This window comes from Porites lutea, chromosome 3 (genome assembly GCF_958299795.1).
Source record: "Porites lutea chromosome 3, jaPorLute2.1, whole genome shotgun sequence".
Classification (NCBI taxonomy): domain Eukaryota; kingdom Metazoa; phylum Cnidaria; class Anthozoa; order Scleractinia; family Poritidae; genus Porites; species Porites lutea.
The window spans coordinates 4,055,428-4,343,785 of NC_133203.1; the positions used below are offsets into that span (position 1 = coordinate 4,055,428).

The following is a 288,358-nucleotide window of genomic DNA, read 5'->3' on the forward strand; positions in this document are numbered from 1 at the left end:
GATATGCACGTGAATAAAACGAAATTTGAAAGAAACAGTTCTCTAGAGTTTTATCACATGACCTGTATTGGGAAAACAAAACATACAAGCTACGACGACGACGGCTACGGCAGCGAAAACGCCACTTTTAAAATGAATTTCGAATGAATTAGCGTTTTTTAAACTTTATCGCGTTTATTCTAATTCGCTGAAAATGTCTAATTTAGGGAAATTTTCTTCGAGTTGATTTCTTGGGGACCGCACGCAGGTTTAGAAAGAGAAAGAAAATTTCATCGTCGCCTGTTTACGTCCTCCACAAAACGTGAAATTAGGCATTTTCACGTCGTAGTCGTGCAGCAACAGCAAAGAAATGTACAAAAAAGCGTGATGCACGTGCAAACTTGTTGTTTTGCTGAATAAACCTATTCCTGTTTTGACGTTCTCTTCGCCGTCGCCGTCGATAAAACTCCCTATTGCTTACCAAATGCAAAACGCTTTGATCTTCTGCAGAATTCTTTCAAGTAATTATTAGCGAGCTTAAGCAAGCACGACAGTGAAGGCTACGAAAACGTCACGCCAAAACACACACAAAGGGATTAAAAATTCGCACTGCTCCAAACTTTACCGCGCTTATTCCATCTCCTTCAATTCGTGAAATGTTGGCAATTTTTTTTCTGGAGTTGAATTCTAAAAGACTATATAGAAGTTCAGGAAGAGAAAAAGAAAGTCGTTGTTTTGTGTTCAGGTCCTGCACAAAAAGTGAAATTAGGTACCTTCAGGTTGTAGTCGTGCAGTGACGGCAAAGATATTTACAAAAAAGCGTACGTAATGCACGTTTGGCAATCTAAATGTATTGCTTTTTTTTGGCCGTTCTCGTTTACGTCGCCGTCGTCGTTGCTTAAGCTCTTCTGGAGAAATTTTATATAGATATCAGGCTTCACGGGTTGACTAATCATTTTACTACGTCGACACAGGGAGCTTATGCAACGAGGCCGACTGCGACAGTGACAACATCAAAAAACAATTGGTTTCATAAGTCAAACAACAACTCTGCACGTGATCACGCTTTTTCGACCATTTCTTTGACGTCCACTACACGACTACGACGTGAAAGCTCCTAATACGAGGTTTTATGGAGGAAATGAACATACGACGACAAATTTTTCATTCTCTTCAGTTTTGAACCTAGATAAAGTCCTTAAGAAGTCAACCCCACGAAAAATCGCCTACATTTGACAAATTGAGCGGGTTTAAGTAGACAAAGTTTGAAAGGATGCAAATTCATTTCGCTAGCGATATTTGTCACTGCCGTCGTCGCTGTCGTTACCTAAGCTCCCCAACGACCCCTAATGACAACTTTAACACGAGCAAAACTGTTACAGCATTGACGCGACAGCTGTTGTGTTATCTTGCGATGTGAAAAGTCACGCAGTCGCACCATTTTGGTCACGTGTCGTCTAATAGGAGAGAGTAACACTTGTCGCAAACTCGCCTCAGACTGGTTGCGGGATATCCTGGCAGAGTGGGGACTGGGGTCCGTCTGGAGGTGCACGAAGCACAGAAGACTCCGCCGCACTTACGACAGTGATGCTACAGATTGGAAGAGAAAGCATAAAAGTATGATTTACAAACAAAAAAGTTGTAATACAGGTGAGTACAGTCGACTCTCTCTTGACGGACACCTCTATACGACGGACAACTCGGTAAAACGGACACTTAAAAGTTGGTCCCTGCCTAAGTTACTCTCTTTGACTCTCTATAAGACGGACATCACTCTTAAAAGGACATTTAGTACCGGTCTCAAAAGTTCCCCCTTAAAGAGAGATGACTGTAATTCTCAGGGCCTGTTTCATGGAGGTGGGGGACCCCAGATAGCTGAGGTAACTTGTGGCGGGTCACCCCACCTATCATGTAAACGTGATCAACTTATAATGAGAGATTATATGGACAGGCGGGTTACCTTACCTAAGCAGGCTACGTCACCTACCTGAGGCCCCCCCATATCCATGTAAACAGGCCCTAAGAGTTGACTGAAAACTCAAAGTACTTAAAAATTAAAAGAAAAAAACGCGAACCTTTCTGTTGACCAGTGAAAACTTGGTCTTGCAGGCCATGCAGTTCTTTATCAAATCATCAGATACCCAGGCCCTTGTCACTAAGCATGCCGTGTGCGTACTGCCGCATGCCACCGCGCGGACTCGTTTACTATCCATGTCCACTTCACACGGTAATGGCCTAAAAAACAAGTGTTTTTGAACGCGTTAGAGAGTCGAGTTGAAGCAGCAACTTCAGTGAACCACAGGCCAAGGAAAGAGCGGACGGTAAGTGCTGGAAACATAGGTTGAAAGTCGAAAGAAATGAAAAGGCATAGAGAGCAGGTAATCAATCATGCTCTTCTAACTATTTCCGCTTAAAGGTTTCTGAAGTATTACAGGACACATTAGGCAGATTAACCAACAAGGACGGCGACGGCTACGAAAACGTCACTTAAAAAGTGAATTCGCGCTGCTTTGAACTTTATCGCGCTTATTTCATCTCGTTCAATTCGTCAAATATTGACAAATTTTTCTGGAGCTGAATTCTAAAAGACTGTATCGAAGTTCAGGAAAAGAAAAAGACAGTCGTTGTCTTGTGGTCACGCTCGCCACAAAACGTGAAATAAGACATTTTCACGTCGTAGTCGTGCAGTGATGGCAAAGAAATGTACAAAAAAGCGTGATGCACGAGCAAAATTATTGTTTTGCTAGTCTAAACCTAATCACCATTTTCACATAGACCATAATGCACCTTGTTTACCCCCTAAACCATTGTTTCCAATTTCTCCTGGGTAACACAGTCGTCCCAAGAGAAATCGAAGACAATGGTTATGCAAACTTTTGGGGGTAAACAAGGTGCATTATGGTGTCTGTGAAAATGGTGAATTTCTTATTTGCCGTTCTCATTGACGTCGCCGTCGTTGTTGCTAGCTCCCTATTCATGTAAGCGACGTTAATTCGCGATTTAACACCGCTGAATTACGACAAACAGCAAAGGCGACCACGCAACCATTTTCCCGCCATTTATCACGTTTGCCGTTTACCTTCTTCAAAGGTAATAAGAGTAAATTTCATGTTCATGAAAAAGTCTGAAGAAATGCACTTTTTCTTCGTTGTTGAATACATTAATAGTCCTGTGGTCATTTCTTCCCTTTGCGGTTATATAAACGCGATACTTAACTACATCTAGCACCTAACCTGTCCCTTATATCGCCATGCCCTAAGCGTCCAGCTTTTCCTTTGCCCCACGTGAAAAGTTCTCCAGATTCTGTAGAAGCAATAAAGAAGACGAAAGTTTATTACTTGACTCGGGGTGCCCGAAGAAAGATTTTGACAAAGTAGCACAAAATTGCTGAGAAACTTTCCTGAAAAGGGGTACACACTAGACTCTGTCTTAACGGACACCTCTGTAAAACGGACACCTAGAGTTGGTCCCTGCCTTAGGGCGCTCCCCAAAAGTCACAACTGGCCGGCCGGACCAGTCGTTTTGAAAATGAAATAGGCTTTTTCCAAGAGCTTAGTTTTTGCCAAAAACCATCTCCTTCGTGCACACCATTTAGGATTTGACTGATCTGGCTGGATAGTTTTAATTAATGGTTAAACCAGATTGCGTGACCGAGCCCCTTGACTGGTTTCTTTCGACTAACCTGTCACGACAGCAGTATGAAAAGCACCGCAGGAGACCTGAATAGGTTTCGATGCTCGGGAGTGAGCAGAGAGGTGTATTCTGCTTGGTACAGAAACCTTCAAAATAGGTTCCTCTGTTCTGCCTCGCTGGTTTATGCCTAGTTGATTCTCTGTGTTATCACCCATTCCAAACAGTTTTCCTTTTTCTGGAACAAATACAACGACAATTAACATTATTCACAGACAATACCTCCAGTATTTCTGAAAACCACAAGAAGAAATTGTTACTCAATAGCTCATCCCAACATAATACTGAACCAGCACCAAAAGAAAGTACTGCTCAGAAGCTTTCATTTGATTGTCATTTCAAAAGATAGAACCATCTTGTACAGCATAATAAACAGTACCACAGGAAAGTACTACTCAGTAGCTTTCATTTGAATGGTCTCACTTTAGGATTTCATCCGCAGACTCAAAAGTTAGAACCAGCTTGTACAGCATAATAAACAGTACCACAGGAAAGCACTGCTCAGTAGCTTTCATTTGAATGGTCACAGTATAGGATTTCGTTTACAGACTGAAAAGTTAGAACCACCTTGTACAGCATAATAAAACAGTACCACAGGAAAGTACTGTTCAGTAGCTTTCATTTGAATGCTCACACTTTTCATCCACAAATTCAAGAGTTGAGGTCACCTTGTACAACACCATCAACAGGAACCACAAGGAAACACCCTTTAGAAGCTTTTAATATTATATGAGCTACATCGTCAATAAAAGAACACTTCCAGTTCTCAGCACTGAAAATATGAAATTGCCTTCCCCTCTTTTCGCTCAAAACATGCAAAAGACGTAAACTACGCGCGTATACTTACTTGACAGAAGTACAGTGTGTTTTGTTCCACAGCTAACATCAATGATTGCGTGGTTTCTAACGAGAAGTGCAGAGGAAAGAATTGTTTAAGTATTTAAGACCGGTGAATTTTTAGTAAGATGACGCCCTAAAAACTCTAGAACTAATAACTGCAATCCTCAATGTCACCTTTGAAACAGTGAAAAAAGAAAACGTGAAAGCCGAACGGCTAAATAGGATTTAAGAGAGACAGTTGAAGAGTCGATTTTTCAAATTGGATGGTGAAAAATACTCAAGCTATATCATCCAGGTAACTGATAATCGTTAACACGCAGGCCATTTTTCAAGTTTATCCGGTTCCAAGTACAAAGCTTTAAAAAGCAAGAAATCACCTAGACCACACAGGGTCTTTTCCAACCGAGGGCATCGCCTAAAGAAGGCGCAGATTTTCTGTGGTAGTCGTGTGTCTTTTAACACCAGATAATCTAAAAATCGTATCCGCAGAGTTGATTACCTTAGCTCTACTGATGAAGACAAAAGATTTGGCTTTGATGAAATGTCAACATTCTCTAATCCCGACTGACCAGAGTGGTTGGCTCCCCAAAGCCAAACCATACCACCATCTACAAGTGAAAAAACACAAACTAAATAAAACCATGACTGGCCCGTTTGTCGAAAGTCCCGATAACTTTTCGGGCCCGGAAAGCTGTTTTATGTCTGCCGTGTTTGCACTCAAGAGATCAAAGTTTCAAAAATATCGAAAATGATACAATGACCGGTTTGTGAGCTATGAGCGGCGCTACTATAGAGTGTTTTCACATGACATCACGGCAGCCATATTCGTGTCCCAAAACAATGAAACGGCGGCCATGTTGGTGTCCCAAACCAATCTTCTGGGAGTTATACTCTTTTCTTATGCAAACCCTGTCTTTTGTTGCGATAAATTTGCATAGATGCTGGCCACGTGAGTGAAAACACTCTATACAACAGGTTTTGATATTAAAATTTGCCTTCGGGCCTGAAGAGTTATAGTGCCTTTCGAGAAACCTCAGTCATTATTCCGCGAGGCTTATGCGTTTCTGGTCACGTGGTCCCAGCGAGTTTCGTCTTGAATACGTCACCGAAATGCACTGACCAGGAAGGTCTGGAAAGACGCCGTACATGGACAAGGAAAAGTATAACCCATATGAGAGCAGTTTTTAGTAAAACCAAAGGAATGGGAAAATCGCCTCTTTGCATGAGCGATTCTTGGTGCATTTTTTTTCAATGTAATTTTTTAGACCATTCCCGCTGAAATTTTTTTCTCGATTGAGCCGCTCTAATTTTTGAGCGGCTAGGGTTCTAAATTTTCGTCCGTTAGAGCGATTTTCGTATGAACTTGAAAAATGGTTTCGGTAAGTGTTCGTTATTTGTTTATCAGCCAATAGATGAAAAGATCAAAACAGGGACTCTTCGTTTTCCCGCCAAAGAAAACCCTAATATGGAGAAGGCATTGTTCGATTGGCCAATCGTGTCGCAGTATGACGTCAGAGCGAAGTATCTTTTGATTTCTAGAAAGTTCTTCGGGCATCAAGTTTAACCAACCAAAACTCACGCGCGTTTGTATCCGTTCGATGGACCAATCAAATCGCTCTATTTCTGTTTGTTTGTTGTTTCTGTTTTGTTCGCGCGTTTTCATTTCAAGGTCATACGAAAATCGCTCTAAGGTGATTCTGTGTGAACGAAACACCTAAACGCACGAATTTTCAACCGGTGGAAAATTCGTCTGGTGCCGTGTGAACCTTAGCCTTAGTCTTTACCTCTGCAACTTTTTATTGCCATCCTATTACTTCGTCTTAAGAAGTACAGCACACTCTCCATCTACCTCAATCAAATCTTACTAAAGACGATTTTCTTTTTAATCATTTAACCCTTTCACTGCCAGAAAGAATGATGAAGTCTTTTAAGGTGATTCTAACTTTAGAATCTGTGGACGAAATCCTGATGGTGTTACCATTTAAATAATACCTCTTGGGCGTTACTTTCACATGGTACTATTTACATAATGTTTTTTCAACTTTTAAGCCTGTGGATGAAATCTTATGCTGTTACTATTCAAATAAAACCTCTTCAGCAGTACTTTCACATGGTACTATTTATTTAGTATGTTTTTCTAACTTTTGAGTCTGTGGATGAAATCCTATGGTGTGTTATCATTCACATGAAACGTCTTTGTCAGTTCTTGAATACGGTGCTATTGGTTTTTCAGCATTTTACAAAGTGAATTTGAAAATTTGACAAAATCTGACTTAAGTCATTCCTTGGAGTGAAAGGGTTAAAGACTTAATGAAAGATTTAACGATGTAATTCTTGGCAATTTGTGCGCGGGGGAAAAATCAGTTTGAGAAGTCAAAGGAATTAGCAGGAATAAAAAAACACTAACCAGATAAAGCAGCGCTGTGATTAGAGCCACAGGCTATGTAGGAGATATGAAAGCTCTCCAGTTCTTGTGAGCGGACAGGCTCATAGCTCGAAGCGATCCCTGGTATGCCTAACTGGCCGTATGTATTATCGCCAAAAGCATAGCACTGACCATTTCTTGTACAAACTGTAGGACGAATAACACGAACAAACATCATCATTTTAAGATAGCATTTGTGTCTGACTTATGCTAACTTGTCCCAAAGAAAGCGAAGAAATGTATGAACAGAAAGCTTTACTAAGAACATATAGCGGTCGTCACTGTCACAATACGAACTTCACGAAACTACGACGGCGACAGCAACGGGAACGCCTAAAACACAATGGGTCGGTTGTTTAAACGAGGCCTAACTTAGGCTGCGGTTTAGCAAGTCTTTGGACCTCCAGATATCTTCCTTAGTGGGTAATTTTGAGAAAATAAGGTCTTTTCCAGTCTACGCCTCGCGCTTTAATGAAACTTTTCAAGATAAATGGTGTATAAGAGCATTGGGCGAACTGAAAAAGACTTAGAACGCGGTTTTGTTAAAAACTGGCTAAACTCCGTTTAAATAACAGGCCCAATAGCTTTAGGAAGCAAAAAAACAACTGCACGCACATCACGCTCTTTTGCAAATTTCTTTGCCGTCCCTGCACAACTACCACGTAAAATCACGAAATTTAAAGTCAACTAAAGAACAGGAACGGCAAGGCGATAAATTTTACCATCTCTCTCTGAACTCGGATGCGTTCCCCTCTCTTCAGCTCCGACCTAATTTCCCTACTTTCAAGAAACTCTTACTGGGTGACTTGGTATAAGGACGAAAACTTTTGAAAGGACGCAAAGTCTGTTTTTCAGCGACGTCGCCATTGGCGTCGCCGTCGTCGGATCGTAAGGTCCCTAATATCACAACAGGCTGTGGGGCAACTGTCACGCCCTCTACCAAAGATTACAAGTAGCTGTCACCACTATTACACAATCCTCTATAGTATTGTCACGCCACCTTATAACGCAAAGTTATTCATACCATCTTTCAGAAAGTTGTTACACCTAAAATAACTAGTATCTTCCTAGCGACATATAATTTACCAAGAGTGTGGGAAAGTCCACAGGCGACTTCAGTTACTCTGTGTTCTTGAAGTCCCTCAACAAGTCTTGGTAGAATCTCTTTTCGTTTCACGCTTTCGTATCCAAGTCTTGGTCCACCCTGTCCCCAAGTGAATAACTCGCCCAATCCTACAACAGAAAAACGTATGAGAGTAGCCTGCGTGGCAGGCGTTTGAAAGGGAAGGGAAAGGGAGTTTTGGGAAAGGGAGTTTTAGTCGCGAGAGAAACGCGAGGGGCGCGCGAGGAAGGAGGGAGGAAAACCCCTCCTCCCTCCTCCCTCGCGCGTGGTCTCGCGCCCTAATTCCCTTCCCCTCGCGCCGTAATTCCCTTCCCCTTCCCTTTCGAACGCCTGCCACGCAGGCTAGTATGAGAGTGATTCAAAGAATGTGTGTGAGGTACTTAAATTTTTGACAACCCTCTGTGGCAGATAAATTTTGCCATGTTTTGTAACTTGATAGAAAACTTTGGATCTGTTGCATTGCAAAAGAAATCTGCTACTTCATCACTGACACCCTGCACAAGCTTATTCTGATTTCAGTAAGTAAAAAAGAATTCTTTGCAGTTTAGTTCTTAACTGTGAACGCTAATAGCAGTTACTCTTTTGATCTGTTGTTTACTATCCTGTATGTTTAACTGTCAAGCCATTGTCGGTATAGTGTTACATTCTAGTCCCTAAGGTTCCTGTATGATCTTAAACAAAATTTTGGAAATAATTTTGTGGGATCTTGACAGGACTAGGTTCCTGTAGGATCCTAAACAGGATCTTGCTGGGACTCTGAAGTCAATATCTTCCTATAGGTTCCTGTAGGATCTTCAAAAAGATCTTAATAGGACTAAGTCAATAGCTTCCTATAGGTTCCTGTACGATCCTAACCAGGATCTTAGTAGGACGAACTCAATAGTTTCCTATAGGTTCTTGTAAGATCCTAAACAGTATTTTGGTAGGACTAAGTCAATAACTTCCTATAGATTCTTGTAGGATCCTCAACAGTATCTTGGTAGGACGAACTCAATAGTTTCCTATAGGTTCTTGTGAGATCCTAAACAGTATCTTGGTAGGACTAAGTCAATAGCTTCCTATAGGTTCCTGTAAGATCCTAAACAGTATCTTAGTAGGACTAAGTCAATAGCTTCTAATAGGTTCTTGTAGGATCCTAAACAGTATCTTGGTAGGACTAGTCAATAGCTTCCTATAGGTTCTTGTACGATCCTAAACAGTATCTTGGTAGGACTAAGGCAATAGCTTCCAATAGGTTCTTCCAATAGGTTCCTGTAGGATCTTAATCTTGATCCTACAGTATCTTGGTAGGACTAAGTCAATAGCTTCCTATAGGTTCTTGAAGGATCCTAAACAGTATCTTGGTAGGACTAAGTCAATAGCTTCCTATAGGTGTCTGTAGGATCCTAAACAGTATCTTGGTAGGACTAAGGCAATAGCTTCCAATAGGTTCCTGTAGGATCCTAAACAGTATCTTGGTAGGACTAAGTCAATAGCTTCCTATAGGTTCCTGTAGGAGCCTAAACAGTATCTTGGTAGGACTAAGTCAATAGCTTCCAATAGGTTCTTGTGGGAGCCTAAACAGTATCTTGGTAGGACTAAGTCAATAGCTTCCAATAGGTTCCTGTAGGAGCCTAAACAGTATCTTGGTAGGACTAAGTCAATAGCTTCCTATAGGTTCTTGTAGGAGCCTAAACAGTATCTTGGTAGGACTAAGTCAATAGCTTCCTACAGGTTCTTGTAGGATCCTAAACAGTATCTTAGTAGCTTCAAGTGAAAAGCTTCCTATAGGATCCTGTAGCATCTTAAACAGTATCTTGGTAGGACTAAGTCAATAGCTTCCTATAGTTTCCTGTAGGATCCTAAACAGTATCTTGGTAGGACCAAGTCAATAGCTTCCTATAGGTTCTTGTAGGATCCTAAACAATACCTTGGTAGGACTAAGTTAATAGCTTCCTATAGGTTCCTGTAGGATCCTAAACAGTATCTTGGTTGGACTAAGTCAATAGCTTCCTATAGGTTCCCGTAGGATCCTAAACAGTATCTTAGTAGGACTAAGTGAAAAGCTTCCTATAGGATCCTGTAGCATCTTAAACAGTATCTTAGTAGGGCTAAATCAATAGCTTCCTATCTTTTCCTGTAGGATCCTAAACAGTATCTTGGTAGGACCAAGTCAATAGCTTCCTATAGGTTCTTGTAGGATCCTAAACAATACCTTGGTAGGACTAAGTTAATAGCTTCCAATAGGTTCCTGTAGGATCCTAAAAAATATCTTGGTTGGACTAAGTCAATAGCTTCCTATAGGTTCCTGTAGGATCCTAAACAGTATCTTAGTAGGACTAAGTGAAAAGCTTCCTATAGGATCCTGTAGCATCTTAAACAGTATCTTAGTAGGGCTAAATCAATAGCTTCCTATAGTTTCCTGTAGGATCCTAAACAGTATCTTGGTAGGACCAAGTCAATAGCTTCCTATAGGTTCCTGTAGGATCCTCAACAGTATCTTGGTAGGACTAAGTCAATAGCTTCCTATAGATTCCTGTAGGATCCTCAACAGTATCTTGGTAGGACTAAGTCAATAGCTTCCTATAGATTCCTGTAGGATCCTCAACAGTATCTTGGTAGGACTAAGTCAATAGCTTCCTATAGGTTCCTGTAGGATCCTAAACAGTATCTTGGTAGGACTAAGTCAATAGCTTCCTATAGGTTCCTGTAGGATCCTAAACAGTATCTTGGTAGGACTAAGTCAATAGCTTCCAATAGGTTCCTGTAGGAGCCTAAACAGTATCTTGGCAGGACTAAGTCAATAGCTTCCAATAGGTTCTTGTAGGAGCCTAAACAGTATCTTGGTAGGACTAAGTCAATAGCTTCCAATAGGTTCCTGTAGGAGCCTAAACAGTATCTTGGTAGGACTAAGTCAATAGCTTCCTATAGGTTCCTGTAGGATCCTAAACAGTATCTTGGTAGGACTAAGTCAATAGCTTCCTATAGGTTCCTGTAGGATCCTAAACAGTATCTTGGTAGGACTAAGTCAATAGCTTCCTATAGGTTCCTGTAGGATCCTAAACAGTATCTTGGTAGGACTAAGTCAATAGCTTCCTATAGGTTCCTGTAGGATCCTAAACAGTATCTTGGTAGGACTAAGTCAATAGCTTCCTATAGGTTCCTGTAGGAGCCTAAACAGTATCTTGGTAGGACTAAGTCAATAGCTTCCAATAGGTTCCTGTAGGATCCTAAACAGTATCTTGGTAGGACTAAGTCAATAGCTTCCTATAGGTTCCTGTAGGATCCTAAACAGTATCTTGGTAGGACTAAGTCAATAGCTTCCTATAGGTTCCTGTAGGAGCCTAAACAGTATCTTGGTAGGACTAAGTCAATAGCTTCCAATAGGTTCCTGTAGGAGCCTAAACAGTATCTTGGTAGGACTAAGTCAATAGCTTCCAATAGGTTCTTGTAGGAGCCTAAACAGTATCTTGGTAGGACTAAGTCAATAGCTTCCAATCAATCGATCTTATACTGGATTTGGGACAAAATGTTCCAGCATCTTAGTATTATGTTTTTGTAAGAAAATATGCCTCCTAGCTAGATTAGCTTTTAAGCTATCTTTTAGGTGGCTTGTATTTTACATAATTAGAATTGTCTTTTTTAATGTCTTTTTTTCTGTGTGTTGTATGAATAAAATCCTTGTCTTGTCTTATAACGTTTCCCGGATCTTGGTAAGACTTAGCCAATAGCATCCTATAGTTTTCTGTAGGATCTTAAACAGGTTCCTAGACAAAAATTTTCCAGGATCTTGGCAGGACGAAGGATCATGATTAAGACTGAAGACTCTACTAGAATTTACAATTAATACTAACTTGTAGTGGTTTTGTATTGACTTAAGGTCGGTACACACAAGGCGACAAGTTGCAGCAACATGTCGCGGCAACACGTTGCAGCGACAAATCGCTTCGTGTGTACTGGAGAATTTTTGTGAAAATCTTTGTCGCTGCCAAAGAATTTGTCGCCGCAACAAGTTGCACAGATTCAGTCTGATTTGATTTTTTGCGACTTGTTGCAGCGACCAAATTCTGTTGCGGAGACAAAGATTTTCACAAAAATTCTCCAGTACACACGAAGCGATTTGTCGCTGCAACGTGTCGCCTCACCTTGTTGCTGCAACTAGTCGCCCGACCTGTACACACGGAGTGATCTGTCGCCGCGACGTGTTGCAGCAACTTGTCGCCTAGTGTGTACCGACCTTTATAATGTGAAGATGCATCTATTTACCACAAACAGCTGCAGAGTGAAATTCATGGCAGGCAATACTTGTCACCTTCTTGTCCTTCAGTGCGGCAACTCTAAGAGGTGATGACCTGTCTCTTAAATGTCCTTGTCCAAGTTTTCCACCAAGCCCTGATCCCCAAGAGAAAACCTCTCCTTCACCTGAAGAAAAAAACAGATAGTAAGATAGTTAAAGGGCGTACATCAAGAGGATACTGTTGGTTTAGGTCAATAATGAATTAACTTATTCTTCAATTACAATGTACTCCTGTAGAGTTATGAAGAAGATATCACAAAACTTTCACGAGGAAACCTGCTGTCAGAACGGACCACCTTAGTAATTTTGTTACCCACAGTTACAATAGGATTTAATTGTTTTTGCCTTCTGTGCCATGTGTAATTATGTGTTCTGCGTATTCTTGACCTCCCTTGTAATTTAGCGTTATACACTACCAAAAGGCTTTAATAAACTGATTATTATTATAATTATTAATTCTTTGGTGATTCTGTAGGCATAGCATTGAAATTAAAAGATAGCAAATAGTGTCAATATAGTCTCTTTAAAAGGCATTTATTTACAAAATCAACAACAATATTGAAACTATGGTTGGTGTTTTACAAGCTCTCTGATTGTTTTTCAGTGTTTTACAAAAAAGACTGACCATGCCCCCTGGAAAGTAAACAGGTTAGCACTGAGAGAATTTCAGATTCATGTCTACATATTATTAACCTTCTATAACGAGTTGCGGCAATTCTTAACAAAATGCAATTTACTTGTTAAGGAAATGGTATGCGTCACTCCACAAGCAACTTTCCAAACGTCCTTTGATAATAATGCTTCTACGGATCTTGGAACATTCTCCTCTCCATTCTCGCCATGTCCCAGCATTCCAGTGGTACCATCACCCCACATGTATAAGTCACAAGCATCTAGGCACAAACAAACACGACTTACTACAAACAGCAACATGAATTAATAATAGGGTTCATACAGATTTTTGGATCCAAAATTCAAGACTTTTTCCAAAACATGAACATATTTTTCCAGACTCAAGGTTATCAAATAGGTGATCAAAAGAGACCTGTAAAAATGCAGGACCAATTAACACTTTTTCTTGATGCTCTGCAAACATATGGGTGAAATTGAATAAGATTTGACCAAAATGAAAAAAATTCACTTTTAAAGCACTTGTTGTAGCTTTGAAAAAAAAACTCAAGACTTTTTACCTTTTTTCCAGACTTTATCTCCATTCTCCAGACTTTTTCCAGGTCTGGAAAACTACTGGGGAAATTTCAAGTCTTTTTCTCAAGAATTCAAGATTCTGTACGAACCCTGTCTTAATTACACCAGTACACTAGGTCCCATTTCCCCAACTCTCCTAAGCTCGAGGGCATCCTCTGGAGCTTAGTGACAGGGATGCATGATTGAAAGGGGGCAAAAATCAAATCCCATAAAAATGTGTTAGGGCTTTCAACTAAAAATCCCTTGACTGAAAACTCACCGCTAAAAGATCCCATGCCAAGATATTTCTGAGCCTTAAACATTATTTTTCCATTAAGGATTAAAACATTGATATAACACAAATGTTGTGTTGCCATTTTGAGCTGTCATGAGGTTTGATTACTGTGTCATGCAACAGGGTTCGTACAGATTTTTAGATCCAAAATTCAAGACTTTTTCCAGACTTTCTCCAAAACAAAAGTTTATTTTTGCAAACTCAAGTTATCAAATCGGTGATCAATAGAAACCTAAAAAATGTGGGAACCAAGCTTTTTTCATGATGCACTGCAAATGTATGGTAACCATGGTGCAATTGCAGACATACATGTAAGGGAGTTATGAAACTTCTCATTCAGTGCGATGAAATGTCTTCGCTACGGGAAAGACTGAAAGGAATTTGACTACAGGAAAAACACTTGCAGAACCTTTAAAAAAAATTTCGGACTTTTTACCATTTTTCCAGACTTTATTTCTTTTTCCAGACTTTTTCTAGGTGTGGAAAATTGCTTTGCAAATTTCAAGACTTTTCCAAGAATTCTGTATGAACCCTTTGCAATAATATGGGCCACTATAGATGTAGGAATACCTTCATTGTATGGTTTACCACCAGACCCAAACACAGACATAGGAATCTAAGAGACAAAGGAAATTGAGAATCAACCTGTTTGTTACGAAAAATTGTATTGTGTGACTTTTAAACATGACATTCTAAAAGCTTCACGAGAGTTCATAGTTTGTTTATTTTAATACCTTGGGTAAGCGTTCCCACCGTGTATTTTATCATCTTTTTATATTTAGACTTTTTGGAAGTTCTAGAATATTATTGTATAAGTATACACGTAGGCGAGTCCGAGCGAAGTTTTAACCCTTCTTGACTAGCGAAGAGAGCTTGACGTTAATCGTGTTTAGCCCAGTGTGGCAAAAACAATATTTTACTCACTCGCTGCGCTCGTTCGTAAAATATTGTTTTGCCACTCGAAAATAAAATTTGTATCTTCGCGCCACCGTGTAATATCCTCTATTTACACAAAGAACCTCCAACCACATGGCACCTTATTACTAACTTAGATAATAATTCAAAGTTGAAACAGGAGGGCGATTTTCAGTATCTAGGCTCTTAAGAGCGATACTGGGCTAACAAGGCAGGAATTTCCATCTGTCATGACCAATAGACAGGAATGGGACAGACTCATCAAATCCGTGCGGGTGCACCCGAGATAGATAGATTACACAAACTATTTTCAATTTCATATACTGTATCAAGTAATAAATAGATTAGCAAGGAACATTTTCCTTACCTCATCCGTTCCGTGCATTGGTTTACCATCAGTGTCATCATTTAACCCGCCACTTTCATACAAATGATCAATAGATTTCTTGTCATTGAAGCCATCTATCAGAGCCTGTAATTTGAGAAATAAATACAATATTTGTTATCAATAATTCAAAGAAATAAACCTGTGCCATGTGTGGGATCATACAGGTACGACGCTATTTATAAAAAAATAAAGATCAAAAGTGCCATTACCTGTATTCCCACTGTCCAGACGTCGTACTGCTGTTTATCAAGACAAACAATATCTACACTATGCAAACTTCTTCCAATCTTATAGATAACAGAGAAAGAGATGGACTGAAAAGAAAATGAAGTGCAATTTTAGGTGACTCCTGGCAAAACGAAATTAGACAGCTTGTATTAGAATAGCTTGCTAAGGAAGGTGATTCAAAAAACTTCAAGGGTTATTTAAGACTGAATGTGCTCGCTCCATGCAGATGACAACTGTACTAATATTGTTTTCTTCTGATAAATGTTCTGTTGACAGGGCTAAAATACACTTGAATTCCAGCTTCTCCTTTGGCTGGACTGTGCTCTAGAAATTAAAGAAGGCAACCTTTGCTTCATGCAAAACGTTTATGCCGGGCATCTTGGATTTCACAGAATTGATTGAGAGCTTTCAAGTTCGCAAACAAATTTTACTCACAGCACAACCTTGCATTGTTTTCCTTTATTCTTTGTTGATTTTTATCAAATAAAGTTACTGTATTCTCATGAACCTCATTTTTAATTTAACAATGATATTAACATTTACAGTTAACAAATGTTATGTATACGGTCAAATTTGATTTCAGTTTTAGCCCTAATTATTCATGAATTACTGCTAGGAGACATAAAGGAAGTTGAGAATCAACCTATGTTAAAAAATTTTAACCTGAATTTAATTTTGACATGGACTTTATTCAAAATTACATAAAAAAGACTCTAACATTTACAAGGGCTGCGTCTCTTTTCAAATGGTACAGGCACAAGCAGCTTTTTTGCATTTCCTACCTCTTTTTGTGGCACAGGACAACTTGCAAAACCTTTAGATATTTGACCCTTCAACAACTGAGTTATTTGCGAAGTTAAAACTGCATGAAATGAAGCAAAATCATCATGCACATTAATTTGTTGCTTGGTAAAAGAATAAAAAATGCTTTCAATATTATATAAAATTGTTTTCCTGCTCTGGAAAAAAGGCAAGGACTAAAGAGATTGCCAAATTTTTTTTTCATGCTCATTTTTCGTTTTTGGTCACTCAAACTAACTGAGAACCAGAAACAGGATAATTTCAGAGTTTATTTAGCCATAAGATTGACCAGCATCAATTTTCTCTTGACAATATATCAATACATCATTTAAAAAATCAGGAGAAAATATTATGAGAATTGTTTAAAGAAATAATCATCTACAAGAAAATGCTGTGATCTTTAACCCATTCGCTCCTAGAGATTTTGCCGAAAAACGAGTTTTGAAGCTAGTTGAGTGGTTTTCTGGTCACTGTCGTGCTATAAAGAGCTAAAACTTACCACAAACTGGTTTACAGGTCGAACACTTCGCGGTCTTCCGATCCAGATGCAAAATATCAGCTTGCGAAGTTCGGGCATGCGCAGAAAGCAAAATTTCGACATAGTTTTTGGGTTTAAAAGTGACACAGCAGTCTTGACTTTTACTTTTCGCTTTCTCTCCTCCCTTCTTTTTTTGCTTTTCTTGCCTCATTTTTTTTTTCTCTTGCTGGGCATTTAGTAGGCTTGATTTTGGTGGGAAGAGTTTTTAGGAAAGCTTTTAGGATCTTAGGATTAGGCGAAAGGAAAGGTAGGTGGGTAATGGGACAAGATTTTCATGGAGATTTTCAGGTCAATGTCACGTGGTTTTTTGCTTGTTTCTCCGGTGTCCTTGACTGAATTGTGCTCATTCTGGTATGGTTTGAAAGATCTCTTCACTCTGCACAAGTTAGTGAAGAAAGTTGTCCTTGACCGTTAAAACTGATGACGTCACAATGGGTAGAAAGGACCTGGATCCGCACGGGCGGTTACGGGCGGTTCAGGGGCGAATGGGTTAAGCAAATTCTCTTCATTGATGCTTCAAGGATATGTATGGAGTCTGATCAGTGTGGAGAATTTGTATGTGAACATTGCGGCTTAACATAACCTACCAGATTTCTCTTCTTGTTTTCTAGGTGATCCCCAGTGAAGATGTGAAAGATCTACAATCAAGTACAGGAAAGAATATCAAGTGACATATGCTTATTCAAAAGTAATTAAAGGATAAAATGTCATTTTAAATTATTTCAGAATTTATTTCTCATTATCTTACCTCGAGATAATACAAATCTCTTGAGCTGAGGTGTTCCCTAGAAATATTGTAAAGGGAAAAACGAGTTATCATTAAAGAACTAATCTCTTGAAACAAAACAAAACTGTTTAGATAGATGAGTGCAATCTTTGGGTCATTATGAACACTTTCCTAATCTAGATTGAGAGTTGCTCCCTGCAATTCTTCATTGTTTTTTCTTGACTCCTCAGTCTCTAGCACCTCCCCCATGATCACTGCAGACACCTTGGGAAACTTTGTGCCAATCCCAGTGGTATCCAACTTAGAGGGATCTGACTCTATGCGGGTACAGTCTCAGAGTGGATATAAGGGTCTAACATAGATTAGCAGTCAATGACCATTTTTTATTCACATGCAACCTTTAAAAAGGAAAATTACAAGAACAAAACTACATCCTCTCTCTATCCCTTTCACTCCCAGAGTGCTCTAATAAAAATCCTCAGTATCAGTTTTTACTTCGGCGGAGCGTGAAGTAAAGGATTCGCGGCGCTCAGGAATGTATCAACGTTGCAATTTTTTGACAAGATTGGGCAAGCAAAGTCTGTAGGTTTTCGGCTCTATTCGGCTATTTGACGAAGTGAGAGGCGAAATAGTTCGAGATATCTCGAGATCACTTCGATTTCTTTGATTTATTCTTTAACTTTTTTGAGGAAGAAAGAATTACTATTTGGCCTTCCCGGGGTTTGAACCGACTCACCTGTGTGACCCGTCAGATCAGAGGAGACTCTAAGTTTAGGGATTAGCCAATTGTGCTACTGCGACCCAAGGTAGTTTGGGATATGAAAAATAATTATGAAATGATGCACTAGTTTTGGGACAAGATTGGGCATGCAAGTTCATGACTTTTCGGCTTGTTTCAACTATTACACGAAATGAGATCGGACTACTTCCAGAGTGACTACCCCCCAACAGTGACCATGCAAGGGGTGAAGTTGAACCCCTTCCTTATCACCCCCTGTAACTAAAAACTAATTGTATCGATAAAATGAATATAAAATAGAGATAACCAAAAATCTATTCTATCTTTGCACATGTACCATTATCTAGAGCCATTCTGCAAGGTAACAATACTGGCAAAGTTCAAAAATAGCCTGTGTACAGACCCTCCCTCTTGGAGGTGGCTGTGCAAGGAGTTCAACAGGTTTTGAAGAAAACAGTTTCTAGTCCAGAAATGAGGCTATGGTAAGAAGCATTCTAACTTCTATAAAACCAGTGAATCCTCGGTCAAAATCCCGCAAGGATAAGCAAAGTTGAGCAAAGATGAGCAAATACATGTATCACAATAGATGTGCACAAATGCAAAAATACAAGGCAATGCACGCTCGATCCTGGGAAATAACAGCCATATTAATAATTAGAACCATAACAAAAAGTTACTTTGACCTTACATGACGTTTAGCCTTCATCATGGTAGATCCTTTCGTCATCTTATAGATTGACATGACAGAGGTTTCCGGAGAGGGTTTCGAAGCTGACGAAACACTTGTCTCACGATTTGCCATATTTAGCCTCCTTTATCCTAAATTCTGCAGTGCCAAGAACAACCAGGGGACCTCTATCCACCCACCATCGAAATACTGAACACGTTTCAATGTAGATCACGCGTTAGAAGGCTTCTTTTGCAATAAAATTAATGCTTCTTTCTAGAACCTTTCCGCCATGTTGAATCATCGCGCAATGCAATCTGGTAAGAAAATAAGCTTCTAGAACCTAGTCCTCACTGTCCTCGTGATTACTCTTCGTGTGACTTTGCTCCTCAAGATGGCGGACTTCGTACAATTTTTTTCTTTTTGAATTTTGATCAAAATGATTTGATCTTTGCGAAGTCAGCCACATAGCGGGATCAAACGATGGAGGCGTTTATAATCGATCCAGCTAGACTGATAAGCGATATAGTTGGTAAGTATTTTCAAAACTTTGCGTGATAAAATCACCAAGCCGTGAATAATATATAATTATTCTTCACACATTATTGATAGCTTTGTGTGTGCAGATGGAATATTCACAAAAGCACATACTGAAATGTTTAAGACTCGCAGGTTTCTATGTGTGATGAATCATTAACGTAAGTTTAAGGGCCTGTTAATTACATGGCGGTAGAGACAGTCTGAGGGACCCCAGGTAGGTGATGTAACCTGCTTTAAGGTGGGGTAACCTATGTCACCTGTCCATATAATCTTTCATTTTAATTTGATCACGTTTACATGATAGGTGGGGTGACCACATGAGAGATTATATGGACAGGCGGGTTACCTTACTTCCTTGTAAACAGGCTGTAAGAGACATCTTCATGTTAATACAAACAAATCTTCGAATTTTTGAAATGTCAATCAGTTAAGGTGATTATGGTTAGGCTGCATAAAGAATTGATAATGCAAGAAATAGCACTATTTTGCTTAATCTATTTTAGCAGAAACTTGAGTTAATGCGTAAAAATTCCAGGGCAAAGATCTCTCTGTAAAAAACCTCCAGAGAATGGACAACACTCCCTCCCCCCAGTCATGAATACTATCTGGAGAGGTGACGAATGGTGCCTTTAAAAACGTGGGTCTCGGAAAAGTTTGGCAGGATCTCGAAATCTCGGAAGTGTTTTTGATAAGTCTTGAAGTCTCGTTTTTTCATGGTTTGTTTTTACTTTTTTTGAGTCTCGAAACTTTTCACCAAAGAGTCTTGGGCTCGGATTTCTAACTAGGATCTCGGTATCTCGGCAAGTCTCGGATTTTACCATTCGCCACCCCTATCTGGCCCACTCACTCCACCTATTTTACCCCACCAAGTGTACTCAAATAAGCACCTTGATGCTTTAAAAATAAATCCTACACTTCTTCTGTCAGGAAACAAAAAATATTTGTTTTTAATGAGGTGAAATAGCTTATGTTTTGCTCTCTATTTTTTAGTTTAGTAACAGTCAACTCTTTCTTAATGGACACCTCAGTAAGGAGGGGTCTGAATAGGGGTATGCAAATCCGCCGATCTCTTATGATTTATTACCCAAATGTGCTGTTAAAATTTTGCCCTAAGTCCAAAATCCGGGCAAAAATATATTAATTACATGCAAAGTCCAAAATCCAGGCCCAAAAAATGGATGAATCCGCTATCCACTGCAATTGCAGGATTCAGAAATCTATTAAAATCTCATTTTGAATCCAAAATCTGGGCAAAAATATTTTCAAAATCTGCCGATCCGTTCGCCAGACACCCCCCTCAATAAAACAGATGCCTCCCAAAAAATAGACACTTAGAATAATTGGTCCCTGTTGTTCTTTAGTCAATTTCTTTGACTCTCTATAAGATAGTCACCTCCGTAAACTGGATACTTAGCGTTGGTCCCTACCGCTCTTCCGTCATTTCCTTTGACTCTCTATATGATGGACACCTCACTAAACCAGACACCTAGAGTTGGTCCCTGCCATTCTTCAGTCATTTTCTTGACTCTCTATAAGATAGACGCCTCCCTAAAATGGACACCTAGGATTGGTCCCTGTGGGTCTTTACTTATTGTCCTTTACTCAATATGACGTGGATGATACTTACTGTTGATCCTATCAGCGTCTAACTAAGAGAGAGTTAACTGTAATCATTGGAGCTCTGAATTTCTTTAACCAAACATCGCATTCTTATAGAGAGCTGTGGTACTTATTTAACCCCTTACAGCCTGATATCAGCTTGAAAATTCTTCAAACACTACTTTATGTGATTATCACAGCCTTAAGTTTTAACTTAATAACAATACAGTCAGGGCTGTCACTAAGATTTCAAGTTGGCGGGTAAATACAACAGGAAGTAGGTGGGGAATCAAACAGCTAGGGGTTTCCTTTGGTTCTATTTTTCTGCTATTTTCTTTTGAAATTAGCCAGGGGCCATATTCATAGTATCCGGGGGAAATCCCCGGCCCCTGCCTCTTAATGACAGCTCTGACAGTATTTGTAACTTTTGGTTTTTTTTGTCTATCTTTGTAGGGTACATCACTGAACTGAAAAATATTTACCAGACATCCCAGAGGGCCATCACAGATGATGAAACAACTCTTCATAAGTTCTGTGTTAAGCTTGAAACTGTCATGAGACATGAACAAAAGGGTAGGTATTGACATAGGCGACGGAGCAGGGGGTGGGCAGGGGGATCATTACAGGGGGACAGAGCTTTTTCACGTTTTGGTCCTGGAAAACACTTTTAAATATGTATTTGACTATACCTGGGACATAGGCAACTTCGGAGTGCATATCTTCTGCCCTCAGATGACTCAAGAACTACCTAAGAAGCACCATGAAGTAGGACCACCTGAACAACTGCCTACTGATGGATTGTCACAAATTGATTACAGACACACTAGACACTGTGAAGAGGCCCTGCCAGGGTAAATTCCGACAAGCAACGTGGCCCAAAAAGTACTGACAGCGTGTAAAATGAAATTGCGACAAGAGACAACCTCCCTCGGCCAAATTGTGACAGTGACGGCAAAGCTGACAATAAGCGACAAGCATCTATAAACACCGACACAAGATGTTTTAAAATTCAGACAGGCGACATGAGACCCCCCCCCCCCCCCCCCCCCCACTAGCAGGGCCTGTGTGAAGGTTGCAAACAGGTTCAGTTGCTTGTGCCTATGAACAATGCAAAGGGCGTTTTGGAAAATCTGAGCAGGGGTATGGATATTGCTGAGTGGAAGATGAGCTCCACCTTGTTTCAAAATGCTCTGCTGCCTCTGGGTACTGACACTGTATTAAGACTGACGGGGGAACTTAATGGACAGATTTAGCAAAATGGGTATCTGAATTAGTAACTTTGAAAAAGCTCTTTTTATTGGTGCCGGCCTACGCATGTTTGATTAGTTCTCTGTGCATAAGGTTATCAGGCTTACACTCCATACTACTAAGTATTAACACAATGGTAATACTATTTCCCCCCAGGTATAAAAGTTTTACCTTGAGCGCCCTGCCTAATTAAGAGAATTATTGTTAAGCCTTCTTATGGTTAAAAATTATTAGGTGGACTTCATGCTTCTTTGCAGTATTTTATGTTACAAAACTTTCTTGTTCCCTCCAGCTGTCTTTTGTTGTAAGATGTTGGCAAACTACCTTCTCTTTTCCTACCCCCTCTCCCCTGAGTTTATCCTCCCATCCAGCCCCACCTATATATCTTGTTGCACGGGGCAAGCTCATGGCATAATTTCTTTCTTTAAATATTTCAGAAAGGTATTCTCTTCTTGGTGCTAGAAAAGACTACTGGAATTTTATCAGTGACTGCATTCCAAAGGATGATGGAATCAGATTTGTTCATGCTGTACCTCAGGTAAACATTTCTGTTTGTTTAAAATATCAAAGCAGGTTACTCATGTTTTTATTGTGGTACTTGTAAAATGTTGACAAGAAAAATCCAGATTTTCATGTCTGCTATTTCCTCCCCTGATTATTTTTAACCAAAGGGGTCTTTCAACCTATGGCCAAGCACTGTAGTCTTATCCCAGTTTAAAAAACCTCTAGCAGGGCGGCAAATAATAAACGGTCATCGGACATTAGCCGGCCAAAATCTGCTAGTGTCCGAAGAAGTCCCACCTGTGTTCAGACATTATGTCTGGAGAATTTTTTTAATCTTAAATCATTTTATGGTAACTAAAGGAAGAAAAAAATCTACCTTGAGTAAATCTTACTTTGTGTTAACACAATCTCAAAGTCATGAAACAGCATTTACTGTGGTATGTCCTCTGTTTTACCCGATGTCAAGTTCAACCTTTTTTGGGTGATGTCCAATCAAAATTTTGTTTTGTTGGACCAAGATGGTGTCTTAGGGCCTGTTTACATGGAGGTGGGGGACCCCAGGTAAGTGAGGTAACATGTGGCGGGTTACCCCACCTATCATGTAAACATGAGCAAATTAAAATGAGAGATTATATGGACAGGCGGGTTACCCCACCTAAGCGGGTGAAGGAGCAAAGGGATGGCGCAGCAGTGAGAGTGCTTGCCTCCCACCACTGTGGCGGGGTTCAAATCCTGGCATCAACGCCATATGTGGGTTGAGTTTGTTGTTGGTTCTCTCCTTTGCTCCGAGAGGTTTTTCTGCGGGTACTTCAGTTTTCCCCTCTCCTCAAAACCAACATTTCCAAATTCTAATTTGACCAGGAATCAGGTAGACAAAGAACCACTATATGGATGTGCAACCTCCAGATTATTATTTATTTATTTATTTATTTAGAGGTGAAGATCAGGGCTGTGCTATAGTAGCACCTGGTGATCCCCTTGGGAGACTACTACACTGTACGATAATCTTTGGCCTTGTCCACACATATCTGGATATTTTTGAAAATGGAGAGTATTTTCTGCTTTGAAAAAAATTCATGTCCACACATACATGAAGCATATCCAAACCATTTTTTGCCCATCCACACAAAAAGGGTAAAACAATGGAAATCAATAGGGTACACTAGAGAGCATGTGTGTTATGACGTACGTCATCATTCAGAAACTCTATTCTTGGGACCATTTTCGAAACCCTGCTTTTTTGGTACCTGAAAATGCCATTTACTTGTGGACAATAGGCTAAAACAGAGGAATGCAATCCTCATTTTCAAAAATACATGTATCTGGATTTGTGTGTAAGGGGTCTTAGTTTTATCACAAAACTTTAGTGTCATCTTCCTTGATTTTATTGTTTCAAAATTTTGTTTAAACACAGCTTGAACCAGACTTGTCCAGAAACAATTTTTGTAAAGCAACTGTAAATGCAACAACTAGATCCTGCTGAAGAGGTTTCGCATGGTAATTTCTTTTGAGGATGGAGTTACTTCCATGGTACATTACCCTTTATAACTTCTGTACTTTTTGTAACACTGTTTCCTGTGTTGTGATCTCTAGGTTAAAACACCCCAAGGTAAAGGCAGGGCATTTATTCGCTTTTCACTAGTAAAAAGATCACTGGCAGATGCAATCCAGAGATGCTTGGTAATGAGAAAACATTTAAGGTAGGTGTATGGCTGTGTATGTTGTAGTTAAAGTAATTTATGTTCTTCTTCTTCCTTGATTACCCCATCTCCTTCAAGAGAAAATTCTCTCGGCGGGTCTTGAAATAATAGCCAGTCAGTGGATAATGTGTGGTCAAAAGTAGTTTTTGTCCAGTTAAATCCGTGGATGACTGGACACTTTGCCCAGTAGTTTATGCATCTAATGGCAATTGATTGGGAACTGCTGATTTCAGATAAGGTTAGACATGATGGCCATTCATGAAGAAAAAAAGGGGGGAAAGAAAGATACGACCAGTCCAGACCAAGAATTTTGTCAATTAAATGATTCATAATGGTGATTTTTCGATTTTTGGGCATTGCAAGTTATTGCTTTGTCATCTAAGTGATCAAGTCATTGCAAATTCAGAAGTAGGGTGTGTAGTGGTATGTGAAATATTCTTATAGTCTGTGTGGATTTTTCTGTGAAGTGTGATAATCCTAGATGATGTTGGTAGGTAATGAATTTAAACTGACAGCAAATAAGAAGAACTAAAGAATAGAAGAATATATCTGAAGCAACAGGTAGTAGCACAGATCAACATTATAAGTGCTTTTATTTTCAATTTAGCCGAATGCTGCCTTTTACCCAGAGAGACCACTGTATTGTGTTTTCCATGCTTTCTGCATTTAATGCAACGTTTCATAAACAAAATGAGCTTAGTTAATATACTTGTTTCATTCTCAGACATTTGTGGGGATGGAGAGGATAGGAGGGTCTTTATTAGAGATAGTAAGATATTTGTCTGGCTAAAAATGGGTAATGTTCGAGCAAAAATAGGTTTGACTGGACAACTTGACAGGTGCTAGCCATAAACTTTTTTTAAGCCCTGTCATGGAATTCAGAAATGAATAATACATACTAAAAAATTTATCCGTTCTTTTTTTTGTCTTATTCTCCTCAGCCTAAGAGCCAAATAATTATAAATTTTATATTCTGAAACTGGCCTAATCTTATTTTTCTTTGTTTTATGATCATACATCATCAGACAGAAAATAAAGCATAACTTTTACTGTGTGACAAATTCCACTGTCACACTCTGTTTGATTTATATTTCAGTTCATGTTATGGACCTGAAGCAATTCTCTGCCATCCATCACTGTCAACAGCGCTGATTAACAAGCTGTATGATTTAAATGACATTGAGTTTGATTTGCCTTGTGCTGGACATGAGCTGGATATTTCATGGCCAGCATTTTCAAGGTGATTGAAATTCAGGAAATTTATGCACTAAACCTTTAGTTATATCTTTAAAACTTGCACCACTTGCTTCAAAAACACAATTTTTCCTTCTTTCTCAGGATTACTCTGAGGTTAATTTATAACTCCAAATTGAAGTTTTGACTAGTCTAACTGGCTCTGTCAAGGAAAATCAAGAGTCCACCATTAATATTGACTTCCATTTTCTTACTTTTACTGAAAACGCTAGTTTAAAAGCCAAAGTCTTGATTTAACTTCAGAATTGTCCCGAAAAAGACAAAAAAAATTGTGGTTCACCTTCAGTTTATCATTAAGTGATTTAAAAAAATATTTTGCATGATAGAGAGATTCAATTAAAATGTTCTCATGCTGAATAACAAGCCAGTTGATAATAATGCTTAGTGCTTAACCCTTCACTGCCAAAAAGGGGCAAAAGTTAAAATGCACAATTGCACAATGGTCATACATGGTAATGGATGAACTCCTATGCAATGTTGTGAGTCCTGGTATAACAAGGAAAAATAGATTTACAACTGTTCAGTACAATGCGTCCCTCTCTCCAAAGGCAAAGTCCAATTACCATATGGCCGTTTCATGTTTTTCCTGCGCCAAATGCTGTAGACTGTCACTAATATTGTCTATTTATTGCTACTTTTTTCTCTCTACTTTTTCAGGAGATCTTTTGATGAAAGTCAAGGTTCAGTGTCCGGTAGAAGGAGCAGCATCAGTAGTCTTACTAGCGTTGATTTAAGGGTAAAAAGTACTTCATTTTTATAAACAAATACTGGATGAGGTGTTTTTTTATATATCTGGAATAATCAAGAACAACAGAAGTGTTGTTGGTTTCAGTTGATAACATCTACCGACGCCTTGATTATTCGGGGTATCACGAAAACCGTATCTAATACATCTTTTTATTATACATTGGTTTGAATAAAGTAGCAACAGACACACTGTCGCAAGGAGCACAGTTTGACTTTGCTCAAGGACATCATGTAATGCAAGAGACAGACTAGACAGTTATCTTCTAGCAGATAACAAACCGTACAAACTAATCTGTAGGTTGCGCTGATTTCCAGAATTTGTTGTTGTTGTTGTTGCAGAATGAGAGGCCAGATCCCTTGGTTGGCCTATCTTCAGAAGTCGCTTCACTGAAAAGCATTTTTGCGGCGGAAAATTCTCATGAACTTGCAGATAACGTAGAGAGTGGGTCCAATGATACTCAAAACACTGATTCAATGTCTGCAGAGCCTCCCACCATCACTGGAATGACATTAGAAATCTCTCATCTTCACCAGGCGATTTTGAAATGGAAGACAGAGCAAGAGTCGCAATTAAGTAAGGCTTACAATGAGGCCAAAAAAGCGCAAGATGAAAGAAAGTTCCTAAGTCAAGAATACGAATTGAAAAATAAGCAACTAAATGAAAAATATAGCACTTTGATGAAAGGTATGACTGAAGATGCGCATACAAAAGTCCAAGAGCTGTCTTCTAAGCTAAGCAAAGCTGAGATGGCATTAAGTGAAAGAGATAGGGAAATTGAGATGCTGAAAGAGGAAGTGAAGGTGTCGATAGGTTCGTCACAGGAAGCTCAAAGGTCAGCCATTGAACTTGAAAGACAACTAACGACGTCTGAGAGAAAGCAGACTGAACTATCGTCTGCGTGTGAACAGTTCAAAGAGCGATTAAAGCACAAGGAAGAAATAACTTTGGAATTAGAAACAAAGCTTAAAGAACTCAAAGAAATGTGTAATAAGTTTGAATCGTCAGAAGTGGAATCAAACAAGAAAGTGGCGGAGATGGAAGGAGAATTGAAAGCGAAAGCGGTCGTTTTGGAGCGAGTTCAGGAGTCGTTTGAAAAGTTGAATGGAATGGTGTTCGGTTCATTCGAAGAGTTGGAGACCGAGTTGAAGACTCGATTGGTGGAAAGGGAAAGGGGACTAGAAAATCAAAGTGCGGAGAACAGAAGACTTGAAACAAATATCGTGGAAATTCAGCAGCAAAATAGAGACTTAGGTAATCAACTTGCGGAAGCCAAAACAAAGGCTGAGGAAATGGAAAATTCCAACAACGAATTGCAGACCGTTGTTCAAGATCTAAAGCTTCAGCTTAGTTCACAACAGCAACAAGAAGAGAGATTTTTGTCAGAACTGAACGAAGTCTTGCAAAGTCACGAAGGTACACGCAGTAATGAAGAGAACGGATATGCAGGTGAACAAAATGATTATGAAGATCAGACAGATGGGCACGGAGCAAAAGATTTTAGCAAAGGAGTTTTGAAGGTGAGATAAAAGAAAACCATGTCAACGCATTCGGAAAAAAAAAACTCATGAAGGTTGCGTCTTTTCAAACAAACCTGCGACTGGCTTTACTTATCCAGTCAGTTTACAGGCACTCCACTCAACTTATTAGAAACAAATAATTCAAATATAACATAACAGGATCAAAAACCGCAACTGGCATGGCAGGAGGCAACCAGTTAGCTATTTACAAGAGTGGACGAGGATTTGAACTCGGGACAATCACCAACAAATCCAGCAAGTGGCCAGGGTGGTGTCCGGTCGTTTCGCTACAAGTCGATTCGCGGCGAAGTTGTAAAGTCGTTTTGCTGCATCATGAAGTTGTCTGTTGCTTTGCTGCAAAACATTTTTCGTTTTGCTGCAGACGAGAGTAAATTCCCATCATAATAAAAGCTAAGTCCCTTCATACTTTGAGTTTATGTTGTTGATATTTTCGTGAAATCCCTCCAAAACCTTTTTTCTCACCGTAGTTTGGGACTTTTGGCGAAACGACTTGTAGCGAAACGACTTGTAGCGAAACGACAAGTAAGCGCCAGAGTGGGACTTGAACCGGGGACCGCCAGATTGCGAGTCCGAGGCGCCTTTACCACTCGCCATGCTGCCTCCTGCTGTGATAAAGTTGTATGGTGGTGCAAACTTCCAAAGGGTGGCTTAAGTCGAAATACGCGTGAAAAACTCCAGAATTTTTTTCATTTACCCCTTTTTCCCTCCTAGTGTGAATGGTGGAGTCGCGTATGCCGTGGCTCTTACTTTTTAGTCTGTCCGCCGAAGACTAAGTGTTTCCCATTGGTTAGTAACTCCTAAGCCAGATAAGCGGAAGCGAAATTTGGATCAAACCCCCAACTTAAGAGGCTAATCAAATGAAAGTACAACGGCTTAAGAAAATTCAAGTGAATGGTCGCACCACAAGGTTTTGTCTTCAAAATCGGAAGTTAGAAATTCTTCTTATGCCTCCATGATCAATTGTGGGAAGAAACCTTCATAGAATGAAATGCTTTGTGAGTTTCTTATTCTTCTTTGGTTATCTGCAATGATCCCCTTTGGTTGTTGCAGAGTTAGAAAGGAACTGCTAACGGCGTGCTGTTGAAATACGTCTCGTTTCTTTTCAGCAAGTCACGCATCTTGTATCAGAAATGTCCTCCCTCCGACATATGCTGCACGAGAAAAGCGCTCAGAAGGAACAACTCGAGGAACACGTAGCAGAGCTGCAGGGTAGCATCGAAAGGAAAACATGCCAAATCAGATGGTACGTAGAAAACTGTAATATGAACTCTTAATTGACGCTTTAAAGGGGCTTAGTTCACTCTGCCAGCTGAGTCTTTCGATACAAACTCGTTTTGATACAAGTTAATTCCTTTGAGGTGAAAATAATTTCACGTACTTGGCTTAAAACAAGAAGAATATTCACCCAAAATATTTTTCTTGTTCAATTGCAAACGTTACTTGAAGTGATTGAAATTTTTGCGCAATTTCACTGCTTGAGTTTTTATCGAAACAACTTGTATCGAAACGACCAGTTTTCAGAAAAACTCTACATGAATCGAGTAAGATCTTTGTTGAGCATGCGCGGCACGTTGCTAGGATATAGTTTCGAACCAAGGCCTAACAGTCGTGTCTGCTACAGAGAGCACGGTTATGCTGATGGGTTTATCAATAAAAGGATTTTTGCACGCGAAATAAAACAGTTTGACGAGAGAGAACAAGATTGTCCAGTCCAGAAGTTTGGCCTGCGGCGACTTCAAAGGTTTGACGTGATTCAGGCAGAGCCTTCTTGTCTCCTCCTCTTTAACCCTTTAAGCCCTAAAAGTGATCAGCATCAAATTTCTCCTTGTGCTATCGATGCTTTCGTAAAACAGAGTGGTCATGAGAATTACGGACATGATCACACAAGATGAATTTGCTTGATATTTTATCAACTTCTCCCCACTACCTCTGTAGAAAACCAATAGGGGCAACAAATGAGAATTCAAATTTTGATCTTAGGGTTTAAAGGGTTAAAGAAGTCGAAAGGAGGCCCTGCTCGCAGGGTGGGCTGTGTCGCGCTATTTGTCATCACAGGGCTGTCATTAAGAGCCGGGGCCCGGAGATTTTTTTCCCTGGCTATTATGAACGTGACCCCCGGCCACTTTCATAGAAAAATAGGAAAAAAATAGGGGGTCAATTTAGGTTTCGGGGAAACTGTCCACCTACCCCTCCCCTAACTCAACATTTTCCTAAAGTGAGACGCAAATGTTAACGTTGGGTTAGGGGAGGGGTAGGTGGGCAGTTTCTCTGAAAGCTAAATTGATCCAAAAATAGAACCAAAAGAAATCCCTATCTGTTTGATCCCCCCCCCCTCCCCCCCTAGTACTTGTTGTATTTACCCGGCAACTTGAAATCGTAGTGACATCCCTGGTTATCTTTTTAAAAAAGCTGCAACGCGGCGTCTTCGCATTAATTTGAATTCCGTGATATTGGTCCAGCTTTGTTATTTAAGACTCTATTAAGGCATTGAAACTGTTCCATGTTGTCTTTTGCTACGGATCAAAAGGATGGATATGGATTGAAACTTGAAAAAATTGGGCCAACTTTTTCAAGTTTTAATACTGTGCCTGCAAAACTCACCCCCTAGAATGTCATGGATAGTGCTCCATGATGAAATTTGTTTGAGATCTTCTTCATAACTCTACCGAAGCATTTTGTGTGTGGGTAAAGGTACAAAGTAATGACTTAAGCACAGAATTGACCTAAAACAGTGATATCCTCGTCACATAGGCCCTTTAAAAAGATTCTGCCAATACGCGGTAAGGCAGGTGCAAAGCGCTTCACAAACTGTACCGGATCCACGATTTGACGGTCTTGTCATGACAGTAGCGAGTTTAAGCAGTGGCGTTTTTGAGCGACACACGTCAACTGGAAGAGGACTTTTTGCACACTTGAGCCGCGATTTTGAACAAACGTTTGGGCAGATCGTCTCTATGAGAGTACAGACACTTAGCCATACAAAAAAATTTGGTAGCGTCAAGGCATTTTAAAAGAGAAAAAAAAGGCTCACTTCCGGTTGACTTGCGTCGCTCAAAAACGTTGCTGCTTATGCTCTCTAATGAAGAGACACTCACTCGTTACCCGGGTTCCCTCCAACTCGTCCCCCCCGGGCGTTCTTGTCCTCGTCCTCTCTCTCCGGAGGACGAGTTGGAGAGAGCCCTAAGCTATAATAAAGATCAAGAAAGGCACTAGGAACGAGGTTGCACGCGCAAGTGATGTGAGTTTTTTCAGAGTGTTTTTTTAAGCTTTAAAATAACAAAAAAAAGTCCATGGGGCAAATGCGCTTTACGCGTACGCTGCAAAAGAAATCTTCCCTTAATATATTACCAATATGCTGTTTATTGACTAAACGTTTAAAAGTGTACTAATAAAGGAAGTTGTAAGTGTCTCAGAACTAAAATTGGTGTAGCCTCCCATAAGGAACGAGTAACGAAGAACGTTGGCGTGGGAGGTTAAAACTGGTGTTACTGTCGGCGCCATTTGGGAGCTTAAGCAAGGACGACGGCAACGAGAACGGCAAAAAGCACGTCAGACAGCAAAACAACAACTTTGCACGTGCATCACACTTTTTTGTACATTCCTTTGCCGTCGTAGTCTGCTACACAGCCGTTTTTAGAGTCGTCACGCAATGCTCCTCCCCAGCGTTGCGTGACGACACCAAAAACGGCTGTGTAGCAGACTATTGCCGTCGTTACACGACTACGAAGTGAAATTTCTTAATATCACGTTTCATCGGAACGTGAACACAAGACAACAATTTTCTTTTCTTTTTCTAAAGTTAGGTACAGACTTTTAGAACACAACTCCAGAAACATTCGCTAACATTTATGAAATTGAACGAGATGGAACAAGACCGATGAAGTTTTAAACAGCATCAATGCACTTTGTTTCCACAGTTTGGCCGCCGTTGCTACGGGTGGATTCATTTGCAACATACGCGTATAGCTGTCGCATTTGCCCGCTTTAATTTTTTATTGTTTTTAAGCAAATATAATATATTTATTTTAAGATTTACTGTAGCTCTGCCATTAATTTTCCCATGTGTAATTATGATAATATTTTGTTCTAATTATCTAACTGAGGGAGCCCATTCCCCATAAGCCCGGTGGCTTCTCTTGGGCTTCCTCGCCATGAGAGTTTAAATAATTAGATTTTATTTGATTTGTACAATTTATGGCAAACAAAACAATAAATAGTAATAAACAGTAAACATTAAAAGAATACAAAATTCCAGTGGGCAAATGCGACAGTTATACGCGTATTTTGCAAATGAATCCACCGTACGTAGTCGCAGTGGGGAATGAAATTTTACTAAATAAATCAAGAAACGCCACAGACGTTTGAATGCAGGGAAATTTGGCACAGTCATCGACTCCTGTGCTTTTCCCGTGCTAAGGACGTACACTCGTGGCACGTGCGAGACAGTCCCCGTGCAGAATGTAACCAATCACAAACAGATGTCCTTCTCACTGTGCAAACTTGCGCTATTTGATTAAACCAATCAGAGCTTAGCTTTTATCTTTCCTGTTCACCTGCTTCGAGTGTGTGTATTCATGTGTTTTTCACGTTCAAAAAATTCTTTTTTTGTTCGGTAATGTAGTTTTCAACACAGGTGTAAGTTATGTGGCATCACTTTGCAGCTAACTTGCAAGAAAAAAGAAAAAACTCTAAAACGCGTTCTTTGAAGTCGTCTTTTATCCGAGAAGTGTCACTTGATTTGGTTGCGTCGTTTTTTTAGAGACTTAATTCGCACTTCGTGCTTCTTAAAACTTCTCGTTAAAATGACGCAGAATTTTCCACAAGCATCGTGCGCTCGTGCCACGTCGTGTTTTGCAAATCTTTTTTTAGAATCATCATTCAGATAATGCTAAAGGGATTTAACTGATTTTAAGTTAAATATGTTTGCAGTCTAAACGAAGAAGTTGACAGCTCTAGGAAAAGAATCGAGTTCATCAATGAAGAAAAGGAACTTCTTGAAATGGTAATGTACAGACCGCGGATCAGTTAAGTTTCTGGGAAACTGCCCACCTACCCCTCCCCTAAGCTAACATTTGGCCGTAGATAAGAAGTAAGTGTTAATGTTAGCTTAAGGGAGGGGTAGGTGGGCAGTTTCTCAAAACCTAAATTAATCCCAGACCACTACTCTGTTTACTCTGTTAACCCTTTTAACTTCCAAGAGTGATCAACTTCAATTTTCTCTTAACGATATCAATACATCATCAAGAGAAAAGATTATGAGAATTTATTAAAATAATCCTCCAAGGGAAAGTGGTTTGATCTTTTATTATATTAACACCCGTGAAATACCAGGTGAGCTTTCACGAGAAAACATGATATCTTCACAGGCACAAATAACATGTTATCTTCCTTTGTGAAAAGATCACCGTCGCTATAGCTACTTAATAAATCACGCCTTTCACAGCAAAAAGCTATTAAAGTGAAATGGTTTGGCAGTTCATTGGTGTTTATATAATAAATAGAACGTTACATGGTCGCTTGGAGATACGAAATTTCTCTTCTCGTGTTGAAAAATATTTCACTCGTTCGCGCGCCAACCGAAGAGAAATTTCGTATCTCCGCGCGGGCATGTAATATCCTCTATTTACCAAATTCTCTCAACCAGTTTTTCAAGGAAATGTGTGGAGATCAGTTTGGAGAGTTTGTATGTCGATATCGGTTTAAAAGGGTTAAATAACAGACTGTGAACCAGTAATATGCCCGGGCTTGATTACCGCGGAAGGATTAGCTCAGTCGGTAGAGCGCTTGACTGCAGAGCGGGAGGTCGCAGGTTCAATTCCCGGGACCGGACCAACTGCCTTTACACTGCAAATGGCTAGACCTTCGCGTGGCTCGGATGACCACGTAAAATAGCGGTCCCAAATATAGCGTCCCCAATTGGTACTTTCGTGCTAAATACATTGAGACTCAAATAAAGTGTCTTTTTTTTACCGGCCCGACCAACACTCAGAATCTTAAACTTATTGAAAAGAGTGTGCGTCATTTGCCCTGATATCTGCAAATGGTTAAATAATCTGGTCTTCTTTGATAAGGAAGGAAAATCGTAGACCCTGTCTTATACGCACTTCTTTTACCATTCTTGGTTGGAACCTTAAAGAACCAAGATTGCAGTTCGAAAAGAGTAGAGGACCTTTGTCACTAATTATTATTTTTTATTTTTTCTCTACACGTTTTTTCATCGGTGAAGGAAAAAATAGAAACAGATAGCAAAATAACTGCACTGAAGGAGTCTGAGCTGTCTCTAAACTCCAACATCTCTTTGATCGTGGAAGAGAAGTGCAAAGCTCTCAATGAACTGACGCTGTTAAAGAGCCGCAAAGCAGATGAAGAAAAACTCCGACTGAGTGCTCAGGAAGAACTTGCGGCTCTGAAAGAACAGCTTGAGGAGACTGTGGAGTCAAAATACAAATTAGAAAAAGAATTAGCGAGCATCACAGCAACGCTTCAAACCATGGATAGCGAGAAACGGTACTTGGACGATCAAGTGAAAACGTTGGAAGAGAAAATGTTGGCTTGTCAAGACGAACGAATCGGTCTGGAGGATGAGTTGGATGTTGCTAGGCAACAGCTCGAGGCGGCCAACGAGGCGAGGATTCGCGCGGAGCAAGGCCAAGTCAAGGCGCAGGAACAGCTGGAGAGCCTGCGGTGCATGATGGACCAGGAGATTGCCGCGCTCAAATTTCAGCTTAGTTCAGAGACAATGAAGTATGAAACAGAACTCAAGGTGAGAAAATAACGAGATCAAGTATCGCCAAACTTTTACGGCAAATTTCAGCTTTTCGTATGATTTTTCGCTAACGAAAAATATCGGTTTACCTTATTCGTCTTCTTCTTTATCATAAATAGCCTTGCCGCTGAATTTCCTAATTTCCTTGTCTGGGTTATTATACCATAATTAGTAAACTCCCTACTTACTCTTCCCACCCCCACCCCCACTTTGTTAAACGACCAAATTGTCTTTCGAATACAACCACAAGACGCTGATCGAGGTGCCGTACAAATTACAGACAGTCATTGCTTTATTCCAAAACAAGAATTCAAGTTCCGTAACTGTAGTTTATGTCCTTCCAATTCTTTTTATTACTTGATACCCCGTCTCTCGAGTATGTCTGAAATAAGGCCTTGCCCCTCTCCCCTCCCCCCGGGGGAGGCGGGAACAGAGGATTGCGTTAATAGGCTATTTGCACAAAGACGTCATTTTACTATTACGACCAGAATCCTTCAAGGGTTTGCTTTGACGAGTAAGTTGAACTCCACTGAGGCTGGTGCTGTGGAATGGCTGAAAAAGACATTATTTTCAAGATTTTAACGAACGAGCTTCTTAAGTTACATTTTGATTTTGTTTGCAGAGTTTATCGGATCAGATCCAGGAGTACAACAGCGTTAAAGAACGCCTTACCGAGCAGCAAGAGGTGATTGTGGACCTGGAGTCGAAACTCAAAGAACGTAACGACACTCTCCAACATGACAAACATAAATACGTGTCAGAAATAAAACACCTTCGAAACGAGGTCAGTTCAGTGATCAGATACGTTCCCCATTTAGTGCTACCTCTATCCACCAGGTGGATAATTATACGTTTCTGGGAAACTGCCCACCTACCCCTCCCCTAAGCCAACATTAACACCTACTTCTCACTTAGGGGAGAATTTTGGCTTAGGGAGGGGGGGGGGTAGGTGGGCAGTTTACCAGAAACGTATAATGATATGTCCGCTTGAATTCCACTGTCTGTAGCCTTTTCCAGGCTCCGAGATAGTAGGAAAAGCGGATCGAGAAAAGTTGCGCGAAAACCGCGTGGGGTTGGGGAAGAGAGGGGGAACTGTAGTACTAGCCTCTTATGTCTTTCTCTTCCCGCCATTTTTTGCCGGCTCGCTTTTTCGCTGCTCTCCCACTTTTTTCGCTTGTCTGCACTGACCGAGAGCCTGACACAGGCTAGTCTGTTTTTTAATTATTGCTGGAAAAATTGCGAGTACAGATTACGTCCAGACGCGTCGTGGACGACGTAAGAGCGATCATTGTAAACGGTCCCCAGGGTTAATGTGATTCTAGACGGAAAAATGTGGTGCTTTAGTGTTTGGACATCCTTGGACACGTAAGTTTTAGCCTGTTCCTTGACTTTCTAAATCTGTCCGTTTTGGATGAGTCCTCGGTCGGGAGGAAAGCGTGACATCTGTCGGTCATTTTCGCGACTTCGCTGTTGCTATCGTCGTCGTCGTCGTCGTCGTCGTTACTTAAGCTCTATATATGCGGTGAGGGAGGGCGTGCAAAGCCTGCGTGTTTTTCTTGTGGATGGAAGTAACATTAAATCTGATGGTGAGCCTTATTTTTCTTCTTTCAAAAACACTATAGGTCCAGCAGTTTAAAAGTGGATTCGACGAAAACAAGCTCAGGATTCGTGCGCTTGAAAACGAACTGTTGTTGACATCGAAGCAGCTGGAGGAAGAGCGATCAAGGCAAAGGGAAATGAAAAGAAAAGTTGATGAATTTGAGGAAGCAAAAGGCTTGAAAGACCAAGAATACGAAAGCAAAATCAAGGAGGTTAAAGGGGACGTGGAAGAGTTGAAAAGCAGGCTTGTCGAGGTTACAAAGTATGAGATCATTTTAGTCACTTTATATTTCTTTCCTGTAAATAACTTTTATCAGTGCTGCAGGTGCTCGTTTCCTCGTTACATGGGAGGTATCAACCTCGTTCCCAGGTCTCTGTGATGTAGGCTCGATTTCCAGCCACTATTTGAGAAATGAGCCTGCTCAACCTCGTTTCCAGGGTCTTGTCTTACTGGCCCCCCCCCCCGGACCGAGAGAGGGGACGAGTAGGAGAGGACCCTGGAAACGAATTTGGAGCCTGTACTCCTCCGCTGGAAAGACGGCGGATAATTTGCCATTTTCAATTTCATCCAATCTCCTTTCGGGGAGAAATAAAGTCCGTACTCAACAGAGCGGCGAAAGTCGACGGATCCCAGTCCTGCTGGGAAATAAAAGGGAAGAAGATCCAAACAAATGAACTTTTAAATATTTTTATAGTGTTAAAAAAAATTCGTTTAACTGGGAACGAGATTGCTAAATTAGTTGTGCCTAACATGAATTTCTTTTTAAAGAGAAAAAGCGGAGTTGTGGCAGAAAGCAGACGCTATGGAGCATGAAATAAAAGTTAAAGCTGATGACAGATGGATGGATGATAGTGAGGCATCGCACTGCTTAGGTTGTCATGCTGAGTTTACCTTCCTCTTAAGAAAGGTTTGTTTTGTAAAGAATTATAACAGAGCAAGTCAAAACTAAGGAACTAACGTCAGCTTAAATTCCAAAGCTTCACACGTAGGAACACGATCCTTGTACTGCTTGCGATCTCGTCACTTCTTCAGTTTACGTTGAAGGACAAATTTCACCCTCGGCAAATCAAAGAAACTGCGAGTGACGTGCTGTATATGTAACTTTGTCGTGAAATGAAAACAAAAAAATGGATTTTGGTTCGCAGATTTTCCATATTGGCAAGGGCTAGATCGAGCAAGGGACTGGGTCAGGGCTGTGGCGAATTGTGGTATGGAACTGTTTTTACGGAGTCGCGGAGGATTATGAGTCAAAATCTGTCCCCAAAACATTCCCATAATGCAATTTGACACAACACCGAGTTAGACTCACGCGCAATTTCAACTGAAATGACCAGTTCGCTACTTTAGAAACGACAATAGGAACTGGAGCCGAAAAGCATCCCGCAATTATTTCTGCGGTCGTTATTAGGTACGTGCTGGTCAGCTATTGCTGGTTTTCATTGTCACGCCATTCAAAATAGATCAAAATAAAAATCATAACGGTTCAATAGATAAAGTCCAGAATCTGGGAAATGAAAGGAGGTACATATACAAATACCCTCGCCAAGATTCAGGTCAGAGGAATGTTTCGTATACGAGATATCCGAAGAAATGTTTTACCTAAACTTATAGAGATTTGTATGGAGACACCATGCTGGTGCTCACCTGGATGAGCTCCAACATGGCGGACGGAAAACAACAGAAACATCTGTTACCGAGTTTTGCAACAAGAGCGTGAGTTTATTCTTCGAGAAACTCATAAACATTAAAGCAATACTTCTTCTAATACACGAACTATTTAGATAGCAAAATTTCCTGAAACAAGTCATGTTTTTAACCTACATGACAGCTCTCGTGGCCGTCATGTAAATGCCGCGTCACGCAAAAGCTTAGAAATTCAAGCGTACTCTATCACAAAACCAAGAACCCTTTTGAAGCGAAAATTTGTATGAAAATTAGTTTTCAGCTGCTCTAACACATCGTGAAAGTAAAATATCGGTAAGATCGATAGTTTTTAGTTTGAATTTTAGTGACCTCATGTGAAAACCAACGCTGGTTTTACGAGAGTCACGGTGGCCATGTTGGTGATTAAGAACAAAAGTGTTTCTCTCCTCTGGGAACTAAACACCATTTTCAGGAAAATTTTTCAAAAAAATGTTTATTGTATTGACCACCAACGTGGCCTCCTTGTCACGTGACTGCAAACCAAGAATTGACTAATTTCTTTTCCCTGTCCCCAGTAACAGTCCCAGAAGTCTTTGCGAAAGTTAACTCGTCCCAGTTTCTTTTGCGTTTCTAAAGTGGCGCTGTTTCAGTGATATGAGCATCCCCGCGTTTCGGCATCCCCGTTCCCAAAACCCTAGTGATATGGGCATCCCCTTCTCGTATTACCTTAGCAATTTGGGTCAGGGTTAGGGTTAGGGGTACATGGGATGCCCATATCACTAGGGTTTTGGGAATGGGGATGCCCAAAACTCGGAGATGCCCCTATCACTGTAACAGCGCAATTGCAAGCTCTGGATTGCCAGCAGTACCTTTTCAAATGATATCGGAGTGCACGTTAGCATTTGATAACTGGTTTTCGTGTTGTTCCTCCTTAGCATCATTGTAGAATGTGTGGCCGCATCTTCTGTTACAGTTGCTCTGACAACTGGATTCAAACTCCACACAGCAGGTAACTGGATCGGTAGACTTGGTTAAGTTCCACTTTTGATCAGCGGGAAACGTAACAATAATGGTCTAATAATAATCCAATATCGGTCCTATATTAATAGTGACACTGTGTAAGTAATACATGACATTGCAACATTGACAAAAAAAGGCTTGAAGCACAGCTCACGGACGTTAGAAAATAAAGTATGTAATACCGAGCTGGAATCGAACCTGTTGAGTATTTTGAAGAAAGAAAAGGCTTATTTCGATCTAATGGCAATTGTAACTTGAGTTAGAGACTTACGGACATTGATCGTAGGTAATCAGTAATTAGATTACAAAGCTAACTCTGGTGCACAAGGCGAGCGAAGTGAAGCGATCCAAAAACCTTACCTTATGCGTGCACATTCGTGTTAAGCAGTAGGCGAATCTCTGCTGACGTCGTCAGCCAGCGTCATAAATTCGGTATTCCTTTCGTATTTTTCTTGGGAGTCAAAAATTGCCTTGTTTTTTTAACTTTCCCGTATCCCGTGCCCCTCCCGAAAAATTGTGTGATTTTTATTGGCTGCAACTTCGAATCACGCGCAAGTCAGGTTGGATTGCAAAAGCAGAAAATAGATACTGCGTCAGCAAAGGAAGAAAGAGTAACCTTACAGCTCAGAGGAAGACAAAGTCAGGGCTGTGCTCTAAGTTTCGGCGCTCGGTCGCCTGAGGCGACTAAGACGTGGCCTCGGGCGACTGAAAATATTTTCCAGGTCACCCAGGCGGGCGACATGCTCGTCTTGGTTTCTTGATTTAAAGTCAAAAAGATAGAATTTATTACTTGCGACTTCGTAGCTCGGTCAGATAAAGGCTTTTAATCGGCCTTTGAATGAGTTTTATTGCTTTAAATTGCCAAGTAGTAGAATGAGTTGATATTTTTGCTAACCCGGTTTTCAAAAATCCAGGTATATTTATTTATTTATTTATTTATTTGTTTATTTGTTTTTAATTTAATTGGTTTTCAGGAAACTCCGTCGAGTGTGCCGTCAGTGTTTTAGCTTGGATCAGAGACTTAAGGTCAAGCATGCGGGAGTGTCGCAGTGTATAGAAGACGATGCCAGATCAGATACCAGTGACCGGCTGTCAGAACGGACAGTGAGCTTTCTAAGTGACACAGGTGGAGTGGACGCTGAAGAAGGACCCAGTACCACACAGCCTGGTAGGAATATATCCTGAAATAAGGCTTGACTTGTCCGCAGGTGCTGCTGCCAAAGGGAAGGAAAACAGGGCGCGGGGCATCATGAGAGGAATGCAAGAAGCTTGCGTCCACTTATAAGGAGCTTAACCAACCGCACGTCAACCGGAATTGAGGCCCTTGCACTTCCGGTTGACGTGCGTCGCTCAAAAACGTTTTTGCTCAAGCTTCCAATGCGAATTGAACCGCGTAAGGTCAAGGATAGATGCCTGTGGGCGAGACAGTTTCTAACGGCACGTCATAATTATGCGCTCTAGCTTTCTTTTTGCCTTTTTCGTCGCAAGCTTATTGCAGGGTGTTTGATTCTGATAGTCTAACATGCTCCAATCGTGTTTTCTCCGCCATGATCCTCACGTTCCAGCAACCGATGATCGTCTGTCGCTTGGGGGGTACTATGGGGCCTATCGGCCTTTGGGCTTCCGGCTGGCTTTGACCCAAGAGCATCATTACAGCCCCAGCAGCAACACCCCCAGTCAATGCTGTCTCATTATCAATTCTTCTGGTTTCTGTAACAGTTAGTGTTTTTATGGAGCAGGGTCGTTAGCCCTACACCCAACCCCCAACCTAAAGGAACAGGGGGTCATTCTCTGTCTGGTCTCTCAACGATAACAGTGCTAACTTTTCTGGTGAAAAAAAGTACAATAAAAGAACTCCGGGGTGTCTATTTTTTGACATTACGCCAAAAAACTTTAAATCAAATCTCGTACTCGTAGTCGTTCTCTTCCTCGAATCTAAAGGTTTCTGTTCTGTATCAATGATGGTCGCCCTTTAGGTCCCAGTACCTCGCGCAGCAGTCACCCAGATCCTCCCCAGTCTTCCTCTACACCTGTTAAACCCAGCACGAACAACACGGACGAGAACGAAATCGGCGACAGCGGAACAGACCATACTGGAGTGAAAGAAAATTCTCTGAATTCGCCCAACACCACCAAGAATGTGACAGAGAGCAAGAACTCAGACGAAGAAAGTGATCGATCCTCGCCTGAAGTGGAGCAAAGGGAGGAATGCGAGGAGTATGAAATTGTGGACACGTCCAACGGCGAATATGCATGCGAGCAGCCTGGAGCCCAGATCGTGCTGAGCGAGTCGGACAGCAGGGAGGAGTTGGTCATACCTTCGGTTAATGAGGAACCCGGTGCGTTTTGGCACGCAACTGTCAGCCCCGGAAAACGTCACCTGATTCAGGTGATGGTTGGTACTCCAAGGGCGTCGTTGTCTTGGAAGTTTTCGACCGAAAAAAAGGTAAAAACATGCGTAGCTCATTGGTCATTTTTAGGACTTCTGTGGTGTCGAATTGCACTATGGGACTATTTGCTATCACGACGTTGCAAAGGACACTGGGTCCAAATTCCACCCCCAAAACAGTCCCATAATGCAATTCGAAACAACACCGACCCAGTCTATTTCGTGTGGCAGGTGCCCGGTTCCGTCAGCGTGGTGGTGCGGATTTACCAGCCATGGGGGTGTGAATTTTAAAATTAGTTTGTGTAATCAAATGGTGACGAGGGAACGGGAAATTATTAGGATTTGTACAAAACGCGTGTGAAATTATTCCCTAATTTCACAAGTCTACCATTTGATTACCTATTAATATCATGGCCTGGGTGACGGATTACGTAAGCAATTGTGAATTTTTGACATGTTTATCCTGGATCATATCGATCGAGAACTCCACTCTCTCAAATGTTTAGACCTTAAATTTGGCGTAAGTTCAGAATTTTCAAAATTTGTCGACAAAATACCTGTTAGAATCCTTCTTGATGTGCTCTTTCGTGTGGTCAGGTTTTCTAAAGCGTCTTTTTGTGCCCTGACATCTTCATTCACGGCATTTTTAAAACTTCGTCGCCATCTTGACACTGAGACGCATGGAAGGTTGCCATGACAATTTTGTAATTTCACGTGTGAAATTACAAATTAACGCGCAAAATTAAGAAGTAATTCGTCACCTATGATATTAAAACAGTAAACTGATCCTTACGGCAGGAAGAGTGATGGAAAAACTTAGAAAGAAAACACAAACAAAGTGGGGAATTATGGGGGGGGGGGGGGTTTACTCTATCAAGGGGGAGAGGGCTGGTTGCTTAAAGTGAAAGCCCCTGGATAGCCCTGCCACCCACCTCCATTAAGCGAAACAGTTGTGAAAAGCTTTTAACGCAGTTTTCTTGTACATTTTTTTTTAGAGCATACGTTTTGGGGTTGCTTTTAAGAAGTCGGAGAGAAGTACGGACGATGAGAGTAAGGTAAAACAGATTTATTACATACAACGCGAACAGACATCTATTTAACACTGCCTTATATAACTTTTACTAGTGTAATTTGCTAACGAGCTTGTTTTTGAAATCGCCAGGTAAGTAGGTACGCTTGTAAATTGTGCAAAATTTACTCAGTCAATGACGTCAGTTCACTGATCCGAAACGCTAATACAAAACTGAGCTCTTTCTCTTCTGTTCACGATTTTTTCATCATAATCCTGGGGCAAGACTCAGTGACATGGCTAGAAGGGGACTGGGGAGAGAGTAAATCATGAAAAAAGAGGCATTTACTCTAACCCAGACCTCTATCGCTTCTCTATCCGTGATTCTCAGAAGCCCAAAAATTCTTGTAGAGAAGTCTGTGAACTAGGCGATAGTTGTACCGTACTACCTACGTGTAAAACTAGGGCACCAAATCCAGTAATTTGGAAATGCTTGTCTTTACTTTGTACGATGTACTCATCCGAGCTCTAAAGTAATTACGTGGCCGGTTGCCCAGGTTTAGCATTGCCGTACTTGTGATTGGCTGAAAAAATCTCGCACCATTTCCTGAACCAATCAAGAGTAAGGACTGAAACCATTTGCTACTTACGGCACTTGTTTTCCCGCGGTTTTTGCACCTGATGTATAAATTTGCTTTGAGATCTCATTGGTTCATCTAAGTGCCTACTCGTATTTTGATTGGCCAGTGAAGTTCTTTTGTTTTCTTTTACGATACTGTTATTAAGACCGCTTTATATGCATCATTGTAGAGTCAGTCCGTCGCTAGGGGTCCGGACTCAGTTGTTCCACAGTAAGACAGCGCTTTGCCCCGGATAAATCACTGTCCAATGGGGGAATGCCAGGAAAAACATTTGTATTTTCCACTGGATAGAAATTTATCCAGTGGTTAGCTTCCTCCACCTTTTGAACAACTGGGACCAGCAACAAAGAGATTACTGGAGTAGCGTCTTCTCATTTGTTGGTGTTTTTTAATTTCTTTGTAAAAATGCTTCCTTAGGATTATCTAAAAAGTGTTTTGTGTTTTTCTTTTTTTACAGACCGTTGTTCCACTGTCTCAGTACAACTCCCATGAACGCGCAGTTAAGGGTGAAATACAGGATTCCACTCCCGGAGTCTACCTTCTAGTTTTCGATAACACATTTTCGAGGTCAGTAGCGTAATGTACATTATCATTCGATGCAAATTTTTCTTCCTTTTCATTGGCCGAGAGCTCACCACGTGACCTGCAAATAACTGCCGACCAATAATGGTCTGCTCATGCGCAATGTCGTCCAAATGTGTTTGGCTCCAAATAATATTTTTCTCATGCGTAAGTGAAACCACGCTTTTCTCCTTCTTGCGATCGCTCTTGCGTGAAAATGGCAGCTTCCCGAAGGTATTTATCAAAAAAACAAACTTAAATGGAAGAGCAGGCCACTGAGGTGGATCAGGAGGTCACTACTACGAATAATAACCTACTGTTCCACTTAATTGGCTACAATAATGATCTGCTGGTTCTAAATCAATGGAAAGGTGCATTAAATCGGATAATGCCCTCGCTCCTTAGCCTTCTTAAAATTAATGTCCGCGCTTGCACTTATTTAAGGGGGGCCTATTTGATATAATGGCCGTGAGGTGGGCGCTTATTTGGGGGACGTCGCTTATTAGAGCGTGAGCGCTTATTTGAGGAAATGCGGTATCGTATATGTATTTTTTCTGAGGTATCTTACAGGTCCGGAACAATGTTAGACCTTTATATTGCTCCTACACCCGATAAGAGACTATAGTGTTGCATGCATAAAATATGTCTACTTGACTCTTTTTTAGATTCACTTCCAAGCGTTTATTCTGCATGGTACAAGTCACACGGAGCGATAATAACGAAGACGAGGACGACTCCCTCACTTAGAAAAAAAAATAAACTAGGGTGAAAATGTTTTATACAATAAAATCCAGTAATACTCGGCATTATGATATCTATAGTTTTAGAGTTTTTAGGTACTGCTGGTTTGCAGATGACGTCACGGCGGCCATGTTGATTGACAGGAACATAAGCGATTCTCTTCGCTGGGAACTTTACTCTTTTATATGCAAATTCTGCGGGAAAAAATGTATCGGCCTTTTTTCAAAAATACCATAATAGTCTTTGTTGTCCTTCCCAACATTTTCGTAAGCAATTTCTCTTGGGGCGATTGTAAGTCCCAAGAGAAATTGAAAACAATACTAGAACAAAGAGTGTTATGGTATTTTTGTAAAAGGTCTGTTGCCTTGTCAACCAACATGGCCGCCTGGTCACGTGGTTGCAAACCAAGAATAGCATAGGCCATTTCTCTCACTTTGAAAACGAGGCCAAGTGCAAACCTTTGTTGAGAAAATGACTTTTATTTGCGTGAGAATATAAAATCACTTTTATATCAATGGCTTCGCACTTAGCCTCGCTTAAAAAAACAAAAGGCTTAGGGACTTGTCAGAAATTAGTGGGGGGGGGGGGTGGGAATTTTAAATTTGGGTTCGGAAGCACGGTGACCCATCCCTGCTATGGGGGTGAAATTTGCTAACCTTCCCCTTGAGCTTGGCCTAAAATATCACGACCCTCCCCCTCTTGTATAAATGATAAAATCTAGTTCTTGCGATACACTAGGGTGAGTCAGTATTATGAAAACTCAAAATATATTTTTAATCTGTTCTTTGTGATACTATATACATACATTTTAGATGACCGTCATTGAGCTGAGTCCGACTGTGATTCTGACAGCTGATCACTCAACTCTCCCATTTCGCCCATGTTTTTTTTTTTGTCCCAAATAAAGAACTTCCTTTTTCTTCTGTGCGTGAACCTCTACATGATCACGGGCATACATTTGCATGAGCCTTTCCCTTTTGACGGCCCATTTTTCATGACCCCTCCCTTTTCTGAGTCTCAAAAAGTTGTGACCCTCCCTCTATTTCCACCCCCCTCCCCCTCCGCTAATTTCTGACAAGTCCCTAAGGCTACTTTGAAATGGCCTATTGTCTACATACAAACTTAAACAAAATGTTTAGAAGTTTTGTAAAGTCATTTTTCCATCAGAGACTTCACGTTGAAAACGTGTTTCACTAAGTGTGTTGAAAGTTGAATAGATTAACAATTTTGTACATGATTTTTAACAATTCAAATTTTGATATTGAAATCTAGTTAGAGTGATTGTGCTTGAACCGTGAAATAGGTAGAATACTACGCACTATTATGCAAAAATTCTATTGTCTTCTTTTGTCTACCTCTCGCTATAGAGCGTTTTCACATGACGTCAGGGCGGCCATATTGGTGTTCCAAAACAATGATCGGCGGCCATGTTGGTGTACGAAGTAAACGTTCTGGGAGTTGAACTCTTTTCTCATGTAAATGCTTTCTTTTGTTCCAATAAATTAGCATAGATGCTGGCAATGTGTGGGAAAACGCTCTGTTTTGCACTATTTGTTAGTATCTGTTTCACTGTTCAAGAAAAATCGCTCTAATGAAAACATACGCATTCCCACTTTCGAAACCAAGCCAAGGGCAAAACTTTTCTTGAAAAAATGAGTTTTATTTACACGAGAATAAAAAGTTATTTTCTAATCAGACTTCCACTCCTTCTCGTTTTAACGCAGATGCTAGGGGCAACGCGGATATTACAGTTACATATATATATCTCAAGGAATTACATCTTAGGGCGCTTGCCATTTTGTCAGAAACTGTCGGCCAGATCACTCCAGCCGTGAAGAGAATTATATTGCTTATCAGTACTGTCTAGTCGAATTAGTCTCTCACCCCCCCCCCCCACCCCCCCTCCCATCCTTCCTAACTTGTATGCATGGCAGTGATGGGTTTTTAGCTAAAACTCTCGAAAAAACCACCAGTCTGGCAGGCAAGTTCTCACTTTTGGTAAACGTCTTTAGAAAGGTAGGATTTCTATCAGTCAGTTGAGTATATAGCCCTATAACAATACAATACAATATGAAATACAATAATAGTACAATGCAATGTAATGCGGTGCACTTATACGATACGGTATTGACGCAGTAGAAGACAACACAATGCAATGCAATCTTTATTTAACGAGAGTAGAATGCTAACGATACATTTTTCTTATATATTGTCTTGAGCGCCCCGCGCAAACCAGGCTGAGCCCGGTTGATAAAATATCAGCAAGTACACAGCGACAAACCGTTGAGTGATGCCGGATCTCCTAGTTGTAGACCTGGATCAGTACAATAATAACTTGTAGAAAATATAAAACGGCAAACTGATCTTTCCTTACGGCAAGGCGGTGAAGAAGTAAACAAAAGAATAAGACAAAAAAATATATATTTAAACAAACTTGCCCGGTTTTATGGCGGTTTAAACCACCGGTAGCAGAATACTTTAGTTTGAACAAAGCAATAAAGAAATTCATATCTCTTAAAAGTGTTAAATTGTAATTGTGTGAGACGCCGGAGTGTGATCCAAGTGAGCTGATAGAAAATAATGAATTCAAAAACACGAAAACGGTTTCCCGCCCCAGACCCTATTCTCGGCTTAATTTGTAAAGACCACGTGACCAAGAAACGAAGGGCTCTGGGGACGAGAATGCCCCAGACCCCGGGCCCTGCCCCTTTGACGCGGCAAGGAAAAAAAGAGTCGCGTGATCGCGTGACTTGACCATTGCGCTCTTCGTGACTCAAAAAAGTAATGTGAGAATGCACGCCATGGAAACAGTTATTTTTGTCTATCAGAAAAAGTGCGGGACAAAGGTTGCTATTGACCACTTCCGCGACTTTTTTTCGTTGCGTAAGATCAGTTTTTCAACAAGCAGTTGCTTAATCCTAAAGCTTCTTTTGGCAAATCACCGCCGGTCGCGTTTTCCAGAATCACTAAAACCGGCTTGCGAAGAAGAAGCTCACAAAGTACAAGTCAAGTCAGAAGCAGCAACGTATTTGGTCGGATTATTCTCAACAGCCTTTTCCAATGGAAAGCGTCAAGAGAGAACGCAAACTTTCTGACGAAAGCTCCTCATCGAGAAAACTGTCAGTTGCCGGCTCGGCAAGACAAATTTCTGCAACAGCATTTGTTTCTGGTTTTAAAAAACAAGACAACGTTGAGCGCTCGCAGGCTAAAAGGAATCCAAACGAACGTTACGAAAACACTTACCGCTTAGAACCGAAGCATCGTTTTCCCGAAGGAAAAGTTCAAGCAATTATTGAGGAGGCATTAGAAACGTTAGCCACCCATAAATACAGTGCAACTCACTCTCCCTTCATGGCCAAGTTGCTGAGCTCCCGTGTGTTGGAAAAAGTGAAACAGTTAAATATTGAGCGGTACAAAGTCATCTGTTTGACTACTATTGGATCCAAAGCGTCACAGGGATTACGAATCGCCAGCCGCTGCTTGTGGGATGGCCAGTGTGATACTTTTGTAAATGCTTGTTTCGAGGATGAGCGATTTTTCGCCGTTTGCACTGTCTACGGAGTGTATTACGAATAACGTCCAGGCTGCTAAAATAAGATCTGTGTTTTTTTCAGCTAAAACAACGACTTCACAACACTTCAGGATCACTGTTATTTTTAGAGTTGTGATGGCAATCTAACGTTTGAGTGTGTGGACAAAATCTTTTGTGTGTGTGTGGACAAAATCTAGGATATGACACTGTTTAATGGAAAATCAGAAAGAGGCTGATCCAGTTTACTTTATTTTCATTACGTTAAAAGTGTTCGCTTTCGTAACATGAAGCAGTTTTTTGTGTTTGGCTGAATTGACTGATTTGGAGGTGAACGGATTAGTGATAATTATGATCGAATATGAGCTGATAGATTCCCAAGACGGTCGCGGGGATCACTGTCAATCCAAGTAGAGGGGTCATGAGTTCTTACTTATTCAGATCATTTAACAAAATTTGCTAGTTTTAGTACAAGGGGATATTTGGGAGAGGAAACCTAGAAACGATGTTGCCAACACAAATCGGAGAAACTGTAATAAAAAAAATTCTACAAAAACAAAACAAAACACCTTCGAGACTACGAGACAAGACTGGCAGATCCGCGTTTGGAGCAGAAGGGAGTAATTGGAGTTGTGGTGTGAAGCAATAAAAAATTACTTTACAACTGCTTTTTCTTTCTATAAATATTACTGAGAATAAAAGCAACAAATTTAGTTTAAGTAACACTCCCATCTAAAGAAAAATTATCGACAGTGAAATGTTCTAAATAAATTCGGTTATCTCCCTTGTGACTTCATCGTTCACACAATTGTACATCTAGCCGATTTTTTGAAAACCAACCGAACTAACTTTGCCGTCATTTGAGTGAAAAGGCGTCAAAAGGCAGATTTATTGGGCCTGATAAGCTCTAGCCTGCGTGGCCGGCATTCGCTTTCGAACGCCTGCCAGGCAGGCTAGATAAGCTCCAAAGTCACACTAACGCATGGAAAAGGAGAGGAGAATAAGAAAGAAAGAGCGAGGAGGAAGAAAGGAGGAGAAGAGAAAAAAGCAATGATTGCACTCCTAGCTTCTATAATGGCTATTTTGGAGAAAAAAAAACTGTTGGACACAATAGGTCCATTTGGCGGTAACGTTTTCAAAAATCCGGCTAGACATACGGGAGAAGGAAAACTCAGGAAATCTTCGGAAGCATGCCTATAAAAAGTGCTTCCACAAACGATGGTCTGGAAACACACACACAGGTGACTGACAAGTTTGAAAGAAAATCTGGTAACGGAACCTATCGCCCTTGTTAAACAAATGTGTGAGCTTACTTTTAGTAGACCTACTACAAGTCGACCTCTCATAAGCTCTTAAAAGTGAGCAAAGCGAGCTTCAATGCCAGAGGTCACGCAGCGAGCGACGAAGTCTTGAAAATGGCATAACCAACCAGGAAGAAAAATAAAGGACTTTTAGAAAGTCTAACTTCTAGTTAAAACTAAGTTACCAGCGTGCAACAGCGTTTAGCCCGCGAGCAAGCTCTCAGCGAAGTAAGGCTCGAGAGAAAGTGCGAGCGGGCCGCGTCTCTCTTCGCTTGCGGGCCTCGCGTGACTTCTCTCGACTTCCACCAATAGAGAGCTTGCACGCTTAAATCGCGTTCCTTGCAACCCATAGAGCTTTCGGGTGGACAAAATGCAGTGATTTTGTATGAAATTGTCCGCCCGAGCCCCGTCCTAATTTCTTCATGTTTGCTCACTGGAGCGTGATGTGGAAAGGTCTATTGGGAGCTTCATCAGCCACGTTTTTGAGGGACGCACGTCCACCGGAAGTGGGCCTTTTTCTCTTTTAATACAGTATGCTTTGACACTACCAAATTTGTATTGCTACGTGTCTTTACTCTTAAAGAGACGATTTGCCCAAGAATTTGTAGAAACTCACGGCCTCACTTCCCGTTTACGTGCGTCGCTCAAAAAAAAATAAACTCCCTATTGTAGCGAGAAATGGAGACCCGTGGATGTCCTCTTTAAAATACACGTTTCGCTGGTCTCGCATTTCACTTTTTTATTTATTTATTTAACCCTCGGAATCCTAATATCAAAATTCAATTTCTCATTTGTTGCCCCTATAGGTTTCCTATAAAAGTAGTGGGGACAAGTTGTTGAATAAGATTCATCTTCTGTGATCATGTCCTCAACTCTCGTGACCACTCTGTTCTCAAGGAAAAATTGGACGCTGATCACTTTTAGGGATTAAAGGGCTTATCTATTTATCTATTTATTGATTTTTTGTACCAAATGTAATTTCTGATCAACGATTTCACCCACCCGAAAACATGACCCAGTTTAGATTGTTTCGCCCTGGGTTCAACCCTTACTCCCATCCCCTCCGAACTTTTGCTACAACTCCACCCCACCCTAGCCAAAACGAGTTGGCGCGAACACTGCGCGTGGGAAAGTATCCGGGACTTTCGATCACGTTGTCCAAGATGGCGGAAACAGGTGATTGGCAACTTCACTGACTCTCTTTCTTTTCCTTTGATCTCGTTTTTAAGTCGATTTTCTCGAATACGTCTTTCTCATTTATATAAATCCCTTATTACTGCTGTATTGTAACGTACTTTGTTCGATGTCCTAGCTAAGAAAGCTAAAAAGAAAAAGGGGAAGACTCTTGCCCTGACTGAGTTCTTGGCCGATGATGGCGAAAATGGATCGTCCTCTGTTTCTCATGCGGCTGTATTCTCCGCTCGATCAACAAGCTGGGCCGACGAAAGCGAGGAACTTAACACTGAAGGTATGAACAGCGTTTGGGTGCTAATTAAAGTAGCTGTTGTTTTGAAAAAAAGTATCCCAGGGACTTACGAAGTGTTCATTTCGCAACGGCACGTAGATCCGGCCGACTTAACAATCTAATGCATGCATGGTTTAAGCACCGTTCTAAAGCGGTTACAATTTTATTAACTATAGTTGGAGAATAATGTAATTCGTATCTAGGTCTTCCGATCTTCACCAAAGCCTTTTCTTTTTTTATAAACGCCGTTGCGAAAAAAAATTGTCCCGGCGGATTGTGAAACCTTGCTCGCTGGAAATTGTCGCAACTACAAGTAGATTAAACTTTTTGGTTTCAAGTAGATTAGATATCTGCTTTGAAAAGACCAGGACCTATTTTTTCCCTCGAGTTTTGTGATTTAAATGTATCGGTTAAATCGTGTTATACAAACTTCCAGAAATTAGTATCGTTTTGCATCAAAGGATAGCACTAAACAACTGTCCAAAGAGCTGAGGAATGACTTTGCGTTATTGAGTTTATTTACAACCTTCTTTTTCGATTTGAAGGTAGATTTCATCGATTTGATTATTTAAAAAAAAAACCAACGTTCACCTCATTCAAGATTCCAAACACAAAATATTATTAATAAATAACCAAGATCCTTAAACAGTTTATTACTCGGCTGGACGTTGTATGTTGTTCATTTATGGAGCGTCTTCATTAATTTTTTTTTACTATTAAAGATGACGTGTCTGAAATGTCACATGTACCTTTCCTGAATTGAATTGAAGGAAAATTCCCATAGAGAAGTAAAAATTTTTATCATAATTTTTATAAGAACTGTTTTACTTGTTAGAAAATGTAGATGAGAGGTTTTAACACTGACTGGTGTTATCCAACCATGCCTGTGTTGACTGATTCCATGTAGAGTTTACTTTTTGTTTATTTATTCATTAATGTTTTGTCCCATTTGGATGAGTTGTACATTATCCTTCCCACTTTTCAAAGTGGCTTTCATTAGAAGTTAAGAAAAAATCCAAATTTCTGTCAAGTGGGTATTATCATGAGAGAGTTCTTCTGTAAGGGGTTTAATTGATTAGTCACGTTGCTTGATTTCATTCATAATAATAATAATAATAATAATTATTCTTTTATTTACCCTTGGCAGTATTTATAGCACTTATGCTAGTGGGGCCGAGCGAATGACTGAAACAAATAATTTAAATCAAACATAACAAGCTTAAGAATCCCAACAGGCCAGAAGCAAACCAGTTGGCTGTTTACAAGCGTGGCTGAGGATTTGAACTCGGGACTACCGTGAGCAAATCCAGCTAGCGGTCAGAGCGGGACTTGAACGCAGGTCTCCGAATTGCAAGTCCGGTGCTCTAACCGCTTGGCCATGTCGCCTCATACTGAGAGAGTACACAGTAAATGCTCTTTTTCTCCTGTTTTACCCTTTCATTACTAAAAGAGGCCTAAGTTGAAATACTGCTGAAGAATGAGTGGCTTTTACATTGATTTTGTTAACATATTCAAAAGTTAGAACTACTGTCAACTCTTTCTTAAGGAATACCTCTATAAGACAGATGCCTCGTAAATACTGACACCTAGTGTTGGTCCCTGCCTCCCTGCCTTTCTTTACTCCTTTTAATTGGCTCTCTTTACAGGCTGGATTTCACTACGGATGGACTCGGATCGAGTCAGAGTCGTAAGCGGAGTCGTAAGAGCGCTTATGACCTAGTGAAAATAAAAAATCGGAGTCGTAAGCAGAGTCATAAGCACAACGGAGTCTGAGTCAGTATAATCAAAACGTTTAAATTTCTTCCGACTCCACTTTAGGACTCCATCGCTTATGTTCTGCTTATGATCTAGTGAAAACCAGATTGTCAGAAGCAGGAGCGGAAGGATAAACCAATCACAATGCATATTCCCACTCTTTGTGATTGGTTTAGTTCTTCTGCTTCTGCTTCCGACTCCAACAATCTGGTTTTCACTAGATGATAAGCGGAATGTAAGAGACAGAGTTGTAACCGGAGTCGGAACGCTGTTTTCACCAGATCAGAAGCTCCTAGCCTTCTGATTACAACTCTGACTCCAACTCCGTTGCTCGTGAAAACCAGCCTTAAAACGGACATCTTTATAAGACTGACACATCTTGCCAGTACCAGAGAGTTGACTGTACATAGAATTTCACCCCAAATTATATCTCATCCCCTTTTTATTTTCTTGACAGTTGATACTGCATGGCCTGAAGAGGCGTATGGTGGTGTTTCCACTGACAAAAAACTGCGTGCAGCTATGGATAGAGCTGCCTTACCCACTGCCCCTAGGGCAGCCAGAGGTCCAGACATTGATACCTCAAAGATTCCTGATGGACCCCCCTATACAGCATTCCTTGGAAATTTGTCTTATGATGTTGACAAAGATGATATTTTAGAATTTTTTGGTACTAACAAGGTATTGTTCATTATATTTCTTGTATAGTTTTATGAAGCTGAGTTGCCAGGTTATCGGTCATTTTGTTACAAAGTCGTTTCGATACAATAATCAATTTCATTCAGTCAACGTGTACATGTAGATAGTTCCACATACTTGGCTTAAAGAACGAAGAATATTCACCCAAATGTTTTTCTTGTTCAGGCACAAACTACATGTATTCTTGAGGTGAATGAAATTTTTGTGCAGTTTCACTGTTTGAGTTTCTATGGAAAAGATTTGTATTGAAACGACCGGTTTCCAGTAGCCACGGTTAGAGAAAAGTGAACCATTTTAAAGTTCAGGGGAGGATAATTGGGGAGTCGGGCAAAAAGTGTAGGAGAATCTTACTTCTTGACAAAATCAGTGAAAGTTAGGAAATTTTACTTTTTGTTTTTACAATTTTCGCTGAAGGTTGTAACAAACATTTTCTTGTAGAAAACTTGTACAATACAATACAATAGTTTATTGACACTCCCCTGGTGGGGCTTTTTAGTGACAGTGCGACTACTAATTAAGATAAGAGAAGTAGTTCACAATTCAATTAAAAAGGAAAGAGTGCGGTGAACAAAAGCAATATAAACATACCTATTTAAGAGTTAATCGAATAATAAATATTCTCACTACGTACTATACAATATGCATATTTTTAAGTTAAAATTATAATAAAATAAGATACTAGTAAGATACTAAAATACTATCATAACGTGCTATTTAAAAAGTCAGTAATCAATTTATTTTTCAAATAAAATTTAAAAGTAGAAATCGATTTTGCAGTTTTAAGAGTACTGTCTAGATTGTTCCAAATGTGCACCATACGGTAGTGGAATGTTCTCTGTCCGGTACTCGACTTATACAAGGGGATGTTTAATAATTGGCAACTTCGAGTCACGCGCCCGGTGACCGCAATTCTTGTTTTAAATTGATCGCTGAGGTAATGTGGAGCTTGACCAGTCGTGCATTTAAATGCCATGAGAGCGTCACGGAAGAACAGCTTTTGTTTAATTGGAAACCAACGTAGATCTCTTAGTGCGGGGGTTATATGATCAAATTTCCTGGTACCTGTAATAATGCGCACGGCAAAGTTCTGCACTGACTGTAGTCTACAGATATTTTTGTTCGAGGTGTTCGACCACACTGTGGAGCAGTACAGTAATTTGCTAAAGACTAGGGCATTTATTACTGTCACCAGTTGGTTACGGTCAAGAACATGTTTAACCCGACTGATTTGTACTCTAAATTATGTGAAAAAAACGTTAGGATTGAAAATGAAGAGATGAATTCTCAGTGTCTGTAGAGAAAATATGAAGATACGATGTCAGTGAAAATTGTTGAAAGGACATAAAATTTTCTCGGAATAGTGAAGGGTTTTTTTTCATTCGGAAGAGTGACAACTTTGTTTAGTCAACTAATCTTGAATTTACTTTTGCCATTTTAAGGCTGGTTTTCACTAGCGACAGAGACGGAGTCATAAGTGGAGTCGTAAGAGCACTAATGACCTAGTGAAAATCAAAGATCAGAGTCGTAAGTGCAGTCACAACTGAATCAGAGTCAGAAGAATCAGAACGTTTCCATTTCCTCTGACTCCGCTTACAACTGCATCACTTACCTTCTGCTTATTATCTAGTGAAAACCAGATTGCTGGAGTTGGAAGCATAAGCGGAAGGATAAATAAATCAAATGCACATTCCCACGATTTGTGATTGGTTTAGTTCTTCCGCTTCTTCTTCTGACTCCTACAATCTGGTTTTCACTAGATCATAAGTGGAACATTAATGACCGAGTCTCAGGCAGAATTGCAACGCTGTTTTCACTAGATCATAAACTCTACGCTTCTAATTCCGACTCTGTCGCTAGTGAAAACCAGCCTTTAGAATTAAAAATGAAATATTAAATCCTTTACTACAAAGCTAAGCCTCCTCTTTCTAGTCTTATTTTCCACCTTTTTGGAAAAGGATAGTAATTGAGCTTCACCCTCTTGTAATACCCTCCTCTTACGGGCAATTCACATGATACCAGAGTGACTTTCATTCTAGAACAAGTTCATTCCATCTCCATTATGTCTCTGTATTTGTTTACATGTACATGATACCAAAGTGACATTTTGTTCCCATACAAGTCAATCCAGAATGAGTTCATCCTGGTTTTCAATCCCAATGAAATTGTCATTCTGAAGCTATTGTGGTATCCTGTAAACTGAAAATGAACCTTGTTCCGGTTTGAAAATTGCAAATCAAGTAGTCTGGAGTGAGTGGCGCATGCATATCCGATATCGCATGAAAACCACACAAGAAAGAATGCCTTTGGCCAAGCCATTGGATTTTATCATGTAAATGCAATATGAACTTCACTCTGTAACGGAACTCATTCTGGTATCATATAAAGCTAGCCCCTTACAATGTTTCCCTAACAACACAAGTGATGATCAATAATAATTGACATTTGTGACAGATTTACGTGTATGCATTCAATTATTGAATGCATAAATGTAAATCAGCCACAAATGTGATGCTCCAGATGCATGGATCAAAGGATGGTACATAGGCATGATCAGCTCAATTATTCAAACCACGTGAGACGTTGAGACATACATTTTTCTTCTCATCCAAAGCAGGATTGTTACATGGTTCGTACAATCTTGAAAAGGTCTTGAATTTTACTAGTAGTCTAAGTCCCTGGATTCAGTTAAGGTCCTTGAAAAGTACTAGTTTTCTTTGTTAGGTCTTGAAAAGTCCTTGAAATTCACAACCTTGTCTATGCCAGACAACTTTTTTTCTGTAAAATTAGATTATTTTGCAGAGGAAAATTTGGCTCGTCCTTGGTATAAGAAGCTGTAAAACTCACAGATAAAGTAAAAACATTTTTGTGCATAAACAAAATTGTATTACTGTTTCTTTATGTCAAATGCTATTTCTGTACCTCAGATGCAATTGCAAGTCATACCCAGTTATTTTGCTAAGTGTTGTTGCGGAAAGTAGTATAAAATAACATGATCAACGAAGGCCAAAGAAGCAAAACTCATAAATGACTCCATGACTTTATATTTTAGCCAATTGGGTGATCAAAGGGGATTAAAGAATGCCAATTTATTAAATAAATCTTAGTCCTTGAAAAACCCTTGAAAGGTCCTTGAATTGTGTTTGACTGAAGTTGTACAAACCTTGTGTTAAATGACATCACCCCCCTCTTCCCTGTTGCAAGCGTACTTAAAAAAATTATCTAGTAGTTTTCTTGACTAGGACTCACCAGGTGACTGAGATTGTTCTTCTTTTTTACAATGTTTTCATTCATAAAATGTACATTGTTCTTAATTGACAAACATTTAAGTTGGAACACAGGACACCTTATTTAGTAAGGGACATGTCGTTAACTTTTCATCATAGATTACAGAAGTGCGACTGCCCCAGGATAACAATGGACGGCTCAAAGGATTTGGTTATGCTGAGTTTGCAGACAAGGAAGCCCTTTTAGCAGCTCTCACACTGAACAATGAGGTAACATTTTTGGCTCATGAAACAAAGTTCAGCAGAATTTTTTTTTTAACCACCTTGTATTCCTGGGATTGACAGGGATGCTCGACGTCTCGTCAGACTTTGATCTCACTTTTGGTGTTTAGGATGGGATGGAAAGCTAATATTGCCTTCCTTGAAAGCTAACATTGCCTTCAAAAACAAACAAACTGTGTGGGAGCATAATCTCCTTTGGGGGTGAAACGAACCCTCAGCCACAATCAGATAGGTCTCTTTGAGGGATTTACTTTTTAATTTCCAACAAGCTTCTTTGTAGAGCCATAAATCGGATTAAGATGGATGCACCTCGTGGTTAAATAGATAATGCACCTTGTTCAATTGTTCAATTGTAGTGCAAAAAAACTTTAAGAAGGTATGTACCAAAGTGGACCCACTGTTTTAATTTCTTACCTGTCAAAGGTACTGGCAAGAAGTCACTTTTTTATGGTGGTAGCTCGAAATAGCCATTATCTGTAACAAACCTTAGGCATATGGTGGGTGCATTTTACTACCTTCTTTTCCATCACTGTTCCATTTTATGGTTTAATACTTAAAGCTACTCAGAAAGGAAAGAAGATGAAAAAACGACTCGAAGTCACACCTGGTAATTGAAGTAACATACTACAGTCAACTCTTGCCTTACGGACACCCCACTACAACGGACACCGTGATAATACGGAATGCGGCAAATACCCAAGCAGAGATAAATTGCAGACGTTTGACTGAAATAAACTCCCACTATAACCGACTCTCGCTAAAGAGGACACTAACCTGAGGTCCCTACAGTGTCTGCTATAAAGAGAGTTGACTGTATACCAATTCTTATTCCTAAACAAAAGCTGAGCTGCACAATAATATTGTTTCATAAAGCAACTGGCAAAACTGGCATTTATTTTTTGGAGTTATTAAGAGCCAAGATACATGCAAATGTGTCAGTTGTTTAATGTTGTTGTTTTCTTTTCCCCAGCATCTCAAGAACCGAAGAATAAGAGTTGATATTGCAGGACAGCAGCAACAGCAAGGTGAGTAATTTATCTTTTTATCTTCAGTGGCTCAATATAATGTTATGAAACTCTCTCTGTACCCTCAGTTAAGTTTTCCTTTAACTTTTGAGTTTGTGAATGAAATCTTATGCTGTGACCATTCAAATGAAAGCTACTGAACAGAATACTTTCCTGTGGTGCTGATAATTATGCTGTACAAGGTGGTTCTAACTGTTAAGTCTGTGGATGAAATCCTCAAGTGTGACCATTCAATGACTGCTACTGAGCAGTACTTTCATGTGGTGCTGTTAATTATACTAAAAGGTGGTTCTAACTTTTAAGTCTGTGGATGAAATCCTCAAGTGTGACCATTCAATGACTGCTACTGAGCAGTACTTTCCTGTGGTACTGTTTATTATGCTGTACAAGGTGGTTCTAACTTTTAAGTGTGTGGATGAAATCCTCAAGTGTGACCATTCAATGACTGCTACTGAGCAATACTTTCCTGTGGTACTGTTAATTATGCTGTACAAGGTGGTTCTAACTTTTTAAGTCCGTCAATGAAATCCTAAAGTGTGACCATTCAATGACAGCTACTGAGCAGTACTTTCATGTGGTGCTGTTAATTATGCTGTACAAGGTGATTCTAACTTTTGAGTCTGTGGATGAAATCCTACAGTTTTCCATTCAAATGCGTAGTACAGGAGGGCGTGTGACCATTGACCTGAACGCTACTTAGCAGAGCTTTTATTTGAATAATATTTGCTATGCAGCATTTTTGAAGTCAAATTTGGACTTTCCCTGATTTTGATCACGTTTTCCACTACTAGATCGCGAGAGAGGCGATAGGGACGGTAGAGGCAGCGGCGAACCTGACCGTACAGAGAGTGACTGGCGAAGTAAACCCGAACCTCATCCGAATCAAAATGGATATAACGACAGGGAACGACGTTATGACGATGGCCCCCGAGGAGGGTACGACAGTGGACCTCGGGATAGATGGGGACACCGAGGTGATGACGAAGGGCCTTACCGTGATAGATCGGGCCTCGGAGGGTACGACGATAGACCACCACGTGACAGATCGGGTTTCCGAAGTTATGACGATGGACCCTCTCGTGATAGATCGGGTTACCGAGGCTATGACGATGGTCCCTCTCGAGGATTTGGCAGTGGATGGGGTGATAGGTACGCCCACAGTATTTGATGGTTGCAAATTGTACACTTCGGATGCGTTCGATTGATCGTATCCCAGAATAAGAATAATATAAAGTTTTGTCACAAGTCACTTCTACCGTGATTTTTGGACAATTTAACCTATATATTCAAGAGAATATTTTATTTCAAGCAGTTTTGTAAATTGCAAAACAATGAAAGCCAAGGCAATCGATTTCTAGAGTTTATTCCTTCATTTCTTACTCCGGAATACGGCCAATCGAACTCACCCTTAATTGTCACTAATTTTCAGGTGTACTGTAAGTTATGGAGATTATTTCTCACTCTAACTTTTAAATCTGTGGACAGCATCTTTTGGTGTTATCATTCAATGAAACCTCTTGTCTTTGGAAGAGTTTCTTCATGATGTGATTATTATTGTTTCTAGGGACTGTACAAAGAGAAATTTTTGCGATTCCGTTATACGTGCGTCCTACTTCGTCGTTTTGTCACCGTATCAATCTCTTAAACGAAGATCTAAATGTGAGAGCAAGCTCTCTGGGAGGTGTGGCGGAAGCGGAAGAATTACACCCAGAACCCCCCTTCCCCCCCCCCCCCCTCCCAGTGAGTATGCTCCAACATTTTGGTCTTCGTTTAAGAGATTTACACGGTCACAAAACGACTGAGGACCCCCTTTACATAGGGAATTTTCATCCTTTAGCTGGACAACATGAAAAAAAATTCAATTTTGAAGAGTACTAGCATTAAAATTTGGTTTCAAACAAAAGACAGTCAGAGCCTGAGACCAGCCTCCTTAGTGAGGTAAACTGGGGAATAACGGGGCGAGCGCGAACCCAACGGGGGATTGAGGCGGCCGCCGCCCTTTCCCCCTCCCCAGTTCCTCCCTAGACTTTTTTGCGCCCGTTTTTTTTGCCTTTTTTTTTGCCCCACCAATGAGCCTAGCCCCAATTGTTCAACGACTGGATAGTGCTATCCTCTAGATTAGCCTCTATCCAGTGGATAACGCAATTGATTTTTTCTGACAACTATCCACCGGTGGATAGCGATTTATCCCGCAGTAGATATTGCTATTCAACCTTTGAACAACAGGGGCCTGGGTCCCGTTTCTCCGAAGTGCCGATAGTTAACGGGCCCAGAAACCTGTTGTCATTCATATTCAAGATCGAGGTACTAATAGTTCTATGCAGAGAAAGAAACTTGATAAAACTATCAGGTAACAACAACAACAAAAAAAGGTCAGTTTGTTTGCTAGGACTGGTGCATTTATTCTTTAGATTTGAATTTGAATATTTCGAGCCCGAACAGTCTCCGGGATTCTCGAGAAACGGGCCCATGGTCGAAGACTTGAGAAGTTACATGATTTTTGTTCTTGTTTTTTGTTGTTGTTGTTATTGAGTGAAGTGGCAAATTCTGTCATTAACTGGTAATTTTTACCCTGTATCAACACAGGCAAGATGACTATGAACGAGGCAACGATCGATATGATGGTTATGGCCGAGATAGACCCGACAGTCGTCGGTATGGGGATCGATATGGCGGCGACCGTGATCGTGGCGGCGGTTTTGGCCGAGATCGCTTCGACGATCGTCGGGATCGGTTTGGCGGAGATCGTGACCGCTTTGGTGGAGATCGCGATCGTTATGGCGGAGATCGCGATCGGTACGGCGGAGATCGCGATCGTTATGGCGGAGATCGTGATCGGTATGGAGGAGATCGTGATCGTTATAGCGGAGATCGTGATCGGTATGGAGGAGATCGCGATCGTGGCGGCGGATATGGCCGAGACCGGTACGATGATCGTCGCTATGACGACCGCCGAGGTGGTGATCGGTATGGAGACAGAGATAGGAGGCATGACAGTTACGATGACCGTGACTCAGATACGTGGCGTGACAGTGATCGTGGTCGCGATGCGAGAAGCGGTTTTGATAGAGACGAGCGCGAACCAGGTAGTAACAGATTAATCATGTATTTTGTTTTGACACTAATTACTATTTACTGTCCAATTACTGGAGCAACGAAACTCTCAGAAACCTCCCCTTTCATTAAACTTCTGTGCAGCTCCCTTTTCACTGCTATTGTTGTCAGGGCTAGAGACACTGTTTTTGTTATTAATCACACATAGTTGCCCCATTGTTGCGACATTGTTTCGATCAGTTGCTACATTGTGCCAACATTGCAACGCTACGTTGCGTTAAAAATCGACGTTGCGAATCGTCCCGTTTAACATCACCTTTAGCTAATTAAACAACTCGTTCTGAAAGCTTTGTAGAGCTCCTCCGATTAATTGAGTAAGTGAGAGTTCTGAGGACATATGCAATATGGATTAAAAATTCGTTCTCATGCTGTTATTTTGGATTTCGGATTCACACAAAAATTAAGTGCAAAAGTATATTAAGTTATCTGCGGTATGTTTGTGCTGGTGAGTGTAGTTCTGGAAGGAAGAAGTTGTATAACTGATCGTACACAATCCTCTCGAACACTTTGGCGACTACGGAAATGAAAGATTTGATGTAGACGTCAACTAATGTTAGGCAACAAAAAAACACTTCCTTTAAAAACTAAAATCTGAACCCAGGAGATCAGTCTGGGCCAAAAAATAACTAAGGAGAATTTGACTTTGAAGGCGGTTGTATTGTTTTTCATTTGCAGTTAAAGAAAGACCCAAACTTCACCTACAGCCCCGAACTAAACCATTAGAAGATAAAAGCGAGCCTGTCTCTGGCAGCTCCGTGTTTGGTGGCGCCAAACCAGTTGATACAGCAGCCAAAGAGCGAGAGATTGAAGAAAAGCTCGCTCGACAAAAGCTTGAAGAGGAAACCAAGCTTGCTAGAGAGAAGGAGGGACAGAAAGAGCGCCGAGAGCGAGATGACTGGTCACGTATCTCCAGCAGCAGGCCGCGTCGCGACAGTAATCGCTCAAATGAAGGTGAGCGTGGTGCGAGGGAACATAGGGATAGCTCTGATTATCGAAGCCGTCGCGACAGTGGGAGGTCCAGTGACGAGGGCACTTCTGGTAAGGACACTGAGGCTCCTTCTCGTGACAGCCCGCGTGGAGGTGGGAAAGAAACCAAGGAGACCCCTAAAGAGCCCCCTAAAGACGCCCCTCCGCCTACTGTGAATGTATGGGCGAAAAGGATGGAGCAACAGAAGGCAGCTTCTGCGACAGACACCACCGAGGCTAAGAGCCCCACAAGAGAGCACAGACTGGAAATTAATGTGGACAGTGCTAGTATGTCAGTGACTTCTCCTCCTCCTCCCACCTCCCCTGAGAGGAAGGGATTTGGCAAACCGCCTGGTCCGAAAAGAGAGTTCAGTGGTCCCCCAAGGGGAAGAGGGAGAGGAGGGGAAAGGTCAAGTACACATGCCCCTGGGGGCAGAGGGATTAAAAAGGACAGAAGAGAACGCAAACCTGCGGAACCCAAGAAGTACGAGGAAGCGCCACAACCGGTAAGTCCCGGCACATGTGTACTATATTCTTAGCGAGATTCTTTTGACAATGAAACTCCTTGTGCCATATGATGAGTTAATAGTCGAGGAGTGTTTTCCTAAAGTTGGCGAGTAAATGGTAGGTGCTGTTGATGTAAAGGCAAGTTTTGTTCAAACGTTCGGAGAGAATCTCTGCCCTCCGAATAAGTAACGGAGCCTGCAGATAGCGGGAAAATGGCCAAAGAAACAAAAAAAGGATTTAAAAAATAGTGATGAGTAAATGCACACAATTGATAGGCCAAAGATTTTTAACTACATAATAGGGCCATTTATACGAGGAAAAATAAGACGCGAACTTTCTGTATAAACGGCACATTTCGTCTAAAATAAGACGCGGCTTAGCTAAGACGCCTCTTATTAGATAAGACATGCTCGTATAAATGGTACAGTTCGCGTCTTATGTTTAAGACGCGTCTTATGTAAGACGGGTCTTATTTTTCCTCGTATAAATGGCCCTAATATGTCTCAATAAATGACATATAAAAGTTAAAGAAGTACTTTCGGCGTTAGATTTGTGCTAAAGAGCCCGAGTTTTCTATTTTTCTTTCGCGTGGTGTCTCTCTGAATGTTACACTCTGCTGCCTAGAGTAAAATGAGAAGATTGTGCCAAGGCGCTTTTTGAGCTACGCATGTCAACAGGAAGAGGCCGTTTGCCTTTTCATATACCTCAGATGCTGATATATCTGTGTTACTAAGTGTCTCTACTCTTACAGAGACGACTTTTTCGAAAATCTGGGCTAAACCCATACCCAAGAATGCAAACATCCCACTTCCGGTTAACGCCGTCGTTCAAAAACGTCTTTGCTCACTAATGTTTGGATGAAAGCGGAATAATGACTTCGTTTTCTTCGCTTCGCGACCGGTCGTCGTCAACAATAAACGATATTTAATGAGGAAAATGAGGCAGAAAAGGTTAGCAATGGAGAAGAGAAAGCGATGAAAGCTATTGAGATTCTAAACCGGCGTAGCTAGTAATGCAAACAGTTTGCCCGCACTCGTCAAATATCTTATTCTCCAAAACATAAGGCAAAATGTTCTATACGACAATTTTCCTTCGTTAATTCTTCCTCAAGAATTGCGCCGTATTTGTCACATACTGTAATTCCGAAAAGAGAAAATTTGTGCTATTGACAAAGACTCGTCCATAATAATCCCGAATGTGTTCCTACTATCGAACGCACTCTTCGCCTTGCTCATGAAGACATACATTAACTTGGTCAATTAGATAGTTTATGTTCCTGGATTCAGAACATTTAACACTGAGTTGCTTTGTTGTAAGGTCATGCAAAAGTCTTGATTAGTCTATTTTTACGTCTTTTTCGACAGGTCTTTCACAAGGCAAGCAAATTCTCCGCGCTTCTAGTTGACAATGAAGCAGCCGAAGAGGACACAGAACAATTTGAAGGAGAAGAAGAAACGTGATGAACGGACAGTATTTGATCAAATGAATACCTCAAACACCTCACCAAGGCGGCGCATGATAACGACGGAAACCTCTGGCATTGTGTGCTCACTTCTGAGTTCACCAGCAAGCGTGTTTCATAAAAGTTGAACTTTAATATATTTTGACTTTGTGGCCTTGGTGAGGTCGCAGTAATTTTTAACTTTGATGTTATTTAAATTTATTTCATGAAGGGCATTGTCCTTTCACAGTTTTTGCCGGATAGACTTGTAATTCACAGCCTCCTTTGTGGCGCAATAATCCTTCGGTGTCTCGCAAATTACTTTGCCACGCAAGGCTTCTCTCTGCAAGTATTGCGTGACGTTGATGATCCTTAGGAAAGTGCAAGTAATACTATGAGAAAACAGCACGTGTTGCAATTGTCGCTAGGTAACCGTTGTCAAGGTTACTTAGAAATCAGTATTTTTTTGTCCATGCAAATGTTCTAAGTGGTAATCGGTTGTTGAAAAATAATCGTCTAGAAATTGTAACCTGAGCCGGTTATCCTTTAAAGGAAGGTGACAGTGAAGATTTCATTGTGAAGAAAAAAAAATTCTCGCTTCAAGGTTAACTGAAGTGTTCTTAATCGCCATTCTAAGTCATTGAAATAATGAGTTCATGATTTTATGTCATTGCAAGATAAACGTGAATATGTACTAAAAGTGAACTGTTTTGGTCTACCTTAATGTTCCGCTCAAAGGGGACCCTTAAGATGCGACGACGGCGACGGCAATGGGGACGCCAAAAACGCAATAGGTTAAGATTAGCAAGACAACAACTTTGCACGTGCATCACGCTTTTTTGTACATTTCTTTGTCGTCACAGCACGACTACGACGTGAAAATGCCTAATTTCACGTTTTATGGAGGACGTAAACGAGCTACTACAAAATTTTCTTTCTCTTTCTGAACTTGGATATGCTTTTTAGGAATTCAACTCCTAGGAGAGTTCGCCTAAATTTGACAAAGTAAGTTAGTTGGAACTGTCGCGATGAAGATTCACTTTTTAGGCGATGTTTTCGCGGCCGTCGCCTTTCTCGGATCTTAAGGTCCCAAATAGGAAGCTGAAGCAACGCAGACGGTGTCGGCGACGAAAGCATCACTTAAAAAGTGAATCTGTTCCTTTTCAAAGTTCATCGCTCTTATTCCATCTCGTTCAATTTGTTAAATTTTGAATTCTAAAAGAACTGTATCTAAGGCCTATGCCAACCGTCGAACTTTTCATGAAACGAAGCAAACTCCAATTTGGGTCGACCTCATTTAAGTTAAGATCGTCTGTTGGATCAGACGTCGAACTTATGACGCGTCGAACCAATCAACTGAATCAGACCAAAAACCAATTTTAGCCGAACGAGGCTAAATATACCTTCTCATGCAAAATTTGTAATTCCCTGGTTTAGTTCGTCGCATGTGAAGATCGACGTTCGTCCCGGAGACGATCTTCGGACGTTCTCTCCGACTGCTTCAGTCGGATAGAACGTGTTGGACGATCCTAACGCATTCAGACGAACTTAACTGAGCCACACGTCCAAATTTTCATGAGGTTGGTTAGTCTCATGAAAAGTTCGACGTTTGACCTAGGCCGAATGATGGTAGGCTCGATTTCCGCCGTCTCCCGGGTCCGCCCGTCGTTATCCCTCTTTCGGGGGATGAGTGCGGGCTCATTTTCCCGAACAGCGGCTGGTAATCGGGCCTATAATGATGGCTGAACAGTTCTGATTAATAGGGAAATTCTCTACACGACTGTACTGGTTGGCAAGCCGGTTCTGACAAAATTGATTGTAAGTGCCCTATTAAAGTGAAGAAAACGAAAATAAAATCGTTGTCTTTAAGTTCTTGTCCTCCATTTAAACGTGAAATCGTGAAATAAGGAAGTTTCACGTCGTAGTCATGCAAATGTACAGAAAAGCGTGATGCACGTGCAGAGTTGTTGTTTTGCTAATGAGGTTCTGCCGTTCTCGTCGCCTTTGCCGTCAAAGGCGTCTCCTTTCAGAGTTGTGCCCGGTCGCTGTGTTGAATCAAATTAGAACTTAACCTGGATCGTCAGTTGCGTGTGAACCGAGCAAAAATATTGAACGGTTCTGTGTAAACGAAATATCTGTTCAGCCTGTCGTGAACTACCCTTGATAAGCAAAACAACACCTTTGCACGTGCATCACGCGTTTTTGTACATTTCTTGGCAGTCACTACACGACTACAACGTAAACTTCCTAATTTCACGTTTATGAAAGACGCAAACACGACACAAAAACGACCACTTCCTTCTTTTTCTGAACTTGTAAATGGTTCTTAAGGATTGAACTTCAGGAAAATTCGCCTACATTTGACTGACTGAACGACAAGGAGTAATGGTGATTAAGCTGAAAGCAAGTTGAATCAGTTTTTATGCAACGTTTTAGCTGTCGCCGCCATCGTATTTGCGTGAGCTCCCTGGTTTAACTGGCTCAGGAGTTGTTGGAATCTCTTCATTTAAAACAGCAATGGTGAAGCAGGTCAGTTCAGACTTTTTTTCTTTTAAGATTACTCCTTTAAAAAAATCCAGATTTTCGTAATTCTTCCGATCAAATTCACTAATTGTTCATGCTTTTAAAACAATTTAAAACATGCTTACCTCTGTCGATGCTGTTCCTCGGTAACTTAAGGATTTAGACGGATGTTTAGCGTAGCACATATTCTTCAAATAGCAATTGTCATCCCTCAAATTGTATTTTTATTGATCCTGCTATGTTTTGGGCAGTAGTTCGTTAATCTCTTCTTCTCAAAACGTGTGAAATTTTACCGCCATTTTCTCTACAGCACTGTAACTCTAACAAAACAGCTGAGGTCACATGTTCACACCATGTTCTCACATAAGAACGGTGAGTTCGGCGCGACTGAAGCTGCGTCGCGCCATCTCTAAAGTAGAGAGTCACATATCGGATAGGTGTTCACACAAAACCTGATATTAATATAGCTTCTCGTATCGGCACGAAAAGCTATCCGGCATAGAGCGTTTTTACATGAAGTCACAGCGGCCATATTGGTCAGTTCAAAACAATGAAACGGCGGCCATGTTGGTGTTCCAAAGCAGTCCACTGGGAGTTTACTTCTCTTCTTACGCAAACGCTTTCTTTTGTTCCAGTAAATTTGCATAGATGCTGGCCACGTGAGTGAAAACCCTGAGGGGGCGGCTGGGGGGTGTCGTTTATTAGACAAGAGGCGTTTATTGTAATTACCGTTAATGATCTAATGGCCGCCATTTCATTGTTTTGGAACACCAATATGGCCGCCGTGACGTCATGTGAAAACGCTCTATAGTGTGAACAGAGCCTGAGCTTACGCAACCTCGTCGCCAGGACTTCTCGGTTGCCATGCCCTCTTGACGCCATTTTATCGGATATGGCAATTTGGTCAACTCTTTAGCTGGTTATGAAGAATTAGCTGGGGGATTTGAGTCCGAATCAAAAATGACTAGGATGACTGAGACGACCGGGAGAACTGGGACGATTGAGACAATTGGGATGACCCAACCTCATTCCCAGGGTTCTCTCCTACCAGTCCCTACGGAGCGACTGGTAGAAGAGAAAGCCTGGGAACGAGGTTGGGGATGAACGGGACGACAGATTTGAATGGGATAACTGGAATGACCGGTTTGAATGGGATGGCTGAGATGACCGGCACGACCGGGAGGACTGGGATATAGGATGACCAGGATTAAGCCTGTCCCTAATATTGCGTTCGGCAACTTTTGAGCAACTTTTGCCTTTCTGAGCAATTTTAGTTGAGCAAAATTAGGTTTAGAACACATATTAAAGTAAATAAAATTCAACGATTTCAGAGAAAACTTCAAGCTATGAGAATTTCTCAGAGTGTTTATCCACAGAGAGGTAAGCTTATGAGGAAAAATTTAATGCACATTTCAGTCGATAAATTATATAAATAAAGAATTATTCTTATATAACGTCACAGAATACATAATTGTTTTCGTATGAATAATTACTTAGCCAAGAAATATGTTGTTCAGGCCTGTTATAGTGAGCTTGGGCCACTTTGTGGTTAATTCGCCCATATATTTGCGAGCAACTCTTTAAGTGTAATTTTCAAGCTTTTTTTCTTGATCGACTTAAGCCATCATTGCGTAAAACGGAGATCAAAGCTTTTAATTAACGTTTAAATTTGATATATCAAGAAATTTACGTATCAACGTTTTGGATTTTTGGCAATTTTTTTTAGCAACTTTTTGGCATTCCAGTAAGCAACTTTCCAATATTTTACGAGCACATTTGGGACAGGCTTATAGGTGATACCTTTTGACAGCCTGTGAAGAGGTTCTCTCTATAATGGCCTGTACGGGAAGGCTCTGCCCCGAAGGGTTAGGGTTAGGGTTGCTTTCCTATTTGGGCGAGCGAAGCAAGTCTCGCGAGAACGCACAAAGCCGCGCAAAGCCGCGCGAAGCCGCGAGGGACCCCTCGCTCCCCCGTTCTCGTGAAGCTCGCTTCGCTAGCCCAAATAGGAGAGCTTGCTGAGAGCTTGCTTGCAGGCTACAAAGGGGTACCTTTGCAGATTTCAGGTATATGAAAGGGCTGGGATTTCACGAATTGAAGGATATGAAAGGATAGGGAAATCTGCCACTCGGCATTATTTAAAAAGGGGTTTTAATTAAGTGTTTTAAAAGGCGTATTTATGGATCAAAAATAATTAAGAATACTTTGTGTTTTAGCAATTTATTCATATTCAAAAGGCAGGCCAGTAACAGCAGTTAAAAGGAATGCAGTGTTACTTTGTAGAGATGTGAAAGGGGAACCATTCGTCAATGGAAGATACAGTTGAATCTTAGCTCTCCACAACCGCCACCTTTAGACAGAAGAAAGTTGTTGTTGTAGAGAGGTGGCAGTTAGCCTGATTCTCAGACGTCCGAGGTCGTTCGCGGTCCCTTTCGCTTCCCTCCCTCTCGGACGTCTGAGAATCAGGCTAGGTGGCAGTTGGAGAATTAGAAAGGTTTAAAGAAGCGCCGATGAACGGACTGTCCGCCAAAAAAAGGAAAGGTGGCCGTTGGAGGTCAGTTCGACAGTATACGAAAGGGGTACCTTTTCTGCCAGAAATAGTATATAAAATGGTAAGGGATTGGACCGGGGGGAGGAACTCCCCGTATAAAACTTTGTTTATTGTCCCCCACCCCCCCCCCCCAACTCCCCATCAAGTGGTGCTTCAGCATGGAAAGAGTCAGTCAATCATAATGCAGACAGTCGACACACAAACGTTAAACGCACTCGACGTTGGAATGCCAAGGCGATGAGGAAATCGTGTGGCATGGCTTTTAAACATCTCATCAACTTGTAAACTGTCAAGCCAAGACAGGATAATCTAATGAAATTGTCAAGTGGCATTTATTGGAGGTGCACAAACTTTATTCGCTTATATAACACGTAATAAACCAACATTAACCTGAACAGCAACATTCTTATTCCAATATATTATCGACCCTGAAAAAACCAGTTAGTTGAGTAAGCCAAGAAAATAGTAATATTAAAAAATATTAAATAAATCATAGATGCCAATCACACTACAAACTCAAAAAGCCCTTTAAGTATGTTATCCTGTTACTTCTTTACCTTGTTATTGAAGTTATATAATCGATGCAGGACTGAGATAACAATCGGTATAGTACCAATGAATTAAAACTTCAATGTTCGCGACCGATTTAATCTAAGAGACTTCGACCAGAAATCATTTGTTTGTCGAGAAATGATTTCAATTTACTCGATTTTTGGCTAAATCGTTTAAAGTAGTGTCAAACGCAAGGTTACATAGTGTTTTTGCATTTTTCAGTTCCAATAAGGTGACATATAAACAAAGCACTCAACGTCACTTCTGACGGTATTTTATAAATGTCTGAAGGGACAGATTAGTCAATTATTTTGTTCTTCACCACACACACACACATTCGTAACATACATACCCTTAAGGGTGTAGCCTTCGAGTAAGCTCTCTACTGCTGTAAAGGATTGTGCATTGAGTACTTATTAACTGCGTGCAGTCGATTGCTTTTGTATCACTTTAGGAACCGTGATCAGGTAAGTGCGCTCCAAAGGCATGCTGTTTAGGCTGCTCAAGTTTTAATTCAGTCTCGTTTCAATTTATGATACTGAAAGTAAGTGTCATAAGTAAATAATATGACAAGGTACTAAGCCCGAAACGTGTAGAATCCTGATTGCTTTTAAAGAGCACTTTTTCGCCATAAAAACTGGACAAATTAATATATCGTAAAGTATTTCCACCGGCTCTTTAAAGGTGAGACATATGTGCTCACTTCCTCTCCGGTATTTTACACGTTGTCTTGCTTTAGCAACGAGAATGCTAAAATATTTTAGGGTTTCTTTTTCTTTTCCTTTTTTAATTTCCCGTGTCACGATTATGTCAAATTTAGGTGAATTTTCCTGGAGTTTCATTTTTGGGGACTGCACCCAATTAAGTAAGAGAAAGAAAAGTTCGTCTTCGTCAGGAGCTAATAGGCTCCTGTCTTTGTGTATTCACGTCGAAGGAAATTTCACGCAAAAGTAGTGAGGTGGCGGCAAAGAAATGCAGCAAAGATTGTGACCACGTACACGTGCAAAGTTGTCGTTTTTCTTGTTTTACCTATCTGTCTTGACCTTTTGCCTTTTAAGCCGTTTTCATGCACTGCCGTCGCCTTAGTCGTTGCCACAGCGTCGTGAGTTGATTCGTTACGTTATTCTTTCCCTGATACCAAATCATGTTTCCTACAGTTCTACGCTTTGCATTTCCTCACAATCAGATTTTATTTACGCTTAGTAGAGTTTAATCTGAATGATAGGTAAATGCCTCCTCATGGCCGAAAACGTGCGAAGTGTAGTGTCGCGCTGCATAAACAGACGGCGGAAACTGTTAAAAAACGCCCCGTGACTCGCGCAGTTGTCGTGCAACGTGGAGGCCAGATAACGACATCATTTTGTCCAATCACGGCGCTGCTTGGGATCTTGTGTAAGTAAGCTTGCATAATGATTGAGATGCGACAGGTGCCTCTTATCAATTCTCCGAATAAAATTACAAACTTCAGACATTTCCGGCTTAGGTAAGACAAAACGTCTTTTATGTTCGTTTTTTTTATGCTGAAATGGTAGACTTCTTCTTCCTTAAACCATGCCCAGGGCACTAACCTGATCCGGCAAATTCTGCCAAAAGTATGATCTTTCATTTGTTTTTAAAGCTTGCTTTAGTATCATTAAGGTATTAAGCGACAGATTATAATAGTGCCCGACTAAAAAGATTTTGTTCTCTTTTCAACAAATACAACAGTTTTCGTCGACCGAAGGGGGCACTTGAACTCCAGGGCTTTAACTGGCGCCTCCTCTTCAAAGAAGAATTCCGAAAACAAGCATTTCTCGATTCTTGCTAAAAAATAGTGATACGATCAGGTGGAATTCCTATAAAACTTCAAAATATGCTGAAACAATTAAGACCCTTTTTTTCACTTAAATTAATTTGTAACTTATATGATTTCATGTCATTTTAGTCTCCTCAAGAACCAAGACTGTGTGTGTAGCATAAGCAAAAGGCAAAAAGCAACACGTCACACTTAGTCTGTACATTTTTTTTTTATAGGAACACATGGCTTCCTCAATGGTAAAAGAAAATAAGGTAAGAGCAGCTAAAATGATTTTTAGCAAGTTATATTCTGTTTCATAATTTTTTTACGGTCCTCACCGCCCGCCATGGTCGTGTCACCCCCATGGTCGAACAGATAATCGTTGACGCAACATGTGGCTCTGGTTTGTTTTGTAACGATAGTCTTGTGGGATAAATCAGATCGTTTTTTTTTTCGGTATTCTCTGAATGAAATTTTCAGTTCTTTCTTTTGACTTGAGCTTTAATTTTTGCCTTAATATTGTGGTTTGAAAAAGGGTAAAAAACTTGTAAGGGTGTACCGAAGGTTTGGTGTTGCTTAGGCTGTTAAAACTCAGTTCAACCACTTTCAATTGACCGAACTCTCTGTAAGTGAAACTGTAAGTATCAGAAGTATTGTAAATAAGTGTCGTAAGTAAATAAGATGAACTAAGGCCTAAGGCCGAAACGTCTGGAATAGCTCTAATTTGCACAAGAAAGAAACAACTGAAGGATTCTGGTAGTTGTGGTAAAATGACGTTATTGTCGTCGTAATTTTCCTATTCTCATTGACAGTTCTAAGGCAGAGCCATTGATTTCTAACTAATTTGTGTGGGTTTAACCAAGAGCCATAATGGGACCTGTCCTATTATGGCTCTTGGTTTAAATTATTTCACGAGGAAATTCAAGGAACGCTGATTGCTTTTAAAGAACACTTTTTCTCTATAAAAACTAATAAAACTGCAATTACAGTGCAACAAATCTATCGTGAAGTACAGTGCACGCTCCCCAAAAAGGAGACAGGTGCCCACTTCCTCACTGCGTTGTTAGCTAAATAGTTAAGTTATTCTTTCCCCTGATTTTTCACGCTTGGCACAGTTTAATTGGAATGATACGAAACTTGAATGCTTCCTCCTGGCCGAAAGCCAGCGTGTCAGAGGAAACTTTCTAAAACGTGTCCTGCGACTCGGGCACTCGTCCGGGCGCGTGCAGGAGGTACTCGTTATGAAATCGTTCTATCCAAAAAGTTTGACATATACAATAATCTTCATTGATACCTTGAATGGTTCCTCGTGGCCAAAAACGTGTCGAGCTGCGCAAGCAGGCGGCGGTAACTTAATAGAAAATGTTCTGTGACTCGCGCACTTGCCCTGGCGCGTGCAGGATCGGTGGAAACATTATGAAATCTTTCTGTCCAATCCGGACGCGTGCGATAGGTGCGTGTCGAACAAATTCTCGGTATAAAATAAAAAACTTAAAGACAGTTCCGGCTTAGCAGAGCACAAAAATAGTCGCTGATACTCAGGTAAGACAAAATGTTACTTTTCCCCTTCCTTATACCCTGCACAGCTGAGAAGAATCTACGCTCCCAAATTTTGTCACAGGGCCAGAAACTATAGTCTTCGTCTTGTTACACTGAGCTGAAATTCCCTGCTAGCAGAAGTCTCTCACAATGAGAAAAGCGAGAGAGAACTCTGCTAGCTGGGCAAAGAAAAAGCGCTCGACCAAAATAGATTTTCGTCCGTTTCCGACAAATACAATAGTTTTCTTTGGGAACTTTTAGCGTCTTTTAAAGTAGATCTCACTCAAGTTTACATCAACCTTTTTTCAGATGTAATAGTATCTAATTTGAGCTTAAATAGCCTACCGGCTCAGCTGTAGACTTGAAAATGAATTTCCTTCCAAGATGAAACCTCATCCTTCAGATCCTTACCAATTTGCTTACTCTCTAATCAAAACAGTCTCAGGAAATTAAGCATCAAAAGCGATCTTTGGTTTAAAAACAAACGGTACTTAAGGACAGCTTGTTGTTTTTTGTATGTTTTCAAAAACATTTTGAAAACGAGACGAAAATAGATGGCCCGATTTAGAACAATTTGCGTGTTTTGACAAGAAGCGTATGTACCTATATGGAAATTAACTTCCGGGAAGTTCTTCCTCGACAAGAAAGTGGTCAGGTCGAAAAAGCAAGTAGCGTGAGAGTTACATCATAATGTGGCCGAATGACAGTTCAATGACTTGAAATAACTTGCGGTTTTCTAGTTAAAATACGCTTTCTTTTGCACCGAGATGCATTGTTCTGTATTTTGTTTTTTGAGCTTAAATTTAGTTTTCTGGGACAAATAATTTCGTTTTAACTTGGAAAATAATCAAGTTGTTGACTTCAGCGATTTCTTTCGAAAGAAGAATACTTAAAGAATGAGTACAACCATTTGTCATATTTTAAGGGGACTATCATAAATAAGTTCAAAAATCCAAAATCAATGATAATGATAAGATCAGAGGAAGTGCCTATAATAAAACCTTGAGAAGAGTGAGGACTATTTTTGTCTCTTAATTTGTAACTAAGAGAATATCATGTTATTTTAACAGGGAGCTAGACAGTATGCATGTCATTTCGGGATCGGGTAACACGTGGAAAAACCGCGGACAGCATCCTGTCCATACCAAAAGGCAAGAACACGTAACAATTGTACTGTATATTGTTTTACAGGAAAACATGGCTTCCTCGATGGGACAAGACGATGAAGTAAGTGCTCCTAAAATGATTTTTAAAAAAGGCTTTTTTTGGCAGCGATCATAACATAGCGTTTCCTTGCGGCCGACAGAGAATCGTTAATTCATGCAACAGCTCTCATTTGACCTAACTTGTTTTGTAACAGTAATTTTATGAGTTGAATTGTATGGTTTTCGGTTTTGTCGAAATGGAATTTGCAGTTTGCTTTGTCTTGAGTTTTACTTTGTGCCCTTTTGGTATGGAAACGGCGCCTCAAAATATCGCGCTAAACGTCGAAATCTTCATCCCAAAATATTCGCTACATATAGCTGACCTACCCTAATCACCGGGCTCTTTGAAATTCTCTTTGTTCGCGTATTCTTTGCATCCGTAAACAAAACAGAGAATGTGGAAACGTAACGAAGTTTGATCTTTTCTGATCGGTTGTTTAAACGTTTCAATTGCAGAGAAAAATATTTATAGAAATGGAAGTTTGAGGCCTAGCTGACCTCGACTGCCTATCTAAAGCTACATGTTAACCTTCCTGTCTTAATAACTCGTAGTCGTAAAATGGGGAGGCAAAGACAATTTAAGGAAAACACTCGTTTTTATGTAGTTTTAATGCAGTTTTCCTGACGTTTTCAGAGTACTTAGTGAATTAGAATTTTTCCTCTATAGGCTTTGCTCTTTCTTATAAAGTCCATAACTGATAATCAAGGCATGTGTTCCTCTAATTCAGAAGCCATACATGCATTTACATGCCCTCAAATGTTTAGGGTTCATTTTTATAGTTGTTACATCTAACATCAAAATTTTCGGTAGGCTTTTTAGCTTGCCCTTTTCGAAGCCCATCTCGAGAACATTTTTTCAAAGAAGCGCTCAGCTAGATTTGTCTGTTTACCACCATGCCGCTCATAAACGAACTCAGGGCCTTAGTCATTGCATGACCGAAGCAATGCGCAAGTTTCGACAGACAGCCTTCGCCTTGTAAACATCTACAGAACAGACATAATGTAAGGCCGACTTATAGGTCACTGTAGTCGCTGCATTTTAGTTGGAATAAGTCGACTCCATGCACGAAGTGAATCTCATCTTACTGTGAGGAGAAATGTTATGTTTTCATGATTTGTTGAGGATTGTTTTGACTCGTGTTTGGGCTCAAACTTCAAATGAAATTGTTTAGAATGTGCAGAGGGCTTCCTTTAAGCCTTTCCTCTGAAAAACTTAAAGGCGATTTGTTTGGCTGTTTTATGAAAAATCGCTGAGGTTTTCACAACCTTGAATGTGAGGCCACGAGGTTCAACCTTGTACCTGTATGTCTAGTATCCTAACTAGAAACAATTCCCGGGTAGCTCACTTAAACTCACGTAAACTATAAATGCAAACAATTAAAGAACAAGTATCAGCGAAAATACATGACTGTGGACGCTGAAATTCAGTACTTTTCATAAGGTCTACTTCATACGATTTAAGCACAGCCGAGACTTTATTGTTTTCATTTCTTATTGATTAAAGCTTGTTTTGATGTGCTCGGCTTGACTAGAACCTTAAATGAAATTATTGGGAAACTGTCCAGAAAGCTTCCCTCATTCGCTCAACAAGATAACGGTCCTTTTTTTGGCTATCTCGGGTTAAATTCTCTGGGTTGAAATTTTGTTGTCAAGTTTAAGAAGAAGGTCGACTGACTAAACCTTCCAAGGGCTGTGTCATGACTGAGTCACCCAGCGCGGGAACATGACCAAGGTTTTAGCTCATATAAACACAACTGATATCCCGTCTGAGTACGAGAGTCTTTTGTCGGTGGTCATGGGGTTATTCAGAGTAGCGAATTTAGATTGATATAAATGTGGTGGATGACTGCAACCATTTTGTGCAAGCGATCATGTAAAGAGTTCTCAAGAACAGTGCAAAGGAAACTTCATTCGCAGCTTATAATTTTGTTTGATAACTTTGCTTGAAAACGTCGAATTTCTCAAATTGTACTTAAACAAAACCAGGCTGAAGAAAAGATATGTCCCTTGTAAAGTGATTGATGCCAAGCAAATTTAGAAGCTACTGATAAAGAGTCAGCGCCGTAAATAGTTATAGCAAGTCAAATTCAGTCTGTTCTGGTGCGGACTATTTATCTTTGTGATCAGATCACGGTGAGTGGTAAAGAAAAAGTTAATCAGGTTATTCTTCATCCTACAAGTCACCTGCCAGCAGCGAGCCTTTCGCGCTTTCGCTTACTATATCGATTTTGGCGTACTTGAGAAAGCATTGTTTCTCCTCTTCGATCAAGAAGAGGACAAAAGGAGGCTTTGGCTTGCAGGGGTGCGTACAAGCTGAAGCCGACCGATCAATGAAATCAGTGTCCTTTTGACCCAACCAGGCTGTCATATATTTTTAATGAAGAAACGTAGACTAAATAAAATATCGATATAGTCAATATAGTCGGCATTGTCTCTTGAGTCTGTTAAGTAGCCGATTCTACTGATTCCGCTATTTTCCCCTTCGTGCTCAGTTGATCAGAAGTAATAAAGAGATAAGCAGTAGATTCTTGTTCATCATACAAGCTACAGATCGAATTCTTTCTTTTAGATTAAGTCAGGCTGACATAATTATATTCGTATCATGGAGACTACTGAAGAGACTGAATCAGATTTAAAATCTTTGAAAGAGGTTAGAACTTCAAATTACTGCACCGAAAGAGGCACGCAATTTAGGGGAATGAAACTGAAACTTGTTACATAGTTAACAAAGATAACATTCAATTTATCAGCAACTCAGTGTGGAACGGACTCACTGAGAACGTGAAATCTATAACATCCTTTCAAGATTTTAAAATCCAATGCACCAAATTTCTTTTCAGCAAAAGTGTTGCTGTAATATATGTATTAAATGAGTAGTTTGATTCCTTTATTCATGAAATTTAGGCTTGTATATATGCCATTTATTTTTATTTACCAGATGAGTCTGTCGCACAAGAGTTCTCTCAGGGGCACCCAACGACTGTTTTCTGTAAAATATCTGTTCAAAAAAGCAAATATTGCTTAGAATTTTCTATTGCTTGAGAACGGCTAAGAAATTCTAGATGACCGTTCCATGCGTTTACAACTGAGTTTCGAAGCTTATCTAATAAACTCCCTACGATTTTCTGACGTTTAATTTTTCATATTTCACTCCCCAGGTAAGGCTATGTTTCACAGAAAAAGGAAACCTAACATTTTCGGATTCGAAAAGGTCATGGAGAGGGGAATCAGAAAAATTCTCAGTTTCATTAAACGTTAAATTGCATCTAAAATGTTGGGGAAAATCATACGGAAGCCCTTGTAAGGCTCAAGTTCCCCTAGCATGACTGAACAGATACAAATTTTATAGGGCGCCTTAGAATGCATTTCTACAGATCTAAAAGTGACTTTAGATACCCTAAAAAGTGCCTTTAACGTATTTAAGGGCAACCCTCGTTGGGTGTCCCTGGTCTGTCGAGTTTATTTTTCTTCAAGATACGCTTTGATTTTTCACAGCTACTCTGCAAACCTATGTTTAGATAAAGACCTGATTACAAATACAAGAAGGGAATCCTAGCACATTTCCAAAGACACACCAAGCCTCACTGACTGATGAGTTTTGTGATTTCTATTCAGTGAAAGATCCGGTAAATCTCCGAGACATTTAAGATTCGGCGTGATAAATAAGGCCATTGCTCCGTTGATTACGTGCAGTTTTTAACGGAGACGAACTAAACTAAGTTCTGCCAAGAATTAAACCGCTTCCGACTCTGCATTCCGGTTATAAACTCCTAGCTACACGTGCATTCTAGATATTCATCACAGAGTTTCATGGTAAACGTTTGTCAGTGCATGAAACTTAGATAAATGACTTGCTATTTCTTTCTGAAACCAGGTCCCGAGTTCAGTTCGAAACATTCGAAATTGTTAAACTAAATATACACGTCTAGGAACAAAGAGCCTTACATAAATATGGTCAAGTGGAGACTTGTTTTAACCCTATATGAATCTCTAAAACAGTCTCCAAGAAAGTATGTTGTTTTAAGAAGGAGGAAGGTTTCCATGCAAAAAAATCCCTTGGCCCTCTTATTCCTTTTTTGGAGGGGTCGGTTTTTTATGACTTGTATGGAGCCCTTCAGAGGAGTATTTGTTTTGCTAGTCTTTATATTACCGCGCTTTTTTATAACTTAAATTCAATTGTTTTAGTCGAGGTAACTCAGCAACACTGCCTTGAAACGAATAGCAATTTAAACACGCCAATTGGCCTAGATCAGTTACCACCGAAGAACTTCGTCTCGTTTTTCATTATGCGAAATGCAAGGAAGTGGTCGAGACTAAAGGGTTTATTGTTACACCGGAAACCGCGTTTGACGTTTAAAATTTCCTGAGATTGTTGTGATTAGAGTAAGCAAGTTACGGAAGGATGGTTACACTTACTCAAATCCTTCACTCCTAGACCAACTTATGGCCCGCCGGGGAGCAATAAGGTGTCCTTTTGGACTTTAACAAAGTTTGAAGACTGGCGATGAGCGGTATAGATTTGTGGTACCAACTTTTACTGTTTTACAAATACTTAATTCGATTCAATTTCAACCCGCTTTAAACATAGGGCTCCCACATCCGATTAGATTATATAACATTTGACTTACTTTATCGATTCCTTTGCAGGACGTCTTCCAATGAAAGAAGAGTTCTGAAAGCTAGCATTTCTCACGTTTTCGGACCATCAAAAATTTGTTCTAAAATATCACTGAATATCAATAACAATGATAAGATAAGGGCAAATTCTTGTAAAACATTAAAATATGCTCATTACAAACTATTATTGCTATTTTTGTCTTGTTTGAAAGAAAGATGATGTCAACATGCTATTTCTGACGTGTTTGTTTTGCCAATTGATTCCACCAAATACTAACCCTTTGTGTGCCATATCGGGTAACAGGCGAAAGGGTGTACTGGCAAAAGGTAAAAGGCAAACCCTAACCGCTTACACTTAAGAACTTTACAGTTTTTCAAGGAAAACATGGCTTCCTCGATTGTGCAAGACGATAAGGTAAAAGCTGCTAAAAGCATTTTTAAATAGTTACTTTTTGTTTCACAGGAATCCGTTACATATATAGGATTTTACTTCGCCGCCTGCCCGGGTCGAACGGAAAAGCGTTGATAAACTGGTATTAACTTGACCTGGGTTGTTCTGTAAGCTACATATTATAAACTGGATTGTTTGTTCTTAGGGTATTTTCTAAATGAAATTTACAGTTCCTTCTTTTGCCTTGATTTTTAGCTTTTGCTTTTGTGGAGTGAAAACACCTAGATTTTCTAAAGATCACGCTAAGCGTTCAAAACAACTCGAGACGAATGTTTACACAATAATGATCCAAATATCTTGCTCTTTGCTCGTATTCTTTACGCCCTTGGACAACGAATGTCTAAATTTAATTTAGTTTGCCTCTTTTCTGGTCTTTGTTTAAACATTTCAATAGCAGACGGAAAATAAGAGAAAGGCCAGAATTTAAGGAGCGTAGATGACCTTGAGACCTGCCTATCTAAACTCTAAACTTTATAATGTTGTCCTGTCTAGTTCATAAAGACATGTAGATGGTAAATTTCCCCGAAAGTGAAATTGCATATTGCTTGAGGAAACTCTCATTTCTTTGTAGTTTTCCGACCCTGTTTTAAATTTCCAAATTGACTGAAAGGTTTACCTCTTCAGAGGCTATGCGGCGGTTGCTTGTTCTACCTTTCAGTGGAAGTCCGTCTTTATAACCTGTTATAACCATGAATGATGGTCCTCTCATTTGTCTTTAAATATTTTAAGAGTACATTTTTAAAATCTGTTTAATCAAAGATCAAATCCTTTGGTCGAGCTTTTCAATTTGTTTATCTCAAAGTTCATTTTGACATCATTTTATTGGAAACTCTGTTATCCTAGATCAGTTTGTTTCTTCCTGTTTGGCTATAATCGCTTAGCTTCCTAGTATCCGTCCGGTGCACGAACTATAGTGGCGTTTCGTTGCAAGACCGATGACCGTCTGCAATGCAATTCAGAACAATGCAGAACAACGCAGAACAAAGCATACATCATGCAGACATTACATTTGACTGTACTTCCTGAAATAATTTGGTCTAAAGTGACTTCATGCGAGTTAATCACAACAGTGGCGATCAGTCAGTGTTTTCATCTTTTGTTGAAGGGTTGACTAAAACTTCAGGTGAATTGTTGGGCAGACTGTACAAAAAGATTCCTTCCATCCCTTTACAAAGTTTAAAACGCTTGGTGATAGAAAATTAGGGTAAAAATCTCTGAGCTTTCCACAAGTTTAAGAACTAGGAGACGGCACGAAGAGTTCACGACATATTAGCATTGTACTGTGTCAAGTGTCCAAATCAGTAATGTCTAAGAAAAAAAAACTGCTAAATGCAGAACAAACATTGTACATCTGGTCGTCGACATTATTTGGTGTAACGCAGACTTTATGCGAGTTAATCATAACAAATGAATATCTCAATGTTTTCGTTTTTTCTGAACAAGAGTTATTTTGACGTGTTTGATTAATACAATCAGTCAAATGAAACTGGAACTGTGAAGAAAGCTTTCCTTCTTTCCTTAATTATAACAAAATTGACAATGTCAGGTACTTGTTTGTTTGTTATTTGGTTATCTCTGGGTTTATTGTTTTTTCACAACTTTAAGAAGAAGGCCACTATAGCATCAACCTTACAATGTGCCAAAATCTCCCAACAAGAAATGCCCTAGGCATGCTCCCACATCTTGTGAATGCTAAAGTTTTGTGGCAGTGGTCAAATTCTACGAATTTCATACTGCAGAATAGAGGATTGAGATTAAGGCTGATAGACTGAACACATCCACGTTAGGCCTATTTTTCTGGTGCTAAGCAGTTCTCCCTTGGTAGGGCTTTGCAGATTGAGATTTATGAAGCCCATGTCAAGGGTTCTGTGCAAAGGGAATACATTTCCGATGAATTTTAAGTCTGGAAAATTTCGTAATTTATTTATTTGTAAACAATGATGCATACACTTTCTAAAATTGTACTTTAAATAAAACAAGGTTGAAGGTTCTTAATGCATTAATGCTGTGCAGATTCTGTAGAAGCTAGATGAGAGTAGGCAGTGTGCAAAACACTTGGGTTTCCTGAGTCTGTTTCACACAGTAGCCGATTGTTTGTCCTTGTTATCATCAGTTAGTGGGTAGTAATCAATAAAAGACAGGCCTGAGACCTGATACTAATGAGGGAATCTAATGATTTGCACTAGCACTGAAGTCAAGTCAAAGTCTAGATCTGTTTCGCAGGAGCCGATTCTCTATCCTTTCGTGATGATTAGTTGGTGAGTAGCAATTCATTCTTCACCATATTAGCCGTTCGATCAATGTCGGAAATTGTCCTCCTAACCAAGCCAGGCTGAGACATGTTCCTAAAGAAAGAATTCGCACATTAGATTCAAAGGTAGCAGACAAAAATAAGCAGTACCGTATGTATCAAGTATGTAATAATAGCAAGCCAAGTTTAGTCTAGTCTGTTTGGCAGAAGCTGTTTCTCGGTTTTCCTAGCTATGATCAGTTGGTGAATGGTAACAACTTTATTGACTTTGTCTTCGACATGAAGATTTCATTACCAAACCAATAACAAATGAAAAAAGTAAAATAAAAGTTAAGTAACAAAGAAAAGAACAATTGAACATTATCATAAAAGAAAAAATTACTTGGCTATGTACGGCTTCTACGCTACTCGTATGGTAAGAAAGTTTAATTAGAGTTCGGATGCATAACAATTTAGAATATTTCCAATATAAGAGGCACTGAGATTTAAGATGTTTTGATCGCAAATAGACATGATATTTAAAAATAGTGCCTTGCAAGACATATTCGTAAAATTACTGTTTATCGAGTATAGGCTTTCCAAGAAGATACACCTTATACGAGAAAGTGATGAGTGGGTACATTTCAACAAATAGTGGAATTCATCACCAATTTCGGATCTATTACAAAGGGGGCAAAGCCTCTCAACTCTGGGTATCTTCTTGTAGCGCCCAGATTCAAGTGGCAAGTGGCAAGAAATTCGCATTTTGGTTACTGCCACTCAACTTCATTCATCATACAAGCCAATCGATAAATGAAATTGTCTTGCTAACCAAACCAGGCTGATTATGTCCCTAATGAAGGAACAACAAATAATTCTCTCATTAGTAGCCAGCAGACACAAATGAGCAATACCCGATTCAGTTTTTTTTATAGCAACTCGGGCATGGCATAGTACAGTAGTAATAAACATATATACAAACTGAAGTTCGATCAACCAAAACAGGCTGGCGAGTGCTCCTAACTGTAATTACTTCAGTTCAGTATAATACACTCTCGTGACCCGGCTGATGTATAAAAATATAAGTTTAAGTTACTACTACGACATACCCGAAGCGATCAGCGACTAAGTATCGTTTGCAGGAACACAGCAAGCCTGTTTAGCTCAGTAGTCAGATGGGCTTTTAATATGCAACCCAAATCAGTGAAAAACGAAGTCGTTGAAAGGTTCGCTAAATGTCTGGGGAGTCATCAAGAATGGAAGTGATACTGTACAAGGCTTTTGCTTCGTTGATTACACTGAGAGGACGTATTTTCGATGAATCGACAACAGATGTTCTGCGAAGAGGCCGCTCGCTCAGAATGTTCATTTAGGCTGTCCTCAACCACCAATCTCAGTCACAATGAACTCAGAACTCAGAAATAAAGACTTGTTTAGCCTGTTTTCCGAAAACCCCAAGAACCAGAGTTGACTGAGTTGGTCGGAGAATAGGCCCGAAATTATGTGAACTGTAAACAAATGTTCTCGTTTAGTAACAATGGAGCTTATAAATTGTTTTGAGCCTAGACTCTGAATTTTACATACTTATATAACCCTAAAACAATTAATTAAAATTTAAATCAATCGTTGTTTAAAACTTTAACCCTCAGGTCGAAGCAAAATAAATGCCTAAGGTTTACGGTGTTTTTAGAAGGTGATTTTTATATCTGACATATTTTATGGTTTAGCAGTTGTTTCATATTCATCCAGTTCTTGAGTAAAGGCAAATTATCAACGCTACCGGCAATAACGAATAGCAATTTAATGGTCGATACATGGAACAAAGACTGAGCAATAAAAATGCTCGCGTTAACTTTAACCAGGAGTTCCTACAAACAATCTATAGAATAACAATTTATAGAATATTTTCGATTTCCTGCCTAACAAATGGTCTATCGACAACTCTATCATATTGGCCACTCTATAAACAAACACGTATATAAGGCAACAAACTTAACTTATTATACACCTCGAGATGAAACGACCAGTACCTACAAAATCGTGCATTTGACTCAGAACACAAAAGGCTACGATTCCTTATCCCGGGCGAGGGCGGCACTCCCTTAAATGCAAAACTGGCGTGTGCCATTGAGCAGGGGATGTTTTTCAAGGTGTCGAGTCTTTACAATTTCCCCGGGGGGTACCTCCTTCTGTAAGCCATATAGGTATGTGCCGCCCCTATGGGTAGGGTTTTTGCGCCGGTTTGGTCTGAAAACGGGTATAGATTTTGCCCATTTTGGTCTGGAGTCGGGTATGGTTTACGAAGGAACTACGGTTGTGTGTCAATGTGTTCGTCGTTTCAATTCCAAATGAATAAGAAGGAAAGTGTAATATATGAATTCGAAATGGATATTAAGAAATCTTTTTGTTGCGGTTTTATTCTCAGCAATGATGACAAAATTTCTGTTTTATGTTGTTGTGTTTTTGTGACCGGCCACCTCCAGGTCTGAAAACGGGTAAGGATTTTAGAGGCTAGGTCTGAAAACAGGTTTGAAAAATGACATTTTTTGATCTGAAATAGAGTCAAGATTTGGAGAACTGGGCGGCACACACCCCACCAAGAATTCCCAGAAGTACCCCCCAGGGACAATTTCACAATGTAGTGTCTGAACTAAGTGTCTTTTTTGGATAGGAATCCTTTAAAAGAATGAGAAGCAGTGTCGGATTCAGACCTTCAGATAACGGGGGGGAGGGGAGGGCGGGGGGGTCCATACCCTGAGATAAGGGGGGCGGTCTCAAAAACATTTTTTTCGGCCCTTCGGGTCTCAGTTTGGTCTAAAAATAAGGGTGTGGCGGGGTCCCTCCCCTGGATCCACCACTGAGAAGGTTGGCGATCAATGGTGTGGTTCCAAAATAGAAAGCGAAACGAATCAGGGTCAGAGAATAAGGGAAATAAGGTCTTTTCTCTAAAACAGGGAAGTGAAATAAATATTTTTGTTTATTTTGTTCAATTCTTTGAATGCAACTGTTGAAAGAATCAGATACAGATACAGCAGAGGCCAGTTGACGGCGGATGCTGACAAGTACAAATAACATGGGTATTGAATGACATGCAAAATAAATGATGTATTAACTACCGGGATAAAGCGATCGAACAAATGATACCTTGACCCTCGCTGTGATTTGATCAACTTTGAAAAGCAACTTGAAAAAATTGTTAAGCCTTAAATTTGCTTATCCAGGTAGTAGGATAGACTTCTTACTTAGTCGGTCAAGTAGTGTCTGAATTGCTAAATTGAATTGGTGTTGTTAATAGTATAAGCAAAGTATTCCATGGCGCTTGAAAAAAAAGTCATAAGTTGAATGACCTTGGTTTCCGTCGAACAAAAGAGAGAAATTTTAGAAATATTCGGTGATTAAGAAACATTTCTTCTAAGACAATACTTCATTTTCACTGCAGTGTTGCAGTCAGTTCTCTTTTATATGATGACCATCTTAATAATCTTAATGACGACTAAAACGGACATCTAGTTTGTGCTGCTTACCTTTCGTAAGACCCTCCTATCTCGGTAGGGTACTACGCCATACCGCGGAGTTGGTACGTGTGCTTCAGTGCATAATTTGGTTGTTTCAAAAATTTTGGGGCACACAGGTCAATTTTTCTGATCCCATCTCCATACGCATGCCGTGGGAGAATTGTTTTGCGGTTCCCAACCAACAGCTACTACTTGTTTACGGTGGATCTGGGGCATAAAGGAGTGCTTTGCACTCGCCACGGCACTAAAGGATCTTTGATACGCGGGTACTCATGCACTAACAAAACAATTTACCAAAAAACTTCAGGAAAGGCTTATTCTTCAGTCGATTAAGTTGTGTCTGAATTGTATCTCTGGTAGTTAGTATAGTCTTTGTTATGTTGAAGGAGACATTTGTTTTTGTTAATAGTTTAAGTGGTTTATTGAAAACGAAAATCATACCGGAATAAAATGACCTTGGTCTCGGTCAAACGAGATAAATTTTGCGAAACATTCGATGATCAAGAGAAATCATTTCAAAGCGGCTGTGTGTTTAGATTCTCTTCAGTAAACTTTCTGTTATTCAATGGGCTATGTTAAGGTGAGTTCCACAGTTTTCTCTCAAAGCTCAGACGAGGCAATGACTTATTATTTTCGGTCATCCGTCCTCATATTTGGAACTCCAAAAGAAATTATCCAATGATTCTATCAAATAAAGGGAAACAAAGTGTGATTGGTTTTTGGTCATTTTTAGACAACCCAGGAGTTAACTTGAGGAAGTTGGCCCAGTTTTGTTCAAGTTGCTATCCGTTTCCAAGTCCGGCCGGCCATTTTATTTCCCTTAAAAGGTCAAGGTTGAAAGAGCCTTCGTGGTCGACGCCTATCTTACATCGTAAAGAAAGGTCAGAGAGTAGACGACGATTTAGATGTTGCAAATCTCATCATCTTCGCATTTTTTCAGTTCCAATTAGATGAACAAATAATTAAGGCACTTAACGTCACGCCTAATGGTATTAAATAAATGTCTGAAAATCATTTATATTTTACATCAAACACATTCTTAACACGCATTCAAAAGTGGGTGGGGGTTGGGGTGGGTGGGGGGGGGGGGGTCGGGGGAGGGGGTTCCCTTATATGGCCTATACAGGGATGTGCCACTGGACAGGGTATGGTTTTTGACCTTCCTGTCCTGAACATGGTATGTAATTTCGTGTTTAGTCTGTTCTAAATTCCTAGATGAATTTTCTATACAAAAGCAATGAATAATTAAAACGTGAATTTGCTCTATTGCAATTGCCAGTAAATGGTTTTAAAACATGACGGCGTGCATTTTGTCTTACAGGTTATGAATTTAGGATTTTTTTGTTCTATAGGGTAGTCCTCAGCGGCTCACCTATACCCAAACCTGCTTTATCTTGCTTGGCTTAACAGGTTCTGTATTTTTGGGTATTAAAGTAGCAAATTTATCCTCTCTTGATCCACTATGTTCTTATCCGCCGCTGTTTACTGTACTCTGCCTGCAAAAATTACAAGCAGATTTTTATAGTGGGTTAGTGCTAAATGTGTTTGGAGTGATATGTGAAAGGGTGCGTTCACATTACGGCCCAGCGAGTACCAGACTAGAGCAAGGTGGCCGAACACCAAGTCTGAATGCTACTCAAGTTTTTCCGTTAACTTACCACATTAGTTACGGCACAACGAGTTGTGTTAGTTGATCAGCTGTGTGAATCGTTCCCCTTATAACGTATTCTACAAGTCCACTCTCTGTATTTATTCATGATGGATTTTATCTGGATTTTTTTCATGTCTACCACATAAGAATTGCAGTGATAAATAACAACAAAAATTTTTTTCCTCCTGTAAAACATTCTGATTGTATTTTTCAGTTGCATTAGGCTATGGACACTGCGCGGAAAACGAGATAAGTGCTGAAGAATCATTAGCCAAATCGTGCGAGTGTTCTTTAAAATTCTCAAACCCGACAATGCGTGAAAACAGGAGCCTATGACTATCATGGACTCTTTTTGAAAAACAATCTGATCCGTGAATTGCACGCACTCTCATTATTGGGTCGGAAAGCGGTTTAACGTCGTAGCGCGTGCGCAATAAAGGCAACATCTTGAAATCGTTCTGTTCAATCACGACTCGAGCATTAACTAGAATGATTAATGAATCTCCCACACTCACGTGTGTATTTGAATTTTCCGTAAAAACTACAATCTTAAGATGTTCCGGCTTACGGCGTGTAAGAACAATGGTTGGCCACAATTGTCTGGTACTCGGGAAAAAAAACGTGATTTGACGGGTGAAAAAAATATCATTTATATTTTTTACCTTTGAGAGCTAAGTGTCTTGACCCTAACGGAAGATTTGGCAGGTATTTTTCACGTAAATATCATGTTTAATTAACATGTACAGGACACATGTAATAAATAGGTTTAACCAAGGCCAAAAGCGAACCGCTCGAGGAATCTTTTAAGAAACATCTTTCTCAAGTAATTCAACTTCTGCCGTAAGCAGAAAGCAAACTGAATTCTACCTTAAAAGGATAGACCTGAGCCCGCCATCAGCTGAAAACCAAAATTGAATTTGTTTGTTTTTTGTGCTGTACACTGACTTTCACTCTAAGGCAAGACGAGCCACAAAATCGATTTTTCTTTTTGGAGCAATAATTTCCAATATTTGAAAATCTTGAAAATCAAGCTGATCCCCAATCGAGAATAGAAAAATGTTCGAGCTTTTCCTTCCAAACGTCCGCGCACAGGTAATTTATGAGGACTTGTGAAGGGCTATTCTGTCACAGGACAAGTTAAACCCAGTAGAAGTTTTTAGTATCAGCTTTGACCTTTCTTGGCAAAGTGTACCGAACCGTTGTTCTTAGCTCTAATCAAAACAATCGCAGGAAATTATACGTCAAGTGCGGTTTTCCGTGTAAAAATAAAAAACACGCAATTTTCGCACGTTTTCAAAAAGACCCCCAAAACAAAACAAAACAAAACGAAAATTGATGGTCAGGTAATTTCGAGGATTCTAGCCTACCGATTGCATAATACAGCACCCACGGGCGGGGGAGGGGGCGGGGGGGGGGGTTACTCAATTGCAAGGGATGTTTAGGTAATGATGTGCTGCCGAAGCTTTCATAACCTGCCCTGTTGAAGACAAAAATTGCTCATTTCCCTTCCCTGGTTAAAACAAAAGACCTTATTCTATTACCCTGAGTCGTTTCGTTCTGCATACAGAATTAGGTAATTTTGAACGTATTAGAACTAAATTCTTGGAAGAAACTTTTGGTGACACAAACGGTCCCGGGGGGGGGGTTACTTCTGGGAATTCTTGGTGGGGGTGTGCCGCCCGGTTCTCCAAATCCTGACTCTATTTCAGACCAAAAAAATGTCATTTTCCACACCTGTTTTCAGACCAGACCTCTAAAATCCATACGCGTTTTCAGACCCGTCCTTTAAGTAGACTTATATGTCATCGTTACTTAGATTAAAGCGCAAACAAAAAAATTCTTCAAATCCATGTCGAATTCACATGTTTCTCTTTCTTTCTTACTCATTTGGAATGGAAACAATAAATACGTTCATACACTCCCGTAGTTCCCTCGAAAACCATACACGATTCCAGACCAAAATGGGCAAGGTGTATACCCGTTTTAAGACCAGAAGGGCGCTTAAACCCTACCCGATGGGGCGGCACATACCTATATGGCTTATATAAAGGAGTACCCCCCGGGCACATGTCCGTCTATGCAAGAGAAAATTTATTCTCTCTTGGTTTAGGCCAATTAAGGGACTGCCATTACAGTGCGCTTATGTCAAGTCGCTCAATTCGTCAAATGTTGGCAAATTTTTCTGCAGTTGAATTCTAAAAGACTTTATAAAAGTTCAGGAAAAGAAAAAAAAAGCCGTTGTCTTGTGCCCACGTTCTCGACAAAACGTGAAATTAGGCACTTTCACGTTCTAGTCGTGCAGCGACGGCAAAGAAATGTACAAAAAAGCGTGATGCACGTGCAAAGTTATTGTTTTGCCAATCGATCTAAACCCATTGCTTTTTTCCCGTTCTCACTTCCGTCGCCGTCGTCGTTACTTAAGCTTCCTAATGAGTCCGTGCAATACACATTATGTCGGTCCATTGTCTGGAGCTGCCATTGTATAAATCAAAGAACAGAAGGCACAGACCAATTCGACTAATGTTGTGTGGAGGAGGAAAATACAAAAAATATTCATGCAAGGGGGGATAAACTAAAAATTATGAAAAATGTTGACGAAAAAAGAATGCTGCTCGAAAATTCCCCCAACTCCCCTCCCATAACTTTTATAATGGCCCGCTTCTAAACTTGACATTGGCTGGTAACTGATGCTGACATTGACCTTGCGGTTTCCGAATTGAATTAGATGTATTCTTTCTCATGCACGTAGATGCATTGTTCTATCATAAGGTCGTTTTTAAGCGGCCCAAAGCTGAACTCGTTGCGCCACAGACGTTCTAAACCTTCTGTATACTATACAAATGGTTTAGACGTGCGCCTGGGCCGGCTGCAACGCAGGATACATTCCGCTTGTATCTTGTTTTAGAAGAGTCATCTTATAGTCAGAAGGAGATTTAGAATGGATGTTAAAAATTTTGAGACAGTCTTGGATTGTGGACTCCATACCGTGGATTCCGGATTTCAGATAATGGATTCCGGACCCTCTGCCAGTGGACCTTGGAGTCCGGATTGCAATCGTTAGTGGGATTCTGGATTCCTTGAGCTGTCTTCCGGATTCCAAAGCCCAGGGTTCCTTATTCCACAAGCGAAAGTTTCCCGGGGTCCGGAATGCGGATTCCCTTGCACGTGGCGATACAAAAACGTGCCAGTTGCAGGGGACACTTGAACTCTTTCTGTTGAAAGAAGAACTCTTGACCGTCACAAATGCTTTTCAAAAATTAAATGTCCATAACAATGCATGATAAAATCAGAGGAAATTCCAATAAACCACAGAATCTGCTCAATCAGTTATAATAAACTATTTTTGTGGCTCAAAATGATGTCATGTTATTTTTGGCGCATCTAGCCGTTTCTGCCAGGCGCGCTTGCGTGGTATATCGAGTAACACATGCATGTAGAGGCAAAGTGCAACACGTACTTTTCAGTTTTTTAAACATGGACACAAGCATGGCTTCAACGATAATGCAAGACGATGAGGTAAGAACTCCTAAAATGATTTGTAGAAAGTGATTGTGCTTTTCTAGGGACCATTTACACAGGGTTTTCTTTGCACGCTGCCGAGCATTGTCAAAACAAGCCGGAATAATTGTATAATGTACAGCTAACTAGTTCTGTAACGGAAATTTTTAGCCTAAAAATTAACGAGTAAAGAATGCTTATGTAATACTGTCACTTTTTTTTTTTTATTTTAGTCCTAACCTAAAGTTTTGTCGTTTATTCATACTGTTTAAACTGTAAACAGAGAACCTGGAATTTCAACGTAGTTTGATCTTTTCTGATTTTTTAACATTTAGATAGTGGAGAAAAATTATAGAAACGGAATTTTGCGGAGGAGTCTCCCAGCTCAAATGTACTGGATAATGTAACCGGAACACAAATTTCCTCGAAGATCCAACATTTTGCTTAAGAAAACCCTCAGTTCTATTACACTTTCACTCTATCCGGGTTTAAAAAAACGTAAATCGTTTATAGAGGCTCTGGCTAGGTTATTTGTCCTAGAACCTACCCGGTGTCGGCCACCAAGGACCCCTCTTAAGTCCATATGCCTTTATAGAATACTTAAGCTCCTTTCTCATATCTGTCTTATGTAACATTAAGAGCACTTTGAGATCACTGATATTAGTAGAGAACTGATGTCTGGCCATGATTTCGCTTAGTCATTCTGTTTACCTACGTAACGTAATCGGCGCTTTGCCACCTAGTATCACGGTGGTGTCACTATCGTGCTCAGAGCACGAGCGGTTCGTTGCACAAAGACCGAAGCACTGCGCTACGGCTTGGTTACAGACAGCCCTTGCTTACTTGTACAGAATGAGCATCATACAAGGCCTATGTCTGCCCGGTATATTATGTAAGGCCGACTTCATATTGATATATGCGAGTCAGTAAACTACATGCAGACTTCACATGCAGTGTTTTCAAAACAAGTTGTTCGGGGCAGGGTTCCTGAAAGACTGAGGTGCCTATCCAGGATTTCAATATTGTCTCACTTTTTTCATTTGATTTTCTATGGATTGCTTAGAGTAACATGTTGTGTTATCATTACTGTATCTAAGAGAGGAGGCTCAACAGTATTTTGTAAGCTTGAGTTACACATGCTCTTAGACAAGAAAACCGTGCTTAAAATTTGGCTCTAAATTTTGGGTTAACTTAACCATCTTTTGAGGAACCGGGCCGAGATGAAAGACTTTGTTTTCATGTGTCACTATAATGTGTTTCGATGTAGAACTTCCAGTGAAATGACTTGAATTGTTCAGTAGGATCCGTTGTTTCAGGTGAAAAATCTCTGGGTTTTTTGCAACTCTACTAGGATAAAAGCCTCGAGGTTCCTTTGTACTACTCATATAAACTAAATGTTCACATGTCTCGAAACAAGAATCAATTACTACCCATGACCGACCGTGGTCTCTGAAATTATTTGGTCCAAAGGTCGACATTATACGAGTTAAACACAACAGTGTCAACACTGAAGACTTCAGTGTTTTCATTGCTTGTTGGAGTCTTGTTTGATGTGATCGACTAGAACCTCAAATGAAATTGTTGGCACTGTAAAGAATTAGCTTCCCTCCTCTAAACAAAGTTTAAACACTTCCTTTTTTGCTATTTTGTCAGAAATCGTTTGGTTTCTTACAAACCAGAGTTACTGAGGTTTGCTGAGAACTGAGGAGTTCACCCAGTTTGTGCATGCATTCTCTAGTGTCGTAACGAGTAATGAGCACCAAGGTTGGCTCATCAGATCACATAAAATGCTTCCCTGTACAGACTAACTGAGCATCAACAACTATACCAGCTATACATGACTGTTGGGGACGAAATTATTTGATAGAAGGCCGATTTCTTGAGAACTGTTATTCCCAACAATGAAGGGTTTGACAGTGTTTTCATTACACTCTTTTTTTATATAAGAATGTTGTTTTCCCGGCCGAGGCTGAATATTCTTATTTTTCTGCCGATTTTAGGCTGAAAATATTCTTGTATTATTCTCGAATTATAGCTTATGACATTTCCGTTTTAGAATATGTTGGGGTATCAAGTATAGTTAGTGCAGGTTTTTGCGCCTTGTTGGTAAGTTTTGCCGTTCAGAGGATGGAATAAGTTGAAAACATAATTGTGTGGTATTTACATTTTCTGAACACACAAAATTACATCCTTTTCAAAACCTCAGCCTGGGGTTTATTCTTAAAATATTCTTAAAATTTCGCAAATTTCAGCCTCGATATTCTTATAAAATATATTCTTATAGAAAAAAAAGAGTGTACTTGTTAAAAACTCATTAAATACTCCTTCCACCAAATGTCAGTTTGTTTAGCTATTTGGTTAAAAATCCGAGCCAGTTGTAGAATGAAACTACGACGTTCAACTTCCGTGCAGCGTCAAGCTTGTGTCCCATCAAAAAATGACCAAGGTTTTTAGCTCATAAACGGGACTAGCCAGTGTATCCTGGACGTGTGAATGCTAGAGTCTTGTGGTTGCAATCAGTTTCTTTTTACATAACACTGCAGAATGAAGGATTGAGATTTATAGTTTATTACAGATAGATAGAATGAATCCAGGATAATTTGGCTACATGGTTCGGCAATAGTCACTGCCCATATCAAGCGTTCAGTTTAAAGGAATATACATATCCGACCACTTTTCTTGAAAACTTGGTACTTATAAATGCGTTGATTTCTAAAATTGTGCTTTTAACCAAACCAGACTGTACAGGAGCTCCTTTTGAAATAAATTCTGAGCAGATTGAGCATAATAGGCAGTGCCATGAATAGTGATAGGAAGTCACAAGTTCTATTCGTTTCAGTGGTAGCTAATGGATTTAAGCGATGAATAGTTTCTCCTTCATCGTACAAGGCGATCGATCACTTTTTAAAATTGCCCTTTTAACTATACCAAGCTGAAGATATGTTCCTAGGGAAGTAATAATCATGGGGCAAATTCATGAACTCGTCAATTTTTTTGTGATCAGTTAATGAATAATAATTAAAAGAAAAATTCTTAATCATACAAGCTGATCGGTCATGACTCATTGTAAAAATCTTTACATGCAGTTGATGTTAGAAGGCCAGAGCAAACGCTGACCTAAAGGCAAAATCATTTGGTACCTGAGGTACGTTTGTAAAAGGCCGACACATATGGAGGTTGATCATAACTGGCTCATGATCAGTAAAGAGAATATTCGATGAATAATTCCGTCATTTACCGAAGTGGTAAGGTTTGCCGGGCTGGCTCGCTTAAATCTCCTTCTCCATTAGCCCCTTAGGCTACTGTCTTGTATCACAGCGCCCTACCGATGCCGGTATTCCAGCTAAACCGGGTTGGCAGGGTTGTCATGTTATCAAAATGTTGATTTTGATGTGTTTAATCATTTTGCTGCGACCTTGGCATAGCTAAGCGAGTCGGCCGGCTAAACTGGCCACCCAGACTCCTGTGATCAGCCCCTTCGGCTATTGCTTCTTTGTTCGGCTTCACTCAGATGTATTTTTGATAACAGAGAACAGATTACCTGTGATCGAAGAAGCCGCTCTTACGATCGATCGGTTTTTAGTCTGCATTCTGATTATAAACTTCTCACCTACAAGTGCCAGCATTCTAGATATTCAGCATAGAGTTTCATGGTAAATGTTTGTCAGTGCGGTAACGTTAAAAATAAACCGTTCTTCTCTATCAGCCAGTTTTCGAGAAACCCCAGGGCTCAAGTTGCTCAAAACTGAGTGTCGCGTTAGCAAAATGTTAAACCAAGTATCTCAGGCTAGGGACAAAGGAGTTTAATTAAAATCACTGTTGAGCCCTCACTCAGAGACTCGGTTTTTTATACCCTGCATACACTCTAAATCAGACAAGAAAGTAAATCCAATCTTAGGTTAAAATTGTAACCCTTCAGTTAGAGCTTACCTGCTTATACAGTACTAGTTAATGTTGTGTTGGGAAGATTCATTTGTCTGCCGGTAAGTAACGATCTTTTCACAGGCATCATTGTTCCTTCAGTTCTTTTACGGAAGGTAATTAAGCAACGTTGTCCAGTAGCAGCTAGCTATTTAATGGTGAATACAGATCCGTCGATTTAATTTTAACACGAAGTCCCTAAAAATAGCAAGCAATCTAATAGCCTGCGAATACTGCGACATTTCTCCCGACGCTGTTTACACAAGCTAGCAATCTAATATTAGAATCTAATATAATAATATTATATTATACGCAACAAATTAAAAAAAATAACCGCAACACTGTAATGACCCGATATTAAAACAGATACAAAAAGCAAATTACCTCAAAAAAGTGATGACACTGACCATCAATTGAAAGGAATAACTGTACTTACACTGCTTACAAAATCATACACTTTACTTTAGAACAAGGACATGATTACTTCACAAAAATCGATGCACATTGATCTGTGTGATAATTAGTTCCATTCACTAGGTAAGTGTTGAAAGTGATTAATGAAAGAGTCGTGTTAGAACTCAGTTACAAAACCGGCTTAAGCATCTGGCGCGGCGGAGGCAGCTAAGTGAAAGTTTTATGCCAGACAAATCATTAACATAAGTTTTGAATGTAGTATGGCAAAAAATGACATGTGAACTTCGGATGAGTAACCAATGGTACTGTGGACCTTCATAGTTACTTGGTCAACGTTGAAAAGAACTTGAAAAAGGATGGCGGTAAAGCCCGGTTAATGAATTTGCTTATGCGGGTCTTAGGCGGACGATATAGGTCGTTTAAAGGCTCCTCTCTAAGTAAGTCAAGTACTATCTGAAATCCACTCATGGTACTTTATAGTACAGTCTTTGTAAAAAATAATTGGTTTTGTTGATGATATAATTAGTCCATGCAAGACTGCTTGTAGTCTGGCCTTAGTTTTTCAGTATCCGTCTAGTTTTGATCCCAGTCATGCAGGGCGTTTGTAAACAATGCAACGTTACTAGAGACCTTTAGATTCGAGGAGGAAAACGACTACGAGTACGAGATTTGATTTAAAGTTTTTTCGCGTAATGTCAAAAAATATACACCCCGGAATAATCCCAATAATATTCTTCATTGTACTTGCTTTCTTCACCAGAAAGGTTATCACTGTTATCCGTTATTGAAGGAAGTTGACCCCTCCCCTGATTGCAAAATGCTAAAACTTCTAACATCTGAAAACTTGTTCCTGCCACTGAGACACCTCGCTAAGACTCGTAGTAGAATAACTTGCAAGAAATAACCGAAATGATAGACATAACAAGCCATTTCAAACTGATCCGAACACTCTTATTCAAAAGACACTAAAACTCGTACCGAAATCAAACAATTCTTTCGAATTATTATATTCAAAGCAATAAAATGAAATAAGTTTCTTCAATAAAATGTGTGGTTGTTTTCACATTTGACGTGATAGTATTACCGTAACTTCGAAAGGCCCATTTACGGCACACGTTTTTCCCCTCCTAAAAGGAGGGGAACATTGGAGGGTGCCCAATACCGCAATACCGTAAGAAAAATTGGCAAATACCAAAATCCCGAGTCGAAAATCGACGAAATACCGAGACTGCATTTATGATCGGTCACCCTCACTTAGAGTTGCATCCATCTAGCGTAATGACCTCGCCAACATTTTGAGCAACCTCCGCCATTGTGAGAAAACGTGAGAAGACCTCGACTGACCGGTAAAAAGATCGGAAAGCCGGGTCATTGGATGCAACACCAATCACACATTGTAGACTAACTACTAGTTTACCATGCATACTGAGTTTTGTGTTGCATATTGTATTGACCCGTATTAGATGGGAAAGCGCAAATGAACGGGCCACAATACCGTGAACGATCTTCTTTTACCGATTACCGTCAGCCAAAAGGATGAAAAACCGCATACCGCGAGGTTAGATGATACTACAGTACTGCACATTAAAATTTAAAATTACCGAATTACCACTTGAAAAAAACCTTAATTCCGCGACCCCAATGTCCCCCTCTGAAAGCAGCGCATGGTTTGGAGATTAGGCTGCTGAATCCGTAACCTACGTGTAGCCTTCCGTTTCAGTCATTTGTCAGGGGGAGGGTGTGGCTACACGTAGGCTACTAAATCCGAATGTAACAAGGGTTGTTACTTTCGGAACTTTACGGTATTATTTTTCTTATTAAGTCCCCGAAGTTGAACTAGCCATTCTGTGTACATCCTAGAGTCAGAAAAAGATTTAGAATGGATGTTACCAGAAGAGGGGGAACTAGCAAGGGAAACGTAAGGGAAAATGAAAAATGGACACAAAACAGAAATGGGTAATTCTGGCCCCTCTGAGCTAGCAGAAGTTTCTTTTCGGTGTCACTGAACACGTGGTTTGCTTGTTTACGTCCCCAAGACGACAGGGACATACATGTAATTTTAGCGGAGCGAACGACCTCTTAAACAGTGCTAAAAGCCATCCCGAAGAAACCTTGCAAGCAGGGTAAGGATTCTATAAGAAATAATTTCGTTTCAGTCGAAGAACGTGCGAGTTGTAGACCGACGGGACGTTTCAGCGCCTTCACCTGATTGCACCGTCACAAATGCTTTCATGTTTCAAAAATCAAATGTCCTAAGAATGATAAAATTAAAGGAAATTCCTATTAAACCGCAGAATCTGCTAACTATAAGATGGTGTCGTGTTATTTTTGGTGCAGCCGGGCATGTGTGCGTGTCATATCAAGTAACACGTGCATGTAGAGACAAAATGCAACACGTACTTCGCAATTTTTTTTTCCACATGGAAAGATGGCTTCCTTGACGGTGCAAGACGTTGAGGTAAGAACTCCTAAAATGATTTGTAAAAAAGTTATTGTGCTTTTGCAGGGATCCTTTTATACAAAAGGTTTCCTTTGTCCGTTGCCAGACTAGCGTTGATGTACTGGCTCTAATTTGTTATTTAACGGTACTAACTTCTTTAGCCATAAATTGCTTATTTTCGGTATTCAGCTAGATGAAATCTGGAGTTCTTTCTTTTGTCTTGGGTTTGAATTTTTTCCGCTTTGTGAAGTGAAACCGGCTAGTTTACCTAGGAAGATCATGATGAACGCCCATGAAATCTGCATGCCAAATTAACCGGTGAAGGATGCTTATGTTATGCTACCCTAACCTAGTGTTTTGCTTTTGTTCGTATTGTGCGGCTTTTGTAAAAAAAATCGTGAACAGTAAACGTGTAATTTTAACGTAGTTTGATCTTTTCTGATCTTTAGGGGGTTTTTGCTGAACATAGCATGACCTTGACTCTCCTATCTAAAATTTTCTGGGTAATACATAGGCTGAACCGGAAGAGAAATTCCTCGAAGTTGCAACATTTTACTTGAGTTGAGACGACTCGGTTCTATGTGACTTTCAGATGGCCGGTTTTAAAGTAGCTAAACTTGACGTTTTCATCGTTTATAGAGGCTCTGGGTACGTTGCTTTATCCTACTGTAGTGTGTATAACTGAAACCAAGACCTCCTCGAGTCTGATTTAGAGACAGTATGTCCAAATGCCTCAGTTCACACAATGAAATATTAAGGGTCAGATGTAACATCAAAATCTTTTACGACGTATATTTCTAGATCATTTTATTAGAAACGCTGATATCCTAGATTTCGTTTCATTCTGTTTATCGCGGGTTAACGATCGGCGCTCAGCGACCATGCATGCATCAGGATTCTCCAGCGAACTCAATAGCCTTGAGCTAAAGCACTGCCCTGTAGTTTGGCGAGACAGCCCTCACTAACGTGTTTAGAATAAGTATCATACAAGGTTGATATGACTTTGGTAGCTAAAATTATTGGGGCAAGTCGAATTCATGCGAGTTAGTAACAAAACAATGGAAACTTAAGTGTTTTCATGCATTATTTTTTGGAGACTTATTCTGATGTGTTGGACTAGCACCTCAAATGAAATTGTTGGAACTGTGCAGTAGGCCTCCTTCCTTCCCTTATCAAAGTCTAACACTAGACGTGTTTGGTTATTTGATTAAAAATCTCTGGATTTTGGCAACTCTAAGAAGGAGGATATGAGGTTCTCTATCTTGTGCTTTGTTAAATGTCCCAATGATCAATGACCAAGGTTGTAGGTCGTATCTTGAAACTAAATGCTAACATGTACAGCACAAGTATCAACGACTATACATGGCTGTGGTCGCTGAAATTATTTGGTATAGGGCCGACTTCATGCGAGCTAATCACAACAATGAAGACTTCAGTGTTCTCATTACCTGTTAGAGACTATTTTTAGGTGTTGGCTAAAGTCAAATAAAATTTTTGGGACTGTGTATGCAAAGAAAGTTCCCCATCTCATTTCCCTTAACATAGTTTAAAACGTTTCGTGCGAGGATATTTGGTCAAAAATCTCTGCCCTTGGTTTATTTTTTTCGCTGGCCGACAAGTTTTGGAAAAAGGCTTTGAGGTTCTCTTTAACCTTGTGCTGTGTCAAGCATCTTAATGAGTAAAGATCACGGTTGTAGCTAGTGTAAACTAAAGGATGTACCATGTATAGAACAAGAATCAACGACTTATACATGACTGTGGTCGCTGAAATTATTTGGTAAAAGGTCGAATTCATTGAAGTTAATCACAACAGAGAAGACTTCAGTGTTTTCATTACTTTTAAAGACTTATTTTGATGTGTTCGTCTAGAACTTCAAATGATACTGTTGGGACTATAAAGAATTAGCCTTTTCCTCCCCTTAACAAAGTTGAAATCGTTTTGTGCTTGATTATTTTGTTTAAAAAAATCTCTGGGTTTTTCCCAAGGCAGAGTTTACTTACTGAGCACAGATCGAGATTAGTTCAAGAATGTGCTTTGTCTAGTGTCCCAAACAGAGTAATGACTAAGCGGGTTGTAGCTCATCAGATAAACAAAATTCTACCATGTACACAACAACTGAGCATTAACAACTATACATTACTGTCGTCACTTAAATTATTTGTCAGTGTAAGGCCGACTTCATGCGAATTAATCACAGTAATGAAGACTTCAATGTTTTCATTTTTCGTTGAAGACGTATTTTGATGTGTTTGACTAGAACCTCGGATGAAATTCCATTGAAGGACACTGTACAGAAAGCTTCCCACCTTCTCTTAACAAAATTGAAAACATTTCGTGTGTGGTTATTTGGTTGAAAATCTTTGGATTGTTTACAACTCAGAGTTTAGCCAACAGGAGGCCATGAGTAATTCAGAGTAGTTCAACCTAATTGTGCTATGTCTCATCAGATAAAATATGCTAACATGTACACAACACTGATCTGAGCATTAACAACTATACATGATTACTGAAGGCCGACTTCACTATGCGATTTAATCACAGCAATGAAGACTTGAATATATTTTCATTTTTTGTTGAAGACTTATTTTGATGTGCTCGGCTAAAACCTTAGATGAAATTCCATTTAGGGACTCTGTTCAGAAAGCTTCAATTCCCACCTTCCCTTAACAAAGCTGAATATATTTCGTGTTTGGTTAAAATGAGTCTTTGGGTTTTTTCCAACTAAGACGTAAGAACAGGAGGCCACGACGAATTCAACCTTGTGATGTGTCACATCAGATAAAATGCTAACATGTACACAACATCTGAGCGCCAACAACTATACATGACTGTGATGGTTGAAATTATTTGATGGAGGCTGATTGCAAGCAAGTTAATCACAACGATGAAGACTTCAGTATTTTCATTACTTGTTGAAAACTTATTTTAATGTGTTCGACGAGAAACTCAAATGAAGTTGTTGGGAGACTGTGCAGAAAGCTTACCTTCTTCCCTTAATTGTCATTGTTAGGATATTTGGTTAAAAATCTCTGGGTTTATTTTTTCCCAACGTGACGAAGGAGATCGAGGTTCAAACTTGGGTTGTGTCAACTACAGTATACGAGAAATGACCAAATTTAATGTATCCCGGTCTTGTTTGACCTAGAGTCTTTTAGCGGTGGTCAAATTGTATTAATTTAATACTGCTGAATAGAGGATTGAGATTTATACAGATGGAACTGAATGAATCCATGCTATGATTTTCTACTGTAAGGTAATTCTCGCGTGCCATGGCTCTGCAACAGTCACTGCCCAAGTCACAGGGAAAAAGAAAAATACAGACCTGATAGTTTTTCTTGAAAACTTCATTCTTTATTAACGAGTAGACTTCTAAAATTGTGCGTTTATCCAAACCAGGCTGAAGACGTGTTCCTTTTGAAGTAATGCTGAGCAAATTCAGGAGAAGCCTGAATGAATAGGAAGTGCCCACCGTAAATCGTTATAGGCAGTCATATTCAGTCTCTTCAGTAGCTTAGTTATAGCTTAGTTTCCTTGGATCGGTTAATGAGTAGTACCTAGAGCCATAAAAAGTTTCTTTCTCATCACACATGCCATGCCATGGTCATGGCAAATCAGTAACTCCTTTTCCTTGTGATCAGTTGGTGAGTAGTAACAAAAAGAAAAATTCTTCATCATACAAGCTGATCAATTCTGGCTCATCTTAAAACTCTTTACTTGCGATAGATGTTGGAGTTGAACTGAAGCCAAGACCCGGGAGGGGGCGGGGGTACTTGAGTAAGCTTTCGCTGTGTATGTGCTGTTAGTCCCTTATAATCCCTACCCTGTTATAGTCAATTCTGTGGCCAATTATAGACCCCATATTTGTCGCTTTTGGGTAAATGTAATTTTGGCGAACCCAAGTTAGTCACTCTACCTTATAAAGCCTTTTATTAAGGTCATCCTGAAATGATTACACGTAATGTAGTAAAAATCCTCACGGTTTGAAGTCCCTAATTACCGGAACATTCTTATCCCAAAATCCCGGTCGAAAATGTGCGTACATTAAAATTTAAAATTACCGAATTACCACTTGAAAAAAACCTTAATACCGCGACCCCAATGTCCCCCTCCGAAAGCAGCGCATGGTTTGGAGATAAGGCTGCTGAATCCGTAGCCTACGTGTAGCCTTCCGTTTCAGTCATTTGTCAGGGGGAGGGTGTGGCTACACGTATGCTACTAACAAGGGTCGTTGGCTTTCGGAACTTTACGGTATTATTATTGTTATTGAGTCCCCGAAGCTGAACTCGTCATTCTGTGTACATCCTAGAGTCAGAAAAAGATTTAGAATGGATGTTACCGGAAAAAAGGTGAACTAGCAAGGGAAACGTAAGGGAAAATGAAAAATGGACACAAAACAGACATTGGTCATTCTAGCCCTCTGAGCTAGCAGAAGTTTCTTTTCGGTGTCACTGAACACGTGGTTTGCTTGTTTACGTCCCCAAGACGACAGGGACATACATGTAATTTTAGTGGAGCGAACGACCTCTTAAACAGTGCTAAAAGCCATCCCGAAGAAACCCTGCAAGCAGGGTAAGGATTCTATAAGAAATAATTTCGTTTTAGTTGAAGAACGTGCGAGTTGTAGACCGACGGGACGTTTCAGCGCCTTCACCTGATTGCACCGTCACAAGTGCTTTCATGTTTCAAAAATCAAATGTCCTAAGAATGATAAAATTAAAGGAAATTCCTATTAAACCGCAGAATCCGCTAACTATAAGACGATGTCATGTTATTTTTGGTGCATCTAGGCGTTTATGCCGGGCATGTGTGCGTGTCATATCGAGCTGACACGTGCATGACGAGACAAAGTGCAGCACGTACTTTGCAAGTTTTTTTTTTTCGGTTTTTTTTCACACGGAAAGATGGCTTCCTTATCGGTGCAAGACGTTGAGGTAAAAGCTCCTAAAATGGTTTGTAAAAAAAATTGTGCTTTTGCAGGGCTCCTTTTATACAAAAGGTTTCCTTCGTCCGCTGCCAGAGAGGCGTTGATATACTGGTTCTAATTTGTTATTTACCGGTTTCCATATTGGCTAAATGAAATCTGGAGTAGTTTCTTTTGTCTTGGGTTTGAATTTTTGCCGCTTTGTGAAGTGAAACCGGCTAGTTTTCCTCGGAAGATCATGATGAACCCTCATGAAATCTTCATGCCAAATTAACCAGGGAAGAATGCTTACGTAATGATGACTAACCAAGCGTTTTGCTCTTGTTCGTATTGTATGCTTTTGTAAAAAAACCGTGAACAGAAAACGTGTAATTTTAACGTAGTTTGATCTTTTCTGATCTTTAGGGGATTTTTTGCTGAACATAGCACGACCTTGACTCTCCTATCTAAATTTTTCTGGGGAATACATGTGCTGAACCGGAAGAGAAATTCCTCGAAGTTGCAACATTTTGCTTGAGTGGAGAAGTCTCGGTTCTTTGTGTCTTTCAGACGGCCAGTTTTTAAGTAGTTAAACTTGACGTTTTCATCGTTTATAGAGGCTCTGGGTACTTTGCTTTATCCTACAGTAGTGAGTATAATTGAAGTCAAGGCCTCCTCAAGTCTGATTAGCCCGACGGACAGAATGTCCAAATGCCTTCACACAACTTATGAAGTATTTAGGGTCAGATGTAACATCAAAATCTTTTACGAAGTCCATTTGGAGATGATTTTAGTAGAAACGCTGATATCCTAGATTTCTTTTCATTGTGTTTACCTCGGGTTAACGATCGGCGCTCAGCGACCATAAGTATCAGGATTACATTCATCGAACCGGCTAGCGTTTCGTTGAAAGACCGAAGCACTGCCTTGAAATTTGGCGAGACAACCCTTGCCAACGTGTTCAGAATAAGTATCATACAAGGACTATATGACTTTGGTCGCTGAAATTATTGGGGCAAGGCCGACTTCATGCGTGTTGGTAATGGAAACTTTAGTGTTTTCATGCATTAGTTGTTGGAGACTTAATCTGATGTGTTGGACTAGCACCTCAAATGAAATTGTTGGAACTATGCAGTAGGCCTCCTTCCTTCCTTTAACAAAGTTCAACACTAGACGTATTTGGTTATTTGATTAAAAATCTCTGCATTTTGGCAACTCTAAGAAGGAGGCCATGAGGTTCTCTATCTTGTGCTTTGTTAAATGTCCCAATGATCAATGACCAAGGTTGTAGGTCATTTCTTGAAACTAAATGCTAACATGTACAGCAAAAGTATCAACGACTATACATGGCTGTGGTCGCTGAAATTATTTGGTATAAGGCCGACTTCATGCGAGCTAATCACAACAATGAAGACTTCAGTGTTCTCACTACTTGTTGGAGACTATTTTTATGTGTTGGACTAAAGTCAAATAAAATTTTTGGGACTGTGCATGATGTAAAGAAAGTTTCCCATCTCCATTTCCCTTACCATAGTTTGAAACGTTTCACGCTAGGATATTTGGTTAAAAATCTCTGCACTGGGTTTATTTTTTTCACTGGCTGACAAGTTTTGGAAAAAGGCTACGAGGTTCTCTTTAATCTTGTGCTGTGTAATAATTGCATTGTAAATCTTTGCTCTCTTATCTAGACTTAATAATAGTAGGTCCACATCAGCTGTACAGTTGCTTATTTCAGACCTACTTATCAAATAAATGTATGTATGTACGTATGTTGTATGTATGTGTCAAGCGTCCCAATGAGTAATGATCACGGTTGTAGCTAATACAAACTAAATGCTGTAACATGTATAGAACAAGTATCAACGACTTATACATGACTGTGGTCGCTGAAATTATTTGGTAAAAGGTCGAATTCATTGAAGTTAATCACAACAGAGAAGACTTCAGTGTTTCCTTTACTTTTAAAGACTTATTTTGATGTGTTCGTCTAGAACTTCAAATGATATTGTTGGGACTATAAAGAATTAGCGTTTTCCTCCCCTTAACAAAGTTGAAATCGTTTTGTGCTTGATTATTTTGTTTAAAAAAATCTCTGAGTTTTTCCCAAGGCAGAGTTTACTTACTGAGAACAGAACGAGAGGAGTTCAACAATGTGCTTTGTTTAGTGTCCCAAACGGAGTAATGACTAAGCGGGTTGTAGCTCATCAGATAAACAAAATTCTACCATGTAGTACACAACAACTGAGCATTAACAACTATACATTACTGTCGTCACTTAAATTATTTGTCAGTGTAAGGCCGACTTCATGCGAATTAATCACAGTAATAAAGACTTCAATGTTTTCATTTTTCGTTGAAGACTTATTTTGATGTGTTTGACTAGAACCTCGGATGAAATTCTATTCAAGGACACTGTACAGAAAGCTTCCCACCTTCTCTTAACAAAGTTGAAAACATTTCGTGTGTGGTTATTTGGTTAAAAATCTTTGGATTGTTTACAACTCAGAGTTTAGCAAACAGGAGGCAATGAGTAATTCAGAGTAGTTCAACCTAATTGTGCTATGTCTCATCAGATAAAATATGCTAACATGTTCACAACACTGATCTGAGCATTAACAACTTACATGACTGTGGACACTGAAGGCCGACTTCACTATGCGAGTTAATCACAGCAATGAAGACTTTAATATTTTCATTTTTTGTTGAAGACCTATGTTGATGTGTTCGACTAAAACCTCAGATGAAATTCCATTGAGGGACAGTCTAGGGACTCTGTTCAGAAAGCTTCAATTCCCACCGTCCCTTACAAAGTTGAATATATTTCGTGTTTGGTTAAAATGAATATTTGGGTTTTTTCCAACTAAGACGTAAGAACAGGAGGCCACGAGGAGTTTAACCTTGTGATGTGTCACATCAGATAAAATGCTAACATGTACACAACATCTGAGCGCCAACAACTATACATGACTGTGATGGTTGAAATTATTTGATGGAGGCTGATTGCAAGCAAGTTAATCACAACAATGAAGACTTCAGTATTTTCATTACTTGTTGAAAACTTATTTTGATGTGTTCGACGAGAACCTCAAATGAAATTGTTGGGAGACTGTGCAGAAAGCTTACCTTCTTCCCTTAATTGTCGTTGTTAGGGTATTTGGTTAAAAATCGCTAGGTTTATTTTTTCCCAACGTGACGAAGGAGATCGAGGTTCAAACTTGGGTTGTGTCAACTACAGCATACGAGAAATGACCAAATTTAACATATCGCGGTCTTGTTTGAGCTACAGTCTTGTGGCGGTGGTCAAATTGTATTACTTTAATACTGCTGAATAGAGGATTGAGATTTATACAGATGGAACTGAATGAATCCATGCTATAAGTTTCTACTCTAAGGTAAGTCTCGCGTGCCATGGCTCTGCAACAGTCACTGCCCAAGTCACAGGGTTCATTTCAAAGGAAATACAGACCTGATACTTTCTCTTGAAAACTTCGTTCTTTATTAATGTGTAGACTTCTACAATTGTGCGTTTATCCAAACCAGGCTGAAGACGTGTTCCTTTTGAAGTAATGCTGAGCAAGTTCAGCAGAAGCCTGAATGAATAGGAAGTGTCCACCGTTAATTAACCGTTATAGCCAGTCATATTCAGTCTCTTCAGTAGCTTAGTTGTAGCTTAGTTTCCTTGGATCGGTTAATGAGTAGTACCTAGAGCCATAAAAAGTTTCTTCTTCATCGCACGAGGCGATCGATCCTTTTAACCAAAGCAGGCTGAAGATATATTCCGAGACTTAGTCATGGCAAATCAGTAACTCCTTTTCCTTGTGATCGGTTAGTGCGTGGTAACAAAACAAAAATTCTTCATCATACAAGCTGATCAAGCCTGGCTCACCTTAAAAATCTTCACGCGCAAAAAGTGTTAGAAGGCTATAGCAAAAGTTGAACTGAAGCCAATACCGGGGGGGGGGGGAGGTTACTTGAGTAAGTTTTTGCTGTGTATGAGCTGATAGTTCCTCGTAACCCCTACCCTATTATAGTCAATTCTGTGCCCAATTATAGACCCCTTATTTGTCGCTTTTGCATGGGTAAATGTAATTTTCGCGATCCCAAGTTAGTCACTCTACCTTATAAAGCCTTTTATTAAGGTCATCCTGAAATGATTATACGTAATGTAGTAAAAATCCGCACCGTTTGAAGTCCCTAATTACCGGAACATTCTTATCCCAAAAACCCGGTCGAAAATGTGCAACCCTATCCTAGTAACTGTATTGAAAATGCAACCCCATCCAGCGGTACATCCCTGATTAGCCTATTACTAGGAAGTGCCCCTCCCGGAAGCCAAAATCTTAAAGTACGTTTGGAGAGAGTGACCCCAAGTTTGACTGGCTCAGGGGCTAGATCAACATTATATTGCTTATACCGAAGTGACAAATAATGGGTTGATTTTATGAGCCGGGCTGGGCTGGCTCGCTTTGCTAGGTTTGGCTTTTATCCCGGTATTACGACGTCTCGATACTCGCGGCCGGGTTCCAGCTAACCGGGTTGGCTGGTTTGTCAAGTAATCACAAAGTTTATTTTTGTTGCGTTGAATTAACGTGCTGCGACCTTGGCAAAGCTAAGCGAGTTAGCCTGGCAAACCCGGCCACTCTGGCTCGTGTTATCAGCCAATTAGCCCCTTACACTATTGCTTCTTTGTTCGCTTGTGCACTCAGATGTATTTTTGATAATATAGGAAGCCCCTCTTAAGATCGATTGGTTGTGCATTCCTTTTATCAGCTTCACAACTATAAGTGCCGCCGGCATTCTAGAGATTCAGCACCGAGTTTCATGGCAAATGTTTGTCAGTGCGTTAACATTAGAAATGAATCATTACTTCTCTATCAGCCTGTTTTCGAGAAACCCCAGGGCCCAAGTTGCTCGAAACTCAGTGCCACGTTTAAAGGGAATCAGTTAATCCAAGTGTTTTCGTCTAGGAACAAAGAATAAGCTTATATGAAATACTATTTAGCCTTTACTCAGAGACTTGGTTTTTTTAACCCTACATACTCTGTTAACACTTTACAAGAAAGTAACGCTCAGTCGGGGTGAAAATTGTAACCCTTCTACTTGAACTTACCCTCTAAGAGTTAGTGTTGTGTTGAGAACTGAACGAGAAAATATGCATTTGTCTGCCAGTGACCTTTTATGTTCATGCAGTTCTTTTAGTAAAAAGTTAGCAACGCTCTTTTCGGTTGTCTCGTAGTAACTAGAAATTTTATTGTGAATACAGATCTATCCCTTCGAATTAATTTTAACACGGAGTCTCTAAAAATAGCAGGCACTCTATCATAATTTCATACCCAACAAAAAGATATCAAACTACCGCATAATTATAATGGCCTGATATCTAAGCAGTACAAAAGCTGCTTACCTTAATTCATTGATAATATAACCATCAATGAAAAACTGTATCTACAAAGTGATGCACTTTACTTGGAACAAGGCCATGATTACTTGACAAACGTCGATGCACATCTGAGAGATAATTTGTTCAGTTCACTGCAATTGTTGAAAGTAACAATTTATTGAAATAGCTCAGCGGCTACATTGGTTAATACACAAGTGACGACGGACAGATACAGAAAAGGAACGGTACTGTGACCTTCTTAGTTACGTGATTAACTTTGAAAAAGGAACTTGAAAAAATGTTCAAGCAAGGCGGATATAAATCTGCTTATCCAGGTCGAAGGAAAAGCTTCTCTCTGAGTTGGTCAAGTACCTTCTGAATTGCATAGTCTTTTATAGTACATGAATTAACAGTCTTGTAAAGGACAATTAGTGTTGTTGATAACAACGAAGTAGTCCATGCCGACATTCAACAAAATCATACAATAGAATCGGTTAAACGAGAGGAATTTGCGAAACATTAGACTTCATTTTCACTGCCGCTAGCTCTCTTTATTAAAAGGACACCTAGTTTATGCTTCTTACCATATATGTGGCACTAACATATTCAGTTATATGTATACCTCGGGATGGGGTGTGGTTTTTGAGGTGCTCAGTCCTGAGGTAGTTTCTTTACCCCTTTTCAGTACTGTCGTCCTTCGTTTCATAGGGTACCCAAAGTACACTGGACCTAGGGTTGTAAACTCGCAGCCATTGAAACTTTCTTGTTTACTCAGTAACAGAACAAACGAACTATAGCGAAAGGAACCTGAAATGATTTTATGCTTAAACTTTGTTCATACAGTAAGTTTAAGGAGGCTTTTCACTGAGTCGGTCAAGTATTGGAGTGAATTGTGCTTCTCGTATTATGTTGTGAGATACTATCGAATTTTGCTCTTATATATACATTGTACTCAGTATTTGTCTTCTCAGTTGGCTAAGAGGCTAGAGTTGATTTTGGAAATCAGCCCAAGCTACAGATTAGTAAGCAATTAATCTGCTAACAGATAACTTACCTCGACCTTGATTGCTCCGGATATTGCAAAAGCCTTATCCAATGTTTATTGTGTATTTTAGTATCAGTAGTACATGACTTTAAGGAAAATCACACCTGAATAGAATGACCTTGGTGTCGGTCCAAGGAGATGGATTTTTGAAAAACGAGAACATTTTTTTTTTTTTTTTCACTACAGTCAGATTTTTGATATTAAAACGGACACCTCTTTACGAATGAGAACCCGCTACAAAGTGTAGCTAAATCATGCAAATCAACTGCCGAAACTAATGTTGTGAAGTAAAAATTCCTACTATTTTGGTGTTATTAGATCTCTACAGGTTGTCAATTTTGAAAGACATGTCGACAGAAATTAAGTTTATAAGACAACTTTGTTTATTAAACCAAATATTGAGACCACCACTCCGATAGGTTGCCTTGTCTAGTTCAGTTGTGTGATATAAACAAGAAATTTATTTTAGCTGTTCTATAAAGGGCATCTTTTCCTACTTCCTACGTAGTTCTGTAGGGAAGGATAAGAGACTGAAGGAGCTCAAGCATTCTCTCTTTAGCTCTAGTTGCGCTTTGAAGAGTCGACCTAAGTAAGGAACATGGAAGGGTACGGAATCCTTCCTTTGACACACCCTCTAAAGAAAGGGTCTTCGGGACATCTTAGCTGTTCAGTGCCTTCTGTTAGCGCACAAACCTCTCGCAAAGCTTGTGATTAAGACAACTGGTACAAGATCAATAAACCCAGAGAGCTGAAGTGTCGGAATGTGCTTAATAACACTAAAAAGAGTTGCAAAAGCGCATGGCCTCGAGCGACAGCCCATATTTTCTAAGGCTTTTCAATTAGAATGGTGCAAGTCATTTTTAAATGACTTGGAAAATTAAAATTTTCCAATTGAAATTTCCGGTTCCCAAGACCGCTAGAGTTGGTCACTTTCCATTCTTTATTCAATTTAATTCTCTGACTTACTAAAGGACGGACACCTCTCTAACCTAAGGAACACTTATTGCCGGTCCCAATTTGAAAGGTGTCCGTTTCAGAGAAATCGAGTTGACTACCGCCTCCCTGTTGATTTGCTCGGGAAGTCGTGGCTTCTAAAAAGTCTATATTGTATGTTCGGATGTAGCGTAAACCATGCAGGAAAAACTTCCGAATAAAAATATAATTACAGCAATTTTAATCGCTATCAGTTTTAAAATCTTATCAGGTTTGTCTCTTTATGTCATCGGTTTCACGATTTTTTTCTTTTACATGGCGATAGAGCAACCTCGTGACCCCGCCCCCCGTAGCAGATCTCGTGAGAAATTGAACTTTACCTCGAAAAAAAATACGGTTGTGGCTAATTGCCAGCTAACGCCCGGCCAGATCAAATGCTCCACAAAAAATCTATCGAGCAGTAGAACTACGACAATCCGTTTGTTCTCATCGATGTAGAGACGCGACCCAGAGCAATTCTTTTAAAGTTGGCTTTTGTGGGATGATTACTTTCGACTTCTGGTTGTCCGAGGGAGTAAGGTTTACATCCTCATCGGCCAGTAATCGAGCCTTTAGTGACTTTAGGCTGATCTCGATTATCTGGGCCATTGTCAGTTACTTAGCAATGCTCTTGAAGAGTACAATGGAAGTTCTTCTGAATTTCCCTTGGCCTTTTGATTTTGAAAGGTGAGTGTTGCGAAATTGTTGATATATTTATCAAAGTTGTTATTAGGTCAAAACCAAACAAAACAAAAAAGAAAGAAAAAGAAAAACAACAGCAACGTCCCCCCTCCCCCCCCCCCACCAAAAAAAAATATTAAAGATCATACTGTTCCGACTACCTGTTCTACAGTTTTTCTCAAAACATTCCATCCGTTAATGTCTGCGGTGACGAATTCAACGTGGACGATGCTATCATTTGTAAACTTGGCGGCTTTATCATCCAGCACCCAAACGTGCTTCGTGACCTTGAAGTGGAAATGTTGAAACTGGCTTGCAGCCGTGTCGAGGAAGAACCTGTTTTACAGGAATTAACCGGAGCTGTGCTCCCTACGAAACCCCGGATGTGCGACTGGATATGTACACCTGCGAGTTGTTGGAGAGGCAAAAATCTTAATTGAACTTACTGCCAAATTCGTTGGTGATCGCGCTGCTCGTATTGCAAACTTTGAAGGAATTCTGGGTTTTTCTGTTCCGTCAGTCATCTTAGCGGACCTCTTAGGCAACAAATGTTTTTTTTGAACGAGTTCAAAAGGTCATGTTCTGTGATTTGTGATTGGTAGATTTCGATCGATCTGATTTTTTTCTTTGTTTCAAGGTTCGATTCGTTGCTTGTGATTGTCCTGTTTCGAGGTATAATCGACTAGTTTGCTTCGAAGATTTTTCTGATCTTTCTTATTCTTGTCACTTGCAAGAATAAAGCAATGTCTACCTCCTTCCCTTGACAAAAACTCCACTCACCATCCCGATTGCCTTCGCCATTCTCAGTTTTGGTTTTGCGGGCCAAGCTGGGCGAACGCATTCAAACTTCGTGATTGGCATTATGAAGTCCGCGAATGTGTTATGAAATTATCCTCTAAATCATGTGATCTTGACCCTGTTCCTGGCTATGTCACAAGAAACACTCTGAGCACAATGCTACCGTTTAATACTTCACTGTAATCTGGCCAAATGCCCTCAGCAATTAAAAGTCGCCAAGCTACGCCTTCCCTAGATCATACGTAGTTTTCAAACTATGCGGCCCTGTTTCAAATCTTACTTGAGCCACACAGTGGATATGCTGAAATAAAGCGATTATGATTATAACTGAGAAGTAGGTTGCTAAGCATCTGATCTCCTATAACAAAAAACAATCTGAACGAGACATTTCAGTCAACCTACAAACAGTATCACAGCACAGAAACGGCTCTCATTCGCGTCCATATTGACGTCCTCACAGCCACTCATACTCGTAGAACGGTAATAATATTTTGGACCTTCCTTTTTAAAAAAGCATTTTTATAAATTTTTAAACATTTTTATTTTTCATAACTTTTTAATATTTTTTATTGCTCTTGTAATGCGCTTTTGCGGGAATTTTAAGGTTACTGGCGCTATATAAATAGTATATTATTATTATTATTATTATTATTATTATTATTATTATTATTATTATTATTATTGTTAAACCCGCCCCCACTCGACGGAACAGAAAAACCCAAAATCCCTTCGAAGTTTGCAAAACGCGCAGCGCAGTACAACGAATTTGGCAGTAAATACTTAATTACCCTCTCCTATTAAGGGGCTTCAGGAATAATGAAACAAATAATCCAAATGGGACATAACTAGGTTAAGAATCCCAGCTGGCAGGAGGCGAACCAGTTGGCCATCCAGTAGAAACATGGCCGAGGATTTGATCATAAACTCAGGACTTCCGAGAACAAATACAGCTAGTGGTCATGGCGGGGCCTCCGGATTACAAGTCCAGTGCTTTAACTGACAGGCCACTGGGCTCTCTCTTCTCTCTTGATGTCCAGGTGTGCCACCCAAATACAGATTCTTTTTTAAACCCTCAGCCATAAGCAGAACGAGTAAAAACAGCGAAACAAGAACTTTGCACGTGCATCACGCGTTTTTGTACATTTCTTCGCCGTCATTGCCTGACCACGAGTAAACTACCTAATTTCACTTTTTGTTAGAACGTGAACACAAGGCAACGATTTTCTAATTCCTCTTTTAAACTTATTACAAACAGTCCTTAAGAATTCAGCTCCAGAAAAATTGACCAACATTTGACAGGTTGAACAACACGGAATATTACAGAGAGATGAATTTTGAAATGGCGTGAGGCTACGTTCACATGGCCATCGCACGAATTTTCGAACGGCGGAAGAATTTGACGGGACACTTTGTTCACACTGGACCGTTCAATATCGCTCAGTTCACACCGAACATTGAACGGCTAGCCGTCTAAATTTTCGTACGCTTAAAGTGGATCCGTGTGAACGGAAAACCTAAAATCACGAATTTTCTTCAACCAGTGGAAAAATCGTCCGATGCCGAGTTAACGTTACCTAAGAGAGGTTTTCGCCACCGCCTTTTTCGTCGTAGCTCAAAATCCCCCCATAGACCTTTTCACGGGTTTTTCAACTTTCGGACATGGACAAGTTAGGGAAAATCCTTCAACACCACTGAAAAGAGTGTCTTTTAAGATTAGTAAAATTGCCTAGTTTGAAAGTGATTTGTTGAAAACTAACGAAGCGCCATACAAACGTCTGTAAATTTTCGCAACTTTTTTGTCTATGTTCTTGATAAAGCCGTGAAAAGGTCTGTTTACACCGTCTCAAGACATGTACATTTTTTAGAAAAAAAAAAATTGCAGTCCTCCCCGGCGGGGAATCGAACCCCGGTCTCCCGCGTGACAGGCGGGGATACTCACCACTATACTACCGAGGATGAGACGTACGTGATCGTGAAACTTTTGTTACTTAAAAGTAAAATCACATCCCGAAGAAGCCGCTGGCAAAGATAACCGCGTGTTCTTATTTATAAAAAACACAACAAACGTCTCAAGTCTCACGTCCACCTCATGACCGCTTTTGCGTCTACAAACCGGGCAAATTTCGAATGTGTGGCTCTTTTCTTATAACTAGCTGGTTTCGAAAACGTCTTGGATAGATCTTTTCCCTTTGGAAGTTTGCCTTCGTTGAGTTACTTACAGCCCGAAACTTTTTGAGTTGATTGAAAACCGTCTAGAAGAAAGACCACTTTTGATAAGTGTGAGTCTAAAATGGCCGTGGCTCGTGGCATGGGCTTCTATTAAGCTTAAAACTCAAGCTTATATTCCAGCCATTTTGTCACTTAAATGCCTTAAGTTTTCTCTCGACTGTATATGGATTCATGTCACACTTGGTACGTAGAAAACAAATGCTATATTAAGTAAGCAGACAGTTTATAAATTTCGCTTAGCTTCTCACATTTTTTTCAATGCTCGATGTCTAAAGTGCGTTCTTATATGTTTTTTTTTATTTTTAGTGTACTTGTGTTGACACGTCACATGTAGCTGTCGCACCAGCAGAACTTGTGGGCACACAATTAGATCAAGGAGAATCTGAGGTGCGCATGGAACAACATCTTATAAATATCATGCATGTGCTCATATGCACCACTATAGTTTTTTCAGTCCACATTGTGATCCATAATATTCCTTTATCTCTAGCAGGGGCAGTCAGCAATGTCACAAGAGGTATTGAAAAGTCACCAACCCAGAATTACATGCCTTCCAAATCCTGGGGATTACAGACTTCTAAACTTTATTGGTACGAAGGAATTATTAAGGAACGTAATTAATAACAATATTAATAATCATAATCATAACTGTAACAAAACTCTAAAATCTGATTGGCTATCACATGCCCTGATTTCAGCCTTAATGGGACAGTTTAATAGGACAGTACTTGTCATGCCTAAGTAATTGGACAGTACATGCCATCACGTGTGCTCTTAAATGGCTTTTTTTTCACTGCTAGCAAGAAAAATTTTGGAATTTCTTGTGTTTAGATTAAAAAGAGAGCCTTATATATCACAAATTTGTTAAAGGTATGATTAATTGGTAACAGAACTTCTCGTCGTCCAATTTGGTCTGTAATTATACTCGTTCAATTAAACAAATAGGACTCCCACTATGCGCTATGCTACTGCCACAGACTGAATTGGACTCCACTCAGTCCTGTTACCATTACTAATAGTAATAATAATAATAATAGTGATAATAATAATTATAACATGTGGAACCTCTCCTTTGGGACACCTCTGTTCAAGGGAAACCTTCATTCAGGGGACACAAGATCTGGAGGTCCAGAAAAAATGTTCACATAATCTTTGTATTTGTTACCTCTATTGAAGAGACACCTCTATTCAGGGGAAGAGACACTTTTTCTGGGTCCCAAAACCTGCCTTATTTAGGGGACACCCCTATTTAAGGGACACTTGCCTTGGTCCTGAGGGTGTCCCCTGAATAGAGTTTTCACTGTATGTGCACGGTGTACAAAAATGTACAACCTGCTCTATCAAATTTTGAAAAGAAGAAGAAGAAGAAGAAGATGGTGATGATGATGATAATGATGATGGTGATGATCTGTGTCACACAGAAATCTGTTGTCAATCAAATAATATTGTCTTTATTAATTTTTCAGGTCCTGGTTTTGGGGGCCTTTCTAAAGTGTTTGTAGCCCGTCACTCTCCTTCAAAAACATTGGTGGTTATCAAGCAGACAAATGTTGATGTTAAAAATGCTGAACAGCTGGAAGAGTTAAAGGTTTGAGGCTATTTAATGAAATGCCCTTTCTTATAACTGAATAACTACATTGTCAATATTTAACAATTATTCCACAAGTGCACATTGGATATGAGATGGTAGATAGCCAAAGAGGCCCGTAGCACGGAGTTGGCTATAATCATCTCATATCCAACAAGCACGAGTGGAATAATTATTGTTTTATTAAAAACGCCCACAAAATATTGAGAATTCTTCCCAACTTTATTTGCAAAAAACAACCGATTTTCTGCTTGTTTTTAGTTTTGAGCAGACATGTACAGTTACCATATTTGGAGAGCATAGTGTAATGGCTCATACATACCATGATGGCTAAGCCAATCAGAGCTCTAGAACTGCATTATCCAATAATTATTCAGTTTTTAATATTAGTACGTATAGGCTAACTCTCCTGGGTTTTCTAGGAGTCTCCTGGATAAATCACCGATCCCCTGCTCTCCAGTAAGGGTCACCAAATCTCCTGGACAAAATTGACTTTTGAGTACTTCTGTGCTTTAGTTTGAAATTAGCCCATTTTCCCCATTTTTTGGGAGTATTTTTGCATGTATTTAGTCACTGACAAAGACAATTTCCTCATTACAATGATGAATGCAAATTTTGATTGTATGTATTTCATGTAAAACTTCATATAATGTCCTAAGCCATTCCTGTGGGGGGGGGGGGGGGGAGGGGGAGTTGGGGTTGGGGTTTCTTGATATTAAGTGGGGGGGAGGGGGGCTAGAGTCAAAAAAGAGTCTCCAGATTTTAGATGTCCAGGGGTTTGCATAATAAACACCTCCTATCTATTAATCCCTCTTCACCTCCCCCCCCCCCCCGCCTTCCTGGACCTCTAAAATTAGATTCATGTGAATGCTGTGGGTATGCCTATCAGATCATTTTAGTAACTAAAAATATTGTCGATATGATTAAGTTAAATAAAGTAAATTATACTTGGTGCAATTTCACTTCACCTTGTTTAATGCTTTTTAAATTGTAGTATGAAGTCCAAGTGTTACGATCTCTCAGCCACCCAAATATTCTGCCTTTTTACTGCTCATTTGTTACCCAGCAGGAGGTCTGGCATGTTCTTCCACTCATGCAGTTTGGTATGTGCTTACCATGTGATTATACATGTACTTTTTCAAATCCATTCAAGGCTGTGCCTCAAGGAAAATTGAAGGGTCCCCCCATGCTCTGAACCTGTGTTGATCAAAGCTAAGATTTCCTAGTCACCTGAGAGCAAATGTAGAGTGCCGAGGGCCACCATACATTGCTAGAGCACAGCCCTGCCATTCTGCTAACAGAGTCAGTTTATGTGCTGTCCTCCCTTGCAGATGATCTCAGGGTTTTGTCATGTGTTCCCTCCCAACAAGACAAGCCACAAGACCATAGAATATCTGTGTGGGACAATAGTCGTGAGCACAAGTCATGTCCATAATTGATTGGACAAACATTCCAAAAAATATGAACACAAAAAATGAAGAGCTGACTTTTGAGTATGTGGGTGAAATCCTGCAAAGTGATCATTAAAATGAAACTGCTCAGTATTTGTAAAAGTGCAATACAACAGGTTAAAATAAACAGTGATGGAGGGGCTATACAAAACATTTAATGTTTCTGGGGGGAGTTGGGTGGGGGTCTAAAGGAACTCCTTGTAACTTTGTGGAACTTGGGATCCTGTCTGAGTCATTTTTCATACATTTTCCTCAACTAAGTTTTGCTTACTAGTGTTCTATGCAGAATGATTTATTACTACACACTAAATGCAAAAATTTTGTCGTTGATTTTTACACAGGGTCCTGTGCTGATATGCTAAAAAGCAGCTATCCAGATGGAATGAATGAAATTCTTGTTGCAGCAATTCTTTGGGAGCTGCTGCAAGGTCTGGAATACCTTCACAAGATGGGAATAATTCACAGGTAGATCAGCTTGCATATTCTTCATAATGTTCTCCGTACATTTCCCGTGGCACTCATAAGGAGAGCTTGTGTAACAGTCAATACCTTGGAACCTGGTTAATACGAACACCGACAGGAGATGCCATGGTGTCAGTATTTGCTGGGTGTCCGTCTTATGCGGTTTAATTTTAGAGAAACTATCTGAGCTTTTTTTCCTCGGGATAAACAAATTGTCTATTATATACGGGTTCCCGTATTAAGTGGCTGTCTGTAGGGCAGGGATCCACTGTACCTATTCTACTTAATGATCATTTCCTGTATTCTCATGACCTTTATGTTTAATTGAATAGTGTAACGATAAGGAGAATTTAAATATTGGTCACTCTTAGGGGTTAAAGGGTAAAGTAGCCTGTGACTACTGCCTCCTCTCCTCACTCCCAGATGCTAGGGGAGTGCCTTACATTAATTTTTATGGGAGGCAGTGTCGCTGAGTTACCAGTTTGTTGGACTCACAATCTGGTGATCCCGAGTTTGAGTCCCACTCTGGCCTCCTGCTGCATTTTCTTTCAGTTGCTGGAGAATAGCCACCTGGTTATCCTTTGCCAGTTATGGTTTTTAATCCTGCATTTTTCTGTTTGGATTATTTGTTTCAATTAGTTACTATTTGGGTGGAGATGAGTGCCTGCAAACTACAGTAGCTGGATAAGCTAAGTGCACTTTCCACTTAAAAAAAAACTTTTCTTAAAAATTTTAAGCCCACGGGAAGAGGAGGGGGTGCGTATTAGCCTGCATTGCATCCATCCTGTGCACTGGTGGTGTAGAGTCTGTGATGCAGGCAGGGCTTTTATTCAAAAGAGGGCTTTATTCTAGCATTTACAAGACATAATTTCCTTGCAGGGCTGTTAAAGGAAGCCATATTTTGGTCGGTGCAGATGGTATGGTGTGTTTGTCAGGATTAAGAAAGTCCATCATGTTGCCTCAAAAACGTGACAAACCTCAGATTGCTCATCACTTTCCATCACATGCTGTTGCTGTGTTGCCATGGATGGCACCGGAGATTTTACAACAAGTACGTGCTCAAAGAGAGAGAGGGAGAGTAAGCCCTCCTTTGACACCATTAAAACCCGTGACGTTGGTGGAATACATGAGTTAGTAGTATTGCCATAGTCACTCAGGGGAACTTGAAATTATGAGTCAGTAGTGTTGCCATAGTCACAGGAAAAGTAGCCTGTGAGCATGCTCTCTATTTGGGGGAGTCGCAAGAATTCACGTGAGAGCGCACGTGAAAGGAGACGCGATTGCTAGGGGCAGGAAAAAAAAGAGAGGGCTCTTCTTTTCCTTTGCCCCTCGTGGCTTGCTTTGCTTGCAATAGTTGGAGAACTAGCTGACAGGTTGCTGACAGGTTAGGGGAAGACTGCATACTTTTCAAGGTAACAGGAAAGTTATAAAGTTCATGCAAAGTCAGTTGAAAGTCAGGAAATGTTTGTGTGAGTTTTGCAAAGATTCTAAAAGGCATTTCATATAGAATAAGTCATTGTGTGGTTCCAAAAATTTTCCATACCTCCCCCATGGAAGGGATTTTTCCTTAGACTCCCCCCCCCACCTCCCTGGAAATTCCAGTTAAGTTTCATACATTTACTTAAATTTCCGGGCCTTTGAGAACCCCCCAGGAATTTCGCGATCCCTTCTGTGGGGGAAGTATGGATATTTTCTGGAACTACATATTATGCAAGCCCTGGTTGTACAACTGTCGGACAACGCTTTCCATCGGATAAATCACTATCCAGCAGAACCAATTGTGTTATCCAGTGGATAGTGCTATCCACCTTTTGAACAACTGAAGCCCGGTCAGGTGGTCATTTTTTTTCTTGGTTTCGGTTTTCTTGAAAGGAAGTTCCGCATTCCATAAAACGTAAATGGTAAAGATTTTGCTGATAGAAGAAATGGGATTTGCTAGGTCTGTGAAAATCGTTTGGAGGTCTGGAGAAAGTCCGTGAGACTCGTCAGGGAGTTTGTTTTCTTTCTTGAAAATTAATGAGTTGTGAAATCAAAATCATAAAACGCCGCCAGCTTAGCCGGCTGAGAAAACAGCTGTCATTTGACGACGCCACCATTGGCTTCCCTGAGAAAGGACGTCTGAGGGAAGAGCGCAGAAATTCCATACTGATAACGTGTCGCCACCCAAATCTGGGTAGTGCTCCTGATTAGTCGTGCCGCGAGGGAAATTGCTTCAACCAATGAGAAACACGACGTCATCAGTATGGAATTTCTGCGCTCGTTCCTCATACATCATTTCGCGGGAACTTAGTTGTGGCCTAGCGAAATTTCGGCTGTTTTCTCAGGCTACGCCAGCTTACACAAACTGTACGCTTTAAAATCGCAGCAAAATCACCGTTGTATTTCCCTTGTGCCCGTAGGATCTTCGAGGATATGATTTCAAGTCAGATATCTACAGTGTCGGTATAACAGCTATACAGTTGGGAAGAGGCACTGTGCCGTATGTGGGAATGCCACCCACCAAGGTAACTCGACTGGTATACAGTCATCCCGCCAGCAAGAAGTCGACTCGCCACATGAAGGTTCAAAACAATGCTTAACTAAGTTTTATTCTTGGTTGCGCTTTCGTTGGTGGCGAGATGGTTTGATGGCAAGGTGACCAGATACCACTCTACTGGACCGCTTTCTTAACTTTATTTCTAGGTCATTAAATGGATAGAAGGTATCATGCGGTCTATTAACCTACTTTTAGATCGGGTGAAGATGCTTACTCCCCGAAGCATCTTGCTCGCTTGTGCGTAAGAAAACCCCTCGTACCCAGATAGAATATAGTCAAACCTGTATTAGGTGTATTAAGCGGACAAAAGTAACCGACTGCTCTAGGCAAAGTAGCCGACGCGTTCCGTCGGTCGTCTGTGCTTACTGAAACCCCTCGTCACTGACTGAATCTAAACTTTTGACAGGTATTACTAGAGAAGCTTAGAGGCGACACTCCAAAGCTTTGCGACTCATTAGTCATGAATGATGTGGATACATCAGCTCCTGGTGCCTCAGATTCCGGAGTGGGTAGCTCCGTCACTTCCCCGGGGGAGTGGAGAAACGGAGGTCAGCCTACCCCTCAGGGGAAATTCTCCGTGGCGTTCCAACAGGTACGTGACAGGATTTCACGAGGGTCTTGTGCTTTTTCAGTTACATAGAGTACTTTACATGTATCATCACTCTGAACGGATACGGTTCTAACTCTATTCGGAAAAAGACCATAAGCTTCATATCATATTTATCTCAGAAACTGTTTAAAAGATCGAGCTCTCTATCGGTGGAAGGTAGCAGTCTGCGTTTAAATTATCGTTTCTGGGGCCCTACATCGCGATTTTCGAGATCCGGCCCAAACCTTTGCTATCAAACAACTGTCGTAACGTAAGGAAGCTCGCGTGATCCCGCAACTTGCAGGACGCGAGTGTGCCTAAGTATATCTTCGAAAAGAAACTGGCTTCTTGCAGGTATGGAGACGTTGTTGGTGTTCCGTCTGCTCATATTTTGCTAACAAGATCCCATTGTGTTGTAGGTTGTTGACTTGTGTTTGCAGAGGGATCCTCGCTTAAGGTACATCGCTATTTCATTCCACTTACGTCTGTCCTCAATTTGCTAAACCCTTCAGCCTCAAAGAATGAAATATTGCTTCAAATTTTTGGAAATTCAAAGAAACTAAGATCTTTTAAATCAAAGAGAATTTTGTCTCAAAGAAAAGTCACAGTTTAAGCTCTTGTTTGTTTTCCGGAATTTATTTAGGGCGGACTTAAAGGATTTTCAAGTCTCCAAGAACTCTTTTTTGTCTCCTCCACTTTCTCAATCCGAACTAAACTTGCAAACACTCTCAAAACCGCCCGCCAAAACAAAGAAATTAAGTTTCACGTGACGTCATCCATGTGTCTGTACTCATATAGAGAATGGTTAACAACCAATCGCAGCGCGCCTATTATTTACCACACTTTATAAATTCTTATCGACCATAGCTGTCAACCAATCAGCGCGCGAGGAGTCGCTCTGTTATTAATAAGTATAGTTTGGAACAATGAGAAATAAAACTTAAACCAAGGATCAAATTTAACTGCAACACATCAAACAACATTGGATCAATTTGGGTGAACATTTCGGATCCGTTTGAACATCGGCTTGTAGCGCTAAAGTAAGTGATGCGTTCACTGTATTTTCAGACCGACAACCAGTGGTTTGGCTTCTCATCTGTTTTTCAAACAGGTAAAGTTGTAAAGTGATTGTAAAGTAAGCTTGGTACTTAAACCAAAGTTGTACCGTATTTACTCGACTCAACGCCGCCCTCAAATAAAGACCCATTGCGGGTAGAACTTGGTAATGTACACTATCCTGACAATTGCGTGTCTTCCTCAGCAAAAAAAAACAAGACTCTGGAACTTTTACATCTTTCCGTCTTACTTAATATTTGCAAATTATTTATCGTAACTGTTGTAGTGATTTAAGAAATGCGTTTTTGAAATAAACGTCGCCCTTCACAAAAAGCCCCATCGATAACCCCGCTCGCTCCCCCCCAAAAAAGTAAATAAAGAATAAAATAATAAAAATAATAATAGACGCCGCGGCATTTAATGTAAATTTTCCCCCTGCTGTTTGTTTTAAGGTAAAGAGGAAGGCAAGAGAGGTTTTAGCCGAACTTATGTCGGCCGTCCCGTCATTAGCGAATCGCAGCGAAGATAAACGAATAGGTATGTATATGAACCCTTAAAGCCTATCAAAAAGCAGTATTTCAATAATTCAGGAATAGTTCAATAGGCCATTATTGGAACGAATCGTTTGAAAGGTGAACCGTAGTGCTTATCCTGTTATATGGAAATAAATTTTTAATCTAACGCAAATTTAGTAGTTTATGTTCATGTGAGTGGCTGGGCGCACTAGCCTCGCTTACACAAAGAGGCTTAATTTTGCATGTTGCTAATTGATAACTTGAGACATGGCAGGCCAGCGGTCTCACATAGAGATAAGCGGGGGCGCCGTAATTGCTTTGCAGGGTTTCACGTGTATGTGCAGCCTTTCAATGAAATTTAGTAGTTTATGCTCATGAGTGGCTGGGCGCACTAGCCTCGCTTACACAAAGAGGCTTAATTTTGCATTTTGCTAACTGATAACTCGAGACATGGAAGGCCAGCGGTCTCACATGGAGATAAGCGGGGGCACCCTAATTGCTTCGCAGGGTTTCACGTGTATTTGCAGCCTTTCCATGAAATTTAGGCTGAGTTAAATTTGAGATATGGGTGTCCAGCGGTCTCACGTAGAGATAAGCGTGGTAGTCCCAACTGCTTCGCAGGGGTTCGTGTGTTTTTTCTGCCTTTCCATGTGGCTAAATGATTTTAGGCTATGTTAAACTCGAGACATATCTAGCCAGCGGTTTCCGTAAAGATTTGCGGGGGCGCCCTAATTGCTTTGACGGGGTTTCATGTTGATTACGTTCGCTTTTCGTTGTCTGTAGTGGCTCGTGCTTTCTAAGTGTCTGTGTATTCTGCTTCCTACCTAACTTAGTTTACCGCGAGACTCCAATCATAGTTACTGTAAGTATAGGCTCCCTCTACTAAGTAATCTCCAATGCAATATTTTCTTTAGATAAACTAGTAATCGTTTTATTGCAGACCAAGACATTGCCAGCTCAATAGCAAGTGAAGGGTTATCAGCCATGAATTTAGATGAGTGGTCATTTTGAATTCTGACCGGCTCCACCTGGGACATTCTTAACCCCAATTTGAGAGGAAACTGGAAACTGAGTCCCAGATCACGATGTTCCGAGTTCACGGTTATTCCAGGACAAGGGGAACTGGGAACTCATTACCAGAGCAAACAATAATTTTGCCGTTTTAATCAACATGAAACTGTTTATTTGCAGTGGTCTGCAATTTGACTTACCAAATGGAGAACTTGTAATAAGCTTCACACTTGACGAGATTGGTCTTTTTACAGATGGACTTCAATAATTATGAATGTACATTTGTAAAATACCCTTTACCAAACGAGCGTGTTGTTAGCCTTTGGGAATTCAGGGAAGGGTGTAACATCTCAAAAGGCTTTAGCAGGGTCTGTCCGCGACAGGTTCTGCGCAATACGGTGCCGGCTTCAAGTTCACAAATGCTGAACAATTTAACTAAAGTTCAAAAACACAAATGAGGGTAGCAGTGCATTTTTTTTAAAGAGGTTATGTACTTTAAATGTTGTAAAATAGCCATGTATTATATTGTAAAGCTTCTTTTGACAATGTAATTATCTCTGCCTATTATGTGTTGAAAAAAATGAGAGGGCTAACACTCCTTGCCGAGACCAACATTTGTGAACCGGGCAAAAGTACGGGAACCTTTGCACACCGCTTGCAACGATAGCCTACGTGTGGCCGTACCCTCCCCCTGACAAAGGAAAAATGTTTTTCCTTTGTCGGGGGGAGGGTGCGGCTACACATAGGCTACTGCAACGAGGGCTGTGATTAGTTTCACAAAACAATGGATAAAAGACCCTAATAATGCACCTAACCCAAATCACATTAGGAGGTGCAGGTTTTAGGGACAACTAAATATAGAGGTCTCAAAGAGGTACGGGCCACTTGAAATATGCCTGTGTGCACATCTTTTGGACATCACTCGAGCCTCTGCCAATGTAACGTTAACTTTGACCACCAGACAGTTCATACATTCACTCTAACTCTCTGTTTTAAGTCTGTCTACAACGGCCACTGACGTGCGCCCCATTTGCCATTTGCCCATTTGCCGCGTAACTTCCTGTGCGATCACACAGGCGTCCCAAGGTCACGTTACGAGTAAAGAATGTAAATTTAATTTCTCACACGGAGACTTACCTTTGATGTATTCCTGTGTTCTTTGGTGTGAATTCATCTATGTAGTCGGTTTTTTTGGCTTTACCGTTCGTGTTATGAAAGGACTGACACGAGTCACTCAGTAACAGCCAAAAAACGACTAAACAGATGAATTCGCACCAAAAAAACAGGAATACATCAAAGGTAAGTCTCCTTTATTTACTTTACAGAAAGAAAGGTAAACTATAATGATATTTAGCGTTCGCAGACCTCAGTATTTTACACAACGGTCACGTTGGGGACAGAACAAAGTGGCCTGGCGCTGTGGCTTGTTCCAGGCGTTCAGATAGTAGAGCGCGGCGGTCATTGGGGAGCGAGTTAAATTGTACACCGGGAAAACAGGGGGGGGGGACGAGGGGGGGAGGGGGCAGAGCGAGGTGGTCGTTATAGAGAGGTTGAAGCAAGAGTGAATGAATGGACTGTCCGCCAAAAAAAATGGCCGTTGTAGTGACAGAGGTGGCCGTTGTAGAGAGGTTGAAACAAAAGTGAACGTATGGATTGTTCGACAACAAAAGTGGTCGTTGTGGAGAGGTGGCCGTTAGTGGAGGTTTGACTGTATTTCTTACTGACTCTGTTTTACATTCCACACTCGTAACCTGAGCTTGGGAGGCCTGTGGTGCGAGAGGTTCAGACGTCGATTCCCAAGAGTGGCCTCAAATCGTCGTTTCGCCTTCTTTCGTTTCCGTGTCGCTTAAAGTAGCTTAAATACCCGTAAAATAGAGCCGTGGTGGAGAGAGGGGATAAAATAACCGCACCGTTGGCCTAGGTTAGCTCAGTTAGAAGAGCACTAGTCTGCCGAGCGGGGGGACACGGGTTCAAACCCCAGCCGGGCCACCACCCAAGGTCTAAAATCTTGTAAGATCATGCTGGCAGCGGGGACTTAGGAACTTGTTGCCGTTGGCATTGTCTCCTTCAAAGGCTTCCTTTATGTGTGACACAAGCGAAGGAAACGTAAAAGAACCCACACGGACACTGTTCCGAAAAGAGTAGGAGGAAGTGTTTACACACGTCATTCCTACCAAATTAAAAAGAAGGCGAATTAATAGCTTGCGAGCAAACTCTCCCATTTGGACGAGCGAAGCGAGTCTCGCGAGAACGCGCGAGCGAGCGGCGAAGCCGCGAGGGGCAGAGGAAAGGCCCCTCGCTCGCGCGTTCTCGCGAGACTCGCTTCGCTTGCCCAAATAGGAGAGCTTGCACGCAGGCTAGCGAATTACCAAATCAGCACACTCGAACAATAGAAAACTTCCAAGCCTTTATTTGTGTTCAAAATCCTGATTTTTCGACATAAACACAACTATCTTAAATAGCATTAAGTAATAAATAAACTAAGAATAAGCTCTTGAAGGGCTTTTCACAAACTTCCTTTGAAAATGTTCCAACCCTTTAAGCGGTTTTCGTTCTCTGTTTAAATAACTTTACCCTTCAGATTCAGTCTTGAAGCCAAATTGTTGTGATTAAAGTGTTCTCTGTTACGTTTGGCTCGAATGCCGTGGTTTCACACTTGTTTTGAGGCCGTAAATGAAAAGCCGAAGTATCACCATCGCAAAATATAATTTTCAGGTTGTCTGTGAATGAAATCTTAAAGTGTGACCATTCAAGTGAAAGCTACTTGGCAGTACTTCTCTGTGGCTCTGTTTACTGTGTTGTACTAGGTGGTTCTAAGCTGTTGGATCACAATATTTTGTATGGTTAGGTGGCGGTGTACAAGGTGGTTTTGACCCTAAAGTTCTGTGGGTGGAATCTGCACAGAGGACATCTCTAAAGCAAGATGCCTACTTTTATACTTCTTATTGAGAATATAAAAAAGCTCTTTCCCTGGAAAATATGATACAAAAGGAACAAAGCAGGAAAATAAAAGCCTTTTCTTTTTAACTACGAACGTTGTTTTCAAAGACATTTTGCTGACCTACTGTATAATTAAATAACCAACTGGCGGCCATAAACAGATCTGAGAGAATTCTAACTGGATGAGAGGTCGTTTTTACCTGTCATATTGAAAACATAACTTATCTGATTTGCAATCCTTTTTTTTTCTTTTAATTAAGTGTGCTATGTTCAAGCAAAATTTATAACTTAGTTTAAAATAAATAATCTGTTCCCTTGCTTCTCTTATTCAATTGGTACGTGAGTTTCTATCAAACGCACTTTCTTTATGCTTGGAAAAAATATATATATTTATAAATCTAGCAGAATTCTTCATCTTAGTACTGGTTTAACTAGACATGATCGGGAAATAGCCGCATAATTTATCTTCCTTGTTGACAATAGTAATAAAGTAATTTTAAGAAACACGAAACAACTTCTTACGTACATGTTTCGGCACAGCTAGTCTCAAACAACTGACTGAGGCTTACCTTTACGTACAGTCTACGTCACCTACCGTTTATTAAGAATAGAGAAAAACGTTCTTGATTATATTTGCCACTTGCACATCTCCCATAATGCACCTTATTTGCACCCCCCCCCCCCCCACCCCAAATTGTACTTAAGCATTGTTTTCAATGTCCCTTGGGACGGCTGTAATACCCAGAAGAAATGAAAAACAAAGTTATGCAAATTCTTGGGGGGCAAATGAGGTGCATTATGGGAGATGTGCAAGTGGCGAACAGGCGATTCCAATGACAAAAAAAAACAGTAAGGTTGATCAGCTTAACATAACTTAGCTTCAATCAACGCTTTAGTTTTTTTGTGTGTTTACAAATAATACGGACTAGTGAGGACATCAGACGTAATTAAATCACCGAGGCCATTCGCCTTGACATGCTAATACCCGGGTTTATTACCTTCAAGATTTTAACTCAATTAAACGTCTTTTGTATGGTTCCAGTCAGCGTAAAATTCTCAGCGGTTTTCCCATGCAAGTGACCTCCATTTCTTTTCTTTGCGACGACATTATACTTTTTAATTTTGCGGAAAACAATCTCTGTGGTTTCCATTCAAATTAACGAAAGAGCTCTCCTTTTCCACAACATCGCCGGTTTGGGTCGAGAAGTTAAACCAGTTCACACATTCGATGAACTCTTCTGGACTCGTCATTATGTCGCTTTAAAAATAACCCTACAGCCCATTCTTGATAATTTCCCCCACCAAGGGTGAATAGCCGCGTTGCCATGGAGAGAATATTTATTTCCACAATTGCAATGGCTCCGTTGTCGTAAAGTATCCCTGTTGGATCAAATGTTTCTGGGTTGTTAAGAAGCTTGTGTAAAAAAAGGGATAAAGATTGACGATCGCTCGCCCCTGTAATGTCCCTGAGCGTGTCTGAGCCGTAATCAGTCAAATCCGAAGCTAAATAAACTTGACGAGCATGAATCGCTTCCCGTGACTCCTGAACCCGAGCAGCCAGTTTTTCGAAACATCGCCTTGTTATATTCGCGCCTTTTCGTTGCACGTGTCTCTCCGAACGCACTTGAACACCTATAAATTTTCCCTTGAATGTGTTTTTGACAAAATTTCTGGCAATTCTCACAAGATTTGCGTTAAATTCCAGATCAGACGGTTGAAGTGGATTGGTGATAACTGGGTGAAGTGGAAAATGCGTGCGTTCATCACCAGTACCTCTCCACTGAACGATCCCAACGCAGGTTGCTCCTTGGAGAACCTTGTCCTCGAGTTCTTGGCCAGACCTTATGACTTCCGGGTCCACACACACATACCGGCTTATTTTAAAACCGATCTGTTTACTAAGTCGAGATCGCTTTATCCAAGGGCAATCAATCCAGCCATTGTGTTCCTTCGCTTGTTTGTACATAGCTTTCACCTCCGCATCACTAGCTCTGTACCACAACGCCGTATTTTTCATGAAATCTTCCTTGTCGAACAAGAAGTGAACAACGACTTGAAATCTGTTCGAACAGTGATGCTCGAGGTCATGAAAACGCTTAAAAGTACTGTAACCATGAGATTCTAACTTGAAATTAAAGTCTTGCACGTCGAAATATGTATCCAGTGGAGCGTAGTTTTTCACTTTTTCAACCTTTCGGTAGTAGTGACTCACTCCTCCTGGCAGCCCTGACATACGTGAGTTATTCACAAACGGAACAACAATTGCGCGATTCTCATATTTAGCTAGCGAAGCCAGCGCTAGAATGTTGGCAGTGGCTCGGCCTAACTGTTCATAATAGCGAAAAACATACAAAAATCTTGGCTTAGGTCCATGCATGTTGTCCTCGCCGTTATTTTCACTTTCAATGTCCGGTGGCTGACTGCGGGACTCATTACTGTCAGAAATTTCGCTGGCGTCTGCATCTCCCTCTTGCTCGTAACCACGCCAGACGTGCTTTTCGACGTTTGTCCGAGGAAGATAACGCAAGTTTACGCTAGAAAGTTCGAGCTTTTCACTTTCGACGAAGCTAGCAGGAACGTCGAGGACGCCATTTTCACGGAAGAGTAGAGTAATGAAGCTAACAACGATGTACAAGGCGATGGAAAAAAAGAGTATAAATAAACATTTCGTCCTTGTTCTAGCCATTAGGAATCTGGAGATAACATATCTCTTCGTCAAAGCCATGAATATTGAAGATTTTGTCGGACACGATACTCGAAATACAGCATTTGTCACTGAACAACAAGACCGGCCGAGAACACGAAAGGACTTTCAGGACACGCTATGCTAATACGAAGCCGGGACCCAGACAAAGTAAGCCGTCATCTGCATGTACTAATAGAGAAGGCCAAGACGAACACACCGAGACACTGCATGCCTTTAACAGGGGGTGGAAAAACCAAGTTTAGTTGTCGCTCCATCAAAACTGTTGACCCGAACCTCGACGAGATACGACTCGCTTGCTAGATCTAAAACGAAACCAAAGTATTCCTTTCGAGCAGCAATATCGACAGGTTGTGACGCGTTAATAGGCAAATTTAACTTGAAAGGGTCTATTTTTGAGGGCACATCTTCGTTTGGCTCTTAGCTCGATGTACAGTCCTATATCAATGATTTCTGCGGGGGATTTTGTGTCTTCCAGCTGTCAATATATTGATGCCCCAACATGTAGATTAACATGTCGTTGTTCGACTGTTATCCAAAACTCACGTGCTGAGCCAGGGTGAGCGCGTCACGCTCAATGAGTGTCCTTTGTTGTCATTTTTTAAGGTTCTGACTCGACAAAAATTAAATCTAAACTCTGCGATGGCGTATTTCTTAAATATTATCACAAGAAATCTTAAATTTATCTCAATGAATATTTCTAGGTCACCCAGATTACCATTGGTTATGTAAACAAGCTTGTTCGATTCAAATACGCCTACTTTGCATAATAATTCCCCGCCGGAAAAAAATAGTCCTTTTCTTTCAGTAGCCGCTAAATCACAATTTAACAACTTTGCCTTTCAAAAAAACTACACACTGCAAAAGAGAAATAAACTTTTACGACTAAGACACCCATTTATACATTAAAATAAGCCGAAATACCGGCGAAGGCAGAACACACGGTTCCATCAAAAGTGGTCGACTGTCAACACAAAATTACAAGAAATTGTCGCGATGACACTTTTAACGCCTTGTAAGTGGTTAATAGAGCGATAAATCATATTCACAGCAAATCGCTTTTCATTTTTAAAATCACAATTTCAGAAGCAATGGGCTTAAGCAGATTATTTTACGAGAATGCATATTTTAAAACTGTGGAAGCATGCGCGTCTTTCCCACTGATATTCAGAACCCATCGCTGTTGGAATTTTATTCATGTGTAAAGACTTCCTGGTGATCTTGAATCTTACATGCAGAGATCACTGTCATCGTACAGATAAAATGTCTGTAATGACTGAATATTTTGCCCACCAACAGATTTTTATCAAGTGGTTAACAGTAGGCATCCTTCTTTCTCTTAAGGAGCTCTGAAAACTAATCTTGTTCCCCTAAGCTCTGAAAAGGTCTCGGAAATTTTTTTGCCCCTCATCTGACTTCAAAACTCGCAGATTATCTGTTTTAGTTATTTCCGTATAATTATTCATCATTCCAAAACGGCTGGGAATTAAAAAAAAAGGGAATCAAAGTCTTTTTGCAAATTCACATAATATTTCTACCTCTTCTAATATAAACAAAACGAAAAGGAAAACCGAAAAACAATTAGCCTATTTTAGTGGTCCGCAATAGCACTTAATTGAGAAGACGAGATTTCACCGTAGTATGATTGTTAGATATGAATGGCAATGAAATAATTTGTAGCAAATTAACATATGAAATAGACATACCACATCAACAAAGGGGCTGAAAGTAATTAGCCCATGACAAATTAAATACTCTGAGCGATCGATGTTAAACAGCGACGGTTTAAAGACTTTAAATAAGCTTTCTTTCTAGCGAAACGTTGCTGACTAACGTTTTTCACCAGATTTCATTTCGCTTGATACGACGACGGAAAGAAATGAAAAAATGCACTTTCAATATCCTCAATAGTTATATGTGACGTCCACACCGCAATCATCAAGGAAAACAATTGTCATAGACAATAAGCCTCATGAAAAGTTTGTTGAGAGCGAAGCCCTAATGAGTCATTAAACAATAATAAACATTGCTCATAAATCAGTTTGCACAGTCAAAGAGGTTTCCACGCCAAAAGAACATTGTTGAGTTGAAATGTGTCGAAACACTTCCAAACGTTGCATTGCGGACATTTTTGCGGTAGAAATAACTCACTCAAACTTAGAAGAAGTGGCACTTCATATCTCCTTCTTAATCCATAAACGCGCAGTCACCAAATTCCTTGTTTCTTTTCCGTCTTAGGAAGTGGAAATATTCATGCTCTTTTGACCTCTTGTCTGAGAGAGATGGCTAATGCCCCACTCAACATAACATGTTCAGAAGGCGGGGTGGGGTGGAGAGGGGGGGACACGGGAATAGGAGAAATGGAAAGGAAAAAGGGAGATGAGTGTTCTAAAAGGGAGGGAAAAGGGAGAAATAGGAGAAAACTACGCAACAATGCTTACAATCGAAAAACGGCTAAAGGGAGGAAGCCAAGAAAAAGGGGAGCCGGAGCCGAGAGTGCAAGGTACGGGAAGCGGGAGGTTTGGACCCCGTGAAAAGGGCTCGGAATAAAAACTTGAATTCCAGTTTGTCCTTTAGGCAAGGAGCTTTAACATTTTGCTAACCCGGGGCCACTTCTTGCTTGACTTAGTTAAATGATTTACTCAGAAGATGACTTGGTTAGACCCTCGCCCATTGGGCACGTGAGCTTTAAAAGTCACTTGCCAAGCAAGAAAATCTACTTGCCCTGGACTACCAGACCAGTGCTGGATCCAGACCTCGAGATAAGGGGGAGAGGGGGAGGGCGGTCATCCAGGCCCTTAGATAAGGGGGGAGGGGGCTGTTCCCCCCCAATTTTTTTCGGCCATTGGGGCCTCAGTTTGGTCTAAAAATAAGGGGGGCGTCCCGGGCCCTTCCCCTAGATCCGCCTCTGCAGACGGGACTTTTTTCGAGCCCTGCTGTTTTCCTCTTTCCCGTTCTCTTCTGATAGTGGCCAAGGAAACAATTCACAAAAAATATAGATATTTCTTTTTCCAAAATCCTAGAAAGAACTAGCACTATATAAAAGTTGTGATAGTATTCTTTGGCCCGGAAAACGTTCTTTATTCGTCAAACCTACCACTCGAATGCGCCGGCCTTTAAGAATAATCTATGAACAAGAATGACCGAACAGGCGCTACAGAAATGTTTACAAACTTCTTTGACCAACGCATAAATGAAACCCTGCAAACTCCAAAAAAAAAACAAAAAAAACCGCCCATCCGCAAAATGTAACACACCCGCAACAATTTTCTGCCACACGTTTAGTTCATTCATCAATAACCAACACTTTTCAGTGGCAACTTGCTTTCGTGGAGTCTTGCTATGTACGGTTTTGGAAAGAATGTCACTGTTTTAATAATAATAATAATCTTTATTGAGGAAACTTTTTCATAAAAGATATGGTTTTCAAAAAGGACCTCAAAACTAGATATATATTATAAAAACAAAAAAAAAAAGCTATAAAATTGCAAAGGGATTAAAAAGATACAAAAAATGCATAAAAAATTAAAAATAAGTATAAGTAAAAATTAAACGTAAGTAGCTATATTAAAAACTTAAAAACATTACGTTTAAAACTATTTACATTCCTTGAGTCTTTGATCGTCTGACTGAGGGAGTTAAAATCGGAAACGGCATGATATTGTGTTATTTGCTTCCCCCAATTTCTTTGGACACGTGGTAATCTAAAATTGCCTTTGTTACGTGTATTATGCCTATGAAGTACGTCTTGTCTAATCAAGTCCATATCGTGATTAATTAGGCCATTGATGCATTTGTATACGTGTACACACCTTCTTTGAAAACGCCTTTTCTCTAGAGGCAGCCACTTGAGAACGGCTAATGCCTCAGTGGAGGATGAGTACAATGGTCTATTTAAAATAACTTTAGCGGCCTTATTTTGCAAAACTTGCAAACTAGACATAAACACGAGACATTTACACGAGATACTTAGAAAATAATCAGACCTTCTACATACATGTAACATTTTTTTGGAGATATTTGATCAATAAACTCCGGAAAAATCTTCTGAACTGTCTACTACCATTTTTCCAGATATTCGTTGCTCTATTAAAGAGATGTTTCAGAAAGAAATTCGTATCGAACACGAGTGTTCACATCATACAGCTATTTCAATTAGCAGTCTTGTAATTCTGTCTTCTCAAACTCATTAATAATTCATTAAGAAAATACAAAGGAAATTAATGTTTAATGAGTGTTTGGAAATCGGATGAAACACTGCTTAGTATTTGCATCCTTAATTTCTCCTTCAAAAATGATTTTGTTTGAGAAGAAATATCAAACATTCGACGCAGTGTTTCGTCACCAGATGAAACACCTCGAAGTTCGTCAAAAATACTCCGCTGCGCGTCGTATTTTCAACTCTCTTCTCGGTGTTTCATCTGGTGATGAAACACTGCATCTCATGTTTGATATATTACTTCAAGTACAGTTGAACCTCTCAACAGAAAACAACGGCCACCTTGGAAACAAATAAAGTGGCCGCTTTAAAGAGGTTTAAACAAGAGTCAATATATGGAATGTCCGCCGAAAAAGTGGCCGTTATAGAGAGGTGGCCGTTATAAGACGTTCGACTGGTTTCAGTTTTATCCATATCTTAATATTTCTATATCTCGTGTGTATTTTCAGTCTTACTCTTCTAATTAAGTTTTCTCAAGCAAGTATATGGATGGCTAGATTAAACATATTCATAGACAACCTTCCAGCCTGTCTAACGGATATCTTCAGATATTTTTCTATGGATTTTAATATTTCTAATATGTCTATTTTCTATCTTATCTTTTAATTAAGCGTTTTTGAGCGCTTACTGGTAGTGAAGCTAATACACCACACACTGATGGATAGACAGCCAAGAAGCCTGTCTACCGGATAGGTCCTCTAATATTTTCAAGCCTGTTTGACTCGATTTAAGCACATACAGATAGCAAAGCTATTTTTGAACATATTTTAGTCAGCCTACCACAAATCAACTCCAAAGCAAAGTCTAACAGTTCAATGAAACGTGAGTGGGTCTGCCATTAGCTAGTGTCTCTCAACCTCTCGTACGCAAAGGCCACATTAAGAACAGTGGCTTCATCAAACTTTCTCCCCACAATCATCATTCCCACAGGCAAACCATCGCTGAATCCTGCGTTGATTGTAAGAGCTGGGTGCCCTGTCACGTTAAATGGACCAGTGTTCTCGCAGAAATCAAAAGCGTTTCCTAAGTATGGAACATAATCAAAATCAGTACATGCGGTCAGTTCTCTATTAATGGACACCTCGAGTCCCTTTCCTTTTCTTTGACTCTCTGTAAGTAACCGAAAACCAAGAGTTGGAGCCTTCCATTCTTCAGTCATTTCCTTTTAGATGACTTTCTTCAAAGTGAACATCTCTCTCTACGCCAAACACCTAGGACCAGTTATTTAAACGGAGTTTTAGCCAGTGTTTAACAAAACCGCGTTCTAAGCCATTTTCAGTTCGACGAACGCTTTTATGTAAACGCCATTTTTCGTGAACAGTTCATGAAAGCATATGGCGTAGCCTTGAAAAGCATTTGTCCTTTTAAAATTACCCACTAAGGAAGAGTTCTGGAGGTCTAAGATTTCCTAAACCGCAGTCTATGTTAGACTTTGTTTAAATAACCAACCCATAGAGTTGAACCCTTCCGTTGTTCAGTCATTTTCTTTGAATTCGCTCTACAAAGCACCTCTCCTAGAGGGACACTCAGTGCTTGTCTGGACGATGTCCGTCTTACAGACAGCGATATAGGGACAAAGTAGACGACGAACTACTCGGTGGATAAGCCTTCTACAAAGTCATTATTATTGTTTTATTATTTATTAACTTGTCTCAGGAGACAATAATCCGGAGCAAGCGACTTCCATGTACTTGTGTCACGGCGTTTTCACTGTTCAGTTTATTTTCAGAAGGATTTTGGCGCGAATTTAGAACATTCTAGTCCCACGAACCAATCGGCACAACCTACGGCGCTGAAAAGGACGTTTTAGTTTTCCGTTTAGTTTTTCTTTCTCATATGTCATCTTTCAAATGTGCTCATAGATAGAACGGAGCTTCCATTTTTGCGGGGAAAAGTGCGCTAAAATGTATCTAAAAATAAACCAGCCCTTAAAAACGCCGTGTCATAGGCCTAGTATGGGAGTTGCTCTCTCCAGGTGATGGGCTCCTGCTTGTCCAAAACATTTCCCCGAACGCTCCCATCAAAATTAAGTGAGGACCATCCACTACGGTTACTTACCAAAATTCACTTCACCAGAGTCTGGGACTTTTGGCGGCTGGTTAATGATTGTTGGCATAATAAGAACGTCGTAGAATTTCAAAGCTTTGTCGTACTCTTCATATAATTTGCGTGCTAAGTTGATCGCCTTTCCATGAAATACCCCATGACTATCTTCATGTAAAAGGGCACCCAGTATCATGGTTAATTTCCCAACAGGACCCAGATCTTTCCCACGGGTTGTGAAACCACGACCAATGGCTGCTTGAAGACTGGTGTCGACAAAGCCTTTGGCTTCTGAATTAGACCCTTTAAGAACAAATTAATGGAGAAGAAAAGTGATGACGTCACAAAACTAAATTTGTGAAATTATGAGATTGGTTGGTACATCCAGAAAGAACAGGTGAAAAATGTTCACTTGCCAAAATTCAGCCTGTTCTGTGGTGCAAATTGGTGAGGACATATAACCTTTCTAGTTCTCTACAATGTAAGACAAGAGATCAGTATTTGTCTTTTTTTTAGAGGTGCTTTTCAGCTGTATCAGGATTGGTTGGGAAATCAATGAACGAAGAAACCTAGCCCCAAAACAAAACAGCTGGATATATAGGCAAACCATATAAAATATCGACGGTTATAATCTCTGAAGCTGTCTAATAAGCTACATATTACACTCACCACTAAGTAGTCTGTAACCCCCTTCCATGCAAAGCGCGTCACATACTCTAATCCCTGTCAACGAAGCAAAAGATCAGAATTTGCGTCAAGTGGTAAGTCAAAGAACAAGAAATGATCAGGCAACCCATGCATCCAGGAGTTCACATTTCCCAGAGCGAACAACTTTCATTCGGCATTTGCAAAGAGCAGTTTCCAGTTTTTTAGGCGACGTCCATGAAAACGTCGTTGAAAAATAGACTCCGCGTCCTTTTAAACTTTTTCGCCACTATACCAATTTGCCCTGTTACTTAAAAGAAGAGAATTGTGGTTGGGGATGAGTAGAGGGGACCGCGCCCGAATTCAGACAGAGATGGTAGAATTCATTGCCTTGCCGTTCCCGTTCTCAAGTTAACTTAAAATTTGGTCATTTCACGTCGTAGTTGTGCAGGGACAGCAAAGAAATGTACAAAAAAGAGTGATGCACGTGCAGAGTTGTTGTCTTGCTCATCAAACCTATTGCTTTTTTGACGTTCGCCGTGCTGTCGCCGTCGTAGTCTCGTAAGGTCCCTAGTATGTCACAGACGAATACGCAAACCTTAGGGTGGATCTCCACTGTTGTGTAATTTGCACGTGTGCAAATAAAATAGAGGCAATGTATGAAAGGTCACACGTAAACGTAAAACTTAAACCTCGCTCATCTATTTACGCGCGTGAAATTTACGGGGGTACCCAAATATAAATTACACGACAGCGGAGATCCACCTTAAGGCAAAGACCAGCAGTCGTGTGGTCCTTGGGATAGAACATATTAATATTGCTTGTTTCACATATCAAAGGCTACAGCCTACCATCAAAATGAATTGGTACTGACACCTGTCCAACAGTAGCACCCAGTGATGATAACCGATCAGCGGCTTCTTTCACCATTGTCATAATCTTCATGTCGGCATCCGGCATGTTGAATCCCTCCTTTAGCAGTCCGATACGCAGCCCGGAAATGTTACCTGTGAGCTGTAGAGGTTTATAGGGAGACAGAGAATTAGTTTGGCTTACATATATGTCAGTGAGGAAAAGCAAATCAAGTGAAAAAATCACGCGTTACCAAAGCTAAACGACAAAAAGTGAGACTTTGAGGAGGATGAGCTTGTTTGGTGAAAGTTGTGTTCTCTGGAGTGAAAAGTCCCCTTGCTATTTTGTGTCAAACAGCTTGGGTGCTGGTGGAAAGAGCTGGCCGAGGTTAGATTTCTTAACTGGTTTTGTTGACTAGCTCAGTGTTTCATTTAATAAGTATTGTTAAGCTGTCTAAAAATGTTCAAACCCTGGGAAGGGTGGGGAAACCTGAACTATTGTACTTACAGAGCTGGTGTATATGGCAGGAGTGCTGAGATCGCGTGGTTGCCTTGGATCCAGATCTCCATCCGATCCTGCAACTACCTTAATGAATCAAACCACAAAGCAAGCATTCAAATGTCTAAGGACTCTTGCTACACTTGCATATATGCTTTGACAAACAACTCTCAGTGCTAATGCATTGATTGGCTTGATGTGCTCTGTGAAGGCTGATAGCTCATTTTTCTGTGTGAATAATCTAAAGTAATATTTCTTTCTGTGTAATGTATGTCTGAAATTACTCAACTTCGTCCTGATAAAGTCGTGAAGTTGTCGTTGCCTCTAAAAAGCAATTTGAAAACAAAAACTAGGTAAAAGGCTTCTTGTAATTAAACACTAGAACACACACCCCTAACACAACCATAAAAAAATTTCCTAAAGATATTTGCAAGAATCTTACTTGCGGGAAGTTTCTAGTTTACCTCTAAAAGTAAAGCCACATCTTTCACAGTTCTTGCCATCGGTCCTGTGTGATCCAAACAAGTGTGCACTGGGATTATCCCTGTGTACGGCACTAGCCCATACGTTGGCTTCAATCCAACAATCCCACAGGCAGTGGCAGGTATTCTTATTGAACCTCCTTGATCACCGCCCATAGCCATGTCCACTTTACCTCCAGCGACCTGTTAATAATACTGATTTTTATTCTATCATCAACAATGCCTTGCCCTCATAGATGGTACAGATAATTTCTCCACTTTTCAAAACACAATTTCCTTTTTTTCTTCAAGGACTTGAAGTTGTATCCCAAATTGGTCTCAAAAGCACCCTTAACAAAAATATATACTTTACTCACCCGGCACAAAACAGATGGCCTAAAAAATATATACTAACAATGACACTTACCAGTGCCGCACAACCAGATGAGGATCCAAGTGCCATTCTTTTTTCATCATAAGGATTAACAACAGGACCTGTGAATGAAGTACAGCTGGTCGCAGTGAAACACCACTCCTCACACACTGCTTTACCGGTGATTGTCCCACCAGCATCCAATATCCTGGATACCACAGTTGCATCATGATCTGGGATGTAGCCTTCCAACAGACGTGACCCGCACATCATGGGTATTCCCGCTACAGAAATGGTGTCCTTCATGGCTATGGTCTTTCCAAGGAGTTTTCCACTTGGTGCACCAACTATGTTACATCGCCAGTACCTGCAGTGGAAAACTGACTTTTGACCTTTGTATCATGCTACTTAATATTGTCAAGATACGCACATTAGCCCCGGGGACACAATACAGGGACAGGTCTCAGCAACAATTCACTTTGTGTCATCCCATGTACAGAAATCCAAGGCAGTCTTGGATTCTCCTGCTTCCACGCCATGGATTCCAGATCCCAGGTGCTGAATTCTGGATTCTTTGTCACTGAAACAATCATTAGAGGGATTTTGGATTGCTTGAGCTGTATTCCCAATTCCAAAGCCCAGGATTCCGGACTCCACAGCAAAAACGTACTGATTCTGGATTCCACAAGCAAAAATTTACCCGATTCTGGAATCTGGATTGTTACTCACATGGGGTGATTCGTGTGACATGAGAATTTTTAAAAAATTTTTTGTACCCAATACCCAATTTTTTTTGTATAACAAGTTGCACTAACTCAAGGAAATCAGGCCTGCACACATTTTTAGGATGTTCTGCATTTATTCTACAAACGTTCTGCAGACATTCGCAGAAGATCTGCTGATATAATCTATAGACTATCTGCAGATCTGCTACAGATTTCCTGGCAGCTCTGCAGCAGACTATAAACAGATTAGCTGGTCTCGCATGGGAAAATAACAGTAAAAATTGACTACAAAACCCCCAACTCACCATGCATTGAAAGGGTTTTCCTCTGGGGCTGGTCTGTAGCCAGGTTCTCGAGGGTATTTAACATGAGGCTTTGGATCTGGTAACTCACTGATTCGCTGATAAGTATCATTTAAAAAGCTGAATATGGCTTCTGAAAAGGTTTCGAAAATGGACACTTAATTAGACTTAGACATCACATCATGAAATGACATGAGTTTAAAGCCCTAGGTGACTAGTGGGAGAGTTGGTTGGTTCATGTCCGGGGGGGTACTCCTGGGAATTCTTGGTGGGGGTGTGCCGCTCGGTTCTTCAAATCCTGACCCAATATCAGCCCAAAAAATTGTAATTATCCACACCCATTTTCAAAGTAGACCTCTAAAATCCATATCTGTTTTCTGACCTAGCCTTTAGGCAGAAATTATGTTATCATTACTTAGATTAGGGTGCAAACACAAAAACTATTCAAATTCATTTCGAATTTGCATATTTTTCTTTCTTTCTTACTCATTTAGAATTGAAACAATAAAGATGTTCATACACTCCTGTAGTTCCCTCGAAAACCCAACCTGAGTTTCAGACCAAAACAGCCCAAGAACCCTATCCGATGGGGCGGCACATACCTATATGGCTTATATAAGGAAGTACCCCCCTTGGGGGGGGTTCATGTGTAGCCGTTCACCTTGGTACATGCTGATATCTTCTTCTTTTATGTCAAATCCCAATTGATGAGATAGCATCCTTATTTTTTCGGTACTGGGGAACTGTACGTCTGGTAAAGATTCCTAGAAGGGAAATGCAGTGATCAGAATTTGGTTCGTGGTAAAGACACCTCTTTTCTTACAGAAGTTTGAATCTCAATGCTCGAACCCTGACAAAATTAAAGCTTATACCCTTCGCGATAAGGAAACACGTTACGTCAAAAAAGCAGGGGGTTATTCGATCGAATTCACTGTACTATAGTATACTCGCCAACTTTTTCTGAGATATAAGCGTGAGATTTTTATCCTGGGAGTGCTGGGATTTTTGAAAATGACACGATCATTTCTGAAGATTCCCGAAGAATTCTGAAGTCTTCGGAAGAAGTCCGAAGTCTTCCGAAGACGTCCGAAGTCTGCCGAAGGCGAAGTTATTGAGTCCCAGTCTTAGGACACGTATAAACGCGAGCTCGCTCCCAGTGCTTTTCACTTCAAAATCAGAGATCGCAAGGAAGGTATTGTCATTTATTCATTTTACACATGGTTTTCGTTCCTTACATGGGTCTGAGTTAACATATTTTTGGAAATTGTGTCAAGCAAGACGGCAACAGCTCACATTTTTCAATCAGGCGTGAGAAATTGGCCCGCAAGCGTGAGCCGGCGTGAGATCGAAGTTTTCAACCCGCAGGCGTGAGACTCACGCCTAAGGCGTGAGAGTTGACAGGTATACTATAGCTACTAACCTGAGATCAGGCTCAATTTAATAACATTCCAGCGGGGAAGGCGAAGCGAAAACAGATTTTAGCGGTAGCCGTTAGAGAGAATGTATGAGAACCGCTAAAATTGGGCCTGACCTCAGGTTATATAGCTACTAAATTCCCTAATATTCTCATAAAATTGGTCAAGCTTTATACGTCGATGTTTTCTAGATCGAGATCGAGAAATAAAAAACCACTTATTGTAAACATAATAGTTGTTTTCTTCTCCATAAAGACAACGCATTGCTGGTAGAGGGAGGGAGGGGCTGCCATCTAATCAGAGATGGAATACGAAAAGAAGATGACAAAAGCCTACCTCAGTCGCACCTTCTTCCGCCATTTTGAAAGTTGCGCAGTGAGGGGTCTGAAACCTACAATGTCTTTTCACGGTGCGCGGCGGGGAGGGGAAGGGGGTGCACGGTGGGTGGGTGGTGCTACATGAGATTGGGGTATAAACGAAAACGTTTTTTGAAGCGATGTTATCAAGCTTATGCAGTAAGGTATTTTTTTATAATGAATTTTTCAATTTATTGGGGTTATCAAAACTTTTTAAAAAATTCAGCATCATAGCCCTGTTCCCCTGTATGAAGGCAACGCAAAGAAATTTTGTTTGATAAAAACTGGTTCATACAAGCTTTATTTTTCAATTTCAATTTTTCCTTGCTGTTTAATACAAAGCTAGATACATAGGTTTATAGGCTATTTAAAAGCTTCGTTAATCAGTTAAATTCCACACTTGATTGACTTGGGTACATTGAAGGATTTGAACTTGTACTTCTAAGAATTTTAAGTTACCGAGAAATAACAGGATGCCTAAAATGTGTTTAGTTATCTTGACTGTCTAAGAAATTCCTCACAGCATCTGTATATATGATCAAACATTTCTTCAAAGTCCGAACTATCTCCGTAATAAGGATCCTCAATTGTTCGTTGTCCTTTAGGATCGTACGTTCCAAACAGCTTCACTTTAGCTCTCGCAGTTCCATCAGTAGGCCTAAATTCCTTCAGATCCTCCACATTGCTATCATCAAAAGCCATTATAACATCGAAGTGGCGGAAATCATCTTCGTGTACCTGTCTGGCTCGGTGTGGATTCGCAATTCCATGTTTCTTCAACACTTTTAAGCCACGACTGTCCGATCGAAGTCCGCGATGGAGATCAAGTATTCCGGCGCTATCGATTTCCCAATCAGCGCTGTTCCCTCTTTTTTCGAGAAGATGTTTGAGGATTGCTTCGGCGGAAGGTGAACGACATATATTTCCGAGGCAAACGAACAGGATTTTTCGATCTTTGCTATCCGCCATTTTGATTGAGAAAAAGGCATACATCGGCATACATGCGACTTTAAGTGATGTTAAATTAACCGCTGACCAGGATAAATTTTAATAAAATTCAAGATGGCGGGTCAGGGTGTAGGGTTCAGTGAGTTATCCTCTTCATCAAATGGTTCAGACAATACGAAACGGCCAGGAACACCGCAAATAACACCATCAGAGCTTAGTCGTCCCGTCAATTTACAAAGAATCGCACAAAGGAAAGCTCAAATCAAGACATATCCTGTTAGAAAAAAGCTTGAAAAGCTGGGCGTCTATTCATCTTGCAAGGTAAAAGTTACTTGACCTCATTTCATTGTGTATGCTCACTGGAGTGGAATGATGGAAAAATCTTTTATTTTCTTGTAACGAACTTTTTTTCATGGCTGATGGTATTTAGGTTTCTTTAAATGCTGAAATCTTATTATGCCACGGTTCTCATTGTTTCCTGTGGGGTCACATTCCCCTTCGATGATATTTTTTAGCTTTTTATTGTCAATTTTGAAGGTGTTAGGCATGAAATGTGTGAAGGTAAGATGCCACCACAAAACCTGCAAAGTTTTTCAGAATGATAGTGAATGTGTGGTTCCAAAAAATATCCAGAACTCTCCCACGGAAGACTCTTTGATTTACACCCCCCACCCCCCAGGATTTTCCATTCCAGGGGGGTCTTTGATGACCTCCCCTCTCCCCAGGAATTTCCAGAATTTTTAAACAGGGACTTCTTATCACCCTCTGAAATACAAAGTGGTTTTAGTACTTTAAAAAAAGAAGTGAATACAAACTCAGTTACGAAAACACGGTAGAATTTTATCACAACAGTGTAATGGAAGTGTAAACTTTACTTAAGCTTATTATTCACCTAAACTTTTACCTTCTTCGCCATCAAGTTTGCAAATTATGTCTGTGCTGTTTTTATGTAAGCTTATAAGCTTTAACATTTGGGTTGCAAAGTTTAAAACATCGGTTGTTCTACGTTTTTGTGCTAACTCGGACATGAATGTTATGAGGAGAACTACTTAAGTTTCACTTGCTGAAACAACTTTGCAAACAAAAAAAAAAAAAACGAAACTTACAAGGTTCCTTTCTGGCTGTTTATTTGTCTACACATTTTGTCAGTTTCTTCAGGTTGATTCTTATTTCAGGACCGAAAACTTTGCTATCACATGCCAAATTAATGCGATTGGTTTTGCATTTTGTGAACATTGTGATGATTAGTATAGGTAATAGCTTGATTTGTAGTGACATTTGACATAAATACCACGAGTGATGTTTCGAATTGTTATACGTTATTTCACGAGCCGTTAGGCGAGTGAAATTTGAGACAATTTTGAAATATCCCGAGTGGTATTTATGCCAAATATCACGTACAAATCATGCTGTTATTTGTTTATACCACTACCCTCAAAAGGTTTGTAATTTTCACAAGTAGGTATTTCAAATTAAGCTGAAATACCACTGCTCTTAGCCAATCAAATTGCAGAAATTTCTCATGTAGTGGTATAACAGAAGTAATTTTACTAGCAAGGTAGCCAGGCCTTCTGAAGGTCGAGCAAGAAATGGGAATGAAAGAACTCTCATCTTGTTGCATTTTTGTGAGTTGTAGAATATTATATGTTATAGATCGTAGATAGTTAGACACGATTCCTGGGAAGACCAGTTTTATTGTGATAAGATTTCGTGTATAAATAAAGTTGATAATGATGACAATGATGATGAGTTACTACCCCCATTATAAACACTGATAAAACATGAAACCTATCAAAAATGCGTTTCCTGCAAGTGAAGGTAGCGAAAAATGATACTCAGTGAATGGAGGTGAAAGCACTAAAATGTTGGTCGGACGAAAATGAGACAAAGCTGGAAGTCTGGGGACAAGACTCCAGTTATGTCCACTATTTTAGATTGCTTCAACTTTATTTAAAAAACACATCATTCTTCTAGAGATTGTAGTGCTAGCTAACTCAAAGAAAACAGAAACATTAACCCATTCGTCCCTGAACCGCCCGTAACCGCCCGTGCGCATCCAGGTCCTTTCTACCCTTTGTGATGTCATCAGGTTTAACGGTCAAGGACAACTTTCTTCGCTAACTTGTGTAGAGTGAAGAGATCTTTCAAACCATACCAGAATGAGCACAATTCAGTCAAGGACACGGGAGAAAGAAGCAAAAAACCACGTGACATTGACCTGAAAATCTCCATGAAAATCTTGTTCCATTACCCACCTACTTTTCCTTTCACCTAATCCTAAGATCCTAAAAGCTTTCCTAAGAACTCTTCCCACCAAAATGAAGCCTACTAAATGCCCAGCAAGAGAAAAAAAAAATGAGGCAAGAAAAGCGAAAAAAGAAGGGAGGAGAGAAAGCGAAAAGTAAAAGTCAAGACTGCTGTGTCACTTTTAAACCCAAAAACTATCTCGAAATTTTGCTTTCTGCGCATGCCCGAACTTCGCAAGCTGATATTTTGCATCTGGATCAGAAGGCCACAAAGTGTACGACCTGTAAACCGGTTTGTGGTAAGTTTTAGCTCTTTATAGCACGATAGTGACCAGAAAACCACTCGACTAGCTTCAAAACGCGTTTTTCGGCAAAATCTCCAGGAGTGAATGGGTTAAGCAAAGTACCAAGCTTTTCGAAAAAAATCCACTTTTCAGCATAAAACAACCAAATCTGTCTATTTCATGTAAAATCAGGTGAAAAAGTTGGTAAAAGGCCATTTTTAGGTTTTTTGATTAAAGCATATGATGTTAACCTCATCTCAATGGCCAGGAGTCTTGACTTTTGTTTCAAAACAATGTATGTAAGTATGTTTTTGTGCTTCAGATTGATCGTAGGCTCATCACCCTTTGGAAAAGAAGTTTCCCATGAACCCCCCTACCCCTTGGAAATTACTGCCTTTGAACCCCCCCACCCCCTCGCAATTTCCAATGATCTTCCATGGGGGGTGGGGGGGATGGATATTTTCTGGAACCACACAATAAGGTGGATGATGGAAGTAGATGAAAGTGAATGAGGGTGGATAAAAGTGGATGATTTAATGAATGAAGGTGGATAGATGGATGAAGGTGAATGAAAATGGATGAAGATGAATGACATTGATTGAAGATGGATGAAGGTGGATGCTTGTGAATGAAAGTGAAACCTCGGTATAATGAAGGACCAAGGGCAAGGTTGTCACTAAGATTTCAAGTTACCAGGTAAATATAACAACTAGGTGGGGAATCAAACAGCTAAGGATTTCTTTTGGTTCTATTTTTCTTCTATTTTCCATTGAAAGTAGCCAGGGGCCACATTCATAGTAGTTGGGGCAAATCCCGTCCCCCGGCCCTTTATGACAGCCCTGCAAGGGACTGACAAAATATGTTCGCTAAAAGAAGAGTTTGTTATATTGAGGTTTTTTTTTCCATATATTTTGCTATAACTGGGGATAGGAATATTGTTCGTTATACCCAGGACTTTGATTTATAGAGGTTTGTTAAAACAAGGTTCCACTGTAATAATTATGTTCGCAAATAACCTCGATTCTACATAACTGGGTACTTGTAGTGGGTATGTCCATGAGATCTTTTCCCAAATGTTTACCTCTCCCCCATTCCGCTATACAAAAGTACGTGAAATTTTGTAACTTTGAAAAGCCACATCTTTGTTAGTTTTCAACACATCACTCTTATATTTAACATTACTTCATTGCTTTTATGGTGCTCTTTCCTGTAATGTTGATAAATTGTCACCAACTGTAGTTCAAGCCAAAAGCTGACAAAACCATGGAGGGGAGGAGGCTGTACATTTTTGTAACTTGCAAAATAACATTCATTCTTTAAAAACGTGCCAATGCTGAAAATTAAAGAAAAGTGACAATTTTGTGTGTGAAAAATAGAAAAAATAATAGTACCGCTTACAGTTCTTAGCTTTCATCATGCAAATAATGCATTATTGTTGCAGAATGATTCTTCACGAACACATTACAAGTCTTGACATCTGCATTCAAATCCCATTTCATTCACAGTTGGTCATGGACTGCAAAACAAACCATATTTTTGGGTAGTCAACTATGTGTACATACAAACAGTCAAACAAAAGGTCTGCAGTGAGGCTGTTTTTTTTCTCTCGCTCACATGCCATGAGTGAGTGTGAGGCTTGCAGGATTTGTGTGTGTGAGACTCTGATGCTATACTGGTGCTTTCCATCTGAAAAAAAATATTTTGAGAAAAAGACTGACTGTTTTGCAGTCTGTATGTAAGTTACATATAGTCACTTTCTTTTCTTTCAGGCTGAGGAGTCTTGCAAATGTAATGGATGGAAGAATCCCAATCCCCCACCAACACCCAGTAGAGTGGACCTCTCTCAGCCCCTTGCTAACTTGACAGACCCATGCCGCAGTTGCAGCCACACCCTTGGTGCCCACATCTCACACTTACATGACATTCCAGAAGATGAACTTAATAGACTGTTGTGCATGGTAATCGATGTAGAGAACTTATTTATGTGCGTGCACAAGGAGGAAGATGCTGACACCAAGCAAGTTTACTTTTACTTGTTTAGACTTTTGAGAAAAGGAATTTTGCAGATGGCAACAGTTACAGTGGAGGGTCCCCTTGGGACACCGCCTTTTGAGAAGCCAAGTATTGGAAAAGTAAGTGGTACCCACAATGGCTCACACATTAAATTTATCCAGTTGTAACATGATTGTATTTTATTAACAGCACGTAAAGCAATGCTGCTTTTCGACTGCGAGCAGTCTCTCTTTCTCTTCAGATTTAGTGAGACCAGTGCATATGTGCGGCAGCTCCCGTCTCGTGCCTTCAGTCACGAGCGTGGCCATTTGCGTGTCTCACGGACTAAAAGAGAGACTGCTCGTAGTCTATGGTGCTTTCATTCTACCAATACAGCACTTTAGAATAGGGGATGTTGTGTTTTAAAGCCACATAATTATTGTTGGTACCGTGTATATTTTAGGTATTAAGTAATGTCTTTACCTTAGTTTGACACTTACCAATATCAAGCAATTAGTCTTGCAGCCAGGTATTATTACAGCCATCAGTGAAAACCTAACCAAAGGCATATTACTGTTAAATGTCAGTACAAGTTAATATTAGTATGATTGGATGAGGCTAAGTCTGATATAAAGAATTCTTTCAATCGAGGAGGGTTTTATACCGTCCTCCTGTCAATAACAGTCAATAACAGTAAAATATAATAACAGTATATGCATATTGACATCAGCAAACATCTTCCAGATTTGTTCAAGGTAAAAAGGATTTTAAATCTAAGACAAAAAGACAAATGGAATGAATATAAATGAGATTATAATTGTATTTTTTAATCTCTTAGGCAGTCCTAAACTTTGTCCTTTACAAATTTGGTCACCTTCCACAACGAGAATGGCAGATAATGCATGACTTGGCTAAAATGTTCCTGCATTGTCTGAATCACTGGAAGTTAGAGACGCCAACGCAAAAGAAACTTCACAGCCAAGGAGAGGATCTTGCCGCCTACAAACAGAACTACACAAGGTCAGTAGACATTACTAGCCTGCATTATTCAAAAGTGACCACAATTTTTGAGACTTTTGACAGTGGCAATAATCCCTAGAGCCTGGTTCCTTTGAAGGCTGATTAGCACTAATCCAGGGTTAGGATTTTGTTGCACTTTTTGTATTTACCTGCCTATGCATTGCTTAGAGGAACATGTTGTGTTATCATTACTGTATCTCAGAGTAAAGACTCAACAGTGCAGTTTTTTGTAAGCATGAGTTACAAAATGTACATGTTTTTAGACAAGAAAGCCATAGGGGTTAACTTGAAAACTGGATTACTATTTGTTCTTTTAAAATTTGTTTGTTTTAGAACTTATTCAAGTGTTTTAGAGACATTAAACCTTTAAGCCCCAATATCCACATACAAATTCTCCAAACTGATCTCCATATATTTCCTTTAAAAATTAGTTGAGAGAATTTGATGGCAGATCAAAGCATTTTCTCTTTAATGATCATTTCATAAATTTTCATAACCTAATCTCTTGACAAGGTATGAATATTGATGTTGGTAACCATTGGGACCTAAAGGGTTAAACGCAGCATTCCTTTTTTTCAGATGGTTATGCTATTGTCAGGTGCCAGTATTTTGTGACAGTTTAAAGAGACATGATCCCACAGCTGTGTTTGGAAGAGTGCTTTTAAGATCAGTGTTCTCTGTTATGAGGAGACAACTCTTGGAAAAGTTCAGAGCAGAGAAAGACAAAATGCCACCAGACAAAAGGACTATTGTTTTAACTCATTTTCCGAGGTATGATGTGATAGCTGGATCACTGTACTCCTGGATTGAAACACTCATTTGACAACATAAACTCTTTTATTCCTGTAAGACAACATTGTGGTAGGATAGTTTATCATTTAATTCTATGGACAAAATACTATGATGTTAGTATAGGTAATAGCACGATTTGTAGTGATATTTGGTATAAATACCACTAGTGATATTTTAAAATTGTTATACGTAATTTCACGAGCCGTTAGGCGAGTGAAATTTGAGACAATTTTGAAATATCGCGAGTGGTATTTATGCCAAATATCACGTACAAATCATGCTATTATTTGTTTATACTACTACCCACAAAAGGTTTGTAATTTTCACATGTAGGTATTTCAAATTAAACTGAAATACCACTGCTCTAAGCCAATCAAATTGCAGTAATTTCTCATGTAGTAGTATAGCCATTGTTATACTACTACATGAGAAATTTTTGCAATTTGATTGGCTTAGAGCAGTAGTATTTCAGCTTAATTTGAAATACCTACATGTGAAAATTACAAACCTTGTGCAGGTAGTAGTATAAACAAATGATAGCACGATTTGTACGTGATATTTGGCATAAATACCACCTGTGATATTTCAAAATTGTTTCAAATTTCTCTCGCCTAATGGCTCGTTAAATTATGTATAACAATTTCGAAATATCACTTGTGGTATTTATGCGAAATATCACTACTAATCATGCTATTACCTGTACAAATAAAATCTCTTAAGCAGATCATTATGCCTTGTGTTATATATTTCTTAGGATTTTGCAAAGAGAAATTTAGAATTTGTGCGAATTTTCTACACCATATCCAGATTTTCAGTATTTTTTAATGTAAAAGGGTGCCCAAGGTTGAGTATGGACAGAAGTTTTGCAAATCGTAGCATCATTGCTGACCAGGCACCAGTTGTTCAAAAAGATGGATAGCGTTATCCGCTGGATAAATCACTTTCTGGTGGATAAACATTAGGGAAACCAATTTTGCTATCCACTGGATAGAAATTTATAAGGTGGATAACGCTATCCACCTTTGGAACAACTACCTGTAGGGCCTGGGCTGTCACCAAGATTTCAAGTTGCCGTGTAAATACAACAAGTAGTCAAGGAATCAAACAGCTAGGGATTTCTTTTAGGTCTATTTTTCTTCTCTTTTCATACAAAAGTAGCAGGGGTAAATCTCTTGCCCCCGCCCCTGGTTGACACGGGGTCTCTTCTGAGGAGAGGACAGCTAGTGATTGTGATAGCAGCATTGCTCTCATACATAATAAACTCTCTGAATATTAAAAGAGCACACCAATTTTAGGTTATCTGTGAAAATTTGAGCCTGATACCGTATACCAAATAGTTTGTATGGGCTCAGTAATGTTTTTGCCACCTTTGTTATTGCTTGTAAAGAGCTGAAAATTGCAGAAATTGCTCACATTAACCAACTCTCTCAACTTTTGAATTTAATTTCTGCATACGGTGATGCCTTTTTTGGGTTAACTCATATGCCAATGAGCAAAAATGTAAACCATGAAATCAGTAAACATTGGCCTATATTTTAAACTTTGTTGAGATTTCTCATTTCTGTCATATATCCTTTCAGATTTCTCTCAATGTTAGAGGAAGAGGTTTATGGTGATAACTCTCCTATCTGGGATGATGACTTTACAGTTCCACAGTCATTATCCCTGGGCGCTTCAAGAATAACGCCTTTAACACCATTATCAGATAGAGGGGATTCCCTTGTGGCTACTGCAAGGTAAGACAGTGAAGGAGATTTCAACCTACTTCTTTAGGCCAGGGTTCAAGAAAATGCTTGTGTCTCTGTTACAGGTCAAATTGGATTTCAGGTTAAATTTTTTTAACCTAGGTTGACTCTTAATTTCTTTTGTCTCCCAGCCCTAATTATTCATGAGTCTGGACTAGGAAACAAAGGAAATTGAGAATCGACCTTTGTTAAATCAAAATTAACCTGAAATCAAATTTGACCTATAACATCTATGTCTCAATATTAAAATTCAATAGATATTTATATGCCTTTTTTACATTACTCATGATACACTGCTTGTTAACCACCTAAACTTTAGCGTGAGTATTGATTATTAATATCTCAAGTCATGATGAAATGGTGCCGCCGAGCTTCACGTCTTGGTGGATTTACTTTGTGGCACAACGGCCGCCAAGCTACACAACTAGGTAGATTTACTTTGATTAATAATTAATTTTAATTAATTTTTTATGTATTATGGCAATGTGATAGTGATGAGATGATGATGAGATGAGACAAAGTTAATGGGAATGCGTATATTGAGCTCATAATAAATTATTTATGTTGTAGTTAATTTTTTATCTCAGGTAGTTTTTGTTTGTGTATTACTTTTGGGTATGGTAATGTATGCTAAAGAAGTTGCAACAAAAGACAAATAAAAATTACCTGAGATAAAAAATTAACTACAACATATATGTACCCATTTCCACACCCCAATTGAAATTAATTTATTACACCAAAGAATGATATTAACCTTCCAAATGAATCCTTTTTGACCTGTTTGTCCCTGCTGCCCCAGTTGTACTGGTTGTCCCAGTCTTCCTAGTTCTGCTGGTTGTCCTGGTTGTCCTGTTTCTCCCAGTTGACCAGTCGCTATGCTTGTTCCAGTCCTCCCCATTGCCCTGGTTGTCACTGTTGTTACTGTTCCACCTGTTCCACCTGCTGTTACTGTTGTCACTGTTGTCACTGCTCCACGTGTTGTGACTGTTGTCCGAGTTGTCACTGTTCCTGCTGTTGTCATTGTTGCGCTGTTGTTGCTGTTGTCACTGTTCCACCTGTTGTTCCTGTTGTCCCTGTTCTCACTGTTAACTCTGTCGTCTCTGTTCTCGCTATTAACACTCTCGTCCTTCTTGTCCTTCTTATCGCTGTTGTCACAGTTGTCGCTGTTGTCACTGTCGACCCTATTGTCACTGTTGCCACTGTTGTCACTCTTGTCGCTGTTGTCGCTGTTGTCAGTGTTGTCCTGGTTGTCGCTGTTGTCACTTTTGTCACTGTTGTTGCTGTTGTTGCTGTTGTCGCTGTTGTCGCTGTTGTCGCTGTTGTCGCTGTTGTCGCTGTTATCCAAGTTGTCACTATCGTCACTGTTCTCACTGTTGTCACTGTTGTTGCAGTTGTCGCTCTTGTCACTGTTCTCACTATTATCACTGTTGTCACCATTGTCACTGTTGTCATGGTTGTCACAATTGTCACTGTTGTCACAGTTGTCACAGCTGTCACTGTTGTCACTGTAGTCACGATTGTCACCCTTGTCATCGTTGTCACCATTGTCACTGTTGTCACTGTTCTCACGGTTGTCACTGCTACCGTTGTCACCGTTGTCACTGTTGTCACTGTTGTAACCGTTGTCACGGTTGTCACGGTTGTTACCATTGTCACCATTGTCACCGTTGTCATTGTTGTCATCGTTGTCACGGTTATCACCATTGTCACTGTTGTCACTGTTGTCACTGTTGTCACCATTGTCACCATTCTCACTGTTATCACTATTGTCACCGTTGTGACTGTTGTAACTGTTGCAATGTCGTCACCATTGCCACTGTTGTCACCACTGTCACCGTTGTCTCTGTTGTCACGGTTGTCGCTGTTGTCACTTTTGTCACTGTCGTTGCTGTTGTTGCTGTTGTCGCTGTCATCACTGTTCTAACTGTTGTCACTGTTGTTGCAGTTGTCGCTCTTGTCACTGTTGTCACTATTGTCACTGTTGTCACCGTTGTCACCGTTGTCACTATTGTCATAGTTGTCACCATTGTCACTGTTGTCACCGTTGTCACCATTGTCACCATTGTCACTGTTGTCGCTGTTGTCACTGTTGTCACTGTTCTAACCGTTGTCACTGTTATCACTGTTGTTCATGTTGACACCGTTGTCACTGTTGTCAGTGTTGCAATGTTGTCACCATTGTCACTATTGTCGCCACTGTCACCGTTGTCACTGTTGTCACTGTTGTCACTGTTGTCAGTGTTGTCACCGTTGTCAGTGTTGTCACGGTTGTCACCGTTGTCACTGTTGTCACTGTTGACACCATGGTCACTGTTGTCACTATTTCAATGTTGTCACCGTTGTCACTGTTGTCACTGTTGTCACCTTTTGTCACCGTTGTAGCTGTTGTCACCTTTTGACACCGTTGTCACCATTGTCACCGTTGTCACTGTTGTTACCATTGTCACTGTTGTCACCATTGTCACCGTTGTCACTGTTGTCACTGTTATCACCATTGTCACTGTTGCCACTGTTGTCACCGTTGTCCCTGTTGTCACTGTTGTCACTTTGTCACCGTTGTCACTCTTGTCACTGTTGTCACCATTATCACTGTTCTCACCGTTGTCACTATTGTCACTTTTGTCACGGTTGTCACAGTTGTCACTGTTGTCACTGTTGTCACCGTTCTCACTGTTGTCAGTGTTGTCACCGTTGTTACCGATGTCACCGTTGTGACTGTGTCACCATTGTCACCATTGTAACCGTTGTCACTGTTGTCACCGTTGTCACCGTTGTCACTGTTGTCGCTGTTGTCACTGTTGTCACCATTGTCACCGTTGTCACCGTTGTCACCGTTGTCACTGTTGTCACCATTGTCACTGTTGTCACTAATGTCACTGTTATTACAGTTGTCACCGTTGTCACTGTTGTCACTGTTGTCACTATTGTCACCGTTGTCACTGTTGTCGCTGTTGTAACTGTTCTGCCCATTGTCACCGTCGTCACCGTTGTCACTGTTGTCACCGTTGTGACTGTTGTCAGTGTTGTCACCGTTGTTACCCTCGTCACCGTTGTCACTGTTGTCACTGTTGTCAACATTGTCACAGTTGTCACCGTTATCACCGTTGTCACCGTTATCACCGTTGTAGCTGTTGTCACCTTTTGTCACCGTTGTCACTGTTGTCCCCGTTGTCACCATTCTCACTGTTGTCACAGCTGTCACTGTTGTCACTAATGTCACTGTTGTCACTGTTGTCACCGTTGTCACCGTTGGCACCATTGTCACTGTTGTCACCGTTGTCACCGTTATCACCGTTGTCACCATTGTCACCATTGTCACTGTTGTCACTGTTGTCACTGTTGTCACCATTGTCACTGTTGCCACTGTTGTCACTGTTGTCACCGTTGTCACTGTTGTCACTTTGTCACCGTTGTCACTCTTGTCACTGTTGTGATCATTATCACTGTTGTCACCGTTGTCACTATTGTCACTTTTGTCACCGTTGTCACTGTTGTCACTGTTGTCACTGTTGTCACCGTTGTCACTGTTGTCACCGTTGTCACCGTTGTCACTGTTGTCACCGTTGTCACTGTTGTTACTGGTGCAATGTTGGCGCTGTTCTCAACGGTAACAACCGGTGTCACTGTTGTCACTGTTGTCACTGTTGTCACTGTTGTCACTCTTTGCAATGTTGTCACTGCTTTCACCGTTGTCACTGTTCTCACCGTTGTCACTGTTCTCACCGTTGTCACTGTTGTCACCGTTGTCTCCATTGTCACTGTTGTCACTGTTGTCACCGTTGTCACTGATGTCAGCATTGTCACCGTTGTCACTGTTGTCTTCGTTGTTACTGTTGTCACCATTGTCACCGTTGTCACTGTTGTTACTGGTGCAATGTTGGCGCTGTTCTCAACGGTAACAACCGGTGTCACTGTTGTCACTGTTGTCACTGTTGTCACTCTTTGCAATGTTGTCACTGCTTTCACCGTTGTCACTGTTGTCACCGTTGTCACTGTTCTCACCGTTGTCACTGTTGTCACCGTTGTCTCCATTGTCACTGTTGTCACTGTTGTCACCGTTATCACTGATGTCAGCATTGTCACCGTTGTCACTGTTGTCTTCGTTGTTACTGTTGTCACCATTGTCACCGTTGTCACTGTTGCAATGTCATCACCGTTGTCACTGTGTCACCGTTGTCATTGTGTCACTGTTGTCACCGTTGTCACTGTTGTCACTGTTGTCACCGTTGTCCCTTTTGTCACCGTTGTCACCGTTGTCACTGTTGTCACCGTTGTTGCCTTTGTCACCGTTTTCACTGTTGTCACTGTTTTCACCATTGTCACCGTTGTCACTGTTGTCACTCTTGTCAGCATTGTCACTGTTGTCACTGTTGTCATTGTTGTCACCGTTGTCACTGTTGTCACTTTTGTCACCATTATCACCGTTTTTATTGGTTTCACTGTTGTCACTGTTGTCACCGTTGTCACCGTTGTCACTTTTGTCACCGTTGTCACTCTTGTCACCATTGTCACTGTTGTCACTGTTGTCACTTTTGTCACTGTTGTCACCGTTGTTATTGTTGTCACTGTTGTCACTGTTGTCACCGTTGTCACCGTTGTCAGTGTTGTCACCATTGTCACTGTTCTCCCCGTTGTCACTGTTGTCACTGTTGTGTCTCTTGTCACTGTTTTCACCGATGTCACTGTTGTTACTGTTGTCACCTTTGTCACCGTTGTCCCTGTTGTCACCATTCTCACCGTTGTCACTGTTGTCACCGTTATCACTGTTGTCACCGTTGTCACTGTTGTCACCGTTGTCAATTTTGTCATCGTTGTCACCATTGTCACTGTTGTCACTAATGTCACTGTTGTCACTGTTGTTACTGTTGTCACCACTGTTACGGTTGTCACTTTTGACACCGTTGTCACCATTGTCACTGTTGTCACCATATTCACCGTTGTCACTGATGTCACCGTTGTCACTGTTCTCCCCGTTGTCACTGTTGTCACTGTTGTGTCTGTTGTCATTGTTTTCACCGATGTCACTGTTGTCACTGTTGTCACCGTTGTTACCGTTGTCACCGTTGTCCCTGTTGTCACCATTGTCACCATTGTCACCGTTGTCACTGTTGTCACCGTTATCACTGTTGTCACCGTTGTCACTGTTGTCACCATTGTCACTGTTGTCACTAATGTCACTGTTGTCACTGTTGTTACTGTTGTCACCGTTGTTACGGTTGTCACTTTTGACAACGTTGTCACCATTGTCACTGTTGTCACTGTTGTCACCATTGTCACTGTTGTCACTGTTGTCACCGTTGTGACCGTTGTCACTGTTGTCACTGTTGTCACTGTTTTCACTGTTTTCACTGTTGTGACTGCTGTCACCTTTGTCACCGTTGGCACTGTGTTCACCGTTGTTACTGTTGTCACCGTTGTCATTTTTGTCACCATTGTCTCCGTTGTCACTGTTCTGACTGTTGTGTGTTTTGTCACTGTTGTCACTGTTGTCACTGTTGTCACCGTTGTCACTGTTGTCACTGTTTTCACTGTTGTGACTGCTGTCACCGTTGTCACCGTTGTCACTGGTGTCACTGTTGTCACTCACTTCTCAGTCTTTTAAGATTAATGGTGACAACGGCGACAATTGTGACAACTGTGACAACAGTGCAACAGTGAGAACTCTGACAACGCTGACAACAGTGACAACAGTGACAACGGTGACAACAGTGAAAACAGTGACAACGGTGACAACTCTGGCAACAGTGACAATGGTGACATCAGTGACAACAGTGACAATTGTGACAACAGTGATAACAGTGACAACGGTGACAACAGTGACAACGGTGACAACGGTGACAACAGTGACAACGGTGAAAATAGTGACAACAGTGACAACGGTGGCAACAGTGACAACACTGACAACGGTGACAACGGTGACAACAGTGACAACAATGACAAGAGTGACAAGAGTGACAACAGTGAGAATGGTGACAACGGTGACAACTGTGACAACAGTGACAACGGTGACAACAGTGACAACAGTGACAACGGTGATAACAGTGACAACACTGACAACAGTGACAACAGTGACAACAGTGACAACAATGACCAGATAACAATGGTGACAATGGTGACAATGGTGACAACAGTGACGACGGTGAGAAAAGTGAAAATAGTGACAACTGTGACAACAGTGACAACATTGACAATGGTGACAACAGTGACAACGGTGACAACAGTGACAACAGTGACAACAGTGACAACGGTGACAATGGTGACAACAGTGACAACGGTGACAACAGTGACAACGGTGACAGCAGTGACAACAGTGGCAACATTGACAATGGTGAGAACAGTGTTAACAGTGACAACGGTGACAACAGTGACAAGAGACACAACAGTGACAACAGTGAGAACGGTGACAAAAGTGACAACGGTGACAACAGTGAGAACGGTGACAGCAGTGACAACGGTGACAATAGTGAAAACAGTGACAACAGTGACAATGGTGACAACAGTGACAGCGGTGACAACAGTGACAGCGGTGACAACAGTGACAGCAGTGACAACGGTGACAATTGTGACAACAGTGACAACAGTGACAACGGTGACAACAGTGACAGCAGTCACAACGGTGACAATGGTGACAACAGTGACAACAGTGACAACGGTGACAACAGTGACAACAGTGACAACGGTGACAACAGTGATACGGTGACAAGAGTGACAACGGTGACAACAGTGACAATGGTGTTAACAGTGACAACGGTGACAACGGTGACAACGGTGACAATGGTGTGAACAGATACAACTGTGACAACAGTGACAACAGTGACTACGGTGACAACAGTGACAACAGTGACAACGTTGACAATGGTGTGAACAGTGACAACAGTGACAACGGTGACAACAGTGACATCAGTGACAATGGTGACAACAGTGATAACAGTGACAACGGTGTCAACGGTGACAACAGTGACAACAGTGACAACAGACACAACAGTGACAACAGTGGCAACGGTCGCAACAGTGACAACAGTGACAACAGTGACAACGGTGACAACGGTGACAACAGTGACAATGGTGACGACCGTGACAACAGTGACAACAGTGACAACGGTGACAACGGTGACAAAAGTGACAACAGTGACAACAGTGACAACAGTGATAACAGTGACAACGGTGACAACAGTGACAACGGTGACAACGGTGACAACAGTGACAACGGTGAAAATAGTGACAACAGTGACAACAGTGGCAACAGTGACAATACTGACAACGGTGACAACGGTGACAACAGTGACAACAATGACAAGAGTGACAAGAGTGACAACAGTGACAATGGTGACAACGGTGACAACTGTGACAACAGTGACAACGGTGACAACAGTGACAACAGTGACAACGGTGATAACAGTGACAACAGTGACAACAGTGACAACAATGACAAGATAACAATGGTGACAACAGTGACAATGGTGACAACAGTGACAACAATGGCAACAGTGACAACAGTGACAACGGTGACAAAGGTGACAACAGTGACGACGATTAGAAAAGTGAAAACAGTGACAACTGTGACAAGAGTGACAACAGTGACAATGGTGACAACAGTGACAACGGTGACAACAGTGACAACAGTGACAACGGTGACAATGGTGACAACGGTGACAACAGTGACAACAGTGACAACGGTGACAGCAGTGACAACAGTGAGAACATTGATAATGGTGAGAACAGTGTTAACAGTGACAACGGTGACAACAGTGACAACAGTGACAACAGACACAACAGTGACAACAGTGACAACGGTGACAAAAGTGAGAACGGTGCCAACAGTGAGAACGGTGACAACAGTGACAACGGTGACAACGGTGATAACAGTGACAACAGTGACAACAGTGACAACGGTGACAACAGTGACAGCGGTGGCAACGGTGACAGCAGTGACAACGGTGACAATGGTGACAACACTGACAACGGTGACAACAGTGACAACAGTGACAACGGTGACAACGGTGACAACAGTGACAACGGTGACAACGGTGACAACAGTGACAACGGTGACAACGGTGACAACAGTGACAATGGTGACAACGGTGATACGGTGACAACAGTGACAACGGTGACAACAGTGACAATGGTGTTAACAGTGACAACGGTGACAACGGTGACAACAGATACAACTGTGACAATAGTGACCACGGTGACAACAGTGACAACGGTGACAATGGTGTCAACAGTGACAACAGTGACAACGGTGACAACAGTGACATCAGTGACAACGGTGACAACAGTGATAACAGTGACAACGGTGACAACAGTGACAACAGTGACAACAGACACAACAGTGACAACAGTGACAACGGTAAGAAAAGTGACAACGGTGACAACAGTGACAACGGTGACAATGGTGACGACGGTGACAACAGTGACAACAGTGACAACGGTGACAATGGTGACAAAAGTGAGAACAGTGACAACGGTGACAACAGTGACATCAGTGACAACAGTGAGAACAGTGACAACGGTGAGAACGGTGACAACAGTGACAACAGTGAAAACGGTGACAAAAGTGACAACGGTGACAACAGTGACAACGGTGATAACGATGACAACGGTGTTAACAGTGACAACAGTGACAACGGTGACAACAGTGACAACAGTGACAACGGTGAGAACAGTGACAACGGTGACAAAAGTGACAATGGTGACCACAGTGACAATGATTACAATGGTGATAACAGTGACAACACTGACAACGGTTACAACAGTGACAAGAGTGACAACGGTGACAACAGTGACAAGAGTGACAACGGTGACAACAATGACAACAGTGACAATGGTGACAACAGTGACAACAGTAACAACAGTGACAACGGTGACAATGGTGTCAACAGTGGCAACAGTGTGAATGTTGACAACGGTGACAACGGTGACAATGGTGACCGTTGTCACTGTGTTCACCATTGTCACTGTTGTCACTGTTTTCACTGTTTTCACTGTTGTGACTGCTGTCACCGTTGTCACCGTTGTCACTGGTGTTACTCACTTAACAGTCACCGTTGTCACCGTTGTCACCGTTGTTGCCGTTTTCACCGTTGTCACTGTTGTTACCGCTTTCACTGTTGTCACTGTTGTCACCGTTGTTTTCACTGTTTTCACTGTTGTGACTGCTGTCACCGTTGTCACCGTTGTCACTGGTGTCACTCACTTAACAGTCACCGTTGTCACCGTTGTCACCGTTGTTGCCGTTTTCACCGTTGTCACTGTTGTTACCGCTTTCACTGTTGTCACTGTTGTCACCGTTGTTTTCACTGTTTTCACTGTTGTGACTGCTGTCACCGTTGTCACCGTTGTCACTGGTGTCACTGTTGTCACTCACTTAACAGTTTGTTAAGTTTATATAATGGAAATCGGGCCTAGAAAGAAACGTATACGCTTCCATCTCTACAAAAGGGCCATTTGGAGTAGGAAAAATAAGGACGCGTCTTAAATAAGACGCAAACTATCCCGTACATACGAAACATCTCGTTTGAAATTTTGCTGAATTTACTTGTCTAACCTAAACAGCTCTTAACATCTTTTCTTCGATAAGACGCGTCTTAGCAAAGTTGGGCCTGAGGGCCTTTTTATGAGGAAGTGAGGTAACCCACGTAACCAGGTGAGGTAACCCCCCTGTCTGTGTAATCTCTTATTATAACTTGATCACGTTTACCTGATAGGTAGGGCGACCCCCCACATGTTACCTCACCTATATGGGGTCTCCCACCTCCATGTAAAAGCCCTTTTATGTCCCGTTTATACAGGATAGTTTGTGTCTTATTTAGGATAAATGGTTCTGTTGTGTTAGACATATTGTTGTTTTAAATTTTTTATTCCCTCCCACTAGCTCAGCAGTTGGTTCTAGCCTGTCGTCATCCTCGGATCTTCAATTGTCAACTTCCACTTCTCCTTCAGAAGGTATTAGGGAGCGTAAGCAACAACGATGGCGACGGCGACGGCGACGGCGACGGCGACGGCGACGGCAACGAGAACGGCAAAAAGCAATAGGTTTAGATTTGCAAAACGACAACTTTGCAGGTGTATCACGTTTTTTTATACATTTGTTTGCCGTCACTGCGCGAGTACGACGTGAAATGCCTAATTTCACGATTTGTCGAGGACGGGAACTGTCCTTTTTTTGTTACCTGAACTTTGATATAGTCCTTTAGAACTCAACTCCAGTATTTGACGAATTAAACGAGATGTAATAAGCGCGATATAGTTTGAGGCAGCGCAAGTTCACTTTTTAAGTGACGTTTTCGTAGCCGTCGCCGTCGCTGACTACTGATAGGATCTGGAAATGTGGGTCCTCATCCTACATTCCCGCCCCTTTTTCATGATCATTTCCCCAGCGGCAAATCCCGTATCACGTTAACGTTTCCCGAATCCTGCACTGTATTTTGTTCTTTTCAGATCCCGGGAATACCCTTTAAGACCCTCTACTAAGATATAAGCTTAATGAAGCTGACATTGTCGGTGAAAATTAAATTTTTGCTTTGGCACTGTTAGTCAGGGTTTTCCTTTTTAATGGTGTTGGAATTGCCTAGTCCCTAGGGCTCAGTATTCCGCGCGCCCAATTCGCTTCGGGTCACGTGGTCCAAGCATTTGCCTCGGATACGTCACCAAAGTGAATAGCCCTTATGCATGTTTACGTTAGACGAGTAAATTTCACCACAAAGTCTTGTTTTTAAAATATAAAGTTGCGAAGTTTGATTACATAAATGAATTCCCAAGGTAGCACAATTAAAAAGAATACTAGCCTGCGAGCAAGCTCTCCGGGGCGCTCTGTAGGTAGGGCGGGAAAAGGAAGGAGAACTTGCAACTTCGTCTCTGGAATTTGAATATCTGATGCGAAACGCTGATAGGCGGAGATGACATTAGTAATGATGTCATTACTCTTGGTACGTGTTTTTCAATGTTTGTTTTCATTCGCGCTTGTTTCGGCTTCGCGGTGATTGGCGGAAATCCGACAGGTCAGTCGACGAAGAGCCACAGGGGAATTGGAGGTGGAATTCAAATTCCAGAGACGTAGTTGCAAGCTCTCCTTGTTTTTCCCGCCCGCCCTGGAGAGCTTGCTCGCAAGCTAAAAGAAAAACCACGCACAAATAGTGCAGATTCGAAGAATTTTGCTTACAAACGAGGCTTGGTGGTGAAATTTGCTCGTCTGACGTAATCACGCTTGACGGGCATTGAACGAGAAGGCCTGGGAAAACGCTGTACAGTGACGAGGCAAGTGTTGGAAGTGATAGTTAATTTGAGTGAAGACTCCCCAGCTAGTCTGAGCATTTAACGTTTGTGGGGCAAAGGGAGAAGAGGTAAGCGAAAAGGGGAGAGAATGTAAGCAATTCTCCCCTCCTCTCCCCTAACATCTAAGGAAGGACTGATGCTTGGGCTAAGGCCCAATAGACGTTATTCCGATATCCGCCATCTTTGCACGCGCTTAATAAACATACTTGGAGTAAAAAAATGCTATTTTTTAACAGAAATTTCTGGCGAGAAAAGGAGTGCAGAGAATGATGGATCTCTTGGTACTGATGCAAAGCGACAAAAGCTGGCAGGTAACTGATAAATAAATAAATATATGAAATAAATGAATAAATAAATAAGTCAATAAATAAATACGTAGTTATCCTCTTCAATGAAACTTCTAATCCAATATAAACATGATAGGGTTTCTCGGTACGTAAAGAGTGTAAGTCGTACCGGAAGTTATGTTCGCGCGTATTGCTCTTGATTACCAGTTTTGCATAAAAGTTCCCGGATGTTGAGAGTGACAGGAGTTGTTGGAAAACGAAAATTTGTAATGACTTGTTTCAAATTTTGTTTGAATGGATTTTTAGGGATTTTAAAGCGGAAACCTAAGGAAAATCAAGGGTTAAGGATCCCAACTCGCGGGAGGCAACTTCGTTGCAGGTCTTTAGTAGACTTTTAACTTAACCTGCTTTACCAAATAAACTATGAATGAATGAATGAATGAAAATGGCAATTTTTCAAGCCAAGCTGAGGATTTGAACAGGGGACTACCAAGAACTACCGGTTAGGACGGGAATTGAATTCGGTGCCTCACTTACCGCTCGGCTATCATCCTTCCCTAACTTAACAGAGATCGTAGTCTGGAATTCTTGAAAAAGTCTTGAAATTTGCCCAGCAATTTTCCAGATCTGGAAAAAGTTTGGAAAATAGAGATAAAGTCTTGAAAAGTGGTAAAAAGTGTTGAGTTTTTTTTAAAGCTACAACAAGTGCTTTATATGTGAAATTTTTTTCGTTTCGTCAAGTCTTATTCAATCTTGCCAGTACGTTTGCAGCGCATCATGAAAAAAGCTTTGTTCCTGCGTTTTTTCACCTACATGTATTTGATAACCGTGAGTCTGGAAAATGAAATTATTGCTTTGGAAAAAGTCTGGGAAAAGTCTTGAATTTTGGATCCAAATATCTGTACGAGCCCTGTGTTTAGTTCCATTATGTAGAGTTCCTGACCCCACGCCTACCATCCAGTTTTTTTTCATTAAGACTTATCATCACCCTAAAAGTGATAACAACTGCATCAACAGTCACAGATTACAATGTCTTCTATTTGCTTTTTGCAGGAGATGTACCACTTGAGGTTTTGACTCAGATCGTAGGAACTATATCTGACCCTTCCGCCATGTTAGGCCCGGAGGTTTGTTACAAATTTCAAGTATTTTGTGGTTGTTTTTAAAAGCTCTTATCCATTTGTATGCTGCAATAGACCATTTGCACGATGACATCATTTTACTGCTACGATCAGACTTTTTCAGGGTTATGCTTTTTGTGCAAATTGGGGCCCTCTCACTGGAATTACAAAATTTAACTATGAAAGGAGAAACGAAAAGGATTCTGGTCGTAGTAGTTAAATTACGCCTTCTTGCCAAATGGCCTATTGAAGGATTTTTGTCCATCTTTGGAGGCTAAAGGACGAGGATATTAGTGTTTTACATACTGACGTTAATGCGGTCACAGTCATTTTTATTTCCCGCGCTACTCGACGCATGCTGTGAGTCTTTTTGGCGGGACATTTCGTAGCCACTCTTCTGATTGCATGGTTGTTTTATCGTGGGACGCAAAGCAGTCTGAGAAAACGTCGTAGCTCTCGTTATTCAACTACAGGTTTTAACGACAATGTCGTGGTGGCAGAAACAAGTTATCGAATGTCACAAGTTTCATGTCATTTTCCAATCGGGAGAGGGCGTACAATGTAACATCCTTCAATAAAAATGACCGTGCCAACTTTTCTGGTGATAAAAAAAAGTACAATGTTGCTTTCTGGAGTGTTTATTTTTTAGAATACGCGAAAAAAACATTGAGTTAAATCTCATCCTCGTGGTGGTCCTCGTTCTCGGATCTAAAGCCAAGGTCTTTAATTTCCCCATGTAAACTGCCTTATCCCACGGGATAAAAGCTCAGTTTAACTGGAACTGTTGTTTTAACTGTTTCAGGGTGGACTGTACCCTGGGACCCACAGCGCCAGAGATGAGGCTGCTCGCTGTGAAGAAAGAAGAGGCGTGATTGAATTCCATGTGGTGGGCAATTCATTCAGCAGACAGCCTTCAAAACAAACACTACTTTGGTTGGTAGGATTGCAAAACGTGTTCTCATATCAGCTGCCAAGAATGCCGAAAGAGTACATCTCGAGGCTTGTCTTTGACCCGTAAGTATGAAATATACAGGTGTAACCTGCGTAGCAGTCGTGCCCGCTTCCTTTAAGCAACGCGGAAAAAAACGGGGGGCGGGGTGGGTCCCCCATCCCGGCCCCTTTTCATCTCTTCCCGCGCGTCACGTGCGCTTCTATCGCATTGCAAGAACCCATAACTCGGAACAAGCAACTTCTATGTGCTCAACTCGCGTCACATTTTCACGACTAGGTTATTTTTAGAACGGTTTTGGCGCGAATTTAAAATTTGACGTTCCACAAACCGGTCAACAAAAACTGCAGCTCTAAAGAGTTATATTTTAGACCTTTTAATGATGTTAACGATACTTTGAATGCGGCTATAGACGGAGCAGAGTCGGCCAACAATGCTCTCAAATATATCTAAAAAAAAACCACTCTGTGAAAACGCCGTAACATAAGCCTAGTATGACAATTGTTTCCTCTGCGTTACGGGCTCCTGAGTCCTGATGCGGGCTTATATTGATGGGAAGTCTTCAGCCCAAAAAAATCATTCATAGAAAGGAAGAGGAGGAGGAGATTTTGCTTTATTTTAGCCTTCATTTACGTCAAATTCCCCTCACAAACCTCCTTTCCCTTTCGTCCTCGGCTGAAAAAATTCATTATCAGTTTCTTTTTAACGCTAAGGCTTTCCTAGTTTAAGGTTTTACCCAGTAAAACTTGAAAAGTATGCCATGTTATAGGCACCAAGAAGTTCTTTACTTCACACACTTGCGAATCGAACCTGTGGTTTGTGGAATCCCAGTTGACGTTTAAAGATCTTAGTTTCTACTGACATGCACGGACATAACTACAAACACTCTCAGTAAAGTAAAAGATCCAACAAAATCGAAATGGTGTCACATAACTTACGCTCCCTGCTAGAGTTGGTGCAGGTTCTATGTGAGATGCACTGTTGTTGATTGTAAGTTGTATTCTTTTCCAGAAAACACAAGACTCTAGCTTTGGTTAAGGACAACAAGCCGATTGGTGGAATCTGTTTCCGCATGTTCCCCTCGCAAAACTTCACAGAAATCGTGTTTTGTGCCGTCACTTCAAATGAGCAAGTCAAGGTATTACCCTTCCCGTGTGTAAAGTCAGTTAGCCATTCATACGGCTTGTAACTGTCAGTAGTATTGCTCCTGTCAGTAAATAGAAATTTTACGGGCAAATTTCTCAGGAGATAAAAAAGATAAAAATTTATCATCATCAGGACCGCCACCACCACCATCAATTGGCATTTAGCATTACTGTTTTATCATCATCGACTTCTGCTTCATCCATCATCGTTGTCATCATCATCATTATCATCATCATTTTTTTTATGATTAGTATAGGTAATAGCATGATTTGTAGTGATTTTTGGCATTAATACCACAAGTGATATTTCGAAATTGTTATACGTAATTTCACGAGCCGTTAGGCGAGCGAAATTTGAAACAATTTTGAAATATCACAAGTGGTATTTATGCCAAATATCACGTACAAATCATGCTATTATTTGTTTATACTACTACCCGCACAAGGTTTGTAATTTTCACATGTAGGTATTTCAAATTAAGCTGGAATACTTCTGCTCTAGGCCAATTAAATTGCAGAAATTTCTCATGTAGTAGTATAATACCAATAATTTATAATTGTAACAATAACTATAACCACCATTGACATTATCACCACCATTACCACTATCGTCGTCGTCGTCATCATCATCATCATCATTATCATTATCATTATTATTACGTATTATTATTATAATCATAATTATCAGCATTGTCATTAGCCTATTCCATTTACTTACGCGTCATTCCTACTTTCTTAAAGCCTGTGACAGGCTACATTAGTCCAAATTCTTCCAACAGTTTGTTTGAGAGTATATTGAAACTCGTAAGGAGCCCCGGGAAACACTTACGAGAACTTACTTGTTGACCTTAGCGTTTTTTGCTTTGTCGTTGAAGGGGTATGGCACACATCTCATGAATCACCTTAAGGATTACCACGTCAAGCATTCGGTTTTGAACTTTTTGACATATGCTGATGAATACGCGATTGGATACTTCAAAAAACAGGTAACTCAACTGATTCAATACTTAATAAATAACTTGCGGTAAAGTAAAGGCACGAACAACAACGACGACGACCTTAGCTATAACGTCACTTACAAAAGTGAATTTGGGCTGTTTCAATCTTCTTCGCGCTTGGTACAACTCGCTCACCAGAAAATGTGACGCAAGTGCAGAGTTGTTGTTTTGCTTTCTCGTTCCCGTCGCCGTCGTAGCTGCTTGAGCTCTCTATTAAAGCACAAACAGAGATGTTAGTAGATCTATTCTCAAAATGACCTAGCAGTTGACATTCGCGCCGACAGTGCATTTATCCTTTGACGTCATAGATTTTTTTACAGTGGTGCATATTCAGAGAGGTTTGGCGGGAAACAGTTTCATTGTTACACGTCATGAACTTTGGGCAAAATGTTCAAACTGTTTTTTATCTATTGTTCAAAAGGGATTCAGTAAGGACATCAGAATACCCAAATCGTCCTACATTGGATACATAAAGGATTATGAGGGTGCCACTTTGATGCATGTAAGTCTATCATGTTTTTTCTAACATTTTTCTTTTCCTCGACACGTTGTCAACATTTCCTTTGTTGTTCAAAGTTTCTCGGAGTTGTACCTTTAATAGGCCACTTCTGAGTTCCAAAAACCCTCACTTTCAAAATGAGGCTAGGTGCACAACCTTTCTTGTGAAAATGAGTTTTATTTGCATGAGAATGAAAAATGATTTCCATATCGAAGGCTGAGCACCTGCCCTCGTTTTGAAACAGAGGCCCGGGGGAACTCGGAAGTGGTCTATTGGCTGGAATTTTTTAAGAAATAGAAAGCGCTGTTCATGTTTTAACAAAGTTGTCAAAGTAGAATATGACTGGGCATTCGGGAGAATTAAGAGACAAGTTTTCACAGCCTTCCTGACTTCTCCAAGGGTTACACTTTTGCTACCCATGAAGATGTGAAAAGTAATATCATTTACTTGTCAAGAAAAAGCCGTCGTGTAAACTCTCCATCGTTAGGGTTTTTTTTATCACTAACTGATTTTGATTCATAATCATTCAGCACATAAATCAGTATTATTTGCCAGAGGTCAAAAGCTCTCTCGCCATAGACTGTAAAATTGTAAATTTCACAACTGGCTCCAGTTTTTCAAAGGGTAAATAACACTATCCACTGGATAAATCTCTATCCATTGGATAACGCAATTGGTGTCCCTAATTCTTATTAACTGGATATTGATTTACGAGGTGGATAGCGCTATCTAACGGTTGGAACAACAGGGGCTTGTACTCCATGTGTTTTTCTTGGCTTTCTTTTGACAGTGTGCCATTAATGCAAGAATTCAGTACACAGAATTCTCCACCATCATCCGAAAGCAGAAAGAGGTAGGTTTACGCCACGTGACACTTTTTCAACCAATAAGAGGTGACTAGATCTTTTGCGATTTCTCGCGCTTGTCCAGCGCTGTCGCCGTTATGTCTTCTCCCTAGCAATATCACAGGAAGCTCGAACCCTTGATAGCTATCTCTAAGCTTTATCAGCAATTTGTAAAGCTACGTGCAAACGGACACAAAAACTCTCAACATTGTTGGGTCAACATTGTTGGGAGTTGTTGCGTTCGTGTGGGTAGTGTAGTGCAAACAGGTGCAACAACTCCCGTCAATGTTGGAATCTGCTGTGCATCGTAGGAAGAATACAGCCTTTAAGACTGTGGAGACCATGTGTGAAGAGCTGGAACAGCTGCGCTACGCTTCGGCGATCACGGAACAAAAGAAATGTTGAGAGTTGTTGGCTCAAAAGATTAACCGGTTTCAAACTTTGCGCAACAACATGCAACAGGGTGTGCAAACGGACGCAACAAGTAACATCCAACAATGTTGCGTCCGTTTGCACGGGGCTGAAGCTTATAGAGCCTTTTCACAAGACATGACGTGTCACGTCCGCTATGTTGTGTCCCAAAATAATGAAATGGCTGGCGGCCATGTTGGTGTCCAGTCTTGTGGGAGTTGAACTCTTTTGCTATGAAAACGCTTTCTTTTGTCGCAAAAATTTGTATAACTGCTGGACAAGTGGGTGAAAACGCTCTCTAGGCAGCCATAAGGCTCTTGGGCTCATTGTGGTGGTATCTGTTGCCGCCTGCGAGCGAGCTCTCCATTTCTAGTGGCGAGCAAAGCGAACCTCGAGACTCACTTCTCCTTTCGCGTGCGGCACACGCGTGACTTCTCGCGACTCCCCCAAATGGAGTGCTATAGTATCTGGCACTGTAAAGACACTTTGTGCAGTTTTCTAAAAGAGTTGTCACTAATCTTTTCTTGCAGATCGTCAAGAAACTAATGGAGAGGAGACAGACTGAAATTCGAAAAGTCTATCCTGGACTCAAGTGTTTCCAAGAAGGGGTCCGACATATCCCTATTGAGAGCATTCCAGGAATACGTAAGTGTCGTCGATCCTGAAGCTAAAGACATCCCCATTAATTGAAGCTCCCAAAATACCCGACTTACGGCAACTAAGGGAACTTTCAATGTCCCTAAGACGACGAGTCTTAAAACCTGGAACCCAGAACACCCCGAAACTCTCCGGAACACGTCAAATAAAAGGCAGCAGCGGTCCGGCGGTCCAACTTCCACCCGTCTTTACTGTTCACATGGTAATGTTACTTAAGTCTATGGTTAAGAGGCCAGATGAATGTTGTATCTAATGGCTTCGCTGACCGGGGGGAGGAGGAGTTAGGTCCTCTGGACCCCCGTACCCCCCCCCCCCCCCGATCCGTAACTAACTACTAGCTCAGCCAGATTGTCGTATAAAAGTTGTTTTCACTTCTACTCTGCTGTTAGAGATAGAAGACTTTTTAGTGGCTGTAGATAACCTCAGGCTTAAATTCGATGAAACGCTCAAATTTTAATCCACTTTCAAGCAAAGCATTCACGTGTTTCATCGGTGTGCTGCCTGTCCGATAATTCAATGTAGATACTGGCACGCAAGGCGTACACACAACGAAAAGCAGATAACATTCCTTACATCTCCCAGCCTTTCAAAAGGGATTAATCATAATGTGGCGGATAAAAAACATGATGAGCATGTTTTTTTTGTCAATGCAGGTGAGACAGGATGGAAACCGTCTTTGACAAAAAGGTTTGTTGTAGTTCGTTAAACTTGATGCTACTTTGTAACCAAATCACCCAGAAGCATTGCTGGATCAATTGAGGTTCCTGGGTAACTGACCACCTACCCCTCCCCTAAGTCACAATTTTGCCTAAAGCGAGAACTACGTGTTTATGTTGACTTTGGGAAGGGGTAGGTGGTCAGTTACCCAGAAACCTTAATTGATCTGCATTGCCCCATGTCGGGTAATCTAGATTCCGGAATCTGGGAAATTTTTTGCTGGTGGATTCCGGAATCTTGGGCTTTGGAATCTGTAATTCTGCTCTAAGAATCTGAAATCCAAGTTCCACCAATAAGGAATCCGAAATCCAGTAGCTACAATCCTGAATTTACAGCGTGGAGTCCAGAATCCAAGACTGTCTTGGATTCCCTTACACGGAGCGAGACGTTCACTAGCTTCACTATAATTATTCTTTCAGCTTTATATTTCGCTGCGTAACTAAGCAGTTTTTGTTATGTTTTTCTTAGTGAGGATGTATTCACCGATACAGACCAACTGCAGACTCAACTTAAAAATATTCTAACGCAAGTTAAGGTAAGTAAACTCCTTAGAAAGAAATGCCGACGTTAAGATTTAATAAGCTTCGTTTTGATATGTTGTACACACACAGAAAAGACAGCCTCCGAGCAAGCTATCCACTTGGACCTTAGTCTCCCTCGCAGCCGTTTTTGGATGTCACGCAACGCTCCCCCTCTTTGGGGGAGCGTTGCGTGACATCCAAAAAACGGCTGCGAGGAGACTACTTGGACCTAACCCCAGTTTCTCAAAAAGTGGATAGCGCTAGATTTATCCAGCGGATAGAGCGGTTTTCATTTGAGTGTCGAAAAGTAATTGGTTTTGCACTTTCTACACGATGCGATTGGCTTAAAAGATTCGCGCCACCTTTTCATCCAATCAGAAGTAAAACCAAAGCCAATTGTGACGCGCTCGCATGCATTTTCCCGCGCTTTGCGTCAGCCACATGTAATTACTTCGAGTTTTGATTGGTTCAATGTATTGTCTGTGTCCTATGTGATTGGCCAGAGTAATTACTTTGGTTTTGGTTTTACGACACTCAAACGAAAACCACTCTAACGCAATTGGTTTCACGGTTACTTATCCACTGGATAGTGGTTTATCCGGTGGATTGCGCTATCCAGCGTGTGAACAACCGGGGCCTGGCTCTTCAAACCTTAGTTAACGTTAACCACTGGATAAATCACTATCCAGGTGATAGTGTTAGAGGAAACCACTTGTGTTTACCACTAGATAGAGATTTTTCCAGTGGATCAGTAGTGTTATTCGCCATTCCTTTCTTTACTTGTAAATAAGCAGTAGCCAACTCGAAAGCTTTGCTACTTTGGCTGTTGCACACTGATTCAAAAATTGTACATAAAGTTATATAATTTCTATCAATTCGTTTTCTATAGTTTCTTATATTCTCATTTTTTTCTTCACCTTTGTACCTGAATAGTGTGAATGAAAGACTGTTGTTGTTTATGTCGTGCCGATGCGAAAAGCTATCCGAAATAGTGTGAACAAAGCTTAAGTTAGTAACCATCCTTAATTCCTCCATTCTATTAACAGAACCATGCTAGTTCGTGGCCTTTCCAAAGACCTGTAGAAATCTCGGAGGCACCAGATTATTATGACCACATCAAGTATCCAATGGGTGAGTTATTTTCAGCACCAGTATATTGTGTTAGTTTTAGTTCTAACATAATGGTGTGAATTCCGTTTTAGACCTCACTGTTGTAAGCCGTTTAATAGAGACCCTTAACCCTTTAAGTCCCAGTAGTGCTCAAAATCAATTTTCTCCTAACGATATCTATAGACCATCATGAGCAAAGTCTATGAGAATTAACAAAATGATCACAAAGAGAAAAATATTTGATCTTTTACCAAATTCTCTCAACTAATTCTTCAAGGAAATGTATGGAGATCAGTTTGGAGAATTTGTATGTGGATATTGGGGCTTAAAGGGTTAAGAGGACGATTACGAGGACGAGAGTTTCTCAATACTAAGAAGTGAGCGCGCTTGAACCAGCGTCATTTTGGCGCGAAAACGAGATAGCCGTCGTTATTCTCCTACGGGTTTTCGTGAAATTATCGTAGTGACGGAAACAGGTTATCAAATGAAAAAGTTTTATCATTTTGCGATCGAGAGAGGGCTTAATCTCCTCCAATAAAAATAACCATGTTAACTTTTCTGGTGAATAAAGTTAAATGAAGCTTTCCAGGGTGTCTGTTTTGAGAATACATTGTGGTGTATGCAACAAAAACTTGAAGTCAAGCCTCGTCCTCAAATCTTAAGGTCTCTGATGGTTCGTCCTGTTAAAACGGTTAATTTCGTTAACCAGTTTTCCCGAAGGACAAATTTGTTAACTGATTTGTTATATATGCCAAGGGAAAAAGTAACGCGTATAAAGTATTTCTCAGCGATAGTCAACATTTGCTGCGCCGTTACGAGTGCTCTGGTTACCCTCTGGCGTCATCGATTGTGGAGTGTTGCCCGCACAGAAACTTTTGGCGGGAAAACGTTTCATTTTGAGATGTCATGTGACCTGCAAAAATCAGTGAGGAAAAATCCAGCTATGTAACAACAAAAATTGTATTCTTTGTCTTATTCCCCATATTAGTCAGGTCTGTTAAGGTCAGGATCGTTACAGAGTTGACAAAAGAACAAACTTTGCACAGCAATAGCTTATTGCAGTACCATGAATATTAGAGGGGGTGCCCAATGCAAATATGCCACTGAAGCGTGTTAAACAGGATTTAATTATTGTAAATTTCACCTGCTGGGGTCCCTGTGGTGTTTTGATTTAAAATTGTTATTTAATACCTTAAATCACTCAGAATACTCTTCTCAAGTTGTAAAAAACAATTTTACTTGAACATCTGGCATTTTCATCCATTATTAGCTTATTGATTGTATAATTAAGTTGATTATTACTGTGCCCTTAAAGCAAGTCCACAGTCCGCCCACATTTTCATAAGTCATTTTTAAGATAGCCTCGTCTTTGCTTTATAACTTGCAAGTACTCAGCTTCTGGGGTTCTCTTCTCCTTTTCTAATGTATTTCAATTAGAGGAGGCCTTATTGTGTGGCTTAAGCCTTATTTATCAAGTATTACTTGTTATTACGTGTCACTTTAACCTAAAGAAAGCGTATGGCATAGCGATTCACACAGAAAATTTCAGAAAAAAAGAAATTTGAAAAAAAAAAAGGAAAGAAAAAGAGTCTGTTGTATCACATATTATCAGGGATTTATGACTGTCACAGCTGTTCATGAAGAGGAAATAACGAAATGACAGAACCCAAAATAGTTCTTTGCTAAGGAGGATGCCTTTCAGTCTCTCTTTATCTGTTAGATGCACGTACACGTTTTGACAGAGACGAAAGCATCGTGGCAAAAGTCATATCATTTACAATTCTCGCAGTTTGTCTAAGCTTTACAAAGCAAAAACAAACAAAACAAGAATCTGGTCTCATTAATGAAAAAAAGGAACAGGTTAGCCCAAGCTTCACAAAACAGCATGGTTTATCATGAAGCCTCTACATTTGGCACTGAAGCACAATCTCATGTCCAAAAATAATAACAGCTTATCCATTCCTAAAAGTGAGACTCAAGTGGTACAAGATTGACTCAAATGATAAATGGTGAATGGTTTAACTGCTGAAACCGTAGAAAGGGGGCCGGACTAACTTTTAGGGCCAGTGTTTACATGGAGGAAGGGGACCCCAAGTAGGCATGGTAACCCACTTAGGGGGGGGGGGGGTGGGTATTAACCCGCCTGTCCATATAATCTCTCATTTTAATTTGATCACGTTTACATGATAGGAGGGGTGACCCTTCAAGGTGGGTAGCCCAGTCTGCCACACTGGGTAACCCTCTCAGCTGAGGTCAAATTTTGCCATGTCAATGTTTCAAGGTGAGGTAACCCAGGATAGTCGGGGTCGGATTCGTGATACATCATATTCGCGCAAAATTCACTTTGGCATTGGGTGGCTTCACATAATTATTTAAGGTAACGATAGAAAGCCACAACACTGAAGGTTGCAGTAAGAGCAGCAAGTGAGCGTAGACGTGGTTTGCCAGCATTTTTCTTGTTTATGTGCTTAGCGACCATTCAATAATCTTGAGAAGGTGCACCCCAGGATGGCAGGGTTGTAAGATTGCATGTAAAGGAGGGTTATTTTTTTTACCCCACCTAAGCAGGTTACCTCACGTACCTGGGGTCCCCCACCTTTATGTTAACAGGCCCTAAGTCTCAAGAACCGTGAAACTGGTAATAAACAGTATACCTAACCCGGGACTAGTTGTGATACTACTTCCATCTTCAAAAACGTCAGCGTAGCAGCCAAAGGAGCCATTAAATTGGAGTAACACGAATATTAGATTGCGGTTGTTTCATGTGTCTCGTTTTGTGACTTTTCTTGTGTTCGTTTTTGTCACCATCTCTAAATTTCAATCATGTTCAGAACACCCCTACTAACAAAATATTTCATAAAGCTCTTTAGAATGATATTGAGCAATAAAAACAAGGTGTGACCAGGAAGCAAATTTCTAGGCTCCTGGTGTGGCAACATGGTATAAGTGAATGCAAAGTTTTGCAGTATGTAATCTGTCAGAAATCTGTTTGAGAGGTCAAAGTTGGGGCTGATGGGCTTCTTTGTCATGACCACTCCATTATTATAAGGGACCAGGCCATAATTATTGTTGACCCTTGCTTTTTTTGGTATTTTCTGTAATTTTCCACAGCATTATTTTGTGAAAAGTTGGTAACTGAATTGCTCTTTAGGAATTCATGATCGTGAGGTTTCGTAAACACGGGTATTGCCTAATTGCAGCAAACAAATTACATTCATTTTTATGAATGATGTATCATTGGTTGGCTAAAAGAGGCCTTGTTCCTGTAACTTTCAGCTCTTCTGAAGTTTGTTTGTAAATTGTAAGGCACGCGACGACCTTCCTTTTTTTTGAAAGATCGTACAGACCTACCATTAACACTCTGGCGCGAGGGCTCTAAAGTGAATGAGCTCCTTACAGGTGTCTAGGCATACAGGGACCTCATACAATTCTTTTTAAATGCAAATGTGTAAAAAATAGCGTTAAAAATTCCTGGAGAGGCATGTTTTACAACCTCGTCCCCAGGGCTTAATAAAAAGGTAGAAAAAGGTAAAACGACCATATTTTACATCAATTATAACTCGTGACAGTAATAATGACTGATAAACTTGAGGTCGACGGTGCGCTCCTTTTACCCCCTCTCTCCATTAATGCTCTTTTTTAAGGGTATTTAAAGCTAGTCAAAGCTACACAGAAAGGAGAGAAGTTGAAATAAGGATGTGTTGACACCGGGGATCAAACTCGAGACCTCGCCCACCGAAGGCTGCGCACTAACCAACTGTGCCACCCTTGCTCCTCCTTTTCCCCCTGAGGACGAGGTTGACATATTTTAATCATTATCTCGAGGACAGGGTTACCAACGAAGCGAATTGTAATCTAATCTTAGCTGCACAATTACAAAGTGGGCGCATTGCGTTGTCAGTCACGGTTCATGAGGTCGGTCATGTGGCATGTCAAAATTTAACGTTCTATCATATAGGATGTGATACATTTGGGTTTTATGTTGTTGTATGACATCTTTGAAAGCTGGCTTTGTGATCTGTTTAAATTGATAAGTAATGATATTATCACTGGCAAGTCTTAGCAGTGACACTGATAGCCACACAGTGAACATGGCCACACCGTGTGGAGACTGGGCACTAGTCAGTATTTATGTACATGTAAAACTATTTTGAATAGTGTAACAACAACTAAACATTACCAAATTAAAAACTTAGAAATTTGAAACAAATGCTTTTTAGCCAAATCAAACAAGAAGAGTACTCACCACAGGACACCCAATCTGCTATTATAGGTGAAAGTTAACCCCCCCTTTTATCTGTAATTAGGACCATTTGTAACGGGCACCCCCTCCAGTATTAATCGGCAGGTGCTAAGGAAGCTCGGTGCCAAATTTGACACTTTTGTCACGTCTGTAACGATCCGGCCTATATTTTGCACTAAGAGACCTGACTATATAAAACCCATTAATTTACAGAACAAAGTACAATCTCGAGTTGCGTTTATCGGCTTCCATCCACACAAGAACGACACGCCCGACGTAAGGTAATCCAAGACAGCTTTGGATTCTTTCCACGCTGTAGATTCCGGATTCCTGATACTGAATTCTGGATTTCTTGTCAGTGGAACTTGGATTTAAGATTTCAATAGTTAACGGGTTACGGATTCCTTGAGCTGAATTCCAGATTCCACCCGCAAAAACTTCTCTGATTCCGGAACCCGGATTTTCTTACATTGGGCGAAACGACCTTAAACGGATAATTTTTGTTAAAAGTTCCCATAGTTGTTAAGTTTATAAACGAATTCATCGTTCTCATATCCACAACTGTTAACAAATCCTTAAGGCTCCTCAAAGACGATTCCAAGACGGCCGGAAAGGCCTGGAGCGATAGTGACGGGCACATGACCACGAAATTGGCACGTGTAACCTTTTCACCCAAGTAGAAATAATTCTACATATTTAGCACGCTTGACAAGAAAAAAGCAATTGTTCCGCAGTCTCTGGCAAGCAGTGTGAATTGTGTTCTGTTGTAACCATGCTGTGCACTCGCGCAAGGGGTTTGAGGTTAATTACCTACACGTGGCTATTGTTGTGATCTTTTCCTCTTGTTTTTTTTTTTTTGGTTAACTTCAAAAACTTACTCAGTGATCTCCTCTCTCTCAGTTTACGGCCGTGAGATTCAATAAACGTGGTTAGTTAATGATATTTCGCCCAGTAAATCTAACTCCAGCTTGTCACTGTCGAGGTATATGTTGTAGTTAATTTTTTATCTCAGGTAATTTTTGTTTTTGTTTTTTTGGGTTTTTTGAGTATGGTAATGTATGCTAATGAAATGGAAACAAAGGAAAAATAAAACTTACTTGAGATAAAAAAAAATTGACTACAACGTACACCCTTTCTCTCACCTCCATATGTAAAACGTGGTTAAGTGCGTTAAAATCCCAACGTGCGATGATAGTTAGCACATGGGAGCCTTTGATATCGGGTGCTATTTCTCATTGTAAGCAAGGTGAATCGTGTGAGTTCAGGAAGATTAAATCCCTGGAGTTACAATTCGCATAAAAGCTACTGTGCTGTACTATGAAGTACTTCCCTGTGGTAGGGTCTACCCGTTGAAACGTTTACTTGTTATCACAAGGGAACAGTATTTTAGTTTTTCTTGCTTTCAAATTGAGTCAATCATTCTTGAGGAAGTGAACGTCTTCATTTTTTTCCTTTTTCCTCAGATCTGCGCACAATGACCGAGAGACTAAAGAGTGGTTATTTTAGCTCCAAAAAACTTTTTACCGCCGATATGATGAGGATTTTCACCAACTGCCGAACGTATAATGCTCCCGACACTGAGTACTATAAATGCGCCAACACGGTGGAACGATTCTTTCTCAGTAAAGTCAAGGAACTTGGAAAGAGTTGAAAGAAGCTCTTCGAAGTGAAACCAAACTAGAGGGTCCCCAATAGGGTCCTTCAATCCCGTTACCCGACTAAAAATTTCGTGTTATCCCGTAATCCCGAGGGTTATTTCAGGCATTCTAACTCGCCCGCATACTTTCAATCCCGAATCTCGCCTCAATTTTGCTCTTAAATCCCGAATCCCGTAAAACCTCTTGAGGGCCCTCAAACTACCTTTCAGTCATATCTTATTTCCCTTTTTACGGGGCTTAATTCTGTGTAAATAAAACTGTATGAAAATGAGAATATTAAAAGAAAACGTGTTACGTGTTTGAATGGTTGTAAATAATTAGAACACACTGGCGACATAACAGTCCCGCTGATGCTCTCGACTGAATTGAACGGAAGTGAACTCTCAAGCCATAATGGGCACGTAGTGTAATACGCGTGCTGGTTTTCTTGCTTAGTCTGTTAACTTAACGGGCTGGTGGTAATGCCGTTCATAGGGTATTTTAACTCAAACAGGTGCTTATATCGCTGCCGCCAAGTGTAAGCGGAACAAGAACTTCGTGAAAATTAACCACAATTATTTTGTTTATAGACGACAAACAAGCAACTTTAAAAGGGTAACCGTTTTAGGTGGGTGATTTTTAGAAAGCAAAGGTGCAACACTCTAAACTAACGCAGAGAAAAAAAAATTCTGTATCTACTAGAACGAATCAGAAGACTCTTGGGGCGGCACAGTTTTAGAAAGACTTGCATCCCCCATGCATTTTTCCTTCCAAGCTTTCTATTGACAAAAAAAAAAATGTGCTAATCAAGATCAACCGTCCACTTTAGATAACAATTAGTTCGTGCCTAAACTTCCATTCGCGTCAAAATTTAAGATAAATCATAAATTTTAGTTTGTAAAATACATAAAACTGTTAAAGAGGTCTCACGTGTTTGTACCATAGGCTTTCGTTCCCCGGTTTCGTCCACAGAGTCAAAACTGGTTAAATTCAGTTTTCAATGTTCATCATAGCGCGTTCTTTGTCAAACAAAAGAGCGTGCCACATTCACCTGCTTTTGGTAAATGTTTATCTATTTAGCTCCGCGGAGTACAGAAACTGGACAATCAATATGTATTTTCTCTCAGCTGGTTAGCCCATAGAAACCGAAACTTTCCTTGGTTAACTTACAAAAAGAACGGAGAATGAGCACATGCCCTTGTTAACCTTTTATTATTTGAACTCTTTCTAAATTCCTTCAGATAGCGAGCGGAAAGTCATGTGCCTTTCGAAAGGGAAGTGGCGTGCCGAATATAAATTTCGTTAGTGGCGTGATACGTTGATGTTATGCAGGCACGTGCCAGGGGATTTTAAATTTATGTATTTGACCTTTAACGTATTTTATTGTAAAGCTATAGGATTTTATTCACGAAAATCGACTTAGTTTCGGCTAATTGAGTTTCATTTGCTTTATTTATCCATTGATAAAGTTTGTCCTTTTAAAGTTCCTGACTTTGGCTCGCATGAACAAATGTACGTGCTTCCTGTTGGTAGGGACCGGAAGTGAGAAATCATTACCCAGAATGTCCTGCGCGGAGCATCTGGCCCAAGAAAACAAAAAATACACAGAGCTCAGAGCTCTGCGAAAGGCTGATTCGTGTGAACAAGGTGAATGTATGCGAAATTCATGTGCTCTAACCACACCAATCATACAAGCTACAACCATTCACATTCAAGGGTAAACTCTAGAAGCCGATTTGAGGTGAGTGTTCGAATTTCTTGGTCGAAGGTTTGTGTTTTCGGTCGGCACTGGCAAGCGACTACAATAAACAATGGATTTGCCATTCGTTTCTCCTCGGTGCTGAAAATATTCACTTCATTTTTTCTTGAAATGCGATATTGCTCATTCCTTTTAACCTTTTGTGAATTATCGGTTTATTTACGGGCATTTTCGCCTTTTTCTTTCTTGCTGGTTTCATGTCTGGCGCATTTCCTGTCCTTCATTCGTTCACGAAAGCTTACGCTTATCGTTGTTTTGCCAGAATATTTTGTTTTTCCTTGTTTTGTTTGAAGGACGTGACCGTCGCTATTGATGCAATGTGCAAATGAAAATTATTTGAAAAAAACATTTCTCGTTGCTGTTGCTATCCCCTGGTATTAAAATCTGTGCTGTTTTCAAGGTGGCAAAATCATTCAGACTTGGAATGGGCTCTCTAGCTGTGAAAGTGTGCTGCCATTCAGCTATATATCCTCTCCATCAACTTAACTCAATCTGGAATTCTGTATTTCTGTTCTAGATTTTTCTCACTCCTCACTTTTCTTATAGATCACGATCGAGTTTATACTTTCATTTATGGTAGACCGTCGCACGTTTTTCATCAGGCTGCGATCCAAAAACAATATTTTTATGTCCATCATAATTTTGGCTGCAACATTTTTTCTAATTTTAGAGACTAGAAAAGGCCCTTTTTAATTTTAACTAAAGCTTAAGTTAGAGAGAGCGTGAAACTTTTTTTTAAAGAAATACATGGGCGTTTTTTGTGGAGATCTTCTGAATATTGGCTGTTCAGAATTTAAACGTGCCTGAAAAATATGGCAGCCATCAATTGTTGTGTTTTGAAGACTTTCCAGACAGCTTAAATGCACTCACGAGCAGAATTGTACAGAAATGACCGGCTATGATATATCCTCCTTGTCCGCCAGCGTTGAAACAGGTGTTATTTGCTCTAATGCAGCACTTCAACTGTGACTTGATAGCTATAACCTAGATAATTATACCTCGAATTTAACTCGTTCGGAACTAGCTGTCATCTGAAATAGGCAATTGTTTTGACAACCACTTGACCAGACTCAGTGTTTACAATATTTCCATTCTTGTTTCAGTTATACAATTTCAACACAAATGAGGATCAAGCTCTAATAAACAAGAAGCTCCCAAAGGAACTTATTTTAAGGTATTTTTAAAACTAAATAAGGTTAGCGGAAGAAGTACTTCTAAGTTAAGATCCACAAAATTCATCTTTATTGGTTCGCCTAGAGAAGTTCGATATTGATCGTAAGTGCGGTTATTGTGTTTTCTACACCTGACCGTAATTTATAACTGCATTGCAAATTTGCATGTCTGTGAGGCATATATTTTGCAAATATCAAAACAATGACTTTTTTAGTTGGTTGCCATGTTGCCAAAAAATAGCCTTTAAGGTCATTGTCGGTAATTAATTGATTTGAAGTAAATGTAATCTTTAATAAATTATGGATATATTATATACTGTTTATAAATGTACAGAAACTATTAATTTTTAATTGTGAGTTAAAGGAAATTTCTTTTTTCATCTTGATATCCTTTTTTTGTTAGGATATTTTCATTTCTAGATGTAGTCACTTTGTGTCGCTGTGCCCAGGTTTCAAAGGTAAGATGCTTTTGATTTCAGTGTTGTACTATACCAAAAGTGTGTAATAATTTAGGGTTTCATATAACATATTATCGTCTTCACGTAATGTCAATTCTTTTAGCTATGGAATGTTTTAGCCCTGGATGGAAGCAATTGGCAGAGAGTGGATTTGATGAACTTTCAAACAGACATAGAGGTACAACATTTTCTACAAAAACCAATACACTATTATGATGTACATGACTGTATATACAAGATAGTGGTAAATCAAACAAGTGACAGCGCAGCAACATAAACACACAGTAAACTTTGCCATTATAAGCCCTCATACAACTTGATAAGGGGTTTAAAGGGACACAGTCAGCTATGGGACCGTGCTGACCTGGACACTACTTTTGTCAGGTTGAAAAGAGTTTGTAAGGGGATTAAAGAATTTACCCCAAAGCTAAATCTAGTGGGTTAACCCACTGTGGTGGCCACTATGGACAGTGTTGACCTTGTTGTTGTTATTAACCTGGGACCAGGCTCTGCAGTGGGGGAAAAAGGGGTGCTGAACTGGAGCCTGGGGAGGGGAAAGGTCAGTCACCCAAAAAAACAAACCTTTCCCCCTCCCCAGTCCACGAGATCCACCACGTGAGCTGATTCTTTTGCCATCCCCCCCCCCCCCCACCCCCCCGCTACTCAGCCTGGTCCAAGGCCATTTTGCATTTTCAGTTTTCAGAAATAGATTATTTAGTATGAAAAGTATCACAAAGGGTTTTTGACCGAATTTATTAATATTGAAGTATTGATGAGGGCTCTCATACTGCCCTTGTTTGTGCTTTATTTTATAGGAAATTGTAATACTTAATTTGGCAAGACGATGTGTAGGATTTCTCAAGAGTTTAAGCCTTAAAGGCTGTAAGAGTGTAGGAGATGGGGCTTTGAGGTAATTTTACACTCATCAGATGACTAGTTAAGGGGACTTCAGTTTACTATGTAAGAGGGTTGGCAGGGTTTGAGCAAAGCTGTTGGGATTGGTTATCTTGTTGAACTCTTTAGGGAGAGTATCAAAGTTTTTGGAGACCTTTTTGGGTTGGAAGTCAAGGGTTGTGTACTAGTTTTTTATTTTATTTATTTATATAATTTATTATTATTATTATATATTTTTTTGCTTATTACAGATGGGGGAGGGGATAGGACATATTTTGCAGACATGTCAGTATTTTTCCATCCCACTCCTAGCTTGATTCTCAGACGTCCGAGGTTGAAGGGACTGCAAACGACCTCGAACGTCTGGGAATCAGGCTACCCCAATCCCCCTCCAGGTTGTAATAAATAAATTGTAATTGTAAATATCTTATTATCCACTCCCCTCAGGGCTTTTCAGGGATAATTTACAACACTGGTTGGGGGACTTTGCCAGACTGCTTAAGGTGCAGTTTACAAGTACTGAAGGAATGAGTGATGATGCCCCCATACATGAGTGTGAAAGTGAGATAGACCACTACACCGGGCACTACGTGCCCTACTCTTTACGAAGAGTGTGTGGGTTCTTTAACGTCCCACAGATTTATTACATATGCAAGGGCTTGTGAGACGGGGCCTACGGTTTATCGTCCTTATCCGAGAAGACTAGAAAGTCTAACCATTTGCAGATGTTATTATTACAAAGGCAGCACTTTCTCCTCAGTTATTTAAAGACCCTGAGTGTTGGTCCGGCCGGGGTTTGAACCTACGGCCTCCCGCTCAGCAGACCGGCGCTCTCCCAACTGAGCTAACCGGGCGGCGGTTTAATGAAGGCTCCCTATACTGGATTTTTCATTAGTCACTTCAGTGGCCTTGTCATTCAGTTATGAAAACACAATATTGTTGGAAATGGAAACTTAAAGTGCTGGGATGGTGATTTGCAGCATTTTTTTGTTAAATGAAAATTAATAAAATAAAATATGGTAACAACAATTTTATGATAACTCATTGGGTATTTCAGAATATTTGCTCAGCAATGTAAAAATATTGAAGAATTATGTTTAGAAGGATGTAAAAGAATATCAGATAGGTAAGTCATCATATTGTTTGTTTATTCATTATTATTTATCCGCATTTATTTAGCAAGTATACATCATTGCCTGATGAAGACTTAATGCAGGAAGCAGTCAAAATGCTGCACCTTCAGGCCTGATTGAATGTGTATACAGTCAAAGCTCTCGTAAGTCACCACCTCGGAAATTTGAAAAAGTGGTGGTAATGAGAGCTGGTTGCTTACAAGAATGAGCTCTCGTAAGAGACCACATGTTTAAACTATAGAGGGTGGTTGCTTAATTACAAGAGCTTCAGAAACTCTTTAATAATTCACCAAGAAAAAACAAAAGAAAGTAATGATTAATATCTGATATAGTTACGGCTAAACTTTAGGTCCAATTTTTTAGACCAAAATAACCCCAAGATCTTTATCAATGAACCATTAGTGCAGTGTGCAGTTTCATTTAAGTGTTGATTTATATGAATAAGACTCCGTGGTCACTAATTACAGGAGCGGTTGCTTATGAAAGCTTTTCATTACAAAGTTCAAGTCACAGTTCAAAGCAGGTCACAACTAGAGCAAGTCTCTTAAGAGAGTGGTCGCAAGGAGAGCTTTGACTGTATCTCATTCCGTTTTACAGCTGTATAATTCTCCATGTATTTCCCTTGGGGCCATCAATAAATTGGGTACAGTAAATCTTTTGTATTTTTTTCTTATCACTATTAAACACAGCTGACCATTTTCTATCAATATTTACAGCACTGCCATTAGTCTAAGTAACTACAGTGGACGTCTCAGGAGATTAGATTTGTCTTCTTGTCATCAAGTCACTGATAACTCACTTAGTGCTTTAAGGTAATTTTACCGATCGTAAGATTTCTTTGCTGTTTAGTTAACTTTACAAAAGGATGACAATAGTCCATATCTGTATTTTTGTTTTCTAATTTGTGGTTTGCGGTTGGATAAATCTGAAAGCAGTGCACTTCCATTAAAAGGTGGAAGTACGTACTGTATCCCCCCCAGTTTTGTTTTATAAATTTGAAGAAATCTTGAAAATTTTACTCCCTAATTTATTTTCTTTGATTTTTATTATAAACAGGGCTGTCGTGAAGGACCAAGGCCAGGGATTTCCCTGGCTATTACATCTGTATGAGCATGACGCTCTTACTACTTTCATAAAAAACAAAGAAAAAAATAAAGAACTAAAAGAACTTCCCGGCTGTTCAACATCTTACCTACTGCTTCCCAGCTTTTAAACTTTGTTCCTACTAATAATATTATACCTGGTAATATGAAAAAAGGCCCAAAAAAGCTAACAGATGCATTCTGTGGCTGTGAAAAAGTTGAGAAAACGTTCCGTTGTGTGATTTAGTTGTATTTAAAGGACAGTGAATTGACAGCTTTTGAAAGTTATACATAATTCTAAACTACTTATGTGAAAGGGCTACCATTGTCAACAGAATGTATACTTAATGTGAACATTTTCTGTCAAAAATGGTATATACAGTAAAAGGGTGAAGGATTGGATCTCTTGGCAGAGTCTCCCCATTTGAAATTTCTTTAGTGACTAACCCCCAAACCACCCCCCCCCCTTCCCCGTTGCCCCTTTTTGGGTGACAGCCCTGTCCTAGGCATGCACCTTTTAATGGAAGTGGCACCAGGTGACTCTTGTTATGAGGTGTCTGCCTTTAGAGAATGAAGATTGCTAAACAGCAGGGACCAACTGACTTGGTGTCTGTTCTCGGCAGATGCCATCTTATACAGTTGACTGTGCTCCATCATTTTTTTTATTTTGGTCTTTCAGTAAGGGCTGTACCAAGCTGGAACATATAAATATTTCTTGGTGTACTCAGATATCTTCCCATGGTCTCAAACTACTCTCCCAGGGCTGTAAGAACCTTCTGATATTTATAGCAGAAGGGTGCTGCTTGGTAAGAAAACAAACCTGGTTTGCTATTAACATTTTACATACTTCATTGTTGTGTGTAAGCTTGTTTAGAGTTTTTGTTACTAATGGTAAATTCCCTTTATGTGTATTATTATATTGTGTTGTTCTAGAAAATCTCCCTACTGCTCCCCTCCCCCCTCCCACTCCCCACAGAAAGAATTGGAAATTCCTGGGGGGATGAGGAGGGCTCAGATTTCAATAAATGCAAAAGTTTAACTACAATTTTCACGGGAGGTGGGCAGGGGTTCTTAGAAAAAATCCCTTCCACAGGAGAGGCTTTCCTTTGATTCATTCCTATGCAACAAAAATGTTTTTCCACTTTGCATTGAGAAAGAGAATTCATTTGGATTGGATCTTGGCTGGAAGCCGTGGACTATCTTTTAAACCCCCTCCCCTCTTCCTTATTATTCTTCAATAATGAATGATAGACTGTATAAATCAATCATGACTGTAAAACTTCACATGGACTGATACATGTATGGGATGGTTTATTCACCTGCTGGAAGTTTGGATTGGTTTTTGTTCTTTGGCTGCATGACCTCCAACTTCTTGTACTAGAACTTTTCCACTTTGTATTCTAATTCTCTTAGGAGAACCGATACCATCATCTTTGCTAAATTAAACAAGGCCCCCTCTCAAATAAGCCCCACTTCAAATGGGTGGGAAACAAATAAGCCCCCCGGGGGCATAATAGAGGACTTACGGTAACTGGGTGTCACAGTGCTTGCCTTATTTACGAAGAAATCTTTGAATGTCCGTTGATGACTACCTAGTGTTGTTTTAGAGTCAATTTATTTGAAGAGGTCTTGACAAGTTTTGAAAAACTATTCTTTTCACAGTTGACAGATGAAGGCATCTATCACCTGACAAAAAGCTGCCCTAAATTACTTTCAATCAAACTAACATCATGTGAGGTAATTTATGTACACTTTTGTGCTGTGGCATGATTAGCTCAGTCCATAGAGTGCTTGACTGAAGAGACGGACGAAAATGCTGTCCCCAATTAGTACTTCTGTACTAAATACATGAACTCTAAAATAAAGTGCTTTTTTTCGTGTTTGGACTGAATGGATTCAAACTCGCTGTTTCAAGATGTAGCAAAAATAATGAACAAAATGCACATGTATGCAGAATATGAGCATATTAGGGCATTTTCACAGGACGTCCCAGGAGTTCCAAAGCAGTGAAATAGCAGTCATGTTTCGTTCTTTCTCTTGTCTTTGTTTCATTAATTTCATTGCCACATGCTGTCCATGTGAGTGATTGAAAACACTCTTAGACTGTGCTGGGATCTCAAAAGTGCAGACACTCAAAAAAACGAGGAGACAGTGAAACAGGGAACAAGCAAAAAATGGTGGGAAGAGGGAAGGGAAGAGACTGTAAGCATCTTTTTAAATACCTCAGTTCACTTACTTCCTGAAAAAACATTTCTGGAGTCAACATATCAAATGTCAAAACTTCCAATGTTGTGGTTTAGGATGGTTTCACAATGCTTGGCATTTTTGTTAGACTCTGATCACAGGAAGCCAAATGATTGATGTAAGTGTTTAACCAATCCATAGGGTATCCTGGGAGCTGGTATACCAGAATGAGGTATTGACAACATTGCTTACGAACTCGACTACTCCATCTCTCCCCCACCCCCATGCAGTTTTCAAACAGCTATTCTGGACCAGCTTTCCCCACTAAATTTGAGCCTGAAACAGGCTATAACACCCTATACATGCTCAACTGAGTGATTCAAGTGTAAAAGCTGCACTAACAAGGATTTCTTGACAACATTGCCTGTGTTACACATTTGACATTGTTCCTTTGTCCCATTAGAACATAAAGGATAATTCAATCAAGGCAATCAGTGATCACTGTAGTGATATCTCATTGCTCTGTGTATCTGGCTGTATACAGTTAACTGATTTATCACTTCAGTATCTTGGGAGCAGAAGCCATGAGCTTAGGTGAGTGCAACATTCCCTCTGCGGGGGGGTGGACACTGATGCACATGAGGGTTTAAAAAGGGTCTGGCAATTAGGAGACAGTACAATAGGGGAGAAGCCACACCCAGTTTACAACAGGAGTGGGGGAAAACATTAGCATAACCGATTTGAAGAAAGAGGCATTGAAAATTGGAGAAAGGATGGTGGGCAGGTGCACTAAGATAGACAAAGAAGGAGGAGTTGCAACTGGGACAATTTTTGGGCTTTTGGGTTTAACTTCATTAGGATCTGGACTAAGGGCGCTAAGTACATTTACATGTATATTGCCATCATTTAGTGGTTAGAAAATAGTGACCATCATGCTTCATACCATTTCTTCTTCTTGCAGGACACTGGAAGTTGCCCAGTGCTCACAGTTTACAGATGCTGGTTTTCAAGCACTTTGTAGGGTAAGACTCTTAGGTTTAACAAACTTTGTAGCTTGAAATAACCAGATATTTTGAATGTGTAGTAATTGTACTTCAAAAAGCTTGCTTAGACAAGACTAAAATTTATGGACACATGTAATAATTTTATGCAATAATTAATGCTATTTTTGTTAGCACTACCAAGTGATTAGTTTTAACTGTTATGTGATGATGATGATAAAATTATGATGGTGATGGTGATGATGGAAAATGATGGTGACGGCAGTGATGACGACAATGATGATAACAGGGCTGTCATTAAGTGGCAGAGGCTGGGACTTTCTCCTGGCTACTATGAACATAGCACCCGGCTAATTTCATAGGAAGGTAGTAGAAGAAAAATAGAACAAAAGAAATCCCTAGCTGTGTGATTCCCTGCCCACTTGTTGTATGTACCCTGCGACTGGAAATCTTAGTGACAGCCCTGCGATAATAATGATGATGATGATAACAATAATAATGACCAGTGTTGTGACAAACATCCTGTTTTAAGAATTCTCAGTGTTTCTTTGACTCTTTTCAGGGCTGTAACAAACTTCAGCGTTTGGATTTGGAAGAATGTGTTTTGGTGAGATCCTTATTCCTTTGACACTTCTGGAAAGAAGTCTTTATACCAAACTGCTGCATAATGATAGAGAGATCTTTTTACCAAATACTCCAGGATTGTTTTGTGTTCCTCACACTAGTCTTGTAGTGCATCCTTGACTGAATCCAACCACATTTTTGCTCTGCCCGAGCAAGATTTAAACTTAACTGGACGTAATGCCCTTTCAAGAAAGAAAAATTTTATTTGTGGCTCTGTAACTGGTCACTAAACAGACCGTGGTCCACAGCTACTAAATAGGGGTTTTACTGTAAAGTTGTAAGCGTTAACCCTTTAGGTCCCAAGAGTGACCAACATCAATTTTCTCCTAACAACATCAGCAGATCATCAAGAGTAAAGGTTATGAGAATTACTAAATTGATTACCAAAGGGAAAATGCTTTGATCTTAAAGCAAATTCTCTCAACTGTTCTTAAAAGAAATGTATGGAGATCAGTCTGGAGAATTTGTATGTGGATCTTAAGGGGTTAGTAAGTGTTAGTACTAGGAAAAAATAACTTGTTTCTTTGTTTATGTTTTGTGTTGCCTGTAGATCACAGACTCGACCTTAAATCAATTGTCCCTTTGGTGCTCAGGCCTACAGAAACTTGTGAGTCATTATTACATTTTAACATGTATTCTTGATTAAAAGAGCACTTTTGAAATGATATTTTAGAAACACACACACGCACACTCAAGAAAAAAAAGTAAAATTGAAGAAAATCAAAGAATGAAGCTTTGATAAAGTAGAGAAATACCAAAGAAATAAAATTCAACCAAAAACTTCTAATCTTTAAATCCAAGAGTGACCAACATTTACCAACAACTACTAAATCACATGCAAAGGTCTTGAGGCAACCTTGTTCCCAGGGTTCTCTCCTACCCGTCCCTACGGAGGAAAGAGAACCTGGGAACGAGGTTGTTCTTGAGAGGAAAAACAAAATGATGAAGAAATTCTCTTTTAACTTTGCTCAGAGTCTTTCTCACTGTGAGTTGATCACTGACGATGGTATCAGACACTTTTGTGGAAGCCCCTGTGCTGTGGACCACATTGAAGAACTAGAACTGGATAACTGTCCTCTTATCACAGATAATGCCTTAGACTACTTAATGTAAGTATCTGTCGAAATGAAAACCTTGACTTTATGAAGTTTCGTTTGAGTGGATCTACGTCTTTTTAGGGCGAGTTCAATTGAGTCCGGAATAATAATAAATGGAATTAACTTTAAAAGTCATATGTTTTGGCATTCATGGCACTGCAATGCCTAGAAATCTCCTTAAAATAAAATATTCCAGAGTTGGTTGCATTTTAGTGGTCCAGAAATCACGTGACAATAGATCTGTTACAAAAATATGTAACACAATCTTGTTCCAGAATACAATCAACCGAAGGCACGTTATGTATGATTGACGGAGGGGGTTTACTGAGCCCTTACCCGCACCCCACCTCTCCCCAGATGTCATCGGTCAAAAGTGGCAAAATTAATTTTCCCTTTAAATGGCTCATGTTTAATCCTTGCCTTAAAAATGTGCACATATCAAAGTTATAATCACGTGTAAAAAGGCATTGTTTTGGTGACATTACTTTTTTTGTCGGTTGCAGTAATTGCCAACATCTAAAAAGAGTAGAACTTTTTGATTGTCAACTTATCACCAAAGCAGGAACAAGAAAACTTAGGGTAACTATTGCATATGTTATATTATCTGTGTGCTTTCTGTTTTTTGACTTCCTGTTCACCTGATTCTCGTGATACCTCATCGCACAAAACAGCTGCCCTTCACTCTTTTTAACCTTCAGGTGCTTTCAGGTTGCTTTTTCTTTGCTTTCCTTCCATTTATCACGTGCTGTCAGCCTACTTATCACATGCTTTTAATTTACCCATCACGTGCTATCAGCTCATTTGTCAGGTGCATGTACTTGTAGTTCACTTTCCTATTATCACGTGCCGTAAGCTTACTTATCACGTGCTTTCAATTTACCTGTCAGGTGCTATCAGCTCATTTGTCAAGTGCATGCACTTTTAGTTGGCTTATCTGTTATCATGGGCGGTCAACTCACGTTTCATTGGTTTCAATTTACTTATATTGTGCTGTCAGCCCTTTAACAAGTGTTTAAAGTTCACTTGTCACGTGGTCACAGCTTATGTAAGGTGCTTTTAATTAACTTGTCACGTGCTATCAGTTCACTTTTCATTTGCTTCCAATTCAGTTGTCATGTGCTGTCGTGTTCTTTCATCACGTGTTCTCAGTTAACTATAAATTCTGCTGAAAGCTGACGTTAAATACTTTTAGTTATCTCATTACCTCTTCATGTGCCTTCAGCTCTGTTGTCACATGTATTGCAGCGATAATGCCCATCATTTAATTGTTTTCTCTTCCCAGGCTCATCTACCAGATCTAAAAGTACACGAATACTTTGCACCCGTGACCCCTCCCCCAAGTGTGGGCGGTGGACGACAGAGAATGTGCCGTTGCTGTGTTGTGCTATAGTACTGTGTTATATCGTACACATAACTCACCCCAAGTACTTTCTTATCGCGATAGTCTCAATCGCTTTGCATACTGTAGTTGTAAAGGATGTGAAGCCTTCTAAGAGAAGAGGTAGTGATTATTTCTACTCAACTTCCTTCCCACTCGGCAGCTCGTCACGCAATCCTCTTATCCGTGACGTGGTCAAAGATCTTCAATACTGAAGAGTACATGTACCTGCATTTTGGTTGCAATGCAAACTACGAAAGACCGCACGCGCACGGAACGTACACGATTGTAAACATTTAACGACACGCTTACGATTGTTGTCTTTTCGCAGGGTAACAGAAAGTGTAGGTATTGCCTCGTATTGTTTGGTACAACTAATGTGTTAGTCTGTTTTGACACATTTCTTGGAATCACCCAACGCTTCCCTCACTAGAGAATCATTGGGTTGTGACCAAGAGATGATAAAAGGAGAGAGTGATCGCGATATTCCTCACAGGGCTTATTCCTCAGTTTAATCCGTCTGGTACTATTTTTAGTGACAAAATGGCGAAGTAGTTAAATAGCAAAAATGTATATCTTTTAAGGATACCAATTATTTCAGTTTTGAGATCCTTGGCAATATTCTTTGAGTTGCTGTCATAGGATATCCCATAATAGTGAACTTTACGCAACAGGACAGGAGAGGAAAGAAGACGGCAAACCTTGTGTGACAAGCGTGACAATAATTTTGTTTGAAATAACTTTTCGCCAAACTTCAATTTCCTTCAAACAGATCTTTTTGTAAAAGAACAGAAAACATTGATGTTAGTGAAGATCACGACAAAACACGCACGTAATAGCCTTGTCACGTCTGTCACGCGCATGCAATTTGTCCTGTTGCGTAAACTCACTAATAATAAAACCAGAATTTGGCGTCAACTTTGTGACGTCATTTTCCCAACAAAACTTTCAAGATCTAAAACACTAAAAAAAATGTTTTTTTTTTTTTTCATAAAAAAAGGATGAAAACTGTGTAAAGTCTTTAGCCGGACTAAAAATGTTATTTGAATTTATATCTTGAGAAGAATTCGTAGGGAATAAGTCCTTTTTGGGGAATAAGCGCTCTCACTCTGTCCTCTGTTGACCTAGTGAAGTTAAATGTCTCCTCTGTCTTAAAGGTGGCTAAAACACACTCTTGACTTGTCATCAAACGTTTCTCAGTGTATCACTGCACTATTTTAACGAAAATTATCAGTTGTTGCTGGGAGTAAAGGAAGTCTGGACACAAACCAAGCACTTACATTTTGTTTGCGTGTGAGGTTGATTGCTTTGTGTTAAATACTTCATTTGGCCAGAAAAGTTAACTTATTTGCATAATTTCTAAGTATTATTAATATCCAGAAAATTTTTTTGGGTGGTAACTTGGTATGATACCAACTCGTAAGGTAAACGGTTGATTTCCATCGTTTTTGTCATATACACAGAACACTTAAAAGACAGTCAGTGTTTTAATATTTAGGTTTAAAAGGCGTTTTAATTTTTGCCAAATTAATGTAAATATCATAATTAAACAGAGACAAACGTGATTACTTTTTAAGTTGCTTAAATGTAAATTTATCCTCGTTTATAATGATAAAATAGATTGGTTAGCGTTGGTATAGCAGCTCTTAATCGTCTCAAGAGACGTGAGTATCGCTTTTAAGGGTAATCGCGGGTAATTAGGTTAATTTGTGAGGAAGAACGGTTTTCAATAGGTTGTGGAAAGCGAATTCTCGTCTGTACTTGCTTTTCCTTAAAGTGTAGACTATTTTTGCCTTTGCCCATTTCTTGAAAGTCCTGACAACGTTTCGGGCCCGGTGATCTATGTTACGTCTGCAATGTGCCTGAAGGGTCCAAATGCGAATGAAACGCAATACGGCTCTAATTAGACCAATAAAAGAAGGCTGGTTTGTGGGCTAAAATTCCCATTATCATTCTTAAGTTTTTGAGTTAAAATGTGGTTTTGGGCCTGAAAAGTCAACGGGCACCGTGCTCTCGGCGTTTGGCGGCTACGACCTGTATTCGCGCGCAGATCTGATTAGCTTATCGCGCATTTGCCTTTGTTGTGATTGGCTAGAATTACATTTCGCTCGAAACACTTTATTGAAAACCGCTTTCTAACCTTTCTAACGATTGCGGCGCACATGTTTATAATCTCAATAATATCTTCTGTTTTAAATTGTACATACAGGAAAACCAATCAATTATCTAAGTTATTTAATTATCGATTGAATCATTGTTATATGTTAAGAGTGAAGTTGTTCGTTGTTGTAGTTCAAGTGCTGGTTTGTGTAGTCTATCACTGGGAATATTGTACTAGTAGGCTAGCGAAAATTCATCGACAAGACGTTTTTATTCTGGACAGCACATTTAGATTAGTCTGAAATGGCGAGGCACAGAGATAATTCTTAGATAGTGCTTTTTTCATCTTGACGTTGGCACGTCTGAAATTTCTCACTCCATCCAAGATAACGGCAGTCTCGTACCTCGTGTCCGAAAAGAGGTGCGAGACTCAGGAACGAGACATGATGTATCATGTTTCTAAATGCTCGATGATCTAGAGGCGAGTTGTTCCTGTGTCTACCCCACTTGTTTCTTATAAAGTCTCCTTTCCCCACTCCTCTAGTTTATGTATAGTGTAAGTATTGTGTAGTATGCTACATCGTACACCTTCGCACAAAATGATGACTTCGTACCAACAAAGTTTTTGTAAAACGGCTGTTTACACAGATGTGGAGCTTTTTATTCCGAATCGGGACTATGAAGTCTTAAATCGTGACTCCTTAATAGAAGTTACTGAACAGTACTTTCCTTTGGTGCTGTTTATCCTTTTAAGCTTCAAGAGTGATAGGCGTCAAATTTCTCCTTATAATGTCACTGCTTTATAAAACAAAGTGGTTATGAGAATTGAGGACATGATCACACAAGCTTAATCTAATTGATTCTTGAACAAATTCTCCCCACTACTTCTATTGAAAACGCATAGGAACAACAAATGAGAATTTGAATTTTGATATTAGGGTTTAAAGGGTTATTACAATGTACATGGTTGTTCAAACTTTTGCATCTGTAGTATATAAATTTCTGAAAAATTTCTGACCATTCAAATGAAAGCTGGTAGCAGCATTTTGTTGAGGACCTAAAAGTTTGTCAGGAGCTTATAACAAGGCTGTTTCGATCGTCATTCCCAAAATTTTGTCGAGGATGTGCACCTGGATGTGTTTAGTGTGTAGTATATTAACGTAACCTATCAGTTTTTTGTCTAGTGACATACCGTGCTCTTTATTGAGTGCTGTACGGTGGAGTAGTTGTACTGACTGGCCGTGTGTTGGTGTTACTGTGACTGCCTGGCAACCGGAAATCACGTGACATGGTCTGTGACTATGTCCAGTCCCCTGCCGGTCAGGAATAGTTTTGTGATAGGTTGGCTATGAGATCCTCTCAAAAACTTCAGTATGATTATGTCTTGGTTCAGTGCTAGCATGTAGGCCAAATATTTGTATTTCTTACAGAGAAGTTTGGTATGTACAACTCGCAATGACCGTGCAGGAAGAGGCACTTTTTTGTGTGTTCTTGTGTTAGTTTTGTTTGTAGTGCTATGAATTCTTGTATTTTTCAAATAATTCTTAATTTTGGTTTACGGTAATGCTGTCAGTTATAATTGTAAACCGGGAAGTGGAATAAAGATAATTTAAAGTAAACATCAATTTTCAAAATGATATTTATTCGTGTTGTGATAGTCTAATGCATATATTTACAGTCGTCCAGTAAGAGACCTGGGCGCTGGGGTCTACCTAATAGACCTTCTGCAGGTCAATCACGTGATTGTTCATTGGCTTCAGGTTTTTCTCGTTGGGAAATACAAAGATATAGCTACAACTAGAGATAGATCTTTCGAAGTCTTCGTGAGTTCGGTCCCCTGTTGGGCCTTTGAGTATAAGCAAGGATGGGTTCTTTCCGATCCCCAAGGTAAAAGGTGCTATCCCCCTAAAATAGCTCAGTATAATAAAAACTATTGTTCAGGTACAAAACCTGAGCTCCTTACATGTAAAGGTTGTTTTTTGGCTGGCAGTTTGTGATCAACTCGATTCAATAAATCAAACGTTTAATAAAAAGCGGTAGTACCTTGATGTTGGGAACGGGTGCAACCACCAAATGGCGTAATACAATAGATTGAAAAGATACTGAACAATATCCACAACACAAGAGCGATCTAATAATGGTTTCTGCAACACCGACAGTTACCCTAAAAAGCAGATAGTTTTGCATCAAGGCAAAGCCAACTTTAGCTTCTCGTGCGCTCAAAGGTCAGGATTTTAAGCACACAACTTTGTTTCTATGGGCTATTTATATTTAGTAAAATCCAACTAGTGGTTTATTATCAATGCTGCGTTCTGATTGGCTGAGCTACTACTTGGCTCTGTGTTATGATGCACTAGTAGTGAAAACTCGCCGGCTTTGAAAACCAAAACAATGGCGGCTGAATCGCGTTCTACTAGCTAAAGTTGTTTTGTCTCGATATTTTTGACCAACTCGTTGGATTTTACTAAAACAATTATTCCTCGGGCCCGAATGGGCTGTGAGTCAATAGCCCATTCGGCCTTTGGTCTTATGGGCTATTGACTCAGAGCCAATAACTACACATTGAGGCTGACATTCAAATCATGCCAACGTAGGAAAACAATTGTTCCATGTTCCAGGTGAGAGTACTGATAATTACTCTTGTAAATTCAAAGGTGTTTTTGCCTTCATCTTCAAGGATATTCTCGCTTAAAATGTCTCATCTCGTTTCTGCAATGAAATTATCAAATTGTCAGTATACTTTCCAGGGAAGAATCAAAGGGTGTAAGACCGGTGCAGGTAAGTCGGAAAACATTAATATTGTTTATATATCCTGCGCGTATGCCGCAGTAGTAGAAAAAGCGCATGTCAACGTTTTCTCCTTTTGTGGTTAAAGATTCCAAAAACACTCGCTCACTCAGTTGTCACTAAATTGCAAACAATTAAGCGATGGATTCGTAATGCAATAAATGCAAGTTATAACAGAATCGTCGCATACACGACTTGTAATTTTGAATTTCCCAAAAAATTAGGTCGCACCTGTGAGTGCGTAGGGGAAACAACTGTAGAAATTCCATACTGATAACCTGTCAATACTCAGCTCTTGAAAGCACTGCCTGATTGGTCGTGCCTCGGGTGAAACATGTTTGCGTCAACCAATGAAGCACTACAACACCCAGCAAACCCAGCAGATCTAGGGCAATCATCCGAGGCCGAAGATTAGCAAAACAACAACTTTACACGTGCATCACGCTTTTGCGTACATTTTCGTTGCCATCGATGCACACGACTACAGCGTGAAACTACTAATTTCACATCAGTTTATGCAGGACGTGAGCGCTGACAAGACAACGGTTTTACTTCTCTTTTTATGAACTCAGATAGAATCTTTAAGAATTCAACTCCAGAAAAACTCGCCAACATTTTACAAACTGAAGCCGAAGATGAAAGAACAGCGTTGAAGTTTAAAACAGCGTGAACTCACTTTTTAAGTGAATGTCTTCATGTCGCAACTGCCGCTTTGATCCTGCAGATTAAAACCTTAGAAGCTAGAGGAGGAGTAGTTGTTGGAGGGAAGACTTAGATCTATGGACAGAGTGGAAAAATGGTAAGAGCAGTTTGCGTCTTTTCCTTCCGTTAGTTATTATCTTTTATCGATAGAGTAATGTGGTTTTCGTTGTTATATTATATGACACGGTTTTGAAACGAGTTTCTAACCGGCTAACGCTTCTGTTCATTTCTATTTCGGCTCGACATTTCTTTCGTTCGCTTTTCTTAATTTAATTTCTCATTAATGTACATATACTATGATATCAAAGCTGTAACTGATACCATCTGATTGATCGTTTCCTAGCTAGAATGTCGTTGATCCATGCCTGTCGATGTTGGTCAGCTCTTTTAAGCCTCTCTGTATATTTTCTTTGTGTAGTGGTTTCTGCAAAAAAAAGAGAAAAAATATATATATATATATAAAAGTTTCAAACATGTTCGAAATACGTAAGGTTAATTGTCCCAAATGAAATAATGAATTTGAACCGAAAAAAAATTGATGCGAAATTCTCTTTTCCCGCACACCACATTTTGGGTAAATTCGTTTTGAAACTGTCGCCTTTACTCGCTGGAATTTTTTATTGCTTATACAACTTCAAGACAATAAAAAATTCCAGCGGGCATTTAAAATGCACTGCAACTTTCACGATGCAATTAATGCAATTGTTTTCCCCTCAAAACCCACGAAGGATTTGTTTTCAGTTACTCAAAAGACGTTTGTTGGTCCCGAGAGAAATTGAAAACAATACAATTTTGTGGGGAACACAAATTGCATTATGGATTCTTACATAGAACATAGACTAACAATGCACCTTCTTTACCCCCCAAAATTTTGCACAGCCATTTTTTTCGATTTCTTTCGGGACGACTGTAATACCCTGGGGAAATTAGAACTGTAATATCATTTGTCTACCCACAGAGCACTTAGAAGTTCTTATGAACTCGTTGAAACGTGTCCGTGCGTTGCAGATCGAATTGGAATTTGATAAGTGTTGGTTTTTAGGGGAGGGAAAACCGGAGCAACCGGAGAAAAACCTCTAGCTCTCGGAGAAAGGGATAGAACCTGTCCAACAACAAACAAACATTGTTAAAAACCATGGTGATACAAAATTTGGGGGGTAAATGAGGTGCATTTTGTTCTATGTGAAAATGGTGAATGCTGCGAATAAATCCACTCTTAGAAATCTGTGACGTCAATTGATTTTAAATACTGTTTCAAACAATTGATTGATGTCATTATTATTCAAAATGGTGACACGCGGGAAATTCAAAGCGAAAATAGCCTAAACATCAAGTCCAGTTGTGGTACATTTAAAATGTCTTTATGGATCTGGTCTGGAAAGTAATTTTAAATATAGCAAAACTAAGTCGTAGGCTTCGGCTTCGACTTTGGTTCAAATTATCACAAAGCTATGGGCCTGTCCTCTTTGCGCTCACTTTAGGAACGTCAGGTGGTATTTCAGGGGCCATATAAGTGATAAAATTTGCCAAGACGAGTATTCGCGGTCAGGTTTTTATACTCTATCAAAACGAGAAGACGATTTAATAGTCATGCAAAATGTATAGTTCGAGTTTCGACAAGATTCTCATCATTATTGTTTGCTGTGAGGACATCAAAAGAGGTAACAATGGTCACTTCCAACCATAACTTGATATTATAAAAAAAAGTCGATCTGCACTGGCAACGTTTTTCACTTGTTACCCACCTGACAGCCCTGAGAAACCGCGTGACATTTCTTTAATTACATCCAACTTGCTTCAGCCAATCAAAAGCACTACCCAGATCTAGGTAGAGTCACACCATCAGTATGGCCGGTATTTCTGCGCTCGGTCCTCGGAGGTCATTTCTCGGGGAAACCAGCGGTGGCCTCGCAAAATGTCGGCAGCATTTTTCTCAGGCAATACTCGGAAAATATCCTAAAGCTTACCTGCGTCTTGATCATTTCGTCAGTCTCTTTCTCGGATTCGTCTTCTTCCTCCTTTTGATCTTCTGCTTGAGATTCCTGTTCGGATTCTTCAAGAGCACCAGAAACATTAAAAAGCAGCGTGGTTGATTCATCACAGGATTTTTCATCCTCTGAGACATTTTCTTGAGTTGCACTGGCTGCTGCGATATCTTCAACATTGTTGTCGGGCGCGTAGTTTTCGTGTCGATTTATGGGCTGGAAAAAAAGGTACGTAATGAAAAATACGTCTAAGGCAAGTGAGCAAACACTGACGTTAAAAGGTGAAGTAAAACGGAAATGGTATTACAGACTAAAAGGGACGAAGATTAAAGACGAAGGATTACGCGCGATACACATCATCGACGCTTCTTGACACAGGAATTAATGCTGTAAAAAAATATTTTCAAACCAATATAAACGCAAGAACATCCATAAGCTGTGTGAGGTAGCGATAAAACTGACGTGACCTTAAATGTTCAATCTGATCGGAATATAAAACCCTTAATTGTTCAGGAAGCCTACTTGGACATTCTTTTTCCCACGTGCAACATGTGTGACCGCAGGCAGATAGCCGTCGTCATTCTGAGTCTCGACTTGTACTTTTGCGTCTTCATAAAATTCGCGTTGAGAAACGATTCGTTGCACCTTTTTTCATTATGATGGAGCCAGCGGGACACCCTAATCGGTGGAAATTCGCCTTCCAAGAGGAGATAACACATGCAGGGTACAGTATTAAAAAGGAATATTCTTCCTCCGCGCTTCACCTGTCCTCTTCGGAAGGCAGGTTCAGGCTCGCATGTGACAACTATCCAGTAGCCATACTAAGTTAAGTAACGCGCCACATAACATATGTGGAGTGGAATTTTTACTGGTTCTATATGAGTCAATTACAAGCTCCCACCTCTATCGGTTCGCCGTTGTCGTCCTTAGGAAGCTGCACGTCCATTTCTAACTCGTTAGTCCTCTCCAAGACAAATGTTTTTTTCTTTTTAGCTTTGCGGCAGACAAATATGAGCGCTGCAGCCAGTGATATCACAAGAACTGCTCCAAGGCATGCTAGTACTATGACCAGTGTAGGGGTCTCTGTCTCAGCTGTGTGACAAAAAGTTTGAGTCAAATCGAATGAAACTCCTTGCAATTACATACATCTTGAAAAACAAATCTAAAAATCTGCTTAACACATACTCTTTTTTTTTGGGGGGGGGGGGGTACCATCCTACTTTGAAGCTCTCTGGCATCCCCACCTTTACTTTTATCGTACGTCTAACACATAGAATCGGAGTAAATGTCACGTGGTTATAATGCCACGCCCCTTTCGAATGCTCACCGAGATATGATAATTTCGGTACAGGGAGACAGGCCATCGTGTGATACGTAGAGGTTTAACTCACAATTTTTAATCAATTCTCGTGCTTCTTGTGCCTTTGCAAAAAAATCAAGAAGTGCTACACACTAAATCTACTTACTATTAAAAAATATCATTTTTTCATAGGTTTAATGTAAGCCAATAATTAAACTAACTCGTGACGGGAATCCCTTCTATTTTCTCATACTAAATTATCTGAGTATCTCGTTGAGCATTCGCAAGTCAGCCAAGCGTGGTCATTGCACGCGTGCTGAACAAGAATGCTGTACATTGACAGACTAGAAACAATAGACAACTCCCAAAGCACAAACTCAGCCAAAACGCTAAAAATCTTCAATGTGTACTCAAGTTTGGGCTTATAGAAGATAATGTCACATTTTTTCAATGACCATGAAATTCAGAGTCCGGGTAGTTAGTTCATCAATTGTGGCCCTCAAAAAATTTGAAGGAAAAAAAACTACAATTTTTTAAGAAAATGCTTTTTTCGTGAGAAGGACTCTTAAACGCTGACAAGCGTCAACAAATAGCGAAAACTATAATTTCTATATGTTTGCTTTGCTCGAAATCGCGCGTATTTACAAGGCCCTAAAGCGTTTTGCTGACTTGCAAGGACCCATCTGTTATAACGATGCCCAAAATAAAGGGATGAATCTCATAGTTTGTTAGACATAATCGTGTAAAGTTTGGTTATTATTTTCGCATAAATTATGACCTACATTTGGAAACCGCTGAATTTCTCGAATTGGGTCTTTGCGAGTTTGGTGAAACTCTGTTCAGCGCAAGGCACTAATGCGCACTATATGTAGTCGAGAGGTTTTAACGAAAAAATGCCTGCAACAGCAGATTTTCGACTCAGACCTCAAAGGGGCGTGGCATTATAACCACGTGACATTTACTCCGATTGCCCAAAATTTTATGCTATATTGTAGATTGATCTATATGTTATCCATTCTATGTGTTAGACTTACGATAAAAGTAAAGGTGGGGATACCAGAGAGCTTCAAAGTAGGAGAGGATGGTACCCCCCGAAAAAAACTGGGTCGAGTCACCTTAAGCACACTTTATTTATTGCTTTCATCAAACGTGTAGAAAGTCTGGCATGCCCGCAGCTAGAAAAGGCGGTAAAAAGTTTTGAAAACATGACTCTCCTAGATGTGTGTGAACGACTTGCTCCATTCCTGTGCCGTTGCTGTTCACACTATATCGAATAGCTGTTCGTGTCGACACGAAAAGCTATTCGGTATAGTGTATACATAACTTAAACCGTATGCATGATAAGCTAATTACCTTCACAACTGTTCTTTCCAGGGCATAAGGTAGTTGTAGCTTCATACCTCTCCTTCCCACCAAGTGGTACATTGTTTATGGAAGGATAAAAATAGATACTTTCCTTTTCAGCGCCTGCGCAGCTCAACACAAACTCATCACCAGTCCCATGATTCCTTATGGTCGTGGTACACTTTAGGAAGGTCATTTGTTGTGGTTTCTTCCTTGGCGCGTACTGAACTAATACCCTTGTCGGTTTCTTGTTGTCTCTCTCGATAACTTTAATGGGATTTCCAAAGCGATCTCTGAGTACTACCACGAATGCAAACGATCCTTTCGCAGTAGTGTCTGTTTTCACGTCTTTTACCCAACTTTTCATAGCGTCTATCGGATCTACAACGCAAAATACGAGACCGTTTTAAGACCTCTTTTAAATTTAGTTCCTTCTCCTACCTCTTAAGTAAAATTACAATACAACCTTTTTTCTATTTTAAGTTCGAATATGTAATTTTGAGCTGGCGCTACGCCAGGGCCCAGTTGTTTGAAGGCCAATTAGTGCTAGGGCTTAATTTTAATCCGTTATTTTTTTTGTCCTTTTTGTTTTGTTCAAAAGCATTCTATTTCTTTTGAGCGTATCCAATCATCAAATTGTAGACGAAAAGAATTTAAGTGAATTTGCCTTTTAACCCTACGTCAGCCTATAACCCAGCTTTGAATAGCCCGGACCAGAGGTAAACGTTGTTATTTTGGGTTTGAAGTAAATGTGATGCGTGTGAAACCACCCCCTTGACTTTTCAGTCTCGGGAAGTCAATATTATGGACAATTATGCTAACTGAATGTTAATGAGTTTCTGAAAGTTGTGTTAAAGCTTGTGCTCCTTCGCTTTCTTTATAATTAACAATTATAGTGATATGTATCGGCTGAGAACAAAGACGAAGCAAACATGAAAAGAGGTGGGTGGATGGGTGTAGTTTCAGGTTATGCCTAAATTCGGTTTATTATTTACCCGACCAGCGGTATTTTACTTAGGCCCAGGACCTCGCGGTCGTAAACATGTGAAAAGGTGCTCGCCACGTTTGTGCTAAGTTTTAGGCGGTTGTATTTGTTTTTACATTTAGTAATCGGTTTTCATCGTACTCGCCGGACGTCTTAACACGTGTTGTAAGTTTCCTTTGTTAACGTTTTCTGTATTTCGTCGGTTTTAAGTGTTAGTGTAAGTTTTTCATTCTATTTCTGTAATTTTAATGTATTTTGTATTCCATCTAGAAACCATGTTTATCGTGAAGTTGGTTATCGTACATGAGTTTGTCACGTAACATCTCCTTGTAGTTCCGAATTAAAGGTTGTGGTTTTTTGGTGGCTACAATGGGGGTGGTGTTACTCGAGCGGCTTTATGAATCGCCCTTATCGAAGATTACTCACACTGTATAAGAATCTTCCTGTCAGCCCACTCCACTAGTCTGTTACTCAGAGTCAAGCCAACCCGAAGCCGTGTATTGGGTGAAAATTCAGGGACATAGCACGAGATAATAGAATCCTTACAGATCCCCTGCTGGGTCTTTTTTGTTCCGTTTGCGGTCTGAAACCGGACGAAATACTGTAACCAATCTTGACAAGAAATACCGCTGACTGTCAAGTAGATGTTTTGAGCCGGCGAAACTAATGAAGGGGTAACGTTTGATACTTTGAACGGGTCTGCAAAAATAAGTGAAAAAAAACCTTCTTAAAACATACAACATGATAGCCTGCGTGGCAGGCGTTCGAGAGGGAAGGGGAAGGGAATTAGGGCGCGAGACCGCACGCGAGGGAGGAGGGAGGAGGGGAACGCCTGCAAGGAAGCCATTGTTTTCGCCATCCCACCTACTAATTAAAAAAATTACAAAGATAACGCAACTGTGAATGACTAGCTGTCAAATAAGTCTGGCCGCGATGCACGGCGTATTTCTCGCGCTGTTTTTCTTTTGTTTTCCTAAAACAAGAAATCTAAAGTAAAGGTACTATAAAAAAGTTCAAATGCGGTCGTGCATTGAAGGAATCTTCCTTGAAAGTTGCAACGACGCGTGCCGAGTTACATAAAATCCAGCATAAATCTATTCAAGTTGTTCCTGAAGTAATCGGGCTGGAAAACCATTTAATAAGAAAGGTAGTGGCTCTTCGCAACTTTCAGTGCAATGTTGGTCTAAGAAAATTAAAACACTTTGCCGTCAAGCACTCTTTGAATTTCTATCAGGACGAATTGGATCCAGCGGAGCACACAAAAGAACGCTGATGGCGGGGGAAAGAAGGGCTGAACTTCGAAGAGCTGCAAGAAGGCAGCAATTTATTATTAAAGTGAGTTCCTGGCGGTTTATAACCGGCAAGAAGAAGTCCTCAACCAAAAATTCTCCTTTTAAGCTGAAATTGATGCCTTCTAACGATGAATTCCCGTAGAGAAATCTCATCACGCTTCACTGACGATATATGTTTAGTTACTCAAATGGCGTGATGTTGATTTCGACCAATGGGAAAAAGGTATTAAGTCGAAGATTGACATTTAATTAATTCTGACCAATCACTATTTTCACGCTCAGAATCTGAGCGTGAAAAACGGAGAAAAGAATGGCGTCCTTGCAGGCCTTCCTTTCCTTTCTCCCTCGCTCGCCCAAATTCCCCCTTCCCCTTTGCCTTTTAACGCCTGCCACGCAGGCTAACAACATGACCACCTGGTTTCCATATATGCTTCTCTTATTAATATTAATTTATGAAGAGAAAAAGCAATCACCACAGTGATATAAATTTAGCCTGGGAAAACGGCTGATATTTCGTGACGCCGGCCACAGGTTTTCACGCGAAATGACGTCTGAGAAACAAGTGCAAAAATTCCACACTGATGACGCGTCATCATACGGATCTGGGTAGTGCTTCTGATTGGCTGAAAATTTGCTTCCACCAATTAGAAGCACTACCCAGATCTCGATAGTGACGCGTCATCAGTGTGGAATTTCTGTGCTCGTTTCACAGACATCATTTTGCAGGGATCTCAGTGGTGGCGTGTAGGCTGTTTTCTCAGGCAAATGTCATTATTATTTGTCATTATTGTTTCTTTGAGAAGCTATATCAAAGCACACGACAAAGCGTTTTATCCGATATCCAGAAATCACGTCTGCTAAAAAGAACAGTCGATTTCGCCTTGTTTTCCCCTTTCTCCATGACTGGACAACAGATAATGCCGGCTTGACCTCAATTATGATATATTATTCAGTAGTAAGTCAAGTTGTTACACCTTTGTTTACAAGGTCTACAAGACCAAAACAATACGGGAAAACATTGTCACATGAAAGGGTTTTATAAAACGAGGTTTTGTAGACTTGGCTTGACCGTAAGTGCAACCTTAATTACTTAGACTCACTAACCGTGCAAATAGAGCGGCTTTTTAGTTTTGAATAATTGTCCATCAACATCAAGAAAAAGAGGGACTCTGTCGGTATTTCTCATTGGTGGCGTCTCGCAGAAAATGAATCCATCCTCTTTCCTAGCCGGCACAGAAATGTCTTTGAATCTACATTGAAGAGTGGTATTTGAAGTCACATTCAGTTCCACGCTGGTTTTAAGTGTTAGTGTTGTAATGGCTCTTATGGGAACAACCGCTGGCTGAAATGCTTTTATTTCCAAGGAGGAAGCTACGTAGATAGAGAGAAAAAATACATTACGCACAGATATATTGAAAGTCAATTTTACCCCGTTACTCACAAAATACAAAACTCCTTCGTAAATTGAGGGAAATATAATGAGAAAGTCAAAATTATTTTTGAAAGTTAACAATCGAAGCAGTAACCGTACGTCGTAATGAAAAATATCTTATCGTCAACAAGTATCACGCACGAATCCTTTCTCATTCTTTCGTACGTGCTGTGTGCCTTCTTCCTTTGTAATCCTGTTGGGATGAAACGGTTTCTTAACCGAGTTGCTGCCCCTCCCTTACCAGGTTTTAACGTGCTATGTAACCACAGGAACACATTTTTTACGCTCTCGGTTAAGTGATAGGCATTAAATGCTTGAACAATTAAAATTTGGATTTCATTCAAAAAAGGGGTTTATTTTGGAAAAATAACTCTACTAGTTATGCAGACTCTTATATAGCAGAGCGCAGTGTTTTGCTGGCATGGTGCAGAACGTATATACATTGAACCAGCTGAAGATACCGACAACGTATCTTAGCAACGTGGGCATTAAGTTATCAGCAGCGTCTCAAGACATGAAAATGCCGTCGATAAGTCGAATCTTTTTTCCCAGTAACACTACTTTAATCCGATTTAATCCTTATCCATTGCGATAGGAAGAACGGACAGGTACGGTTAAATTTTAGAAAAGATATCTTGCGCATTCTATTTTCTAAGTGTCGGCATCTATCTTTGGGCAACAAGTGACCACTTATTTGCGTGGTCTGCAGAGATTATGTTGGCAAAATCAATATTACTCAGCGGACTTGAAAAGGTAGTGAATCAAAGACCGATGCATTATTACATTCCACAGTCTAGGAATTCTGCTTTGGCTAACAACCTAATTAACCCTCACTTCCTATTTTTCTCATTTAAATTAATTTAATTTACTCATTTAATTAATTTAATTTACTTTTTCTTTTCATTACACCGGTTTATAAAAGAGGGTCGTTGATAGGCTTCTTGATCTGAGTTTATTTCGAAGTCAATCAGGGTTAAAGTTTAACAACATCACTTTAAGTTTCTTTGCATGAAGCCGGTCTTTCGTACGTGCTGTGTGACTTCTTCCTTTGTAATCCTGTTGGGATGAAACGGTTTCTTAACCGAGTTGTTGCCCCTCCCTTACTAGGTTTTAACGTGCGTGTAACCAGAGGAACACATTTTTTACGCTCTTGGCGCTACTCGAGGTTAAGCAATAGGCATTAACAGCTTGAACAATGAACTAAAATTTGGATTTAATTCAAAAAAGGGGTTTATTTTGGAAAAATAACTCTTCTAGTTATGCAGACTCTTATATGGCAGAGCGCAGTGTTTTGCTGGCATGGTGCAGAACGTATACACATTGAACCAGCTGAAGATACCGACAACGTATCTTAGCAACGTGGGCATTAAGTTATCAGCAGCGTCTCAAGACATGAAAATGCTGTCGATAAGTCGAATCTTTTTTCCCAGTAAAACTACTTTAATCCGATTTAATCCCTATCCATTGCGACAGAAAGAACGGATAGGTTAAATTTTGGAAAGGATATCTTGCGCCTTCTATTTTCTAAGTGTCTTCATCTTTCTTTGGGCCAACAGTGACCACTTATTTGCGTGGTCTGCAGAGATCAGGAGGGCCTCCTGGCAGAGATTATGTGGCAAAATCAATATTATTCAGCGGACTTGAAAAGGTAGTGAATCAAAGACCGATGCATTGTTACATTCTACAGTCTAGGAATCCCGCTTAGGCTAACAACCTAATTAACTCTCACTTCCTATTTTTCTCATTTATTAATTAATTTACTTTTTCTTTTCATTACACCGGTTTTAAAAAGAGAGTCGTTGATAGGCTTCTTGATCTGAGTTTATTTCGAAGTCAATCATTGTTAAAGTTTCACAACACCACTTTAAGTTTCTTTGCATGAAGTTGCAGAAATATTTCTTCCGTTGATTTACTTCAATGGTACTACGCACGCGCCAAGCTACTTTCTTTTAAGATATGTCCCCTAGTCTAGGGGTCTGGGACTCACACAATGATCGCTCAGTGGGCGAAAACTCGAGTAACAACTATAAGCTATCAATGGAACGCTCAAATTAAAGCTGAAAGCTTTCGCCAGTAAGTCCTGAGACTCATGCCTATTTTACATCTTTGCTCAGTTCTGGTCTGCCCCCAAAGTCAAACAATAAAACACAAGGGTTTGTACACAAATGTGAAATGTACACTCACATTCCTCAGAGCTGCACAATTTCAAGACCATCAGAAAGACGAAGGAAGCTCTCCTCCAACAAAGCATGGATCTTCTTGTTCCAATCGAAGGCATGCTACAGAATACTCCCTGAAAATGTAGCCAAGCAGTATAAACAGCTGTACAAAATCTAGTTAGAGATATGAGGAAATGATGATCAGCCGTGAAACGATTGACGTCCTACTGCGTATGGCGTGCCATTGACGCGGGAGTCAGTTTGAGATAACGTCACCTCTGGTGACTACGTTTCAGCGTTTCTGGAAAGTTTCTGTGGATTTTCTAAATGGGATACTGAAATAACATAAAGCACGTACACATGATTACAACTAACAAAAAGCTAAGTCATGAAATTAGTTGTCCTGGCTACGGTCGACTGAATACCCAACACAGTGACCGCAGTTCTGAAAGCACATTATCGGAAAGAAACGACAGAATTTAGACCCTTTGTCTTCTCGGCTCCAATGTTGGCTTCAAGAAAATGACTCTTTTGGTTAACATTCTTTGCTTGGTAAGTTCTGACTATCTATAACAGTAAATAATGTTTATAACCTCGACAGGACGCCAACGGAAAACTAGGAAACTGCAGTAGCTTGCAGGTGGAGAGACTGTAACGCGTCTATTTTCAAATTTTCACCCGAGATGTAGGCCGACAACTACAGGTAACTACCCATAAAGGCCTATACGGTGAGGCTTCGACCGAAAGGGGTAACTTTTTCAAGCTTCAGGTTTTTGAAAGCCGTAGAAATTTCACTAGTTGAGGTATATAAAAAGGCAGGGAAACCTGTCCTTTTTCGTCTGTAAAAAGGCCCACAAGGCCTAACAGATACCTTTTATGACTGGAAAGGTCATTAAAACGGTCTGGTCTTGCGATTTATTTCGAGGTCGAGTTTTCTTTTGAAGTTATCCGTTGACAAATTACCAGTTTCAAATGATCGCAGGCTCAAGTTTATTTTTTTTTCTATGATTCATATGAAATATGCTGTCTTTATGTCGCTATGGCCCGCACTATTAGGATTTGGATTTCAAACTGACCTCAGCCAGTTTTTTCAAAAGTACAGGGGAAGACCTTATCTTACCACGGTCACGCGTTGGTCACGCTCTACGTCCAATTTTTATACTCTGATTGGTCAAAATTTGACAGGTGAGTTCATGCGGAAAAATTATGCAGCATCTTGAAAGTTGTTTTCTTTGACAGCTGAAGCTGACAGAGTTTTGTGTCAACTTGTGATGTGTTTAACTGTCTTTTTCCTCTGGATGTACAAAATGAAATACAGCTGCTATCAAGAGTCTTCTGTTATTCATGGCTGGTTTGTTTACTGGGTTTTTGGTTGAGAAATGCGTCGCTTGTCAAAATTTGGTAGTTCAATTTTCGTTTTTCACCTTGCTTAATGCGTAAGAGGGTTTAAAAGTCTCAAGCAACTGTGGCCTTCCTTGATAGTTTTCATGAACTGAATCTCGAGTGGTAAGCCTGAGTAATTATTGTATTTGATGTTTGTTTTTGTTATATCTAATCAGAAGCATTCATGAAGTCTTGCACAGTTCACGCTGACAGCTTGTGCGGCAAGTTTATGCACGTTTGTAGGATTTGAGTCAATGATCTGGCCTAGTATTAGCCTGCGTTGCATGGCGGTTTTGGTTGGGCGCGCTAAGTAATAGGGAGCTTAAGCAACGACGACCGCGACGTCAGCGAGAACGGGCAAAACAGCAACTGGTTAGATTGGCACAAAAACAACTTTGCACGTGCATCACGCTTTTTTTGTACAATGCTTTGCCGTCACTGCTCGACTACGACGTTCCTTTTCCTGAACTTCGATACCGCAGTCTTTTAGAATTCAATTCCAGAAAAAATGCCAACATTTGACGAATTGAACGAGATGCAATAAGTGCGATAAAGTTTGAAGCAGCGCGAATTCACTTTTAGAGTGACGTTTTCGTACCCGTCGCCGTCGTTGTCGCTTAAGCTCCCTGCTCCCTAATAAAGGCGGGCTCCTGAGGCGGGCGAGGGCAGAGGAACCGCGAAGAGATTGGGGCGGGAGCAACTTGAAAAACCGCCTGCACGGCGGGGGGCTTTTTTGGGTCGGTTTGTACGCTAGCGTACGGATCGTTCCGATTGGTTCAGAATGTTCACCCGTCAATCAAATATTTTGGTAATCTCCCATGGGAGAGCATGAGAAGACACAAAGGGCTTGCACTGTAAGTATCCCGGAGAGCTCCATACAATTCCTTATAATTTTGTTATAAGGAATTGTATGGAGCTTTCGAGGAGACTTTTCTTAATTAGCTTAGGCGCGGCGGATTTTGTCACGTATGATCAGCGCGAGGTGTTTTTCCCGACACCCTTCTCTCAGGAAAATGTCATCATATGAAAGCAAAACAGACACGATCGCGTCGGCAGGCCGAAGCCGGCAAAAATAAAAGGCTTTTCTTCTTCCATTTCAGAGGCCAGTTTTGTTTCGATCTGGTCAAAAATCAGGTTTTTAGGTTGGAGGTAATAAAATATTACTCTTAATCTTATTCTGTTCTCAAGGACCTTTAAAAAAGAGACAAACGAGATAAAGAAGCGTAAAAACGCTTTTTTGGAAGAAAATATTTTTAATTCCCGCAGCGATTTTGCGAAATCGTGAAGCGCAATATATTCAGTTTCTTCCAAAGCCGTCTTGCTTAAGCAGTGTAATGCCATCACAACTAAAAATGAATTTAGTTTGTATCGCAAAAGCCGCCAAAATAGAGCTGAAAAAAAAATGGATCGGAAAAATTAATAAAATCACCAAGAAACCGTCTCGCGGGAGCTTTGTTAAACAGACCGTTGGTACGGGTTTATTTAACCTAACCTGGAAAAGGAGACGTCTGCACGCAGAATACATTTCATCCCACATGTAGTTGTGATTTCCAGAACGGACCTCGGGAGCCTCGTTGCCGTAATATCTTCTACATTACAGAAACCACAGCAGAATCGCCCTACTCGCCTACTAACTTTCCGCTCCAATTATCACTATACAGTACCAGTGAATTGTTTCAAAATTTAAAGCAGCCGAAACTTATTTCCATCAGCGCGTAGTTAGTTAGGTAAGCAATAATAATGCACAGCACTGTAAATAACACGGTTCTAGAATATCTGACGGCTTCGCGTTTTGTTCGTCGCTGCATGCGATTTAATCGCTTATAACCTAACAGAAAATGTAAATGTACCTGAAGGAAATACCGTGTATTACCTTACCTTAACGCTGTGATGTGTGTAAATTTGTCTTTTGCCATGGTTTTAGACAATACGACTTCTCCTGACTATCAATTGTGCGTAAAACCAGCGCGCTAATGAAATAGTCGAAGTGCCATGGTGTAGCACTTAATGACAAAGTTTTATTTGGAAAACTTGTTACCATCTGATGTACACCTGTATAGTCTATGTTTGTAAGCTCTGCCTAAAGAATCACTGGGTTACACTGCACCCATGGGTGTGCCACCTAAAGTGCAGCCTATGTTTGTTAGCTCTACCTAAAGAATCAATGGGTTACACTGCACCCATGGGTGTGCACCTAAAGTGCAGCCTATGTTTGTTAGCTCTACCTAAAGAATCACTGGGTTACACTGCACCCATGGGTGTGCCACCTAAAGTGCAGCCTATGTTTGTTAGCTCTGCCTAAAGAATCAATGGGTTACACTGCACCCATGGGTGTGCCACCTAAAGTGCAGCCTATGTTTGTTAGCTCTACCTAAAGAATCACTTGGTTACACTGCACCCATGGGTGTGCCACCTAAAGTGCAGCCTATGTTTGTTAGCTCTGCCTAAAGAATCACTGGGTTACACTGCACCCATGGGTGTGCCACCTAAAGTGCAGCCTATGTTTGTTAGCTCTGCCTAAAGAATCACTGGGTTACACTGCACCCATGGGTGTGCCACCTAAAGTGCAGCCTATGTTTGTTAGCTCTACCTAAAGAATCACTGGGTTACACTGCACCCATGGGTGTGCCACCTAAAGTGCAGCCTATGTTTGTTAGCTCTGCCTAAAGAATCACTGGGTTACACTGCACCCATGGGTGTGCCACCTAAAGTGCAGCCTATGTTTGTTAGCTCTACCTAAAGAATCACTGGGTTACACTGCACCCATGGGTGTGCCACCTAAAGTGCAGCCTATGTTTGTTAGCTCTACCTAAAGAATCACTGGGTTACACTGCACCCATGGGTGTGCCACCTAAAGTGCAGCCTATGTTTGTTAGCTCTACCTAAAGAATCACTGGGTTACACTGCACCCATGGGTGTGCCACCTAAAGTGCAGCCTATGTTTGTTAGCTCTGCCTAAAGAATCACTTGGTTACACTGCACCCATGGGTGTGCCACCTAAAGTGCAGCCTATTTTTGTTGGCTCTACCTAAAGAATCACTTGGTTACACTGCACCCATGGGTGTGCCACCTAAAGTGCAGCCTATGTTTGTTAGCTCTGCCTAAAGAATCACTGGGTTACACTGCACCCATGGGTGTGCCACCTAAAGTGCAGCCTATTTTTGTTGGCTCTACCTAAACAATCACTTGGTTACACTGCACCCATGGGTGTGCCACCTAAAGTGCAGCCTATGTTTGTTAGCTCTACCTAAAGAATCACTGGGTTACACTGCACCCATGGGTGTGCCACCTAAAGTGCAGCCTATGTTTGTTAGCTCTACCTAAAGAATCTCTGGGTTACACTGCACCCATGGGTGTGCCACCTAAAGTGCAGCCTATGTTTGTTAGCTCTACCTAAAGAATCACTGGGTTACACTGCACCCATGGGTGTGCCACCTAAAGTGCAGCCTATGTTTGTTAGCTCTGCCTAAAGAATCACTGGGTTACACTGCACCCATGGGTGTGCCACCTAAAGTGCAGCCTATTTTTGTTGGCTCTACCTAAAGAATCACTTGGTTACACTGCACCCATGGGTGTGCCACCTAAAGTGCAGCCTATGTTTGTTAGCTCTGCCTAAAGAATCACTGGGTTACACTGCACCCATGGGTGTGCCACCTAAAGTGCAGCCTATTTTTGTTGGCTCTACCTAAACAATCACTTGGTTACACTGCACCCATGGGTGTGCCACCTAAAGTGCAGCCTATGTTTGTTAGCTCTACCTAAAGAATCACTGGCTTACACTGTACTCACGGACGTTTGCCTCGCGCTCTCTTTAAAGACAAAAATGCTATAGTCTGTTTGGCCAAAAATCAAGCTTTGTTTCCCCTAAAAATTTGACACCATATTAGGGCCCCGAAAGACGTTAAAAGTTCCTCCATAATAGAAGAGTGTTTTGCTCGAGTTAACAAACGTTTGGCTTACATGAGTTTCAATATAAAGATGCAAAAACTTATCAGCACAATTATAGCACACAAACATTGTCATCAAACTCCTGGCATGTAGCCTGAATAAGCCAAGCAAATATGAATAAAGCATATAACGAGAAATATTCGTCAAATGGTCTCGTTAAGTAAATTATACTTCACTTTGCGAAAGAAATTTATCGCTTGTATCCGTGTTACGCATCGAAAAAGCGAGGAGTCATCGCATGACATTAGGTAACAGAGGTAATACTCACGAGTTTCACGAATTCCAATTACACGATTTTTCGCCGAGTAACAAATTTAAAACTTCAATTCTTACCTTACAGTGGTCGGTTCATTTACCTTACATTTGCCGCCAACACTAATAAACATGAACAAAACGATGAAATCCGGCACTCTTCTTTCAGAAGTAGCAAGCCCATGAAGTAAAATTCACCGATATGCGCTGCATTCTCACAACAAATATAAACATTTGTCTTGAAGAAAATACGACGAGGAGGAAAAAATGCCAGATCTTCGCCTCGGCAATGTATTCCAGCTACCAAGCCGGCGTATCTCCAGAAGGTGGACTCGAAGTGGGACAAACCTTGTGATTTTTTTAGGAGCCCTTTGCGCGCAAACTAATTTATTCTGGCGCGAAATGAAGATTACGAAAATGTATCTGAAATCTAATACACCACAAGAAAATTTTCGCACTTTCGAAGAGAGCGACATATTAAATGGGATTAAGTCGGATTAGCTGCCCGCGGAGAAAACATCCCTGCGTGGGATGGTACTTCCAGTAAAAAGCCTCTGTGTCCTCTCATGTTCGAGGGACTGAGCAAATCATCCCCGCAAAACAAAATCAAAATACCGTAAAATTCCGAAAATAAGCCCCTCCATGTATAAGCCCCTTCAAATATAAGCCCCCCAAACTCGTAACGCAAAAAACCCTCCGTTTAATCGCCCCTCCAAGTATAAACCCCGCCCCCCCCCCCCCCCGGGGGCTTGTGCTTGGAAATTGCCCTCAAATACAAAGTAAAACAAAGCAAAAACGGTAAATTTTCTTCCAGCTAAAAGGCTAGCCCAATCGATTTTGAAACGTAAATTTCCCTCCGTAGATAAGCCCCTCAAAAAGGACCTTTGAAAAATATAAACCCCGGGGCTTATTTTCGGAATTTTACGGTATCAAAGAAGCGTTGACCGGAGCGTCGTCGATCTTGAATTTTTGACGGGAAAACAGGGCAATTGTATTGAAGCCTAAACAGGAAATGGCCATTTACAGTTTTCTTGAAAAGAGAGATGTCATGGAAATTTTGTCAACAAGTTTTGGCAATAGCATGGTCTTTCCTGTCTTTGCTATGGCCAAATTGAAGAAATGCCCTCATCGAAAACCTGTATGATCACAATTTCCCCTCTAAAAAGTACTATAGACGACCAGATATCGGAAATGTTGTCTCGAGCTGTACAGCAATGGACCTTATGACAGAAACAGTAACTTTCAGTGCTTCGAGAAAGTCCACCTCAATTTTCTCTATTACTCGGTGTTTTTAATAGAGAATAACGCACTGCCAGCGCTCTACATCGAACGGTGTCCGCGATTGTGGTCGATGAATCGCATACAGTAGAAGAAAGACGCACAGCGTAATTCTCCATACTTGGTGTAGCTTAAGTTTAAGCAACAACTCAAATCTGAAGATCGCGTGAAAATACAACATCCTGCAAACAACACTTAAGAAGCAGGGCCCAGCGTCAAAACATTCACGGACAAAGAAACTACAAACCAAGGCTCCTTGGTTTGTAGTTATCCAGATCCATGCATTTTAGTCGGAAAAGACCCAAAAAGCTAAAACTTTTATTCAGCCAGCTTTAGGCTTTAAGAGTGGTCAAAGAAATTAGTACTTTACAACTGCATCTGAGATCAACAAATTCTAAACAGCAACACGTAGAAGCATTAACCACAGGAAATAATTACTCAATATGGATGAAACAAACCAACTTTATGACCTCTAAATAAATGTAAGACTTAGAGCAGCAAAAATAAGATCTACCCAGTCAAGTTTAGAACGCAGTGTAGTCACCTATCCGCGAGATAGCAACAAAGAAAAAACCTGTGTTTGTTCAAGCAAACTCCAATTCTAGACTGCAAAACAGTCTGTATTTTTGCGTATTTAAGTACGCGCGAGCAGTCAAACAAAAGGTCTGGAATGAGGCTGAAAACAGAGAGCGAGACTGGGCGTCGCGCGCGTAAGACTCTTACGCCACGCTTTACCGATTTCTTTACTGATTTTGAGAAAAAAACCGACTGTTTTGCAGTCTAACTCCAATTCCGGCCAAGGTCACGTTTTACATTACATCACAAGCTTTTGTGTCGTGTTTAGGCTGTCAACACTTTATTTCTGATTGGCTGGGAAAACTGAAACCAAACAAGTTGTCAACAGGATGTCAAAATGAGTTGAAGGGGGCGGCAGTTGAAAAGGCCACGATTTTTATTTTTCTCACGACTTCGCCTCTCGTGCGCCCGGATCGACAAATCCGCCATGCTACGCAGGCTAGCCTAGTATCTAGCCTCCCCGCAGACGTCCTTTGGGGTTCGTTTGTCACGCATTCATTTCTCCCCCACGGAGAGTCCGTGGGGGAGAAATGAATGCGTGACAAACGAACCCCAAAGGACGTCTGCGGGGAGGCTAGCGCGTCACCTATGGTATGTAAATTACATTACACCCTTCCCTCGTAACGTGAGTTTGGGTCGCCTGTGGAAGACACAGAACTTCGGAGATTGGCACAAGGTCATGCCCAAAACTGCAAGATACAGATACAAACAAAAGCAAAAATTCCGGACCATAGTGAGAACAAATGAAAGCTATAGGAAACAAAGTCACTAAACCCTGCAGTAGTGAGTGACTTGCCTTGCTCTTAAACGCTTTGCTTTTTCGCTTCACTGCTCATTTGTCCTCTCGCCAAACCTAAACCGCCAGCTTCACAGGCTATTGAACTTGTCTGCGAAATTCTCGAAGTGTAAATTCCGTTGTCCGAGTCTTCTTCAAACTTATACAAAATTTCTTCGTGTGTTGCATTAAACAGAAGGAAATATAGCAATGAAAAGGCAAGTTGCGATACTGCGCCGAAATGGGAAAAACATGCCCTGTCGAAACACGCAAAGCCTTCTGGGTTAAACTGGGTGAATTTCATTGACCTTGTTGTGCTAATCTCGCAAGTTCTGTGTTAAACCAGTGCCCGTATGTAAAAGTGCCCGGATTTTGCAGAGACGACCGAACGGAACCGAATTTATAACTGGGCGTGCCCTGCAGCCCAGTACTGAGAAAAGCACAGCTTCACGTCAAACGAATTTGTCTCCCAAGCATCACATCAAACATTACAAACAACAAAAGTGAACTTTGAAGCTGTTAGCCTCACAAATTTTCAAAAACAACAATTTCAATAAGTTTCAATCTTCTTCAAGTTTGTCCATCCGTACCTCCTTTTGTATTTGCTGTATTATATAATTATACCCTCTTTTAACATTTTGAGTGGTTATTTTTTCATGTTTCTACTCAATTTTGTGACAGTTCCCCCTGTTTAAATTCTGATAAATTTCGTGACACAGCTCCTTAATTAGCCTCCCACGCAGACGTTCTTAGCGATTCGACAGGCGTTCCTACCCCACGAGCAGGGACACGTGACAAACCCCTAAGAAAGTCTGCGTTGGAGGCTACCCCTTAACTTACACAAATAGGTTTGTTTTTTTAGTTTAGCTAAAAGAATTTTAAGATGGGGAAAAAACGTAAACGAACTTATATGTGTCGATGCAACAGTTCGTTACTCGCATGGTGTTAAAAGCTGGCCAACTCTATTCCTCCTTATGGTTTGTACCACTGCAGGTTTATTGTCTGTTCTGTTGTCATGCCACCAGTCAAAAGCAGTTTTCTTCACTGTCTGATGTGACGGAAGCCTTGCGTAAAGTAAACATCAGTCTTGTCAACAGCCGGATAAACAGCCCAGGAGCACAACGTGGTGATGTGACGTTTGCTGGCGTGAAGGTTTCCCTCGAATTTCCTTGGCCACTCGACAAAAATGGAACCATGCAGTTGCCTAGCAACCAGAGACTACCAATACCAGATGTACGTGACTTTGCCAGGCAACTATGGCGTCAGGTGAAAATTAATGGTTTATTACCTCCTTTGCAGTTATTCGGGCTTGGTAACTACGGTCTCTCCATGGAGACTTTCCTGATATCATTTCAGGCGGGAAACACATAGGAGGTTCAAATAGCTTTCAACATTCTCGGATGGGATGCTTTGCATCAATTCAAATTCAAAATTGTCCAGCCTAAACTGCACATAAAATTGGATTTCCTAAGACGACAAGCTGATGTCAAAGCCAAAGGTTTCTTGGTATCATTGAATTACGTGGAATCCAAATTGAAAAACAGAGGATTGCCCTTTGAATTAACTTTTCCAGACAACCTAGATGATACTGATGAGTGTCAATACCCAAACGTGTGCGACCCACAGGCGTCATGCAACAACTACCCTGGAGGATTTAATTGCAGTTGTAATATAGGATGGAGGGGACAAGGGGAACATCCTGTGTGTTCTGACATTGATGAGTGCACGGAAGGAATTGACAGGTAATGTGTTATACTGGGATTTCCTCTCGGGCTGAGTACGTGATCGCCGTCATAATGTGACAAATTTGTCAAGGACAAACCCACGTTCTTAAAGTAATCAAAGCCTCCCATCTCATTTTCAAAATGATCAAAATGCGTCACAGTATGACTTCCTTTACCATATCAGCTCACTTTAAATCTCTTGAACGGTTGTTCCTAAGAGAAACCACGTTATTCTGGTTAGTTTTCTTTACGAATTCAGTTTTGTCGGTCTTAGTTTTTGGGTCTTTGGCTTCTACCTAAAAGTCAATACTGTCTTATCAAAGGTGTCCTAATCAGTCGACATGTGTCAATACCCTTGGAAGTTATTATTGTGCGTGTAATCCAGGATGGGAGAAAGTGTCAGAGTTCCAGTGTTCAGACATAAACGAGTGCAGTCGTGGAATCCACAGCTGCGATCGCAACTCTTATTGTGTTAACACAGCTGGAAGCTGGAAATGCATATGTAACAGCGGGTGGTACCCAGATCCATCAACTGCTCGTCTACCAAGATGCAGAGACGTGAACGAGTGCGTGGATAAGCCCAATGCTTGCCCGGTACAATCAACTTGTCTAAACTCTGCGGGCTCTTATCGATGCAACTGCTTGTCTGGTTGGAGTAATCAAGGTGCGCACACTTGCGTCGATATTGATGAGTGTTCTCAAGGATCACACAGGTGCCCATCCAATTCGAGGTGTGTCAATACACAAGGCTTGTACCGTTGCAACTGCTTGTCTGGTTGGAGGAATCAAGGTGCGCACACTTGCGTCGATATTGACGAATGTTCTGAAGGACGTTACAGTTGCCCGTCCAACTCACACTGCGTCAATACGCAGGGATCATATAGATGTGACTGCAACCGGTGTTACTATAAATCTGGAAGTAGCTGTTATGGTATGTATTAGCCCGTTACGAAAATTACGCACAATTCTTGACATTGTACAGAAGCCGAAATGCAATAATTGTTTTGTTATTCACTCAAAATATTTTTAAGTTCCGAACAACCTTACCTCCTCAAAGACTTTCTTCAAACCATTTGCTTGTTTCTCGGCACTGTTTCAGGATTTCAAAAGGTCTTCTAGATAATGCTCAAAACGCAGATGACATCCATCGAACAATATTTTTAGCGTATTCCTGCGTTTCTTCCGTTCAGATTTAATCAGAAATTCAGCTATTTCGTCTTCGGATAGCCGTTTCTCTGCGAACCGGCTCCTTGTGCGAGTTTGGGGAACATCCCGCTTGCCACGCAGGCTACCAGCGCGCGTAGAAACTAGCACAAAGTGAGCCTGTTCGCAGGCTAGATAGCCGTAAACTCTTTGTTTTCTGATAATTATTGCCAACTCGATGTCCCATGCAAGAAAGGTCTGTAGGGAGGGTCCCCAATAGGGTTCTTCAATCCCGTAATCCCGAGCCAAAATTTCGTGCAATCCCGTAATCCCGTGGGTTATTTCTGGCATCCCTCTCCCGAGCATGCTTTCAATCCTGAATCTGGCCCCGATTTTGCTCTAAAATCCCGAATCCCGAGCTTCAAATAAGAAAAATCCCGGATCCCAAAAAATCTATTAGGGACCCTCTGCGGGTACAAGTCCCTTCAAGCAATTGAAAATGAATGTGCACAGATGTTGTTACCACCTACTACGTAGGTTAGCCCAACCAAGGTGTGATACCGGGTCGGCTGGACTAACCTACGTAGTAGGCCGGGGGATTGGAGCGAATCAGAAACAGCGAAATATTTTGAATGAAGAATAATCTAATATGAACAATGCAGACAACCTAGGGACATTTGCGGTATTTGTCATGATTATTTTACAGCCGACTGTCGCCAGGAAACTCAGTACTACTACACTACCACTTATACCAGCTATAGAACATATTACACTATCAAATGCGGTCCTCGGCGTGTGTATAGATGCAGGAAATCATGGTAGGTAGCAAGGCCACGGGGTACTCAACAAGGTTTTACGCTGGTAGGCTCTACCCCAAGGTTCAATCCCTGACCCCTTTGTATTTTATTTCTGACAAAAGGTACCCCTTTCCTATAACTTTCATCACAAAACTAGGACTTTTCTCGACTTTTTCGTAGCCATAAATTGCATCTGTTAGCCCTTTTATAGGTTTTTTAACAGACCGAAATGACAGATTTCCCTACCCTTTCATATAGTTCAACAAGTGATTTTTCCACTCTCTCATATACCTGAAGCCTGAAAAAGCCCCGGGGAGCAGGTACTCAACAAATGTTTGTACCGGGAGGCTCCGCCCCGAGGTCCAACCCCTTACCCTTTTGTATACCATTTTTCAAGAAAAAGGTACCCCTTTCGTATACCTTCTATTGACAAATGGTACCCCTTTCACATACCTTGTTTAGAACTTTGCATCCCTTTTAACTGCTGTAAATGCACTGTCTTTTAATTAGGAATCAATCTCAAAAATAGAACGTTTTCTCGACTTTTTACAGCCATAAAATTCATGTGCTAACCCTTTTGGGCCCTTTTACAGACCCAAATGACAGATTTCCCCACCCTTTTATACACTTCAACTAGTAAAATCCCTACTCTTTCATATACCTGAAGCCTGAAAAAGTACCCCTTTCGGGCGGAGCCTCTCCGCATAGGCCATCATAGGGAGTACCCCACAGGGGAAAAAGGTCGCCCTTTTCGGCGGAGCGTCCCCGTATAGAGTGTTTTCACTCACGTGGCCAGCATCTATGCAAATTTATTGGAACAAAAGAAAGCGTTTGCATAAGAAAAGAGTTCAACTCCCACAGGATTGGTTTGGGACACCATCATGGCCGCCGTTTCATTGTTTTGGGACACCAATATGGCCGCCATGACGTCATGTGAAAACACTCTATAGGCCATAATAGGCAGCACCCTCCCCCCTCGCGCCTCGGGGTAGCAAGGCATGCAATATGACCCTCAAAATGACCCGCAAAATAATGCAAAGTTAAAGTACTGCTAAGTAGCTTTCACTGAATACAGTAGTTACTAACATTTGATTTTCCAACCGGAATTTCCGGGTTTCTATGTGAATGGTAAGTATCACCGGGGGTCCGGGAAGCCCTAGTCTACTACACAGCCGTTTTTAGTGTCGTCACGCAAAGCTCCTCCCCACAAAGGAGGTTGCATGACGACACTTAAAACGGCTGTGTAGCAGACTAAGGAAGCCCCGATGTAAGGCGAAATCGAGATATTGCGCTATATCTACTTACAATAGCTGACCTGGTATTTTTCCGTTTTCCGTAGGACGATACGAAAGACAAAAAGTGTAAGAAGAGACCGCAAGGTCTGGGTTGCCAACCGTCATGGAGCAAGTTGTCCGTGCTATTGAGCAGAAAAGTTTTATTCGGGAGCTTAAGCAACGACGACGGCGACGGCAACGAGAACGGCAAAAAGGCAATAAATTTAGATTAGCAAAACAACAACTTTGCACGTGCCTCACGCTTTTTTGTACATTTCTTTAAGCTGTCGTTGCACGACTACAACGTGAAAATGCCTAATTTCACGTTTTGTCGAGGGCGGGAACAGAAGACAACAACTTTCTTTTTCTTTTACTGAACTTTGATACAGACCCTCAGAATTCAATTCCAAAACAAATTGCCCACATTTGACAAATTAAACGAGATGAAATAAGCGCGATAAAGTTTGAAGGAGCGCGAATTCACTTTTTAAGTTACGTTTTCATAGCCGTCGCCATTCTTGTTGCCTAAGCTCCCTATTGCCTTTTTCAGTGTAAATAACTCAACAGATTTCTTTTTGAAGTCCAGATACCCGGTAAACAGTATAAGTGTAGGGCCGGGATACAAGTCGACTTATTATACATTGTAGTCATCGTCTGTCTTCGCATTGGCTAAAAGCCTACAGTTAATTCTGGGAAACAGTGCAACCTACACATTATTCACTAATCTGTACCTACAGATTAGTGAATAATCTGTAGGTTGCGCGCGCAACCACTTACCTCGACCTTGATTATTCCGGATATCACAAAAACCTCATCCAATAATTGTTTATTATTGGTTTGACGAACTGTGTGGAAGGTGGCTAACTGCCAACGAGCAGCCTCGCGAAGACGCGAGGCTACTATGCGGCAGCATAGTAAAGCCGTGCGCGAACGTTCCAAGGCAGAATGAACCTCAAAGCGATGTAACATAAGGTAGTGTAAGACAACTTTCTTATGACGAAATGCAGAACAGGGAATGCATTGTTTTCGAGCGAATACGTGCGCTAAAGTTCCAAGGCAGAACCACACTCCCAAAATTTTAACTTCAGTAGGCTGCTTCTATAAAATAGTTTGAAATTAAGTACTAGAAACTCCTACGTTCGTTTTTAACCCCAAGTTAGTGTTAACTGGTTTTTGAACAACTCAACCCCGTTGTCCTTAGTTGAGGCACTCAACGAACGATTTCAAGTATAATGCATGAGTGCGTGCCATGACGGTAAATGATGGACACATGATTAACCTGCAGCCTGCATTCTCGTAGTTACGGTAATTCATGACATTTTTCTAAACAAATTGAGCAGCGCGCGCGTATAGGTAAAATCTTTGCTCGTTGTCACTAAGCGATAACTATAAGTAGACAAAACTAGCATTTTCTAGTAATCATCAATTGATCGATCAATAGTATAGTCACTCTTTGTCTGACACTGCCGTTATAATGGCATCAGATGCATAGTCATTAGTAAACAAGTTGTTGTCCGTGGCCTTTTCCATGTTTTCCTTGACATCAAGACTATTAAGGGTTACCATGGAGGCAGATAACAGGTTGAAACACCCCTTAAGGTACTACTCCGAAAAGTTGCAAGGAACAATCATGGTTGCATGGACAGGCAACTGGAAGGGATACCGTTGAACTCAGACCTGAGAAACTTGGTCACATCCGTTACTATGAGTGAAAATGGTTTTTCTTAGCGTTATCATCTCGAGAATGTCTTTTAAACATGTTGTAAACTAACATTGAATTTTCAAACAATGCCCAGCTAATGCTCGAATGGCCGGGGCCCCAACTCAACAGGGGCAGTGATCCAACGACAGCGGTTGGCAAAATTAGAAATGCTGCACAAAAAAAATGATACTTAAGGTTTTGAAAACAATGTTTTCTTGTTATTCTTCGTTGGCGAGCAGAGTCTCCTATTGTCTTCAGAGGGAGGCCCCCCCTTAGTTTCAGACCAAAAAGAGGCCCCAAGAGCCGAAAATTTTTTTTATGAGACCGGGTCCCCCACGTTATCTTAGAGTCTGAGTGACCGCACCCTCCTGTTATCTGAAGGTCTAGATCCGGCACTGGCCTTCTTGGGTAAGAAGGAGAAATGGAGGCTCTGTCTGAATCGCGTCAAACCTTCATTCGATGTCGTTGCAGCTTGCAGCCCGAACTTGCGAACATACCTTTCTTGAAGCCTGAAAAATGTACCACTTCGGGCGGAGCTTCGGTGTATAGGCCATTACAGGGAGTACACCCCGGGTTTCAGACGAAAACGGCGCAAAAACTATACCGTATCCCTAGATGGCTTGAGTCCCCAATCCTGGCTTGGGAACCACACAGGAAAGAAAAAACACACAAGAGAGGAAAGCCGATTCTTATATAAATTCTTTGACATACATACCTACAACCAGCTGGTGAAAATGACGCATTTTCTCTCCCCCTCCGGATCAGTGTTGACGTTATGGCTTCATATCTTTTTTAACACAATCAACATTGCTGAGGGGAGGGGTACAGCAGAAACAGGCTCTTTCAACAACATTTCCAAGCATTTATAACAGGTAAAATACGATTATAATAAGTAAGGTCTATTTTCGCGCCTCAATTCCTTAAGTGTGCTAAGACGTTTTGACCTGGGTTGTAGGTTCCAGAAACAATCGCTTTTAGTCTCCATACAAATCCTTATAGTTTGAAGGTTTCGCTACAATGCCGATATGGACATATCTCCAGCTTTGGCCACCTGTGGTAAAAGCTTTACAGAAAGACTACTTGTGATAGTTCCAATGTCCTCCTATTTTGCTGAGATAGAATCGCATTTGTCCGGATGGTGAGATTACGACTATGATGACTATATTTTGAGCTACCGACGTACAAACAAGGACAGTCAGCTGGATGTTCAAAGCTGAGTTACATAAGCGACAATTGCCTTTAACAAAACACTTTGAACATTTCGCAAGCAACTCAGTTAAAATCACTTAAGATAATGAGCGGGGGGAGAGGAAGCACGGTGACCCCATCTTTTTGTTGCACTTTTTCCAACCTTATACGTAGCTATCAACTGTATTTACGTTTCAACTTAGACACGAGTGATGTTTTCATTTTTGGCACTCATAAGCTTGCATAAAAACAGTCTATGATTCAATTCCATGGATCAAGTACAACAGGCAAAAAGTCAAAGGGGACTTCCTGTTAGCGGTTAATTTAAGGTGGCTTGGCTGGTGAAGGTTGAAGGGTTTTCAAGAGTGAATACCTCCCAAGTTTGAGCATAAACTACGCCGCCGTTAACAAAGATTTGGAAAAATCACCACCCCAGCTGTATTACGAAAATTTGTTATGATCAGCGTTAGAGACATCGGAGTTGTCATAGCAATGAAATGACGCCATAATTATTACCTATTTTACTTGCAGCCGTATTTCTCAGCACTGGGAACTCATACATACATACATAGCCCTTTATTATTCTGTCGGGTCTTTTTAGCGCCATCGGCACTAATTGGGGGCAAAATCGTTTACGGGAGCGATTTCCTCCAATAGCTGCCTCAATTCCGTGAAATATATCGAGATATTTTGGAATGAAGTTTTTATGGTCAGAAATGCACTTAAACTGGACAATCTTGATATTCGGCTGCGAGTAGTCTGTAGAAAACGAAGCGCTTTCGAAATGCATTTTCACCTCATAGTAGTTCTAATTTTTTGTCGCAAATTTCGTAAGAGCCTCATTATTTAAGGGTATTGTCTCCAAGTTTCATTTTCACGTGAACAGCAGTAACTAACCATGCATTTGAAATACGCAGAAGTGTTGGCTATTGTTGTCCACGAAAATATGAAACTTGCAGTCTCTTACAGAGAAATGTATAGAAAATTTTAAAAAGCTGGTTTTAGGTCTTCTAGCGCATGTAACGCCTTCAATTTTTTTCAGTAGAATCCCTAGGAGTGAAGCTTTAGTTTACAAATCATATTTTTTTCAGAACAGTCGTTCTACGGAAATTAGTCGGCATTAGATTCTCATACAAACACTGTAATTTCTAACGCGTCTGCCTACTCGTCAAGATGGCGACGAAAACCGTGACAAGGTCTATTGTTTACAAAGTACTGTGAAACGAGATTCTTCGATTTTTCGCTTCTGTGTTTTCTGCAACATACCCTTTAGGTGTTACTTGTGCATCAGCAGCAATTAGCATGTGCATTTAAACACATGTTTCCTTTCAAGGTTATTTGCAAGGTGATTAGTCCATTTTAAAATTTCGGCAACGCTTGGAATGTGGCCAACTTTCATTTTGTGAAATAAATATTAAATTCCCTGCGCAACGTAGCAACTTAATGTTTATTTGAAAATTGTAAAATCGACGCTGTTCAGAAGAATTTTAACCGACGTTTCGTCAGTGTTGCCTTCTTCAGGGTACAAGACTAAATGAGACTATTTTTGTAACCTGAAGAGGACAGCACCCGACAGCGTTGCCGAAACGTCAATCATGTTTCATTTTGGCCGAGCGCGACCTGGGGTTTAGTTTAGCAAAATTCAAGATGGCGGATCAATGTGAAGCTACCGAAGGTGAACTAAATTTCCTTAAAAGATGCACTGAAGCGAGAGAAATCCAAATTTCAGCGGGGAATTTGGAACGCAATTACCCTAAAGGATTTAGGCTAGACATTCCACGAACTGAATAACCTGGCTAAGTCAGTTGTCAAAAGGAATTTTGGCGGGCTTCGTGAGCGCACCAATTACTACATGATCGACGAGATGTGTCCTATGCTTTAACGAAGCATGGTCCGCGCAAAGACCGCGATTATTCGCCGTCTTAGTCCAAAAATGAGCGTAGTACATCCGTGGATAGTTTGCTTCGACCTTCCCACGCCTCATGAGGTCTTTGATCTCTTGAACAAGGAAATTCTTGGTTTGAAAAGATTTGGGATAGAGGCTGAATATACACCACTGAGGTTCAGTGACTATAACATTTCAAGCCTGAGAAGATTATCTCATCTCTTCGACCGGTTCGAGATTTTGGTGGCCTTAGAAAGCAACTTGGTAAAGGAAAAAGAGAGGCAAAGCTGATTGTGAACTCCGAGAATAAGGAAACAATGCTCTTCAAATCTAAAGAGGAGATTTTGAGAGCAAAATTTTTCTTATGGATGCAGGAATTCGTATCGGATATAGTCCGGATTAGTCAACAATGAATAGAGGATGCAAGGTTGAATCATAGGCAAAAACCTGGAACCTTTGTGCTTGGACCGTAACAAAAAAAGACAGATTGCCTACCATGGATCATGGCAAGTATTCCTTATTTTCTTCTCAGGACGTATAAGTCAGTCGAAAACATCCCAACTATTTCTGCTATTGGTCTTATGCCATGAAGAATGAACCGATACAGGAAAACCATCAAGTTTACTTCATATATGGAAATCATACTTAAAACATCACCAACTCAAAGATTTCCCAATTTTTGGAGAAATCTCAGAAATCAAATCACAGTTTTCGTTGGGCACCTTTCTACGTCCTTTACCACTTGAATTTAGTAATTTTACCAAAAATTGCTATTTCTCCAATTTTTCACAATTTTTGGAGAAATTGCAGAAATCGTAGTGTTTGCTGGGCACCCTTCTTATACTTCCTTTACCACCTGAATTTAGTAATTTTAGCAAATGCTGTGATTTCTCTAATTTTTCACAAATTTTTGGAGAAATTGCAGAAACTGCAGAAATGGCAGTTTTTGCTGGGCACCCTTCTACCTCCTTTAACATTTGTCTCAATTAAATGTAGCAAAAACTGCGATTTCTCCAATTTTTCACAATTTTTGCTACTGCGTGCAAACTTGGACATATCTCGCTGTTCCGCTTTTTTTAGTCATACATGTAATTGTAAATCGCAGGAGTACTCAAAAGGACTTGATTGTTGGCTAGGACCCGCGTTTGTATTCCTTAGAGTTTGATTTGAATATTTGATTTCGGGCCCAAAGTTTCAAGAAATGGGCTCCTGCCCAGAGAACGTGTATATAATTTTGTCTACAATGCTTGGTAAGGGAAAACACGTGGATTTGACTTAATGTAAATCTCTATATACTCCTAATGTAGGGGTTACCTGGTGATGAGAATGCGAGAAGAGCCCAGAGGAACAAGCTGAGCTCACCGATAAGAACACGGTCCATTCGTATTTACCCAAAAGATCCTTTTGTGGTGTATACAAGGTTAACGCCCAAAGTTCTGTGTCTTCGACTGGAGCTCTATGGATGCACTGCACCAGGTAAGTAATCAAATCTAACTATTTCTTGTATAGTGAAAATGAATTATTGCAATCGGGGGTCACCCCATGTAAGGGAATCCGGATTCCGGAATCCGTGAAAATTTTGTTTATGGAATCTGGAATCCTGGATTTAGGAATCCGGAATACGGCTCAAGCCTTAATCTCATAAGAAAAACCGTGAAGCCACAGCGTTATCTGGTGACGAACGAGTTTACGGAAACAGCCGAGAAGAAATTGAGAGTTTCGGAAAAGAGCCAAAAAGTGAAAACACGACCAGGAAAACTTTCAGTGACATGTTCTTGTCCTCAGTAAACAAAGGTAACCTAGAAATTTTGGATTTACCTGCTGGTGACGTTGACCACTTATTGGCAAAATTTTTTCTACTGAGCAAATTCTCTAAGCTTGAAAAGAATTTTCTGGGGCAATGTCTGACATGGCATAAATTCGCTCCAAAATCCCGCTTTTTTTCGAATTTTAGCCTTTTCTTGAATACATGAAGTACCCACCATTGTTATAGGTAATAACACTGACCAGATGGCAATTTGAAACGAAAACAGGGGGAAAAACCAATTTTTTGCCACTGGCTCTATAATGTAAGCTTACTGTACTGTCTTTTAGATCTAAAATAGAGCTAAAAGCTAAGGTTTGTGTGAAATTTTGGCTTTGATAACGAAGAGCGTAATTTGAATACCTCCGTTTGTTGACAAGTCAATGCGTGATTTTCTCAAAGTTTAGCGGACTTTTTCCTAGCAGTGAATGAAAACCTCAGATAAATTTTTACATCATTGGAAAAAAACGCCATTTATACTTATCAGGAAAATAATCAAGTCATTGTGAGTTATACCGCGTAGGAAAAAGTTTTCTTGAAGATTTGCTCCAAAATGAGATTTTACGACAATGAAATATTAGCGAAATTCCAGCAGCACATCCCCGTATTGCTGGTTTTCAGTGTCACGCCATTCAAAATAGATCAAAATAAAAATCAAAACCGTTCAATAGATAAAGTCCAGAATCTGGGAAATGAAAGGAGGTAAATATGCAAAGACCCCCGCCAAGACTCAGGTCATCGGAATGCTTCGTATGCGAGATATCCGAAATGTTTTACCCAAATTTATAGCGATTTGTATGGAGACGCCATGCTTGCTCATCCAGTTAAGCACCAACTTGGCGGACGGAAACCAACAGAAACATCTGTTACCGAGTTTTGCTACAAAAGCGTGAATTTATTCTTCGAGGAACTTATAAACATTAAAGTAATACTTTTTCTAATACATAAACTGTTTAGATAGCAAAATTCCCTGAAATAAGTCATTTTTTTAAACCTATATGACAACTCTCTTGGCCGTCATGTAAATGCCGCGTCACGGAAAAGCTTCGAAATTCAAGCGTACTCTATCGCAAAACCAAGAACCCTTTTGAAGCGAAAATTTGAATGAAAATTAGTTTTCAGCTGCTCTAATACATCGTGAAAGTAAAATCTCCGTAGGTTTTATAGTTTTGCAGTTTGAATTCTAGTGACGTCTTGTGAAAGCCAACAATAGGCCTCCGGATTCCAGCATTCAATCTATATTACATCTTTAAATACACTTATCTTATTTAGAAGAGTCATTTTGTTTGAATACAATATACAGTGCAAAAATTGCCCAAAGGTCGGCTTTTTTGAGCGACGTCGGCAAGACGTCGACCGAGCCCAACGAAAACAGATTTTAAACAAGTACAGTGGTGTGTTTTATTTATTTAAGCATCCGTCAAAAGGCATAAATACATTAAATTTAAGATGAAGACAACCAATATTAACTAATTAGAACACTTTCTTTTTTCTTGTGAGTTTTCTCTTTCAAATAATTATGTATAAGTATACATGTACGTTTCAATGTATTACTATCACGCTTATAAAGGTACTTAATGAAATATTTGAAACCAATGTTAGCCGCACTTCACGTTAAGTGCCTTATTCTTACAATCTTACAGGAAAATAGATAACTGTGAGTGATGGGTGGTTCAGTGGCTACTGTTTCATTTTGTTTTAGATGTTTGTACTGCTCTATGCTGTCTGAGGCACCCATATTATATTTGTTGCAGTTGATTTTTTTTTATTTCAGTTAATTTTTATTTTTCATTTGTTTCAAATTCATTAGCATACATTACCATACCCCAAAACAATGGAAAAATGAAAATTAACTAAGATGAAAAGTTTACTACAACATTATATGTGTATATTTCCTGCTTTATAATCGTCTCTGGTGTTGTGCTTAATTTGAATACAGCATCATCAGCATCCTTTGATGATGATGATGATGATGATGATGACCAGTGTTGTGACAAACATCCTGTTTTAAAGAATTCTCAGTGTTGCTTTGACTCTTTTGAGGGTTGTAACAAACTTCAGCGTTTGGATTTGGAAGAATGTGTTTTGGTGAGATCCTTATTTTTTTGACACTTCTGGAAAGATGTCCTCATACCAAACTGCTGTATGATGATAATAAGACCTTTTGACCAGAAACTCCAGGATTGTTTTGTGTTCCTTGCACTCTTAAACTAGTCTTGTGCTGCATCCTTGATTGAGTCCAACCACATTTTTGCCCTGCCCGAGCTTAGCTGGACATAATGCCCTTTCAAGAAAGAAAAATTTTATTTGCGACTCTGTAACTGGTCCCTTAACAGACCATGGTCCGCAGCTACTAAATAGGGGTTTTACTGTAAAGTTGTAAGCGTTAACCCTTTAGGCCCCAAGAGTGACCAACATCAATTTTCTCCTAACAACATCAGCAGATCATCAAGAGTAAAGGTTATGAGAATTAGTAAATTGATTACCAAAGGGAAACTGCTTTGATCTTAAAGCAAATTCTCTCAACTGTTCTGAAAAGAAATGTATGGAGATCAGTCTGGAGAATTTGTATATGGATCTTGGGGCTTAAAGGCTTAAGTGTCAGTACTGGAAAAAATAACTTGTTTCTTTGTTTATGTTTTGTTTTGCCTGTAGATCACAGACTCCACCTTGAATCACTTGTCCCTTTGGTGCTCAGGCCTACAGAAACTTGTGAGTCATTATTACATTTTAACATGTACATTTGATTAAAGGAGCACCGTCACAATGATCCTTTAGAGACACGCATGCACACACAAGAAAAAAAAATGAAATTAAAATTGAACAAAATTAAAAAAATTAGCTTTGGTAAAGTAGAGAGAGGCCAAAGAAGTAAAATTCAACCAAAAACTATTAACCCTTAAATCCTAGTCTGAAATGTCACACATCTTCACCCCATAACCCTGTGGGGGGTGCGGGGAAGATAGATGGAGGTGGAAATGTGTGACATTTCAGACTACTTAAATCCAGTGGTGACCAACTTTCAATTTCTCTTTAAAGTGACAGTGCTAAAGCAAATGGAAAGGTAATGAGGAAAAAGGAAATGATAAACAAATTCTTTTTTACCTTTGCTTAGAGTCTTTCTCACTGTGAGTTGATCACTGATGATGGCATCAGACATTTTTGTGGAAGCCCCTGTGCTGTGGACCACATTGAAGAACTAGAACTGCATAACTGTCCTCTTATCACAGATAACGCCTTAGACTACTTAATGTAAGTATCTGTCGAAATGAAAACCTTGACTTTATGACGTTTCATTTGAGTGGATCTAAGTCTATTTAGGGCGAGTTTGATTGATTCCGGAATAATAATAAATGGAATTAACTTTAAAAATCGTATGTTTTGGCATTCATTGCATTGCAATGTCTAGAAACAGGGTTGTCACTAAGATTTCAAGTTGCCGGGTAAATACAACAAGTAGGCGGGGAATCAAATGGCTAGGGATTTCTTTTGGTTCTATTTTTCTTCTATTTTCCAATAAAAGTAGCCGGGGGCCATTCTTTTAGTAGCCGGGGAAAATCCCCGGCCCCCGGCTCTTAATGACAACCCTGTAGAAATCTCCTTAAAATAAAATATTCCAGAGTTTGATGCGTTTTAGTGGTCCAAAAATCACGTTACAAGAGATTTGTTACAAAAATATGTAACACAATCTTGTTCCAGAATACAATCAACTTAAGGTGCCAAAGGCACCTTAAGTATGACTGACGGAGAGGCTTACTGATCCCTTTCCTGCACCCCACCTCTCCCCAGATGTCATCGGTCAAAAGTGGCTTAACTTTTAAACGGCTCATGTTTAATCCTTGCCTTAAAATTGTGCACATATCAAAGTTTTATTCATGTCTAAAAAGGCATTGTTTTGGTGTCATTACTTTTTGTGTCGGTTGCAGTAATTGTAAACATCTAAAAAGAGTAGAACTTTTTGATTGTCAACTTATCACCAAAGCAGGAACAAGAAAACTTAGAGTAGCTATTGCATATGTTATTATCTGTGTACTTTCTGTTTTTTTACTTGCTGTTCACTTGATTCTCATGATAACTTAACGCACAAAACAGCTCCCCTTCACTCTTTTTAACCTTCAGGTGCTTTCAGGTGGCTTTTTCTTTGCTTTCCTTGCTTTTATCACGTGCTGTCAGCCTATTTATCACGTGCTTTCAATTTACCCATCACCTGCTATCAGCTCATTTGTCAAGTGCATGTACTTATAGTTGGCTTATCTGTTATCATGGGCTGTCAACTCACGTTTCATTGGTTTCAGTTTACTTATATTGTGCTGTCAGCCTTTAACAAGTGTTTAAAGTTCACTTGTCACGTGGTCACAGCTTATGTAAGGTGCTTTTAATTAACTTGTCACGTGCTATCAGTTCACTATTCATTTGCTTCCAATTCACTTATCATGTGCTCTCGTGATCTTTCATCACGTGTTCTCAGTTAACTATAAATTCTGCTGAAAGCTGACGGGAACTATTCCGCACTTTTAGTTGTCTCATTACCTGTTCACGTGCCTTCAGCTCTTTTGTCACGTGTATTGCAGCAATAATGCCCATCATTTAACTGTTTTCCCTCCCCAGGCTCATCTACCAGATCTAAAAGTACACGAATACTTTGCACCCCTGACCCCTCCCCCTAAGTGTAGGCGGTGGACGACAGAGAATGTGCCGTTGCTGTGTTGTGCTATAGTACTGTGTTATAACGTACACATAACTCACCCCAAGTACTTTCTTATCGTGATAGTCTCAATCGCTCTGCATACTGTAGTTGTAAAGGATGTGAAGCCTTCTAAGAGAAGAGGTAGTGATTATTTCTACTCAACTTCCTTCCCACTCGGCAGCTCGTCACGCAATCCTCTTATCCGTGACGTGGTCAAAGATCTTCAATACTGAAGAGTACATGTACCTGCATTTTGGTTGCAAAGTAAACTACGGAAGACCGCACGCGCACGGAACGTACACGATTGTAAACATTTAACGACACGCTTACGATTGTCCTCTTTTTGCAGGGTAACAGAAAGTGTAGGTATTGCTTCGTATTGTTTGGTACAGCTAATGTGTTAGTCTCTTTTGACACATTGCTTGGAATCACCCACCGCTTCCCTCACTAGAGAATCATTGGGTTGTGACCAAGAGATGATAAAAGGAGGGAGTGATCGCGATCGTCCTCACCGGGCTTATTCCCCAGTTTAATACCTCTGGTACTATTTTTAGTGACAAAATGGCGAAGTAGTTAAGAGCCAATGTCTGTAATTTTCGAGAATCGGTTGACAGTCGTGAATTTTTGAATTTCTTCATATTTTGCCCACATAATCTCTATAGTACACTTATTTCAAAAATCACATTAAAACTTGTAACGACTTTTTATTTTTTCCTGAATCGGGCAAAGTTTGAAAAACGCCAAATCGGCGCTCTTTCGAGTATGAAATTAGCGAAAATTAAGCATTTTCTTCGCGCTCGTACATAAAAACGGGATGACATCTCTAAATGAAATCAAGTCACAAGGAAAACACAGACTTGTACTTTATAATTCTACAATTATCTTTAGATAAGCTGTTTAAATGTGACTGTGTTGGCCGCAAGAAGAAACACGATTTCGGCTCTCTGCCAAAAATGGCAAATTTGACCTAACTTCACCATCGAAAAAAACAACTGATACATGGAATTGCAACATGAAACAAACACTATTTTAAAGCATATTCTTTGCCGTTTCTTGTGTTAAAAAAAAGTGCGTCGCTGAGACACCGAAACGTGCAGCGTAGTTTCGCACGTTGGAACGCTGAAAACAAGCTAGCCGCGAGTGTAGGCACACAAAAGTTTTTGCTAACTTAGCTTCTTTTACAAGGGGCACATCACGGGAAGCTCTAAAAATCTTTTGAAAAACGCTTTTCAATTTGATGGTTATAAAAAAGAAGTAAGTAGATTAACACTGCATTTGATTGCACGCAAGTAGCTGAAAAAGACAACGCTGTTAAGTTCTCATGGAGTGTAAATATTAACTTCGAGTTTCTGTACCTAAAATAAAGCCGCTAGAAACGGCGTGCTAGCTCTAAATAGGATTCGAAATCTCTAAGAATTACTTACCACAGTCGTTTCAACCGCAAGTGGCCGCAGTTTACTGAAATCTTCCGTCGTTTAGCCTCAGACTGTGATGCGTGATGAAAGCCCGTGTGTAATTTGAGTCTGGTCACGCAACTGTACAGACTAGGATAAATCATCGCACGAGTGTATAATTAACACTGTTTTTTTTAGTTTTATATTTTATATTCCCAAAACATGTGGAACTAAACTTGATTTTAGGATGTCACCAGCCGAAACTCAAATAGAGAAAGAAAACAAATAGAGTAAGCCGAGTCTGCAAAACTTTTCACACTAGTTTTTTTTATTTGCACTTAGCCTTCTGCGCCTTTGCTTGTAATAAACTAATCTTAACCCCGCTTAGCTTATAGACTTCTTTATCGATCACCTCAGTATGAATTGAGAGATTTAGGTACACACGTACGCCATATGCAACATGAGGGTAGAGCAGGGAAATGGAAACGAGTAAAACTGTTTAAAGAAAATTGGCCAATGCTCCGCAAAAGAACATTCCTGAAAAACCACAAATCGAAAATGGACAATGGACACATTTGATGAGCGAAATACAAGTATTTAACATGTTTAAATTACTGAAAGTAGTATTGCTTTGCTCCTCTGCAGCAAGGGCATCTTCTGGCGAGACCTCAACCTGCTGTTGACGAATTGTACTGATCCCTCGCCCCCCGAACAGAGGCCCTTAAAGGCCAGTCTACACAGTATGGGGTAGACCAGAATGTACGTACTACTAGTTCCCGCCTGAAAAAAGGTGTAGTCATCTGGCTCTATCCGCCAACATCCCCCCGGCACTTGTTCGCAGGCTAGAAAATAAACCAATTCACTGACAAGTTCTTTTTCATAACGTCAAAATCCGTCGCGAAAATGAAAAAAAAAATGCTTTAAAGTGCCTCAGCCATTTTACTTACCATCTTTTAACCAAATACGTTGCGGAGAAAAGAGATAAAAGGCTGAAAACAGCCTTTCATTTCGATTTAAAATTTCAGATGGAGAATGCGCTTTTCCTAGGTCTGCACCTGCAGTGACTTGTGTGCTAAAACTCCTTCGTGGTGGTATCTCTCAGGCAAAAACGACCGCCTAGCGGCGAGGAGCGAGGAGAGAAGTCCGTGGCCATTTTCGAAAAGAAAAAGAAGTGTAAAGGCAGCACCTTCGTCGCTCAGAAAACGTCTGCGTATATAATTTTCTTCAGGCCGCACAGAGTCATCAATTAATGTGCCTTTACGGACCCCTTTTAAATGAGCAGCCAGCATGGCCAGTAGGCTGTTCTGAAACGGTACAACGTGCTTTGTTCTCCGCCACCCGGAACCAAACATTTAGCGGTGGTGAGGAAAAACTTTTGATTTTATGTGCCAATTTTCTGGATCAAACAAAGTCTGTTAGCTCTAAATGTAGTGATAAAGACATGAATTTTTGTATGTGTAGGGTTGATCCTAAAGGAGAACCCAATGCCAACCAACCCACCCATCTCCTCCTCCTTCCCTAAAGTAGACTTTTCATGACGTTAGCATAATCACCTGAGACCTCTCGTAAAGTTCACTAAAATAATAGCAAGCACCTTCGTAGCCTGTTCACAGACCCTCTACTTTTTCATTAGAGATCGTCGATCTATTTTCTCTTTGGAGATCGTCGATTTTGCGTATGAAAATAAAAGCCGCGGGGATTTATTGACCAGTAGAGCAAGGGGCTCTCTCTCGCGCGTTCGCTTCGCTCGCGTGCTCGTCTATTTTCGAAACGAAAGAGGAGTGTAAAAGCTGCACATTCGTCGCTCAGAAAACGTTTGCGTATATCATTTTCAGTTCAGGCCATACGCAGTCATCAATCAATGTGCCTTTATGGACCCGTCTATGAGCAGCCAGTAGGTCGATCTAGAACGGTACCACGTGGTTTGTTGCACCGCTACCCGGAACCAAACATTTAGAGGTGGTGAGGAAAAACTCTTATTTTCATGCGCCAATTTTGTGGATCAAACAAAGATCACCTAACGTAAGTGCAGAAAACCTTACTTTTATCATTAGCATGGTAGGGTCGATGTTTGGTTATTGCCCTACATACTTACGTGACTAACAAGTCAGGAGCATACCAAGTGACTCACGACATCTTTTCTATGATCGCAATACGTTCAGCATTACTGGGGCCACAGGCGCCACAAACCAAGTTTGGATATGTGCGAGATGCTATACGAACATACAACAAAGACTTGCACCGTAAAACACTTATACCAGGAATTTCTTTTTCGGCGCGTTACGAGTCACGCACTTCCAGAATGTCATCTTCCCTCGTGTTGACAGATTGAAACATATACAAGCTTAACTTCGATTCTGGCGTGATGCAGAATTTAGTTAGCGGTACTGTGACCCCGTCTAGCATTTAAATTCAGGTAAGTGAATAACGTTTCTGATATTAAGGTTTCAATACGATTAAAACTATAGCAAGCGAGTATTTCGACAATATTCCCCTCTACTAACTGTGATTTGAACTGCGTATTCGTCTCTTGATTATGGTTTATCGCAAAAATCAGTTGAAAGGAATCATGTTAAACCGAACAGAAACGCCGAAATATAATCTGAAACCGTTACAACTCTGACTAGGGTTTAAATGTCGAAGTAACTTAGGTTTGCGAAGGATTAATATTCCAAGTGTTGAAACTTGCTTGTTGCACGCGCTTTCCCGGTGTCAAAATACCCTTCAGGTTTTGGTCTCTCGACGGTGTGCATTTGGAATGCCGCAAAAATATTTTAACACAAACAACAGCAAAGGATATGCTTCAATACAGTTCTTGTTTCATATTGAAATTCCGTGTACCAACTGGGTTTTTACGATGGTGAAGTTATGCCAAATTTGCCATTTTTGAAAAGTGCTGAAACCGTGATTCTTCTTGCGGCCGGTGCAGTCACATTTAAACGGTTTATTTAAAGTTAACTGCTGAATAATAGAGTAAAAATGTGTGTCTGTTTTGTGACTTGATTTCATTTAGAGATATTATTCCGTTTTTATGTACGAGCGCGAAGAAAATGCTCAATTTTCGCTAATTTCATACTCGAAAGAGCGCCGATTTAGAGTTTTTCAAACTTTGCCTGATTCCTGAAAAAATAAAAAGCTGTTACAAGTTTTAACGTGATTTTTGAAATTAGTGTACTATAGAGATTATTTGAGCAAAATATGAAGAAATTCAAAAATTCACGACTCTCAACCGATTCTCGAAAATTACAGACATTGGCTCTTAAATAGCGAAAACTTATATCTTTTAAGGATACCAATTATTTCAGTTTTGAGATCCTTGGCAATATTCTTTGAGTTGCCGTCATAGGATATCCCATAATAGTGAACTTTACGCAACAGGACAGGAGAGGAAAGAAGACGGCAAACCTTGTGTGACAAGCGTGACAATAATTTTGTTTTTAATAACTTTTCGCCAAACTCCAATTTCCTTCAAACAGATCTTTTTGTAAAAGACCAGAAAACATTGATGTTAGTGAAGATCACGACAAAACACGCACGTAATAGCCTTGTCACGTCCGTCACGCGCATGCAATTTGCCGTCCTGTTGCGTAAACTCACTAATAATAAAACCAGAATTTGGCGTCAACTTTGTGACGTCATTTTCCCAACAAAACTTTTAGGGTCTAAAAAACTGAAAAAAGGGTTTTTTTTTTCATAAAGAAAGGATGAAAACTGGGTAAAATTATCAGTTGTTGCTGGGAGTAAAGGAAGTCTGGACACAAACCAAGCACTTACATTTTGTTTGCGTTTGAGGTTGATTGTTTTGTGTTAAATACTTCATTTGGCCAGAAAAGTTAACTTATTTGCCTAATTTCTAAGTATTATTAATATCCAGAAAATGTTTTGGGTGGTAACTTGGTATGATACCAACTCGTAAGGTAAACGGTTGATTTCCATCGTTTTTTACACAGAACACTTAAAATAGAGTCAGTGTTTTAATATTTAGGTTTAAAAAGGCGTTTTAATTTTTGCCAAATTAATGTAAAGATCATAATTAAACAGAGACAAACGTGATTACTTTTTAAGTTGCTTAAATATAAATTTATCGTCGTTTATAGTAACAAAATAGATTGGTTAGCGTTGGTATAGCAGCTCTTAATCGTCTCAAGAGACGTGAGTATCGCTTTTAAGGGTTATCGCGGGTAGTTTGATTAATTTGTGAGGAAGAGCGGTTTTCAACATATTGCGGAAAGCCAATTCTCGGCTGCACTTGCTTTTCCTTAAAGTGAAGACCATTTTTGCCTTTGCCCATTTCTTGAAAGTCCTGAAAACTTTTCGGGCCCGTTAATCTATGTTATGTATGCAATGTACCTGAAGAGTCCAAATTCGAATGAGACGCAATACGGCTCTAATTAGACCAATAAAAGAAGACTGGTTTGTGGGCTAAAATTCGCACTATCATTCTTACGTTTTTGAGTTAAAATATGGTTTTGGGCATGAAAAGTCAACGGGCAACGTGCTCGCGGCGTTTAACCGCTGCGACCTGTATTCGCTGCCAGATCTGTTTGGCTCATCGTGCATTTGCCTTCGTTGTGATTGGCTAGAATTACATTTCGCTCGAAACACTTTATTGAAAACCGCTTTCTAACCTTTCCAATGATTGCGGCGCACATGTTTGAGGGTCTCAATGGGGTGGTGGCTTTTACGGTTATCGGCTAAAATTTTGGCTCTTTTACGGCTATCGGTTAAGTTTTTTCAGTTACGGTTAACGAAAAGTTAAAAATTAACTTCTTTTGTTCAAAAAGTTAAATATTAATAACCTGCATTTTTTTGGAATAAAGGTCCTTGGATCATCTCGGTATGAAATAAGATGTTCTTTTGAAACATTTTGACATTTGATAGATCATACTTTTTATAAAGTATTCCACTTCTAATATTATTTTACACTTAAAAATGTCAATAGTCAATTTAAAAATAATCTTTGTGAAAAAGCAAAACTAGACACGCGAACGCCCAACTCCAGGCCGCGGCGCGACATTCATTATAACAGAAATGTCCGTTTTCACACTAGACAAGGATTTATTCGTGTGAGATAGGTTATCCGCTGGATGATTCTCGTCAGATAGGCAATACGTCTTACTTTGCAAATGAAATAGTTTTAATTTTGAATGAACAATCCGCCTGACTTTTGAAGACGGGATTATCCGTTCCAGATAGCCTGTGTACAGCCGCCCCCTCCTCTCAGAAAAAATCGGAGAAGGGGTGTCTGTGGGGAGGACGCGACTGTACACAGGCTAGTCTCAGAGGGATGATCCATTTCTAGCTCTAGTGTGAAAACAGCCAATAAAAAATTCCCGTGTCCAGTGTTTTTAATGATAGCGAAGGACTGTACGGAACGACTGTCTGCCGTTGCCTTGTCCATAGGCTGCATTATTCCGCGCGGCTAATGCGTTTCGGGTCACGTGGTCCGAGCGAGTTCGCCACCGAAATGCCTTGACCGAGATTGCGTGGGAAGACGCCGTACAGGGACTAGGCATGGCAATGTCTGCCGTAGCGTCAGAGAAAAACAGGGAAATGTTGTTTATCGGCAACGTGTTTTACAAACAGTGACATCTCTGCGTGTTGTTTCACTAGTATTTCGAGGGCACGACCTCCGGCAAATTGCAAATATTAATCCCCAGCAAGAAGCCACACTTTCACTATGGAAAAAATTAGTTCCCTGAGAGAGCACCGGAAGTGGAGCCTAGGTCTTGGTTAAGGCGCTTTGCCTAACGTGCGTAAGGAGTCACACTAGCCGGGAAATAAAAAACGCAACCATAAAAGAGTTTAGTACCATCCTTAAAAGTAGCAAGTCTAAGGAACACTTTCTTTTACGGTTAACTCTTTTTTCCCCTTTTTACGGCTAACGGTTAAAATTTTTCAATTTTTACGGCTATCGACTAATTTTTTGGCCGTTTTACGCCTATCGGTTAACCCCATTGAGACCCTCATGTTTATAATCTCAATAATATCTGTTTTAAATTGTACATACAGGAAAACCAATCAATTATCTAAGTTATTTAATTATCGATTGAATTATTGTTATATGTTAAGAGTGAAGTTGTTCGTTGTTGTAGTTCAAGTGCTGGTTTGTGTAGTCTACCACTGGGAATATTGTACTAGTAGGCTAGCGAAAATTCATCGACAAGACGTTTTTATTCTGGACAGCACATTTAGATTAGTCTGAAATGGCGAGGCACAGAGATAATTGTTAGATAGTGCTTTTTTCATCTTGACGTTGGCACGTCTGAAATTTCTCACTCCATCCAAGATAACGGCAGTCTCGTACCTCGTGTCCGAAAAGAGGTGCGAGACTCAGGTACGAGACATGATGTATCATGTTTCTAAATGCTCGATGATCTAGAGGCGAGTTGTAACTGTGTCTACCCCCTGGTTTCTTATTGAGTCTCCTTTCCCCACTCCTCTAGTTTATGTATAGTGTAAGTATTGTGTAGTATGCTACATCGTACACCTTCGCACAAAATGATGACTTCGTACCAACAAAGTTTTTGTAAAACGGCTGTTTACGCAGATGTGGAGGTTTTTATTCCGAATCCAGACTATGAAGTCCTAAATCGTGACCCCTCAAATAGAACTTACTGAACAGTACTTTCCTTTGGTGCTGTTTATCCCTTTAAGCTTTAAGAGTGATAGGCGTCAAATTTCTCCTTGTAATATCACTGCTTTATAAAACAAAGTGGTTATGAGAATTGAGGACATGATCACACAAGTTTAATCTAATCGATTCTTCAACAAATTCTCCCCACTACTTCCACTGAAAACGTATAGGATAAGAAATGAGAATTTGAATTTTGATATTTGGGTTCAAAGGGTTATTACATTGTACGTGGTTGTTCAAACTTTTGCATCTGTAGTATCTAAATTTCTGAAAAATTTCTGATCATTCAAATGAAAGCTGGTAGTAGCATTTTGTTGAGGACCTAAACGTTTGTCAGGAGTTTATAACAAGGCGGTTTCGATCATCATACCCTAAATTTTGTCGAGGATGTGCACCTGGATGTGTTTAGTTTGTAGTATATTAACGTAATCTATCAGTTTTTTGTCCAGTGACATACCGTGCTCTTTATTGAGTGCTGTACGGTGGAGTAGTTGTACTGACTGGCCGTGTGTTGGTGTTACTGTGTCTGCCTGGCAACCGGAAATCACGTGACATGGTCTGTGACTATGTCCAGTTGCCTGCCGGTCAGGAATAGTTTTGTGATAGGTTAGCTATGAGATCCTCTTATAAACTTCGGTATGATTATGTCTTGGTTCAGTGCTAGCATGTAGGCCAAATATTTGTATTTCTTACAGAGAAGTTTGGTATGTACAACTCGCAATGACTGTGCAGGAAGAGGCACTTTTTTTTGTGTTCTTGTGTTAGTTTTGTTTGTAGTGCTATGAATTCTTGTATTTTTCAAATAATTCTTAATTTTGGTTTACGGTAATGCTGTCAGTTGTAATTGTAAGCCGGGAAGTGGAATAAAGATAATTTAAAGTAAACATCAAGTTTCAGAATGATCTTTATTCATTTTGTGATAGTCTAATGCATATATTTACAGTCCTCCACTAGACTAAGAGACCTGGGCGCTGGGGTCTACCTAATGAGCCCTCTGCACGTCAGTCATGTGATTGTTCATTGGATTCAGTTTTTTCTCGTTGGGACTTACAAAGATAACGTAAAATTCCAAAAATAAGCCCCGGGGCTTATATTTTTCAAAGACCCTTTTTGAGGGGCTTATATTTGGAGGGGCTTATATTCGGAGGGAAATTTGCGTTTCAAAATCGATTGGGCCAGCCTTATAGTTGGAAGTAAATTTGCCGTTTTTGCTTTGTTTTACTTTGTATTTGGGGGCAGTTTTCCAAGTACAAGCCCCCGGGGGGTTTATATTTGGAGGGGCGATTTAACGGAAAGTTTTTTTGCGTGACCGGTTCGGGGGGTTTATATTTGGAGGGGATTATACACGGAGGGGCTTATTTTCGGAATTTTACTGTATAGCTACAACTAGAGATAGATCTTTCGAAGTCCTCGTGAGTTCGGTCCCTGTTAGGCCTTTGAGTATAAGCAAGGATGCATGGGCTCTTTCCGATCCTCAAAGTAAAAGGTGCTATCTCGCTACAGTAGCTCAGTATAATAAAAACTGAGAAAGGTTTGAACCCAGGAGTCATTTCAAAAGTAGGGTGAGTTTGATCGTCCGGGTGAACTATTGTTCAGGTACAAAACCTGAGCTCCTTACATGTAAAGTTTGTTTTTTTTTGCTGGCAGTTTGTGGTCAACGAGATATCAATAAATCAAACGTTTAATAATAAGCGGTAGTGCCTTGATGTTGGGAACGGGTGCAACCACCAAATGGCGTAATACAAAAGATTAAAAAGATACTGAACAATACCTACAACACAAGAGCGATCTAATAATGGTTTCTGCAACACCGACCGTTAACCCTAAAAAGCAGATAGTTTTGCATCAAAACAAAGCCAACTTTAGCTTCTCGTACGCTCAAAGGTCAGGATTTTAAGCACACAACTTTGTTTCTATGGGCTATATCCAACTAGTGGTCTATTATCAATGCTGCGTTCTGATTGATTGAGCTACTACTAGGCTATATGTTATAGCGCACTAGTAGTGAAAAGCGCCGGTGTAGGAAACCAAAACAATGGCGGCTGAATCGCGTTTTGCTAGCTAAAGTTGTTTTGTCTCGATATTTTTGTACCAACTAGTTGGATTTTACTAAAACAATTATTCCTCGAGCCCGAATGGGCTCTGAGTCAATATCCCATTCGGCCTTGGCCTCATGGGCTATTGACTCAGAGCCCATAACTACACATTGAGGCTGAAATTCAAATCATGCCAACGTAGGGAAACAATTGTTCCATGTTCCATGTGAGAGTATTGATAAATACTCTTGTAAATTCAAAGGTGTTTTTGCCTTTATCTTCAAGGATATTCTGGCTTAAAATGTCTCGTCCTTCACTTTTCGTTTCTGCAATGAAATTATCAAATAGTCAGTATACTGTCCAGGGAAGAATCAAAGGGTGTAAGACCGGTGCAGGTAAGTCGGAAAACATTAATATTGTTTATATATCCTGCGCGTATGCCGCAGTAATAGAAAAAGGGCATGTCAACGTTTTCTCCTTTTGTTGTTAAAGATTTTAAAAACACCCGCTTATTCAGTTGTCAATGAGTTGCAAGCAAGTAAGCGATGGATTCTTAATGCAATAAATGTAAGCTATAACAAAATCTTCGCATACACGACTTGAAGTTTTGAATCTCCCTAAAACTTAGGTCCCACCAATTAGTACGCAGGGGAAAGGACCCTAGAAATTCCATACTGATGACGTGCAATACTCAGACCTGGGTAGTGCTGCCTGATTGGTCGTGCCTCGAGTGAAATTTGCTTCAACCAATCAAGCACTACGGGTGCTTACCATATGACAGAAAATTTCGGAAATTCCGGATGGAAGGTAAATGGTAAGGTCACTTTTCGGAAATTCCAACCGAAAATTGAGGAGTACGTTTTGAGGTAGTCCGTTCATTCCAGTTGGTACGAACTAAATGGAATGTTGCTTACCATTTACAAATTTCTCGGTTCCTTCTCGGTTCCAGACTCACGCTAAACAAATTCGCCCCTTTTTGTATTCAAACCGTAACGGGTGTGGCAATTCTGCGGTAAACTGGTAAATCGCTTACCATTATGCTTTCGACACCCCAACCGGATTTTTCTGTTAAATGGTATGCACCCCTGGGGAAAACATCCGAGGCCAAAGATTAGCAAAACAACAACTTTGCACGTGCATCACGCTTTTTCGGGCATTTTCGTTGCCATCGATGCACGACTACAGCGTGAAACTACCTAATTTCACGTCAGTTTATGCAGAACTTGAACACTGACAAGACAACGATTTTCCTTCTCTTTTCATGAACTTAGATAGAATCTTGCAGAATTCAACTCCAGAAAAACTCGCCAACATTTTATAAACTGAAGCCGAGGGTAAAAGAACAGCGTTGATGTTTAAAACAGCGCGAACTCACATTTTAAGTGAAGGTTGTTGTGTGGCAACTGCCGCCTTGATTAAAACCGTAGAAGCTAGACGGGAGGAGAAATTGTTGGAGGGAAGATTTACATCTATGGACAAAGTGGGAAAATGGTAAGAGCAGTTTGCGTCTTTTCCTTCCGTTAGTTATTATCATTTGTCGATAGAATAATGTGGTTTTCGTTGTTATATAATATGACACGGTTTTGAAACGAGTTTCTAACCGGCCAACACTTCAACACTTCTGTTCATTTTCGGCTCAATATTTCTTTCGTTGGCTTTTCTAAACTTAATTTCTCACTAATGTCCATATACTGTGATATCAAAGCTGTAACTAATACCATGCATTTGATTGATCGTTTCCAAGAATGTCGTTGATCCATGCCTGTCGATATTGGTCAGCTTTTTTAACCCTTTCTGTATATTTTCTTTGTGCAGTGGTTTCTGCAAAAAAAGAAAAAGGAAAAAGCATGTTAGAAATACGTAATGTTAATTGTACCAAATGAAATTAATGAATTTGAACCGAAAAAAATTGATGCGAAATTCTCTTTTCCCGCACACCACATTTTGGGTAAATTTGTTTTGAACAGACGCGAATAGCTGTCGCCATTTGCTCGCTTGAATTTGTTATTGCTTATACAACTTAATATTCCAGCGGGCGGTTAAGTTGCACTACAACTCGCCCGATCTCCGTAATGCAATATTTTCCCCTCAAAAGTTTGCATAGGGATTTGTTTACAGTTTTTCAAAAGCGTTTGTTAGTCTTAAGAGAAATTGAAAACACTACTTATGGAAATTTTGTGGGGAACGTGACAGTCTGGTATTCACCATTTTCATATAGACTATAATGCACCCCCCAAATTTTGCATAACCATATCCTTCGATTTCTCTTGGGACGACTGTAATATCCTAGACTGAATTGGAGACAATGCTGACTCAAAATTTGAGAGGTAAGTAAGGTGCATTTTGGTGTATGTGAAAATGATGAATGCTGCGAATGAATCCACTCCAACTGATTTCAAATACTGTTTGATGCAATGAAACGTTGATTGATGTCATTATTATTCAAAATGGTGACACGCGGGAAATTTAAAATCGAAAATAGGCGAAACATCATGTCCAGTTTTTGGTATATTAAAATTTCTTTCCAGATCCGGTCTGAAGAGAAATTTAAAGTATAACAAAACTAAGTCTTAGGCTTAGACTTTGCCTTTGGTTTCAAATTATCACAAAGCTATGGACCTGCCACCTTTGCACTCACTTTAGGAACGTCATGTGGTATAAAATTTGCCAATACGAGTTATCGCAGTCGAGTCTTTATATTCTATCAAAATGAGACGACAATTTACAGAGTTTGACTAATAGTCGCGGGTCGCGGGTCCAAAGTCGCGGTCGCGGGTCCAATGTCGCGGTCGCGGGTCCAAAGTCGCGGTCGCGGGTCCAATGTCGCGGTCGCGAGTCCAAAGTCGCGGTCGCGGGTCCAATGTCGCGGCAGGGGAAAATGATTTGGAGTTCGAGGTAACTGAGTGAAAACGAGTGATATGAAAAAAATATAAAGGGAAAAAAATCGTTTTTATGCATGATACTCTACGTTAACCAATTTACAGGTTACGGATGTTAGAGTCAACAAAAAAATGTCTGAAGAAAAGACCTAAAAGAAAAAGCTGGCCGACTTTTGTGTTCACCGCAAGTTCATTTTGTTTTCTCTCTATCGGGCCCAGTTATGTGTAAATTAAGCTTTGAATATACTTATGCATAACAGTATCTGATAAAAAAGTTACCATAAGTTACCATTACTTTTTTCTTGTTTATGAATTGCTCACAAATGCTTAGGAGTTCATTTACTGAAAAATATGCGATACACTTCATAGACTACAGATTATAAACGTTACAACAACTTAAAGCCTTTTTTTAAAAAAAGCGAACTCGGGCTCAAAAAGCTACGAGTCTGTCGGTAGAAGAAACGAGAACTCTTATATTTAACAAATGTTTTCGGCAAAACTGAAAGAAAATGTAAATAGGCGCATGAAACTTCATTCAAGCGGTATTCAAGACATGAATTTAATATGGAAACAAGTAATAATCCACAGAAAGGAGTCTGTTTCTCGAAGCAAGATTTTCGCTTAATGCTTTTATTTTTACCACTGAGACGGCAACCCAGAGTGTTCAATACAACTTCTTGTTCTCTTCACCTGAATGGCAACCAGGACAACCTGACAATAGGAAGCTATTCAATGTGCGTCTCAGTCAAATCTTGAAAACATGCATCGTAATTAAGTGAGTAAGGGCCTCTTCATATGAGCCCGGTTGACCGGGCTGGCTCGGTTACCGGGATGAATTTTGCTTTGGGTTCATATGAGAAATTTCAGCCCGGTTTCCGAGATGAGAAAAGGTCAAAGATCCTGGGTACGAGTTCTGGCGCCAAATTTAGGAAACAAAGCAAACATAGCGAAACACAAAAATTTTAACTTAGCATCGGTAACTCTTAAAGCTGTATCACTGCAGTTAAATGGGATGCTTATGATGTGGAAAATACAGCAGGCAATGCAAGACAATGCCATCCGGACCGCCAGAATTCATCCCGCCGTTCATCCCGGTAACCGGGATGAAGTGTTCATATGGCAAAATTTCCAGCCCGCTTACCGAGATCTCGGTTGGAAAAACCGAGATCTCGGAAACCGGACCAGCCCGGTCAACCGGGCTCATATGAAGAGGCCCTAGGTGTGTAAGGAAATAATAACGCCCGATATCATGAAGCTGAAAAAGAAAGTAAACCAGACACTGAAAACGGTAAGTTATCAACTCCACCAGAGCTCAGAAAAGACAATAGATTAGGTAAGTAATTCCAGATTCCAGGTACTGGATTCAAGTCTCAGTAGAACCAAGAGACTATGATCTATTCTCTCTTGGTAGAACTTGGATTCCGGATTTCAATCGTTAGTGGGAACAAACTTCTTTCTGTGGACAAGAGAGGATAAAGCTCGAGCTTTATCCCATATTGCTGTGTATTATTACTTGTTTCTATATTAAATTCATACCTTGAATACCCGCTTGAATGTACTTTACTGGCACTTCAAGCCCAACGTCTCTCCTCCTCTTTCCAGTTACTTGTGCAAAGAGTTTATTTTGGGAGTTTGCGACCAGGAAGTTTCTCAACAAGCGTTTTCTTTATTTTTGCCGAAAACATTTGTTAAAATTGAAACAGTTCTCGTTTCTTCTACCGACAGACTCGTAGCTTTTCGAGCCCGAGTTAGCCTTTTTTAAAAAAGGTTTTATAAGTTGTTGTAACGTTTATAATTTATAGTCTATGAAGTGTATCGCACATTTTTCACCCCTAAGCATTTGTGAGCAATTCATAGACAAGAAGAAAACAATGGTAACTCATGGTAACATTTTTTATCAGAAACCGTTACGCATAAGTACATTCAAAGCTGAATTTATAGATAACTGGGCCCGATAGAAAGAAAACAAAATGAACTTGCGGTGAACACAAAAGTCGGCCAGCTTTTTCTTTTAGGTCTTTTCTTCAGACATTATTTTGTTGACTCTAACATCCGTAACCTGTAAATTGGTTAACGTAGAGTATCATGCATAAAAACGATTTTTTCCCTTTATATTTTTTTCATATCACTCGTTTTCACTCAGTTACCTCGAACTCCAAATCATTTTCCCCTGCCGCGACATTGGACCCGCGACCGCGACTTTGGACTCGCGACCGCGACATTGGACCCGCGACCGCGACTTTGGACCCGCGACCGCGACATTGGACCCGCGACCGCGACTTTGGACCCGCGACCGCGACATTGGACCCGCGACCGCGACTTTGGACCCGCGACCCGCGACCCGCGACCCGCGACCCGCGACTATTAGTCAAACTCCAATTTACATGTAATAGTCGTGCAAAAAGTACAGTTCATTATTGTTTGCTGTGAGGGCATATAAGGTCGCTACTGCATCAAAAGAGGTAACAATGATCACTTCCAACCATAACTTAATATACACTTAATGTCAGATCCCGAGGGAAACAGTTTTTCCTGCCTTCTGTCACACCACTTTCCACCATTCTTTGATCATGAGCTGTACTGTATTCGAAGCGGGATACATTGCTTAATGTATCAGAATCGGGATACATTTGATTTTAATCAAGGCCACGTGACCAAGAATCAACTAATGGCAGTCCCTGTTTAGTTGAGTGAAAGTCTAGGAATATAACAATATATTGTAAACAAACTCGATAGCGTTTTCTTGCATCGGCAAATTTTTTCACTTGTTTGTCCCCTGGGAAACCACATGACATTTCTATAATTTCGTTAGTCCTTGAGTGCGTGCAAAGAGGCGGGTATCGTAAATAAGGTCTATTACAAAACTATTACAATATTTGTTGAATGTTGTGATAATACAAACTGCAACAGCATGAATACATTTATACGTACTCATTCTTAGTCCCTCTGTTCTACTCTATAGCAATATAAGGCAACATAAACGGTCATAACACGCTGAATGATCACCACCTTGTAAAATTAATCTGCGCATGTGCGAGTTCAACATTTGTTATAGCGCTTCATTCCAATCCCGTCCCTAGAGCCCTTCGTTTCTTTTAGTCACGTGGTCTTAGCGGGGTGGCTTTGGGGACGAGCATGGCTTCATTCAGCCTCGACATTTCACGAAAGAAAAACAAAGTTGCGCCAAATGTTAAAACAATTTTATGAGGATCTGTAAAGTTATCCCGTCGGCGCGCAGCAAGCTTACAAAAATTGTTTTTCTCCCGAAAAATAATTGGAAAAATGATTTTTGTGGCCGAGTCGAGCCGGGGTTTAATTTTCAGCACAAAGTAACAAAAAGAGAAATTACCACAGTCTGTTGGAACAACTCTGTTATTTCGGCGACTCGATTTTCTGCCTTGATCGGCTTGTTTTCGTGATTTATCTAAGACTCGCTCTCCAATGATAGAGACGCTTAAGTCATCATCGATCAGCACCGATGATTTGATCTCCTGAAGGTCGTTTGGTCTTTCTTCTTCTGATTGTGTTTCAAGACCAGGAAAAGGGTCAGTGTCTGGTGTTGTGGCACTTGGGCCCGAGGTCTCTTCAAATTTTTCAGCAGCTGACAGCTCTGCGCCTTGCTCCAAATTCTTACTCTGTGTAAATAAAAGAGATCAATTCAACTAGCTAATGCGTTTGAATTTTGAAACAACCGCAGACACTTGGCGATGCCACCATTGGTTTCCCCGCCGAATGACGCTTGAGAAACGAGCGCAGAAATTCCATAACGTGGTACTAGCCAGATCTGGGTAGTGCTTCTGATTGGTCGTGCAGCGAGAGAAACTTGCTTCAACCAATCAAAAGTACTACCCAGATCTAGGTGGAGTCACGTCATCAGTATGGCCGGTATTTCTGCGCTCGGTCCTCGAACGTCATTTCTTGGGGAAACAGGGGGTTTCGTTGCGAAATGTGGGAAGCAGTTTTCTCACGCTGGACTCGGCATATATCCTAAAGTTTACCTGCGTTTTAATTATTACGTCAGTCTTTTCCTTGGGTTCGTCTTCTTCCTCCTTTTGTTTGTCTGCTTGAGGTTCCTGTTCGGATTCTCCAATAGCACAAGAAACATTCAAATGCAGTTTTGTTGATTCACCACTAGATTTTTCATCCTCTGAGACATTTTCGTGAGTTGCACTGGCTACTGCAATATCTTCAACACTGTTGTCGAGCGCGTAGTTTTCGTGCCGATTTATGAGCTGGAAAAAAAAGATACGTAATGAAAATACGTCTCAGGCAAGCGAGCAAACATTGACGTTAAAAAGGTGAAGTAAACGGAGAGGGTATTTTGATCGAGTAACAGACTAAAGGGCCTGAAGATTAAAGACGAAGGATTACACGAGTTGCACATCATCGACGCTACTTGAAAAAGAGATATAAGTTTTTTATTTTCAAGCCAATAAAAACGCAGTAGCATTCATAAGCGGTGTGAGGTGGAGATAAAACTGACATGACCTTAAATGTTCAATCTGATCGGAATATAAAAGCCTTAATTGTTCAGGAAGCCTACTTGGATATCCTTTTTCCCAGGTGTAACGTGCGCGACCGCAGGTGGAAATCCGTCGTCATTCTCGACAAGTACTTTTTCGCCTTCATAAAATTCGTTCGAGAAACGGTTCGTTACACCCTTCAAACTTAATTTTTACGTTATGATAGAACTAGCGGGACATCCCAATCGGTGGAAATTCGCGGTGGAGATAGATAACACACGCGGGTTAAATAAAAAGATCTGCACATCCTTCCTTCGCCCTTCACCTGTCCTCTTGGTGTTTCAAGACCAGGAAAAGGGTCAGTGTCTGGTGTTGAGGCACTTGGACCCGCGGTCTCTTCAAAATTCTCTGCAGCTGACAGCTCTGTGCCTTGCTCAAAATGCTTTTTCTGTGTAAATAAAAGAGATCCATTCAACTAGCTAATGCGTTTGAATTTTGAAACAACCGCAGACACTTGGCGGAGCTACCACTGGTTTCCCCGCCAAATGACGTCTGAGAAACGAGCGCAGAAATTCCATAACGTGGTACTAGCCAGATCTGGGTAGTGCTTCTGATTGGTCGTGCAGCGAGAGAAACTGGCTTCAACCAATCAAAAGTACTACCCAGATCTAGGTGGAGTCACGTCATCAGTATGGCCGGTATTTCTGCGCTCGGTCCTCGAACGTCATTTCTTGGGGAAACAGGGGGTTGCGTTGCGAAATGTGGGAAGCAGTTTTCTCACGCTGGACTCGGCATATATCCTAAAGTTTACCTGCGTTTTAATTATTACGTCAGTCTTTTTCTCGGGTTCGTCTTCTTCCTCCTTTTGTTCGTCTCCTTGAGGTTCCTGTTCGGATTCTCCAATAGCACAAGAAACATTCAAATGCAGTTTTGTTGATTCACCACTAGATTTTTCATTCTCTGAGACATTTTCGTGGGCTGCACTAGCTACTGCGATATCTTCAACACTATTGTCGAGCGCGTAGTTTTCGTGCCGATTTATGAGCTGGAAAAAAAAGATACGTAATGAAAATACGTCTCAGGCAAGCGAGCAAAGATTAAAGACGAAGGATTACGCGCGCTGCACTTCGACGCTACTTGAAAAAGGGATTTTTTTATTTTCAAGCCAATAAAAACACAGTAGCATTCATAAGCGGTGTGAGGTGGAGATAAAACTGACCTGACCTTAAATGTTCAATCTGATCGGAATATAAAAGCCTTAATTGTTCAGGAAGCCTACTTGGATATTCTTTTTCCCAGGTGTAACGTGTGCGACTGCAGGTGGAAAGCCGTCGTCATTCCCGACAAGTACTTTTTCGCCTTCATAAAATTCGTTCGAGAAACGATTCGTTTCACCTTTCAAACTTAATTTTTACGTTTTGATAGAGCTAGCAGGACACCCCAATCGGTGGAAATTCGCGGTGGAGATAGATAACACCCGCGGGTTAAATAAAAAAATCTGCATATCCTTCCTTCGCGCTTCACCTGTCTTCTTCGACGCGTTTTCAAAAGTTTGCGTTTCCGTTTTCGTCGACAACGCATCGATCGATTCGCGTCCACAGTACCGTTTTGATGCGTTTTCGACTCTATGGGCATGTCGATGTGATCCACATGACATCATTAATTTCATTTTGATGCCGTTTTTAACCGTTTTCGATCGTCCACACTGATACGATTTGTATGCCCATTTTGTTTTGATCCACTGCTTTCAACAGTGTTTTCAAATCGATGCGTTTTCGGTGAAAACGCTCAGCGTATTAGCGTCGACGGAAGGCCAAAACGCGTCAAAATGTACGCGTTTTCAAACGAAAACGCGTTTGTGTGGACGGGGCCTAAGTCTAATAACGAGCCACTTATCTACTTGTAATGGAAAATTTATCGGCCCAACATGAGTCAAAAAGCAACTTATCCAATCACAAGCTCCTACCTCTAGCGGTTCGCAGATGTCGTCCTTAGGAAGCTGAACGTTCATTTCTAACTCGTCAGCCATCTCCGGGACCACTGTTATTTTCTTTTTAGCTTTGCTACGGACAAATGCCGCCAGTAATATCACCGCAAGAACAGCTCCAAGGCAAGAAAGAACTATGAGCAGTATCGGGGTCTCTGACTCAGCTGTGTGAGGAAAAGTTCGAGTTAAATCGAATGAAGCTCTTTGCAATTACACCCATCTTGAAGAACAATCTAAAAACTGTTCAACACACTTTATTTATTGCTTTCATCAAACACATACAAAGTCTGGTATACCCGCAGCTAGAAAAGGCGGTGAAAGATTTTGACAGCATGACCCTCCTAGATGTGTGTAAACGACTTGCTCCATTTCTGTGCCGTTGCTGTTGTTCGTGTTGACACGAAAAGGTATTCGGTATAGTGTATACATAACTTAAACCTTATGCATGAGAAGCTAATTACCTTCACAACTGTTCTTTCCAGGGCATAAGGTAGTTGTAGCTTCATATCTCTCCTTTCCACCAAGTGGTACATTGTTTAGGAAAGGATAAAAATAGATACTTTCCTTTTCAGCGCCTGCGCAGCTCAACACAAACTCATCACCAGTCCCATAGCTCGTTATCGTCGTGGTACACTTTAGGAAGGTCATTTGTTGTGGTTTGTTCCTCGGCGCGTACTGAACTAATACCCTTGTCGGTTTCTTGTTGTCTCTCTCGATAACTTTAATGGGATTTCCAAAGCGATCTCTGAGTACCACCACGAACCCAAACGATCCTTTTGCGGTGGTATCTGTTTTCACGTCTTTCACTAAACTTTTCATGGCGTCTATCGGATCTACAACGCAAAACATGAGATTTAATTTTAGTCCTTTTTCCTGCCTCTTTGGTTAAATTACAATTGCAATACAACTTTTTTATCTTTACGTCGGCGAATATGTAATTCTGAGCTGGCGCTAAGTCGGGGCCCAGTTGTTTGAAGGCCAATTAGCGCTTAATTATAACCCAGGGTTAAATTTTGATCCGGTTTCCTTTTTCTTTTATTCAAAAGCATTTCTTCGAATAATTTGTTCTATTCCTTTTTAATGTATCCAATCGTCAAATTGTAGACGAAGAGAGTTAAACCTTTTAAGTATTGCTTTTATATCTTGATCCAAATTTCGCATTAACCCTGGGTTATCTTAACCCCGCTTTGAATAACCCGGCCAGAGGTGAATGCCTCAGAGGTCCCCACTTTGCAATTAGCTTCAAACTGAGCTGTGCAACGCCATTTCAGGCCAATGTAAATTATGCTTGTCAGTTCGATTCGTACAATCTATCATTATTGCTAAATGCAGCCCCTTATACGTGATTTAGCAGAGTCATAAAAAAACCCGTAAGACTAGACCTATGTAAAATTTCCCCCTTACCCTACCCTAGTATGTAGTAGTTTAAGTTTGAAGTTTATTGATCTTTTTACGTTATTAAATAAATTGGATTAAATTAAAACACATAACTATTACACATTATTAAACATCCTCTGCTCGCAAATAGCTTGGCTAATCGAGGCGGGCAGAGCAAAACATAAAGGAATTTAAAACAAGGAAGAAATTAAGGAAAAGAAAAGGAAAATAATTTTATATAAATGACACAAGAAGATGGACTGCAGTTATTACAGATACAATGTTACAAAATATACAAACTTATTTTACATTTCTTGTCATCTTAGTTCATCTTGCCTAGTTTATCAATTAAAGTAGGTGTGTCAACATAAGCATCCTCCATTTCTGAAATACGTTTATAGATTTTCTTGAGTCACATGACTTTGTTGTTCCCGCGTGCTCTCTTGAAGTTTCATTTGTTCTTTATAGAAAATTTTCATCCTAATCAGCATTCCATTGTTTCAATCAATTCATTGTTTCAATCGTATTTCCCCTGAGCTTGAGGCTGAATACAAAGTCCCCCTCCCCTTGGCTTTTCAGTTTCGAGAAGTCAATTGGACAATATGCCTATTGAATATTAATGCATTTTTGAAAGTTGTGTGAAAGCTTGTGCTCCTTCGCTTTCGTTATTAACTAACAATTATAGTGATATGTATCGGCTGACAACACAGACGTAACAAACATGAACAGGGGTGGGAGGATGGGGGTGGTGCTCCTCGAGTGGCTTTCTAATCGCCCCTATCGATGCCGGTTCATCAAAGATTACTTACACTGTATAAGAATCTTCCTGTCAGCCCACTCCACCAGTCTGTTACTCAGAGTCAAGCCAACCCGAAGCCGTGTATTGGGTGAAAATTCAGGGACATAGCACGAGATAACAGAATCCTTACAGATCCCCTGCTGGGTCTTTTTCGTTCCGTTTGCGGTCTGAAACCGGACAAAATACTGTAACCAATCTTGACAGGAAATACCACTGACTGTTAGGTGGATGTTTTGAGCCGGTGAAACCAATAAAGGGGTAACGTTTGATACTTTGAACGGTTCTGCAAAAATAAGCAAAAAAAAAACTTCTTAAAACATACAAAATGAGCACTTGTTTTTTATACATGCTTCTCTTATTAATATTAATTTATGAAGAGAAAAAGCTATCACCACAGTGAAACTGATATTGATATAAATTTAGCCTAGGAAAACAGCCGACATTTCGTGACGCCTGCCACAGGTTTTCACGCGAAATGACGACTGAGAAACGAGAACAAAAATTCCATGACGCGTCATTATCCGGATCTGGGTAGCGCTTCTGATTGGCTGAAAGTTTGCTTCAACCAATTAGAAGCACTACCCAGATCCCGATAGTGACGCGTCATCAGTATGGAATTTCTGTGCTCGTCTCGCAGACGTCATTTCGCGGGGAATCCAGTGGTGGCTTCGCGAAAAGTAGGCTGTTTTTCCGGGCTAATAGAAACTTCCGTAACATATATTTGTGAAGTTTAATGATGTTTTGCCATTATTGTTTCTTTGAGAAGCTATATCAAATCACTTGACAAAGCGTTTTATCCGATATCCAGAAATCACGTCGGTTAAAAAGAATAGTCGATTTCGCCTTGTTTTCTAACCCCCTTCTTCATGACCGGACAACAGATACGCCGGCTGCACCTCAAGTTTGATATATTATTCTTAGTAAGTCAAGTTGTTACACCTTTGTGTACAAGATCTACAAGACCAAAAAATTATGCGAAAACATTGTTACATAAAAGAGTTTCATAAAATGAGGTTGTGCGGACTTGGCTTGACCCCAAGTGCGACCTTAATTACTTAGACTCTACTAACCGTGCAAATAGAGCGGCTTTTTAGTTTTGAATAATTGTCCATCAACATCAAGAAAAAGAGGGACTCTGTCAGTATTTCTCATTGGTGGCGTCTCGCAGAAAATAAAACCATCCTCTTTCCTAGCCGGCACAGAAATGTCTTTAAATCTGCATTGAAGAGTGGTATTTGACGTCACATTCAGTTCCACACTGGTTTTAAGTGTTAGTGTTGTAATGGCTCTTATGGGAACAACCGCTGGCTGAAATGCTTGTATTTCCAAGGAGGAAGCTACGTAGATAGAGGGAAAAATACATTACGCACAGATATATTTAAAGTCAATTTTACCCCGTTACACACAAAATACGAAAGCCCTCTGTAAATTGAGGGAAATATATTGGGAAAGTCAAAAATGGTTTTAAAAGTTAACAATCGAAACAATAACTGAATATCGTAATGAAAAACTCCTATCATCAACAAACATCACGCCCGAATCCTTTCCTCATTCCTTCGTGCGTGCTGTGTGACTTCTTCCTCTGTGATCATGTTGGGCTGAAGCGGTTTCTTAACGGAGTTGATGCCCCACCCTTTCTAGGTTTTAACGTGCTATGTAACCAGAGGAACACATTTTTTACGCTCTTAGCTCCACTCGATTTTAAGTCATATAGGCATTTACTGGTTGAACCACGAATTAAAAGTTTGGCTTTAATTAAAAAAGGGGTTTATTTTAGAAAAATAACTGTACGTGTTACGCAGACTCTTTTATAGCACAGCACAGTGTTTTGCTGGCAAGGTGCAGAACGTACATTGATGCAGCTAAAGATCGATACCCAGCCAAGGCTTCTTGGCAACCGGTAGGCATTAAGTTATCAGCAGCGGATTTAGCCATGGAAATGCTGTTGATATGTCGAATCTTTTTTCCCAGTAAAACTACTTCAATCCGATTTAATCCCTATTCATTGCGATATGAAAAGCGGACAGGTTAAATTTTAGAAAAGATATCTTGCGCCTTCTATGTTCTACGCGTCGGCATCTTTCTTTGGGCCAACAGTGACCACTTATTTGCGTGGTCTGCAGAGATTATGTTGGCAAAATCAATATTATTCAGCGGACTTGAAAAGGTAGTGAATCAAAGACCGATGCATTCCACATTCTAGGAATTGTGCTTTGGCTAACAATCTAACCCTCATCTCCTATTTTTCTCATTTAATTGATTTACTTTTTCTTTTCATTACACCGGTTTTAATAGAGGGTCATTGATAGCCTTCCTGATCTGAGTTTATTTCGAAGTCAATCAGTGTTAAAGTTTCTTTGCATGAAGTTGCAGAAATATTTCTTCCGTTGATTTAACTCAATGGTACTACGCATGCGTCAAGCTACTTTCTTTTAAGATGTGTCCTCTAGGCCAGGAGTTTGGGACTCACAGAATGATTGTTCAGTAGGCGAAACTCGAGTAACAACTCTGTATTCGTACTGTGAGATTCGATTTGTGAACGATACTGCTACGACAGCTAGCTTAGGCACACTATTGATCTCTGACTCCAGTTTTCCTCACGCTTTGTATGTGATATGCTGTGTTTGTTTTTCGTATTTATCAACTCAAACATCAAACATCCTATGTTTGTCTCACAGAGGTATCATAAACAGCGTAGTGCCCCCGGCTACCAATGGAACGCTCAAATTAAAGCTGAAAGCTTTCGCCAGTAAGTCCAGAGACTTATGCCCATTTTACATCTTTGCTCAGTCCTGGTCTGCCCCCAAAGTCAAACAATAAAACACGAGGGTTTGTACACAAATGTGAAAAGTACACTCACATTCCTCAGAGCCGCACAATTTCAAGACCATCAGAAAGACGAAGGAAGCTCTCCTCCAACAAAGCGTGGATCTTCTTGTTCCAATCGAGGGCATGCTACAGAATACTTCCTGAAAATGTGGCCAAGCAGTACAAACAGCTGTACAAAACCTAGTTGGAGGTATGAGAAAAATGATCAGTGAAACGATTGACGTCCTTTTGCGTATGGCGTGCCATTGACACTGTAGTCAGTTTGAGATAACGTCACCCTGATGACCTCGTTTCAGCGTTCTGAAACGTTTCTGTGGATCATCTAAATGGATACTGAAATAACATAAAGCACGTAAACAGGATTAGAAGTAACAAAAAGCTAAGTCATGAATTTAGTTGCCCCGGCTACGGTCGATTGAATACCCAAACACAATGACAGCTCTGAGAGCAGATTATCGGAGAGAAACGACAGAACTTCAACCCCTTGTTAAGTTTGTGAAGACAGAGTCTCGGCTGCAATGTTGGCTTTAAGAAAATGACTCTTTTGGTTTACATACTTTGCTTGGTAAGTTTTAACTATCTAGAACAATACATAATGTTTATAACCTCGACAGGACGCGAACGGAAAGGTAGGAAACGGCAGGTGGAGAGCGTAACACGTCTATCTAATTTTCATCCGATGCGTAGCCCGACACCTACGAAAGGGTAACGCAAGCTAAAAACGATTTTCAAAGTTATCGCAGAAGAGAAACAGCAGCTAGTGCAGGAAAAAGATGCAGATGATAGGAAAGTACTTTGTAAATCATTCATTCAGTGGTTTTGAGATTTAAATTTGTGTTCTTATAAGTGCCGAGTCGACTGCTTTGGTTTGCTCCGGTTATTCTTTTGTTGCTGTTGAAGTGAAAGTCCAGAAATATAACAAAACACTTAATGTCAGGTCCCTCGGGAAACCAGTTAGTTTTGTTTTCCCTCGAGTCCTGATGGTTTCCTCGACTTCGTCTCGGGAAACATCAGGACTCTCGGGAAAACAAACCTAACTGTTTTCCTCGGGATCTAACATTAAGTGTATATTGTTTTCTGTTCTTCTGTAACAATTGTCATACAAGACGTTTGCTGCTTTGTTTGTTTGTTTGTTTGTTTTTTTGCGTTTAACTATTCTCTTCCACACATGGACATGAGATATGATTCTGGTGTACACATGCATGTCATTAGAACACACGGCGAAAAAAATATACAAAGTTCCCCAATTTTAATAAGGTTTACTAAATGGGGTTTCAAAATCCCTTTTTGTTGTTCAGTTACTGCTAGAAAAGGAGCCGTTGCCATTTCGTTTGTCATGTCGCCGTTTCAAGGCCACGTCGATTAAGATGAACAGTTACCATATGGTTAGATATTTCAACGCGTTGTCAACAATTACCAATATTCTGTCTTATCCGTATTGCACAGCTTACTGTTGTTTGATCTCGATTCTTCACAGTTTTCACCGCTGCACTTTTACGATCTAAGTATCGAAGTTATTGCTGGTTTTCAGTGTCACGCCGTTCAAAACAGATCAAAATAAAAATCAAAACCATTCGACAGATAAAGTCCAGAATCTGGGAAATGAAAGGAGGTAAATATACAAAGACCCTCGTCAAGATTTGGGTAGAAGAAATAATTCGTATACGAGATATCCGAGGAAATGTTTTACCCAAATTTATAGAGCTTTGTATGGAGACGCCATGCTGGAGTTCATCCAGATGAGCTCCAACATGGCGGACGGAAACCAACAGAAACATCTGTTACCGAGTTTTGCCACAAAAGCGTGAATTTAATCCTAGAGGAACTCACAAACATTAAAGTTCTACTTTTTATAATACTTGAACTTCTTAGATAGCAAAATTCCTCGAAAAAAGTCACTTTTTAACCTAAATGACAGCTCTCTCGGCCGTCATGTAAATGCTGCGTCACGCAAAAGCTTAGAAATTCAAGCGTACTCTATTACAAAACCAAGAACCCTTTTGAAGCGAAAATTTGTTTAAAAATGAGTTTTCAGCTGCTCTGATACACCATGGAAGTAAAATCTCAGTAGGATCGATAGTTTCGTAGTTTGAATTTTAGTGACGTCATGTGAAAATCAACAATAGAAACGCCACGTGCATAATCTAAGGGTGACGACACCCAGTTGCCAAAGTCCGGTTTCTTAATCACGTTCTTCAACAATTTCTGCTCACCAACTTCCTTATACGTTGGTCTATTCGAAATATCAGTTAGGTCAGTGATTCATAATATCGGACGACTGTGTTATTGTTTAATTTTAACACTTCTATTTTTGCGTGTCGCAGATTAAATTTCATGTTTTCTGCGCGATGCAAAATAAAGTCTCGATTAGCTCAAACAAAACAATGGTTTATTATCGATTGACCGTTACTTTTACTACTCCTACTTTTTACCACGAAAGTAAAGTATCCAAACATCGGACGACAAGTTGCAACATAATTGTCATCACGATACAGGTTACCATGGCAACAGCATAATTAGTACGGTTTATCTAAAACACTCTTGATTAAGGTAAAGCTGATTAAGTGCTGATAATCATTATTGTGTTTAGTGATTTCTATTGTTCTTTGTCAAATTTTGGAAGTCTAACTTTTGGTCGAGGGTATTTAGTCGAGGGTCGATTATTCCATGTCGAGGGTCCATTTTTTCAAGTCATTTGTATTTTTCATACAGATTAGCAATCTAAAAATCAAAAATGTAAAAAAAAAAAGAAGAAGAAAAAAGCGCTTTGGACAGACAAGAGACCTTTTTCTTTATCCACAGCCGCGACTAGCTCGTCACGCAACGCATGTTCCGATCAGGTTGCTTGTAAAATTTTTATCAGGCGGCCTAGCACGATTTTTTTTAAACTTTACTTTGGGTATTATCAACCTGTCCCTCAACTTCTAATCACTGTAAATTAAAAGACAAAATCACGAATCACGGACTTTCAGTTCCCGCTCTTTAACAGAGATCGATAGTTTGCGCTCCCGACGGATTTAGCAGTGAAATACAGTAACAAGAACAGTTCACGAGTCAGCGCATTTCGTAAGACCGGATGTTGCAATGATGCAATTTTTTCACGAAATCAAGGCAAATTTTGTTCAAACAAGAAGACGCCCGAAGGCGTTTACGCTGGATGTGTTGGTGTAAGAAAGAATTACCGTTATGCTGAATAGCAATGGAAAGTTGAGTAGTGTATGCAACAAATGTGTGCAGGAGAGACGGAGATGTTCTGTTAAGGACTAATGCGACCCTAATACACTACAGAAGATGAGTTACACACAAGGGTTCCTTTGCTACGAAAAACAAAAGTTACATCAATATTACCACCATACATGTTAAGAGTATGGGGTAGTTCACTTAAATTTACATTCCCTTTACTAATTTCCTCAAAAAATGCACTTCCATATTCAACAATAGTATGTAATGTATCATACTTCCAATAACTAAAGGGCTGCTAGGCTGCGCTCTGGGGCAAATTTCAAGGAGCTCTTTGGGCTCCCAAGCAATTTAACCTAAAGATCTAGATGGCCGCCCAGATAAAATTTTCAGGGAGCCCTTCGGTCTCCCAAACATTTTAACTGGGCTGCCCGTGCCTCCAAGTTGTTAGCCCAAATTAACAACTCAATGAGCTGTTAGTTAATTATTAAAAATTAAACAAATTATTTTCTAAACAAGTCAAGTAGAATTTTGTGAATATTTTTTCATGAAAAATCACATCTTTTGACCTCCTGAGCGTCCGAAAAAAAAAACTCGGATGTTGTCAAATGAAAGTAAGTTTTCGCGCCATATGAGAGACATGGGCAACGTCGCCGAATATTTCATGTTTTTTTGAATGGAAAAGTAAGATTTTGGTCTGTTTATGTATTTTTTTACACAAATTTTTGGGTCAAAAATAAGGGCACTATTCTTTTTACTCATCATTTTTATTTATGTTGAAAAGAAAATTCGCTCAAGATTGACTGAGATCCCGTGGAGCTTTCCGGGAAAACCGGCTATGATTTCAACGAAACCGCGGCCGCCCCAAAACTATTATCTCTTTTGAATAGATCATCATCTTGTTGGAAAGTCGTCATTTAAGCACAGAATAGAAGTATTTTCTTTTTATGTTATCGGTGAAATGTTCAGGACAAATAAGCTTTTTGTGGATTCGGTAACCAACTAGCTCTACTGTGACCGCTAAATTTAGCTTTTGCGTATTTATTTTTATTACGAGATACGTATTTTTAATACGTATCGCTTAAAAATGACTTGTCACGACACGAAAGACAACGCGGGACTTCATAGATTTATACCCGATTCTAAAACAATCACAATAATAGTCATCTCTTTTCTTTTTTTACATCGTATTTTACTGGAATAACAATTTTAAGTTAAGTTTGGGCCTCGCAGTCACAGCAATAAAAAACAGGTAAAAATATTTAATTGACATAAAAGAGCGACTTCCGTGTTTATTTACCCTGGGTGCCAGAGACTTTACTAGCGCGGTTTTGTCGGCCTTCGGCCAACACCGAAAATCCCAGGGTAGTGTTTATTCAGCGATTTTTTAAAATACAGAACTATTGTTTTGCGTCGCCGACCGTACTTTACGCCTACCTGTCAGAGCAAAAGTAACAATTTCTTTTGAAAAACTAACTAATGAACACGTAATGAACCATTCTAATTTGAAGAAAAAAGTTTCAATGTTATTTTGAAAAGCTATTAAAATCGAAAGCTGTGCAGCCTGTCACGTTAATAGTCAAGGATTGTCAGGATTATGTTACATGTGAATTCACGTGAAACGACCTTTCAACATCAACGCGTGTCCGCTGCCGGGTGTTACGAAAACTAAGACCCTCGAAAACTAAGACCTGAGACCTAAGGCCCGTCTTAGTTTTCGAGATTACGAAAACTAAAACCCCCTAAAATCAAGTCCGTCGAAATATGAAGTCAAATTGTAATCGAAATAGGCCTAAGCTGTCAAATTATCTTCTGTCCGATTCTTTCCACCGAGCTTTAGGTAGGCTCGATTACCAGCCGCTGTTCGGGAAAATGAGCCCACACTCATCAAAGACCGGACCCGGGAGACGGCGGAAATCGAGCCTAAGTTTTAGGTCGAATTTAACGGTAAATTCAGGGGTCTTAGTGTTCGTCGAACTAAGACCCCCTAAAAAAACAATCCGTAAAATATATATGAAGTCGAATTATGACCGTTCAAAGAATATAATCTGTAAAACAACCAAAAACTATCATCAGCGTGCTGACGATCGCTTCTTCTAATTACCTTATTATAGGAAATTAACGCTTGATGAAATTAAGGTATTGGAAATTAACGCGAATTTAATGGAAAACGACTTTCGAATAAAGAAAATTAACGCGAAAGAGGAGGTAGAATTTCTTAATAAAGGAAATTAACGCGATTAATTACGCGAAATCAAAGAAGAAGATATCGACATCACCGTCTGACAGCGACAACGATGATATTCATGTAAACCTTCGCCTTAGCTTTTGTGAAGATGAAAAACAAAGGCTGAATGGAAAGAAAGAAATCTTGTAGTTAATGTTTTTTAGGTGTCAAGAATGGCTGGACAGGTTCCAAAATTGGGGTTAAAATACTGGAAATTAAGAGCGCGGAAATTAACGCTGCACTTAATTAACGCCGCGGAAATTAACTCTCAACAAAATTAACACGACTTAAATCAACGCGAATTTTAACGATTCGCGTTAATTTCATGGAGCGGTAATTTCCTATAATAAGGTATTTGCAGAAAATAGAGCATGAAAGCCATTACCTGTGTATAATTGTACACTGAAAATATGCGTACCCCGCCAATTGGTCTCTAATTTTAGTTGTTTCTGCATAAAGATCGTAAAATTGGCTTTCCACTGGAGATGGATTTTTGCCTTCGTTGCTGGCTGACATGTTGCTGCGACCTGAATATATCATAATCGCTTCCGATCGTCAAGTGGTTAATTATCGGTTAAAAAAATAACACAAAATACTGGGTTTTTTCCCTTTTCTGGCCAGGCCATAGCCAGAAAAATGCTTTCTCAAAAAGGGCGAATAAAAGATGTATATACTACATTGCGTTTTTTTAAGAGTTTATTCAGTTTTATCGCTGCCACCCGGAGATCACCGGAAGCAAAAGTTACAATGTAAGGGGTAGTTGAGGGGTAGGTTGGGGGCAAAGGAAAATAGTCTGTGAGGGATACTGGCTGAAAACACTTATTTAATAAACCATGAATAAATGAATAAACTTCCTGTACTAGCAAGGCATCATCTCGAAAATTTTGCGTTTTAGAAAAAAAATAGAACAAACAAACAATCAAAACAAAACACCCCTTGGGGTTTGTTTTAGGTGACGCAATCACGGTCGCGGAGACAAAAAGGCAAAAATCCATCTCCAGCACGTGGAAAGCCAATTTTACGATTTTAAAGGATAAACAACCAAAATTATATACCAATTGGCGGGGTAAGGCATATATTCAGTGTACAATTATACGCAGGTAGTCTATGGCTTTTCGTCCTCTTTTTAAAGCCTCAATACTGATCAATGCTGATATGTCTGCAAATTTTTAGAAGACGGATCTTCAGCACGCGAATGATATTTTTTGAATGGTCGTAATTCGACTTCATATATATATTACGGATTGCTTTTTAAGGGGGTCTTAGTTTTCGTAATAACGAAAACTAAGAGGGGTCTTTGTTTTCGGAATTACGAACACTAAGACCCCTGAATTTACCGTTAAATTCGACCTAAAACTCGGTGGAAAGAATCGGACAGAGGAAAATTTGACAGCTTAGGCCTATTTCGATTACAATTTGACTTCATATTTCGATGGATTTGATTTTAGGGGGTCTTAGTTTTCGTAATCTCGAAAACTAAGACGGGTCTTAGGTCTTAGGTCTTAGTTTTCGAGGGTCTTAGTTTTCGTAACACCCGTCCGCTGCCCGATTTAACAACATTTTCTTAATTAGCTTTTTGATAGACATGCTACATATTGCTACATAAAAGTCGACCTCAACAGTTTTTCAGCCAGCGGAGCGTTCTTTTTAGGCCGCGAAGCGACCGAGGGAGCTACGACTTCGTAAGTAATAAATTCTAGACATTCTAGGTTTTTGACTGTAAATCAAGAAACCAGTAAGCTTTGCTGACGCAGTATCTTTACTCTGTTGTGCAATCCAGCCTGACTTGCACGTGATTGGATGCAGCCAATTAAAATCACACAATTTTTTCGGTATGGGCTCGGGATACGGGAAAGTTAAAAAAAACAAGGTAATTTTTGACTCCAAAGAATACGAAAGGAATGCGCTCCTGAATTTAAGACGCTGCACCGTAATTTTTAGGGAGTTATTATAACTCCAAAAATGGAGTAAAAATTTTAGGTACAGGATAACCCCTTTTTTGGGGTTATTTTAACTCCTAATTTAACTCCGAATTTGGGGTCATTTTTACTCCTGAAAAAGAGTTCTTTTTACTCCCAGTCTGGAGTTAAAATTACTCCGAAATGGGGTTACTTGTACTCCTTACATGGGTTGTTTTTACTCTTTTTGGAGTTAATTTAACTCCGAAAGTGGAGTAAAAATTTTAGGTACAGGATAACTCCTTTTTTGGGGTTATTTTAACTCCTCAATATCTGGGGTCACTTTTACTCCTGAAAAAGAGTTCTTTAAACTCCTTTTTGGAGTTAAAATAACTCCACGAAAAATAACTCCACTGTAAGGAGTTAAATTAGCCCCACTAGAGGAGTTATTATAACTCCCTGAAAATTACAGTGTGGCTGACTCGGTCATTCCGCGTAATAACAGCAACCTGGATCTGATTGGTGCATGAGTTATCAAATGCGATCTTGAACGTCACGTCCACTGTCCAGTGTAATCCAGTCTTAACTGAAGCTATTGTTGATACTCTTTAAGAGTCTGAAAACAAAATCCACACTTTTAAATTACATTTCTACAAGTTATATTAAATTGACCTCGGGTTGCAATAACCGATTGAGGGTGGAGAAGTACTGGTCCAACGTAAGATAATGCACAAATCTCTGAGCCGGCCCTAAACTAATGGTAATTACTCTTCCTTATTTGCCATGGAAATTGAGAAATTACTTTTCAATAACAAAATCACAGCTTCAAAGTGAACTTTGAACTGTTAGCCTAATATGTTAGTGGTAACATATTCAATAAGTTTCAATCTTCTCCAAGTTTGTCCATCCGTGCCTCCTATTGTATTTGCTGTGTTATTTATACTTTCTGTTAACCTTTTGAGAGGTTATTTTTATGTTTCACTCCATTTTGTCGCAAGAAAAATAGTGAACGAAGATAAATCACTGATAAATGTGTCGATGCAACAGTTCGTTACTCGTCTGCTGTTAAAATGCGGGCCAACTCTTTTCTTCCTTGGTTTTTACCACTGCAGGTTTGTTGTCTGTTCTGTTGTCGTGTCACCAGTCAAAAGCAGTTTTCCTCGCTGTCTGATGTCACGGAAGCCTTGCGTAAAGTAAACATCGATCTGGTCAACAGCCGGCTGCACAGTTCAGGATTACAACATGGTGATGCGACGATTGCGGGGGTAAAGGTTTCCCTCGCATTTCCTTGGCCACTCGACAAAAATGGAACCATGCAGTTGCCTAGCAGCCAGAGACTGCCAATACCAGATGTACGTGACTTTGCCAGACAACTATGGCGTCAGGTGGGGATTAATGGTTTATTGCCTCCTTTGCAATTAGTCGGGATTGGTAACTACGGTCTCTCCGTGGAGACTTTCCGGCTATCTTTTAAGGCAGGAAACGTATCGGCTGTTCAAATAACGTTTAACATTCCCGGAAGGGATGCTTTGCATCAATTGAAGTTTAAAATTGTCCAGCCTAAACTAAACATTGAATTGGATTTCCTAAGACGTCAAGCTAATGTCAAAGCCAAAGGTTTCTTGGTATCGTTAAATTACGTGGAATCCAGATTGAAAAACAGAGGATTGCCCATTGAATTAATTTTTCCAGACGACCTGGGTGGCTCTATGGAAACCACTGTCGTTGATAAGAGTGCTGTTGTTGAATTCAACTCCCTGATGCCACTGCTTTCGTCGTTTATGAATATGAAGGCCTTGGAAGCAATCCGTCGCATTTCTCAAAACATCACTGTTCCAATGTTACATTTGCGCTTAGCTGCTGCGCTTTCTAACATCTCCATTGTTAACGTGACAATGGTTTCAACGCGACCCTTTTTAGTCCTAGGAAAAGTGACCATTAGTACTGCAACGTTAGAGTTGACAGAAAATGGCAACTCGTTTCATGCCACCATCAACATCTGTGGACAAGACATATCGGTTAATATGCGTAATGATACTAGTGGAGATTATTTAATCCTTGAAGCAGCGGGAGAAGGAAAGCAACGGACTGCATCAATAACTCTTGATACTTTCTTTTCTTGCTTCGAGGACTTAAAACAGCGCCGACCAGACATTGATTTCATGCGACTGAACAATTCGTCTTACTCATTCGGTCTCAAACAATTCCGCATTAGATATAAAATGAGACCAAACCTACAGCTAGCTGACATTATTGTTCTCTTTCAACTACCAAGTGAGTGGAACGTCTTCAAAGGAGCATTCTTATCGACACAGCTGCTTAATTCAACATTAAGCGCTAAAATAACCCTTTCCCGTCATAATTCACTCGCAGATATCAAGGCAGAAATTTTTGGCCAAGCAATTATTGGACATCCACCATTGATAGAGTTCCCTTTTTTGATCGAAGTCCCAACTAAAGCCAGCCCTATATCACTGACTCTTCAAGGTACAAAAACGATAAGCGTTGATTTTAAAACGTTGTCAAAGCTAGGAATTCTAAGTGGTGCTTTTCCTTCTTTTCTAAACACGCTACTTACACAGCTTCTGATCACGAAACTGAAACTAGAATTTTCCTCAGTGCTTACTGGCGCCTTCAAAACAACCACTCTGCATATTGAAACGCCGCCAAAAACAGTATGGAACTTTCCATTTTTTTACCTCGGGAATATCAAAATATTTCACACTGTGAATCACACTCTTGTTAGTGGTGAAATCAACCTTGGAAATGTGAGCTTACCATGCCAACTTGACTGGCCGCCGACAGGTGGAGACCCAGTAATAGAACTCCGAAATTCTGCGATAGTAGGAGTTTCGTCATTTGTTCAGCAAGTTTATCGAACGTTCTTTGGAAGAGAGAAAATCAAGGACATTTTAAGAGGTCTGAAAAGAAGCAAACTATCAGTCATATCTAGCTTTACCCTTCAAAAGGCCTCATTTCATTTATCCAGGAGCCTTTCACTTCAAAAAGCATCATTTAAAGGAGCTATTGGGAAGTATTCATGGGAACTTCTGAACGATTTCTTTGGCGTTAGAGATATTTCTATTTCGATTGACATCGACGTCGGACCGTCTTTCGCCCTATTCATCGAAGGAACGATCGTTTTGGTCGAGGGAAGCGTTAGCATGCCTTTCCAGCTGAACGTTCCCTTCTCAAAAAACCAATCACTGGAAATCAGCCTTCCTGAAAACGCACGACCACGTATTTCTTTCCGAAATCTTAGTGGTATATTATTTTCGGCATCAGGAAGCATTTTTCCTTCCTCCCTTGGATCGTATCTTCCAGAGTTAGTTCTCCGAAAACAGATTATTTCCTTCGATGAAATGTTAACGGTGTTCGAAATTCATACCCTTCAGGCTGTCCGGACCACCCCTTGGGATCTTGGGGGCATTGGAGCTCTTACCATTTCGAATGTTACAGTTTCTATGAGCCCGCACCAGTTTACGTTGAGGGGAAGTCTTTCGATTGGTAATACAGTCTTGGTGCTTAAGCTGACAAACTCTTCCGATGGACAAGTGTTTAGTCTAGTTCGCCCAATAGAAGTCAAAGGGCTGAATGATCTAATAACAGATGCCTTGAAAAAGATGTTGCCAGGAGTAAAAAGTTTACCGGATGTTGATCTGTTAGGCCTCAATGTCGCTGACAGGTCCTCAGTACAGTTTGCGAAAGTACAGTTCTCCAACAATTTTGATTTTCTGCAATCCTTTGCCCTTAAAATAAGGCTCTCCAATTCTTGGTCGTTTTTCCAGTCAACCTTTTCATTGCTCGCTCCTACCATGAACTTACACGTTGACGATCTCAGTGACATTCCAAGTTACAAGCTCGACGTATCTGGCACCATAGAGTTTGTAAACGGAAAAAAACGAATAGTTTTTCCACTTGAATGCAACATCCCAGAATCACCGAACTCTATGATCACTTTGAAATTGCAACAAGAAGTGGTTTTTAATCTCTCAAATATTGCAGCGTTACCGTTGGTCGGTAAACTGATTCCACCTTCTCTACTGGCACCAATTTCAGATATCATTGGAGACGTTCAACTTTGGCCATTAAGAGCAGACTTCGAACCTACAACAGCACGTTTGGAGTCATTAAACTTAACAGTAACCGCTCTCAAACACTGGCAACTGAACGGCTTTCCACTGGCGTTCCAAAATATTACCTTAGAATTGAGAGTTGGCCGAAACGTTCACACAACTCTACAAGCAATTATTGTCTTAAACGCTAAACCAATTTTTGTGCGAATGCCATTCCCACCAGACATACCGAACATGCCTGAATTGAAACTGACATTCCCAGGATTTCCAGAGATAACGTTGGCAGAAATAGGTTTACAACTTGTCGGTGGCTTCGGCTTAGAGGGCCTTTTCCCGCCAGTTTTTGATAAACTGAAAATTTCAATGAAACTCTTGAACTTACGCCTGTTACCACCTCTAAGGCAGTTGAGGATCCAAAGCTTCCGAATGAGCTTTTCACTAAAAGACCAAGTCACCATTATTGATAACTGGCTACGTATATCTGACATAACGGCTGACCTTAGTGTGGCAACCGCCAATAAAGTGAGCGTAGCTGGGCGATTGGCATGTGTCATGACGTTTGGAAAAGGGGCCAATGTCCTTCAAATTCACGGGGTACTAACAATGCCTCATTACTCATTTCAAGCGTGGGAACTTGACATCCTCCCGCAGCAAACGGATCTTTCAGCAGCTAATATTGTTGAATTAACTGGTGGTGGATTTGATTTAAAGGCACTGTTTCCTGACGATATTCTATCAAAAGCAGACAAGTTTTTGTTGAAACACTTTAAAGCCGCTTTCAATCCCAACCCTCGTTTTCAAATATTCAACATAACATGCGCTTTAGAGGCAAACCTTAGTGACGTCTCGCTTCCACTTGGAATAAGAATTCATCGTATTTACATAAAGCTGTTTATTAAGGACGCTTTCACTGCCAAGCAGTCTGTCAAGATTACAATATATGTCGTGATCAGCCTTGGCAAGGCAGTAGTTGAGACATTTCTCACTGTCTACAAGGACTCCGTTGTTCTAGCTATCGAAAACCTTAAGGAGCAACCATTAACTTTATCAGACTTGGCAACTCTGATTGGTGGGGATCAGCTTCTTAACATCGTGCCGGACGCCTTTTTGAACTTTAATAAAGTGAACAGCTTGAGCATCAGTTTCAGCAAACCTCAATTTGACGTACTCAATGCCACTGTCCGATATGATATCAATGGTTTTGATGTCGGTTTTAGTTTTCCACTGCCAGTGCCTGACCCATCCAATAACTTTAAAGCAAGACTTGCTGTTCAATATCTGACACTCGACTTAAAACAAAGGAAGGACTGGGAACTTAGCGCAGCCATTAAAGCATCGTTCACCGGAATTCCGTTAGAGAGACACTTCAGTGATCTTGAGGGATTAGTAACCGTAACATCACGATCTGCAATACTAACTCTTAAGAAGAAACTCCTTGACACCAAAGTTGATATGAAACTTGCTGGCATAGACTGCAACTTGAACATCAAGTTTTCAGAGCCACAAATTATATTTGTTACACCACGACAGCCCAGAATTATGGTAAGCCTTGAAGTAACGGGATTCGATGTTCTTAACAAAATGTTCCCCTTCAAAGTATTCAAGGACACATTAAAGGTTTATGTTGTGATAACAGAAGAGACAGGTATGTCAATTCAACTAAAAACAATGCCAATTAGGGATGAACTGATACCCTGCAAGAAGGACAACGAACTTTATACCTGTGATTTTACATGGCTTTGTGAGAAACATTCCTACGTCACATTCAAACTTCCTTCTCTTGCATATACGAGAGACGGCTTCTCTGCTATCATTGACGTTCAAGGCTTGGACACGCTGTGCGTTCCTATCACACTGCCTCTCCTGCGAAATTTCTTGAAGAATATCCCATTCCTTTTTAATCTAGTCAAATCAAACATTCCTTTGTGGCCTCCTCCGGACATAATAGGCAACTTAAATAGAATGGGATGTAATATCGGTAACCTACCGAAGGGCATGTATCGATTCAAAAGCCCAGAATTTCCAAGAGAGATAACCTTAGCCCTCTCTATGTCGCCGAACGGTCCCTTAACATTAAGTCTAGAGGTTCAGAATGGAGAATCCTTAGATGTGGCAATGCCGGTGAGTCCCTTAGGTGACTTGCTAGCAGTCTCCTTCAGGCGATTCTCTATTGGAACTATTTTCGGGTTGCCATTTGTTGACATCGACGCTGAATTATATCTTTGGGATCTTAAGTTTGTAATACTTCTTTCACGCCTTCCAAGACAAACTCCACTGCTAATCAACGCGGCGAATATGGAAACACACATAATCTGCAAAGACTGCTTCTTTGTCATCCTGGGTTTTCTGCCAATTCCGATTTTTGCTGCACCCTTGTCCGTGAAATATTCGACACTCATTGATATCCAAGCTCAATTAACAATATATCATCGAAGACCTGATTTTAAAGACTTGGGCGCAATTGCCGCTCTTTTGGTTGGTCTTGTAAAGTATTATACAACCAAGGACTACTTATTATCGATGGATGACGTAAAAGCTGCAAATAGCAGTTTACTTGTCCTAAAACTGTCGCACGAAAATGACTTGACTATGATTCAGCTACCCGCGTTCTCTGGTGGAAGTAAACTTACATTGAATGTCCCGCCAATAGATGGTAAGAAGTTTCTCATTGGTTGGATGAATTTCATGAAAACTTTTGAGCCTATATGGCTGCTACAGATTGTTCCCCTCAAATATCGTATTTTGGACGTTGCATTCAATATCGGTCCTTTTAGATGGTCTTTGCTCAAATTTGCAGCTTCATCACCAGAGGAGCTAAAGAAAAACAAAGCTCTCTGGCCGTATCCAGTGATGGAGAGTGGAGACGATGCATTGATAATGGCGTCTGCTGACTTACTTCTTCTCTCTGCTGACGTTGTTCTTCGTGTAAAGAACTTTGGAAATGCTGGTCTGTCGCTGCGTTTGAACGCTGGTATAAGTAGGGTGGTCAAGATAAGCTTTGAAGCCGCCACACAGATCAACTTGGAGGACTCTTCCAATCCAATGCTGATTTCTGCAAAAGCTCACCTAAAACTGTTTGATGTACCACTCCTTAGGGGTGAGGTGACTGTTACCAAAGACATGATAGTAGTATTTGGCGAATTGAAATTTAACTTTCTGGGCGTCGTTAAATTGGGTGGAAGGGTAAGAGCTGTTTTTGGTCCTGGCCTTGTATTCGTACTAGATGCTGCAATAGGTCTTCAGTTTGTGGGTGTGACGCTATCCAGTGGCCGCATTTACATAAAGGAATCTCCTTCAAGCTCGTTGGTACGGGCATCATCTCGATTCATGGGGTCGAAACTAAACATTGTGATTAGACGTCGTGGTCTTTCTATGGCCATTGAAGCACAGGCGAAAATAGCCGTTGGTCTACGAGTTGATCTCGGCAAAATAAAAGTCTTTGGAAGGGATTTGGGAAGAATTGTTTTGAGCACTGGGTTTAATTGTGATGTGAGGATTTCATTTCCTGGAAGAAGCACGTTAAAGGTTTCATTTCATTTTCTAGGTCAAAAAATAGATCTTCCTTCATTAATAATTGACATACAAGATGCAAGACCTGAGAGAATCCCTCCACTTTTACTAGATTATGTTAAGAATAAAGCGCCTAGTTTGATAAAAGATCTATTCCAAAAGGATCTTCGTTTGTTACTAAAAGCATTTATAGAAGGACTTACGAACTTTGTTGGCAACGCGGGAGAATTCGTCAAAGACTTGCTAAAAATGGGCTTGAAAGTAGGAGGAGAACTAATAAAGGACGTTGGAAGATTCCTCAAAAATCTCGCTGACTCCACAAAGGCATTAGCCCAAGCAGCTGAACAGGCTGTTAAAGCTGCAGCACAGGCGGCTAAGGCTGCAAGAGAGGTCGCTACGAAAGCTGTAGAGGCTGCTAAAAAAGCAGTTGAACAGGTTTCAAAAGTGGCAGAGAAAGTCAAAAGACAATTTAAAGAGGCTGGAAAAGCTTTGATACAAGCTACAGGAAAGGTGATACGTCTTAAAAATGCTGTCAAAGAGGCAGAAAGGGTCTTTAAAAACATCTCGAAGACACTTGAAAAAGTCGTTAATAGAATCAGTCAGATAGCCCAGAAAATAGCGGACGAAATTGCTAGAGGTCTTCGTAATCTTGCTGGAAAGGTGATCAAAACTGTTAAAGGATGGTTTGGAAAACGTTCAATATATCGACGTGATGCCCTTACCGATGAAAAGCGAAATAAAGAAAGGGCAAAAAAAAACCTCCAAAAAGATCAAAGCAATCAGAAAACTCGTGTCAGGCAAAAGGAACGAGAGCTTGAAAGTGCGCAAAAAAGAGAACAGATAAAGAAAGCCTTGTATGAAGATGCGCGCAAGGAGGCACTCCGTTCAACAGAAAACCTCAAAAAGACTTTGAAAGATAAAACCGATAAGATGGCACACTTAGATGACATCCTCAAAAAGGGAAAGTGCGTAACTGGTGAGCATAACTGTCATCCAAGTGCAACCTGTATCCGGTCAGGACAAGAAGGACAATCATTCAAATGTATATGTAGACGTGGGTGGGTAGGAGATGGTGTCTTTTGTGAGCGGCCCATTAAAAGTGTTGCAGTCATGTCGGATAGTCCAAAAGCAGTAGGAGAAGCAGTTTCGTTTTCCTCTTTCATCCTATCAGGAACAAATGCTAAATATAGATACAGTTTTAACAGAGCATTTAGTGAATACGGTGTCGCGTCACACACTTTCAATTCACCAGGAGTACATGTGGTAAATGTATTTGCAAAAAACAACGTAAGTAGTGTCTCGGCAAGTGAAATAGTCATCGTTCAAGTGCCGGTATCCAATTTTAAGCTTCAAATAAGTGGAGATCGTAGAGCATGCCGTGCTGTAAAAGTTAATCCCTCAGCCAGTGGGACAAATGTCTCATTTACTATTGATTTTGGAGATAACACTTCACTTACCAATGTGAGAGGCTTAGTAAGGCATCATTATCGACAATCAGGAGAATTCATCATAAATGTAACGGCTTGGAATTTTGTCAGCAGCATAAGTGAGACATTTTTTGTGAACATTTCCTCAACCCCTTGTGATCGGCTCTATTGTGACATGTGGTTGCTGGAGAGAGCATTTCCTGGGAAAAAATTAACTGAAATTACGTCATTGGCATGGTTTCTCCAGCAGTCCTCGCTTTTTGGAAATAGAGAGATTCGACTTAATAAGATTTGGAAATACCTGGCATTGATGTACCCATTGTCCTATTCAGTATTTGAGAAAGCTAGTGAAGAGATAAAATTAGGGAATAGGAGATCACATTACATCTTCGGGGGAACATACATTAAGATCGATGCTATTTTGGCTGGGATACTGGCATCGCGCCTAACGTTACCAAGCGGAAATAAACGCTTGCCGTTTCTTCCAGACATTTCAAAACCACTGGAAACATTCACGTGGATTGCATCTGTACTAATTGACACGACCGACTTCTTAAGCAGTTGGAATATTTCGGTAGGAAGTACAACATTGTGTCAGGACAGACTTTCAACATCAACAGTTAATAGTGCAGTTGATGGTTACGTTTTGGGTTTAGCGATTACAAATTCATCGGGCAGTGAAAAGCTGTCAAATGTTTTATTCGACTATTATTGTCCTTCAAAGAACGATGTGAAGTACAGTTGGAAAACCAGGTACCAGGTATTCTATAACGTTTTCAAATCAATGAAAAATGGTGAACCCCTGGCCATGGTGGTAAATTCTTCACTGTTATTTAACCACATAGCGAGCCGGGAGAACTTTGTGTCACCCATACGATCACTTTGTCTCGGCTATTTTTGGAACGTAACAAGGCCCATTCTGAAAAATCCAGATGACAAGGTGAATAAAAGCGTGGAGTTATTGGACTCTGCATACCCCTACGCGTGCAACCTTAATCAGCATTGCTCTCAATGTGTCTTGCAACCAGGATGCGGATGGTGTAAAGGTGAAAAAAGTGGTTTTTGCACCGCTGGCCTATCACGTGGACCAACATCAACGGCTTCTTGTAGTCCAACGGAATGGTACCATGGAACTTGTACGTCAACGTGTCCATTACGTCACGGTAGGTTATGCAGTGCAAATGGAATATGTGAATCTGGTCGATGCAACTGTTTTTTGGGATTTCATGGGAAAGATTGTTCGAAGAGGGGCTGTGTCTATAAGACGAAACAAAACGATACTCTACAAACTATTTCCGTTTGGTCGCATGTCAATGTCATAAATATTCAAAAGGCCAACTCTAGACTTTTGAGACTTTTTACTAGAGCAGTCAATTCACTTGTGACGGTTCCGATGTATAATCAAAATGACAAATGTATTAGCGATAGTGAAATGTTAAAGTTTCATCCGGTATTCCCCAGAATGCTTCGCCTTTCGAGGAACAAAGCAGGACTGGACAGCTTCTGTGGCCTCTTTGAGTCAATAGCTCCTGAAAGTGAGTCCCCATCTGCCTGTAAAGGACGCACAAGTAGAGAAAGATGTTTAGAATCTGGCAAATGCTCCTGGAATATTCGGGAACCATGCTCTGGGATGCTATTGGAAGGCTGTTTCAAGTTAACGCACTGGGTTGATCTGCTTGTTCAGAAATCTGATGTTATTTATTCGCCGATACCTGGCAACGTTAAAATGGAAAAGGACGCCATTAAAATCACTGGCTGGCCTGAGAGTTTGTGGGAAGGCTATACCGTAACAATCTCTCATTTGAGACCCTATAATATCACCAGTGTGCAGAGCGGTCAAAAAATTGGGAAAACCTTGCCACAGGTTTCAATTCTTCCAGCGTTTGTGAGCGTACAAGTCAAACACGATGGCGTATATAAAGATCCCATGGCATTCCTACTTCCCTGTAGCCCAGGCTGCTCTCAAGTGCTTCATTTCTACAATGGGTTGTGCGACCAAGCATGTAACACAGACACATGTAACCACGACAACGGAGAATGCATATCCATTTATTTCAACCAATCCGATTACGCACTAGAGCCAAAGAGTTTTCATGATTTTTATTCTCCGGCTTCTTTAAGGACATTGTTCCATTTACAGAAAATGACTGGAGAGAAAAATCTGGAAGTTGCACGTGGGCCACTCAGTGTCTTTTCTATTGCTAAATGGATTGTTGTGGAAACACTCAACACATCTGACTTTTATTCTTATCTTGTATATAGAAGTCAAAGGAGTCACTTTATCAAATTCATTAACCCTTTGATAACACTGAACACATCGCTAGAGAAGATGACTCTGTTAACGGCACAGAAGTTGACTAAACTTGGAGTACATAACGTGTCTCCGTATAGCAGATGTGGTTCTGACTACGATATTGTAGACATTAAAACATCGTCTCTGCGAAATCAAACGAACTTTCAAATTGGATTGAACAAGCTTATGTTTGCTCAGATTGTAGATATGACGCTAAGTTCAAATTACACCCAATCTCAAGAACCGTATCTTCACCTAGTAATACCGCGTAATGCTGTCAGTTACCGCTGGTTGAATCATTTTGATCCAACTCTGAACGTTGAGAGCACTTGCGACTCACTGACTTCGTGTTCGGGGCATGGTATTTGTTTTGCCAATGGCAGTTGCAAATGCGACAACTTTTACATGGGAAGAAAATGTCAATTTAATACCTGTCCCGGCAGATGTTCTGGTCACGGTACATGCATTGAGGGTGTATGTGTTTGCAGCGTAGGTTGGGATGGAGACGACTGTTCCAAGGTAAAGTTTTGCACACCGCTCTGTCCTGAAGCATGGATAGGTGACAGCGTTTGTGACCCAGACTGTAATACTCCCGAGTGCGATGGAGACAAAGGGGACTGTCAAGACGTTTGCATTTGCCCAAAATCATGGCTTAGTGATGGCGCGTGTGATCACATGTGCAATAACAGCAATTGTGGCTACGATGGTGGTGATTGCGTCGAAGAGGAGTGCAGCTCTGGGTGTCGATCTCAAATGTTGGGAGATGGGATATGTGATCATCAGTGTAATACAGAAATATGCGATCGGGACAACGGAGATTGCGAAAGCCTTGCCATCTGCCCGTGCAGCTCAGTTCTGCAAGGCAACGGAATGTGTGATGATAAATGCAACATTTTGGAGTGCATGTACGACTATGGAGATTGTGCATTCCAGATTGTTGAAGGCAGTTGTCCTCAGGCGTGCTCACCTCCTATGATTGGTAATGGATTTTGTGACTTGTCGTGTAATTTACCTGCGTGTAACTTTGATGGCGGAGATTGTACAATTTATACGAGCTCAATTGATTCATGCTCTAAAGGTTGCCTTCCTACTTTTCGAGGCGACGGAGTTTGCGATTCTGTTTGCAACTTGCAGGCCTGCGGATTTGACGACGGTGACTGTCCCAAACCCGCCGTGCAAGAATGCGCACCGGAATGTGAAGTGGACATGGTAGGAGATGGAACCTGTCAGCAACAGTGTCAAGTAGAAGAATGTTCATTTGACGCAAATGATTGTATGTGTGCTCCAGGATGCCTCAACTCAACTTTGGGAGATGGAATTTGCAACATCGATTGCTTTGTGGAACCTTGCAATTATGATGGAAATGACTGCATGTGCCCTCCTGAGAATTGCCCAAAGCATTTAATTGGTAATGGACATTGTGATGTTGCATGTAACAGCAGAATCTGCGACTTTGACGGTGGGGACTGTACATGTTCAGCTGGTTGTACCATTACGTCGATTCGTGACGGATCTTGCGATCCCGCTTGCGATTCAAAGCTCTGTCATTTTGACGGTTTAGACTGTGGAGGTTGTGAAGCAGAGTCACATTTAAACATCTGCGACGAAAACGCTCACTGTGTTGTTGAGAACAGATCGTTACCGTTTGTACGATGTCAGTGTAATAGTGGATTTTATGGGGATGGATTCTCCTGTGTAAACAGAGGAAACTGTTTTAACGGAAGTGACGTTTGCTCAAGAAATGGGAGATGTGTTGACAGTAATGGAACATTTGAGTGCTACTGCAATCCAGGCTGGGTGGGTAATGGCGTTTTCTGTGAGAATGTTGACGAGTGTAAAGAGCAAAATCATAATTGCAGCATTCATGCAAATTGTATAGATGTACCTGGAACATATAATTGCAACTGCCAAGCTGGGTGGTCAGGTGATGGTTACAACTGTACAGATATTAATGAATGCAAAATGAATTCAAATTCATGTTGTGCAAACGAAGACTGTGTAAACAGTGAGGGAAATTATTCTTGTGAATGTAAAGATGGGTGGCGAAAAAGCGAAAATTCATCCCTCTCTATACCGGAGCGATGTACTTCAAATCATATTAATCCATTGTGCGTTGACGTAGATGAATGTGCCGACGAAACACACAATTGTTCTTCTGAAAACGGCCAAGCAAACGCCCTTTGCACGAACACTATCGGCGGTTTTCAGTGTACCTGTACACAGGGATGGCAAGGTGATGGCTTTTATTGTAATGACATAAACGAGTGCGCTAATGGCTCCGTTTGTGGCGATAACCAATTCTGTATTAACACGGTTGGAAATTATTCATGTTCCTGCCAGGAGGGATTTACATCCACAGGCCCATCAAACGAGGACTGCAAGGACGTAGACGAGTGCGTTCTTGGTTTAGACGACTGTGATATGTTCGCGACCTGCATTAACACCAAAGGAAGTTTTACGTGTGAATGTATGCCTGGATTCGAAGACAAAGGAAGGATTTGTACAAAATATCAGTGTGGTAATGAGACGAACAATGTCACACGTTCAAGTGAGAAAAACGGCACTGTTGCTCTTCAGCAAGTCTGTTCTTGTATTGGGCAGTACATAAATACTGGACGAACTTGCACAGACATAGATGAATGCGAACTGGGTTCGTTCATTTGCCCCTCATTCGCTCCAGTTTGCCAAAATTTAATTGGCGGTTATGAATGCAAATGTGATGCCGTAGACAACTCATCTTGCGATGCAGTAAACCCTTGTGACTCTACCAATAACACTTGCAACAAAAACATGACTTGTATTTCGATTGGCAGAGACCACTATTGTGTCTGTCCAGAGGGGTACACTGAAAACCAAAACGGGACAGCTTGCATTGATGTCAACGAGTGCGATAACCTTCAGTTTTATGGATCTTGTGATTCCAACGCTGATTGTGTCAATGTTGATGGAAGTTACGACTGCAAGTGCCATCATGGTTTCTTTCAGAGTGGAAATGCTTGTTTCGAAATTGATGAATGTAAAGGAATGATTACACAAACTGTAGAAGGACAATTGGAGGAATGCAGAGCTGGTGTTTGTGCATCAACCCAAACATGTGTCTATTACAACAGTTCAATTGCTGAAGGAAAGGCTGTTAACTCCACCTTTGTTTGTGCTTGTGACGATAGTGACAACAGGAAAATAGACTGTGTCGAGACTATTACAGAGGTTGTCCAAATTGGAAACAACGTGACAACTGTCATATCTATTCCTTGGTATTCGGTAGTAAACGTTAGTTCTCATACCATTCCCACGTACCAAAGTACCTTTACGCATAACTGCACCGACAAAGCAATGTGCAAGAACCTTGCAGGATCATACCAGTGCATTTGTCTCCATGGATATAAAAGTGATGACGGCGGATGGAGTTGCCATGACATCGATGAATGCCTCGAGAACAACACCTGTCACCCAAATGCCACTTGTTTAAACAAAGAAGGGTCCTTTGATTGTAAATGCAAACCTGGGTTTGCCGGAGACGGCCCAACCAACTGTTCTGATATCGATGAATGCTCGTTTGTAAACTGCACCAAAAACTCATTCTGCAGAAATATAGTAGGTGGTTACGTTTGTGATTGTTTGGATGGCTTTCATAAAAACGGAAGTGTGTGTGAAGATGTGGACGAATGTTCCAAAAATACTCTCAATGAATGTCACCCGAGGTCGTCTTGCTATAACTACATTGGTGGCTACAACTGCACTTGCTTCACAGGCTACTATGGCGATGGTTTCAGATGTTCTGATGTAAATGAGTGCAGAGAGAGCTCCATTTTTTGCGGGGACCATGCCTCATGTTACAACACTCTTGGATCTTACAAATGTGCGTGTGACCCAGGATGGACAGGTGATGGACAAAACTGCACTAATATTGACGAGTGTGCGCTTGGTTTGCACATGTGCATTGAGAATTCCTACTGCACAGATAATGAAGGTAGTTACACCTGTTCTTGTCACAGAGGATGGAAGCGTCAGTGGTTTGAGCCATACGGTAGATGTTCCATGTGTGACGCAAACACATTTTGCTCCGGACATGGCCAATGCTTGCGAAATGGATCATGCGATTGCCTCAGCCACTACAGCGGTCGAAATTGTTCAGTATGTAATCCAAACGTCCGTTGCTCAGGCCACGGAGTTTGCGACTTCAGTGGTACTTGTCATTGTGCGTATGGCTGGAGGAGAAGACCCTTGGACTGCAGTATCTGTTTTCCAGCGGAACTTTGCAGCGGTCATGGTCTATGTAACGACAATTTGTTGACATATAAGGAACAGCCGTGTTTTTGTGATGACAGATATTTTGGATATAACTGTAGCACAGGTAAGTATAGATATTTTCCTGTACTGTATTTTACTGCTGGTTGTATTTGTATTTCTATTTGTATATATGTTATTTTTTCTCCACTTCGCATTGATTACAAACACCTTGCATTAATTTAAGAAAAATAAATAATGTTAAAAATTATATATTATGATAAAGAAAAATAGATACAGTATAGATACATGTATAATACTTAAGACAGCAGAACAATGTAGTACTATTTTGTTCTTAGCTGACAGAAAACGTGGCTTGGTGACCACTGACTATTATTGCTGGTGACACTGTTAAGATGTGTTTGGTAGGTGTCGTGTAGATTAATAGCTTCTAACGCGTCAGTCATAGTTTCTCAGCTTCACAGTCAAAGAAGGTAAGGCATGGCCTTACCAATGCGGAAGAAGTCGTTTCACTTAATTCTCCAGTCGATGTGTAAAGAAGCATATATTAATACAACTTTAGTGCTCACTGAAAGTTCATGTTTATGAACTAATTTCCAGCATGTCCAGTTATAAAAGGAGAAATATGTGGACCTCATGGTGACTGCAGCCGAAATGTAAGTGCATTACGACCATGCCTTTGCCATCTCGGTTATCAGTGGAGCGATGCTTCTTCATCGTGTGAAGACACCAATGAGTGTCTTGTTGGCTCCCAAGAGTGTCTGTCACCAGCCAAATGCGTGAACACGCCTGGGTCCTACCGTTGCGAATGTCCTTCCCTTGTTGGATGGTCCTTTGATGGCAGAACCTGTATTGATACTGATGAGTGTCAATATCCAAACGTGTGCGACCCACAGGCTTCATGCAACAACTACCCTGGAGGATTTAAATGCAGTTGTAATATAGGATGGCGGGGACATGGGGAACATCCTGTGTGTTCTGACATTGATGAGTGCACGGAAGGGATTGACAGGTAATATTGATTTGTTATACTGCGATTTCCTTTCGGGCTGAGTACGTGATCACCGTCATAATGTGACAAATTTGTTAAGAACAAACCCACGTTCTTTAAGTAATCAAAGCCTCCTATCTCATTTTCAAAATGATCAAAATGCGTCACAGTATGACTTCCTTTACCATATCAGCTCACTTTAAATCTCGTGAACGGTTGTTCCTAAGAGAAACCACGTTATTCTGGTTATTTTTCTTTACGAATTCAGTTTTGTCGGTCTTAGTTTCTGGGTCTTTGGCTTCTACCTAAAAGTCAATACTGTTTGTCTTATCAAAGGTGTCCTAATCCGTCGACATGTGTCAATACCCTTGGAAGTTATTATTGTGTGTGTAATCCAGGATGGGAGAAAGTGTCAGAGTTCCAGTGTTCAGACATAAACGAGTGCAGTCGTGGAATCCACGGCTGCGATCGCAACTCTTATTGTGTTAACACGGCTGGAAGCTGGAAATGCATATGCAACAGTGGATGGTACCCAGATCCATCAAATGCTCGTCTACCAACATGTAGAGACGTGAACGAGTGCGTGGATAAGCCCAATGCTTGCCCGGTACAATCAACTTGTCGAAACTCTGCGGGCTCGTATCGATGCAACTGCATATCTGGTTGGAGGAATCAAGGTGCGCACACTTGTGTCGATATTGATGAGTGTTCTCAAGGATCACACGGGTGCCCATCCAATTCAAGGTGTGTCAATACGCCAGGCTCGTACCGTTGCAGCTGCTTTTCTGGTTGGAGAAACCATGGTCATTATTCTTGTGATGACATTGACGAATGTCTTGAAAGACATTACAGTTGCCCGTCCAACTCACACTGCGTCAATACACAGGGATCATATAGATGTGACTGCGACCGGTGTTACTATAAATCTGGAAGTAGCTGTTATGGTATGTATTAGCCCGTTACGAAAATTACGCACAATTTTTGTCATTGTACAAAAGCTGAATGCAATATTTTTTTTGTCATTGATTCAAAATATTTTTGAGTTCCTAACAACCTTACCTCCTTAGAGACGCTCTTCAAAATATTTGCTTGTTTCTCGGCACGGTTTCCGGAATTTAAAATATGTTTTTTCTTCTAGATAATGCTCAAAAAGTAGATGCCATCCATCGAATATTTTAAGCGTATTCTTGCATTTCGACCGTTTAATTTTAATCAGAAATTTAGCCATTTCGTCTTCGGATATCCGTTACCCTGCGAGCCGGCTCCTTGTGCGAGTTTGGGGAACATCCCACTTGCCACGCAGGCTACCAGCGCGAGTAGAAACTAGCACAAAGTGAGCCTGTTCGCAGACTAGATAGCCGTAAAACTCTTTCTGTTGGCCAAAACTTCTTTAGAACCTCTTATTTGATAGGTTCTTGTTGGCCCGAAGCTCTATTGTTTCCGAGTTGGGGTTCATTTTTAGTTTTGTTTGGGTTAGGGCTATCTATTGTTTTCTAAACCAGTCCTGTGAGCTGTTCTTACAGCTTCCGGCCCACCCAACTCTTTCGACATTTTCCGAACTAGGAAGCCGCTTCGCTGCCTGGAAACCAGGTTGCTATTTTAACCCTTCGAATCGGTTGCTTATTGCTTAAATTATGCAAATATGGTATGCGCCGACTGGTTACGAGGAATATTTATGTATTCACCTCTATTTATACAGGATTTACGCCTTCCGCAAGGCTGAATACATGAGAAGGTCTGAGAATATAATCAAACATGAAATGGCAGATAGTTAAAAAATGTACTATACAGCAAACTTACAGAATAACAGTCCTCAGCATCTTCTTGAATTGTGGTAAAGATTTGCACTGCTTTGCTGAGCCTGGGAGCTCATTGTAGGTCCTTGCTTGGCTCCGACACATAACTGATTTTTTCACAAACTCAGTTCTCACAGCTGGAAGTACAACATTAAGTTCATTGCTCCTTGTTTTATAATTATGGCTGACTCGATGTGGATGTGAGAAAGGTCTATAGGTACAAGTCCCTTCAAACACTTGAAAATGAATGTGCATAGATGTTGTTACCGCCTACCACGTAGGTTAGCTCAGCCAAGTTGTGACATCGGGTCATCCGGGCTAACCTACGTAGTAGGCCGGGGGATTGGAGCCAATCAGAAACAACGAAATATTTTGAATCAACAATAATATAATGTATTATGAACTATGCAGACAACCTAGTACATTTACGGTATTTGTCATTATTTTACAGCCGACTGTCGTTTGGCAACCCGATACTACTACATTACCACCTATACCAGCTATACTACATATTACACTACCAGCTGCGGTCGTTGGGGTTTGAGAAGATGCAGAGAATCACGGTAGGTAGCAAGGCCAGCGGGTACTGAACAACACTAGTAGGCACTGCCCCAAGGTCCAACCCCTTACCCTTTTATATTCCATTTTAGACAGAAAAGGTACCCCTTTCCTATACCTTTTATCACAAAACTAGGACGTTTCTCGACTTTTTGTTAGTCACAAATTGCATCTGTTATCCCTCTTGGCCTTGTTGCAGACCGAAATGACAGATTTCCCTACCTCGCTACCCTTTCATATACTTCAACAACTAATTTGCCCACTCTTTCATATACCTGAACCCTGAAAAAGCCCCGGGGAGCAGGTACTCAACAAATGTTTACACGGGGAGGCTCCGCCCCGAGGTCCAACCCCTTACCCTTTTATATACCAATTTTTCAAAAAAAAGGTACCCCTTTCGTATACCTTCTATTGACAAAGGGTACCCCCTTCACATACCTTGTTTAGAACTTTGCATCCCTTAAAACTGCTGTAACTGCACTGTCTTTTAGTTAGGAATCAATCTCAAAAATAGAGCGTTTTCTCGACTTTTAAAAGCCATAAAACTCATCTGTTAGCCTTTTTGGGCCCTTTTACAGACCAAAATGACAGATTTCCCTATCCTTTTATATAATTAAATTAGTAAAATCCCTACTCTTTCATATACCTGAAGCCTGAAAAAGGTACCCCTTTCGGGCGGAGCCTCCCTGTATAGGCCATCATGGGGAGTACCCCGCAGGGGAAAAAGGTCGCCCTTTTGGGCAGAGCCTCCTCGTATAGGCAGCACCCTCCCCCCTCGGGCCTCGGAGTAGCAAGGCAGGCAATATGACCCTCAGTAGAACTAGGATAGTAAGTGCCAGAGCAAGATAATGGAAAGTTAAAGTACTGCTAAGTAGCTATCACTGAAAACAGTAGTTGCCAACATTTGATTTTCCAACCGGAATTTCCGGGTTCCTACGTGAATGGTAAGTATCACCGGGGGTCCGGGAACCCTAGCCTACTACATAGCCGTTTTTAGTGTCGTCACGCAACAGGGAAGCCTCCCTGTTAGAAGAAATCGGGATATTGTCTGTTATCTCTTCACGTTAGCTGACTCGATATTTTTCGTTTTCCGTAGGAGAAAACGAAAGACAAAAAGAGTGATATCAAGCAGTCGGGTCTGGGTTGCCAACCGTTATGGAGCAAGTTGTCCGTGCTAATGGAGGGCAACGTTTTATTGCCCTTTTTAGTTTAAATGGCTCAATAGATGTAGTTGTTGTTGTCCATATCTCAGGAATTAAGAGTAATTGTAGGGCCGGAATATAAGTCAACCTATAAGTATGACGAACTGTGTGGAAGGTGGCTAATATAAGCTTGCAGCATTTTCTAGTAATCATCAATTGATCGATCAGTAGTACAGTCACTCTTTGTCTAACAGTGCCGTTATAATGGGATCAGATGCATTGTCATAAGTAAACAAGTTGTTGTCCGTGGCCTTTTCCGTGTTTTCCATGACATCAAGACTATCAAGTGTTACCATGGAATCAGAAAACAGGCTGAAACACCCTTAAGGTACTACTGCGAAACGTTGCAGGAAACAATAATGCTGGCATGGACGGGCAACTGGAAGGGATACCCTTGAACTAAAACCTGAGAAAGATAAGAAACTCGGTCACATCTATGAGTGAAAATGTTTTTTCTTAGCGTTATCATCTCGAGAATGTCTTTGAAACATGTTGTAAAGTAAGCTTGAATTTTTAAAGCAACGCCCAGCTAATGCACGAACGGCCGGGGCCCCAATACAACAGGGGCAATGATCCAACGACAGCGATTTGCAAAATTAAAAATGCTACACAAAAAAATGATACTAAAGGTTTTGAAACATTTTTTCTTCATTCTTCGTTGGCGAGCAGAGTCTCCTGATTTCTTCAGTGGCGTATCTAGGGGAGGGGGCGGGGGGGGGGCGGTCCCCCTCTTAGTTTTAGACCAAAGAGAGGCCCGAAGGGCCGAAAAAATTTTTTTTTTGAGACCGGGCCCCCCCGTTTTCTCAGAATCTGGGTGACCGCCCCTCCCTTATCGGAAGGTGTGGATCCGCCACTGGTCTTATTGAGTCGGAAGGAGAAATGGAGGCTCTGTCTGAATCGTGTCAAACCTTTATTCCAGGTCGTTGGAGCTTGCAGCTCGAACTTGCGAACATACCTGTACTGTCGCAATTTGTAATAATCATCGCACTTTGTAATACCTGTCGCAATTTGTAATAAATCCATCGCACTTTGTAATACCTGTCGTAATTTGTAATAAACCTTGTCGCACTTTGTAATAAAAAAGCTGTCGCAATTTGTAATAACGGTCCATCGCACTTTGTAATAAACTAAGCTGTCGCAATTTGTAATAATTCCATCGCACTTTGTAATAATTTTTTGAGAGTGATTCGACTTGAGAGTGATTCAACATTAATATAATGCCAAAATATGTATGGTACTTCATAAATAAGGACTCGGATGACGTCTGCTAGCACGTAACATCTCCGTAACATTTTCTTTGGTCAAACATGCATTTCACTAAGTAATAATCATAGAAAATTAGATCGGTTTTTGTTTAAGGTGAAAACTTCCAATTAGTCTGCGCTTTTCCTGTTTAAACAACCGATAGCTGAACTTGCAATTTAATTCGTATTGTAACACTTTGTACATAAACGCTGTTTTGCTGACCTGGCTAGGTCTTTGTCTCAGTACTTTTACTTTCTAAAATAGCAACAATAACAAAAGATTTCAGGTTAAAAATAGAAGTTGTTTTTAGTTTTCATTTACCTCTAAGTGATTTCTGTTTATATTTCTATTGTATTCTTTTGTCTTCAATGGTTATAAAAATCATATTTGAACTGATTTTTCAATTACATCGCCGAGCTAAGTTACGCTACATCTACAAGAATAAACGCTGTTGGAACCAAAGTTCAGTTTGCCTTTACTGTACCAGTTGGTGGTTTCATCCCGGCCCGGACCTCAAGAGAAGTGACGGCTCTTTACCGCAAGCGAGTTGCAATTGAGTCTAGTTTTCCCCCAGTTAATTGAGAGTTAAAGCGCCGAGTTCCCGTTCAGTGTTCAAATCGTTCGAAAGTGGAAAAACCTTCCGTCACACAAGAGGAGAAGGCCGATTCTTATTTAAATCCTTTGACATACATACAACCTCAGTCAAAAATCTTGGGACATTAACGCAACAGCTAGTGAAAATAAGGCACTTTCTCTCCCCCCCGGTTCAGTGTTGACGTTATGTCTTCATATCTTTTTTAACACAATCAACATTGCTGAGGGGAGGGGTACAGCAGAAACAGGCTCTTTCAACAACATTTCCAAGCATTTATATCAGGTAAAGTACGATTTTAATAAGTAAGGTCTGTTTTCGCGCCTCAATTCCTTAGGTGTCCCAAGACGTTTTGACCAGGGTTGTAGGTTCCAGAAACAATCGATTTCAGTCTCCATACAAATCCTTATATTTTGAAGGTTTCGCTACAATGCCGATATGGACATATCTCCAGCTTTGGCCACCTGTGGTAAAAGCTTTACAGAAAGACTACTTGTGATAGTTCCAATGTCCTCCTGTTTTACTGAGAATCGCATTTGTTCGGATGGTGAGATTACGACTATGATGACTATATTTTGAGCTACCGACGTACAAACAAGGACAGTCCGAGCTGGATGTTCAAAGCTGAGTTACATAAGCGACGATTGCCTTTAACATAACACTTTGAACATTTCGCAAGCAACTCAGTTAAAATCACTTAAGATAAGGAGCGGGGCGAAGGAAGCACGGTGACCCCATCTTTTTGTTGCACTTTTTCCAACCTTATACGTAGCTATCAACTGTATTTACGTTTCAACTTAGACACGAGTGATGTTTTCATTTTTGGCACTCATAAGCTTGCATAAAAACAGTCTATGATTCAATTCCATGGATCAAGTACAACAGGCAAAAAGTCAAAGGGGACTTCCTGTTAGCGGTTAATTTAAGGTGGCTTGGCATTTTAATGGTGAAGGTTGAAGGGTTTTCAAGAGTGAATACCTCCCAAGTTTGAGCATAAACTACGCCGCCATTAACAAAGATTTGGAAAAATCACCACCCCAGCTGTATTATGAAAATTTGTTATGATCAGCGTTAGAGACATCGGAGTTGTCATAGCAACGAAATGACGCTATAATTACCTATTTTACTTGTAGCCGTATTTCTGAGCACCGGGAACTCATATATACATACATAGCCCCTTATTATTGTGTCTGGTCGTTTTAGCGCCATCGGCACTAATTGGGGACAAAATCGTTTACGGGAGCGATTTCCTCCAATAGCTGCCTCAATTTTCGTGAAATATATCGAGATATTTTATGGTCAGAAATGCACTGTAAAACTGGCCCATCTTGATATTCGGCCGTTAGTCTGTAGAAAACGAAGCGCTTTCAACGAATTTTCACCTCATAGTAGTTCTAATTTTTTGTCGCAAATTTCGTAAGAGCCTCATTATTTAAAGGGTATTGTCTCCAAGTTTCATTTTCACGTGAACAGCAGTAACTAACAAAGCATTTGAAATACGCAGAAATGTTGGCTATTGTTGTCCACGAAAATATGAAACTTGGAGACAATACCCCTGAATAACTCTCACTTGTAAACGCGAAATTAGTGAATTGTAGCCCTTATTTTACTGCCTTACAAGATATCAATTATTTTGGAACTCAAAGGTCATATAAAATGACTGTTAATCTCGATAATCTCAATTTAAAAAAAATCTATCTAGCGGTTTCAAAATTATTGTCTTATTTGTTTGAGTAGACCAGAATGTTTACAAAACCGCTAACAAGAGCGTCTAAAAACATACTAATCAAATCCTTCTTTCTAGCAATCGGCTACAAAACAAAGGATTGTACTGAAAAATTTTTGGGGCTTACCTGTGCTTAAATTTCTCCAGAGGCTTGCTTTACATTTTCCATATATTTGTCTGTTATTTTTCGTGGGACTTTCTTACAGACAAATGTATAGAAGAGGGTCTCAATGGGGTTGTTCCTGTTACGGTTATCGGCTAAAATTTTGGCTTTTTTACGGCTATCGGTTAATTTTTTTCAGTTACGGTTAACAAAAAAGTTAAAAGTTAATTTCTTTTGTTTCAAAGAGCTAAATATGAATAGACTTGATTTTTTTCTATCTTCAAAAGTAAAATAAAGGTCGTATAAACATAACAACTTTCTTTAATGTTCCAGACATGTTTCGACGGTACATCCATCATCTTCAGTGTTACATATTTTGAAATCGCCGTTGAATTTAAAGCGCGCGATCTTACAAAGTTCGTTACATTGCGTTTACGCACAAAAAAATTAAATGAGTGACGCTTAGTTTTTTACAGGGAGAGAGTCAGGTTAATGTGTTTCACCTGCTGGTTGAGATCGGGCTTCTCCCATTTTATAAACATGGATTCCTTAAGCTTTACTTGGTACTTAGTGGCCGCAGAGTCCAGGATCTCGAAGCAATCCGGTGTGCAGGATGCTCTACAAAACTCTGAACTCTGCAGATGTTTAAAAACGTTCGAAGACCTGTCTGAAAGTAATTATAAGTGCTCGCGCACTCGTGTGGAGAAGTGTCGGCTGGTTTCACCAACATAACAAGCATTACAACTTGCACACGAAAATTTATAGACCACACGCGTGCGTAGCCCCTCAGGGACAGCATCTTTCACATTAAAAAGATTCCTGACTTTGAAAGTAGTAAAGACTGGCTTAAATCAATAGGTTTACATAACCGGTTAGCAAGTTTGCGTATACTCCTCTGTGCTATCTATATTGTTGCTGCTATCTAGACCTTTTGGCAAAAATAAAGGTCTTAAGATCATCTCGGGATGAAATAAGCTATTCTTTTGAAAAATTTTGACATTTGATAGATCATACTTTTTATAAAGTATTTCACTTCTGATATTATTTTACGCATAGAAATGCCAATAGTCAATTTAAAAATAATCTGTGTGTAAAAAGCAAAAGCAGACACGCGAAAGCCCAACTTAAGGCCGCCTGACTTTATCCGTCAATTTTAACGGACAGTTTGAAGATGGATTATTCATTTCAGATAGCCTGTGTACAGACGCCCCCCACCCCCTCAACAACCCCACCTCAGAAAAAATCGGAGAAGGGGTACGGTGTCTGTGAGGTAGGGGGCGACTTTACACAGGCTAGTCTCAGACGGATAATCCATTTCTTGCTATAGTATGAGAGCGGCCAATGACAAAATTCCCGTGTTCAGTATTTTTAATGATAACAAAAGGACTGTACAGAACGATTGTTTGCCGTTGCCTTATCCATAGGCCTCATTATTCCGCACGGCTAATGGGTTTCGGGTCACGTGGTCCGAGCGAGTCTTTTTTTTTTCTCAGATACGCCACGGAAATGCCTTGAACGAGATAGCCTGCGTAGCAAGCGTTTCCAATCGAGTTATTGCGCGAAAGTTAGAGCGGAAGCAAAAAAAGTCATTCATTTTTTTTTTTTGCTCCTTGTTCCAGCTTTCTAGACGAACCTCGCGAGGAAACGCTTGCTACGCAGGCTATGAACGAGATTGCTTGGGAAGACGCCGTACAGGGACTAGGTATGGCCCCGGGGGGGGGGGGGGTACTGCCATATATGGGCTATATAGGTATGTGCCGCTGTGAAGGGTATGGTTTTCAAGCAGTTTACTCTAGGATAGGGTATATAAATCAGAGCGTTTGGCTCTAGAATAGGGTATCATTTTTCAGGAAACTGATCAGTTGGTTGAAGATTTTATCTAGACTAGGTTCACAGCTACTCTAGGATAGGGTGATTTGGGGAGTTTACTCTAGTATAGGGTAGCAAAATTCAGCTGAACTAGCTCTGGTAAAGGTTAAGGGTTCCAGGCTCCCAGCGGCACATCCCCACCCAGAAATTCTTAAAGTGCCCCCCCCCCCCCGGGGGGTATGGCAATGTCTACCGTAGGGTCAGACAAAACTGACAGGGAATTGTTACGGGGAGTTGTTGTTTATCGGCAACGTGTTTTATAAACAGTGACATCTCTGCGTGTTGTTTCACTAGTATTTCGAGAGAGCGGCGGAAATGGAGCGTAGGTCTAGGTCAACACCTAAAAGGCGGTTGGCCTAACGTGCGTACCGAGTCAAAGTAGCCAGGAAATAAAAAACACAATCATGCATAAGTGAGTTTAGCACCTTCCTTAAAATTAACAAATCTGGGATCAATTTCTTTTACGGTTAACTCTTTTTTACCCTGTTTACGGCTAACCGTTAAAATTTTTCAATTTTTACGGCTATCGACTAAATTTTTGGCCGTTTTACGCCTATCGATTAACCCCGTTGAGACCCTCATAGAAAATTTAAAAAAGTGGTTCTAGGTCTTCTAGCGCATGTAACGCCCTCAATTTTTTTCAGTAGAATCCTTAGGAGTGAAGCTTTAGTTTACAAATCATATTTTTTCAGAACAACCGTTCTACGGAAATTAGTCTACATTAGATTCTCATACAAATACTGTAATTTCTAACGCATCTGCCTACTCGTCAAGATGGCGTCGAAAACCGTGACAAGGTCTATTGTTTACAAAGTACTGTGAAACGAGATTCTTCGAGTTTTCGCTTCTGTGTTTTCTGCAACATACCCTTTAGGTGTTACTTGTGCATCAGCGGAAATTAGCATGTGCATTTAAACACATGTTTCCTTTCAAGGTTATTTGCAAGGTGATTAGTCCATTTTAAAATTTCGGCAACGCTTGGAATGTGGCCAACTTTCATTTTGTGAAATAAATATTAAATTCCCTGCGCAACGTAGCAAATTAATGTTTACTTGAAAATTGTAAAATCGACGCTGTTCAAAAGAGTTTTAACCGACGTTTCGGCAGTGTTGCCTTCTTCAGGGTACAAGACTAAACGACACTATTTTTGTAACCTCAAGAAGACAGTATGGCCGAAATGTCAGTTGAAACTCCTTTGGACAACGTCGCTTATCAGCTTTCATTTTGGCCGAGTGCGACCTGGGGTTTAGTTTAGCAACATTCAAGATGGCGGATCAATGTGAAGCTGCCGAAGGTGAACTAAATTTCCATAAAATATGCACTGAAGCGAGAGAAATCCAAATTTCAGAGGGGAATTTGGAACGCAATTACCCTAAAGGATTAAGGCAAGACATTCCTTGAACTGAATAAGCTGGCTGAGTCAGTTGTGAAAGGGAATTTTGGCGAGCTTCGTGAGCGCACCAATTACTACAGGATCGACGAGATATGTCCTATGCTTCAACGAAGCATGGTCCACGCAAAGACCGCGATTATTCGCCGTCTTAGTCCAAAAATGAGCATAGTACATCTGTGGATTGTTTTCTTCGACCTTCCCATGCCTTATGAGGTCTTTGATCTCTTGAACAAGGAAATTCTTGGTCTGATTTTGGTGGCTTTAGAAAGCAACTTGGTAAAGGAAAAGGAGAGGCAACGCTGATGGTGAACTCCGAGAAGAAGGAAACAATGGTCTACAAATCTAAAGAGGAGATTTTGAGAGCAAAATTTCTCTTATGGATGCAGGAATTCGTATGGGATATAGTCAGGATTAGTCAACAATGAATAGAGGATGCAATGTTGAATCATACAGTAACAAGTATTTCCCTAATACCTCATTGACAAAACCCTGTCAACCTTTGTGCTTGGACGATAACAAAAAAGACAGATTGCCTACCATGGATCATGGCAAGTATTCCTTATTTTCTTCTCAGGACGTATAAGTCAGTCGAAAACATCCCAACTATTTCTGCTATTGGTCTTATGCCATGAAGAATGAACCGATACAGGAAAACCATCAAGTTTATTTCATACATGGAAATCATACTTAAAACATCACCAACTCAAAGATTTCCCAATTTTTGGAGAAATCGGAGAAATCAAATCACAGTTTTTGTTAGGCACCTCTCTATGTCCTTTACCACTTGAATTTAGTAATTTTGGCAAAAATTGCTAAATTTTTCACAATTTTTCACAATTTTTGGAGAAATCGCAGAAATTGCAGAAATCGTAGTGTTTGCTGGGCACCCTTCTTATACCTCCTTTACCACTTGAATTTAGTAATTTTAGCAAACTCTGTGATTTCTCTAATTTTTCGCAAATTTTTGGAGAAATCGCAGAAACTGCAGAAATGGTAGTTTTTGCTGGGCACCCTTCCACCTCCTCTAACACTTGTCTTAATAAATTTTAGCAAAAACTGCGATTTCTCCCATTTTTCACAATTTTTGCTACTGCGTGCAAACTTGGACATATCTCGCTGTTCCACTTTTTTTAGTCATACATGTAATTGTAAATAGCAAGAGTACTCAAAAGGACTTGATTGTTGGCTAGGACCTGCGCTTGTATTCTTTAGAGTTTGATTTGAATATTTGATTTCGGGCCCAAAGTTTCAAGAAATGGGCTCCTGCCCAGAACGTGTATATAATTTTGTCTATAATGCTTGGTAAGGGAAAATACGCGGATGTAACTCAATGTAAATCTCTATATACTCCAAATGTAGGGGTTACCTGGTAATAAGAATGCGAGGACGGTCCAGAAGAACAAGCTGAGATCACCTATAAGAACATGCTCCATTCGTATTTACCCAAAAGATTCCTTTGTGGTGTATTTAACTCTTTCTTGTACAGTGAAAACGAATTATTGCAAACGGGGGTCGCCATATGTAAGGGAATCCGGATTCCAGAATCCGTGAAAATTTTGTTTATGGAATCTGGAATCCTGGATTTTGGAATCCGGAATACGGCTCAAGCTTTAATCTCGTAAGAAAAACCGTGAAGCCACAGCG

At 40.4% G+C, this 288,358-nt stretch overlaps 15 protein-coding genes, 1 long non-coding RNA gene and 1 other non-coding gene across 24 annotated transcripts in view; 9 read left to right on the top strand and 8 right to left on the bottom strand.

Moving 5' to 3' along the window:
* Positions 1-1,186: 1,186 nt before the first annotated feature.
* Positions 1,187-19,089, bottom strand: LOC140930229 (uncharacterized). The gene is made up of 17 exons (XM_073379894.1): positions 18,838-19,089; positions 17,432-17,468; positions 17,271-17,321; positions 16,127-16,206; positions 15,326-15,430; positions 15,096-15,200; positions 14,384-14,429; positions 13,071-13,226; positions 12,303-12,458; positions 8,021-8,167; positions 6,917-7,081; positions 5,009-5,117; positions 4,517-4,572; positions 3,662-3,847; positions 3,213-3,282; positions 2,055-2,214; positions 1,187-1,569 (listed from the first exon to the last, which is right to left on the bottom strand). The coding sequence occupies exons 1-17, from the start codon at positions 18,949-18,951 to the stop codon at positions 1,426-1,428; spliced, it is 1,887 nt and encodes a 628-aa protein (XP_073235995.1). The 5' UTR covers positions 18,952-19,089; the 3' UTR covers positions 1,187-1,425.
* A 109-nt stretch (positions 19,090-19,198) lies between these two features.
* LOC140930227 (FYVE and coiled-coil domain-containing protein 1-like) lies at positions 19,199-44,753 on the top strand. Of its 2 annotated transcripts, XM_073379892.1 has the most exons (19): positions 19,199-19,348; positions 21,409-21,528; positions 22,641-22,741; positions 24,301-24,407; positions 25,504-25,647; positions 26,319-26,397; positions 26,748-27,926; positions 29,054-29,190; positions 32,877-32,949; positions 34,174-34,710; positions 35,336-35,497; positions 36,336-36,574; positions 37,082-37,220; positions 38,893-38,966; positions 39,952-40,145; positions 40,954-41,423; positions 42,362-42,421; positions 43,474-43,583; positions 44,243-44,753. In XM_073379892.1, the coding sequence occupies exons 1-19, from the start codon at positions 19,300-19,302 to the stop codon at positions 44,322-44,324; spliced, it is 4,056 nt and encodes a 1,351-aa protein (XP_073235993.1). In that variant the 5' UTR covers positions 19,199-19,299; the 3' UTR covers positions 44,325-44,753. The 2 variants fall into 2 exon arrangements, with proteins under 2 accessions (XP_073235993.1, XP_073235994.1); XM_073379893.1 differs by lacking the exon at positions 26,748-27,926 and having other exon boundaries at positions 19,201-19,348.
* A 2,383-nt stretch (positions 44,754-47,136) lies between these two features.
* LOC140929286 (dynein light chain Tctex-type 5-B-like) lies at positions 47,137-48,589 on the top strand. Its single transcript, XM_073379091.1, has one exon. The coding sequence runs from the start codon at positions 47,379-47,381 to the stop codon at positions 47,892-47,894; it is 516 nt and encodes a 171-aa protein (XP_073235192.1). The 5' UTR covers positions 47,137-47,378; the 3' UTR covers positions 47,895-48,589.
* A 1,683-nt stretch (positions 48,590-50,272) lies between these two features.
* On the top strand, positions 50,273-63,649 carry LOC140930230 (uncharacterized). The gene is made up of 9 exons (XM_073379895.1): positions 50,273-50,324; positions 50,461-50,616; positions 52,826-53,049; positions 56,451-56,561; positions 57,544-57,598; positions 58,390-58,747; positions 60,185-60,684; positions 61,388-62,184; positions 63,550-63,649. Exons 1-9 carry the CDS (start codon positions 50,312-50,314, stop codon positions 63,643-63,645), a joined length of 2,310 nt encoding a protein of 769 aa, XP_073235996.1. The 5' UTR covers positions 50,273-50,311; the 3' UTR covers positions 63,646-63,649.
* Positions 63,650-71,205: 7,556 nt separating this feature from the next.
* On the top strand, positions 71,206-122,316 carry LOC140930231 (STE20-related kinase adapter protein alpha-like). 6 transcript variants are annotated; one of them, XM_073379900.1, is made up of 15 exons: positions 71,206-71,298; positions 73,757-73,792; positions 78,604-78,802; positions 112,820-112,900; positions 113,004-113,103; positions 113,980-114,101; positions 115,096-115,204; positions 115,894-116,017; positions 116,894-117,065; positions 118,414-118,518; positions 118,957-119,142; positions 119,559-119,596; positions 120,208-120,250; positions 120,648-120,732; positions 121,651-122,316. In XM_073379900.1, exons 3-15 carry the CDS (start codon positions 78,773-78,775, stop codon positions 121,719-121,721), a joined length of 1,266 nt encoding a protein of 421 aa, XP_073236001.1. In that variant the 5' UTR covers positions 71,206-71,298; positions 73,757-73,792; positions 78,604-78,772; the 3' UTR covers positions 121,722-122,316. The 6 variants fall into 6 exon arrangements, 5 of the variants coding, with proteins under 5 accessions (XP_073236001.1, XP_073236000.1, XP_073235999.1 ...); XM_073379899.1 differs by lacking the exon at positions 78,604-78,802 and having other exon boundaries at positions 71,266-71,298; XM_073379896.1 differs by lacking the exons at positions 71,206-71,298; positions 73,757-73,792; positions 78,604-78,802 and adding an exon at positions 89,495-89,750.
* Trnad-guc (transfer RNA aspartic acid (anticodon GUC)) lies at positions 112,169-112,240 on the bottom strand. The gene has a single exon. It is a non-coding gene; the product is annotated as a tRNA-Asp (tRNA).
* Positions 122,317-124,109: 1,793 nt separating the features above from the next.
* Positions 124,110-128,004, bottom strand: LOC140930232 (uncharacterized). Its single transcript, XM_073379902.1, has one exon. It carries the CDS (start codon positions 127,384-127,386, stop codon positions 125,869-125,871), a length of 1,518 nt encoding a protein of 505 aa, XP_073236003.1. The 5' UTR covers positions 127,387-128,004; the 3' UTR covers positions 124,110-125,868.
* Positions 128,005-132,127: 4,123 nt separating this feature from the next.
* LOC140931455 (amidase-like) lies at positions 132,128-139,258 on the bottom strand. Its single transcript, XM_073381268.1, has 10 exons — positions 139,235-139,258; positions 138,145-138,247; positions 137,487-137,616; positions 136,511-136,823; positions 136,087-136,287; positions 135,632-135,709; positions 135,124-135,286; positions 134,297-134,350; positions 133,643-133,930; positions 132,128-132,607 (listed from the first exon to the last, which is right to left on the bottom strand). Exons 1-10 carry the CDS (start codon positions 139,256-139,258, stop codon positions 132,423-132,425), a joined length of 1,539 nt encoding a protein of 512 aa, XP_073237369.1. The 3' UTR covers positions 132,128-132,422.
* A 291-nt stretch (positions 139,259-139,549) lies between these two features.
* LOC140929288 (low molecular weight phosphotyrosine protein phosphatase-like) lies at positions 139,550-140,234 on the bottom strand. The gene has a single exon (XM_073379092.1). The coding sequence runs from the start codon at positions 140,221-140,223 to the stop codon at positions 139,747-139,749; it is 477 nt and encodes a 158-aa protein (XP_073235193.1). The 5' UTR covers positions 140,224-140,234; the 3' UTR covers positions 139,550-139,746.
* A 77-nt stretch (positions 140,235-140,311) lies between these two features.
* LOC140930233 (histone acetyltransferase KAT2A-like) lies at positions 140,312-174,944 on the top strand. The gene is made up of 18 exons (XM_073379903.1): positions 140,312-140,523; positions 144,502-144,864; positions 145,563-145,744; positions 146,324-146,515; positions 148,117-148,272; positions 158,156-158,226; positions 159,792-159,866; positions 160,896-160,969; positions 161,766-161,977; positions 162,924-163,050; positions 163,933-164,043; positions 164,477-164,557; positions 165,345-165,407; positions 166,341-166,455; positions 167,121-167,154; positions 167,653-167,719; positions 168,752-168,836; positions 174,522-174,944. Exons 1-18 carry the CDS (start codon positions 140,317-140,319, stop codon positions 174,707-174,709), a joined length of 2,403 nt encoding a protein of 800 aa, XP_073236004.1. The 5' UTR covers positions 140,312-140,316; the 3' UTR covers positions 174,710-174,944.
* Positions 174,945-176,272: 1,328 nt separating this feature from the next.
* LOC140930241 (F-box/LRR-repeat protein 2-like) lies at positions 176,273-191,196 on the top strand. Of its 2 annotated transcripts, XM_073379915.1 has the most exons (16): positions 176,273-176,436; positions 177,558-177,628; positions 178,030-178,084; positions 178,188-178,262; positions 178,900-178,994; positions 180,036-180,104; positions 180,828-180,923; positions 181,873-181,999; positions 182,856-182,930; positions 183,841-183,971; positions 184,339-184,399; positions 184,941-184,985; positions 185,553-185,609; positions 185,975-186,111; positions 186,603-186,678; positions 187,382-191,196. In XM_073379915.1, exons 1-16 carry the CDS (start codon positions 176,347-176,349, stop codon positions 187,487-187,489), a joined length of 1,368 nt encoding a protein of 455 aa, XP_073236016.1. In that variant the 5' UTR covers positions 176,273-176,346; the 3' UTR covers positions 187,490-191,196. The 2 variants fall into 2 exon arrangements, with proteins under 2 accessions (XP_073236016.1, XP_073236017.1); XM_073379916.1 differs by lacking the exon at positions 178,188-178,262.
* A 2,129-nt stretch (positions 191,197-193,325) lies between these two features.
* Positions 193,326-203,682, bottom strand: LOC140931456 (uncharacterized). Its single transcript, XM_073381269.1, has 7 exons — positions 203,589-203,682; positions 201,077-201,343; positions 199,107-199,379; positions 197,705-198,076; positions 195,953-196,143; positions 195,034-195,267; positions 193,326-193,490 (listed from the first exon to the last, which is right to left on the bottom strand). Exons 1-7 carry the CDS (start codon positions 203,680-203,682, stop codon positions 193,410-193,412), a joined length of 1,512 nt encoding a protein of 503 aa, XP_073237370.1. The 3' UTR covers positions 193,326-193,409.
* Positions 203,683-225,334: 21,652 nt separating this feature from the next.
* Positions 225,335-226,544, top strand: LOC140930244 (uncharacterized). Its single transcript, XR_012164830.1, has 3 exons — positions 225,335-225,380; positions 225,948-226,004; positions 226,408-226,544. It is a non-coding gene; the product is annotated as an uncharacterized lncRNA (long non-coding RNA).
* A 12,957-nt stretch (positions 226,545-239,501) lies between these two features.
* Positions 239,502-258,302, bottom strand: LOC140931457 (uncharacterized). The gene is made up of 11 exons (XM_073381270.1): positions 258,173-258,302; positions 252,412-252,560; positions 250,622-250,888; positions 249,562-249,834; positions 247,837-248,208; positions 247,355-247,539; positions 246,200-246,433; positions 245,714-245,836; positions 244,924-245,157; positions 244,275-244,560; positions 239,502-239,867 (listed from the first exon to the last, which is right to left on the bottom strand). Exons 2-11 carry the CDS (start codon positions 252,503-252,505, stop codon positions 239,758-239,760), a joined length of 2,178 nt encoding a protein of 725 aa, XP_073237371.1. The 5' UTR covers positions 252,506-252,560; positions 258,173-258,302; the 3' UTR covers positions 239,502-239,757.
* Positions 258,303-265,791: 7,489 nt separating this feature from the next.
* On the top strand, positions 265,792-280,479 carry LOC140930234 (uncharacterized). Its single transcript, XM_073379904.1, has 5 exons — positions 265,792-275,345; positions 275,840-276,251; positions 276,567-277,174; positions 278,478-278,589; positions 279,681-280,479. The coding sequence occupies exons 1-5, from the start codon at positions 265,811-265,813 to the stop codon at positions 279,760-279,762; spliced, it is 10,749 nt and encodes a 3,582-aa protein (XP_073236005.1). The 5' UTR covers positions 265,792-265,810; the 3' UTR covers positions 279,763-280,479.
* Positions 280,480-281,509: 1,030 nt separating this feature from the next.
* Positions 281,510-288,358, bottom strand: part of LOC140930242 (sperm microtubule associated protein 1-like) — a 182,946-nt gene continuing 176,097 nt past the window's right edge. Inside the window, exon 5 of the mRNA XM_073379918.1 lies at positions 281,510-281,520. The gene's annotated coding sequence lies outside the window, so the exon portion shown is untranslated. The remainder of the gene's footprint in view (positions 281,521-288,358) is intronic.
* Positions 286,829-288,358, top strand: part of LOC140931458 (F-box/LRR-repeat protein 20-like) — a 70,313-nt gene continuing 68,783 nt past the window's right edge. Inside the window, exon 1 of the mRNA XM_073381271.1 lies at positions 286,829-286,990. Within this exon, the coding sequence (XP_073237372.1) occupies positions 286,829-286,990 (162 nt within the window). The remainder of the gene's footprint in view (positions 286,991-288,358) is intronic.

Coding starts and splice junctions, on each gene's coding strand:
- LOC140931455 (XM_073381268.1), bottom strand. CDS start 139,258: ATGGCGGAAGAAGGTGCGACTGAG. Junction 136,288..136,510: donor CATCTGGTTGTGCGGCACTG/GTAAGTGTCATT, acceptor TATTATTAACAG/GTCGCTGGAGGTAAAGTGGA. Junction 135,287..135,631: donor CTGCCATATACACCAGCTCT/GTAAGTACAATA, acceptor AAACCTCTACAG/CTCACAGGTAACATTTCCGG.
- LOC140930232 (XM_073379902.1), bottom strand. CDS start 127,386: ATGGCTTTGACGAAGAGATATGTTATCTCCAGATTCCTAATGGCTAGA.
- LOC140930241 (XM_073379915.1), top strand. CDS start 176,347: ATGTATGCGAAATTCATGTGCTCTAACCACACCAATCATACAAGCTAC. Junction 178,085..178,187: donor GCTGTGCCCAGGTTTCAAAG/GTAAGATGCTTT, acceptor CAATTCTTTTAG/CTATGGAATGTTTTAGCCCT. Junction 180,924..181,872: donor AACTCACTTAGTGCTTTAAG/GTAATTTTACCG, acceptor TTGGTCTTTCAG/TAAGGGCTGTACCAAGCTGG.
- LOC140930231 (XM_073379896.1), top strand. CDS start 89,598: ATGTTATTTTTGGCGCATCTAGCCGTTTCTGCCAGGCGCGCTTGCGTG. Junction 116,018..116,893: donor AAGATGGGAATAATTCACAG/GTAGATCAGCTT, acceptor ATTTCCTTGCAG/GGCTGTTAAAGGAAGCCATA. Junction 119,143..119,558: donor TCTCCGTGGCGTTCCAACAG/GTACGTGACAGG, acceptor ATTGTGTTGTAG/GTTGTTGACTTGTGTTTGCA.
- LOC140930233 (XM_073379903.1), top strand. CDS start 140,317: ATGGCGGGTCAGGGTGTAGGGTTCAGTGAGTTATCCTCTTCATCAAAT. Junction 140,524..144,501: donor GCGTCTATTCATCTTGCAAG/GTAAAAGTTACT, acceptor CTTTTCTTTCAG/GCTGAGGAGTCTTGCAAATG. Junction 146,516..148,116: donor GTTTTAACTCATTTTCCGAG/GTATGATGTGAT, acceptor ATATCCTTTCAG/ATTTCTCTCAATGTTAGAGG.
- LOC140931457 (XM_073381270.1), bottom strand. CDS start 252,505: ATGCCCTCGATTGGAACAAGAAGATCCACGCTTTGTTGGAGGAGAGCT. Junction 248,209..249,561: donor CAGGAAGATTCTTATACAGT/GTAAGTAATCTT, acceptor TTTGCGTTGTAG/ATCCGATAGACGCCATGAAA. Junction 245,837..246,199: donor ACGTAATAATTAAAACGCAG/GTAAACTTTAGG, acceptor TTATTTACACAG/AAAAAGCATTTTGAGCAAGG.
- LOC140931456 (XM_073381269.1), bottom strand. CDS start 203,682: ATGCCTTCGATTGGAACAAGAAGATCCATGCTTTGTTGGAGGAGAGCT. Junction 199,380..201,076: donor AAAGCCGCTCTATTTGCACG/GTTAGTGAGTCT, acceptor TTATTTTTGCAG/ACCCGTTCAAAGTATCAAAC. Junction 195,268..195,952: donor ACAACGGCGAACCGATAGAG/GTGGGAGCTTGT, acceptor CTTTTTTTCCAG/CCCATAAATCGACACGAAAA.
- LOC140930229 (XM_073379894.1), bottom strand. CDS start 18,951: ATGGCAAATCGTGAGACAAGTGTTTCGTCAGCTTCGAAACCCTCTCCG. Junction 15,201..15,325: donor TCTGGACAGTGGGAATACAG/GTAATGGCACTT, acceptor CTCAAATTACAG/GCTCTGATAGATGGCTTCAA. Junction 4,573..5,008: donor TCTTCATCAGTAGAGCTAAG/GTAATCAACTCT, acceptor ACTTCTCGTTAG/AAACCACGCAATCATTGATG.
- LOC140930230 (XM_073379895.1), top strand. Junction 56,562..57,543: donor CTCTCACACTGAACAATGAG/GTAACATTTTTG, acceptor TCTTTTCCCCAG/CATCTCAAGAACCGAAGAAT. Junction 57,599..58,389: donor AGGACAGCAGCAACAGCAAG/GTGAGTAATTTA, acceptor TTCCACTACTAG/ATCGCGAGAGAGGCGATAGG.
- LOC140930227 (XM_073379892.1), top strand. CDS start 19,300: ATGGAGGCGTTTATAATCGATCCAGCTAGACTGATAAGCGATATAGTT. Junction 34,711..35,335: donor AGTATGAAACAGAACTCAAG/GTGAGAAAATAA, acceptor TTTTGTTTGCAG/AGTTTATCGGATCAGATCCA. Junction 38,967..39,951: donor ATTCAAACTCCACACAGCAG/GTAACTGGATCG, acceptor ATTGGTTTTCAG/GAAACTCCGTCGAGTGTGCC.
- LOC140929286 (XM_073379091.1), top strand. CDS start 47,379: ATGGAAAGCGTCAAGAGAGAACGCAAACTTTCTGACGAAAGCTCCTCA.
- LOC140930234 (XM_073379904.1), top strand. CDS start 265,811: ATGTCGCCGAACGGTCCCTTAACATTAAGTCTAGAGGTTCAGAATGGA. Junction 275,346..275,839: donor TGGATATAACTGTAGCACAG/GTAAGTATAGAT, acceptor ACTAATTTCCAG/CATGTCCAGTTATAAAAGGA. Junction 277,175..278,477: donor ATCTGGAAGTAGCTGTTATG/GTATGTATTAGC, acceptor ATTATTTTACAG/CCGACTGTCGTTTGGCAACC.
- LOC140929288 (XM_073379092.1), bottom strand. CDS start 140,223: ATGGCGGATAGCAAAGATCGAAAAATCCTGTTCGTTTGCCTCGGAAAT.